Genomic DNA, 288,358 nt, shown 5'->3' with positions numbered 1-288,358 from the left:
ATGTTCATGTGTCCATGGTAAGACAGACTGTCTACAAATGGAGAAGGTTCAGCACTGTTGCTACTTTCCCTAGGCGTGGTCATCCTGTAAAGATGACTGCAAGACCACAGTGCAGAATGCTCAATGAGGTGAAGAAGACTCCTAGAGTGTCAGCTAAAGACTTATAGAAATCTCTGGCACATGCTAACATTTGTGTTGACAAATCTACAATAAGTAAAACATTAAACAAGAATGGAGTTCATGGGAGGACACCACAGAGGAAGCCACTGCTGTCCAAAAAACACATTACTGCACATTTGAAGTTTACAAGAGAGCACCTGGATGTTCCACAGCACTACTGGCAAAATATTCTGTCCATAGATGAAACCAAAATTGAGTTGTTTGGAAGGAACACACAACGCTATGTGTGGAGAAAAAAAGGCACAGCACACCAACATCAAAACCTCATCCCAACTGTGAAATATGGTGGAGGGGCCATCATGGTTTGGGGCTGATTTGCTGCCTCAGGGCCTGGACGGACTGCTGTCATTGACGGAAAAATGAATTCCCAATTTTATCAAGACATTTTACAGGAAAACTTGGGACCAACTGTCCGCCAACTGAAGCTCAACAGAGGATGGGTGATGCAACAGGACAACGACCCAAAGCATAGAAATAAATCAACAACAGAATGGCTTCAACAAAAGAAAATATGCCTTCTGGAGTGGCCCAGTCAGAGTCCTGACCTCAACTCAATTGAGATGCTGTGGCATGACCTCAAGAGAGCGAGGCACACCAGACATCCGAATAATAATGCTGAACTGAAACAATCTTGTAAAGAGGAACGGTCCAAAATTCCTCCTGACCGTTGTGCAGGTCTGATCTACATCTACAGGAAACGTTTGCTTGAGGTTATTGCTGCCAACGGAGGGTCAACCAGTCATTAGCCTAGGGGTTCACATACTTTTTCCACCCTGCAGTGTGAATGTTTACATGTTTTGTTCAATAAAAACACGAAAACATATCATTTTTTGTGCAGTATTAGTTTAAGCAGACTGTGTTTGTCTATTGTTGGGAATCAGATGAAGATCGGAGCACATTTGATGACCAACTTATGCAGAAATCCAAGAAATCTCAAAGGGTTCACATACCTTTTCCAGCGATTGTATTTGGTGTTAAATTTTGAATTTCACAAGATGATAAATGCTTCTTAAAGATTTTGTTCCAGTAATTCCTGGAACTACTGAAGGTGGGGGCAGAAATAGTGTACTGCATGATCTTACAGATGTTATCTTGTATACACAAGATAACATTTATAACAGTGACACACTCTCTCTTCCTCTCTCTCAGTAGGATACATTGATGGATTGATTTCATTTTATCATTGTGTGATGCATAAACAAAAAACTGGTCCCAAAGAGCCTTACAAGACACTATTATTAATACAAAAAGACCAGAAACCAAACCTGAGCCCTTGGCAGAATAATACCAATGACAAAACACCCTCATTTTTCTTCCAGGGTTTTACTTCAAAAGAAGCAAAAACACAAGTGCTTTACATTTTCAAAAATAGCCCTCATACTTAAAAGCATGAATTTTCATGTAACAATATAACCTAAAACTGACTATCAGTACCTTGCCACACCTGCTGAGGCTTTTAACAATCACAGCATGACCTGTTCAGATAGCTCAAAATCAATGTAATTTATAGCTGAGTGTTCATCTAATATGTGTTTGGTTTGTGCTTGTTTCTTTCTGCGCCGTAACAACAATGTTTACATTTTTGATAGGATTTGCATGCTGGTAAATCCAATCAAGATTTTCAATTTATGATTCGCCCAATGTTTTTTACTGGTTAAAGAACCCAGACTCTTCAACTGTGAAGCCATGCTGCTGTGAAGGATGCTGTATGTGGTTTTACATCATCTTGCTGAAATATGCAAGGCTTTCGCTGAAAGAGACGTCTGGATGAGAGCGTATGTTTTTCAGTAGTGATATAGGGCCAGATTCCAGATTCCTAAGTCATAGGCACTATTGCAACCCCACACCATCATAACCTTGATGGTCCCTCTCTTCTTTAGTCTGCAGGAAAGCAGTGGCCATGGTTTCTAACAACAACAAAAAAAAAATCCAGTTTTGACTCTCAACCACAGAACAGTTTTCCTTTTTGCCTCAGTCCATTTTAAATGAGCTTTGGCACAGAGAAGACATTGGCATTTCTGGATTGACATTTGCTTTCTTCTTTGCATGATACAGATATTTTTTTTGACCTTTGGCCTTGTCCCTTGTGCACAGAGATTTCTCCAGATTGTTGGAATCACTTCAGTGTCATGAGTAAGTGTGCAGGCATTAACTTTTCTTTCTTTCTTTCTTTTTTTTTTTTTTTTTTGATGATTTTTAAAAACGCTTGCCCCTGAGTGATTTGTCCCATGGCAGCAACAGCACAGAAGGATCCCTACACTGTTATAGGAAGTGGTTTATTAGAATGATGGTATGAGTTTATAAAAGTGGGGAAGCCTTCCCTCAGCTTTTGCGAGAAAAGTTTGCTGGGGTATCAGACAGTTTAGAGAAGATCCTGCTCATCAGTAAAGTCTGCAAGGAACAACAGCTCAGCTGTTTCTCAAACCAGTCTAATCACAAAGGTTTACCTGGTAGGAATCATCAATCACTAGTTGTTAACTGATTAGTTTCTGTAGGACTGTGTCAAAGGTGTGGATGTGGGGAGAATGCAGTGAATAGCCACAGCTTGTTTCCCAGTTTATCTTGCAGGTAAAGAGAGCGCTGCAGTTGTTTTCCTGAGAACTTCCAGGCTGTCGACAAAGTTTTCTCTTGTTTTAAAAATGTTTACGTCCTGCCTGTGACCCAGAAGCAGACACATGAGGGCAGCAAACTTATGAAAATACCGGGGTAATGTCTTGTGTCAACAAAGTTAGGCTCCTCTGCTGAGTCTTGCCTCTGTCGTCTCCTCGGTTGTATGCCCCTAACCTTCATGAGGAGTGTTTGAAGTCTGAAGGATGTGTGGGCTCATAGAAGGAATTTCTGATCAAGTGTTGCTTTCAAAGTGCATCAGAGTCGTGCAGCCAGCCGGCATCTCCTCGCCTCATGCGCGTGTGTTCTTGTCTCTGCAAAAGCAGTAGGAGCTGCCCTTGAGAAATCCTAAACAAATATTTCTCTCCCTCTCTCACAGCACACCAACGCACAATGCTGAAAGACACTGTTTTTCATGCTACACAAAGTAAAGCTCTAAAATCATACAAAAGAAATATGCTTCTAGCGTCAACTTCAGTTGTTCCACACTTAAGCGATCCTACAGACACTGATCAACAAGTACAGGAGCAAAGAAGAAACTATATTTCCTAGAGACTGAAGAGGAAAATATTAATAAAGAAGTCAATTACTCTAATCTCTTCATCAGTCATGACCCTTTCACATTTCTCACTTCAGAGAATTTGAAACAGCCAAGCACCCATGTGGAACTAAGTACTGACAAGGGATTGAATGCCTTCACAGAACAGTTCCATACCATACCATACCGTACTGTACTGTACTGTACCGTACCATACCGTACTGTACCTTACCTTACCGTACCATACCATTCCATACCATACTGTACCATACTGTACCGTACCATACCGTACTGTACCTTACCTTACCATACCGTACCATACCATACTGTACCATACCATACCATACTGTACTGTATCCTACCATACCTTACTGTACCATATCGTACTGTTCCATAATGTACCGTGCCATACTGTACTGTACAAAACCATTCCATTCCATACCATACTGTACCATACCATACTGTACTGTACCACACCGTACCGTACCATACTACACTACACTACAATCTGATATGATACAATACCAGAAGATACAATACCCTTCACTACAATACTGTAAGTTGTAATACAATACTAGAAAATATCCCAAGATAAAATACCATAAGACACAACACAATACCATAAAGTTTAACAAAATTTGTCATAATATAATGAGACACAAGTCATGTAGGTTGATACAGTTCAACACGAATCAATATGACACAATAATATTTCATGCCAAGCAATATGATATGACACAATACCATGGTGTGCTATGCAATTCCATGCCATGCAACACATTTGGTTGCAATGCAATGGAATGTGCTGCATTGCAATATGATGCAATAGGATACAAACCAATAGGATACTTTGCTGTGCCATGCCGAGCAATACAGTGCTGCAATGTCACTGATCACAATACTATATGATACGATATGATATTGTGTTACACCATACTATGCCATGTAATATGCTGTGTTGCAAAGCGATGCTATGCCATGGGATACGATGTGATCCAGTTGGATATGTTATGATCTGATATGAAAAGATACAATATGTTTGTAAATGATGCAGCATGATATGATACAATAGAGTAGGATGCAATAGATAGAATTACCATATTATGTGATGTGATACAGTGTGATAACATGAAATTGAATAAAATACAATATGAAACAGAATACAATTAGAAACATCATATTAGGGCCTGTGGCTCCTAGGTAAGGTCTACAGCAACGACAGTGTCTGTGGGCTCCCAAAGTAAAATAAGAATAGCGTGTGATGTTTTTTTTACTGCTGGCAAAGCACTGCAAATTTTGTGAGACAACTTCCCCATAAATACAGGGCTAACGATGAATCTAGACCACACATCACAACAACTACAACAAAGATGTGAGAATAAGACAAGTCATGTCTCTCCCTCCACTTTATCAGTACAATGATACCTTTATAAGTTGATGTTTATGGTGAGGGATAGGGAAAATATTTTCATCTGTGAAAGGGAGGCCCTATAGAAAAAAAGTTTGGGAACTACTGCAATACATAGTATATGTCTCACAGTCAAGGTGTTTACACAGTAACTATCACATGAGTCCATGTCGATACTTCGTCCCATCCCCGGGGGGTATAATGATCTAAAACAGTGCTGTAAGTGTGGGCTGTGGTTCCCTGCTGGGCCATGACATTCCTGCAGGTGGGCGTTGATAGGTCCTTATTTTCAAATCAACTACTTGTGCTTCTTTTGTTATGTGTGCAAACAGTATGTCAAGAAAATACATATCTCTCTTGTCTCCTGCAGCTGCACTCTGTTCTCTCCAGAACCAGAGACACTTGTTCATTTGCATTTTGAGTGCATACTGCAGATAAAATATAGACTCAAAATGAAGTCACTTGGGACTAAATGGAGGGAGATGGAGTTCTTCTGCTGGATTAGATTTATATGGAGGAAAAGGGGATGGTAAAAGAAAAGTTTATGGAGTAAGCATCGAGAAAGAGTTCTGTGTAAAACTTGTTGAAATAGCTGGTACGGTTGGTCAGGCTGTGTGGGCTGCTTTGGGCCTGAGGGAGAGAAATAAACCATGTCTGATCAATAGTTACTCATCATTAGCTCGTCACTCCTCCACTCCTGCTGATGTGAACTTCCTCAACTCTGTGTGTAGTGCTATAATTTATAATGGCACATTGTTGACGTTTTCCAAGTTCTGCTCAGAAAATATTCTGCCACTGTCAATTTAATGTTCTCTTGAGGTGTGTCATCCAAAAACCAAAAGTAAAATTCCTAAGACTAGAAAAAAAAAACCTTTCTGCACTCATGATTACCATAAATCTCCAGCCAAGGTGCAGTGGTGATATAGTGAGCCATTAGAGATATGACAAATACATTCATTAGCCTCCTCACAGCACCTTGGCTCCATGCTGTTTCTCTCTGGGGGAAAGTGGGAATAACTTTGGTGTTGCCTCTAGAGACAGAGCTATCGACCTCAGGGGTAATAGAAGGTAAAGATGATTGAGAAAGATGGATCGGCATGCCTCACCTTCAACTGCTATTCCTGGCCTATTGATTATAATTATGAAAAATGTGACAGGCGAGGGTTGTTTTGCCTCGGCTACAGGTCTGCAAAATAAACAACAGCTGTGAAGACTGTTTTAATAGAAATCTGCACCAGCTCAAAAGTTTTGTGTGCAGTATGTAAGATTTTTGTAAAAACTTTTTTAATGGAGGTCTGACAAGGTTTCTGGGTGCATTACACCCATACTGAGTATTGACAGCACACTTGGTACTTTGTTGGACTTGCAAACAACATTGATTGAGTAACTTGTTTGTATTTTAGGTGCAGATGGTTGAGATGAGTAAAGGATTTTGGGAAGGAGCATCATCACATATTGGAAAACAGATGATTCTTAAAAATAGTAGGTGGATGCAGGTTTTTAATCTCACTGGAACCATTCTGTTACAAAATAAAGACTTAATTTTTTTCATGCTGTTACCCTCTAGCTTTGCATGAGCTCAGCCACTAGTTTTATTTATTTTTATTTACAACCATTTAGGTATTATTTGCAGATAAGTTCAGTTGCTCTGTGAGAAGAACATATTGGTTTTGTAAGACCCATGTTGCTTGTGCTGTCACTTCCAGTTGGAACCCTACGCTTGACCCAGGCCAGCTCTGGCTCACAGGGGGTCAAAGACATCCTGTCAGACATGGCAGCATAACTATGATTTACCCTGGATTTTGTCTATTTTTTCTTAGTTTTTCATCTTAATTTTCTACTTCAGAACAACTTAACATAATGCAAACCCAATGCACAAATTACAAGATGTACTGCACAGATCTGTAGTCATGTTTTTTGAATTAAGAAGTCTTTTTAAGAATAGATTTCAGGCGGTTTATCTAATGAACATTATAACACAGTTTTCCTCAAATGTAGGTTTTTGACATCAGCTTAGCGGTCAGTAATGCAGAGGGGAAGGAAAAAGAATTAAATACTTCAATCATGCTTTCTCATACAGCTCAGTGAGCTTCAAGTTATGCTCATTAAGATCTTACCTAAACTGATTCCTTTCATTAAAACATTTTAGAATTGCATTTTAAAAAGTTTCAAGAGTGCCCAAAACAGTCTGGCTGCTGACTGTACATCTCTGAGAGCCCCCTTGCAAATCATTCATGTGGGATGCCGTCTCTGTCAGAACAGAAGTGCTTTAATTTACCAGTAAAATGTATTTCCAGATTTAGATTATTTTTTCAAAATTCAACTTTATTTGTAAACAAAGTCTGGCAGTTTCATTTATGACATAACTACATTGCAAACATTTTAGACAAAGCCTGTTTTAGAAGTAGTTACACTAGTGCAGGCTCGCTTTAGCTTCGTTAGCTTTAGCTAAAGCTAACATAGCTACAGAAGCCATGTAGCCATGTAATTAACGTTAATACATAAGCCAGTGTAGCTAATTTAGCTTTAGCCACGTGAGCAGTAGCAAACATAGCTAAAGCTTATGTAGCTACATAGATAATGTAACTATGCTGCTGCTTTGTAAGCTTAGCTTTACTATGTTAGCTAAGTAGCTATATTATCTACATAGGTTATGCAGCAAAGAAAGCTACATAAGCTACATCTGCCACGTTAGAATGTTTTCATGGAGGACAAGCTTCCTGTAAGCAGACTGCCCTCAGCTTAGATGTTTGGTAATTTGGTTTTTAACTTTTGGTATACTAACCGTTGCCTTTCCTCAACCCTGACCCAAAACAAAAGTTTAATAGGATTTTTTTTTTCTCCAAAAGTTTTACCGTGTATTTCCATTCCAACATAGACAGCGTCTCACAGTAATGGTCGATGAGAAGGGCTATCCGAGATGTACGGTCTACAGCCAGACCTTTCTCAAATGCCAGGTGCAAACCAGTCTCGGGGCAGGATCAATCATAAATCCTTTTTTGATATTCTAATATATTGAGATAGTGGATTTTTAAAATTTCTTTAGCTTTAAGCCGTAATCATCAAAATTAAAAGACGACTGAATATTTCACTTTCTATGAGATGAATCTAGAAGCCTTAGAAGTTTCACTTTCTGATTTAAATCCTAGGAAAAAATAAACTTTTTCACGAAATTTAAATTTTTTTTGGATGCCCTAATATATGGCTATTCAACATAACTGTTGAAATTTGCCAATAAACATGGACACGTCTGTACCAACATTTGCTAATTAGCTGCAGCCCTTTCAGTGCTTCTGTTGCAAAAAAGACATTACTCTAAAACAAATACTGTTTTACAGTTAATGAAATGATTTTCAGGCATATTATGCTGACATTTCAAACTTTTTAAACTCTCTCTGAGCAAAATGTGCTCTTCACAGGTTACTGCAGGGGAACTTTGTGAAGAGGAGAATAAAACAAAACTTTTTAAGTCGGGTCAAGAAAACTTGCTGTACATAAAATTGTGAGTAGGGTTGTTTTGCATTTATTTAACATTCTTTCCACTGTTAAATAATGAGAGGCAACACATGGTTGAGCCTAACCCTTGGTGCTGGATCTCAAATATATCACCTTCCCCACTGCCTTAGCCTGAACCTAACTACTCGGGTTTCAATGCCTAAGCCTAACCTTAGACCTTACGGACTTCTGGTTGAGACTTCCAGTATGGATTGGATGTTTGTCAGCCATCTTGTCTGCAGCAATGTACTCTTGCAAAATTGTCCTCCTGTGGAAATAGCCATTTGGTGGTGAAATTTTGTAAGTCCATCACACAAAAGTGAGATAGGGGACTGGGTAAAACCTACAGGCATGAAAATTGTACATGTGTATCAGGTCTAGATGAAAAAAAAGTCTCTGAGGCCATCCTCTTAAATGTAAAGGAAATGCACTACAAACTACAAAAGTAGTTTTTTTTGTTTGTTTGTTTGTTTTTGTTTTTTTTTTTTTGCATTTTCGCCTATGGAAACTTAGCACCTTTTAATGAACTAGTCTGAGGGATTTTATTTTCTTTCTTTCTGTTGATAGGATAGATAAGATAATCCTCTTTCAGTGGTTCAGTTTTGCCTGTCTTGTTCTTACCTGACATTTTCTGAAGTGTTCTGACATCATAAGCCCCATTAGATGCATCAGGAGATGCAAAACAGAGGATCTGAACCATGAGGCAATTGTAGAAACTCAACTATGAATAGTTTTCTTTAAAAGGTCAGTCATGTCTCATTTACGAAACATAATGGAATCAATTAAAAATGAGAGCAGAAAAAGAAATGGTGAGTTAGGTAAGTGCATGGTAACAGCACTAAGGCTTTTTCCATGTCTACACCTGTCTACTGAATTATAAAGATGAATTTGGATGGAATCACTTTAAAACAATCAGACCAGATCTGGTGAAGATGACATCTTCAAAGACGTGCCCAGGTGCAGATCAGCAGTCCTTCTCAATCGGTCCAGATACAGCGCTGTGTGACAGCATGAGTAATAGAGGTAAAGCCATTTCTATTGTTGGCTCATGTCAGAGACGATGAGTTTGGATGCTCACACACTTACTCTGTGCATTCCAGGTTGCTGTTGACTTCTTTCTTCCTTTGCAACAAAGAATGAATAAACCCAGTTCCTGATGTGCTGAAATATTTTTGTAGTTGTTGCAGAACAAAATTAAAATGGCATGATAAAGAGTTTTTCATGAGTCACACTGTGAAATCTTATTTTGTGAGACTGAATGGCTGGTTGGAATGTGCATTTCAGGAAAAATTACTCTTTAAAAGAGCTCTTACTGGTAGAAAGAGGTGTACATCTGAGTTTGTTAGCTTAACGCTAACACATAGAGGAAAATGCCATAAATGGGCTAAAAGATTTAGCATAGCAAATTTTATCTAAAGGAATGTGCAGTTTCCCTTTAAGTAAACCCCTATCTCAGAGGTAACTCCGCCCACTTCAGATAAAGGATATTCCTAAATGTCTATTTCCTCATTCGGCTAAACTCTCATTTAAATTTGTTTAACTGACTAGTCTAAAGAGTAGAAAATCCCAAGATAATTGTCAAATTCCTCCCAGGGTCTTTGTGTCAGCGGGTGTGATGTTATCCTGATATGTGACCAAAGCTGGTAAAAACTCCTGCAAGTCATCCGAGGTCATTTTTGAGTTTTTACACATTATGAATGTGTAGATTCCAAGCTTTCAAATGGTGTATCATACACTTTAACCTTAGCATATTTTACAAAGATATGCTCATTTGAATGTTAACTTCTGGTTTCTGTTTGTTCTGAGAAAACCAGGCTCAAAGTTTCAGGACTTCTCCTAACTTCAGGCAGGCCAGGTAATGGGTGTGAACGATAGAGCCACATTTATATAAAGTCCACCCAAACCAAGCTTCTGAATCGGACTGGTGACGCTCATCAAAATATTCCCATAGGAAATCCGCCTTCATCAAACTTTCACTGTCGAGTGATCCTGAAGTTGTCCTAAGTCTGTTGATAATTGTTGCCGCTTCTTCATTGTCTCTTCTACTTTTCTTTGCTGCAGGGTGCATCTTGAGGCTTGTTAATAAAAGATGATAACTAGAAACAGCTGTAGTTACGTGCCGGGGAGAGGTGGCGTTTGAGCCATGTGGTGTTTGTTATTGTCCATCTCAATGGGCGAAACTGGGAACAATACCAGGCTGACTGGCTAATTATCACCCCGCAGTTTCGCTTTCCCCTCCCCTCAATCTCAGCGCAGCAACTCTGAAAACAGGGCATTTTAAAACACAAAATTAATGCTTTCAAATGTCACATTTTTGTTACTTTTTCATCGAATGAGTAGTTTAAATGTTGGACTTGAATAAAATGAGAAAATAAGAAAAATGATCATTTTGAAGAAAACGACTTTGTATCCATTTTTCTCAACCATGAAGGCCGACTTGCAGGAACTTTATCTGGCTTTGGTCAAATATACTCTCTAATGTGTGGCTAACATTAGCGGCTAGCTCTGCCAGCCTTCGTTCCACTTTACAGATAATATCGTGTTTTGATATGTGGCCTCTTTTCACATCAGATGAGTCGTTGCACGTGAGTTCAACCCTTCATAGCCTACATACAACTTTATTTCCATTTACTACTTTAAAAAACGGTCGCACTGCGGTGTTCCTACAACACTTCAGCCACCACTGAGCTTCCCCCCTTTTACATCCGGTGAAGGGTCAGACAGGAACGCAGCTGCCATTAACTTAAGCTACAGTGACATCTAGTGGCGGGAGGTTTATGTTGTTTTAAAAGAGCATTGTGGACCGGGATTTCAAGCCACTGTTCATAAAAAATTATAGCTTATTAATTTAACCAACTAGTAACCACACCAGCTAATTCAATAAACAAATGTAACTGTTTTACTGATTAATCACACTAATCACTACTTCAGAAATTTGAAAAATGCGGAAAATATGGGCAATTTGATACTGAGAGGAGGGTGGGGCTACCTCCCTGGTAGCATAACACTGTCCTACCTTTTGCAACCAAAGGAATGCTACCAAGACTTTCTGCCTTATCTGCTGCTGCTTTCTAAGTCACTTCAAACTTGTATAAAGATACACCAGAATATAATTAATCACACATTTCTCAGAGGAAAGAAATATTTTTAAATCAATTCCTGACAAGCACAAGGATTTCATCTCTTCTCCTTTTTATATGATCTGAAAGTACTCTGACCCTGACAAAATGTATTTGATTCTAAAGAAAGGAAATGTGTGTGAGCACATCCCAGCTGAAGTTGGTAAGTGATTTAATAAAAGTGCCATATTTATTTTATCATGCTCTCTGTCCCAGGGAGCTCTTTCCTTGAAAGAATAGATCCAATCTTTTTTTACAATACCCACACTGAGGCCTTGGCAGTCCTTGGCACAGATCAATCTCTGAAGCTTGAGCAGCAGAAAGTTAATCTGGAGGAGCAACCTGTTCGTCTATGCCTCGACATGCTCAGCTGTCAATCAAAGATCTCAGTGCATCTGTCAGACTGAATGCCCCCTCCCCCAACCCATCCGCCATCATGCCTTTTTCATCTCTCAACCTTGTTTACCAAATTTATCACCTTTCCATCTCGCAGGCCAAATTTACTGCAAAAGACTGAAAAATGACTCATCAGGTGGATATTTGGTGTGGATTTCTCATTTATAGTTTAGGCATTACTGCAGCTCAGACTCTGAGTTAATAATGAGAATGCTTTACTAAGTAGCTCCTTACAGCTTTCATATGCAGCATAGAGTGTGCAACAGATTTCGTCTCACTATGACCTCGAATTAAAGCCTGACTTCTGATCTCACAGTCAAAGGCCTTCTTGCAAGTTTGTATTATTTGAAAGATCCATAAATTGTGAAAACAGTAGAATTCACAGAGCAGCAAACACAAGATGGCTTGCTGTTTGGATTGTCAAAATTCTCAGTACTTTGATACTTATTGATACCCATGTTTGCTTCTCAATGGTCCATTCTCCTCATTCTAGAGAACAATACTATTGAAAACAAGGGTGTAACAGTTCACAGTGGACACGGTTTTGTTTGCACCTCACTTCTCGGTCTCGGACTCGGTCATGGTTTAGGTTTGGTTTATCAGGAATAAAGGAACATAAAGTCCAAGATTTATAGGCATGTTTTACATACATAAACCCAGATGGGCTTTACTGGAGCATGTCTTTTAAAGGCAGGGAAGCTTATAGTTTGTTCCATCAAATGTCAGAACTATGTACCTGTGATAGTTGGTACAGCCTGTGGTGTATTAAGCATGGGACAAAAAGGAGAGGAAACCGAAAAAAATGAATAGCCCAAAATCTTATTTGATATTATACAATGAATATGTTCCAAATGCAAAGCTAAATCCATGAATACCCCCAAGAAATGTTTAGCTCCGAAAGCTCTTTTTCCCTGGTTTTTTGTGTATTTTGTTGCACCAGTATGGCATAAAATTGTCTTATTTTTTTGTTGAGGAGAGCACAAGCTATTTATTCAGCTGAAATATTTATTACATCCTGCACAGTCGCTGAGTCTCAAGTCCCAGTGTTGATGTGGAAACATTCAGGAAAACTGTTGAAAAAGTCTCATTATATTTTATGCAGTTGTCCAATCATTAAAAATTAAAAATTGAGCAATATTTTAAAATTTGTCTGTTCATCCAGGCTCAGAGTCTGTTAGGTAGGTAGGACTAATAAAAAAAGAACAGCCTCTTCTAGAGTTTAACATGGTAAACCACATATCATATTGTGTCACTGGATAGGTTCTTTCATAAAAACCCCAATTAGCTGCAATCTACCATCTCTTCCCGACCTCTACACCTCCAGGATGCTGATACGTGCACATCAAATTGCAGCTGATCCCTCTCACCCTGAACATGGACTTTTTGAGACCCTCCCATCTGACGGGAGGCTGAGATACATCAAGGCCCAAAACTGTACGGCACAAGAACAGGTTCTTCCCTTCTGCTGTAAGCCTCATGAACAGTACTCTGGCCCTTTCTCCTCCCCCACAGACCCTGAACCCAAGAACCGACAAAAACAATGCATGTTTAAACAGACTCAAGGCGTTACATTAACGCAAGGCGGACTTAGATCCTTTTAAAAATTGCACAACTAAAGTCCATTTCCTGCTCACACTTCAATATACTTATTGGCTACTTGACTAAGGCTACCAAGGCTACATGTGCAGAAGTTTAATCTCCTCTCTATACGATCACCTTTTGGGTGCATGCTGGTGCAGGTTTTTGCGCTGGTGTGGAATTTGCATTTTCTCCTTGTGCATACGTTGGTCCTCTCCAGGTACTCTGGCTTCCTCCCAAAAACATGCGTGTTTTGTCAATTGGTGACTCTAAATTGCCCACAGATGTAGGTATGCCTGATTGTTTGTAAGCCCCGTGGTTGGCTGGTGGCCAGTCCTGAGTGTATATCTCCTCTGTACTGATGATTGGCTCCATCCCCCTGTGATCCCTGCACCAGTGCTGCAGTGCCGCAACATGTGACTCAAGTGCTACCCTTAAAGCACACTGGTAGCAGCGTGTCACCGACCAAACTCCCCATCAGCCACTTCTGGGCCAGGCGTTTGATACCAGAAGTGAGAACCCACTCAGGAAGACTGAAATGGCGATAAGAGTAGTAATATTTCACTGGTGGCTGAGGCCTTCTGTTTTACACCTTGAATGGAGGATGGGGCTGCATTTCTTCTTCTGTGCTCTCAAACAAAGCTGCTACTTCAAAGCTGAGATGTAAAAGGCAGCTGCTCTCTCAGGAAAACACTCCACCAGCCACAGCCGTCCGAGTAGGGAATAGAGCAGTGGCGTAAACTGCTGTGGTGCATCCACGTATGTCTGGCCAGCTTGTTTATAGAAAATAATAGAGCAGATCCTTTTGACGGGTGTCAGACAGTGCTGGAGTGTTTTAGGCTTAACAGGATAAGAAGAGTAGATAATGGATGGATGGATAGATTGACATATTGATTGATGGAAATTCACCCTTTTGTATGATGAAGTGTTGAATTTAGTTTTGGTCTTTAGATTAAAATCTTGTTTAATTTTAGTCACATTTTAGTCATTTTTAACATTTATAGTTTTAGTGTAGTTTTAGTCAATATGAAGTCCTTACATTTTAGTCTTCACGTTCAAGTCACAATGTTTCTCTTTGAATTATTTTAAGCAACCAAATTGTATAATAATTCTAGATGTAAAACACTAATATTTTTGCTGTATCAATACTTTAATTGATTTAAAACATACTGATAAAAATGCTGACATATCCTCTATGCACAGTTGCAGGCCTGTTCATAAAACTGACTGGGCCCTCCCCAGTTGTGCTCTATTAATGATGCCCGTGCATGTGTTGGACCAGTAGCATTGGTGCTTGCTGACAGTTCCCTTCGTTTGGAGCTGAAAAGTGTGACGAGCTTTTGGGTCAGATGCTGAAATTGTTTAATCATGCCACCGGGGATGAAAAGATGTTAAAAAAACGTCAGTGCACTTTCTGGCAGTTCCATTTCCTGGTTAAAACCCGCCTCAGAAATCAAGAGAAACTTTTGTCATTTGTCAAATTTTTTTTTTTTTTTCCATTTTTGACAGAAAATGGAAAAAATTGAGCCGTTTTCCAATGTTTTTTTCCTGAAAAAAATTGAAGAAAAAAAATGTTCTTACATTATTTCATTTAGTCAGAAAACTGGAAAAACAGGAAACAACTAGAAAAAATTAGACCAATTTGAGTATTTTTTTTCAATTCCATTATTTAGTTTTCTTGTTTTAATGAAATACTTGAGAAAAAGGAAAACATTTGAGCCTATTGGAAAGGTGAAGATTTCAAAATAAAAGCCCTAATGTCAAAATTAAAGCCTACAATTTGCCATCCACTTTGTTTTACAGTATAATACAAGGTTTATTTGCACTATACAATGTATAGAAAATAATGCCAATATATCTGTTGAATTAATGGAGCATATTGATTTATATTTGGATGAATATCATATGAATCAATAAGCCTTTTATTGCTGAGGTAGTTATCCATGTACATTGTGTTTATCATTTTGTGTACAAAATACAAATACATAAATAAATTAATAGATAAAATAATCTAAGAGGAAAACAAACACAATTGGACAGGCAGAGGAGTTATGAACCTTATAGTTTGTATAGTAACGGCTCCATTTTTTTGTTTGTTTGTTTGTTTGTTTTTTCCATTTTCAGTCAAAAATGAAAAAAAGGGTTTCTAAGGGGGGTTTCAACCAGGAAATGGATCTGTCAGAAACTACACTGACCACTGACCTACAACACCTTTTCACGACTTTTTGCACCCATTTTTGCAACTTGTAACCCATTTTAACCATGTTTTTGCCACTTTTGACGCATTTTTGCCATTTATTGTGACCTTTAGCATTTCTGTTGCTTTCTGTCCCTCTAAGTACCCTTTCGCCACTTTTAACCCATGTAGCCCCTTTTTTTTTGCCATTTTTGTCACTTTTGCTACTTTTAATCTTTTTTTTGCCACTTTAGTGTAACTTTTAACCTATTTGCCACTTTTCACCACTTTTGACCCATTTTCATCACTTGTTGCCCATTGCATCATTTGGCGATTATTTGATTTTCACTAAAGTTGTCACAGTTTCTTCTTTTTTATTTTTGGCTTCTGATGTACTGTACTTTCCAAAGATTTACTCAAATAGACCAATCCACACTGTTTTCATTACTGATTAAAAGGTAATTCTCTTTATAAAAACAGTTTAAACCTTGAAAAAGCTATATTTTACTACAACATTGATAAATAAAATTTATGTTTGTTGCTCTGATAAAATGGTTATTTTTCACGTCAAATAAAATCTGGTTATCACAGATTAATCGGGCACACTCACACCTACAGACAAACTCATCAGTTAACCCAGTGAGCATGTCTTTGGACTGAGGGAGGAAGCTGGAGTGCCTGGAGAGAACCAATGTGCACAGGGAGAACATGCAACTCCACGTGAAGAGGCCCTCTAGCGATTTGGACCAGTCCTGCTTTGAGGTGACATGGCTAACCGCTAACCCTTAAAGCCAATGGATGATGGGATACCATGTTTTTCATCAGGCGGATCCATCTTGCAAAGCTTCAAGCTGATATGCCAGTGCATGTTTGGGAAATAGATGGACCAATCGGCACCTCAGCATCAGAGAAAGAGTCGGTTGCTATGAGTATAGTTTCTAGAATGCAAACTTATAAACATGACACCAGGTGAAGGGATTAGCATGGCTGCTGCTATAGGGGCAGTTTTATCAGTCGTGGTGGAAAATGTTATTTTCTCTTCTCCCAGTTGGCTTTGATTTATTAACTGGCTCCACTGACAGTGAACAATGATAATGGTTACATAGCAAGCTTGTGTTATGTAGTTGCCTACATAGATCTTTTTATCATATTGTTAGCCTCATAGCACAATTGCCTAAGTCATATTTTAAGGTTTTGAGTAGAGAGAAAAAGCACATTTTAGGAAACAATTTTTTTTTCATATTGTAACAGTAAGTTCTACCAGATGTTCTTAAAAAAGAAAACCCACAGCAAGGACTACAAAGCGATTATGGACTGTAACAAGCACTCTGATTGGCTGATGATATAGCCAATAAGGCACAATGAATCAGCGTTAGGAGAGTAGAATTAGGCAGATCTCACAATTTGGCAGAATAATGACTTGGGCAATGATGCTATGAGGCTAACGATATGTTTTGTGGCTCTGTCTAGTCTGTCGAGGTTCTACCCTCCTGGGGTGTCGCCCAGATGGATGTATCCATGGATATGGATGCAGCCCTAAACTCATTATTATGTGAGTTTAGATTTCACTACATCCTACTTCAAAATAATTTTAAGCAACAAATGCTTTCAGGATTATTACTGATGAGTACCTCATACATCCCCACTTCAAAACAAGAATAAAATCCCTTCGAACATAAGGAGTCAGAGGATATGAACTACTTGATCTGAAATTACTGAGAGTGATAACTACTGAGAGGAACAAGAAAGAGGCACAGTGTTAAGTGACTTTGTGTTTTAATGGTAATGTCATGTGTGGGCAGAACATCACACTGTAAATCTGAGACGAAACTGAAGCTAATAAAAAGGATGGATCGTTGTAACCTGAGTCAATACAGAGTCAACAAGTCTGGGCTGTGACAGGTTTATTGAGCTCATTCATTCACAGAGACAAACTCTTAGCTGCTGTGCACACAGATAAGGGATGATTGCAGCCAAGTGAAGCCAAATGCAGAAACATAACCCCAGGATAAAAAGAGACATTCAAAATTAAAGTAATGAATGTGGAGACACACCATAAAGGACAAAAATCTTTTTATTTATCTCCATCTATCAACAGATTCCTAGTTCACAACAAAGTCATTGCCTTTACTGAAAACATGATGCAGAAGCTGGCTTCCATTTCCTCTATTTTATCTCCCACCATAAAATATCTAAGACCATCTTGGGCGATAACTGCCTGTGGGTTCAGTAATTTGTTTTGGTGGGCAGACAGAGCAGACTTTACAGTAGCTTTGATCATCTGGAACAGCTGCAGGGGATGTGACATTTGTACTGCTCATGGCTTCATGTCTTTTAGTCAATAATTGCTGTTGGAAGCGTTATGGAGCCATGTTTTGAATAAATGAGAGGAAATGTAAGCAGAGAAAACAACAGTTTTACTGCTGTTAAATCTATTTTTTAGAACATCTGTTTGTTAGTTATAAAGAGTAGTTTTATTCTGGTGTGATATATCTCAAACTTCATATCATGCTAATGGTGTTATGGTGTTAGTCCAACTGTGGTGGCTCGTGCATTTTAAATAATGCTGTATAAATTCTATGGTGGTATAACTGCAATCGTTACGTCTACATCAACTTCGAATTTTGCACGTTTAAACGAATAACTGTTGAAATAAAGTCTGTTTTTCTTTGTGCTTTGCTGACTTACAGCAGCATATTTACAAGGATCCAACATTTGAAAAATATTCAGAGAAGTTTAAGGCAAATAATTCAAAGCTTACCCATTTTGATAAACTGGCATCACTCCTTAGTGATCAGATTAAAGGTACACAGCCTCAACCAAGGCTGCACATAAGGGGGAATAAGGGGGGTGGGGGGCTCTCTGTGGCCCAGCCAAACCAGAGACCCATGGAGGTCAGCGAAACCATGGTCCATTGTAAAGTTAAGCTGTGATGACTATGGTTATTTTCTTCCTTTATACCAACCAGTCTTATCAAAGCAAGAATACAATCTTAGCACAAAAAGTAAGGAAGTTTCTGTTTGGTTGATTATTTCTTTGTGGTAACAATGTTTCTTGGCAATAAATCTTAAATTGTTGGAAAGCCTGTTTATTTCCTTTTTAAATGGTGTCACATTTGTAAGGAACATGCATTTGTGGGATGAGAAGCAGAGCTGAGTATGTGGGTTGCGCCCATGAAAATTTTGCCAAATCTTCTCTGTAAGAAACTAACAAACATAACATAACAAACTATAGAATGCAGTTAAAATTGACAAAAATGGGTGTAAATAGTATCGAAAAGAGATTATCAGTGGCATAAATGTTGGATAAGTAATGTAAAGGGGTTAAAATGTGGCATTAATTGATTTAAAAGGTTAAATTATATTGGCAAAGTGGGTGTAAAAAGTGTTTCGAAGGAGTTAAAAAATGGCATAAATAAAAAGTTTCATCAGCAGAACTCAATAATAGTTTGACTCACTTTTCTGCTCCAAAATAAGTTAGCCATTAGCCAGCACGCTAGCACCAGTGCTACTGATCCTGCACGCATGCATTGATAATGTCAATAAATCACAACTGGGGAGGGCCTGTTCTCTGAGGCCCAGCCAACTCTGTGGAAAGGCCTGGACTTAACTATGGGTACAATACTTGAGGTGAGATTTCTCCAGATTCTCTGAATCCATTGATTATTACCTTCGCCAAGGAGGTTATATGATGGGGTGGGTTTGTTCGTTTGTTCGTTTGTTTGTTTGTTTGTTCATTTGTTTATTAGCAACATAACTGAAAAAGTCATGGACGGATTTTCATGAAATTTTCAGAAAATGTCAGAAATGGCATAAGGGAGAACTGATTAGATTTCTGGACTGATCCAGATCACCGTCTGGATCCAGCAATTTTTTAAAGGTACCTGTACTATTGGGAGATAGGGTTAATGGCCAAGGTCTGCACTGTTACCACTTTACATCAGGAGATGGTGGACATGAGTAACTTATTCAAAGTTTTGGAGTTTACAGAGTTTGAAAGACACACGCCTGGTCGAGGAGACAAGTCGGAGCGTAACAGAGAGAAAGACAGCAATCTGTAGCGAGAATACTCACAATGCTGGGAGGAATAGAGGAATATTCACCCTCTGCCATGACTTCCAGTCATCTGGTGAGACCATGGGTACTTCCGCCATGACAGTCCACACATAGCGAAGCCAGTGCTTTGCCTCACAGTGTCTCCACCCCACCGGGGAGGGAGTAATCGGCAAATTAGATTTTGGGAGTCATCTGGATCACCGACTGAATCCAGGAATGTTTTTAAAGGATTCTTCACTATTGGGAGATAGGGCTGATGGCGGAGGTCTGCGCTCTCTGAGTGCTTTTCTAGTATTGTATACTGTAGATGGTCAGAGATTTTGCAGTTTTAATTTGAGTAACATTTTTCTGAAATTGTTCCACAATTTTTAGACACAGTTTTTCAGTGATGGGTGAACCTATGACAGTCTTATTTCTGAGAGACTCTGCCTCTCCAAAATATTCCTCTTACAGTGATTTTACTGACCTGTTGTAAATTAACCAAACTAGTAGCAAAATGCTCCCCCAGCCTTTTTTCATTGGCACCACTTACTTTTCCACCCTTTTGTTGCCCCGTTGCTACTTTTTGAGATGTTACTGAAATCAAATTCTATGTGAGCTCAAATCTTTCATGAAATGAAAAAATGGTCAACTTCTGACATATTGTTTATGTTTTATTGTGAATGAAATATGGGATTATAAGATTTTTCAAATCTTGCATTGTTTTTATTTATTTCTTATACAGCGTCCCAACTTTTTTTCAGATTTGGCCTTGTAGTATGTTCACATATCACAGCTTTCTAGAAACAATTTACTTTTTTATTGTCTTGAATCATATCATATAATGAGGAGTGGTATTAAAAGCGTTGTTTGATTGAGGCAGGGTCTTATCTTGTTCTAGTCCTACTTTAAATGTGAAGTGAGTTCCCTGCTTCCTGTAGCTGTTAACTTTAATGACTTAATCACCACAGTTGACTTGTTTTCAGAGACATCGGCGTGCTGCTCTATCTTGGACTCAAACTGTTTTTTACTACCCACAAACGTGCTTCGATTTTATGAGAGAACCCTGGACAAGATCGAAACTGAATTGATGTTTTAAAGCGACTTCTTCCCTCAATTAGGTTGCAAATTGGCACAGGAACGGAAAAATACCATTTCATAGAAATATCATCTTCTCAGTTTTCCACTTTTATTCTTTGCTGTCCGTATAAACAATACGACTCTGTGATTTATTCCTCTTTGCTTCTTTTATTTCTTGAATACAGGAGGAATGTTTGATTCCTATTCTAACACACCGTGATAAGGTGATCTCCCTCCTGTATTGGATTAGCTCACAGCTGTCAGGATGATTTGTAGCATCACGCAGGATAATCCAAATAATCTGAAATATTCTTTCAGCAAAAAGGATATTTCACACTCCCTGTAGAGCTTAACATATGATCCCACTCTAATCCTTTTGTTTTAGCAGAACCGACAGCAAAAGTGTTGGTCAGCAGATGTTAATGTTTATATCGTAATAATAATAAATAAGCTTTCCCAGTGGATGCTCATAAAATGGACCACAGTAATTACAGCCCTCATTTGGTTTGATGGTTATGGCTCTCAAAGAGAAAGTTTCACTATGTGTTTAGTGCACCCTCTGATTCATTTCTATAGACATTTTCACATCCAGCCATCTAAATTGGTCTGGGTTTATTTCCTGTTGAGCTCTTTCTTAATATCAGCAGCTGAGAGGAAATAAATTTCAGCCCAAAGTTGTTACCAAGCAACACAATGAGCACGTGCAGGATAATCCTTGGTGTTAACACCCTGGCACTTTTCAGTTTGGTGCTTAAAACCAAGCATACAAAGTCACCAGAGTATCAACCAGTGCAAATATTTTTGGAAAGGAGAAAATATCTGGCAGCACATTAATGTTTATCTGCTGTACCGTCTGTATTTAACTGCACTGATTTATCAGATCTAAAGTAATTACTCAGTCTTTATTATTGTCAGTATTAACGAGAGGATCCTCCACCCCGTCCCCTGCTTGTTTATCTCCGCTCTTTGCCTGCTTCCTGGAGCGTCTTTCTACATAAATCAATTCCTGCTGGGCTTCTATTATCTGTATTGTACCTGCCTTGTTGTTTGTTGTGTTTTGCATGTTTTAAGGTTGTATTTCTCCTGTAGAGATCATCCCCTAGAGTAGAGCTACACTGACATTTCCAGGCAAATTAAATTTTAGTCCCGCATGACTAAATGTAGAGTTCATAGTGATAAATATTGGCCTACAATATTATATTACTTCCTGGACAATTAATTTATGGAAACTGAGACTACTCATGTTGTACCATTGGATGAACCTTGTGTGCATTTTTTTTCCAGTACCTTCTGTCTGCAATGAGACGTCCATCCAGGCCAATCAGCATCATTTGAGCAGAAAGAGGGGGTAGCTATGGGCGGGGTTTAACTCCAGTCTGTAAACACTGGGCCTCTTTTAACAAAAGAAGAAATTAAAAACCCTCTTACACAGTTTTTAAGAAGATTCTATCTGAGAACACTCAGTCTGTTGTCCAAGGATGTAATCCATCTTTTAGGTAAAGGTTTCAGCTGGTTCCTGAGCATGAAGACCATGGAAATGTGTTCCCATCTTTTCTCAAACATGATTTCTGTTTTGTTCTGATTCATGTCTAAGTACCACTATGTAATGATCTAAGTTTAATTTTCTTATTTGATGACAGTAAAGGAGTAAATGCCTTCATTTACTGTTCAATTGCAGCTCTATCAGCCAGTCTCTCCTGGGCTATCACTTTCTCCAAATGATGTCCCCAGTGCAGTATGTTAGCTGTAATTGAGGGTATTTGACTTTATTAACAACAGGGGATGGATCTGTATACACAGACGCAATGCAAAAAATCTACTATCTCCAAATATTAGAATAAAGCAACACCAGTCCAGAAAAGGATTTATGAGACAGAAATGTTGACCCAGAGGAAAATTATGCTCTTTTATGCTCCCAGTATGTGGTTGGAGCTTGTTTTCCATGAATTACTGCATCTATGCAATGTTGCATGGAGCCAATCAGTCCGTGGCACTGCTGGGTTGTGTTGCTCTGATGGAAGCAATCAGCTCATCTGTATTGTTGACTCTGGTGTCTCTCATCTTCCTCTTGACCATTATCGAGAGATTTTCTGGAGTTCAGGTCAGGCCAGCCGTCTGGTCAATCTAGTACAGTACCGTGATCAGTCATGGCAGTTGCCTTCTCTGTGGACAGGTGCCAAGTCCTGCTGGAAAAGGAAATCAGTGTCTCCATAAAAGGTCTCAGCAGATGGCAGCTCTGGCTGACAGTGCTGACTCTGGAGATGATAAAACACAGTGGACCAACACCAGCAGATGACGTGGTACCCCAAACCATCACTGACCGTGGAGACTGAAAACACTGGACTTAAAGCAACTTGTATTCCTTGCCTCTCAGATCTTCCTCCAGACTCTGGAAACTTGATTTCCAAATGAAATGCAAAATTTACTTCAATCTGAAAACAGAACTTTGGACCCCTGGGCAACAATCCAGTTCTTTCTCTCCTTAGCCCAGGTGAGAAGTTTATGGTGTCTGTAGTTCAGGAGTGGCTTGACACGAAGAATTCAACACTTGTAGCCCATTTCCTGGACCTGTCTTTGTGGTAGGTCTTGACTCCACTGACTCCAGCCTCAGTCCACTCCTCATGAAGCTCTCCTAAGTTCTTGAATCCACTTTGTTTCACAGTCCTCTGAAGGCTGAACTCATCCATATTACTTGTGCTCCTTTTCTTACCACACTTTTCCCTTCTAGCCAACTTTCCATAAATATGCTTCGAACTGCAAATTAGACTTTCCCACAATATTCTCCTATTTTGAGAGTGGATTTTTGTGAGCAGTAAGCTGTAAGATTACAACCAAAAAGTCTTGGAATATTGAATACCCTGAAAAAGGGTGTGTTGTACCAATGAAAGTCCACTGATTGAAAAAAGAAAAGCAAAATTGAGCACCATTCTTGAGTGCCCTAATTATAGGACACCAGAACTTCAGCCAGTTAAAAAGTGAGGTTGGCAGATCTGCGCTTCGCTGAGCTCCAGCTAGAAGGATCCTCTCACAGGAAGTACATTTACTGTATAACTGTCATGCTGTGCAAGTTATAGTTATTCAGAAATTGTACAATCCAGATGCCCCTGGAAGTGTACGAGTTAATACATGGTGAGTTCTTTGACATTGGGGAGCTCTGGGGATCGATATCTCAGGAGATCCATACTGAGTTTCCTAAGGCAAGGAGCTGCTGCGGCTGCCTCTCTGACCTTTCAGAAGCTTCCTGTGCGTCTGACCTGCATTGATCAAACCCTGAGGAGAGTTTAACACCGAGCCTGTCAGAGATTGAGACGTGGGAGGGCAGCGTTCTGTTCATATATAAGGGTAGAGTCTGAGTACTGTATGTGCTTGTGTTGTGGGAACACTCGGTCCAGCGCTGACAGGTCCCTTTGGGTATGAGGCTGTGGATGGCTTGAAAAGTACTCAGTCTGGACACAGAGTAGAAAAAGACTTCATAAGGGGTTGACATTTCCCATGAGTCAACAGACCAGACCTGTAAAAGGTGTGATATGTTAAGTCCATAGAGCTGTAAAATTCTGCTGTGAGCACATCAACATTTCAGGTATATTTTCATTCCTTTGAACATAATCTCTTTCAGCATGCTCCCTCCACCATGGATGCTGTGTTTCTGGTTTCAACTAGACTGCAGAAAATGTAAGTGGAGTTTTCAACATCCTGATTCAGCAGGGGTGAGTGCCAGACCCAATCAGGGGATCTCATCCTCTCTCAGAGTTCTATCCTCCATTTTTTTTTCTGTCTTTTGCTTTCTTTGTAGTTCTTTTTCATGCACCAGAAATAGTTCTGTTTGTGGGCACATTTTGGGGTCATACAGTTGGGTAGGAAGTATCAGCATCGTCAATACCTGGAATTTGCATGTGGAGCCTGGTTCTGTTGAAGGTGGTGAGGATGTTTGGGCTGTTTGGACTTTAGACCTGTCATGATAACAGGACTTTTAATTCTGGTACAATACTAGCTAAAATCCAACAATATCAACACCTGTTTCAAAATAATGGCAACAAAAAAAGACCTCCTGGACCCCCAAAACCATTTAATTTATGCTAGCTTTATAGTTTTTCTTTAAATTTCCAGCCCACATAAGAAAGGCTCACTAAAAAATAAATACATTTTAAAATGTAACATACTGTTTATAGAGAGGGGATTCTCTGTATTATCATTAATTAACCAGAAGTGTCTACAGTATACCAGTTTCTATGACAACCATGAAAAAAATCCCCCACTGTTATCACACTGTTCAATTTTGAATTATCATTGAAACAGTTAGAGATAACTGCACTTTTTTACCACTGTAAATAATGTCCAGATATTGTGCTACATCGGATTATTTATGGTAAAAGGGAAAAATAACTTTTCAAAGCAGATGAATTGGTCCAAAGATCCACACTGAAAGCTTCTCACCTGACCAGCCTCGGCATGATTTTTGTCCACCAACAATCTCCACCATTCATTATCTGGGGTGCACTCTTGGCCTGTCAAGCTCAGGTTGCTACCAGGTTGCTGCTCATGTTTACTACATTTTGTCTTGAAAAGTCCTTCCCATCCTACACACTTTGAATGGGAGGCAGTTGAATGTGAAATATCCCATTACCAGTCTATCTGGTGTGTTAGGTTGGGAAAAAAAAGCAAACGGGTCAACGTGGACTGAAAGGAGAACACTCAGGGACAGAAGATCCTGCTGTCTCTCTCCTTTGCTTTCTCGTCTGCAATGCAGCATAGCCTTCCTTCAGCCTGGGGGGAAAAATAACTCAGACTGTGGGAGTAGTCTGTACTCACTGGCTTCAGCTGCTTCTCACCCAGAAAGGCCATGGAAAGCACTCCAAAACTTTGTAGCCCCATTAGTTACTAATATTAATTAAGTCTTGAAATCCACATTTAAATCAGCAGAATGGACGTTACTGACTCACTTAACAAGCTGAAAGGCAATTGTATTCTGATGTGTTCAGGGTCAGCTTAGAAATGAAAAATTAAATGTCAGTGTTTGATCAAGTTTAATAAATGCAACTGTGAGGGCATAAACTTGGATGCCTTTCAGCAATAATTTAAACCAAATAAAACACAACCTTTCTAACTTCTTTACCCAAGCTCTACTCAGATTGTACCACTTGTGTTGAAATTGGATTGCCATAATGTCTTTCCACTATGAGTGTGGAGACAATGGCTGTTAGTGACCCACTGAACTAATGGTTGATATTTCATTAATGTCAGTGTGCCATCCAACAATCAGAAATCAACACCTTGAAGTATTTGATATTATAGTAAACCCAAAGTTTAAGTTAAAAAATTGAAATTTTAAGTTTATTCAACTCAAAACAACAAGTACACTCTACAGTCACATTATAAAAATAGAATACACCAAAATGACTTAAGTAATCCAAAAAAACTTGGTTTTTAAAAGTAATATTTACTTAAATTATTTGATCACAAACAACTTTGGGGTTAACAGTGTACAGAGTCTGGGTCTTTTGGGCCTTGTCGGAGGTTATGTTACTTATCAATAGTCTATGTAGGCACAATAAGAAATAGGAACTATTCACGACTTTCCTTTTATTAGTGCACAAGTATCTTGTGTTTATCTAAACATTGTGAAACTTCATGAACAGTTGCACTATGGTGTATAAAAGGATCAATGAATGTTGTAATAGATGAAGGTCCTGTAGAACGACAAGCTTTAATGGAAGGTCAATATTAATTGATAGTTTTAGTGAAAACAGGAATATTGGCCTTTGCAGAGGTTTGGTCCATGCAAATGTCCTTAGAATCTGAAATATCATGAATGTAGAAAAGTTTCTCACAGGACTCAATAATACATTAACATACTACTAAGTTGCAAGAAGTATTTCAGTGTAGAAGATGATCCTCCTTAATTAACCTCACAAGAAAGCCCAGGTAAAATCAGACTGGTTCATTATAAAGCTCTATTGTTGGGTTTTAATGTACCTAAGAAATGGTACATTGGAAACAAAAGATCTCTCTTCCTGTTTCTTTCTTTCTTCATGTCATGTTTGTTTCAGAGCCAGTAAAAGATTTTTTTTAATCTTTCCACAGCATACAAAGTCTTTTCATTTGACTTTGGTGTTTCTAGAATTCACAGAGAAGCTAACACTGTTTCCTTTAAAAAAACAAAACAGAACAAAACAAAAACTTGGTGGGGGGGGGCTTTATTTGTCAGATGACCTTTTTTTACAGTATGCACAGTGTATTCTGTATTCTGTAGCCTGATGATACAGTAAAAAAAAAAACATTTTTATTTTCATTAATCAGCACTCAATACCCCATCCTGCCAAAGTAAAAACAGAATTTTAGTTTTTTTTTTTTGAAAATTGTTGAAAATAAATCTCAGTAAATTTTATAATGTGCTTGTACTGTTAATGCTTAATAATGCACCTTATAAAGTTCATGAAATTGCCACTCAGTAAAACAGGAAGCTTTTACCGTCCATTTTCACCGAGAACAGAATGCTATATACAGCTCAGAGAAATGTCTCTTTTCCTGTCTGAATATAACGAGGAAGTAGATTATACCTCTTTATATGATGAAAGCTCTATCAGAGTGATGCTTGATAAGTGGTGTTGTATAAGAAATGATCAAAAACTACAGTCTCTTTAGCCTTTAGAAGGGAAAAATACATCAGAGAAATCCCGCTTAAAGGTCTGAGGAATTTGAGTGTTACAGTGCTTATGAAAAGTGTGCACCTACTTAGATTTTTTACCCTTTTATTGGTTTTATCATTCATGGTCAGTAATAAAAATAATAATTTGGCTTTTTGACAATAAAAATTATAAACTCTCTAATTTCAAAGTAAAAACAAGTTTCTACAAAGTCGTATCAGTTGAATAAAATATGTAATGTAAAATAAGTAGCTGCTACACCCCATCCCCTACTTTAAATGCAATCACAGCACTGAGTCTTTGTGGATAGGTCTCAATCAGGCTTGCACATCTGGACACTGCAAATTTACTCAGTTTTCTGTAAAACTGCTCAAGCTCTGTCAGGTTGCACAGGGGTCAGGTACGAACATCCCTTTTAAAGTCCATCCACAATTTTCTATTGGCTAGATGTCTGGGCTTCGACTTGGCCACTCCAGATCATTAACCTTGTTGTCTTTAAACCATTTCTGTATAGCTTTCACTACTGGAAGATATTTTTTACCCCAGCTGTTGTTGAGAGACTGAATGAGATTGTCCTGCAGGATTGTCCTACATTTTGCCTCATTCATTTTAGCCTCTACCTTTACAAACTTACCAGGGCTGGCTCTTTAGAAGCATCCCCACAGCATGACGCTGCCACCACCCTGCTTCACAGTGGGAATGGAGGGTTTGTGGTGATGTGCAGTATTCTGTTACTTATCCGGTGGCCAGAAAGAACCATTTTGGTCTCATCAGACCAAAGAGATTTCTTCCACTTGACAATAAAGTCTCCTCCATGCCTTTTGGTGAACTCTAGTCAAGATTTATTGAGTTTTCTTCAAAAGTGGCTTTCTCTTGCCACTCTACTGTAAAGCTTTGACTGGTGAAGTACCTGGGCAACAGTTGTTGTATGCAGAGTCTCTCCCATCTCAGCTGCTGATCTAGGCAGATTTACACATGTGCCATATTCCTTCTATTTTTTGATGATGGATTTAAATGAACTCTGAGGAATGTTCAGTGCCTTGGAATATTTTTTGTATCAGTTCTTTGGCATATACATTCAACTTTTGTTTTCTCTGACTTGCTCGGAGTGTTCTTTTGTCTGCATGGTGACTAGACCTTCCAAATACAGGTGTCTTTATACTAAGATCACTTGAGACACATTCGTTGCACTTAGGTGATCCGCATTTCATAAATTGTGAGACTAGCACCAATTGTTGAATTAGATCAGTCACTTTAGAGGGGGTAAATATTTATGCAGGCACTTCTTTTACCTTACATTTTTTTCTTTAATTGACACCACTTTCTATAGAAATCTGTTTTCATTTTGACAGCAGAGAGGTTTTTTGCTTTTTTATGTTAAAAAGCCAAATTGTATTGGCTATGATTGACTTATAAAACCAATAACAGGGCAATACATTCAAGGGGTTGAATACTTTTTATAGGCACTGCACTTTTGGTAGCAAAAGTGATGTTTTTTAAATCCCTGGAACACCAAAAGACAGAGCACCAATTTAGTGAAAACCATACTTTTATTCAGGTTAACATCTTATTTACACAAGTGAATGCTTATTAAAGCTATCTACTGCTGTCTGTATAAATGAATCTATATACCATTAAGAGCTACCATAGAGTGGAGGAGAGTGGGATGTGTGCAGATACAAAATACACAGATATACAGTTACAGTAGAAATGCTATTAGGATAGCCAACATTCATGCACGAGAGCGGTTATCCTGGGCTCACAGAACTTACTGCACTGAATAAGGCATACAAACTGTCGCTCAAGTTACAAAAAAGCCAAAACCTCAAAGTACTAAGTTAAAAAAGAGCAGACTTTCTGTTTTTTTAAGGTTAACTTTGCACTTTGAGATGCCACATGACCTGCATGACTAAGAAGATTTATGGACACAAAAAAGCCAAGTACAGTAACTTTACAGGTGCATTATGGTTTACCACATTTCTCATTGTCTTGTACAAGGTCAAGTGCCAAAAAAAAAAAAAAAACTTCTGAAAGGAAAAGTACAAAGAGAAATTGAAAGCTAAATGGAGGCAGTGAAAAGCAGGAATAAATTAGCAGACAATGATGAATAAATGGAGAGGAAAGAATGGAAACAAAATGAACAATTAGTGAACAAGCTCAAAATATGAATAAATTAGGGGAGGACATGAATAAATGCAATTCTGAATGAGAAAACCATTATAAATATGAAGACCTCTCTTTGGGAAAGCTTTTATTTTATAGAGAATAATGAGCTGCAGAAATTACTGGAAGTTCATTGTTCTGCTTTTTATAAAAGTTTCCTTATAGAAGTCTCACTAAGTTTCATAATGGACTCAATTTGTTTTAATTTTGTGCTGTTGTTCGATGTGTCATGTTTACATATGGAAAACATTGTGATTAAATATGTCCTTATATGGAAACAGGCAAGAAAAGCATGATAATGATGATTTAATCTGTCGGAAAGTAATGACAGAGATAAATAAATAATGTAAGAACATTCAAGTGCAACCATCATTTTCACCATGTTTTCTATTTTCTTCACATGTACAGTTTGTTCCTCTGCTTAAGAGTCGTCCTCAGTTTTAATGATGTGAAAAAGCGTGACGTTAAACAGGACCTGGTGGCCGTTGTTCCATCCATACAGGGCGCGGTCCCTGGCGTTGTAGTCCAGCATAGACATGTGGAAGTACTGGTTGTGGAAGGGAATGTCTGTGTACTCGTATGTGGACGTTTTCGTGGAGTAGGCATAGTAAACCTTGGCTCCAGTCAGGTGAGAGTTGGTGATGTAGAGTGTCCCACAGATCATGAAAGACTCTCCGGCGTTCCTCTTTGAGTACTCCGTGTTCCACGTGCTCAGGATCTGAAGTGTGTCCGGGTTCAGCTGGCTGATGACGATGTTCCCGGCGTTTTGGTTAGTGGCGTACACCGCCCACAGGCCCAGCTCGTCCGCCATCAGGTCGATGTCAGAGAAGCCCCCCCAGGTGTACGGGTACACGTTGTGGAAACCAGCTGACTCCAGCGCCCTCTGTGTGACCACGCGGCCCGTCTCAAAGCTGTACCTCACGATGATGTTGCTCTGCATCTTGTTGTAGTACAGAGAGCCGTTGTACACCACGTGGTTGGTTCCCGCCCATTTGAACGGCAGGTTGTAGGTTCTGGACTCGACTCCTGCCTCGAAATCAGCGAGAGATTTGAACTCCTTTACGATCTTGTTGTTGGTGTAGCTGTCCATGTACCAAACCTACGGACAGATAAACAGAATACATTCCTGTGAGGTTAAAAAACAAGAAACTCTGCCAGGTAGATACCTTTCTTTTTTTACATTATACAATCAGAAATACTTAAAATGAAACTGCTTGGCCACCAGTTAAACAAAAATGTGTGCTGCATGATTACAAAATAAGTCCTTTAATGCCATTAAACACAGTAGTTCAATGCAGAGGTGTAAAAAGTGGTGCAAAACAACAACAAAAAAACAATACTAACGAACAATACTAAACTACACTATAATATACTATATTATCTCTAACACTATGGGACATTAACTGTAACACAGACAAACATTACATGCAAAAAATGATTTAAATCATACAAAGTTGTCTTGAAAATGGCGACTGGATAAAAACATGTCTGTGCTGCCCTCTAAGGGTATTTAAAGTCATCATAATGCTTCTGAATTTAGTTAAGCTATGTCTTTGAGGTTTGACTTTTTTGGCCTTCCATGGCTACCATAGCTCAGTCCAGAGAAAAGCTGTGATGCAGCAACTATCGACTAACGCTAGCAGTCTTGAGTACGTTTTTTAACGCAACACTTATTTTCACTAGCCCATATAGGAATTGTCCATTGTGTGTTAGCATCGAGCTAACAACCCGTTTTTGACTTGGTGTAAGATGAATGCAGATGGTATGCTAGCTATACAGAGCATCACGTAAGGACGTGTTTTACAGTTTGGTTTCAGTGAAAATGCTATTTTAACTCTGTATAATAACTCTAACTATTTTCTCTGTTGTTTTTACAGTTTCACAAAGTGCCTTTGTGTGTGAGGCCTCAATAACATGCCAAATGAAGAAGAAACAGTCTCTCATTTCACAAAGAACTGTTTATCTATCTGCCAAACTAAACTGGAACGTTTAAAATATAGTCAATGTGCCTTCTAAAATGAAAGACCTCTCACTAGTAAAAATAAGACTTTTTAAGGTCTTAGATTTCAAATGGTCAAGCCCTCAGCCATTTTGTCCTGCCTTAATTTATTGTCTTAATAAGTCTGTGCAACTTGAACCTGACTCTGTGACAGTCATGGCAGAATGTGTATACTGTGTGAATGAATGGCTTACGAAGCACCACCACTGCACACAATTAATGTGCTCACACTATACCAGGGGTGTGCAAACTTTTTTACACTGAGGGCCACATACAGAAATATATGTGGATGTTCGGGCCACTTTAATATCCACAAGATGAGGTATAGGAAAGTAGGTAAAACCAAAATAATGTAGTCTGTCGTACCACCAGAATATCAAACATGTCAGAAATCCAACCAGTTGGGAGGAGCTGCTCGGGTTGTATTCGTGTTGTGGTCAGCTGCCATAACCCCCTGTACACAGCAAGGCATACAAAGCCCAATTCACCTCTAAGTTGGTGCAATTTCCAGGTTAGTCCTTTCACTGAAAATCTGTGGCTAAATCAGAGGAAATTTGCATAGATGCCCAGCTTTAAGAAGCTTGTAAACTTCAACCCTGTGATACACAGTCAAGCTCTATACATCCTCTTCAGGACCACCTGGGCTTTAAGATTAGCTTTAAGTGTGCAGCAGTAATGTCTCTTGAAATTTATAAGTTTTGGGACTATAAAGACAAAAGAAAAATAAGAGAAATTAAAACGCAACTATGTAGATGAGACAGTAAACAATAATGACTAAGACTTTTTTTTTGTACAAACCTGTTCTCCCATCTCTTAAAGACCAAACAGTGAAAAATAACCATTGTGTAACAAAAACATCTTCAAAATATTAACATATTAAAAAAATCCCCTGTGCTTCTTTGCATTGTCACTTTTTGTGCCATTATTCAAAGCAGTTCCTGTCTGCAGTGACTCAGAGGACCACATCTCAGGCTCTGTGTCTCTTTCTTTTATGAGCTATCCAGGCTGTCTCCTGCATGATCTAACTGTTTAGACATGTGCAGTTTGACATGGCATGACACATCGACGGAACAGCATTCCCTCACAAAGTATTCTGGGAAAACAATATGGTGTTTTTGATTTTAAAACACATTCACTAGCTGATTTACTGGTGTGGATTTAATCTTTTAACACCCTGAAAAGTCACCCAAGTTCCAGGCTTGCTAGAAAAGCTTCCACAAGGAATTCAAAGGCATGGACATTGTCATTGGAATGACACAATGGCTAGCTTCAAGAGGAAAAAAGTAAAAGGCAAGGCAAGTTTAATTGTACAGCACATTTCAGCAACAAGGCAATTCAAAGTGCTTCACACAGAACATTAAAATACAACGACAAATGGAAAAAGAAAGACAACATTTTTTTTAAAGAAAAAAAAGTGATTAAAAACAGCAAATAAAACCCAAAAAAGATAAAAACAAAGATATTAAAGTAAAAATTACAGTGCAGAGTTGTAGTTGAAATAGAAAATTTAAAAAGTGATACAGTGTTTCAGTCAAAGGCAGCAGTGAACAGCTGTGTCTTCAACCTTGATTTAAAAGAGCTCAGACTCTCTGCAGACCTGATGTTTTCTGGGAGTTTGTTCCAGATATATGGAGCGTAGAAACTGAACACTGATTCTCCATGTTTGGTTCTGACTCTAGGGACACAGAGCTGACCTGCACCAGACGACCTGAGTGGTCTGGATGGTTCATACTGGACTAGAAGGTCTCTGATGTATTTTGGGCCTAAACCTTTCAGTGCTTTATAAGCTAACAGGAGTATCTTAAAGTCTCTTTTCTGAGAGACAGGGGGCCAGTGTAAAGACCTCAGAACAGGAGTGATGTGGTCCACTCTGTTGGTTTTAGTGAGGACTGGAGCAGCAGTGTTCTGAATCAGCTGCAGTTGTCCGATTGACTTTTTAGGCAGACCAGTGAAGATACTGTTACAGTAGTCAACTCCACTACAGATAAATGCATGGACAAGTTTTTCAAGGTCCTGCTGTGACATTAGTCCTTTAATCCTAGAAATATTCTTGAGGTGATAATAAGCTGACTTTGTAATTTTTTTTTATGTGTTTTTTGAAATTTAGGTCTGAATCCATGACAACACCCAGATTTCTGGCCTGGTCTGAGGTTTGTAACTGAAGTGACTGGAGCTGCATGCTGATTTTTGGTAAGTAGGCAAGTTTATAAAAACTGCATCACTTCTTGTCGTGTATGACAAAGCTGGTCTCAGTGGGTTAAGACTTTTCAAGGATCTGCTGGAGTCCTGTGTAAATGATCTGAATCAAATCAAAGCATTAGACTGGTGAAGATGCACAACCTTGGTGCTGGGGGTAACGCATTAGTTTTGTAGTTCAAGTAATCTAATTGTACTTTCCTCTAGAAAAGTTTCTCTTTTGTTTCCACAAAAAATACGATCTATGAGGCATCTGCACTGTTTCTCTCCCAACTGTTAGCATGCTGACGTGATGCTATGTTCAGAGGGATGGTAAACATATGTATTGTGCAACCGTAGCTAACAGATCAAGCTAGTGAGATGGCAGAGAGGACTGCATTACGCAGTGGATTTATACACATGTTGATTTTTTTTCTTTTCTTTTTTTTTTTTTTGATGAAATGGACAAGAACATCATAGTTAAATGTAAGTTGAAAAACTGTTTGTTTCAAGGAGGCATGCAGCATTACACAGTGTGTCTGTAATCCATGCAGCCTGTGTGTAATACGGTATGGCTCTGCCGAATTTGTTGTTAGACTGTGAGCATATTAACCCTTTACCTACTGAGTCTAAAAATTTTGACAAATTTTGTTATTATGGCTGTAAAACAGTCAGGAAATGCCCTAAGTCTGAGAGCTATGGTCCCTCTTCCCAGGAGTACTTGAACTTGACTTTTCAACATCTGGTTAATGATTATTGCACATTATATGGAATTGTCAGCAGTTTAACAAAAGAAAAACACAAAAACGGATTTGTTTTTCATGGCTTTTATGAGAAGAAATTTTGTTATTGCTCATGAATTTTTGATTTGACATTTGAAATGTGAACCTATACATGTTTAGAATAATCACCAGTCTTTTTTTGAGTCTAGGACTCTGGGTGTGCAAAACACAGTGCAAAAGTTAACTATATACAGTGCTTAACAAATTTATTAGACCACCTGTCATACTTGTCTCAGAGACCATCCAGCATCATGAAGTGCTTTAATGTGGACTCTTTCATTTTCAGTGAGCTCTCCACGCTTTACCATTTTGAACAGGAATGATTAATCAAGCATAACATTCAGCCACTAACACTAATTTTTCTGTTCCGGAATGCAAGTAAATAACTAGAATTTGACATATTAATCATGAAATAATAATGTGGTTTGCTATTTTTTCAGTTTTTTAGTAAATCAGTAAACTTGAAAATTCATGGATAACAATAATAATTATATTTTAGCATTAAAAATATCATTTGGGTTAAAGAGCTTCTACATATTGGTGTATTAACCATTGAAGAAACATAAAAAATTATTTTGCTAATTACTAATGCTGTTAATTTAGGGCAGCTGTGACATAAACCTTACTTTGGGTGGTGGTCTAATAAATTTGCTAAGCAGTGTACATAGGCGAAAATTAGTGCAAATAAAGGTGGAAAAATTAATTCTCAACATTCTCAAGTAACATATTGTTATTGCACATGACAGACACGCACAAATGCCACTAACGCTATTTTTTGAAAACAAAACACCACTCTCGCTCGCTCTCCTTTTACTCTCTTCCTGCACTCTCCTTTCTCACTCGTCTTCTGCCAAAGCTGCCGTTTTTTTACGCGGTGCTGTTCGACATTACCGTAACACATATACCACACATCATATATTGGCGGAAAGCACAGATTCTCATCTCTCTGTCAGCGTTGGAATTTTTTAGATTGAGCAAACTTTCGAGGAGTTACAGTGTTGAGAATCCGTGTATCTCGCGATACTTCTGGTGTTTTGCTATGGCGTTTCGCTATGAATGCCCATGTCATATGTTTGCGAGTACCGTAATGAACCATATATGGGCGCATGCCCACAATTCTCAGCTTTCCAAAGCTGTTGGAATTTTTCTGATCGGACAAACTTTGAAAGAGTTATGATAATAATACTCCGGACATATAAAACACAGCGCTGGTGCCGGGTCAGTGGGTGAAGAGTTAAAAAGTTGGTTATCATGTCCCTTATTCTGTTATTAGGCTTCACAATGACAGTTGAATCAATACATTCAAAGACAGATGTACAGTCAGCTATGGCTGTTTTTACTACTAACATGCAGAACTAGTCGGCCCAATTAGAGGGTTTTAATTTTTGGTACCACAGAAGTACCTTAACAAAATTTTTTTCCTAGTATGTTACTTTTTGAAGTTTCTCCACACTGGAGATTAGTTCATGTAAAAAAGAAGTGGATAATCATCATACCATCTATAAAACACTGAAATAATCTCATCTCTTTTTGTTTGTCTTTTGTAATATTTTACACAGGGTCCTAACTTTTTCCTCAATAGTCATTATCATACGATAATGGCCAGCAACGTGTCAGCCAAGGCAGAAATACAAAGAAGAGAGCTGGTTGGAGTTGGCTGTATAGCTCTCTTGAATTAAAAAAGGGAGTTCAAAACTCTCACATAAAAAAGGAAACGTTCAAAGCAAGGGGAAAGCTGTGAAACACTTTTATGTTATGTCTGACTAAATAGACTATTCTCCTTTTTGTGACTCAGTTTTAAACTTCAAGAGCATATCTCTTTTCGCTCAGTCTCTGAGCTGAATTTAAAGAAAAACCTATAGAAACCTTGCTTTCAAGGCTTTTTTAGACCAGAAAGTGACATTAATGCATATAAGAATGGTACTGTTATGTTTGATTTGGCCTCAAGGATACACAGGGTCGAATATAGTGAGCAACGAAACAGAAAAAAAATACCCTCCTTATTCAACTTGTTCTGTGACTGTAATTGCTTTATTTTTATACTGTAATTGCCCGTAAGGAAAAGCTGGCTTTTGTTCTTCTGTTCGTAAGATCTTCTAAAAAGTGAAGATAATTTTTTAAGTATGCCAGGAGGTGTTGAATAATTTCATATTTTCTGTTAAGAGAATCCAAACATGAAACATCTGCATGAAAATCAGTTTTATGTTTGATTTTAGCAGTAAAATGTGCAGAAAAGTCTCATCTGGTGTGATCTGTTAGAAATCTGTCCTCCATGAACAACAGGAAAGGATCAGTTGTATGTAAATCATCAAACCTCTCACTGCTGCTTCAAAGGATTTCAACACACAGCGTGGCACCCAACTCACCTTGTTGTTTTTGGGAGACGCCTGTGGGTCGGTCATCCATGCTCCAAATCTGGTCCCTGAAGTTTTGACCGTCAGCGGGCCTGTGATCTTCATTAGCTTCCCACATGCTGTGGAAACATCAGACAGCTTTAGTGACAGAAACACACAGAGCAGAAACTGCTGCAGCTTCACAGGATAGAGCTACAGCCAGAGTTATGATGCTAACACTGGAATACATCTCAAAGCTCTGTGTTATTACAATTTGGTGGTGTCTCAGTTAAATTCAGATCTGCAGGAGCCGGTTTGACAAAGAGAGAACAATCAAACAGATGTTGAAGTGACTGTATAAATATTCATCCCCTTCAAGTCAGCATTTACTGGGTCTGTGTGGATAGGTTTCAATCAGGCTTGCACATCTGGACACAATTGTATTCAATTTTTCTTTGCAAAACTGCTCAAGCTCTGTCAGATTGTTCATCAGGTGTTAGCCCTTTTCAAGTCCAGGTACAAATTCTCTTTTTGCATTGAGGTCTCTACTTTGACTCAGCTACTGCAGGCTATCCCCACAGCATTAAGCTGCTACCTCTGTGGTTTGTGGTGATATGCAGTTTTTGGTATCTGTAAGCACAGTGAGCTATCTTACGGCCAAAAAGCTCTGTTTTGGTCTCATCAGACCAAAAACTTTCTTTCACTTGACCATGGAGTCTCCCACATGCCTTTTGGCAAACTCTAGTCTAGATCTAATGAGTTTTCTTCAAAAGTTGTTTTCTCTTTGCCACTCTCCCATAAAGCTTTGACTGGTGAAGAACCTGGGCAACAGTTGTTGCATGCAGAGTCTCTTTCATCTCAGCTGCTGAAGCTGCAACTCCATCATAGTAGTCTTGGTGGCCTCTCTTACTAGTCACCTTCCTGTACAGTCACTCAGTTTGTGAGGACAGCCGGATCTAGGCAGGCTTACACATGTGCCATATTCCTTCCATTTCTTGATGATGGATTTATCTGAACTCCAGGGGATGTTAAGTGCCTTGGAGATTTTTTTGTATCAATCCTCTGACTTAAACTTTACTTTTGTTTCTCTGAGTTGCTTGGAGTGTTCTTTTGTCTTCATGATGTTATGGTAGCCAGAAATACTAATTAACCTGTGACTGGATCTTCCGAACACAGATGTCTTTATACTACAATCACTTGAGACACATTCGTTGCACTTAGGTGATCCGCATTTCCCTAATAGTGAGACTAGTAGCAACATCCAAGGGGGTAAAAACTGTATCAGCTGGTTCAGCAGTCATTCATTGTGCATAGCTTTTTAGTGTACTGAGACTTCCAACAGGTGCCAGTGCAACCTGATAAAATCAGCACAAGTCATCCTTATTCAGCCAACAACATGCTAACAGAGCAGTGCAAAACCTCCTAAAGAGCAACACAACAAATATCCTTGAAAAAAGACAGTCTGAATATATAATAATTACATGTGTTGATATTTGTGCAGTAATTAACCAGACTGAAAAACATAAGCTTGTTGAATAGGATAGATAGTGCAAATAGTCTCCAAGTTTTCACACACATTTGTGAATGTAGACAGCACATAGTTTGCAAATTGGTCAAGAAGAGCAATGAGGAAAAGGCAACGGCTCATTGATTTTTGTGTATGCTCCATGTGGAAGATAGAGCCCATCCTTCAGGCTACTATGAATATTTACCTCCGCCAAGGAGGTTATGTGATCGGGTGGGTTTGTTAGTTAGTTTGTTAGTTTGTTCATTTGATTTTTAGCAACATAACTCAAAAAGTTATGGACGGATTTTCATGAAATTTTCAGGAAATGTCAGAAATGGCATAAGAAAGAACTGATTTAATTTTGGGACTGATCCAAATCACTGTCTGGATCCAGGAATTTTTTAAAGGATTCTTTACTATTGGGAGATGGGGCTAATGGCGGAGGTCTGCGCTGTTACCACTTTACACCAGGAGATGGCAGACATGAGCAACTTCAATCCCAGCAGCATTTTGGGTGTGTCTCTTATCAAAGTTTTGGAGTTCATGGAGTTTGAAAGACGCACGACCGGTCGAGGAGACGAATCGGAGTGTAACAGAGAGAAAGACAGCGAATTGTAGCAAGAATACTCACAATGCTGGGAGGAATAGAGGAATATTCACCCCCTGCATTACTTCCAGTCGTCCGGTGAGACCATGGGTGAGACTGTCATTGCGTCTGTTGGCACCGGCAGGCAATACTTCCACCATGACAGTCTATCAATAGCGAAGCCAATGCTTTGTCTCACCATGTTTCCACCCCACCGGGGAGGGAGTAATTGGCGAATGCCATGGTAGGGGACACACAGGGACGGATTCAGGAATTTTTTCAAGGATTCTTCACTATTGGGAGATAGGGCTAAGTGGATGTCTGCGGTCTCTGATTGCTTTTCTAGTTTTTATTATTTTTAAGATGTCAAAAATGACCCTCTTCCTAATTCTACATCTACTGTGCAGCTCAGAGGACACAATGGGTTTGTGCTGTGCCAACATGATGTCTTCTGAAAAGAACTGTGCTTACATTTTATTAAAACACTGTAAGAAATTAAATCATTGTGCAGTAACCTCTCATCTAATAAATAATAATAATAATAATCATGATTAATCACCTCCTTTTCATTTTCAGATTTCACTATTTAGATTAAGCTGTTTTTGCATATTTTGAAAGTTTTCTACTGTCTTAAACTAAGGCTTGACTTCCTGATTGGATGCAGACCTGCTTTAATGGGTAGATTGAAATTTGCGTTAAGAAAGTATTCAGACACCCTTAACTTTTGTCAGTTTTGTGATGTAGCAGTCTGATGCTGCAATAGAAATAAATCGTATTTTTCTCCTTAAGCCACATTTAGTAACCAGTAAGTGAAAACAGAATTGTATTAATTTATTTATTTATTTCAGAAAATTATAAAAAATAAAAAAAACTGAAATATCACATTGACTTACCTCTTCAGACCCTTTGGAAAACAATTTAGCTCAGGTTCCTCCTGTTTCTCTTGATTGTTGCTGAGCCTGAGTGGCCTCCATAACTCTAAAATGGAAGAATTTTGGAACAACCAGGACTCTCCTCAGAGCTGGTCTCCCAGTTAAGGTGTAGAAACACCTCAGCAAAGATCCAGAGAAATGGGAGGAAGTGTTTTTGCAAAGGGTCCAAATACTTATGCCAATGTGATCTTTCATTTGAAATTTTTTTTTAAGTAATTTGCAAACATTTCTAAAATTCTGTTTTCACTTTGTCACGAGTGTAGATTTATGACAATAAAAATGAATGTTTTTGACTGTAGCATCCGGCTGCAACATAACAAATTGAAAAAAATCAAAGGGGGTCTGAATACTTTCTGAATCCACTGTAAGTTCTTCTTTATACCTCAATTGTACTGAGTGGTTATTTGAGTTATTGGTATGTGCCAGTCAGCTCCAGTCCATCTGGTCTTTCTCCTGTCACCTCTTCCAGGCATTTTGGCCCAGAGACCTACCATTTGCCGGATATTTTCGCTTCATCTGACCATGCTGTTTGAGCCCTAGAGATGGTTTGTGACAATTCCAATGGATCAGCTGATGTAAAATACTTAAACCTGTCTGCCACCTACAGCCATGGCATGTTCAAGATCACCTTTCTTTAGCATTCTGATGCTTGGTTTGTCCTTCAGAAGATCATCTTGATCATGTCTACATCCATAAATATATTAGTTGCTGCTATCTGATTGGCTGACTGAATATTTGCGTCACTTAGCAGACGAACAGGTGTAACTGATGAAGTAATCGGTGTGTATTAATTAAAATGTCTATATTTGGGATAAGTGAGTCACTGATTATATCAGACTAGTCAGTGCAATGATGGACTGCCATATTAATATTGGGTTCCACCTTGAGGATTAACTCTACAGACCAGTTTAAAATGTCTTTGTGAAACCGGCCCCTGGACTGTTGAGTATTTTTACAACACCACATACAGACAATTAGAGACACAGAGGAAGGAAAAAGTCCCAGTAAAACAAGCAGTGAAGCCTTTTACTATGTGTCAGAGCAGTGTGAAACATTTATCCCACATGGTTTAATATTTGAAGTACTCGAGCTGCACTTAATTCATCTTACCAGACACTTTAATTGTACCAAATGGCAGTAAGCTATCATTTCCACACAAGCTTGCGAGTTCCCCATTAAGTATTTAACTGCTCTTTTACCTAATCAATCAAATCTCATGCACAACGCTCAAGTAATCATCTCCAGCTCACACAGACTTCCAGCCACATCCCATTAGCATTCACATGTCAGCTATTTACATTGACACTTTGACGGGCTGCATCAGTGTTGATAACCTGGCAGTTGGCAAATTGGAGTTTAGTCATGCACACCGTTATCAGAGGCAGAGCTGCTCTGGAGGCATAAATTGATCTTATTAGATGAGTTAAACCTCAGTGGGAGGAGAAAAGGAACCACAGCTTTCTAGTACTGAATAGCAAATTGCAGAGATGGAACTGCAGGGACAAAAATGTAGCAAATAGGCATATAAAATAAACATGAATCTTGATTTTGTAAAAGCATTGCAAAAAGCTTCATGAGACCACCACCTTTTAGCTCCTGCATGAAAACTGTTTCTTTGACTCCACAGATACAGAATTTTCTTATTTCTGCCTCCATTAGCAGTTCCTTTGTGCCCCTCTGCTCTCTATCTACAATTCCAATCTGCTGGCAGCTGCAAGAAATGTGCCTATGATCCCTGTGCCATTGCATAATCTAGGGTCACCGTGCTTGCGTTTGCTTTGTCTGCAGTGACTCACTGAGTTTATTCATACAGTTGCGGAGCCGATTTTCCAGGTTTAACACCCTCTGTTGCAGCTCCTCGTAGTCGTAGGCGCCCATTTCCTCCTGGATACCCATCAACACGCCAGACAAGTTCCTGATCTCCTCTTTGAACTGGGAGATGAGCTTGGCATCTGTCTTGTATTGCTCCAGGACAGGGATCAGTGGCTGCAGAGACTCCATCTTCCCCTTTAGCTCCTAAAAATCAGAGTGAATACACATCTAGTTTGAACAAATGTCTCAATCTGGCAAAGTGGTTGTTTAAAGTTGAGTTTATTTATGAAGGGACCAAGTTGATCATTCATCAGCATTGCCATAGTAAGAAATGCCCATTAGTGAGGACAATATATCTGATAACACAAAGCACATACATTGTTAAACATTGTAAAAAGTCATTAAAATATGCAATAAATATCCTTTGATTAATTTTATAAATCAATCATGGTCAATATAATTTGGCTTTTTTGAAAAAAAAAAAAAAAATCCTTAATGTCAAAGTAAAGACAGATTTCTACAAAGTAATGTCAATCAAGTAAAAAATAGTCAATTAAGTGACAACATAAATATTCACCTTTAAGTGGAAGACCTAATTCAACAGAGGTCCAGTCTATTGGTGCTAGTACTCTGGCTATTAGTGAAATGCCGATCACCTGAGTGCGGCAAATGTGTCTCAAGTGATCACAGTTTAAAGACACCTGTGTCTGGAAGGTCCAGTCACTGGTTACAATCAGTATTCCTGGCTACTATTACAAAAGTCAAAAGAATACTCTCAGCAACTCAGAGATAAGGTAATTAAAAACTATAGCTCAGTTAAATCCATCATCAAGAAATGAAAGGAATATGGCACATGTGTAAATCTGCCGAGGTCAGGCCGTCATCACAAACTGAGTGACTAGGAGACTAGTGAGAGAGGCCACCAAAACACTTATGACTACTCTGAAGGAGTTAAAAGCTTCAGCTGCTGAGATGGGAGAGACTCTGCATACAACAACTGTTTCCCTGGTTCTTCTTCAGTCAAAACTTTATGAGAGTGGCAAGAGAAAGCCACTGTTAAAGAAAACTCAGATTAAATCACCACTAGAGTTCACCAAAAGGCATGTGGGAGACTCCATGGTCAAGTGGGAGAAAGTTCTTTGATCTGATGAGACCAGAATGGTGTTTTTGGCCATCAGACAAGATGCTGTTTGGCTGATACAAACACTGCACATCACTACAAACACATCATCCCCACTGTGAAGCAAGGTGGTGGCAGCATCAAGCTGTGGGGATGCTTCTCAGCAGCCGGCCCTGGAAGGCTTGTAAAGGTAGAGGGTAAAATGAATGTGGCGAAATATAGGAAATCCTTGAGGACAAACTTCAGTCCACAAGAGAGATACAGCTTGGGATTTATTTTCCAGCAAGACAATGACCCAAAGCATACAGCGAAATAAAAGGTTTAAAGACAACAAGGGGAATATTCTGGAGTGGCCGAGTCAAAGCTCAGACCTCAATCCAATAGAGATTTTGTGGCTGGACTTGAAAAGGGCTGCTCATGCCTGATCCCTGTGCAACCTGACAAAGCTTGAGCAGTTTTGCAAATAAGAATGGAGGGAAATTGTATTTATTATGGTTGATTTATAAAATCTATGACAGGGACAAACAATTGTGGGGGGGGGGATACTGTTTATAGGCTGTGCACATTTTTTTAAATTGATCACCTCTAGGTGCCAAAGCCTTTCACAAAAAAATAAAATAAAAATAAAAAAGTGACAGTATAAGGTGTATAAGAGCTTTGGGAGAATTTTCTGAACTATCTGAAAACAAGAAGATTATCAAAGCTCAACATTTTGTGAGATTGCAGTGATGGCACTGTCATAGCTTCTTATCCAAACTGTAAAAGTTTGAATAAGTGATCTCAGTGGGTTTAGAGTCTATTTAGCCTGGGGCTAGGAAGATATTCAATACAAGATGTGGGATAGAATCATAGCATTTAAATAAGACTTTAATGGACAGAGAATTTCTAATCTGACAGAAGTTTGAAATATTTAACTTCGGGACATGGCACACATTTTAGATCTGTTTTTTAAGGTTAAGGATGAGTCAAGGAAGAGAACGAAATATTTAAATCAGGGTTGGAATTTAACTTTTTCCTCTACCCACCACTGTGGATGGTGGATTCAAACATCTATATATCTAGCTACTCTATTTTAACAAGCAGCATTATTCAATAAGGTATACTGAAAAATCAAGGCTGGTACTCTCTACTCTCTTTTGATACTGAGTCAAACCATCCACACACACAGCTGCCTGTGAAAAACTGACAGCAGGAGAAGGAGGCAGGTTTTTCGGTTGGCGATGTAGGTGTGTTCAGCTTTTCTCATAAAGTCAGAAGGAACAAGTAGAAAAAGTTTAATTTGTGCTGTTTGCTCTAACAGAGTTGCTCTTTCAGGTTAGGCTGCTTTTATGTACCTGCCTCTGTGGCCGGTAAGTTGAGTAAATTCACCCGACACTGCACAAAAATACCCACATTCAGCGGATGGCGGTTGCTAATTTACCACCCTGATTTGAACACAATTGCATGTCTCAGGGAAGTACATATGCTTTGGTTTTACATTTGTATTGGCAAGTATTGACCCTTTTGGCAAACACTGGCCACTGGCGAATGTTATGGGTGTTAATCTGTTGTGTCGTATCAATTTAACAATGACATGTTGCAGCATACCTCGCTGATTCAGAGGAGATATTTAGTACTGGCCAGAAGATGTGACCTGTTGTACAAACTCTGATCTGTTTTCATGAGAAGAAATGTGATTGACCAAAAGAAGCAATAAAAATATTTGCGGGCATCAGTATCAGCCATCTGCTAAAATGCTTTTTTCTGTTTCAGCATCATTCCAGATGGTCAGTTCATCAAAATTGATGTTAAATTGCAATATGACCAACAGCAATCCTTTTTAATTCGGAACTTTATGTGAAAATACCAGTTGAATATATGTTTTTTAGAGTATTTCCATCCACGTCATCCTAACATCTAAGCATCATTTTCCTTCTTGAATAGAATTCTTATTAAAATAAAAACAACACAAGTTATCATTTCCCACAATACAACTTACACAGCATTTGCAATATGAGTAAAAAAATTCAATATTTTAGTCAATATTCAATTTTTTTTCAAAACTGTTCAGCTGTAGTTGTGATGATGATTCTTTACAAATCAGTCTACTTGCTAATGTGACTGAAGTAGATAAATAAAACACGTAATTGATTCCTGTGTCACCAAATTTCATCCAAACAAATAGTCCCGGCCTACAGGAAGGAACGGTTTAAGTTCAACCTTTTAAAGCCAATTGTATCATATTGATACAAATTTCATGAGCGCTCTATCTAACCAACATGATCAACAGTTTCCGTACAAACATTTTATTTACAATATAAGAAATGGTAAAAAATGCCCTCTGGTGGACTCAGCTGCCAAAAATGCCTCATGTATCAAATGTGATGCAAAAAAATATATGTGAAATATTATAGCAATATTTATCTTTGGGGGGGATTCTGGGAGAAGGTTAAATAAGCATCTATGTTAAAAAAATGCAAAATTTCTGGCTATTATTTGAGGTGTCAGGATTAAAAGGGTTAAAATATTGTGTTGTTATAATGATGAATGAGTTGCTGCTTGTGTTTGTTGAAAAATTCACAAGATGAGAAATTTGAAAAAAATGATTGCATGTTGCTGGGGGAAAAAAATGCAATTATATTATTTACCCAAATCACTCAGCTCTAGAGCATCTGTAACATTTGTATGTTTTATATTTTACAAGTGTTGCCCATCCTGTTTATTATGGTCCACGTCTTAAGTCAAGATAGTAATGAGGAAACACTGAAGAAAAGACTCAAAGACAGGCAGAGTGATGTAAGATGTTATTATAACTAAAGCCTGGCACTCAGTAAAAGATTTAAAAATTTTAGCCAATTTAGAAAAAATGAGGGACTCCAGACTTGAAGACAAAAGATGCAATGGTTTGGTTTTTATATCCTGTGGTGTGTGATGAGATGACCAACACAGCACTAACAGATTCATCCACCAACAACGCTCAAAGCTTAAAATCTCCAGCGTAAAAAGCTCAATGTGGCTATAATCTGTTTACTTATTTTCTTATTGGCAGACACATAGCTTTTTTGTTACTTTGACATGCTTCAAAAGTGTATTTCCTGCAGTCTCCTCCAGGAGAATCACACGATGTTGCTGTAAAGACTGCAGGAAGTTAGCAGTTGAAACCTTTTTGGATTAAATGTGGTTAGTTGTTTAGTACCTCTTGCATTCACTGCAATAGCAATTTCAGACCAACTCCTCTCCTTGTCAGTTTGATTGTGGTAATTTTTACAGTGCAAGTTGTATAAACACTTGTGCAGTGCCACAAATCAACAAGTTGGTCTTCTGTTTCTGGTGTCTTTACACTCCAAGTTTATTTTTGCTGGCTTAGATGTGTTTGTCATGCTTCCTTCTTCAGTCAGCTTGCTTCTTGACTGGAAATCATTTGGTTCTTCAATCCATAGTCTGTGGTGTTCCCCCCTACACAACAGGATTTCTGATCGTAAGGGGAGGGGAAGTTCACTCTAAACCTGCCTCACACTTCAGGGAAATCTGGCAGGATAATCTTGAGAACCACAGATGATTCAGCCTTTGCTGACTTTGGTCAGAAGTGGAAATCAGGCTCAAAATTGGCACAGTTATCTCCAAATGTGAACCTTCCTTAAGCCTGAATTTTCTTAGCAGCCTAATTATTGTTAAATGCATACAGATGTTACCATCTAATTCTAATTCTACTTTAGTGTCTCAAAAACATAGTGGATTTTGTAAATGTGTATGATGATTTTGTTCTGCACATTATCATAAAAATGAAAAGCACTTTTTGTGATATTTGCATCATAACAAACATCCAGAGAAAGGCAGAGGGATGCTTTAGAAAGACCCAAACAAATTTCACTGATGGATGATAATGGAGATGATTATCATTGTGATTGCTCCTATAATTGCTGTTATTTACAACACTAAATGCAGATCCCCTCTATTCTTTGAAAATACTTCATTTATCCCTATAATTATTATCTATATTGGTCATGTCTGTGATTGTTCAACTCTCACCAGATGCAGAAGTTGATGTACTACTCATCTCTGCTGTAACTTTTTTATATTCAGTGGTATCCATAATGTAGAGTCAAGATCTGAAACAGTCTCTGCTGATTGTATCATCTGCAGCAGGTAGAGGATGCATGATGCACAACAAATAATTACACATTAACCCTTTAATGGGCACTGAAGCATATATGGTCACTTAATTAACTTTGATTTGCAGCACGATAATGAAAAAATATTTTAAGTGACAAAGGTAAGTGTTGTGACATGCCCCAATACTGTCTTAGGGTTATATTTTGAATTTCAAAGTATTTCAATGAGTGACAAATAAAGGAATAAAATGATCCAATGTTCTAAGTTTTATGCACAGTTTCTAGGTCAGCTGGTATTGATTATTCCCAGCTTATACTGACATTTCATGAACCCAATAACTGATATTGCAACCGATATGTGTCGTGGCATGCTTCAGTGTTGATTGACTCTTTGGTGACATCTAGTCAATCATGTAAAGCTGTGGGTGGGGAATTAGTCATTGATGTGGAGACACACCTCAAAACAGAGCTAAAGTGGTGCATTTATACTTCATTGGTTGTATCCATGGTGTTTAGGAAGGGCAGGAATTTTCAAAAATTTGGAGGAATGTTCTGTCTTTCCCATTCATGCTGGTCCAATCAGAGACGAAAGACAAAATTGACATGCAAAAATGTTATCTTTGCCAAGACAAGCTTTCAGTGTGGCGTTTAAAAAAGAAATGTGGTCCAGTTCCAATCACACTGCCGCTTTCCTACAGCTACATCAGCTACTGCGGCAGCAAAACCCACACGTAACGATCACAAACCCATGTAAAACAGACCGGGAGAAGAGCGAAAGCATTTTTTTTTTTTTGTCATGGGAAGCTTTCTGTGTGGATCCCTTCCCTTGTTTTAATAAATAAATGTTGACCAGTTCTGACAAAAGTGCCGCTTTAGCTACATCTGAGCTAATCATTTCACTAGCAGGCACTTTAAACAACCACTCGCACAACAATCAACCCTTTCCCCTGTAATACAAACAATCACATGCAGAAGCAGGTCAGGAGAGGAGCAAAGACATCTTTCCCACCATGAAAAGCTTATAGAGTTGTTTTTATCCTGTATTTCAAACCGAAACGTTGTCAAGTTCTGGTGACATAGATGCTATACTAGAGCTATATCCATACTAATCACCACCCTGGGAGCTATTGGCTTTCAGTACAACTAAACCCCGCCCATAGCTGACACCTCGTTCTCCTCAAATGACACTGATTAGCCCGAGCAGTCTTCAGTTTGACAACAATGTTGTGGATTGGAGCTAAGATGGATTTGCCTGATGACAGAGATGGAGCCTGGCAAATCAATCTGCCAGCACGAGCCCAGCCAACAATGGCAAATTACATGATTGTGTTCATGCTGTAGAAGCTATTGAGCTTATTATGGTTCTTACAGCGAAATCCTCTGCTGCTCTACCAGCGCCATGAGCTACAAATGGTCATGGAGAACAGCATACACCACATGTTCTTAGATCCAACACGGAGCACAATCAGAAGGGCAGCCAGGAAAAAGTTTTCGGTTAAAGAAAAGTTTTGGGTGGGCTTGCTCTACAATCTTCTCTTTTTCTGGTGTATTTCTGTGGCAGTGTTACAGCGCCACTTACATGCCTGGCATTTAAACACCGTTTTCAGTTATCTTTGAATGGTTTCGTGCTTACGCAGACATTTCATGATTCAATGCCATGTTGTTCATGGAAAACTTTATCAAAAACGCTATGGAAATATCTTGTTTTGTTTCAGTGTGGACAAGGCCTTGGTGGTCTTTACCAAAACAAATAAACCAAAAAGTGTACATATTGGTTTTCGTGTCAGCAACCATGAGTCTAGAAACATCAGCATATTGGATACAAGCAAAATTCAGTATCATGCATTCCTACATGTAACTCCATCCCACTATACTCCCAAAAACACTGCAGTAGACATTTCCAAGTCAAGTAGTACTGCTCAGACTCTGTAGCTTGCTTCTTGTTTTGAATTCCACACTGTTCAACAATAACTGCCTGCCACAAAAGCTATTAACTAAATTGTAAATTTAATTTCATTGATTAATTTCACATAATGTGGTACAAAAGCTGTTAAAAGTGGCCTTCCTGGTTAGCACTGTGAGCTACAGAAAGCATTCTGGGACCACTCGTAGTGTTGTCTTTTGTTACTGTTTTGATTGAGAGCCCCCTGGTGGCAGAATTAACAGCGTGCATTAACAACAGTCATCATTCAATGTAAAACTAAACAAGTAGAAAATACTCAAGTTTTGTTGAAACTGATGGTGTCAAAGTTTTTAAGTAGTTGAAATATATTTTTGAGTATTCCTTGATTATTTAAAAGAACCCAAAACTATTGAGGCAACTGATTAAAAAACAATATTTGTTTAGTAGTTGGTACTTAGCCAATTTAAGATAGATCAACTCAATTTTACTTGTAAGTTTATGTTGAGGTAATTTAACTTTTTTAGTTAAATTTTAAACTACACTGTGGAAACTTTCCTACACTTTAAATTCTGTTTGACATTAACAACATTCAAGTTCTTTCTTTAAGGCTACATGTCGTTCACTGCGATTTTCTCCTATTTCTATAGCACACTTAAATTATTAAATATTTTTGTCACTCAAGGTGGCCAACTTAAGTACAATTGATAATAACTTCTTGCTGCACACTAACTCAAGAAGTCTTCTTCCATCATGCTCAGTCCATTGTGTATTCTGGTTGCTTCCCACAGGTGGGACCTATCTGAGTCAGTAACTTCATTCATGGTGCAAAAGGCCTTTAGACACTTTTCTAGCTCATTCTGGTAAAACTTCGCAGATTAACAGATGATTGTTGAATAATTTGAGTGTAATTAAAAAAATACTCAAAATGATTGAGTACTGTTTAAACAAAAAAAAAAAAAATAGTTATATTAAATCAATAAAATAGAGCTGAAATAGCTATTTTGGATTTTTAAGTCAAGCAAATAATTTTTCAACAACCTTTAACTGTTCTGTCTTACAGTGTTGTGATTTTTTTATCAATGATATTGAGTAATATCCATTTTTTGTCTTGAGCACAAAACAGACATGACTTAACTTGCCATATGATAGCGACAGTGGCAGCATTACATGTCATGGTCTGGCCCATCACAATGACCAACCTGCTGATTTATCCCATTACCCAGAGCAACAACTATCCCTACCTTGAGATAATGAGCTGAATCAATCCATTATGATTGAAAACGGCTTTGTTAAAACACCTTCGTGATCTTGAGAAAACAACACAAAATTGCTCATTATCACAGGATGATAGAGTAAACAAAGAGATGCCTGACTCCTTCAGGCTTCCATTAAAATCTACCAAACATAAGAAGTCATGCTCATAGCGAGTGTTTTATTAAAGACAGAGCTCTTCGATTTCCTTTCTCACTCTGATGTAAAAGCTGGTGTTTCCCTCAAAGATATGTGACCAAGCAAAAAAGCATTACATAAGTCATGATGTACAGTGAGTGGGCTGTTAGTATATGGAAACTCGAGAGGAGATGTGAAAAGAAGTCTTAGCCACACTGAAGGGGTACATGGGCTCTTTCTTAAAGAAAATCGATCTATATTTGCAACTTTTTAAATTGGAAGTGTTATTGTTTTAAATGGATCAATTTCTTATACCAAAAAGTCTCGGAAAACAAGGTTGAAACTACTTTTATTGCGATGGTAAATTATAGAGCCTCCCTCTTCTTACTGTTAGTCACATTAAACTGAACATTTTCACTGAGGATGAAGCAACACAATGATTGACTTTTACTGCTGAGAGCCTGCTGACTTTTCTTCTCCATTCAGCAACATCCTTCAACACTGTTAAGTCCTAAACAATGTTCTGTCAGTGTAATTCATCCTTCAGTTTTCAACTTCTCTGTTTCAGCCCACAGCTTTTTGTGTCTTATAAAGTCTTGCTCCTCTACTACTGTTATTTCTGTCAGTCTTTCACCACGGTTTTGTATTAAGTTTTTTTTTTCCCTTTTCAAAGTAAACAACCTCGCTTCTTTCTGGGGATTGATATGATTAGAGCTGGACCTCTACAGAGAAATAGCAGATCGCAGATTGCTGTTATTGACCAATCAGTATTGAGTAGAACCGACAGTTGCTCAAAAATTATTTGGCAGTTAATTGAGATAAGTTTAAATTAACAATTTCAATCATGTTTAAAATTCAGTTAGTTTAATTTCAAAGCAAAGTTTTGGTCTATCTTGACGATGGAAGCAATTCTTACCAGTGTCCTGAATTAAGAATGAAATTGATGCAAAGAGAAGTATTCTATGATGTTGACTTTAAATCTGGTATTAAAACGAGTCCTGCATTGCTGCACATGATTTTGACCTGAGATACATCTTCAAGGTGCTTATTTTGCCTAATACAGCAGTTTACAGTAATGGATAGAGTACACAGTCACAGTCCTCAAGTACAAGAACTGTTACTTAAAAATAAAAATTACTCAAGTAGAAGTAAAAGTACTCATAAAAATAAGTACTTGAGTTAGAGTAAATAATTACCTTATTAAAAAAACTACTCAAGTAGTGAGTAACTTCATTTTGTACAATTTATTAAAATGTATTGCATTATGACATATTATTCAGGGCTAGTAATGTAAACTGTACATTGTCATAAATAAAGCACCATAACTAGCCAAAGGTAAAAGAAATTAAAAACTAACACATAAAGCAGCAGACAAGTTATGTTTGTTAATCACAATTATGGGTTGAAAATTTTAATATAATGAGAAAAAAACAGACTCTTTCATAATTGTTATCTTATTTCTACATGATGGTTTTAATCTCACATACATGAATTTGTACCTTGCAGTTCTTACTTTTTAATCACATTATATTCATTCTATCATGTGTTAATGATTTTTGGCTTATATGAAATTAATTTTATGAACTGGCCTCAATTCTGACTTTTTGCCCATTTTTATTTAACCCCTTAAAGCCCTTTTGTATCATATTTGATACATACTTTTATGAAACCTCTATCTAATCAGTATGATTATAAATGACAAAAAGAAAACTTCTGAATACAATCTGCTAAATAATAAAAAAATGCCCTCAAGTGGATTATCAGTTACCAAAAACACCTAATGTATCAAATGAGATTAAAATATATATATATATACATAGTAAATTTTATAGAAATTTTGATTTAGATACCATAGAAATATTACAGTTTGTATTTTTGGTTTAGTTTTTCCTTTTGTCTTTATAGTTCCATTGTTTTGTATTTTAAATTCAAGTAACATTACTGCGGCACATATACTCTTAAAGCACAGGTTGTCTTGATATAAAGGATGTTTAGAGCTTGACTGTGCACCACAGGGTTGATGTTTTACAGCCTTTTAAGCCAATATGTCAAGGCGAGAAAAAATCGTTAAATAAAAGCCTAGGGTTCAGAGGGTAAAAAAGTTTGTAGGGGTGCATGTACAAAATGACTCACTTTTTACGAGTATAATTCAGTTGCTTTCTCTGTGTCAGTTACACCGTTAAGGTTTATAATTAAACTTAGAAACAGTTTTAGAAAAACTGTTATTTGTTCTGCTTTTACACTGGAATTTGTTCAGTCTTAAGCTTAGCATACTTTCCTGTCAGTTTGAATTAAATATCTGCTTTTATTTTGAAAGAAAGCAAGGACCTTCTGGTAGGTAACGGCATAAGCTTATCTATGGAAAAAGAAGATGCAACAGATTGAAAAGTAAATGGAAACCGCTCAAGGGAAGGGAAAAAAAGTTAAGTTTGGAATCAAAAGTTGCAAATAACTTTTTACTTACTGACCAAGCCATAAAAAGTGTCAAAGAAACATCAGTGTCATTATTTTCCATTACTAAGAAGGTAGGATGACACTGAAGTAAATGGCATCCAGCTGCTGTCCCGCTTTTTTATTTTGATGATTGTATTCGACAAAATAGATGCAATTAAAGGGAACTGAAAAAATTGATTTAGTCATTTTACACCTTAATCTCATTAACACTGATGGCCCTGGTATAAACTATTTAACACAACCTATTCATTCAAAAATGTTTAAGAAAATTCCTAGGTTTGGACATACTTGAAACAGAGGTCAAGTCCTTTTGATACAGAGAGTAATTCAGAGTTTTTACCTTTGATTGAAATCAACACTTTTAATACATGCATCTGCTGTTTCTGATCATTCTCACTAAAGAGAGTTGTAAAGGTTCATGCTGGATGCTGCTTTCACAGTCTGTTCGACTGTTCAGACAGGCTTTGTCCTTTGCTGGCAGTAGTAGACCTGTATTGATCGTGTTAAGGTATCCATTTAGATTCTTCTCAGGTTTCTTCTGAGAAGACCCCTTCACAGCCCTCTTCTGTGATGTTTCACACAAAGTTAAACATCAAACAAAAAATATACCTGAAAGTTTTTGTTGACCATCGTCTTCCTGTCCGATTCAATCTGTCGGAACTTGGAGCGCAGCCCTTTGATCTGGCTCTCCATCCTCATGATGTACTGAAAGTCCCTCTGCGTCCGCAGGTTCAGCACCTCGATTGACTGCGACATGTTCTGCACCTTTTGAAAAGAATGAAACAGCACGCCATTGATTTTCCCGTCCACAGCCAGATTAAAATGTCCTCCATGTTCAGCCGCTCGGTAGCCTGCCATGCTCTAACTTCTCTAGGAACAAATCAACATTTTGACCTCCATGAGATTGTCTTTTAACCATCCAGGTGTGAGCTGAATGGAGCCTGGGATGGATTTCACTCAGTTATGGGAAAGTTTCTTGTTCTTTTTCTCTCATTTTTAAACATATATGTCACTTTATCAAAACAGGGTGAAAAAACATGTATAAACCTTGTAACCTGCTCTCTTTAAGAACATACTTTAAACTGTTCATTACACAGCAAAGCACAGAGATTTATTGAGACACAGGGATGGAAGTAAAGGCAATATCTCTGACATTTTGGGAATATTTTACTTGTTTCAGGGATTTTTGTGTTCAAAGCTCCTATGAGGAGTGTTTTGTTTGTTACACAACAGACTGCAAATAAAACTGATGCCTATATATGACCTACAGAGGCAAAAGAGACAAACAACAAGAATTACTCAGTTGTGAATGTCTTTTTGAGGTCAGGAAGTGGGGGACAGCTATAAGAAATAAATGGGAATGAAGGAAAGTTAGTACTTTACAGCTCTAAATGGACTCTGTGCTGACAAAGTCTGTGTTAAATAATCCATTATTCCAGCAGTGTAATAGGGCCACATAAGGAAAAACAATAATAAAGAGGAACTGTCAGTTTTCAAGAAAACTCAAAATCTTCAAGTTTAAAAGGTTAATTTACATGAAAAAAAAATTGAACTTTGAAAGATGTAAATGTATGTAAACCAAAACTTTGAGTTTTTGAGATTATGAAGTCAGAAAGCTGAAAATCCAAACATTGTTTCCAGTATGTTTGTTTTTTTACTTTACACTGTTGTAAATTTACAATTTAAAAAAGTTGAAACCTTTGAGCTTCTAATGTCAAAACTTGACACATTTTAAACTTTGAAATTCAATTTTTTTCCAGTAAATTTTTGACTTTTCAAACTCTGAAATTCTGAGTTTGAAAAGTCAAAAATTGCAAAGCAGAAGGATACGCCTGTTTCAGTGTTTCTCACTGCGATCTTCAAAGCTCCCCTCTGAACCATTTGGGCCCGTTAGAAAGTGACAGGACCAATCAGCGACAAGGGGCAGTACTTTGGCGCCGTGGAGTTATGATGTAAGCAAGCAGCAACAAGAGGCCGGTGCAATCATGGCAGAAAAGCTTAGCGTGGATGCTGCTGAAGCGTAAGTTTTATCAGAACTTTGCGACATTTCTTCGTTAAAAGAAGAACAAAGAACAGCAATGAGTTTTCTTTTCAAAAATTGACAAAAGCCATGTACTGACATGTCTACAGTCGCCATGGTTCACGTTATGTAGTTCTCTATGGACTTTACTCCTTTGGTAGGGGCGCATCTCGGTTGCGGCTACGTCACGTGTTTTGTTACTCTGATTGGCCTGTAAAGATGTGACAGACAGAACGTTCATCCAATCACCCTCTGAGTTTTTTTCAAAGGCTCTGCCCTTTCCAAACACTGTGTATGAGTGGTTTACCAGATGGATGTGTGAAACAAATCAATCTGGCATGTCAGGTTAACTACATATATAATCTCAAAAATTAGTTTTTTTTTTTTCTTAAAATTTTGTCTTTGAATTTTTGCACATAAATAAATGGATTCTCTTCATTTTTTATCTTTTAAGTAGGCCCTAATGCATTATGTCTCTAAACGTGATTTAAAAAATGATGTATACATATCCAATTTTGACAATGTTGGAGCAGTCATCTGTTATACACAAAAAATCATGAGCCGTATTTTTTTCAATTTTGTGATCATGATTTTAAGTACTACTACTAAAGAATCTGCATAAGCTTTAGCTATAGATAAGTTAAGCTCTTTTTACTGCAAGATTTGCAATAACTAATCTACAGCCAATGGCTCTCATTTTAAAGACCCAGCTCATTTTGCTCATCTTAGTAATAAGAACCAGCTTTTTTCAGCTCCCAAACAACTCTTCATTTGGACCCATTTTGGCTTCATCAGATTTGACATACTATTGATATTTTCTCCAAATTGTGCCTATTTTCTTAAATTAATGAAAATCTTGTGTAATTATTTCTGAAATATCCCATCTCCCCAAAACTCCTTGGGACTGGAGGACACCTGCTCACTTTCTGGGCTAAATGACACACACTGATATAAAACATTAATGTTACACCTTCAGGCACAGGCCCTCAGTGCGTGATGTGCCCGTGGTAGAGCAGGGAGGTGAAAAGATTGCGCTCCCTTGTCAATCTTAACAAAAAAAAAAAAAAAAAAAAAAGGTAAAAGGGGAGAAAGGGGAAAGAACAGGATCTCAAATGGGATTAGGGTTGGGTTTTGTTTGGGTTTTTTTTCTGATATTAGTGCTAAATTGATATTTTCATACATTGCCGGTGCATAAACAGTGCCTAAATCATAACTTTTGAGGGAACAAAACTGTTTTGAAAGTCAGCAGGAAACAAAAGCTGTCTGGGTATCATGAATGATTTTCAGAAAAATCTTTATTTGATGCCAGTTAACACATGACACACACATATCCCATTAAGTTTTTTTTGCCCTTTATTTGACGTGGCGGAGGGTCACATTGAGATGACAGGATATGAAAATGAAGTATCGATATCTGTGGTGTAATCTGGTCCTGTAGGTATCAGATGTGTAATTACTACAACAATACAATAACTTATGTTCAGTCAGGACCACTTTGTCAATAAACACATGATGTATGGTAATAAATAGTTTTTTTTCTGTAATAGCAGTTGTGACACTGAGAAAGTCAGATAGTAAAGGAGGAGCTGGGGTGGAGGAGGGCTGTAAAAAGAGGCTTGCAGAGGGAACAGCAAACACAAGAGCAGTTCAAATATGGCAGCATAAGTATGATTTGCCAATAGCTTGCTTAGAGTGAATTAGCTGGCTGTCAGCTGATGAGGGCTTGTGTAAGATAAGCTGATCTCAGTTATATGGCAGCCCTTTACTCTGTGGCCTGCCTGAACTAATGCTATACAGTTGATTTATGTAAGAAACTATTTTTTATAGATCTGGTTTTGGTGTGCCCTGAAATTCTGGCCTGGTCTTAGGTGTGCCTTAGGCATAAAAAGATGAAAAGCCCTGAGCTAGATAAAATGATTTTTTCTCTCACAAGCACTTGACAAGTGGTGTTTTCTTGTTTTTGCAGGCTGTTGACCTGACCTTCTGATTTGCTGCAGGTCTGAGGAAGTCAATGCTTAAAAGCAGATGGATCAGGACCACGAAGCTGTCTGACCAACATTGACATATAAAGAATTCTCTAGCAAAGTCATCGTTTCTTTAACAGTAATGGTTCAGAGATATACTTCCCCCAAAACATCCTTTTTTAGAGACTTAAAGTTAACTTTTTTGTCCCCAAAGTTGTTACCTGTATGAAGCCTGGTAAAACCAGAAAAAAGTCCAAACCCTGGCCTTAAAAACTGAGATACAGGAAACATAAATACAAGAATACATGAAGGAACAACTGAGGGTAACTTTCCTTCCTAAACTGAAGAATCAATCTGAAAACAAAAACAAAGCCTGTCTGGTAACTTGTGCTATTTCTTTCAAACATCCTCGGGTTTTCGACATAAGACGTTTATACTTATTTGACGTGACATGTCCTTGTTCTGTGGCCAGGCAATTTTACTCTGGAAAGCTACCATTTTCCCCATCTTATTGCTTTTAAATTACAGGTATTTTTCTTCAGAGCTGACCTTTTGCTACATTACTTTAGTTCAAGCTCATGTTTGAAAGAATTCATAGAAAAATGCAGCAGTTTGACCAAGACTGACACCGCAGGTTTGATCTCATCATTTAGCTGCCCTGGTAATAACATGTATTTCCCAAGACTTCCTTTAAAAGGGAACAATCGGTATAAATCCTCCTTTTCTGTCAGAAAAAGGCAGCCTGAATGTCCTAGTTTTAAGACATTTTTTTGGTTCTTTGGCAGATATTTTTACTTGTTCTGAGTAAAGTAAGTCTAAGTGGATTTTTCTTCTTTCATTCCTACAAAACTTTGCAAAATATTATTAAAATATTTGACATATTTAGTTGTATTTTTCCCTGTTTTCTGTGCTGACTTTGCAGTGTGCAGCCTTTCTCAGGTTTAACAAAAGCCTACTAGGTTTATGGGGCATGTATACAAGCTGAACTGTGGTCCTTTCTCTCTCTGGCTCCAATCCTAGTTTACCAACACTACAGGAGCACATAGCTGGCAAAGTGGCACAACACTCTCACATTGTGCTCTGCATACTTCTCTGGCTCTGGTTGAGGGATCCTGAAATGGCCTCACTGAAGCCCTGAGGCAGCTTAGTACATTAGTGTCAGAGACCACAGTGAATGACAGAGAACAGCCTCAAGCACGCAGCATTAAAATGTAGGCTAGAGCAATGTTTCCTTATATGGACTACTAATTGAGGAAAGTGACTCTGGCACTGTGCTGTTTGTTTATTTGTAGATAATGCTTTAAATCACTGCTGCTGTGGGAATTAAAAGTCTTGTTTCTACTAAAAGTCACACTGTTGGCTGCTGTGTTGAGTACATCAAATCAGTGCCTGCATTTTAAAGAAATCCACTGATGGTGAATGATTAAAAATATTCCAACTCATCTTTCTTTTGAGGATAAACAACATCCCCGAGCCTGATGATTCTCCAAATCTTAAAGTGCCTGTTAATTAAAATCCAAAATTTGGGCCTGAATACACCAGATATGTTGGAATAAAGTTGTTGTCAACATGTGAAAACAATGAGATCTATGAGTGACTGAATATTGTATTAGAAAGTTTCAAAACAAAAACACTGAGCAGATTATCTAAATACAGCCTGTTGTTAGCCATTGTCTACGCCTTTGTTGAAAATTGGAGGACAGCCAAAAGCTGTTTTATTGTGGGGAAAATGTTGGCCTAAAAATAACATAACTGAATGATTTGTGACAGAAAACAGTAAATCTAATCCCAGACTTCTGCCTCTGCCACTCTAACACAGAGCCAGACAGCTGTGCTGTGCCCATAGTGAACTGTAAAAGTTGTAAGAATAGGTGCTGGAATATTTGTCTATTTTTTACTTGAATTATGTGGTGCAGGAAAAACATCTTTCTGTGCTGAAAGTGTGTTTTAATCCATATTTCACTTGTCTTTAGTTTTGAATGATTAAAAGAAGCTGGCTGTGGCTTTGTCTCTCTCAAAGCAGCTTCCATTACTCCCTGCCCTCCTTCGCAATGCTAAAGTTAAGTGAAGTATCCAACAATGGAGATATTCTACTCCTGCCAAGCTTGTCACAATAAAGTCTTCGCTTCTTATCATCTTAGAGGACTTTTATTTTGAAAAGCAATATTCGCAAATAGAGTGTATTCAGCAGCAACTTAACAACTTAGATATTTCAGAAACAAGAGAGAGAGAGTGAAATATTAGGAATGCCTGAAAGACACATATGTAGAGCTTTTGCACTGAAATCTCTATATTATTTGGTGAATATTTCCATGTTAAATGTTATAATTTTAATAATTTTACTAGGATGTGTCTTGCCATGGAGGCTGCTGTAAGTTGTGAGTTTAACTGCTAAAACTCGCCTCTGTTATATTGGCCCCTCACACTTTACAGTTGCAGCGAGTTGAGACCAGCGCTGTTCAGCGCTGCCCTCCTCCACAGCCTCCTTTACAATACTACTTTATGTTTTAAATTGGGGACTCTGTTCAATGAAAACTACACCTCATAAGGCATTATGAGGTGCCTTTTTATTGAACAGCAATCAATTGAAGACAAGAATCCACTGGTGGTGGAATTTTACATACCATGCATTTAACAACCCAGATATCTCATTAACCAGGAGAAACAACTTCATGCCACTCAGAAAATGAAATATTTGGAATACCTGAAGTGCTGAAACGCAAGATGAGAAAATGAATGGACTTTAAAGCACTGAACCATTTGCCTGCCATGAAAGAATTCTTTTTTTAATTCCAGTGGATTGTCTTTGTTGTAAGTGGATGTGGCTTCAGCCATTCAACAGGCAAGCCCACAGCATACTAGAGTAGATAATACTGACTCATTTTTCATGACTTTTAAACTTTGTTTTACATAGTGGGGATGCATGATATTATCAGTTTACCTGTATCTGCAAACATTACATCAAAAAAGTTTAAAACTGGTATCAGAAGATATACAAATTTCTTCCCACATTTACAGCTGACACATCAACTATACATATTGCCAGTATAAACAATAAATCTGCAAAATTTACAGCTGTACCATCAGGTACAAGCTGGCCTGCCCACAGAATTGGCTGGACCCTTCCTAGTTGTGTTTCATTGATGATGTCAATGCATGTGTGCTGGATCGGTAGCATTGGTGCTGTGTCCCAGCTAACAGGGTTTTGATGTTGGAATAATTTTCTTATTCTACTTTTTAACTCGTGTCACCATTGTTGCCACCTCTTTTGCCACTTGGGATCCATTTTTTGCCGCGTTTCTCCTATTTTCCCACTTTTTTTGGTACATTTAACACATTTCTGCTCATTTTTAAAGCCCATTGTCTCAACTTTTGCCCCTTCTTCTTGCCTTTTTTAACAGATTTTTGCTTCTGTTTTCCCACTTGAATCACTATTCAACCATTTGTGCCACATCTTTTCCCCTTTAAACCCATTTATAGCAGTTTTTGCCACTTCTTTTTGTTTCCTTTGCCACTCTCAATTGTAATGCCACCTTTTTGCCCATTTTTGCCATTCTTGGCCACTTTTTGACTATTTTTTACCACTTATTCTTGCCACTTAAAATCCATTTTTGCTGTTTTCTCCACCCTATTTTGCCAATTTTAACTAATCTTTGTTTTCTGCCCTATTTAGCCAGTTTTAACCCTAAATGCCCCTTGTTTTTCTATTCCTGGCCATTTTTTCCCCATTTCTAAACTTCTTTGAGCCACTCAACCCATTTTTGCTGCTTATTGCCCTATTTTGCCACTTAACCCTTTCTGGCGCTTTTCTTTTCTTTTTTTTTAACCCATTTTGACACCTCTTTTTGACACTTTTATCCCTAAAGCCACTTTTGCCACTTCTTCTTGCCAGTTTTAATCATTTTTATCTGTTTTCTTCACCCTATAATGCCGGTTTTAAGCTTTGTGGCTTTTTGTCACAAATTTGCCACTTTTTTCCATTCTTGGCCATTTTTGCCAATTTTTACACTTTTTTGCCCCTCTTAACAAATTTTTGCTGCGTTTTGCCCTGTTTTTCCACTTTAACCCTTTCTGCTACCTTTTCAAAATACCCATTTTGCCACTTTTGACCCATTTTGACACCTCCTTTTGCCACTTTAACCCTAATAACTTTTTTTCTCCATTCTTTACCTTTTTTTGTCCATTTTGCCACTTTTTACATTTACTCAGTTCTTGTCCATTAAAGTTGTCTCAGTTCCTACTACTTTATTTTCTGGTATTCTGACACATTTTGGCCTTGCTATTAGGTCTGATTTTACTTTCTGATCATTTAGTTCAGTGTGCCCATCCACATTGTTATTATTGTCCATAAAAAGGTAATAGATAAAATTAATAAATAAATAAAATTTATTTCTTCTCACTTTGATAAGAGTGGTTATTACTCAGGTTAAAAATGATTTTTTTAAATTAAATTTTAACTTTACAATGGACCATGATTTTGCTGACCTCCATTGGCCTTTAGTTTGGCTGGGCCCCAGAAAGCTCTGCCCTTTATCCCCCCTTAGGTACAAGTGGCGCCACACATTCAAGGAGGCCCACAGTGCCCCCGGTACATTTTGAATGAAGCACCAAATGTAAACAACTACCAGACTGTCCGCTTCCTCACTGCTCCCCCAGCTCAACTTGACTCAGCCTCTCTTTGCACTGGAGACATTTGGTGTTTTTTTTATTATAAAATGGGCAGTGTGCATATATCATATCAGTACTGGTATCAGTATTGGCTAAAACAAATTGAAAATATCATCATATCAGATATCTGCAAAAATCCAGTACCTTCCATTCTGAATACTTAGAGATGCTTTTTATGATTGAAATTTGGCCTGGTGGTTAATAACATGGCCTCCTGTTATACAATGAACCTAAAAAAAAACATATTGTTGGCTTCGGGCAATAACTTTCCATTTCTGTTTTTCATGATTTTAATTTTTTTTAACATAAGTGCTATTACTCACCCTTTACATCTGTCAGTGGGATCTACAAATTTTAAACCAATAGAAAGTGTCAAAGATGCTGACTCTGACCATTCAGTATTAAACTGTTTGAAAATTACAGCGTTTTTCCCTTCCTTGAAAAGTGGTGATTTTAGAGATACGAGGTTATGGCCCGATGCCAGCAATATTTTTTTTATCACTTTACAGAGACTTTAACAATAGCTTGCAATTGCATGTTGTGGGAAAACAGGAGCACAGCAGGTGTGTTGTGGAGCATTTTCATCTCTCTAAGCATCCATTGAGCTGATGTCATCCATGTAATGTATGCAGGAGTGGAAAACAGGTTTAGGGACCTGGCTGGTGCAATCCTTCAGAAGATTATGGCAACAAAGAAGCATGGATAACGATAGAAATCAATTTATATGAATTTAAGAGGGGCTGGAGGCTTACGGTAAATTCGTGTGGTGAGTCACATAAACAGCTTTGTGTTTGTGTGTGTGGGGGCTGTGTGTATATACCTTCTCCAGGAGCTGGCGGAGCTGTCTGCCTTTGGCGTCTCTGGAGCACAGATTCTGTTCGGGTGCCACCACTGTGCAGATACAACGCCCATCTGCATCCTGAGCCGAGCTGTACACCTGCCACCCCTCCTTTGGCCGGATGGTCTGTATACAGAAACACAGAGCACACAAACACCCTGAATAAACCAGATGATATCATGAAATAGCAGCACACAGCTGTTATTTTCCCTTATTTTTCCTCCATTCTTCTGCCACCAATGCTTTGACACCAACCAATTCCACTGCTTTACAAAAAGTCATTGAAAGTACTTTCACTGTAAGATATTCCTCCACAGTCTCCAGTGAATTTCCACTTTTACAGTAAATAGAGTTCCAGGCCTTGATGAATAACCCGCGAACTGAGATTCCTCTGTTTCTCCACGCTAGTTCTTCCTGTGCTCATGCTGAAAGTCCTGCTGGGAGACGCAGATAAACCTGATTTGTGGGAGCTTTTTCCCTCTTTTTTATTACACTCAATCTGCTCCACAGCTCTGGAGTATAAAGCTTAAAGAACATAAAGTTATGCATCATAAGCCAATGCGGCATATTTTAATGCGGCACCATCAACTAATGTCAGAGTGTACACAGCAAAAAGTAGTTTGGCTCCAAATATTGATCAAAGAGTGCTGAAGTGTTGGAAAAGTTGATAGCTTTCAGACTCAGAAGCAGCATCAGTGTTTGAACAATGCTGCTGTTTGCTGTCAGCGCAGGAAATTAACACGAGCTTCCAGCCAAATACTGGAAACCTTTTAACCGTGGATGGCAAAATTTCCTCTATGCTACCAGCATCTCTGGCAGACGCCCAGCTTTTATTTGGATTTGTTTTACATTCTTTAAGTCTATCTGGCTGGAGAATAACTTGTGAAACGTGGACTCTGACCCCCCGCAGCCTTTGAAGCTCATGGATGGAAAAGAGGAGGGCCATGTTTTCAAAGTGCAGGCATTCTCTCGTCTTCCTCCTCCGCCTCCTCTCATTCATCCTCGGCTGCCAGCCTGAAGAGTTTAAAGAGCGTTTGGAATCAGCCATGAAAGATCGCATCCCCTCTGAGCAGGCGGACACGTCACACCAACAAGGAGAAGCTGTAGTACCTTTCAGAGGGATATAACGAAGAGCCTCATAACAAATTACCATAAGAAACAACATAAAAGGGGAACAAAAACACAGACAAAATCTTACTCAGACATTCAAATGACATGTAGTAAAAAGCCAATTAAAAAATGTCTTAATCTACCTTTTAAAACATTAGTAGAACTTGCAGAGAGTATGTACATAGGAAGAGAGTACCACTGAGTCTGCACTATGAATTCAAAGACACAGTCACCTTTAATTTGAACATGCAGACCCTGGTAAGAGGGCCAGAGGGATCTGACGATGTTGGGATGGAGCAGGGCAGAGATAAACACCCAGATCATGCATGGGCTTTGTAAGCAAAAACAAGGAATCACTGAAAAGCATTTGCGAAGAAAGTAAGATGAGTGTAACGTGACTTGAACTTTTGGACTGAGTTTGCAATCTTGCAGCAGTATTATGGATAATTTGCAGAGAGTAAAGAGAGGACTTATTGAGGCAGGTGAGAAAGGAATGGTGGTAGTCCAGCCAAGAAGATACAAAATCATGAATAAGCATCTCGTACTAAGCTTGTGAGACAACAGATCTCAGTTAAGTAAAGCATCTTCAGTGGAAGACACTTGGAACTTGATAGAACTTCCACTTATAGAGATTGCTTTCTGTACTTAAATATTTGACATAATCGTTTTTTTTCTTCAACTGTAATAAAGTTCTGCATTAAAAATGGCTTATTAACCCTGTGAATTAGAATGACAGGTTGTGTTATACTGCTGCTTTCCAGGTGCTAAAACTCCCTGCTCCTATTCCTTGAGTGCATTAGCATTCTTACCTATAAGACAAAACACACTTCCTATCAAGACTGGGAATCACAGGTTAACATATACAGGGATATGACAGAATACATAGTGCACACTATATTGTCTATTATTTCCATTTATATCTCCAACCCTATGCCTGTTCTTCTTTTTTCCTTTAGCTTTGAATCAAAAAGTAAAATACTCTACTTATCAGGGGTGAGAATCACACGCTAACTGACATAGCGATACGAATCAGTTCAATTCAATTTTTTTGATATGATGCACGATATAAACCACATCATAATGTTTTCATTTAAGTTGTCTTTTCTACTTTCACATGCTCAGCTTTTAGTAAAAAAAATATATAAATAGATACATTTTTTGTTATTCAGGTTGAAAATTGCAAGGCTAGTCACAATACAATACAGTACTATAACATGATAGGATACATAGCACATGCTATATTATTTATAATTCACATTTAAATCTCAAATTTTCTGCCTTTTCTTCTTTTTTTCTTTTAGCTCTTCGTCAAAAAGTAAAACACCTATCAGGGATGAGAATCACAGGGTAATATCCAATATGATAAGGGATGTGATGCAAGGACGAAAGCTATCACATGATGTGATACAATACAAGACAATAGGATACAATATGAAACAATACATGACATAAACCATGTGGCCCACATTTTATTATGTTTATTCAGTTTGTAAAACTACCCAGTCCCCAGCCTTGTCTACTTTTACATTTGTTGCCTTAAGTTGAAAAAAGGTATTCTTCCTTTCGGCAGCGATATTTAGGGTGTGACACAGTGATATGATATGATATGATATGATAGGATGATGTGATACGATGATACAGTAAAATAAGCAATATAAGCCCTTAATCATGATACTTTCAAGACACAGCTATTCTGCAATTTATGATTTATCGCAAGATGAAAATTAAGAAAAGAATAATAAACTATGCCCCTAGAGAGTAAGTACAGGATTAATGTAAGGGCAGCAGGAATATATTTACTGTAATTGAATGTCAGTTTAACCTCCAATCACCATACTCAGTCAATCAAATATAAAAGTCCAAGGCACTCAGTATTATTGGGTGAGATACCAAAAACTCCTGCATGGTTTCTAAATTGCACACCTTTTGGCAACACATTGTATTGTTGCCAACAAATATGCTTTATTTAGACAATGTCTTTAGGAGTTTCAAAAAAAGAAGATACAGGCCTGTTTAAAAAAACTCTTATCTCATTTATCACCTATAATCCTCTCATGACAGCTTTGGGGTTAAATGAGACTGAAAATGAGCTTTTAAGTTTTGATACTTTAAATACTACTGATAATTGAAATAAAAGAGATTGTATTGTTCATAAAAATTGTATTGTAAAGTATCAAAGAACTGAAACTTTGATAACTGTAAGTGTTGTATCAGTATTTTTCCCATCCCTACTATTCTATCAATCTGTTCAGTTTATAATCTTCAGCCTTATGCATCTCTCTTCTGTTCTTGTTGTCAGATTAAAAAAATGAAAAAGGGCAGGGCTGAAAAAGCTGGAAATACTTGAGAAAACTTGAAATCTCAGCACATTTTCTGCCTGTGATATTTAGTATATTGTAATGAAAACACAAAAAATATGGCATGTAATAGATGATGATATAAGGGGTGATAACCTGAAACTAAAAATTTGTTTTAGCTACATCTTTCTGCAACCTTTTTTTTTTTGGTCCAAATAAATCAAACTTTTGTTTTAACCAATAAATTTGCAGCAAATACCCTGAAGGTGCTAAGGATGCATGATATTGGATTTTTTCCAATATCCGTTACATAATATTTAAATGTCGTTCAGACCTGAAAGTTTAGTCCTCAAAACGCAACATTTAAAGTTTGATGTTGGACAAATGAAAAATTTTCAGTTGTTAACACACTTTAAAGTGTGAGGAATGATGAGACCTCAGCTCTCATAGGTCTGTTGGCCCAGCCTAAAACTCTACTGATGTATTTGTCAGTACAGCTAATATTTACAGCTGATAGAGGCCGATTTCTTTAGCTAAAAGTCAATATTGTTCATATCTGCCAATACTGATAATAAACTAATATCTACTACTAATATCTGCCAGTTCCAATATCATGCCGATAATATTGTGCATCCCTAGAAGATGCCTAAAAGCCAGCTAGAGTTTTACCTGAAGCATTGCATGTTTGCATAACACATTTTTTCCTTATCAAAATGATTTTTTTTACTGTAAATGCACATTTTATTGTGCACCCCTAGTTTCACTGCAGCCCAGCCTTAGTTAAGTTTGTTAAAGAGGATTTTAAAAGCTTAATAAATAGATGCCTTATTGCTGAGTTGGTGTATTACATACTGTAAATGCCTTGAAAGGATAAACCTTAAATGCAATCTCCACATTTCACAGTAGGAGCCACCTCTGAATCGAGTTTAACTACACTGAAAAGCAGCGGGAGAGAAAGTGATTTGCATTGAGGCTTTCAGGTAATGTGTGGCACTGTAGTAGAAATGATCAGAGATGCTGATGCACCCCGAATTAAGCTGGAACCTGCTCCTCTCTCACAGCTGAATGGGGGTAAAAGAGTTGGAGGAGGAGGAAGAAAAACACCCTCAGCATTTCCTCTCCTTGCTGTGTCGTGGAGGGCGCCTCAAAAGAAGTTTTACTAATTTGTTAAAAAGGTCTTTCTCCTCTGTCTCTTGAGTGACGCACATCCTTTTCCCCCTCTTCACACTCTCACATTTCCTCGTATTAAAATGAATCTGTAGCTCAGCCAAGCCAGATGCACTCTCCAATGAGGCTTTTTTATGTGCAAGGAACTCTTGCACAAAGACTTTTTCTCCCATTAAATAATCCAGACAGCTGCTTCCGTCTTTGTTTTTGTCCTTCGTTTCGACTTTCTGACTGGTATTTTTACACTTTGGAGCGTCGACTCAGAGTGTAAACATTTGCAGGATGCATTAATTCTGCACAACACATTCAGGCAAGGCAAGGTGGTATGGAAATATGTGAGGACACTGCTTTGCAATCAAGACACTGGCACGGGGATTGTGCTCTGCATGGGTGGGATGAACCTAATCGACCATTGTTCTTGTCCAAATGGCTTGGTGATCTGCAAGCTGCTCCTTCTTATTTGTGACAGTGCTCCCGAATGCATTCCAATTTAGACTGGCAGGATGGAGGATATCACATTTGACAAACATAGAAAAAAGACTGTAACAGCAACAAACAGCAATACAACAGAGGATGCAATTATCTTGCCACAAAGAACACATAAAAAATGAATGACTCATTGGAGTTCAAGTCAGTTTTTCCACAGAGTGGGAGAGAAATACTGACTGCATTGAGAACTCTGCTGTTTTTTTCCATCTGGGAGGGGATTTGGATATAATTCACCAATGTTTTTCTTACACTGATTGAACTCCCCCTTAAAAGTGAGTTATATGCTTGGAAAAACTCCAGGATCAATATGAGTGCTATGTGGTTGATGTAGGCAATAAACATGAGTGCTGTGGGGGTGCCACCACTTTCAAATCTGTTTTTTTTTCCAAACATTTTTGCATGTCAGTGCTAAATACTCGCCAGTGTAAGCGTAGGCTGCAGAAACTATGGCAAAGAAGAAGCCAAGCATGCAATAATGGCCAGAAACTGAAACGAGTAATTTCTCTGCTAATTTAGCGAGCATAGTGCAGTGCTCCACCCTTCTTAATGACACCCCAGAATTAAAGGAAGTTTACAGCACGTCGTTGTTAGCTTTCGGTTAACTTTATTCTGTTTTTAAAGGTAAATAAATGGCTCTAAACTCACCACTGAAGGGCAGTACCCGAACAGCAGCAGAAACAGCAGCGGGTTCAGGACCGCGGACAGCGACCACATCCTGCAGGCTGCTTCACCGTTTCCCTCCTCCTCCTCCTCTACGACACGGGGAACAAAATATCACGCAAGTTTCTCCCCGTGGGCTCCCGCCACCTCGGCCACTAAACGCTGGTGGGGACGGTATTTTCCTTGGAGAGAAGGGGGCACATCCATCCACTCGCCCCCGCCGTTACGCACGCCATGTGGGCAGGCAGCGGGGAGAAAACCTCGTCACTGCAAGGAGGAGAAAAAAGTTTGTGGGGATACATGCAGCGAAATCCCGTGCTGCGTTTACGTTACGCGAGGGACCCTTCTTCACGGATATGACATCACCCAGCTGCCCACTTCACTTTTTCATGAATCCAGCTTTTTTTTTTTATTTGAGCGTGAGTGTGAGGAGGACCCACCAGCAGCTGTGCGGAGACAAAAGTTGCAGCTGGTTGTGTTTACCGGAAACTGGGCGATAGGAGCATAAGATCTGAGCTGCTGCTGCTGCGTTTTTGTGCCCGAGTGCACGCGCAGAGAGAGAGAGAGGGGGGAGAGAGAAAGAGCGCGAGATGACAATACAGAGGCACGCAAAACACAGCCTGTTCTCCCTAAGAGACGAAGAGTACCATGTTTCAGTAAAATGTAAATAAAAAATAAGTGACCCGTAGCTTAATAAACCATTAAAAGCCCCTATCTGAAAGTAAAAGAGCTACGGTAACCCATTAATGACAAAATTTTTTAAAAATCCTATAAATCGTGGTAAGGAAAAATAAGTAGGCTACACAAATATAGTAGACTGTACACTACAGCATAACAAACATGACTTTCTTAGCTGAAAAACAAGTAAAATTCTCTAAATTGAATTCAAACCACATATTTAGTGCTGTAACCTGAGGGTTACACTGACCAATTTACTGTTTTTTCCTTAGGGTTTTTAGATTATTGCTGGAATTAACCCCTTTAAAAGTGCATGACATCTTCACAATAAACACTATATTTCTACATTTGAAGCTTAACCCCTCAGAAATCCAAGGGCTGACTGATGTTTTGTAACTATTCAGTTATTTAAAAAATATAACATGGTACACCACTATAAAGCTCTGATTCTGTGACCATGTTAACCATTCCAGGATAAAATCACCACAGCAGCCACAATTAAAGCATCTGTCATACAAAAAAAAAAAAAAATAATAATAATGACAGTGACACCATTAGAAGCAATAGTGTATATATCCAATCAAAAACAGTCCCGCTGCATCAAAAAGAGTCCCCACAATCTAAATCCAGTCACGTCTTCATAATCACATCCAAAATGATCCATTAACTGTTTTTATCATTTTAAATGTGCCGTTTGTGTTCTCATAGTCCACTGTATTCGCTGTATTAATGTCATTTTTCCACGCAGTTATTCGCAATGCTATATAGAAAGATGTCTGCCAACCTCAAGATTGAGACACGTGGACTTTTCCTCATAAAAACAGGTGTAAAATAGTCATTTTCTGTAATGTTATCATCTTTGAACCTGAACTAGCCGAGGCTTCATGCTTTGGTCCACTTTTCCAACTAATACCTTCCAGCTACAGTCATCTACAGGCCTCTGTTTCACAATACAAGTTCAAACAGAAAAAAAATACGTTTTCGATATTACATAGTACCAGTAGCAGCTTCAGTGAGTCTGACAGTTTGGGAAGAAACTTCATTACCTTTCTAAAGACACCATTTTGTGCCAAAAGGTTCAAACACAGCATTCAGTTTAATTTGGGGTTATTTGTTGGTTGTAGTTGGTGGTGATGTGTAAATATGTTTAAATTAGTGCTGTTACTTTAATCACATCACTAGGCTGTGATTAATCATGATTAATCACAGCATTTTTTATATAGTTTAACTCTATTTTTATGTTGTTATATTTTTAAAGGTCGTTAATTGTCAAGTGTGTGGCCAAAAATGAATCCGGGTGGAAGGTCGTGGGCCAAAACTAAAAATTAATGTTGCAGTGCATGAAATTAAATATACCTATAGCATAATTGTGCAAAATAATAACTCATACAAAGTAATTTTGAAAATGAATAACATTATTCTTTATTGTGTTTCACAGCATGAAATTACTGAACATCCATATGGCACAAATGCTAATTAGGCATACCGTCTTGAAATCAATTTCAGTAAAAAGTACTCATGTTCCCAACTATTTTTAAACTTTCTTTTATCAGTGTGCCACTGCCTCACACACTCCATCTCTGCCATGACCCCAGCTTGACCCCAGCAACTTCTCATTGACTCACTCCCTGGTCATGGGCTTCCAGATCTGAGCTGACGGGAGCTCAACAGTGCCACCCTACCCCCAATGTAGCACAATGTTAATTTGTGGTCAGGAGAGGAAGTGCAACAATAAATAAATAGATATTGAAAGAAATATTTAGACTGCTGGCAGTGGGAAAATAATAATTTAGAAAATAAAAAATAAATTCAAACATGGGCAGTGGGCCAAAAATAATCGCTTGTGGGCCAAAGTTGGCCCACGGGCCCCAAAGTGGACAGCCCTGGTCTATAGTTTGGTGGAAAGACAAAATAAGGGCAGACAAAAACAAAACCAAAATATAAACACATATTCACACTGTATTTATTGAAGGTTCATATAAAAAACGAAAATTTCCCATTTTTATGTGACATTTGAACACATCATAACATATAGAATACAGTCATATAATTTACTAAGGTTACCTGAACACAACATATTTTCCATCTTCAGCTCCTTAAGTTCGCTGTTTAACTTCAATTGCACTGATTCCACCGTGGATTTCTACACTAGATTAATACTGTTAACAAACAGGACTTACTCAAAGTTTAGCACTGTTCAGCATCTATCTGAGCAGCTGAAGAAGTAAACTGTCCTGAAGCAGCTGAAGAGAGTAGCATGACAATGGCTTGATCCCGTGCTGTTGTTAGCATCTTTGCGTTGTGCTTCGGTGTAAAGACAGTTCATCACTGCAGCATGTACCCACAATTTTGGTTTTATCTTAACTAACATGTACTAGCTTTTAAAAAAAATTTTTGCCATTAAGCAGACCTGGATCTGTCTCCTCACTCATCACTGCTGGCTGTGTGTGACCTGCCTCAAACCTCTTCACCCCCAGGTATGTAAATATCTGCGCTGGAGGACTACGGGAGCAAGTTGTGGTCAAACTTAGTCATATGAATAAATTGCGTTATCATTTTAACACGTTAAGGTTTCAAGATTAATCACAAGTTTTGATGAGTTAATGTTAACAGTCCTAGATTAAATATGTGTCTCTGTGCAGACAAATACTTTGATGCTTTGCAAAAGCTCCTCAATAAAGGGCGTGCTCTAAAACTTTGTAAAGAAGTCCAAAGGCACAGCTGCTCCCCATATGGTGCTGTAGGCCAATCACCACAAATATGCATCGGTGTGTGGAGATGCTGGGCCATTGTGCAGTTATTCAGGGAACAAACACCCCTTTCCATGCAAAATGGCCTTATTGCATTAAGCATCTAATAATGAGAGTGGTAACAGCACGGCATAAATAGAGTAAACTGTCTAAATTGTGTCTACTGTCTGTAAGAGCTGACGGAAATGTGCTGCAGCTTTCATGGTGAGCGAACTTTCCAGAGATCAGGAAACAATTCCACTTCTGTATGGCTTTGAAATAAATGTTGATAAATGATGCGTAAATGAGGTGGGTAAATATTACTTTGACATGGCTATCATAGCCATAACCAGGAGTTAAACAAGTCTGAGGCATTCATCTGTGGGGTTTTTTAATCCATGTGTGGCACAGTTACATGTGATGAGGATGTGACTGGTGCAGTTTGCTTCGTTCAGGGAGAAAACTTTGTCAAGGTGGTGCTTAAGTGAACACATTAATATTACCATCCCTTTAATTAAACACAATGCCTTTTTTCTGAATATTTAACATGGATTGTCAGAATCTGCGCGGGATGCAGTCGGGATTGGACATACCTGTTGCAGGTGGGATTTGACTGCACATGCTGCAGGAGTGGATGGTAATGGTCAAAAATCCCGTGGGAGTGGGATTAGGCAGGGTTTGGATGCCCCCAGCTGACACAGCACATGCAGAAGTTTATTGTCTTTGAGGTCAGATTTTAGAAGAGAAAAGAAAATTCATCTGAGCAAAAGCAATGAGAAACAAAGAAATTCATAGAAATGCCGAGGGTATGACATTTTAGGAGAGTAAAAGAATTAAGTTTAACCAAACAACCATACTCAAGCATGGAGCAGATACTCCAAAAATGCCCTTAAGTACAGTACTGAGGCACACTCACTTTGTTAATGAGCATCACTGCAAACAATCTGATAAAAATGTAAAAAAAAAAAAAAAACATCCATACAATTTAAAGTGAAATAACCCTTTACACCTGAGAAAACTCTCCTTACTAGAACTTAATTCACACTGGACCCTGAAATCTGTCATATTACTGAAACAAATGACACATAGCTTTCCTGGTGTAACGCTGTTTTGATGTTCCTCACCAGCTGAAGCCATTAGTCAAGTAGTCTGATATGACACAATATTTTCAGGGCTTATAATAATTTAGCCAAGGTATTAAACAATGCGTGCAGCGCTCATTATGCATACAAATAGAGTTCACAGTTTCTGCAGCAGTGTGAGACACATGACTGTTTATTCACTGTTCATGCTCAAGCTGTTTTACTTCACTGGAGATTTATAAGAGACCACTGGCAAATTTTCGTCTGAACATAAAACTTCACACACTCGCTGTTTTGAAGTAACATTTGAAATATGTTTTGCAAAAAGTGCTCCGGGCTTTTCTTCTGTTTGACATTTATCTCATTTCTCCTCACCGGTTTTACCACAGTTTTACAAGAAAGTTTTCTGCTGCATTTGAACAACTTTGACAATCCTACGTTTAGGAAAATGGTATCAGTTAAGCATCAGGGTTCTGAGGTTTTATTTTACGATTATGAGATAACCCTGTTAGTAAACCATTTCAGTTCTTCTACAAAGAGTCTGGAAATATTCAACATAAATGTGCTTATATTAATTATGAATAAGAAGAGCTTGCTGTTTTCTGATCTTCAATATAGAATCTATAGAAGAGATTTGAGTGTTGAAAGCACTTTCCTTAGTAGTTTGATGACAGCCTGCATGCAGGAAAAACAAAAGAGACGTATACGTATGCAATGCAGGTCCAAGACAAAGAGGTGGTACTGGAATAAGCCTAAAGAGGCGACGTCTCAAAGTAGCAACTTTGACTCTCTTCAAGCTGTTCTCAGCATATGAAGTATAGAATAGAACTAGGACTATTCTGTGGTGGTTATATGCCTCTGCAAGGTATACAGTTGCAGGACAATGAGAGAACAGTGTTGATTTGAGCAAAATTGTAGTACAAGTCCAAATGTAGGTTTGTGCCAAATCTAACAAAAATCCCATAATGCATTCTTGAAATATTGTACTTGTAAGATTTTAGGTAACAGGGACTTTGAGCATAAATTTCCTAAGTTCTTAAGTCAGTGTGGATATTTGTGCAAAGTTCACAAGCAAGGGATATAAATAAAGCCCAGAGACCTTTAACTTGGACCTATGACATCCAAGATCTATTCAGATAATCATGTTTTAGAGTGGACTTTTTTGCAAAGTTTGAAGACACTCTCTGAAAGCTGTCATGAGATGCTGCATTAACAAGCAACACGAGGCCCAACCTCTCGCAGTCATATGCCTCCACCAACTATAGAATTTCTGCACAGTGAAAGTAGAAGAAGGGCCAAGGTGGTTTCTGACTATGTCCTTTGTCCTCTTAAATCCTATCAGGTTATCCCGGAGTCAGAGTGAAAATTGGTGCAAAGTTTGAAGAAACTTTCTGAAAGCATTCTTGAGATATCACATTTGCAAGAATGGCCTGTACAAACAGATGAGCAACCTGAAAATAGAATGCCTCTGGCCCTGGCTGTTGCCAGCACCGATGCATAAAAATACTTTGTCTACTTTTGCATGCAAAGGCAGAGATGTCTCTTTGACTTGCATGTGGAAACTGATGCCAGGAAAACACAGGATAACACTTTAAGAAAAGTTTTCTGAAAACAGAATAAATCAGAAGCAGACTGAAATGCTTGTGGACAATACTAACCTGGAAATTCACCATACTCCATGTCAGCTGAATTTCTTGTGCACTTTGGATCTCTATGGACAGTTGGCACATTCCCTCGCCAACTGGATCTTTTTCTAAAGCCTAGTGCAGTGCAGCTCTACTGTGAGCCCAATGCGAGAGATCATAAGAATCATGGGAAAAATACAAGGTTATAACAAGGCCTGCAAGATCGTGTGATAACAACTGAGTCCAGCATGAGAGTAGCACATGACAACAGATTGCTTTGTCTCTCCAAGGTTGATGTCTTGTTTATTTGGGTATTTTTTTCATGATTTTCTTCTTCTACTATGGGAAAATACATAAAAAATTGTATTTTATTATTTTATCTAATTTGCCAGGTTGGTCTCATTGAGATCAGTGATCTCCTTTTCAAGGAACACCTGACCAAGAACGCCAGCAATAGTTTCCACAACCAACATGCTCTAACTCATACAGTACCTAATAAAGCTTAATAACAATAATAAATCATCCATCAAAACAATGACTTTCAAAAATGTGGTTTTCACTGAAGTTTAAAAAATATTCTGAGTCACTAGGTTTTGCGGTTTAAAACCATTCTGCAGATTGTTTCAAGAAAAAGGAGCAGAAAACCTAAAAGCCATCTTTCCCAACTTGGTTTGGACTTTTGGAACAATAAACTGCACAAAGTCAAACCAACACAGGTTTTATAATCCAACCTTTAAGATTCAGAGACAGGAAAGGTAGTCCAGAATTTTGCCCAGAATGGCAGTAAGTGATAAATCTTAGAGCTCCATGATGGACACTGTCCAACATAGGAAGACTCTGAGCACAGGTATTCTTGTACTAAACATCCGCATAATCAAGGACTGGAAAAAAAAAGTACACTCAACTAGTGTATTTTTGACATAGAAGGAGAGATGGGACTTGGTTCTGTGGTGAAATCCCAGCAAAAGCTTCAGTTTTTTAGCAACATACTGAATTTGCTCCTTGATGTGTTTCACACATCCATCTGGAAAACCTTCCATACTAAATGTTTGGGAAAGGGGCAGAGCCTTTGAAAAAACTCGGAGTGTGATTGGATGAACATTCTGTCTGTCACATCTTTATGGGCCAATCAGTGCAACAAAACTTGTGATGTAGCCGCAACCAAGGTGCGTGTGCGCAGCTACAGAGGAATAGTGCAAACCATGGCGACTATAGACATGTCAGTACACGATTTTTCTCAATTTTGAAAGGAAAACAACTCACTGCTGTTCTTTGTTCTTCTTTTAACAAAGAAATGTCATCAAGTTCTGATGAAACTGGCACTTTAGCAGCATCCACGCTGATGTTTTCTGCCATAATTGCACCGGCATCTTGTTGCTGCTTGCTTACGTCACGACTCGCCTCTGCGCCTGAAAGTACTGTCCCTCGTCGCTGATCGGTCCTGTCACTTCTTAACCGCACCTTAACGGTTCAGATGGGAGCTTTGCAAGGTGGATTTGCCAGTGACAAACAAGGAAACGGCCATATCCATCTGCTTTGCAAGGATTTTTAGTAACAATTTTCTCAAACAATGTTCCGTGCACTGTTTGTGGGGATGTAATGACCATGACTTTATTTTTTTCTGCATTAAAAACAAGTTGCAGCTGACAAAGCTGATCTTGAACTAAATCCAAAGCATGCTGAAGATTTGAAAAGACTGTGCAGGCATAGATCCACAGCAGTAAATAACTGTATCATCTGCATAAAAACGAAAAGAAGTATTAGAAATAGTCTGTCCAAGACAGTTGTGTTCAACATGCAAAAATACAAATATTTTTAATTCTTTAGCTACTTTTGTGCCTTGAAAGTGGTAAAATCTAAGTTTTTAAAAGTCACATAGAAACACCAACAGGCAGGAATTAAAAAAGCCTCTGTCTACAGCCTGAACCAGTGGTGTCACATGATGCTAGCGTATGGTACCATTTCCACAAAGCAGCCTGGTTTGGTTCATTACAGTTTTGCCATGGTTTAGCACAAACAACTCTGACTTTACCAATGGTTCTTCAGCTGATGTCCATCTCACCAACCTCCAGCCCCTCTTGTTACGATGGGAAATCCGTCTCTTTTTAGAGATCCAGATCATTTGGCTCAGTAGAGCTGGTTGTTTGGCTCCCTAACAGCTCTTCACTGGGTACCGGTTTAGCTTTTTAAAATGTGGATAAATAACAAAAAAGGATGAAACAAAGAAAACTGGCACTCAAATGGGAGCTAGCGTCCATGGCTAACATTAAAGAACCATTTCACAGCACAGGCTCATCGTGAACGGCACATCACCCCCCCCCCCCCCGGTAAATTCTGTTGATAGTTCATCACCGTTTCAGTTGAAAGCAACTCATTTGTGACACAATAAGGATGTTTTAATATGTTTAAGGGGATCAGCAAGCCTCTTAGCTAGTCTCCCTTCACCTGGCTAGATGATGCTGGATGCTTAAGGTCTGCAGGACAGAGTAATTTGTGACATTGATTGCCTCCATGTCAGGTAAGCCCTTTCAACTGTGGTAAAAATCACTTTTTTGTAAAGTGTAGGAATCATAATCAATGAATACCAGTGTTGGACTAACGAAATCATTGACTGAAAGCCACCATCAATTATCCTAATTACTGGTTGCCACAAAGCACTGGCTATCTCTTTGCATTAATATTAGTGAAAGCAGATGAGCTCTGAGGTTGGCTCTTTTCAAATGGATATCTTTTTCTTCTAAGATACTTGATTGGTCATGCTACATTTGAACACTTAACTCAGGACTAGAGCTCTTAACTTGAGCCTGAACCATATGTCTTCTGTACTTGTGATTGCAATTCAGACCTTCCTCCCAGAGGATGAAGCAAGAGCACGTCCTTGACTGCATGAGTCAACTTTAAACCAGCAGGAAGCCTTTTCACTTTGCTATGCCAATCAATGTTTCACCTGTACTATGGATAGAAAAAGGGATGGATTGTTCTCTCTGTCTTTGTGCAGGGAGAGGAAACACAGGAAAGGAGACACAAAGATGCAAAGCACTGTCAGGCAGAAGCTGCAAAAGAACACAGTCTCTTAACTCAAACAGTAGCACAGATACTTATGTAAAACTCCAGCAGAAGAAGAAAAACGGATTCCGTTTCTTTACTGAAGTAACAGGGAAAAGCAACAGGCTCTGAAATGAAATCACAGTATTCAAGTGAAAAAAGACCTCGAAAGGACATTTCTACCTGCTGTTTCTGAGCAAAGCTAACTCGATAGCAAGTCAGTTTTGGGGCACTTTGTTCAGAGATTTGTTTTTGGGGCTTCTTGTGCCAGGAGTTTTTGAGGACAGAACAGTGAAAAGAGAAGAAAACCAGGAGGAGGTACCTGGGAATGATGTAGTTACAGGTTGGCCTTATTTTAAAAAATAATTAACCATTAATTGGTATCCATTTATGAATATGTTAACTTCGATAGAAAGAAATCTGTTCATCTATAGTAGCATGAATTTTGATTTGAGGGTACAACAAGCTCTATGCCTCAAAGGAGGAGGCTGGGGTGGAGGAGGTCAACTTTTGCTAGTAACCACAGCAGTGTGGTGCATCATAATTAAAGCAAGCAGGGGTTAGTAAGAAGAGAATCATAATCAAATTGACAGCTGTGTTGAGAGAAAAAGCTGTGATTGGCTGTGGGAGCTAACTAGGATAAGCTAGCTGTCAGCTGATCACGGCTGGGTTTCTGGCTTCCGTGTCCTGCATGAACTAATACCAAGCTTTGTTTTAAAGAACTATTTTAGACTGACATCTGTCTAGATGTTTGGAGGCAGAGCGCACAAATCATTGGCTCTTCCTTAAACTTTTCTTGGTGTCTTCTTGACGGGGCAACTGAAAATCTTAGGGTGGCGCTCCAAAACCTACATCCTAAATGGTATGGGCTGAAAACTATTTCAGCTACTAGTTCTCCTTTTCCTGAAGACAAGTATGCAATTTTGATCTGAAGAAGTACGCTGATTATAAAGAACAAAAAAATATGTACAGCATACTACAAACAAGCTACAAACAAGCAAAATTATAGAAAAAACTGGGATAAATCCATGTTATTGCAATTATATGTAAAGCACATTTAAGAAATCCAAAGAGTGGAAAGTACTTGTAAATATCTGTGCAAAAATGTACAGTGCTTAACAAATTTATTAAACCACCACCCAAGGGAAGGTTTATGCCCCAGCTGCCCTAAATTAACAGCATTGGTAAAAACTGGTAAAACCAAAATTGTTCTTTATGTTTCTGCGATGGTTAACACACCAACATGTAGAAGCTCTTCAACCAAAATGATATTTTTAATGCTAAAATAGAATTATTATTGTTATCCATGAATTTTCAAATTTATTGACTTACAAAAAAACCTGAAAAAAATAGTAAAGCACATTAATATTTCTTGATTAATATGTCAAATTATAGTTATTCACTTGCATTCCTGAACAGGAAAATTAGTTTTAGAGGTTGAATGTTATGCTTGATTAATTTCTGACTTCTCAGAGAAGCCCAGTGAGTCGGCTCAAATTTGGGCATAAAATGGAAATTCCTCATTCCTGTTCAAAATGGTAAAACGTGGAGAGCTCACTGAAAATGAAAGAGTCTGCATTAAAGCACTTCATGATGCTGGATGGTCTCTGAGACAGGTGGTCTAATAAATTTGTTAAGCACTGTAGAAGGTAGAATTATAACTTATCTGAAAGAGAATCAGAGGAAGATACTTGAGATGTTGACTTTAGAACAGTAGCAGAGAGTACCTGAAACTTTCCGTCTCTGCTGTCAGGTGAGATGACTTGGGGCAAACATTTGGTTCCAGACACCGGGTGTGGGAGTTGGTCAGCTGTGCAGCCGTCTTTTGACACTCGAGGCAATGCTAATGTAAGAACAGTTGGTACAATGAGGAGACACGACGAGAAGCGGTGTCTCCGGGCCCTCTGCAGATCAGCAGTCAGCAGCAGGTCTGGATGAGTTGATGGGTTGGGCGGCGAGGCACAGTGCTGCTGGAGTGTTTCCCAGTGAAACTGTTTGAACAGGGAATACTTTAACTCAAGGAGCATCTCTGACAGGAGAGGGAGGCAGAAGTTTCTTGGCTTACTTGAACAAAGGCTTTTCAGAAGCCCTGACCTGCATACCTGATAAGCCTCTCTCCAGTAATAACAGTGCGGCTCCTCGTTTTGTGGCTCTACCTCCTTCAAATTGGCTATGACGTATGACAAGCCCAGGGTATCTAATGCAGTTCAAATACACTCAGAAAAATTGCTTCAAACAAGGTGTTTACAGAAGCAGGGAAAATAATCAATATTGTGGAAATATAAACATGGCAGGTGTATTGTGTGAGCAGGAATTTTGTCTTTCAAAAAAACATCAACAGAGAGAGAACAAGCAATTATGTTGCTACAAAAGAGATTGTCAATACAGGCTGTTTCCAGTGTTCCTCTTCAAATAGCCAAAATTACACCATGTTGTCTATTTTAAACAAGGCCTCTTTTTTCCCTTTATCCAGGAAAGTGTACATGTTGTTTACCTCATTCTAAGAATGTAGCTTTTCTTTTCACTACAGCACAACAACAGATGTTTGCTATGTTTGGTGACTGTGTTGTTGAGGTACTTACTTTAGACACCAACAACTTGATGCCAGTTATTTCTAAGATTTACCCAGCTGTACCACAGCACCAACAAAACTGTGGACATACAGCAAAGGTCAATGCATAAAAAGTAGATTTGTTTACAGCGATAGTTGGCAGATCACACACAATTTGAAGCGTTAGCCTATTTATATTATCCACTATTTATGTCCTAACAAAGATGGAAACTATGTTCACCTTCCCACAGCTAAGGATTAAGGGTTAATGATGGCTAATATCAACTCCATAACACCCTTGCTTTTTCCTTTTTTCACACCAGTTTATCAGTCAAAGCTAAATTAGCTTCAGTATTTCACTCTTTTCCTTGTTAACCTAATGCTTATTGACTTAAATTGGCCAAGAAAATACACACAACCCCTTAAATGATATTTTAAAGCAAACTTTCTCAGAGCACAACTATGCTAACTAGCAGCAACTACCGCCCATTGGCCTTGCATTGAACCTCATGCCTAAGTCTGGAAGTAAGCAGTAGTTATTTACATCAGTTTTTCAGTGACCACATCAGACAACCAGTTAGAAGTACCCCTTTCAAAATATATAGTTTCATGGCATTACCAAACCACACATTCAGCTAGCACTAGCTAACGTGTCAATTTGGCTAACAGGTTCCAAGCTAACAATAAACTCCCTAGTATTGCAATTTGATATGCGAGTTAGGAGTTACCCAGAGCTTTAAGTTTTTTACCTACCTTGCAAAGCAGATGAATCTGTCTTCTAAGGCTTCAAGCTGAAACGCTCACCGGTCAGAAAATGACCGACATCATTTAAGGAGAACTAGGCGATAGCGATGCGCAGGGTTAAGCTGTACTGCAAGCATATGGTGAAGAGATTAGCGTGGGTGCAGCTATAGTGACTAAACAACACTTTGGCTATTTATTAAAAGAAGAGAGGTTCATTCAAGACTATGCCCTTTCCTAAACGCCAAGAATGATGTGTTGCTCAGGCGGATGTGAAACATTTCCCATGCCATGGAATGTGAAACAGTCTTGTGTGTTAAGTTAGTGTTTTTTACGAACCCCACATGTTTTAAAAGAGTTGTTGATTTAGCTTTTTGTAAAGAGAAACTGCTGTGTAGAGCATTTTAGTGTACTTTCATACAGTTAACTAACAGAAGCTTGTGATTTGGAACACACTTACCTAGCATTAGCTGGTTATAGCTTCTAGCTAATGTTACAGGATTGCCTGTGCATCGACCCTCTTTATGCTTGTAAATCATTTTCTCGCTTTTCCCACAAATCTGATGCATTTTGTCTTTGATTTCTAGAGGTCTAGATATAAAAAACCTTTTAGTACAAAGTTTTGTCTGATAGCAAAAATTCTACTCATGCTGATTAGCTTCAGCTATGTCATCTATTAAATTAAATAGGAGTGTCTGGGCATGCTACGTTGAAAGATGAAAGTTATCTAGACAATGGTTGCTTCATAGTGTCCAACAGACTGAAAAAATACTTGCATATTTTCACGAAACCTATCATGACTGTATGACTTTTAGCCAACACCAGCTAGCGTGTGCCTTGAGCTAACATTATTTCAAACTTTTTAAGCTAGCTGTTGACATCCTAGCATAAACTGTAACAGTTTGATATATTATTTCACAGATAGCCAGAGTTGATGGATAAAGCTCGCCAGTGTTCCAGTAAATCTCTACTTGAAATACCTTTTTTCAATTTTTTAATTTTTTCTTAACCAATGATAAAGAGAAACTGCTTAGGTGTCGTAATTAGCTAATTCGTGATGCACTGGCGGGGAGCTTTATAACAATGTTATCTTTGAAATCTAGAAACAGAAACAGTTAAGATCAAGGAGTAAATGTGGTTAGGAGGCTCAGATTGTTTTCGTTTTGTCAGATAGATTTGTGTTTAAATGTAATTTTTAAAGCCCAAAGTAGAGAATTTGCGACTGGAATTCACTTATTGACTTGGATGGGTCCCCCCTTGGTAGCCCTCATGACCACTGATTAAATAGCTCCAAACTATGTTTGGAAATGGAGCGAGACATCAACAGTTCCAAGAAGAAAGCCCTCCCCTCTCTCTCTCCTTTCTATGGAGGCTGCCTCTCATCAGAAGTGACTGCAGCCCACGGCAGGCCTGGAGTGTTGACAGAATCTTTTAGGCATGTTTACCAAAGAGAGCGTCCCAGCAGATCGGCTGTGACTAGCAAGTTTTAGGCATGAGTTTGAAGTTGGTTGGAGAAAGAAAGCTGCCCCTAACCCCCTCACCACAGCAACATCTCCTTGTAGGACTGCAGTCTTTTCTTTTCTCTGTGTCGATTCCGCAGCAATTTTCAATGTTATATCAAGCCCACCTGTTTTCTTCTATCTTTGAAGGCAGAATGATTTAGAAAAAGAGAAACCAAAAAAAAAAAAAATGACTGGCCATCAGCCAAAGCAAAAATTGTCAGCAAAACAAACTTCACAATTAGTCATCACCATATGTGCTTTTACTGACCACACAAGATGACGGCGTTGAAGTTCAAGGAGTACACGCAGAACTCTACGAACAGATGACATGATTCACACATCAGAAGAAAAACATTAAGAATCCTTTCACTTTGTGGTTTGTCTAATATGGCATTTTCTTCAGAAACAGTGTAGGTTTAAAACATTGCTCAGACATGGGGGCTGATGAGGCTGTGGGACGGCGGGTTTGCCAATACAGATTTACATGTTTTCATTACAATGATTACAAGAGCTTTTGTAATGCTATATCCCACTCTGTGTCCCCTCAGCCTGACATTGCCAGACCAATTTGAAAATGTGAATTAGTCTGGAACCTCACAGTTCTTTTTTCTCTTTTCATGTGTCCATTTCAACAGAGGAAGACAGAAATGGACACAATCTGAGCAGTATATTAGTGATGTAGCTAAAGGTGGGTACAGTTAAACAAAAATTTAACCTTGCTAACCATTCCTCAGGCAACAAAGATGTTATATCTAAAAGTTAATTTTATCGATTAACTGGATGAATATTATTTTGTATTATTGTTCTTTTTTTGCAGTTTTTAATTTGCACTTATTGGCATTTTTTATATTCGGTGGTGTGGCTGGTCTTGCACCCCCCCTGCCCTTCCATGTTCCTGCACATGTTACTGCCTTTCCTGTGACTTCAAGGAAGCCTGAGGCAGAGGGGGTAAGCAGCAAAAAACCTACAACAAAGCAGGTATCAATGACAACAAAATGACATTGATTGAGTCAGAAGCAGAATGAAGGAGGAGCTGGGGTGGAGGAGGGTTGCAAAAAGCAGCTTGCAGAGGGAGCAGCACAGCTCTAGTCAGGCTAGCGCAGTCTAAATATGGCAGCATAAGTGCGACTAGCCAATAGCGTGCATGTCAATTATATGGCAGCACTTGACTTCATAGTCTGCCTGAATCAACACTATAATAGGGTGACCAGACATCCCCAATTTCCAGGGATAGTCTGTTTTAGAAGACCTGTCCCTGGCTTGTGCCGTTCCTGAAAATGTCCTTGGTTTCAACTGTAACTTAAAAAAAACAACAACACAAAGTCAAACAGATACTGCATCTCTGATTGTGATTGTACGGAAGCCCTAAAAGGCCATATATTCACGTATAATATTTACTCCATTTTTCTGTGATGAGAAATAATTTCTGTACGTTTTCTTGTGATCTCTACTTATTTTTTGTTATTATCTTGAGATAACCCTGGTTTTCTTGTGATAACAACTTAATTTTCATGTTGTCAAGAGATAACATTTGGTTTCCCGTGATAGTGAGTTGATTTATTTCATTATCACGTCAAAATGGAGTAAATAATGTGAATACATGGCCCTTTAGGGCTTCCATATGATTGTGCACACAGGCTTACAGTTTCTTCTTTTCACCCGCAGACTGAATATAACTTCTCTTTTGCATTTGTCAAACTGATCCACTATCATAAATCTTGAAAATGTTTGCAGGTTTGCTCTGGAAATAGCTGCATTTTGAAAAGCCGTCAAATGCTAATGCTAAAACTCAGGCATATCCTGTAAAAAGTCGAATGTATCCTTCAAAATAAAAGACAACTCGTGTTTCACTAGTTAAAAGCTTTCAGTTGGGAACTGCCACTGCACAGATTGTTTCCTTTACATGAGCAATAAACTGACACAGCGCCAAAATATAACCACTGTCTTCACTCTAGTTGTACCCTTAAAATACACACCTTTATATAAGTCAAGAAGCATTTCACAATAAAAGAGCCTCGGCTAGAAAATTGCATTTTAGCTATTTGTTCAAGCAAAATGCTGTTCCTTTTAAACTAGGAGTACCAAAAAAGGATAAAGATGCATAGGATCACAAGGCCAAACACAAAATTATCAAAGCTAATTCTTTTCCTCACTCATTCACTTTTCCAGCTGAGTGAGATTCAGTGGTGGTTGCTCACTGGGGTTTTATTACTTATTTAATTAGTTAACTTTAATGCTTTCATAAAGTCTCGGCCAGCCCAATATTGGATAAACAGTTTTAAATTGGCTAAACCAGAATGAAATTAGATGTCAGTTTGTTTGAATGTAAGGGTAATGAGATAAATCTGGCAGAGAAAATAAATGAGCGCTTACATTTTTCTACTTCTTAGGCTTGTGCTTGCTAAAAGGATTCCTGCAATTTCACCAAACCTAGATGGAGGCATAAGGTGGTTTCTGACCTGTACCTTGTACTTCCAAGTACATTCAGTTTATCCTTAATCAGGGGGGACATTTGAGCAAAAGTTTGAGGAAAGTACCCTAAAGTATTTTTTAGATATTCTCACAAGCGAAGGAAGCCAATTGAACTTGACCTTTGACCTATGGCCTTTTAAATCTACTCAGTTCATCGCAGTCGACATTTGTGCTAAGTTTTAAGAAAATCTCCCCATGTGTTTGGAAGCTAGGGGTGAATATGAGGCCCATTAATGTTGACTTATACCTCCAAAATCTTATTAGATAAATTTTTAGTCAGAGTGGACATTTGTGCAGAATCTAAAAATTATGGGTTCAAATAAATATTTCTAAAGGAACGTGCTCAAAAGCAAAGGATGAAATTGAGGCCAATTGATCTTGTCCTTTGACCTCCAAAGTCTAGTCCACTTATTCTGGAGTCTGAGTGGACTTTTGTGAAAATTGTGCAGGACATTAACCCTGTTGTCTTTTAACAGTTTCTGTATAGCTTCCACTGTATGCTTAGGTTCATTGTCTTACTGTAAAATAAATCTTCTCCCAAACCATAGTTTGCTTGCACACCGAGTGAGATTGTCCCCCAGGATTTTCCTATATTTTGCTGCATTCATACCTTTACAAGCCTTCCAGGGCTGGCTGCTGAGAAGCATCCCAACAGCATGATGCTTCCACCACTGTGCTTCACAGTGGGGATGGTGTGGCTGTGGTGATGTGCAGTGTTTGGTAATTGCCAAACAAAGCGTCTTGTCTGAATACTTTTTTAAGGCACTGCATGTATGTCTGTACTAAATAAGAACATAAGGTTAGAGGCCCCTGGCTATTTCCAGCAAGTACACATAAGAATGGGCCTTTCTGTACATAAAATATTATTTCGAATAGCTGGTGTCACCATTCATTTTGCCTAGATATTCTGCTTCCAAAGAAATAAATTAATATCTATGAGTAAATGCAAAGGATTGCAATGTGCGATAGGCAAAGCACCAAGCATTTATTTCAGTTGTACATAGGTTGTAAACAAACTTAAAGTACACAGGTTTGAAAGCGGCTCTGAGGTCTATACTATCATAGCCTTAAGCTAAGGAGGTGGAGATGCAAACAGATCTTCATCAAAGTCAAATCTGAGTCACAGAGAGAGGAGATCACAGCGCCCGGGCTCAGCAGAATCAATCACCCAAACCCAAACACTTGGAGCCACTGATCCTCCTAATCTTAAATTTTCATTGAAGTCGAAGGTAATAGGGGTAAAGCGGCGCAGAATCACAAAATAAGCATAAACCATTTCTGCAGCAATACAGACATTCAACCCCACACTTTTCAGAATCCAGTTTTAATATTTTTGAATGAACAAATCAAGGCACATGAAAACATTTTGTTCATTGTTACAAAGAAGAAAATCAACAGGGCTTCATTTGTTTTGTTACAAAGAACAACTACTGGTGAATTCTTCCTCAAAAAAATGATTTTCTCTAAACACTATCCACCACAAATAATGCTGCAACCTGATTGTGTTTTTAAGATTTAAACATTGTTAAAGCCCTCTAATGTCATTACTTTTAAGAGAAACAGAGGTATAACATCTGGGAGGATAGAATTATAACTAGTGAAAGCCCTTTCTTACAATATTTATATTACTATCTTGTTTAATTATGGCTTCATATCCTGTTTGGTGTCATGGCACATGAAAATAATTCAAAATGCTTTTTGAGGTTGTAATGCTCCGGTCTGGCTTGCTCTCATAAAAATCAGATATGAAAGTTATATTATTTACAAAAGGGTAATTTTATACTTACAAATTGGAATGTTCTCAAAAGACATAACTCTTAGCAAAATCACTTCTAAACACACATCAAATATACTCAGTGGATTTATTTCTATATAGTTAACCAAATATTTATTTAAACTCTAAGAGCTGGGCACATGCAAGTTTTTAAGAGTGGATTCGGAACAGTATTGTACAAAATAATAATAATAATTACAGTTTTATCAAAAAAGCACTTTTTGTAGCACCTTGAGTGTTTTGTGATTCTGCACAAAAGCACCTCTGTGGTTGTATTCAGAGCAGCACCTGCAGCACCCAGAGAGGGAGGCGTGGTGGGAGGGAGGGAAGGACGAGGGAGGACGGGGCTCGGGGTGAGTGGATCCTCTCTCTGCTGCTGAATGCGCGCCACTGTCCACCGCGGCATCAAATGTCCTTTTCCTGATGTCACTCCCATCACTTCGTGTAAGTTAAAGTCATGTGATTCTGGCCCTACAAGGGCGAGGAGTAGTTTCCCCTGGTCAGCGCTTCATGACAGGGTCGGGAGGCGCTCTTCTCTTCTTCAGTCGATCTTCTCGGCAATTAAAAAAAAAACACAGGTTGTTTTACTTGGCAGGGAGAGAAGGTAAAGGTTGTCGGATCTCAGCGTGTGGGTGTTAATATGTACCCTCTGACCCTGTCCTTCAGCGGGGAGTAGGGGCGCGTCTAGCCGAGGAAACAGACGGGGCCGACCTCGAATCCAAACCTCTGGTTGGATTCCCCAAAGTCATTCAGCATGATGTCAATGATGGGCAACTGGTCGATGCGGGGAGTGTTGATCTCCATCACCGTCTTTGAATAGCCCTGCTTCAGCTGCGGACACAAAGGGCAGACAAAGAAGCCATGTTTAGTGAGATGGTGCAACAGAGAGTCACAAAATCAATCACTGAAGAGGCTTAATAAAAAGAAAAACCTGTTAGGTGTTATGGCTCATAGAACAACAGGTAAAGAAATGAATGGGTGGGCAGATATGTCCATAAGTTGTCTTATGCTTAGCTAGAAGGAGCACAATTCTCATTGGGTCTTATTCAACAAGATCCTTTTAAGATATTTCTTAATTTGTTCCTTAAGAAAGAGAAACAGTTGGATTCATGATGTGTTCTTAAACTGTTCTGTTGATGCATGCTACATGCCCATGAGCTGGAAACTCATGCATATTTTTCCTAATAGGTGTGGTAAAAAAAAAAAAAGCCCCTTTTATGCCCATAAAAGGGCATGAGACTCCGGGGCTATGTGCAAAACCAGAAGGCACAGGAGGAGGCATCAGTAATATCCAAGTTAAAATACACTATAAAACTATCACACACTGAACTCCAAGTACAAGAAATACTGTGAAATCTGGACCATATGTCTTATAAGCTGCAGTCTATCTTTGAAATCTTCCAAGGGGAAAAACATTTAGACACCCTCCTCTGCGGTGATTTCCATTTTGTTTGGCAAATTCCATCCCATGCAATTTCTGTGCAACTGTGTCGCTCCTTTGTACCAGCCTTTTTTGCCATATAGAGTTTGCCCGTCTACACTATAATATAATAGATGAGCTCTCAGCCTCTGGTGAGACATACTCAGCCTGTGAATCACTCTTCCCTCCTCTGCATGTAACTTGTCCTCGCTGAGTAGTGTTCTCTGCTAAACCAGTGCTCTACATGGTTTATTTACTCATCAGCATACTCCCTATTTTCTTTATATGCAAGTTTATGACCTAACAAGGGAGAAAAGCAGTGAAAAAGTGGCGCCGATCCCCACCGGTGTGCTCTGTTGTTATAAGATCTTGTGTAGAGTGTGATGGTGGCAGCTGCATGCACTAGCAAAAATAACGACATGTGTCCTCGCACTTTATTCTGGTATAAAAGATACCCTGGTATATAAGCTATATAAGGTATCAAAAACATAGGTTTATGCTTAATTTTGTCAAAAAAAAGTAGTTTGTTGACTATCTTTTTTACAATAGAAAGGCTAGACTAATACAAGCCAAATCTATCCAAGCACGACTTGTCTGTATCTCTTTTGCCTCTGTAGAAAGCAGGGATCCCAGGTTTTGCAGAGTGCATTGAACATTCTAACACGATTTGGAACCAAATCAAGGAATGGGAATAAATGTTTGAAATTAAAGTAAAAACTAAAATGTAATGACCTTTAATTGGCTAAAATGGGACTAAACTGTTTCAGAGTTTTGGTCGACTAAAACTACACTAATACTACAGAGAATAGAAATTACCAAAATGTGAATAAAACTAAAAGACATTTAATTAAAAGACTAAAACCAAGACTAAAATTAAGAACAGCTGTCAAAATTAAGACTGGCTTAAACACCAGATTTCATGGTACTTAGGCCTTAGCTAACTTCATGGATGGATGTAGCGCTGCTTGATATGCTTGAAACAGAAAAAGACTGATTGAATTAAATTAAGCCCCCGCTATTAGATATTTCATATATGCTACAAACACATAAATTGGATGATGTCCCATGGTGAGAAAAATCTGTGTTAGAAATGACATGTATCATGCTTTACTCAGAAAACACCAGCCAACATGCTGACAAATTAAACTGAAACACTGGAACTGCTACGTCCATGTACAGTGTAAAATGTTGTGGAAACAAAGTGCAGAAGATGTGTTCTAAACACCACTCATCAGTCTGAGCTGATCTGATGTCAGCATTGATTATCGATGTTAACAAAATAAGAGTCCTAACCTCATAAATAGCATAGAAATAACCTCCTGAAGTGTTTCCATGTTTTTAGTTTACATCCCACACATCAGGTAGTCGTATACAGCCTGAGCTCTCTACTGTGCTGTATCTGCTAGTAAAATGTGTCATGTATAGGCAAGTATATTCACAAGAATGCTCATGATGCATCCATATGCGTACAAAAGGGCAGAAGAAACACCAGGTATCACCTGTGCAATTGGTATGTGCATGTCTACTTTTATATCATTTAATCTTCTTTTGCAATAATAAAAAATAAATAAGTAAATGATAGTGAATTTGCCATTGGTACAGTACATTTGTAGACTACTTTTAACTAACTGACTGATCAACTGATCCAAAACCCTACAATTATATCATTAGCTAGCTTGTTTTGTTTGAAAAAGACAAAAAACTAAAATTTCATTCTGTATAACAAAAAAATATAAAAATATATCTGGCAAAAAATTAAATTTCAGATACTGAAACTCGAGAATATTTGAATGATTCCCTAATTAAACTTACTAATATAACTTCTTTATCATAAAACAAGTTGCAGGTCAATTTTTCTGGCATTTCTACATTTATAACACTATCAAACACTGTAAATCTGCTGCAGAGAGACTTCATCAGCTCAGTTTTAGCCGAAGTCCTCTTCTACATCCTGTTATTTGTTCTTTGGTCTGCACTTGTATAAACATTCCTGTCAGACATTTTCTACAACAGCCCATACATTTGTGAGGATTACTGGGATTTAAATGGCTTTAGGAACAGACATTGAATTGCAAAACTGAAAGTCAGAGCATGAGTTTTCTATTTCTTTTTACCGAGCAGCCGTCCATCAGCGGCTTGATGAAGGGATTATTGTCGTAAGACATCTCCTCATCGTTGGAGCCCAGGAAGCGCAGCGCCTTGTCATAGCTGTCAGCCCTGGAGTCGTACCAGGCCACAGACTGATGGCAAATGTAGGTGAAGTTCTGCCGTGCTGAGGAGCTAAGCAGCTTCAGGAAGGTCATCTGCACCGTGTTGATAGTGCCCTCTGCTACATCAACGTAGTTCAACTGGGGACAGGGAGGCAGAGAAAGACAGAGAATTAGAGGGAAGATGGAGTAAGGAGTATTGAGAGAAAGACAACACTTGTAGTACATATTAACTGTAAATCACTGAATCCCTACGCTGACATAACAATGAGTGATGTCTATTGGTTTGCTCAATATTTCAGCTTATGCATACTACAGTCTCTGGAAAAGGATGCTAGTTTGCAAGTTAGAGCAAATGTATTAAGATTTTGAGAAAATGACTGAAATGATCTCATTACAATGAGAATGCAGTGTTGTCATCCTAAGATAATGACTTACTCCTTACCACAGAAAAATGGAGTAAAAAAAACATGTACAGATTCATGTCCTCTGAGGGCTTCCTTGAGTAAATGAGTCCTGATGAAGCAGCAAAACGGATCTAAAGCAGACGTGATTGCTTGCTTGGGTGTTATAGAAAAGGAAAATAAGGTATCATGTGGGTTGACTCACAATCTTTCCACGTTTAAATTCACTGAACCATGAACCTGGAGCCTCCTTTGGCCAGTTGGATATTCTAACCTGGAACAAAAACAAAACAAATATCAAGTTAATACAAGGGTTCAGACCAAGTACACTTACATTTAGATACTGATATTAAATATGTATACTTAATGATACATTAACGGGCCAAATCATTTTAAAGTTTACAAAGCTTGAAAGCTTTATATAAGCTTATATATGGCCATTATAATAAAGGCTTTAAGCATTTCCATCCTCATTTTTTTGACTCAGTATCGGTACATTTCACATTATATAAACAATATATATAATTTCTATATATTTCCAGTTGAAATCATTGTCTCTTTGCACTTTGCCCATTCTTTGCTTTCAATTAATTACTCAAACTATTGTTCATATATTCTAATGCCATTACTGTCAAGATCTGATGCCTGTTTTTGAAATTGTCTGTATATAGTGTATAATGTTTAAACCTTCTCTCTTCTTTATATGTTGTTTATATTTGCAGTTGTTTTTGTCAGATTTCTGCTCTTTGCTCTTTGTAATGCTGCTAGAGGTTATTATCTGCAGATAAAAATGGCTGCTTGATGCCAGGACCAGATTCCTTTACTTTGTTTTCATGTTTTCTTGGTGATATTACCTCAAATAAAGAAAAATATGAAGCAGGCAGGGCTTTTTAAAAACAACCTTAAGTAAAATACCAAGGAAAGCAGAAGTCAACTTTGGTTACTAGCAACACTGATAAAAAACGCCTTGATAATGAGGTTGTGGGCAATGCTGGCATAAAAAGATCTGTCAAAGGAATAGGGTACATGGATATGTATGAGTATTCAGTGTGGCTGTCAGTATATGAGTGATGTTTATTACTGGACACTTTGAAAAACGATGTTTTAGGCTATGTTATATACTAATTTAGCTTCACATTTGTAACTGAACTTTCTAGGTTCATCTAGCTCAGCCCTCCCCAAATCTGCAGAGTTGAAAAGTACCATTAACAAACTCCTAGTGCTTATGATTTGAGCAGGCTTTTGCAAAGTATTATCTTTTTTAATATGAATCTCTTTAACTCTTTAAAAGCTTTCCTAGAAACCTCAATGTCTCCAAAGGCACTGGTAATTTCTTATAATTGCAATGTGCCATAGTAGAATATTTAACAGGGTGTCATCAGTTAATCCAACACTAGTTGAACCATGACACCAGGTCTGTACATCATACAAAATATATGCTGACATTTTGAATCAGCCAGTCCAGATTCAAAAACACTTGGTTTGAATAAGGACGGAGTATTTGTCCATCACTCACTCCTGTTGATTTCTTATCGGGGTAGATGCACGTCTCTCCGCCTGCTGTGAAGTTGCAGAACACTTTGATGGCGTCTCCTGTGCAGCCCTGGTTTGGATCAATCCAATATTCACCTGAGAGAGAGAAACACACAGACACAAGACGAGATATCAGCTTCTGCTTTTACCTCCTGTGGAGAGAAAACTGCTGCTGTTATTTAGGGGTCACTTCTTCATGGACGTGATTGCTCAACTTTTATAAAAAATGCACTCATGTATTATGTATGTCACGCATTTACTCTTGGGAGAAAGCTCCAAAGGGAGGTTAAAAAAACTGATGTCTGCTTTTATACAGACAGAGGCTTTCATGTAGAACGGGACTACTCTGTTGATAAATCAATTAGTGTATCCAAAGTCTACTGGCTTATTAGTTTACTGATGGTGATGCTGTTTTAACCATTAATTTATTCTGCTGTTTCCTTTAAATGTGTTTTCCTTTACTGCTGTCTGACTATTTCAAAAGTGCTGTATAAATAACATCTATTATTATCAGGCCTTGACATGAACTTTTATTCTCGCCAGCCATTGTAACTAGTTGCTTTGCACGATCACTCGCCACTCAGCTTTTACACAGCCACATTATTGTTCAGAAATTATATTTCACATGATTAAAGTTGACTGTTGTATCCTAAATGTACTTAAACAATATTAACAACACTTTGAAATATAAATAACCAATGCACTTCTAACTTTCAGGCTTTTAATCTAATCCACACTGGAGAAAATACAGGCTGACTAAGTTTGCAGGACAAAAAAAATGATGGTAAGTGTGCTCAGTGATCACTAAGCATGCTTAGGCAAACCACTGGTGCTCATGGGAGCTGTAGTCTTGTAGAGTCATATTGAAATTAGTTAATTATTTTGGGTGTCTTCTGAGATGACTGCAATTTTCTGGCAATCATATGAATAAACATATGACCCATTAGGCATGTGTCGTCCTGAGGAGCAAATTTCAGGCAGCCATTATCACTGATCACTATCATTGGAGCCATTAGGTAAATTGAATAGGACATTCAAACCATAACATTTTGTAATCACTATTTATCTCAGAATTTCTACTTGCGATTAATTCTGTCACTTTTTTACTGCATTTTAAAATTCCACAATTTTTTAATTCCAAACTGTTGCTGTGTCATTTTGGATTTTCCCACCATCTTAAACTAAGGTTAATTGACATCCTGATTGGATACAGACCTTCTTTTATTAGTATATCCCAGAAAAAGGAACTTGTTTTGGATCTCAAAGAAAATAAGGAACAGTAAAAAGGCAAATGTTTCATATCACAAGGCTCAGATGACTTTTGACTTGTCCACTGAGAGTCTGTGAGTTTTTAAAGTGAAATGAAACATTGAGGAGCAGTGGTGTACTTATTTACTTTACTCTAGGAAGATGTGACAGTGGTTTAACCAAAATTTGCTGCCAGGGATAAAAAAAAAAAAAAAAACATGCTAAGCACAACTAGTGCACTGATTGTGGACTCTAATTAAGCATAATTGATCCGTTTAATCTTGACAGCACTAAAATTTAACAATTGCCGGCCAGGGATGAGTTCTCAATTGGTTTGGCAAAGGTTAGAAATAAGATTTTAGGTTGTAAAACATAAAATATGCTTCCTTTTTTTTGTCTGCAGTTAAAACAGGTTGATTGTCTTTCGGTTTTTCAATATTTGCAGTTATCAGCTTGAGCTGTTGGATATGGCATAGGATATTAGATAAAATATTTTATTATAATTTTTATTATTACAATCATTTATCTAGAAAAATGAATTTCTAGATAAATTAAACAATACATGGACTTTCAAAGTTTTAGCTCTACTGCTATTCTTTTTAAATCGCCCAGTGAGGTCTGGTTTGTGTCCCACACACAAAAAGACTTAATCTATACCCTGAGTTAAACTCTTAAGTTATCAAAGTAATGTTTTTAATTTCAATGTTTTTTTTTCGTAAGGTTTTAATATTTTATATTTCGAGGAGCACACTATAATAGAACACTTTGTCACAATAAAAACAGTTACAATAGTAAGTGATAACTGTATGGCATGTCTTTAGCTTTTTTTCTTAAATTATGTTTTTATCCTTTATAGAGACAGAAATATCTCTATCAGGCAAAAGTGTAACTAAGAAAATTAAGATCTAATATTGATGGTACATTTAAGTTATGTGTTTTTAAATAAAACTAAAGAAGGGAGGCGTTCTTTGACACTAAGCAGTGCGTTCACTCTTCTGTGTCTGCTGCCTAAATAACCTCATCATCTATGACAGGGCAGCTGCTGCTTGTAAAGCTTAATTGCTGTGCGCTCACGATGACAATTAAAGGCAACTCATTTGAGCATGTCAACATTTTAACAGCTTCTCTTTCTCTCCGCAGGATATTGTGACTGAGCTGTGGGATGAATGTGTTCACGATGGATTTTCTTCTTTAAAACTTCTCCATGTTATAAAAGCAGAGAGAGAAGTTTTATTGTCTGAAATTAAAATCTTGGAGCAAAGAGTAGAAAAAACTATGTATTTGTCACTGTGGGTGTTTAATCTGTCAGCAGAAGAACTCTAGACTAAGTTATAAATTCAATTTTTTTTTCACAATGATATAAGCTCTGGCTCCATCCTACCATCTGGGTAGTCGGGCTGGCTGAGGTGCAGGTCGTTGCAGGTCCTGGCTGGGTTGTCTTGGGTGCCCATGGGGAACTTCATGCGCTCGATGTCCTGTTTGAGGTTGTTGAGGGATCCAAAGACGTCCTCCATCCCCTCCATACCCACGCCATCAACGCCGTAATCTGCCATGGCCTCGTCTCCCTGCATCTCAGCCTGCCGCCTGGTCTTTCTGCCAGACTGCTGGATGGGCAGCGGCTGGATGATATCACCAGGAGGACCCTGCAAAACGGAGGTGACGGTCAGGCCATGTCAGGCATATTAAACCTATCAACCGATATAGCAAGGAGCTTACTCCAAAGAGTGAGTCAAATATGTAGTCTGAACTGGCTCAGGTCATTATTTTAATTAGGTTAAAACCTAATGAGCTATTAACACCCAAAAATCATTGGTCAGTATTTCATCTAAAATATATCTGATATCTCCAGGGAATAAAGAAAAACAAAATGTTTGAATTTAATTTACATAAAGCAGCAAAGTTCCTTTAAAAAAGCTAAAACATCAGATCTGTTTTCTATGAGAAATTGTTCTTCTTTTGATGATTAATTATTGCTCCAGTTTAAAGATTAAAATCTTATTCAATTACCATTCTAAAGCTACAGTAACAGAGCACTTAGGTCCAGCTATAATATCAGGGTGTATTTTTATGGATTATATGACTATAAAAAGGCAACCTACAGGTGGTCCAGGTGGTCCGATCAGTCCAGGGTCTCCCTTCTGTCCTTGTGAACCCTGAAAGAAAACAAAGAATCAAAAGCAGACTAAAGAGGAGGCCCATTCTCATCAAACACATGATGGACAGTGAACTGGAAAAAAAAACAACTTACAGTTGATCCCTTGGAGCCTTTTTGTCCTTGAGCACCCTGTTGGAGGAAAGCAGAATGAAGAAATGAACAACAGCAACAAAGTGGAAAACAGAGTGGTAAAGTAAGTGCTTTTGCAACTAAAAAAAGGGACTTACAGAAATACCAGGGGGACCAGGAGGGCCGAGAGGACCTTGAGCACCACCAAGACCCTTACAGAAGGCAATGAGGTCATTCATTAGAGTGCAATCACTTCATATATATGAGAGATGGTGCTGATGTATGCACTGATTTTAAAGGCATTGCAGGTAGGCTCTACAAAATTTTTAAAACTTTTTTTGATATTCACATTTTTCAACAATGATTGCATGTAAAATTACAACTAAACTAAGTTTCTTGTAGATGTAAATGTAGATTCTGGTAGATGTGTGCCACCTTGGGGAGTTAACTAAATAATGCAAGGTTGGCGGGCACCTGTTCTTGTTGTTCACTATCAGTGGAGCCAAATGGTAAATTTAACTCTTGTCTGGTCAGGAGAAGAGCAAAAACATCCTAGACAAGCTTTCAGGTTGGTTCTTTGCTCTTCTATTGATAAAGCAAAGTTGTTCAGTTTTGATAAAACTGCTGCTATCACTATCCATGCATACCTTTTCACCGGCCACCACTGTTTACAGGCTACCACTTCTTTTTGCTCAAATGATGCTGATTGGTTCATTCACCAACTGGAAACAGGTGTTTCAGATAGAAGCTTTGCAAGATGAATAAGACGTGGAGTCTAGCCAGTCTACTGGATTTGTAAGAATCCCTTCTTAAAAGAAGCCTTGCAGGTTAAGACATGTCAACTTTATATAATTAAAATTAGTGTCATCTACATTTATGTCCTATAAAAAAAGGTTTGTAGGCTGCCTTTTTGGGCAGTGATGTCATCTGGCTGCATTTTTCTTCTTTTCACATCTTTTGGAATAAACTCAACATCATCTACATTACAATAATTTCCTCCTTATAGCCCACTTAACTCAAATACTTGGGTTTTTAAATTAGGGGTAATGATATTCTTCTCTGTGAAAGAAAGAGGATAACCTGACACACCAGATAATTGTTCCATATATCCATTGCGTAGATATATTTCACATCCATCTGGGAAATCTCCCATACAAAGTGTTTAGGAAGGACAGGACTTGTCAGAGAAGTTCTTGGAAGGTGATTGGACGAGCGTTCTGTCTGTCACATTCATGACAGGACAGTCAAAACAACAAGAAAAATTAAGTAGTAGGCATGGGCAGTTTTGGTTGTAATCTGATACTGACAGGCAGTGGAGCTTGTTGGTGGATCAAACTCATTCTGAGGAGGGTCGGAGAAGTGAAAAAACATCTCTGCCATTGGAAGTTCTCAGTGCTGTTCTTTGCTCTTTATTTAATAAATAAAATGTCAACTCTTGATAAAACTGTTGCTATACTGTAGCTACATCTGAGCTAAATGCCAGAGTGGCAGCAGACATTGCTATCGACTTCCAGTAAACTAAACCTCGCCCGTAGCAGCCTTGTTCTTCTCAAAGGATGCTAACTGGTTTGGTCTGTTTTCAGACCTGGTACAATCATTTTAGACTCTGGTTTTGCAAGATTGATTTTCCTGATGATAGACATGAAATCTAGCCAATGCATCTGCTTTGCAAGATTAGGACGAAGAACAAAACATCACTTCCCAGAATGCTTCATACAAAATGAAAGCACACATGGGAAATATACATGTTTTTAAAACTTGAAAATGTAGGATGGGATTTGTTTCTTAATACAATATACAGAATACACTGATGTGAATTTAGCTGAGTAGATATGACTTAAAATGCAGTATTCCTTTTGTAAGGATTTTTGTTTGTGTTGAATTTTGGAGCTAAATGGTACCATCCATTTTCTACACCACTTATCCCATTCTGGATCACAAGAGGCTGAAGCCAATCCCGACTGTAACTGGGCAACCAGGTATGCTTACACTCACAAGCAATTTAGAACCACAAATTAACCTAATGAGCATGTTTTTGGTTCGTGGAGGACATCATAATTACCAGAGAGGACCTGTGCATGGATAGAGAGAACATGCAAACCCTGACCAAGATTTGATCCCGGAGCCTTCTTGCTGATCACCCCTGGCCTACACCACCATGCCAGAACGGTCTCTTGCAACTATTTGCTTGTGTAAGTTGTTTTGTTTAAACCCAGAAGACCCATGCTTGATTTGAAGTCAAATATAGCTCTTATTGAGATTAGTATCCTTAAAAAATAAAAGGCTGTCTCTACAGCATGCTGCTCATCACTTTGTCTGTCACCTACCTAGCAGCCGCATCAAGATAATCTAAAAATATTTCATCTTAATCCAAATGCAGCCATTTGCTTTTGTAGACTTCAATATTAATTTCCCACTACTTCATAAGCAGCTAAAACACCTCACAGGAACTTAAAGGACAAGTTAATAATACACCTGTGATAAAATGATCCTTTCCTATCATTTCATGCCGTTCTTGCCCAGGTTTAGCCTTTAAGTGTAGGAAAGTTACACTTAACACATACATTTCTGAAACATTATAGCTGTCTCACACTCCTATAGAGGAAATGGACTATACTTTGAATTAAAATACCCTGTCTGACACAGAGACTGACTTACAGCATCACCCTTGCCACCTGCAGTACCCTGAGGTCCAGGCAAGCCTCTGTCTCCCTTCTCTCCAGGCTCACCAGGAGGTCCAATGAGACCAATTAGACCGGGATGACCCTGAAGCACAAAGAGGAGGAAATAAAGATCACAATTTAGAGACAAAAAAAACAATATTAGTTCTTATGATCTGCTTTTCTAGTTCATTACCTGCAGGTAATGAAAGATTGTCAGACTAAACAAAAAAAGCAAATCACCTGCATATTTATGCACAGACGACCTCAGCGGCGTCTTATTTCTTCATATGAATAATTAGCGTGTTTATGGTAGTCGTCATATTTAACTACAGTGGTCTGTCTCAACACCTGCTGCTGGCCAGAGTTATAGCCATCTGCTGCTGCATGCTGGCATTTAACCAATGACCATTACAAAGCTGATATTATTGGTCCTAAACATATTCATTCAGAGCATTAAATCACTGAGTGAGAGCTCCTGACAGAGCAAAACCTCCGTCTCACTGGGAGAGAGAGAGGGAGAACTGAGCTTTAAAGGCAATAGGCCTATGTTAGCTTACTGTGCAGGACTTAGATAAGGAGTATGAGGAGATAAAAGAAATCCACCATAAAGCCATTTGAGATTAACATCGTAATAATGTCTTACCTTTTCTCCCTTGTGTCCAGAGTCACCTTTCATACCAGGCAGACCAGGGGGTCCCTGCGGAGGGAGAGGATCAGATTGTCAAGTATAATGGAAAACCAATTCAAATTATTTTACACTGACAGGCACTGCAGACCCCTGCATGCATGCTGACTGTTTTTGCATTTATCTGCAGAGGCACAGTAGCAGCTCCTAAAAACAAAACTTAGAGGATGAATTTAACAATCCTTTGATTTAGTGTATTTATTTTGAGTAATCGACAGTCCAAAACAATCATGTTACTGGATGATGTATCATAATTACAAAGAAAAGCAGACCTCTAAATTAAACAAGCTAAAAAAACAATTTCCCCAATTTTTCCCTAAACAAGGGCTACAGCTACAAGCCAATCACCAAAGGAGCTGTGTTGATCTATTTGTATGCTCTTGAAATGTTTTATATAAAAAGTTACTTAGAAAAGCATTTTGGTTATTATTATTATCAAACATTAAGCCTTTAAAATTGCTGAAGTTTCCCTTACTTACAAAGACATCAAGATATAAAAAAGCAATTAAAAAGAAAGGATGATTAGCTGTACAAGAGCAGAGCTGAGCACGAATCTGCTAACCCATTCATCCTTTATCAGGGTCAAGTGGCTTATTAATTATTTATATGTATGTTAACTTGAAAAGCAGAATTCAAAATCTTTAACATTGTAAAATGTAATTTTTTATTGATAAAAAGCACTGGGTGCTTTTATTGTGATATTCTGCTTTACCTATGTGGAGTTAGGCACTTCCCAAACTTTACTTTTTGTGGATGTGAGGCGGTCCATGGATTTTTTTATGGATGTAATGTGTTTGGATTAAATCTTTTGGGAGATTTTGATCATGGAGACCCTTTCTGATGGAGCAGAACTGCCTTTGGTGAATTATGCACAATGTTGGACTTAAGCTGAAACAATATATACATTTCTTGTATTATCAAACTGTGCCACCCTGATCTCTCTCCTATGGAGCTTATACTTTCATATTAAAATCCCTTTGTCTAAATAAACAACAGGTTTGCAGGGAGGCTCCCTGATACAGTCCTGACACGGTGTTTGAAATAACACAAACACTTTTCTTTCCAAGAGCAAAAAAATTTAACTAGCTGAAATTCAGAGATAAAAAAATTAATTCCTGAGGACACACTTTAAAGTTCAAGGAAGGAGTATAGCAAAAAAAATCCTCAGTGAGGTAGGTCTATTTTGTTGCATAAACATAAAAAAAAAACTTTGAACCTTACCTTAGAAGGATAAACATCCGTATAAAATCATATTGTGCCGAAAAATACATCAGTAATAAATATCAGCTAAAATTCTCTTATCAGCCAACACAGATACCATGCTGATAATATTGTGTATTCCTTGTTATCTATTATGCTATTTTGTAAAATAAACTTTATAATGTAAAATTTTAACAGTTTTCTGTCATTTCAAGGCCAAAAGGCTTAAGGTTGTTTTAGTAAACAGTAGAGGTTAAAGTCTTTTTGACTTTTACAAGGTCTATAACTGTGCCCTTTTTCATTTTTGTTCCTGTGAAGATGAAAAAGTGTCTTACAATAGGTCCAGGAGGGCCATCTTGACCAGAAGCACCAGGGAGTCCTTGTTCACCCTGAAAATAAAAAGAACAGTATTTTTGTGGTCATATGTGGATGAGAAAAACACCAAACAAATGAAGAAATAAATGACTATTTATTTTAAGGTGCGCGACATGCTCCCTACATCAGCTGATGTAATTTTAGCTTGCACTAGTTTTTTATGTATTTCATTTTCTTTTCATAAAAAATATGATCAGAATGTAAGTAGAAGATGAAATATACATCCGTACAAAGAAAGCCCCCTAAAAAAGAAGTAAGAGAAGATTTATAAAATAGTGGCTGCTTTACAGTCATTAACTGTGTTGTGTAGCCCTGAAATGTGACACCTAGGAAAATGCTCCCATTGTTTTTAACCTTTGAGAAAATTTTACTCACAACAGGGCCAGGGATTCCACGCAGACCCTCAGGACCAGACTTTCCAGCAGGCCCCTGAGGTCCCACAGGTCCAGTTTTCCCGACAGGCCCCTCTGCTCCAGCCTCTCCCTGAAACACATCCACGTTGAGTAACCATGACACCCTTTTCATGGTCTGCAGAGCTCATACATGCAGCCAGATCAATACTTTTCTACACTGTGTTTCCATTCAGAATATAATAGGGTAGTGTGTGTATCCTTGAATCTGAGAAAACATGCTATATGTTTTTCTTTCTGCATTAAGTCCAAAAGCCAACCTCTTTGTTACCGTGTAATGTTGCATATCTTTGTATGGCGAGAACAATGCCTTGGTGCCAGCAGCACCAACAAGACCTTTATCAGACTTTATAATTAAAGCAAAGCTATTTTCAAAGCTACATTGTTTGATATTTTGCCGAATTCCTTAGATAGGAAATATTTAAGGATTAGTAACTTCCAAGCAGATCAAATGTTACCAGATCTCATCTATCATGTGCAAGCAGAAACATCACGTTTCTGTGTGTAGAAGTTGCAGACATGTCATATCGACGAGGCTCATAGGAGGAGGGGATTAAATCGTTCTGACAACCAATTAGGCCTGGATTTGACACTCAGGGATCCCAACACAGGCTTTGTCTTGTCTCCATCAAATCAGCTCTAATCCTTTACCTCAGTGTGGAGAGACTGTGCACTTTGTATATGTGTGTTTCTGCGAGACAGTCTGAGAGATGGAGAATGGCAAAAAGAACAAAAGAAAGAGCCAGGCTTTGTCTGAGATTTGTCAGGTTTTCTGTCTGTGTTTTGCTTTGAACCGGCAGATTTAGAGACAAACAATTTCTTTGAGGCTTATAAAGATTTTTTTTCTATTTGATGCTTTTCAGTTATGCAAACATGAGCATGTTATGGATTTTTACAAAGCAATCAAATCCTCTGATAGCCTCAGGAAACCCTGCTGCTCCCTCTGTGAGACTAATTTACTGATTTTCTTTTATACTCAGTCTGAGGTGAAAACATAAATGTACACCAGTGCAGGATATTAAAAGATAAGGTCCAAGAGTCTGTTATTTAAGACATTCATCAAACAGATATTTGTTTTTAATGAAAATATGTTTTATTAAACTGTTCTATTGGGTGTCAATCAGCAGAAGGACATGATCATATACACAATACTACCAACTATGGCTGTAACAGTACCTGAATGTTAAAATGATGCAGACTGAGTAAAAATAAACCAATACCAACACCTTTTTTAATATCATAAAGCAAAGCAGCAAAAATAAAAATCCTAGATACCCAATATTGAGTTAATTCTTGTTGTTAAGAACAAAAAACATGCAGGCTAACACTCCACACTCCACTGCAGCGTTTAGATAGCACCATAGTGAAACACATCCTACATATCAGTGCACTCTAGACAATGCTCTTTCTTTCTAGGGTAGGACTGTCAAAAGACTAACATTTTTTATCTCAATTAATCTCAGGATGTCTGTAGTTAATCGTGATTAATCACACCCCATGTATAGCATTTAATAACATCTCTTTAATCACTAACACATTTTTATAGACTTGCTTTTATGCGATGTCGTCTTCTTATTTGGTTTTTATCTTCTCACGGATGTTTATTTTAGTTTTTTTTTTTAGCATATTTCATTTCCTCTTAATATTTACTTGTTTTTTTCTTCCTAATATATCATATCATTTCCTTGTCCCATTTGGCTGTTTTAATCATTATAGCCTTCATCAAATGAATGCTTTTATCTCTTTTATTGCTTATCTTTTGTATACTTGTGCTATTATATAGGATTTATGTATTCATTTTTGCCCCCTTTATTTACATTTTACTGCCTTTTACAGTTTTTATCTTCTCTTTTTGCTTCTATTACTCGTTGTGTCTCTTAATCTCTCACATCTTAAATTTGGTCCTCTTGGTCTCAGCCTGTGTAGCTAGGTTTCTGCATTGCCTGGGCTCCTCTTGTTTTTATGGTAGTTATAATGTCAATTTGATACCTGCATTCTAATGATGTCTATGATATCTTAGTTGTGTGGTATGGTATGATGTCTGCACTCTGATTTTTGTCTTGTAATGGCTTAATTTGCATGGCATCAAATGATGTCTGCGTTTTTAATTGTCTCACGATGTTGAATTATTATCATGATCATATTTTTGTTTCGTTTTTTTAAGTGTTTTGTATTCTGCTGATATTGTCGGCACCATTTGTTCTGTCTTCTTTTTTTGGGTTTTGTTGCTAGTTCTTCTGTTTGTTTCTTGGCACGTCGAATCCCTTTATAAACCCAGGTTTATAATACAAATTAAGTTATTATTATTATTATTGTTATTTTTGTTGTATAAAATTCTTTCTTTTTTGTATTTAAACTGCTTGTTGTATTATAGAATTTTCCTACTGTCCTAAAGACCCTGTAAAGAGAAGATAAATCTGTATTTAGGTTTGTTGTATGACAGCCCTCTGTGTTATGAACCCCCAGGTCAAATTCAGTCAAATAAAACATCTCTTAGTTTATAAAATTAAGCTTCAAAATCATGAAAAATGAGGCAGTAGAATCTGCTCCAGGGCGGTGTGGATGTGTCTGTTGAATGAGCTGAAGCCACGCCCACTCAGGAGAAATATGGGTCTCTCAATTTAAAAAAATGCCACGATCTGAATGGTGAAGAGCACTCATGACATTGGCCTGCCACTTGACCTTATGTTGACCTTATGATCAGAGCACAGCTACCTGGTTCTGTGCCAGAGAAGAGACAAAGTCCGTTTTCTGGCTCAAATCCCTTTAATGATACTTTAAATGATCCACAGACCACTGTGGCTGATAGATTAGGCAAATTTACCTCACAGTGAACCAAAAACAGCATTTAACTGACTGTTAACTTTAAATAAAGGCAGTGACATCAACTAACAACACACTGTACTGAGATGAACGGCTCTGTGACTTTATGTTGTAGAGTTAGAGGGGTGAGGTCATGCCCCTCTGTGGGCTGGTGATGTCACCAACCCACATATTTGCCCTGCCCACATTAAACCCAGCCAGGAAAGAGGTAAAAAACTTTCTTATGGTCTAAATCCAAAATTCATGCAAATCTCAGTGTTTTCACATGCTTACAGCAGCCATATTCCAACATATCTAGTGTGTTAAGACGAAAATTTCAGATTTCACTTTACAGGGTCTTTAAACTAAGGGTGAGGACTTCTTGTTTGGATACAGGCCTGCTTTTATGAATAGACTGAGGCATTTAACATGAACTTTACCACGAAAAAGGAACTTGTTATGGACTTAAAAGAAAATGAGAACAGTTAAATAGTAAATGCTTAATAACAGAAGGTTCAGATGGCCTCTGACTTGTCCACTGAGCTGTCTGTGAGTTTCTAAAGTGAAATGAGACATTAAGGAGGAGTGGTGGACTTGTTTCACATCAGAGAGATGCTGACCTGGCTTAAGTGAAGTTTTTGGAAAGTGAAAGTAAAGCCAGCAATATAAAAAAATGACTGTACTATCTAGATAGCCCTACTTTAAAGTATTTGACTTGTATACCAAACATTTTGAAACCTTTACTTCACACAATGCGGGACTTTTCTTTAAATCCAATCCTCAGCTTTTTGGTGATATAAAAAGATCTGCTTTCATGCTACAAAGGCAGTAAAGTCAAACCACAAGCTAATGAACTGTGATGGTAGCAATGCTTCTTTTTGAAAAAATACTTTGCATATATTTTCCAATGACATGCACTTAGGAATGGAATGCTATCAATCCAGAGGTTTAAGTTCAATTACCAAACCATTGCAGGTAAGATAGACAGAGTTTGAGGATTTAAATGGCATATACATGTCTGTTTCACTTCAAGGACACAAGTTTTGTTATAAAGCACTCAATGTTTAGAAAGTTATTGATAAGAAAAGCTATTTAATTGAATACCTCACTTACTGAAATTAAAAACGTACATGTTTTTTAAATGTTTTTTGCCATTCTCCTAAAGAGTTGCCTACAAAAGCTGCCCTTGGAGAGAAAGCATGATGAAATCCAAGTCAGTATTTTCCAATTATTGAAAAGTTTATTCTATGTATTGTGGATATGTTCATTTGTTTCCTAGATGTATTTGACATTCTGACCTGCTGTGCACCACCTCCCACACTATGCCAGAAAACATTTTGTTTGACTTTCAAATTAAGCTTTTCTTTGTATCTGTAATTATGAAATAGTGACTCCTGCAGCAATTTGATCTACAACTCAAATATTAGAAATGAATCTGTAAAAGTCAGGCTAAAAGCAGACAGTTGATTACTTACCTTAGCGCCTTTTTCTCCTTGTCTGCCCTCTTGACCTGCTTGTCCAACAGGACCCTAAGGAAAAAAGCAAAGAAAGTACAATGAAGTATTTTCTCATAAATGCTTGAAATGTACATTTTTAAATCACAATATCAAAAATCATCACTCCCTGATATTGAAACCTTTGACATAAATCGATTAAAGAGAGGCTATGTAACTCTCAGGAGTAAATACTCCACCATTTGCTGACATACAGAAGTTTATTGATGCACTAATTGTTCAGATGATATACGCTCTGACCTTGAATCGTTTTAAAGAGTGAGAGATATGCAGGGAAAACATCAGCGTGAGTAAATTGCCCTACATTTCAAACATACTGAGCTAAAAGCACATCAGCGTTTTCAGCAAACAGCCTCTGGTCAAAACCTCGTGAGTGGGCTGTCATTCACCATTAGAAACCATAATCAAATAGACCAAACAAAAGCCACCGGTCTTCAATGTAGGTTATGAGCCCTGCCAACTGGGTGTGCATTAGGAAAAGTGTATTCAGGATGTGTGTGTCCACCCGTGCGTGCATGTGCGCTAATGTAGTCAAGCAGCCTCACGCATGAATGAGCACCAAACCTGAGTCAATTTGGAGGAGATATTGGGAGAGAGACTAACTTCAGAATTACCTCAGTGAAGGATGAAAACTCATATCTCAAAGTCCATTAATATGGACATGGAACTGGGGTCTAATTTGTTCTGTAGCCTCTGTCACCTGGATCTGATCCCTTGGAATACAAATTATGGCTGAAAAAGTGCTTACTATGCCACCGTTTTTAAAATGTATAACCAATCGCCTGAGCCTGCATTTTAATTCAAGCCACAGAACTGGAGGAAAAAAAGTGCAAGCTGGTCTATCTGATGCTTAGCCCAGGGAATTTCTGGCAGTGAAACACCACCACAAGTAAATATTTCTCAAAGACATCTTCATCATCAGACAACATCTCAAATAATTCTGCTTTATAGCATCCACCTAGACTGGCTTGTTCAAAAGGATTAAAGAAATGAAATAGTAAAAAATCCTCAAATAGGCTGGTGCATATATTCAAAAAAGAAAAAAAAAGGAGTATGCAAGGTCTGACTATCTTTGGGCCACTGGATTTATAGTGGACTCATCTGTTTTAGACCTCTACAGTGGGGCAACCTCAACCATGGGTCAGGAAATGATGTACATTACCCAAGCAGAATGACGTATAGATTTTCCACTCACTTTCAGAAGTTATAATGGGTGTCCATTTTAAACAACAGCAGAATTTTACATTGAAAAGTTATGGAGGGGGATAAATTTAAATTCAACACACCACAAACTAAGGAAAACTCAAAGAGGGTTAGGGTTGGGCACCCATACCCTAAAGGTTACGGTTAGGTTAAAGGGGTTAAAATTAAAAATAACACACTACAAACTAAGGAAAAACCAAACAAGGGCAAGTACGACTTCCAGTCCAATGGTTGAGGTCACTTCAGTGTAGAGGTCTACAACAGGCGAGCCTTAAATGCTCCACGATAGAGGTCTGCAGCCAGATGCCTCTCAAAATTTCTGTTTGATAGATTATTTCTTTGTTGTAACAATGCTTCTTGGCAATGAATCATATACTGCTGAAAGTCTATTTATTTCTATTCTAAATGGCGCCATATTCGTAAGGATCGAGCATTTGTGGAATGAGCAGCAGAGCTGAGTATGTGGGTTGTGCCCATGAAAAAATTGCCAGATCTTCTTTGCTAATGCCAAACAGCTTATTCTGCTGTTGCTACTAACTCTTATTTTGAGCTTCTGGTTCCACCTGAAGATTTTGCAAATTTTTCATGGGTGCAACCCACACAGTCAGCTCTGCTGCTCATCCCACAAATGCATGCTTCTTGCAAATGTGGCACCATTTAAAATGGAAATAAACAGGCTGTCAGTGGTAAAAGGTTTATTTCCAAGAAGCATTGTTACAACAAAGATCTACCAAATTGCAGCACTTTTTGTGTTATGTTTGTGATGATCTTAGGCAATTCATTTTAAATGCAAAATATAACTGTGTTCAGACGACTACTCTAAAGTTAAAATGAAACATCAAAATCACACACTATTTTAACATGGGATCACAGCAGCAGTGGTAAATGGTGTGTAATGGGTTTGCAGAATGTAGCTTATGTTAGTAGTGCTAGCATCGCTAGCCTCTGATCCTCTTTGCAGGTCAACATCAAGATTCCTGTTAATGTCGTTGTTTCAGTTATATGTGATTACAAAGGCTAGGTACAATATTATGACAATTTACTAGATCAATATATTGCTAAACTGTGTTATTTCTACGAGATTGCTACCACCATTGTTTATATATGGGTTAAAGAGCATTATGGTGGCTCTTGATGACCTGGCCATTACCACCATCTGGTCTAAGAATTTGAAATGATCGACGTTTTCTGTTGCCATCTTCTCGTTACTCTCTTTTGCCTTTCTTGAAATGGAAAATAAGATCAAATGATTTTATATATCTGGAGGCAATTTTGAATCCAAAATCTTAGCAGAAGTAAGATCTACTGCATCATTTTAAAGTTCACTCACCCTTTTGCCAGGAGGTCCTGGTACTCCAGCTTCACCAGAGGGACCTGGAGGGCCCTGAATAAGAGCAGATTAAACACTTTATTCAGTTTAAAGTCAGCAGAGATTTTATGCATAATCAGAAATCTTTAACTATAACCTCTTAAACCATTTTCTCTGACTCCATATAGCACGGTCGCCTTCAATAGAACGACTTATAGAACTGTAACGACTATGTTCTGTATATTCCATATGATTGAATAGAGGGTATGCTCATGATGTGGCCTTGTGCAGACCTCTCTTCAATCCCACTAAGAGCTATAAAGTCAACATTCAGCCTGAATGCTGCATAACAAACATGCAAACATCTATCATCCATTCTCTACACCGCTTATCCTTTTTGGGCTATCAGACATAAAAGGACAAGGGCAGAGTTAATTTCCTTTGGATAAAGGGATGAAACATGTAATAAGACTCATTTGAAATCAAATAGTTTAACTGTTAAAGCAACAAGGAGGAAATACTGTACACACCATGCAACAGGAGAATAATACAAGCCCATAGCTGGTTGGTTCAGAGAGTCTGAATGAACCCTGAAACAATTTTCAAAGTCCTGGGACAATAAATATCAAAGAAAATACAAAAGAGGAAATAAAACTCAAAGTTTTTACATGTGACACACAGTTAACAATCATGACTTGGACTTCTTTTGCATAAACTTGTTCTTCCGTCTCTTGGAGAACATAAAGTGAAAAAAAAAAATGATTTGGTGAGAAAAAACTTTCAAAATATTCACATATTTGCAAAAATGTCCTTGCACCCATTTGTATTGGCTATATTCATGCCATTATAAAAAGCAGGTCCTGTCTGCAGTGACACAGAGGGACACATCACGGGTTCTCTGTCTCTCTTTCTCTCCATTATGAGCTATTCAGTCCATCTCCTGCATGATCAAAGTGTCAAGACAAGTGCAGTTTGATACAGCATGACGCAATGATGGAGAAGCCTGCCATTGGCTGTCACGGCCCGTCACAAAACATTGCAGGATAGAGAATAATGGATGGTATTAGCTGCTAGCAGCAGAAACGAAACATGTTTTGGATAAAAAGACAGTCAATGTCACAGTTACTGGTGTGGATTTAATCTTTAAATACCCTGAAAAGTCACCAAATGTCCAGGCTCACTAGAAAAGCCTCTGTAAGAGCTATAAATGCATGGATAGCAGTAATAGAATGGCAAAATGGCAACCTCCAAGAGGGGATAAAGTAAGTGGTCTGATAAAACTGCTGCTATAGCTGCATCAATGCTAATCTCTTCACTGGCAGCTATTGTTTACAGGCTTGCAGTACAACTAACCACACTCTTAGCTACTGCCTCATTCTCCTCGAATGATGCTGATTGATCAGACTATTTTCTGCCCACAAGCATTTTACCTTCAAGCTTTGCAGGATGGCTCCAGATGATGACAGACATCAAATCTGGACAATCCATCAGCTTTGCAAAGTTGAATCAGTCCAGCCCAGCATATCCCAAGATTTAATGTGCAACAGCTCAAACAAACTGGTAGACTTTCAAACATCCAAGTTAATATCAAAAGTGTAAATCAGTGTGTTAATCACAGTTAAATAACTATTGATACTAATGCCAAAAAAAAAATCACTAAAGGAGCCATGACTCTTTGAATTAAAAGAAGCTGGTTATGTCTGCATGTTCCAGTGCTGTTTCTGAGGTTGTTTTAAAGGAGCTTAGAAAGGCGGGCCATCAATGCATACCCTTTATACACTAAGTGCCTGGTCAATATGTGTGTATTTTTGTACACCTTAAAGAATTTTATATCACTTAAAACTTACAGGTTGTCCGGCCTCTCCATCATCCCCTTTGTCACCTGGTAGACCATCAAGACCCTGAAAAAAACACACAAATTCATATGAAATGCATTTACTGATAGGTATACAGTTGTTGGAAAGAGTGTATGATAGACTGGGGGATAATTGAAGTACTTACAGCAGCACCAGGCTCACCAGGGGGACCAGGATCTCCTGGGAAGCCCACAGGACCCTGCAGACAGACGGAGACAGTGAGAAATCTGAGCTCAACTCAAACGATTTGACATCACGTCAACAAGCAGTCTGGCGGCAGACAGCTCAACTCAAGAAACATGACACAGTGATTCTGCCGCTGACAGCTTTAATAGTGCATCAGTCAGAAGCCGTGTGGGTAGCGGAGGAGCTGACGTACAGGGTTACCCTTGGGACCATCATCTCCAGAGGGTCCTCGGCCACCGGGGGGTCCGGCAGCTCCTGGAGGGCCAGTCTCTCCCTTCTCTCCAGTCTCTCCTTTAAGGCCCTGAAGGGAAAAAAATACATCACACACTTGTCAAGATGAAGACAACATACGGGCTTTGACAGTATCATGCTAAATAAGGCACGAAACATATGTGTCATCAAATCTGTCACTCTGACTGTTATCAAAACAAAACAAAACTGCCTCCAACAATTCAGGAGAGGATCCAGAGAGCTGAAAAGAAACAGCGACAAAGCTTTTCAAATCATCTGCTCTGGAAATTTGACTGACATCTTTTTCAGCCCTCCAAATAACCACATAAATAGTCTTATCATTACATTATCGTTATTTTTTTCCCCTCGTAAAAGCAGCAACAGTGTCTTAAAGAGTTGGCTGTGACTCAGAGCAGCAGTTGGAGCGTAATTACAAGCCCAGAATCGTTAGTCAGCCCATTAGAGCAGAGCCGTTCTCTTGTCGATGCCAGCGTGCCACCTTGGAAATTGACCTCGATGTGATGTGCAACACTGGCTCTATCTGTCACTGTAAACAGACACGTGGTAGCAGATGGATACATCAATACAACCTGCTGGACTCAGACTCAAAGGAGTGTGACCGTCCCCTCACACATAAGTCAGGCCAGGTCCACACAGCTGGTGATTACTGCCTAACCTGGATGAATGGCACTGTTCTGACCAGAGAGTTTTAAGATCAGGGACTTAATATTTAACCTAGCAGGTGAACACCACTGTGAACTGACTTTATGTATATAATGTGGAATAACGACATTATCATAGACCAGCCATTCCCAAATTTAAGTGTGCCGTAGCCCAGTTTGAAGCCTGAAAATCTTCCTAGGCTAAGGAAAACCCATAACATGAAACTCAAGTATTTACCTGCATTTTAAATTTCATAAAAAATCATTTAAATGTAAACACTTTGTTGGATTTAGCTGTACACGTACGTACATTACACACCATTGAACAGGATGTAGTCTTTGAAGGGCATAAACACTTGTGCCATTATTATTGGTAAATTACAGAAGCCCTTGAGGGCCATATATCCACACGTATTATTTACTCTGTTTTACCGTGATAACAGATGACCATTTTCTGGTGATCTTGACTTATCTTTGACGTTATCTCAAGATAACAGTGTATCTTTCTCATGATAATGACTTAATTTTTGTTTTCACAATGTTTGTTTCCCATGATAATGAGTTGATTTGTCCTATTATCACAGGAAAACAGAGTAAATAATATATGTGAATACATGGCCTTAGGGCTTCTGTAGTAGAAAGGTTAAGAAATTAAAGGAATCATTTGGGTGTATTAAATGTATTAATTCTTATTTTATCAATTTAAGATAAATGTCAAGTGTTCAATTATCCAAATTATCTAAATTCAGTTATCAAGTAACAAATGCACTATTTTCCCATTTTTTCTTCACTAAGCTGCATTTTCTCTGAATTTTATGATTTTCTAACTCTATCTTTAATATCAGCCATGATAAAATAATCTTTTTAAAATAAATTAGTTGTTTTTCTATAGACATGAGCAAATGTGTTTTAATTGAAATAATAATAATAATAATAATAATAATAATAATAATAATAATAATATGGAGAATAAAATGAACAGAGGATAATGCATTTTCTTGTAAAATTAACAAAACATGTGATGGAGTTGACAATGGGGATACAAAGTGACTGCTTGAAGTAGTTTTTTGACCAGAATAATTGCCTCAATTAAGCCTCAGGATTATGGCCCAAATCTATAAAATCATTCAATTTAAACCATTTGTTATTTCTAAATTAAAAAATGGTGCGATTTGGACTTTAAATGGAAAAAAATGATTAAACAGAACTAAGATACGTTGATATTTCCTTCAGAAAATATGCGCATCATAGATTTTTTTCGGCACGTTTTTTCCATACACACATTTCTGACCCATTGAAAATGGTTCTGCTACCCATTCTTGAGTCCTGATCCCCCAAAGAGAACCAAGGAACTAAAAAAATACATAAATACATATACTATATGGGTATTTTTTTTTTTTTTAATGCAGAGTAGTAGTAACAATTGAAAATAGGACTGAGCCAGTTACATAACTAGGATAGTGTTTGTGGAGTCAAAAGTATAACAAGACACCACTGTTTGTACTGTTTCAATCAGGCATCTGCAAAGCAGCCCAAACTTTCCTTTTAAAATTCATCTCTTGAAATGTACTCTGTGACTCTGCAAACTCTGGTAATGCCTCTGAAGATATTAATCAGGAATAAGCGGGATGCAGTTGGCTTAGTATAATGTCTAACATAATGCCACAAGTCAATTTAACTCCAGATAAACCACGACAGGGCTGATATTGGCCACTTCCAATGATAAGCCAGTGCATCTGTGCATCCTCTCTTAAAATTCAAATATATAAATTTGTTTTTCACCTGAAGAAACAGAGAAAGTAAACATATAAAAGACTATCAATCTAAGGGATCTGCCATTTTATGGGGGACTCAGTTGCGTGTTTTGGTAAATGGAAAGGAGCTATATATCAGTGCATAATGCAGGGGCATCTTGCTTATCTCTAAATGCAGTCATTGGTCATTGCTGCTAATGTTTTGACATTTAACAACTTAATTTCATCATGATTTTTTTCCTTGCCTTACACAAACAGACTGACTTTTGCCTTCACCAGCCTCTCACAAGAGGAGGAGGTTAAACGACAGCACGTACAAACAGTGGAGGTGTGGAAATATGCCTGAGCTAATTATCTGTTGTAAAGCCCTCAGGTTGCTAGCACAGCTGAACATCAGCCTACAGTAACATGGAGGTGAAATACTCAGGAGCTAGAGCAGCCCCCACAGCTGAAGTGTCACATAAAAACACAACTTATTCTGCTGAACTCTTAAGTATTCACAGGCAGACTGGTGAAACAGAGAAGACCGAATTGTATTAAAAATGCTGTTTAAAGATGAATACATCTTCTTTTGTACATATAAAAAACACAATCCTGAAGGAGTACTTACACCAATACCAGGCTCTCCAGGTGATCCTGGGTTGCCAGCCTCACCAGTTTCTCCCTGTTTAATCACAAAGAACAAAATTGGATGAAAATGTGCCAAATCAAATAGTTCTTCCTGAGTAAAAAGAATTAAACAACCTTTAAAATAAAGTTAAAGCTTAGTCAAGAAATACTGCTGAAATACTGGGAATGTATTCTTACCTTCTCACCAACACCTCCCATTGCACCAATACCACCGGGAGGACCTTGTGCACCCTGTGGATGAATCACAATGAGGACAGACAGAAGTTACCCTTAGGAAGGTCGGGTTGGTGAAAAACTTTTTTTTTCTAGACTTGAACAGTCACATAGTCAGACAAAGTCCGAACTTACATCAGCTCCGCTGGGACCCTGAGGACCTCTGGGGCCGGGAGGACCAGGTGGACCCTGTCAGCAAAAGTAGAAGTTGTGATAAGTACAGAGGAATTCCAAAATCACTTATTTATTCATTACAGAGGTCATCTTAGATATGTTATGCACCCTAATTTCACTATAAAAATGTTGGCTCTTAAGTTATCAGGCTCATTTGGCTTAGATAATCAGGAAAAAAAAGGCTATTTTTGGCTTTCAAAATAAAGAACAGCAGTGATATACAGCTATGGCTGAAGAAAATAGCCATAAAACAATCACAGATATACTTAAATATAATAATATGATACACAAAAGCATAGAAATAAACAGTCTCTCTTCTGGTTTAGAAAGTACCATTATGACTGATACACAACTGACAAGTACAGCCAAGAACGTCCAACATAATTATGTAAATGTATGTAAACCATGTGAATGAGTGGAACTACGTTCACAAGGAAAAGTGCAGAGATTTTTCCATATAATTACTGATATATCATCCTTTGGAAATAAGCAAAACATAGCAGTCATTCCAGTTAGAGCCAAATCAGTGATATAGTAAGTGAATGAAGTGAAGAGTTAATATCAAACAAAACTTTTCAGCCATTCCGGGAGTGTTCTGTTTGACGACTCCTGCTGTGTAGCTAAATCAGGGTTTGTTTCTGATCACTGCAGCTGTGTACTGCTGTGTGCAATGCATGGCTTGATGGCAACAGTCTTAAAGCCTATTATATGTAGCACCCAGTCTCAAATGATACGAGGAAAATAAGCAATGCTCAAATAACCAGACATGCCACATAGACTGTTTCACATGCACGGCATGAGAATGTGCAGGATAAACACTGTCAAATTCATTAAAGGCTGATCAGAGTGACAAAACTTTAACTGATGTAGGTGTGCACTGGCACTGCCTAGAGCTGCACTATCTTATCACAATTGCAATGTCCGGCTGTGCAATTACATAATCTTATAAAAGGATGCAATTATTTCTGTATTAAGTTGCAATTAAAAGGCTTGCAGAAAGGTGTTTAAGTTATCAGTAGTGCCTCTACTGCATTTTCTAGACGGACCTTGTAGTATAATACATTTGCACATTATTACCATATTGTGCAGCACAAGCACTGAGGACGAAACCACTTAATGGAGCTCCACAGGTAGCTGTTGTCATGTCTGTCCATGACTCTACCCCATCAATGGAACAAGTTTGCAGATTAAAATCTTGCCAAAGTCGATTGGGAAATTAGCAAAAACATCTTTTCCAGCAAGAAAATCTTTGTGGTTCTTTGCTCATTTCTTAATAAAGAAATGTTGTCCAGTTCTGATAAAACTGCAGCTATAGCAGCATCCACGCTAATCTCTTTACAGGCTTGCAGTTGCTTCAACTAAACCCCGCCCACAGAAGTTTTGCTCTCCTTAAATGACACCAATTCATCAGGTCATTCTCTGACCAGTAACAAGCATTTTATCTTGAAACTTTTCAAGATGGATTGACCTAAAGAAAAACATGGAATCTGACCAATTCTTCAGAGCTGAGCTGGGCCTAAAAAATACAGCCTGTGCATGCTCTCTCTGTATTTATGAGCCAAAGCCTGTAGATGTAAACCCAAACTGATTTTAATAACTTGGTTTTAATATTCAAGTTTTAAACTGCATTTCTGAATTGCTTAATGACAAAATTCTGTTTAGATGAGATCATAATAAACGCAAAACAGAAGCATGCCAGTTACAGACATGCAGACATCACTGTGTGCTGAACTGCAGGGCTTTTGGGAGAGCACAAGCTCGATAACTAATGGCTTCACTGATAAGATGAGCTGCATCACACCAGATGATGAATTGAGGTATTTGCTTATTGTTCCTTCACCTGAAATTATGCTGCTGTTTCTTTCTTTCCAACCTTCCCCTGTGTGTTTGCAGGGCAGAGCTGGCTGCCAGTACCACTTTTTAACAGCTTTTCTCCCTCATTTACCACTATAAGAAAACTTTTTAAAATACTGCTTAATTCAACAAACATGCTTTCTTATGGTTTTTCCCACATCTCATAAGTTTTGCACCGGGTCTCCACCAGGGGAAGTTGTTCTGAAGCTGAGAGATTGGAAAAAAGTGGAAAAACTAAGAAAAATATGGAAAAATAAAATTTATGTGTGTCTCTGAACATTTTGACTCCCCTTCAGCCCTACCTGGCCTGGGCCCAAGGGTAGAGGTGGGGATCCTGGCATGACCTGGTTCTGAGCTTTGGGCAGCATTGGGCCGGGCCCTGGCTTACTCTGCTTTGCAAAGCTAATGTTCAATATCTCTTAAAGGGAATGGTTTTGCTATGTAGCTCACAGTTTTTATGTCATTCTGCTGTTCTTCAGTTTTCTGAACATTTTTGCAACATGATTTTCCTGAATGTAAACTAAATCAAGACTGCATACTTGATGGTATCTAATGATTAACTTCAGCTTAATCTGACTGGATGAGAATTGCATGAAAGCCTGCACTGTCATTGTTAAGCCTTAATCTTCTGGGTGAAATGTATCCATGCTAAGTTAGAAAGTACATAAAACCATTTTTGAAATAAATTCAGGCTTTTGTGATGTATTTACTACAAAACTATTGCAACAGTTAAGCAATTCATATTAACTATGCAGCCTTTTAAAAAGTCTGGTATTCCTGCATGAACCAAGGCCAGAAATCTGAAAGTGACAGCATATAAAAGCTTGAGTGTCTATTTAACCCAGGCATTAGTGTCATTCTATTGATGCCACCTTTACAAAATCATAATGCATGCTTTTTTTCAAACTATTCTGAGTCAATTTTTTGTTTTCTGTAGCTTAAGTGACGAACTTGTTAAAAAAAAAAAAAAAAACCCACATACTGAACGGGAGCGGAGTATGCAAAGTTTTCCACCAGCACAAATGTTGTCTTTGTTTTCTGTCAATCCATCTTCCACAGACTTCTGAAGCGTCTGTCAAGAGCCTGCTGGAGTTGCCAAACTCAGCCACCAGCCAAAACTTCAGAACAATCAGCACAATTTCCCACCTCGCTGGGTTGTACGTGAAAACAATGCGAATGGCTGCAACAGAGAGAAATCCACACTCACCATTGCTCCGACGTCTCCATTCTCTCCTTTCTCACCGGGGGGGCCGGGCAGACCCTGTGAAGAAGAAGAAAAATATTGCTCTGAACAAAGCAAAAAAAACGGTCATGTGCGGCAACACCTGAGACAAAACGGCACATTAAATAATCCACAGACGGGAGCATTAATACATTTGTGCAGCTCATTAACAGGTTCTTTTATGTGATGTGTATTGAGCAGCGGGGTTGAGGATGTAGCGCAATGGAGGACGCATTAATACAAGCTGAACCCCTGAGTGTAAACACACAATTAGTCAAAAGGGACACCTATTGTAATTAAAGGGTATGGGAGGCTTGGGTATAATCAGACTGTGTAAATTACAGGCTGGGAGCCTCATCCATCCACGTCCACAGGAAAGTGGAAACAAAGGGGGCAGAGCAGGCCATGCTTATTATCCACTTTTGAGATTCAGTCATGTTTGACTCTAACAGTTTGAATATAACTTTGGTGTAGCGCAGCAGCATGAAGCAGCTCTCACTTTCTATTGTAGCGTCTTGTTTATTTCCATAATTACAGATATTTGTTGTGCTAGTTATACTCATTTGATGGAGCATGCATAATAAAAGAAGGTGGGTGGAAAGCAGCGGTAATGATAAGTTGCTGCAAAATCACAGTGACATGGATATCGATCATTGAAATCACATATGTGTACTTTCAGCCCATTTTGTTGATTTACTGTACCTATGAAACGGCAGAAAAAGCTCATTAATAACACCTTCTGATGGGGGATTCAGTCACTGTAATAAAACACAGCCGTGTTAAAATTAGAAAATAAATAAAGCATCAACTTATCTCATGTTTAATGTTTGGATGTGACAGCTTTTGATGAATGCTTGGCTCCTTTTTAAAAATGTGTTCTAATGGATTACAATGCTAGATTAACACCCACCTAATACAGTAAATACCCACGTATCAGTGCTGATCAATGGGATTGGCACTCCCCTTTATTTCCACACTAGCCTTGAAGTATAAGTACACTCTGGTGTAATCACATCTTACATTTACTCTCCACTACGTCCACATCTTAACCTCTTAATTGGAAGTATTCGTCAGCTCAGTGAGGACACCAATATTCCAAGGCAAACACAGCTCCAAATGATGGAAGCCTTTCAAAGCAGAGCCATTCATTCCCCATAGTCAAAAACCATTAATGCTGCAGATAATTGCACTGAAGAGCTGAGTTCGCAGCGGCTGCTGCCATCTATTGAAGGGCAGCCTAGCCAAACATAATTAAAAGAGTGGAGATGGAGTGCATTATGCCCAATTAAAAGCCAATTGCACTTAATAACAATGTTATCTAACCCTATTGACCAGCAGGGCTTCGCTCTAATTTCATCCTCAGAGTCCTTGGTTAATTGACTCTGAAATTTTCCTGAAATATGCTGTTTTTTATTCATTGCCACCAAAGCAAATCTTTTAGAATTAAGCTGATTGGTGAAATGATCAAATGCTTTGCCCTTCTGCTCACACGCAGTTTTGAGGGGAAAAAAAGAGCAAAGTAAGCTGAGCAGTGGTCATGTAAAGATGAGATACACATGCTGTTATATACAGCAAAGGTTCAGTAAAGGGAAACTTCAATCTGCATCATTTTTGATTGTTTCTTAAAGGGAGACATGATTTAATTTTGGGGGACGGGGGGTCCCTTTATTGGATAGGACAGCTAAAGAGAAATATGGGAGGAAGACCTGCTACAAACAGGTTTGGGATTTAAACCTGCAGCCAGTGCGTTGCTCATGGACGCCTGCTCCAGGGCATGTACTGCACATATATGTACTGTGTAATCAATATTATGGGTTCAGGAATAATAGGACTCCTTCAACTACACTTCTTAATAATAGTAATAGTAATAGCAACAATAAAGCTTTAGACATATGGAACAAGGTGAGTGGCAGTCATGTGGTAAATCAGTTAACTACTATGAATAAAAGGAACTGACATGAACAAATCATATGGATAAAATCCCACCAGTTGAAGATTAGAGAGGCGTCTGGCTGCAGATTATTCATCTGTGACACAGTATGTGCTGATAATGTGCCGATACAACGCATTTCAGTTCTAGATTTTTTCTTCAAAGTTTAACTTTATTCATCAACAAAGTCTAGAATGAAAAAAACACATTGCAAACTTAAGAGACTAGGCAACAGCAAAAAAAAAAAAAAGGAATATTTAGAACAGCTTAAGCTTTGTTAGCTTTAGCTAAAGCTAATGTACCTATGTTACCTATGTAATTAACATTACTACACAAGCCAGTGTAACTGAGTTAACTTTAGCTATGTGAGCTGAAGCAAACATAGCTAAAGTTAACATAGCTACAAAGATAACATATTTACGCAGCTTACCTTGCTGCTTTGTGAGCTTAGCTTTAGCTATGTTAGCTATGTAGCTATGTTATCTATAGCTCAATTAGCTTTAGCAATGTAGCTAAAGTTCCCTTAGCTACATAGCTGCTTTGTGAGCTTAGCATTAGACACATTTTCTATGTAGCTTTGTTTGCTATGTAGCAACATTTGCTATGTAGCTATGTTATCTATGTAGCTTACGTAGCTAGCGGAGCTGTAGGTAAGCAAAGCTTGCTGTCTTAGAATGTTTTAATCGAAGACAGGTATTTTCATGTAAGTGGACTGTTACCCAACTTTATTAAACTATTTTTAATCAGATTTTTCTGGTTAGGCTTTTAACGATGCACTTTGGCATCCTACCCCTTACCTTAAACTGGAGTTTAATCTGATTTTATTTCAAAAGTTTTGGCTTGTATTTCTGTTCTGATAGAGACAGCCACTCGGCACAACAGTCTGTGAGAGTGGCTGTCAGGGATGAAGGGTCTCCAGCCCAGACTAGTGTTTGAAGATTAAGAATGGGGTTCCCCAAGGTTCAGTGTTGTGCTCACTGTTTTTGTTTCATACATCAATACAATGTGTGAAATGTCCAGTACACTAAAGCAGTTTTAATTGTAGATAATACAAATGTTTTTTTTTTCTGTGGGAATAACCTGAAAACCTTTGGATGCAAGAAAATTAATCTAAAATGCTCAATAATTCACTAATCCTTGAATATTGCCCTACAACACCATGAGACAATCACATTTCTTGCGAATGCACTTGGACATACGGCTCAAAGACTTCTCTAGAAATACACTGGAAATTCTGAGTTTCACAGGGTTCTACTGGAATTTATGCAGTTATAGGTCCAGAAAATGACTTACGACAAATGGTTTGTATGTGTTGAAAGCAACACTGATACCTAATAAGGCCAGAGACTGGAGTGTGTTTTATACAGTTTTGTAAACCTAACATAAACAATGAAAAGTGTTTTGATTCAGCTATGTGGCCGACCACACAGCCTGCTCAATGTAAAAAAACATCATCAGTGATGTCTACATTTGTTCCAAGGTAAGGTGACATGGTGTTAGCAAAGTTTGCTGCAAAGTAACAGGTATCACCTCATGGATCAAGTAAGTAACATCACATATAGCATCCCCTTACAGCAAACTTTGCTATGTTACACCACCTCAGGCTTGCTTATTGTTGCTAATGTTTTGGCAAACTGCATCTTCATAATGTTAGCTTATCTTATCTTCTTTTCTACTTCGTGTCTTTTTGATATCAGTGTTAAATCAAGAAAATAGCTGTAGCCAACTAAATACCATCAATGTTACTCTGAGCAGTTCAATTGGTTTCATTCAATCCTTTTACATTTACTTATAAAGAACAGAATTTACAACTAAATGATGCTTTTGTTTTGCTGTTTTCAAGAGGTTTGAAACAGTGAAAAATATTGAAAATGAACAGTTACAGGATGATTGTCGATGCAAAACTAAATGTATAGTTATGTGCAATATTTAGCTAAAGTCAGCCATCAAAAGCTATCTTTTATACCTCATAAAGTAAAGTTATATCCAGTGCCAGGTTTAATTGCTTTTTGTTGTGATGGGGGAAACATGTTATATCTTTTCCTGAAAGCCACTGGGTCATTTCAAAACAGAAAAATGCTTCTTATCTTTGCTGGATTCCAAGAAAGCACTTCAACTTAATGATCCACCACCATTAAAAATAAGACAAATGTTCACAGATCAGTGTGTGTCGAAGTGGAAAATAAAAGCGTGGGTTATTTATTGATAAAAGCTACAGTCCATGTGTAGGCAGAGGGACAAACAGCAATACAAACAGACCTTTTATAGTTGGATTCACAGTAAAATGTGTTGTATCAAAAGCTTCAGCCACTCTCATTCCTCTATGAAATATGTGTTGTTCTATGTGTGTTGAATTTACACATTAGAAAAATACAAAAATATCAGATTGAGTACAGGTTACCTCCACAGCTGGTCCCTTATTTGGGCCTGTGAGCACTGCAGGGAAGGAGTTTACTGCATGATAATGATTCGGTCTGAGTATAAAAAAAAACAAAACAACGGCAGCCTCCCCTCCACCATTAACACCGCGGCATGATGCCAAATGCAAAATGTTTGCGATGGTGATGGATTTTTAGCACTGCCAATGCTGGGGAAAGTCCTTGAGGGTGGAAAAAGCATTATTTGCCCAGGAGCTATACAAAGTGTTATTAGGAGCTGAGGCTGCATTAATAAATTACGCTCTGTTTGGATGCAATGTAAATGATGTAAGGAGAAGTGAAATGTTGTCGTTTTAAAGAGCATGAGGACTCATTCTGCTCTGGCTGGGTTTGACGGAGGGGGAGAGCGATGAGTCTACCTACTAGGCTGCATTCAACGTGATCCAGAAGTCATGTGTTCATAAAAGGAGTATAAACATGGAAGGATGCAGATTAAATCTAGACTCACTTGCAGTCCGATGGGTCCTGGCAGACCGGGGAATCCTCGGGGTCCTTCGTCTCCTTTCTGGCCAAACATACCCTGCTGTCCTCTGGGTCCAGATTCACCATCGCTGCCCTGTGGGAGGTCAGAGCTCATTAAAACTCGACATCTTTATTCTGATCCAAGTTGGCTGAAGTTTTAGCAAACACAAGTCCAAAAACATTGATATCTGTGTAGATTGTTCCTTTTTTTTTAACTTCTCTGCCCCGTTAATCCTTTTCAAGGTTATGGAAGAGTGTATTGAAGCTCACATAGCAGAGGAGGAGTCCATGCCTCTACTCAAACATAGATTAGGGCAGATTAATGCCTCTCTGAAGGTCATTTTATGGCTATTTCATCCATCCATCAAACCTCCACACCCACATATTTTTGCTCAGGGCCATTAAAGAGGCTGGAGCGCTTCCCAGCATGCATCCTGGACAGGTCAACAGCAGAGACTATTCCAAAGTGAAAATGGACTTAGCCTCTTGGTCTTAAAAGTGGAGGTAATGTGGAAGGGCTTTGAACCTGCATGTCACTGATGGGTGTTCAGCAGGGGGTGAATAAAACTGCTATCAATAAAAAGTACATAGAAAATATAGAAAAATGACCAGAATTCTATGTTTATTCAACTAAACAGCAAACATTTTATTGTAAAGTTAATGGTCTATTAAGTCTTCTTAATAAAGTCTTACAAAGTTATGTTTATTTATCAAAAAATGGTATACATTATACAGTTGAATGACAATACAAATGGTTATACTTTAACACAGGCTACCAGTGATATGGGGCAGAGTAAAAATTTTTTTTTGGGGGGGGGGTAGGGTGGCTTAACTAGGACAAGGCTGTGTGCCTGTGCACATATTAGTAAAAATATTTATCTACGCTTTTTATTTCTAGTATTTAAATCAGTTTGAATTATGACCATTAAAGCTCCCATGAGGAGTTTTCAGAGGGTAATGAAAGAGACCAAAATAAATACCTCTGCCACTACATGACCTATAAAAGAAACCAGATCATGTTTGGCAAGATTTTAATCTCCACACAGTCATTTCTGAGACCTTTCATCACTGCCACAGGGTAGGTGTCAGATAAATTACAGTTAAAGCACCCTGCACAAGCAATCTTTGCTCACAATTCCATGACAAACCCTCAGAGTGGGAGTTGTTTTTGAGTGTTAAATTTGACATAAACACAGTAAACTTAAGATAACTTATACAGGAAATTACAAGTCACATACATGTTCAGAAAAAAATCAGCAAAGAGGTTTGGTTTTGTCCACATGGGGGCGCTAAAATCAATGCAAATGGAATGTAACACTCAGGAACCTTTAAGTTAAATACTTATAATTTTAAATAGTTCCATATACATTTCATGGCTTGTTTATTAGAGGGTGTATACTAAAAGGAGACAACTAAAATTATCAATAGAAGAAAATGTTTCTGAAAAGGATAGAAAAATAAACCCCTAGCACTCTGAAACGAGGCCAAAAAAAGGTTAACCCTTCATAAGGCACTCATTGAAATACTTGGAGATTCTAAAATTTAAGCCCAAGAATATTGTTGCTGGACATCCCAAGAATTTTGTTCTTTTGTCACTTACCAGTATTTTTTCATTTTGGGGAAACCTGGGGTTAACAAAGTAACAAAGTAACCATACACAAATCTTTGCCCTTTAATGGGCAATATATAGTCTACTACGATGTTAATAATAGACAATAAACACATATAGAGTCTAATAAGTATTCATTTTCACACTGAAAAGTGATTTAAATTAGATTCTGGTTAGACATGACTGGCCACAGAATACTGTATCAGTAATGGCGGTAGCACCAGTTTTATCTTATAATTCCAACAGGACACCTACAATAATCACAAATGTTGAATAACTAAGTGAGTTTAAAAAGTGATGACGCTTACAGTAAATATGAAAACTGATTTATGCCATGTACACAGAATAAAGCTGTTAAACTGCTGTGACTAAAATCACACACATCTCACTATTTATACCACTTATTTTTACTTAACTATTCTACCAGCAAACATAAAAACATCACAAATACTAAATGTCTAGAATAATATAAACAGAAATAAGTAAAAACAAAACTGATATAAATCACATAAAAAAACTATTAAAAGGTTATATAACTGACAAAAATTCACACCTATTTTAATAATTATACCTTATTTACATCTAACTATACTACAGAGCTCTATTTACCTATATATAATGAGTTACTAAAAATCTCTTAGTATGGTTGCTAGATGAATTTGCCCTACAATTCAACATAGACAACATTTTACATCCATAAATCACTTAAATTGCAGTGATTGCTAGAAATCCTATGCAAACAAAACCTGCCATGACATTTAGCACAACTATTTACTTTGATAATGTGAAAGTTTCATCAACTTATCATGGTTAGTTAGGATTTTTCAGCCATTTGTTTGTGCCAAAAAGATTTTTGAGTTCAGACGGAAACAGGAAACAACTGATTGGCTGGGAAAAATCACTCATGATCAACTGTATTACAGACAGCTCGTCACGTTTCCTTGCCCCATAAAAGGTTAACATGAAGCCCACCTCTGTAGAGGCTAACAGTTTATCATTGTGAAGGATTTCGGACTCTACTCACTGGATGCCATTGTTGAGAGTGTTTTTTATACCGTTCTTTGAATGGACCCTTTCATCCAAATATGGCCACTAATAGTTCTTAAAACAATATTGCGACTGCAAAAGCTGCCCACATTAAGGGAATTCACCGAGAGACATCAGTTATCTTCTTTTATATTTGTTTTATTTCCCTTCTAGTCTCTACTTGGTAGTCTCTCTCAGTGACTTTGCATTACTAGAAATTTGCTCTCACATGCTGTTTAGGGGTTTTGAGTGAGCCTGCAGATCCTTCAAGCAGGGAGGTCTATTAATCTATTTGGAGGAAAATGCAAACAAAGGTGGACACTGGTGAGGCAACAGTTTGAGCCACTGACCCACTGTGCTTCTACCTGGGGACACATCAGCCAGATCACTTCAGCTCCTAATCAAGGGATCAGGATACAGTGAGGCATAGCTACAGGGTCATGGTACAGAGAGTTTGCGAAAGATGCTGACTAAATGTGTGAAGCCAGCGATGCACAGGGCTACAGAGGATAGAGGAGGGAGACTACAGGGAAGGAGTGAAGTGCTGACAAACTGGGAGTTTTCAGTTCAAACACATGTCAGCACTTGAAAGTGCTTGTGGAGCTCTCGCTGAGCCCAGGGACATGGAGGCAGCCTCAGGCTCTGGTTCTGAATGCAGAGCAGTTTAGGGAGGGAATGTTGGGTGATTACAGGTAGCACGAGTTCAGCTTTGAAGTGAAGAGCCAGAGACAAGGTGGACTAAAGTTGAAAGAGGTTTTAACCAAAACACGTCACAAAGCTGACAGCCACAATGGCCCCTGGGGGTGATTGGAAACAGTAATTTGAGTGCCTGTGGCATGCTTGAACTAAATTCTGCATAATCTGTCACTCCTAAAACACATTGTGGATAACCTGTGTTGCTATCATTTCATTATTTTCTGACACAGACCTGGCAGTGAAGGTCTTTGCTTGATGAAATTGGATGAACTGTTGAAACAGTGGGAAAAGCCTGGCTCTCATCACTGAAATAGGAAACCTTTTTTTATTATACCTTTCCTCCCAGTATTTGTAAAAAGATCTAAAATGACCACATTAATGATTTGTGTCATCTCGAGCCCACCTGATAGTCAAGTCAAGTCAAGTCAAATGATAGTGTGTGGGTGGTGATTTTGGGGCTTCTAACAGCTCTAATTTTATCATAGCTATTTTCAAAAATGTACCATTAACATTTCTGGAACATTTCAGACACCTTGCTCCTGAAAGTTCCTCGTTCAATAATGATTCTCACAGTGTGGAGTTTTCTCTCTCTGAGAGGTTGGGTGGGCTCATCAGCAGGTACACCACGATAGTGGACGCTATAATCCTTCTTTTCCCTTTTCATAAATCTCTGATGAATGAGTAGCAGTGAGTATGAACAAAAAGCAATCTACAGTGCAAACACCCACAGTTCCACAAGTGTCCACCTGAGACTGGCACCAAAGACCCTGCAAGTCGCAGTTATACTCATGTTAAAATGGCCATTTTTACAGCAGAAATATACATGTTTACAGCTTGGTTTAAAATCTAATTTGGTTTGAATAGCTCATGTTCTTATAGGCACCCTTCCTAAAGGAAAAGGGGTCTGCTAGCTTTAGCTATGTGAGCTTTACCAAACGCAGCCAATGTAGCTACATAAATAGTGTGCCTATGAAGCTTACATAGCTGCTTTGTAAGCTTAGCTTCAGCTATGTTAACTATGTAGCTACGTTATCCAAAGCCAAGTAAGCTTTAGCAAGTGTAGCTAAAGCTAACTTAGCTTCTTAGATAACAGATATGTAGCTTACATAGCTGCTTTGAGAGTTTAGTTTCAGTTATGTTAGCCGTGTAGCTATGTTACACACATAGCTACGTTAACTACAGCCACATTATCCAAAGTCAAGATAGCTTTAGCAAATGTAGCTAAAGCTAACTTAGGTTCTTAGATAACAGATATGTAGCTTACATAGCTGCTTTGAGAGTTTAGCTTCAGTTATGTTAGCCGCGTAGCTATGTTACACATATAGCTATGTTAACTACAGCCACATTATCCAAAGTCAAGATAGCTTTAGCAAATGTAGCTAAAGCTAACTTAGCTTCTTAGATAATATAGATATAAGGCTTACATAACTGCTTTGTGAGCTTAGCTTAAGCTACATAAGCTATGTAGCTCTGTTAAACCTGTAGCTACATTAACTATGTAGCTACATTTTCCAAAGCCAAGTAAGCTTTAGCAAATGCAGCTAAAGCTGCCTTAGCTTCTTAGATAACATAGATATGTAGCTTACATAGCTGCTTTGTGAGCTTAGCTTCAGCTATGTTAGCTAAGTAGCTATCTACGTTAACTATGTAGCTACATTATCCAAGGTCAAGTTAGCTTTAGCAAATGTAGCTAAAGCTAACCTAGCTCCTTAGATAACATAGAAATGTAAGCCTAGCTTTAGCTTCATTAGCTGTGTAGCTCTGTTAGCTATGTTTTTACAGCTTTCACAGCTAAGAGAGCTACATAAACTATGTTTGCTTTGTAAAAATGTTTTCATGGAGGATACGCTTTTTTCCTGTAAGCCGTCAGTCTACTTAGCTTTGTAAAACATTTTGTTTCAGGTTTTGCAGGTCAGGTTTCTAACATTTAAGTTTTAATATCCCTACTGTTTCCTTAACCCTTACAATACTCTAAATGGAAGTATAATCCACTTTTATTTGAAAGTTTGAGTATCTGAGTGTTTTCTGTTCTGAGATATAAGGTGTCTCAGATAAAACATCTGTGAGAGTGGCTGGCATAGATGAACGGTCTGCAGCCAGACTGCTTTGACAGAGGTTTTTTTTTTGTTTTGTTTTGTTTTTTTACATTCAAATCTGGTGTATTAGCTGCACTATTAAAACCTATTTTTAATGATGAAAAATCATTTTAAAATGTTAAAAAAGTCTACTGATGCAACCCATTCACATTGTATTGCAAGCAGCCTTAGACTGCTCAGATTATGCTGGAATACATAACCACACAGAGCAGAGCAGCAGGATTTAGCACCACTTGTTCACTGCTTCCCTCCGTCGTTAGGTCATAACCGTGCATTTAAAGAAGCAGGGAGTGTACTGTTAAAGAAATAAACCTTATGGAGCACTAGATTGACCAAAAACACTGAATAAGGACAACATGATGCTTTTTTCCCCTTTTATATCAAAGCTCAGTGTAATTGGACATGATGACATCCTTTTACCAAAGAATGGAAGGAAGCATACTGGTGAGCAGAAAATAATCTAAAACTGCTTCCTTGCATGTGCAAAGATTAGACTGGTTGCCAGCTGTTCAAATGATGTTAACGTTATTACCCCTCTGACTTGCTCACTGTATATTTTCTTGCTGCATCACTCACTAGCTCGCTACTAGGGAGGAAAAAATCCAGGCAAAGTTGGGTTGAAAACTGTGTTTGCACATGAAGATCATTCCAAAGACTTAGGGAAATTTTCACGTGTGCTGCTTAGACTCCGGACTCTACAATGGTTTTGGAAACATCAGACTCCCTTGGGTGCAATGTCCATCTGGTCAAAATGCTTCAAGGGAATAATATTCTATCACTGTCTTCTAGAATAGATGTTTTTTTATTCTTGGACTTCTTAAGTGTTTTCAATAAGAACTCAAAATATGTACACGCTTCCCCTATTAGTTTATCCTCAAGGCAAAAGTGGGCCAGGATTGTTATACTGAGGCCTGAAACATCCATTAATACTCTTGTTATTTTACATATCTTACTTTAAATATAAAGTCACAGCAATTTAAATTTGTGTAAGATAAGGACAAGAGTTAGCCAGATAACTTGCACAGGCAGGCATGATTTGGCCAACAGGAGCCAGTGGGGATCGCTGTCATAGTAACTTGTATCCTGTCTGTATGCAGAGTTCCATCTTCAACATGGTTTATCTCCAGCTGATGGCCCTCACCAACTGAGTCTGTTTCTGAGGTGAAGTGCAGCACAACCAGCTGGATCAGCAGCTTGATCATGACATCAGAAGTTGAAGTAGGAATAAAGAGAACAATATACTGTATATGTAACATTTACTTTGCCTCTACTGGGCTGATTTACTTTTCTGTTGCTTCATGTTTTGACCCATTGTCCATAAAGTGCTGGGAGATGAGATCAGTAGTCTCTACGTGGTGTTAAGCTTTAAAATTGACCAGAGGGTCAAGTTTGCAGTATTTCCGAGGCATAAACAGTACTCACTTGGGGCCACCCAAGTATATTTGCTGCCTTTTTCCCTGTTTTTTATTCAAATATAGCCATCATCTGCATGCAAGAGATGGACACCTGTCCTGTAAATGTCCCAATTGAGGTGAAATGTCTCAGGTTAAAAATCAAGCTCCATATGCTGTCTTTCAATAATTTGTGCAGCTTCTTGCTTCCTGACCTGCCATGATTACTGAATATCTAATGGTTGATGATAGTGATGGCATTTGAGTGTCTTTACCTTACATCGAGGGTTTAGAGTTAGTTCAGGCAGGACATAGAGTCAAAGGCTGCCATATAATTGAGATCAGCTGATGTCACACAATCAGCTGATGGAAAGCTAATCTGCTTTTAAGCTATTGGTTAATCTCACTCAGGCTGCATTAATTAAACTGCTCTTGCCCGACTCTCTTTATTGCAAGCCACTTTTTGCAACCCTCCTCCACCCCAGCTCATCCTTTATTCTGCTTCTGACTTATTCAGCGTCATCCTGTTGCCTTTGATGCCTGTTCTGCTCTGGGTATTACCTAATGCTTTCCTTGTAGACACAGAAAGAGCAGGAATGTGAGCTGTTCCTGCTTGATGTTTTCCATGTGGGCAAGTTGAAGGGCAGGGGGATCCCAAAACAGCCACACCCCCAAATATAAACAACAACAGTAAGTGCTGATAGCAGGATGGCTATCGCTACCACCTGGTACATCATCATTCTTTAAGAAACTTTTCTCTGACTTCCTATTTGAGTAGATCTGTTAAGATTGACACATGCTGTCAGTGGGCTCTGCAGAAAAATTTTCACAGTGCAGTTAAGACTGTGGAAATGTTGGGTAACCTGAAAGAAAATTTACAAGATTGCAAGATATGGAGATTTAACACATGCTGATGATCTTACAAGGGAAAAAAGATCACAGAATAAAGTCTTGTCATGAAACTTGCTGCTTTGGATTTCTTTTTTAAAGCAAAGAAGTAACTTTTATGAGTTTGTCTGAAATTTGAAGCATTTTCCCATGTGCAATCAAATCCAAAAGGGCTATTTAAGGATTCTGTTTTCCTAACATCGAGTTAGATTAAAACTGTTTCTTTCTGCCAAGTGATGCTTAAAAGTTGTTCTTCTACAACATCTATGTCTTATTAATTGATGCTAATAGATACAGAAAACTTCCACTAATATGTAAAAAGATATTTCGCACGTCCTGATGGAGATTAGGAGTGTTATATTCAAACTCATCGCCCTTGGTTGCATCTTTAAAACAAAGTGGTGACTCATTTTGTTGTAAACCTTGTTAAGCCTCAGATGAAGGGGAATTAGATCCTTCATTTTCCTACACAAACAGCAAAATCTTTCATGTTTTGCGTGGTTGGGTCTAAATTGATAAAAGAATTAGGATTTGCAATGATAAAAAAGAAAGCAGATAAAGTTGAATCCACGCAGCACGAGTCGCGCCTCACTTTTAAATCTATGAATACACATGAGCAGACTGACTCACCAGGACAAACAACTGTTAAATAATTTGTTATTCAGCTTGGGTGCACTACCTGCTTACGGCAATCCGTCTCACCAGGTCTATTGTAGCTCCCACAGAGCCCTGCAGATGCTAAGTTTTTGCTCGAATGGTTGTTAAGGCCTGATAATTTACAGCAATGAGCTGTTGGTTGCCCTCAGGCCATTAGCTATTGTAGAGGCAGGACTGTTCCTGTTGTGTTAATGAGATGGATGAGTGGAGGATGCTCTGCAGAAAACAAGGCGGTGTTTGCAGCTAAGCCTGGTGAGGCCACGTGAGGTATTATATGGAAATGACTGGCGTACCATAGCGTTGTGTGAGTTGGTTTTGCTACTGGGAGGTCACAAGTTTAATCATATGTAAAAACCACAAAGCAATATAAACCTATATCTGCAAAATAATTGAAGTCTAGGTGCTGAAAAGTTCCCACTAAAGGACAAGCTGTTAACAACTGTGATAAAATAAAACTGTGTCCGTTACCCTCATATTAATACTTCCCCTGAAGTAAAAGTCGTGATTAAAATGAAATTGGTGTTACATTAAAATGATAAAGGATGGGGATTTTTAAACGAATGGGGACTGCAGCCAAAAGTTTTTGGACCGCAGAGGTGGCAGTTAAAAGTAATACTGCTTGCATAATGTGTCCCTGACCCGGCTGGAGCAGTACTTAACTTCTGCCTACACTGGGAATAAAACATTGTTTTCAAATCAGATGACCTGGTAGTAACTGCACCCTCCACAGAGACCTATTTATGTCAAGTTTCTTAATGTATCCATACACTGAAACAGCTCATTAAGTGGTTTTTTGCTCTTTACAGTAACGGTATTCTATCGCAGTGTCACAAAATTAAAAGGGATGATGCTTTTAAATGCATATTTAGGTGCTACTAATGATGCCAGACTCATTTCATGTCTCTGCTTCTCTGTGTCACTGCACCTGCGGTTTAAAGCCACACTTCCTGTTTTGACTGACTTAATAAAAGCACTCAAGAATATAACTATGGACCTTAATTGTGAAGAACTTGTCAGAAATAAGATGTTTATCTTTGATTTAACTTGTCTTTGGCAGAGATACCCACAGGCAGTGTTACCACAAGGCAAAGGTAGGCAATTGCCCGAGGCCTCGTGCTCCAAGTGTCATTAAAATACCAGTCATTAAAAATGTGCATTAAACATGAGGTAATTGTCTTAAACTTCTTTCAATGATAACATGTATTTTGAATATAAAAAGGGGCCAAGAGTGAATAAAATAGCATCAAAAATGATTTTGATTCAGCAAAAGTCCCTGGGAAGGACTCCTAGCCCCAACAGCAAGGTCAGAGAACCTCAAAAAGACTCAAAATGTTTTCATATCAAGCAAATTATGGTTTAGGTTAGACCCACGGACACAGGTTATTCAGTTGGAGGCCCGTGGGCCATTTTCTAGGAGGCAAGCCATGACCCAACCAAAGACTGGCTTGCCTCCTAGAATCATTTAGCCGGTTAGCTGTGCAGAAATACATGCTTTGACCACTCTAATACTGTCTCTACACCATCATATAGTTTTTAAGAAAGCCAGTATGACAAGCATGTTTGACAAAAGCAGTACAACTACATTTTTTGCATGTTATTATACATCAAGTCTTCCTTCTGTGTCATCCTCTGCAGGTTGGTTGAGTTGATGGCTGGTACTAGCTTGGCTAACATTCATGCCAGACTCACTCTGGTCTTAACCTGGTGCTTTCAATTTTAAAATCCTGGAAAGGGACACTTCACCTCCATCACATAGGCTTTCTTCACATGCTTGGACCCTTGGGTTTTCAGTAGCTGGTCTGGAGCAATGTGTTTCCTTTATTATTAGTCCACCATCCATGGCTGTGACTGCAGCTTTCCTGCCATCCAGTGGCTGGTAGAGCCTTGTGTGTTTTATTATGATGGAGAGGGTGAGTTTGATAGGGTGGAGCTCCCCATGTGGCTTCAGTGTTAATTTTAAAGGAAGAACTTCTGAAAACTCATTTAGCCATCCAAAAAAAGGCTCTCTCCACCCACCTGTGGATCCGTACCTAGATTTTAGAGATGAGTGGTCTAAAGCAGTTCTTTTCTGCATCCTTAACATTGGACAATCATTCCGGTGAAAAGATCCAGTGGTACGTTCTTGTTTTGATCTAATCTATATACATTTTCAAGGTATAACTAGTAAATAGGTGTGACTTTTGGTCAGCTGTATAACCTTTAAACAGTTTAATCATATATATTTCTATTATATACCCTATATTGCCAAAAGTATTCACTCACCCATCCAAATAATAGAAATCAGGTGTTCCAATCACTTCATTGCCCACAGGTGTATCAAGTCAAGCACCTAGGCATGTAGACTGTTTCTACAAACATTTGTGAAAGAATGGGCTCCCAGGAGCTCAGTGAATTCCAGCGTGGTACTGTGATAGGATGCCACCTGTGCAACAAGTCTAGTCATGAAATTTCCTTGCTCCTGGATTCCACAGTCAACTGTCAGTGGTATTATAACAAAGTGGAAGTGACTGGAAATGACAGCGGCTCAGCCAAAAAGTGGTAGGCCACGTAAAATGACAGAGCGGGGTCAGTGGATGCTGAGGTGCATAGTACGCAGAGGTCGCCAACTTTCTGCAGAGTCAGTTGCTACAGACCTCCAAACTTCATGTGGCCTTCAGATTAGCTCAAGAACAGTGCATAGAGAGCTTCATGGAATGGGTTTCCATGGCCGAGCAGCTGCATCCAAGCCATACATCACCAAGTGCAATGCAAAGCGTCGGATGCAGTGGTGTAAAGCACGCCACCACTGGACTCTAGAGCAGTGGAGACGCATTCTCTAGAGTGACGAATCACACTTCTTGCAATTTGGTGGAGGGGGGATTATGGTGTGGGGTTGGTTTTCAGGAGCTGGGCCTGGTCCCTTAGTTCCAGTGAAAGGAACTCTGAATGCTTCAGCATACCAAGAGATTTTGGACAATTCCATGCGCCCAACTTTGTGGGAACAGTTTGGGGATCGCCCCTTCCTATATAGTGTATATTGTTTCTATTTTGACTTTTACAGCCCTAGTTCTGCTTAAATCAATGTAGACAATTAGGATTTGTTATCTTTTTGTACAAATATTTTCTGCTGAAATTAAGAAAAAAAAGTGGTAGAAATAGTGAAATATATGTGGTTTTAGTTTGTTTTACAACATTGTAAAGGTTTTGTTATACTTAAATAGCATACATTAGGTCTTTTTTGTACTGTGAGTCTCATCATTATTAAAGTTCTTTTAATTAGTCAATATTTATCTTTTTTCCCCCCAATAATTTCTATGTAAATTAAACAATCAGCTTTGCGTCAACTTATATACTACCTCTGGACTCTCTCTTTGAAGTCAATGGGACGTATGTAACTTGACACAAGGAAATAAAACATGATTGGCTGGATAGAGAAAGGAAGACAGCAGCCACACTAGTGTTAGCTTGCCATCAACTCGGATAATAAAAGTGTCCAAAGTTTTTAAATGAAAGCAAAAGTAATTCCAGTAATTTTGTAAGTATCCCTGCCCAAGGTGATTTAGACCGAAGATCCTTATGTAGTTGGTTGTCGAGGGGGAGGGCTCACTTTAAATTTGTTGACCAATAAAGAAAATACCAGGTTTTTTTAAGCAACTTAGCAAAATAAATTATCAACTTATTTCTAAGAAATTACCTGATAAAATACCACCTTTATATATTATCATATTTCCAAATTATAGCTTGATAAAATGCAGACTCATTACCGGGTAGTTACCACCTTATTCTTGAGTAAGTACTGAATAATTACACTTATTACTTTAAATTTGCCAAGTAATTAGGGCCCACTAAAATAATAATGTTACAGGATCTTTTTTTTTTTACCATAAAAAGACAAGGAACAATATATGGTGAATTTGTTTACCTTGATTTTCACCATAATAATAATAAAACATAAGTGAAAAAAGTAAAAAAAAAAGAAAAAGTATTGCGGTTTTCAGCAAAAAATTCTAGGTCTTAAATCTAGATTTTTAAGTGTTTCAATGAGTGCCCTATAAAGGGATTAAAAACAACTTGCATGCACAGCACAAAAAATATTATCACCCAGGTTGGTGGAAAACAAGGAAGCCAGATGCGCTGCACAACAAAACACTTTGTACCAGGCATACGATAGAGTTCATAGTGAGTAAAATGAGATTATAGTTGCATGAAATTTTTCTTTTAAAGCATAGATTAATTTTAGTTTTGATATTTGCAATTATAGCTTGTCCTTGGTTTAGTCTTTTTCATACCCAGTCCATTCTCACAGGAGTTTAAATGGTCAGAGAAAGTGATACTCACAGCTGGACCAGGAGCTCCAACCACACCCTGAAGACCGCCTGGGCCTGGTGGACCCTAAACAAACAAAAACAAAAACACTTATTAGTAATGAAAGATCATTTGTGTTCATTCTCACCTCAGGAACTTTTACTGTGAAGTTGTAACAAACAAAGCCTGAAATATTTAGAACACTAAAACCATTAGAAACATTGCTGGTCTAATTGCAGCTCATTTTTCACACAAAATGGAGTTTTTGTTTTCATCAACTCTAAAAATCAATGGAAGTTAATGAAAACATCTGCAAGTTGGAGCTGCTTCCCTTCATACAGATTACCTCTTAGAAGAAATGCCATTTCTTAAAGCAAAGCAAATTTACCTTAATTCAGTATCTGATGACTCAAACCAATGAGAATTTAAATAATACAGATGTTTAAGGTGAAGATGGAGCACACATGAATTTCTATGGTAAGTAGGTAACAATTCAGGAAGCAGAACAGCACTTCAGTTAATATTTTATATTCTGCAGACTGTTTGGGGCAATCTCACCTTAGATGAGTCACTGCAAAGTTACCTGTGTTGTTTGATTTATTCTGCTCATATGAGAATTCAGCAGCTCAGATTTTCAATCAAAACTCATGGCTTTGGATACAAAGAAAAATAGAGGGAGTAAAAAGTTAAAAAAAAAGAACAACTCACAAGTTCCCCCTTGTCTCCTTTGCTCCCCTTCTGTCCAGGTCCTCCAACTTCTCCCTGTGGTGCAATACAAACAGCAGAGCTCACATCTCTCCTCTCCATCTTAAAGTCCAATATCTTAAAGTGTCACCTCTACCACGCTCAGGCAGTAAATATTTCTCAAGAGATTCTAATTTGATTGGCCCACAAAGACCTTGGGCGAGTGTTTGCAATTAATTGATTGGCTCCCTGTCTAACCCCATTGGCACGATGATTGACAAAACGGTGTGATAGAAGACGTGACTTGGATGAGAGCGGTATGATGGTTACAAATGTACAGATGCAGATCTGAGCTTTGAGTTTCTCATCTGTGCATGTGGAAGTAGACCTGAGGGTAAACAGTATTCAAGATCATGGCTATTATATGATGTTTATGTCTCAGGACATGTTTGGAAACACTTAAATGCTTCCTGTGTGCGCTACCTTGTTGAGTAAATGCAGCATTATGGTCATAATCTCTCTTGGTATGACCTGGGGCTAACAGAGGAAAAGCATCTGCTTTCAGCAGCATATGTGTTAGACACTGTATTTTCTATAGCGTGGTATGTAAAGAACTGTCGTTTGACATTGAAAGACATTCTTATTTTGCTAACGGTGCAGCAGCCTTGTTGAGTATCCTTGATGTGTCATAAGCTATAAATACAACTGACAATGAAAGAAACAAAGAGAAGCTATGCGACAAGAACAAATAATACCCTTCAGTTTCTCCACACATCCTGACTGTACAGACATGATTTGATGTTATTATTGCATTTCTTGTGCTGAGGAAGAATAGGAAATGGATTTCATTGTTGTGGGCTCATTATAAAGACAGTGTTAGATACAGATGTTGAAGTCATTGACTATTATTATAGCAAACTGCCTTACATTTACATTTATCCCTTTGTATGGATATTTTTAAAGCACATATTTTCATTTATTCCATCATTACAGAAACCTATTGTTATTTTATTGCTGCGTCCCTGTACAGCTATGTCCAAAACTGCAGTTTCCTTTGTGCCGGCAACGCCTACAACCTCAGTTTTCACCAGCATTTAAAGTTTTCACAGCTGACTTCTGCTTTCCTCAGTAGTATGTGTAATTCAAGGATATTATAGTAAACTAAAACTAACAAAATAACTAAAACTAAAATGTAAAAATTATTTTAGTTGACTGAAACAAATAAAAACTAAGCTTTACAAATAAAATGATAACTAGCTGAAACTGTATTGTGTGCTTACAAAACTAATGAAAATGAAAAAGAATTAGGGAGAAAATCTCCTTTGTTTTAGTCTTTGACACTCGCATACTGACTGACATGAACACCTAAGCCTGGAGAGAGTAAAACTGTCTGAATTGATTCAAGACAACTTCACAAAGTGGTAATTTTAGGTCTTGAGTTGTTTGCAAACATTAAAATGGAATAATTTAAGTGAAAAGTGAAGATACTTTTTGGGTGTTGCCCTTGACAGGTATCCTACATTACAGACAAAACTAAAACTAACATTCAAACTAATAAAAACTAAACTAAAACACAGATTTTTTTGCAAATTAAATACTTAACCAAACTAAAAAAGCAGTAAAACAAAAGTTGAAAACAAAATAAAAATCAAAACTAATGAAAAATCCCAAACTATTATAACATTGGTGTAATATTGCTTTCAAATAGCTCCATGTTCTTGATATTTTGTCATATTTAATGAATAATCATCAAGAAAATAATAGAAGTATTCCTTTCCTTGCATTTGCAGCTGTATATCTGAAAACTTTACCATAAAAAAGTCAGCCTAGTTTCTCTTCTGCCACTGCTGTTTTTAAAGCCAGTATTACAAGTCCTAACCCTTCTTGATATTGATTGGCCAGGAAGCGAGGAAGGATATTGATGAATGGCGAACTGTTCTGAAAGTTGAAACTTTTTCAACTGAGAGTGCAACAAAAACCAGCTGACACTGAAGGCGTTTTTGAACTTTAATGCTGAAACTCTGGACTAGATTGCAATATAAGAATCCAACTTGGCTGATGTTGAGTGAACAAATTCTGAAGTATTGGCTGCCCTTTTGATAACCTAGCTGGTGAATACAACACATTTCATTGAATTTCTTAAACTATGTAAGGTATGCAGAGTAAACATATAGATTTAAGTTGAGCCAACAACCTAAATAGCTAGTGCAACTATTTTAGTTGAGCTGAATGAGATAAAGATGTCTATTGGAAAAATTTTCTTCTAACTCAACCTTTTTAGCAATGAGCATGTTATGTCAACTGAATGGCAACATGGTGAATAAAGCTTGACCCCCTTAAACTCAAAAAAAGCTGGGCAACTTGTTACTTAACTATTTAATGCTGGGCCTTCATATTTGTGTTTAAAAACCTAAATGTAGGTTTTTGGAAGGGCAGGAGGATCCCAGAACAGCCCCAACACCAAATATAAGTAAGGCAATAAGTGCTAATTATTACCTGCTAATTAAGAGAAAAATATTTGTAACCATAAATCATGCATCTTTCTTGACAAGGTGGTCCTGACTGAAATGTGTTCTCTTTCAGCTGGTTCCTCCTATAATTATTTATTGAACTAATCAACCAACTTATTCAACTGTCACCACATTTTACCCTCAGATTAAGAGAGCTTCTCTTGTTTGTACATCTATAATCAGAGTGATGCTACACATCTTGAATCTTTACTTTTCTTACAAACTTTCTCAGGTTCATATTTAAGCTATCTTGTACTGCAGTGTATCACATTTTTACTCTACCTTGTCACCATCCTCTCCAGGGGGACCCTGAGGACCAGCTGGACCAGGAAGACCAACAGGACCTTGAATTCCATCACGGCCGGCAGGACCCATGGGACCTTTCTCTCCCTTGACAGAGAGAGAGTGGAAAGTTTCACATTGTCAACAGTCAGATCACTATTTTTCCTCAAGAATGTGAGTGTATCCAGGTTTAAAATTCTTTTTGTCTCATCTAGATGCAGCAAATACAAGCACAGTGAAGTTAACTTGTCTTTATTAACCAGATGAGCTTATGCAAAAAGAAGAAAGACTACAGAAGCCCTAAGAAGACATGCATCCATCATTCTACTCTTTTTCCTGTGAGATAATTTCAGTAATTTTCTCAAGATTTAGAGAAATTCCATTCTTAGTGACAAGGAAATCTTCATTTTTATCCTGAGATGACAATAAAAGTTAGTCAAGGTCTCAAGAGAACAACCCAAATTTAGTAATTATCATGGGAAACCAGAAAAAAATTAAAGATACAGCTGTATTTTGGCTTTAACTAAATTCATATAAATGATAACACATTTACATTACAACTGAGATTATAACTGAGAGCGTGTTAAAGTATAATGTGAACTTGTGAATGTTAGCAACATCTGAAACTTCATTTGTTCTCTATAATTGAAACACACACAGACACAGATGAAGCTTTATTTGTTTTCGTCTGAATCTCTACATGTTCTCTGGAAGATTATGAATTCCAACTAAATATTGCAACCATCACCAGCAATGTTCTTATAAATGTCCTTTTAAATATCATGTCCCATTTTTTCCAACTTCATTCTGCTAAATGCTACTGAATATTACACACTGTGCCTTTAAATATTGTATATATGCAGTGCATCTTTATGGAGGGATGAAGCGGTGTTTCAGTGACTGAAATACTCACAGGGCCGCCCTTTTCTCCAGCAGGACCGGGTGGACCTTGGGGGCCGTTGCGTCCTGTAAGACCGATGGGACCTCCGGGGCCGGCGGGACCTCTCTCTCCAGGAGAACCCTGTCATCAGACAACAAAGACCCATCATTCACTGCTGTACAGCGTGGACGCTAAGTAAGTCAAGTCTCTCTGGAGCAGTGTTAATTTTGTGGGCCGAAATTATGACAAATAATGTTAATCTATCCATTTTTTTTCATTAGATGCAACTAAGACAAGCTAAAAAGAGATCCTTGGTGAAAAAAAGTCTGAGATTAAAACGAGACTAAAATGAAACTACTGGACTGTTAGATGTTCAAAATTCACATTTCTCCACTGAGCAGAGATGAGGTGGAAGATCATCTCATTTATTTCTGTATTTTCATCCATCTGAATACAATTATTAGTGTTTAACATTTACATTAGTTTAGAAAGACATCTGATAAAATCAGTTGAAAGAAAATAATGTACAGTGCTTAACAAATTTATTAGACCCCCACCCAAAGTAAGGTTTATGCCACAGCTGCATCATGAAGTGCTTTAATGCGGACTCTTTCATTTTCAGTCAGCTCTCCATGTTTTACCATTTTGAAGAGGAATGAGGAGTTTCAAACTGAATTCACCTTTTTATACCCAAATTTGAGCTGGCTCACTGGGCTTCTCTGAGAAGTCAGAAATTAATCAAGCATAACATTCAACCACTAAAACAAATTGTTCTGTTCAGGAATGCAAGTAAGAAACTTTCATTTGACATATTAATCATAAAATGATTGAATGATATGAATGTGCTTTACTATTTTTTCGTTTTTTTTTGTAAATCAGTACATTTGAAAATTCATGGATAACAATAATAATTATATTTTAGCATTAAAAATATCATTTTGGGTAAAGAGCTTCTACATATCGATGTATTAACCATTGCAGAAACATAAAAACATGATTTTGGTAATTACCAATGCTGTTAGTTTAGGGCAGCTGTGGCATGAACCTTACTTTGGGTGGTGGTCTAATAAATTTGTTAAGCACTGTATGTATGATGTTTAACTGCCTAAAACTGGACTAAAATGTCTATGACTTTTTTGTCCAATAAAACTAGATTAAAACTTTCAAGAGTGAAAATGTAAGTGCCATGAAAATGTGGTCAATTATGGAAAAATCATGACCTTCATTATTTTTGATTGGCATTGAGATTATTAACCATGATCACATATTGAATTTACCACATCTGCATCACATCCATTCATTGAACTTAAACACTCAACACTTTTAAAAACAAGTGCAAAAAATAAATAAAAGCAAATGAGTAAAAAAATAAAATTTATGTAAAAAAATCATCAGTAAAAACAATGTAAAACTAAAAACAATTGCAACCCCCACTCCAAAGAAAATTTGGGTGTAAAAAAAAAAAAAAAAAAAGGTCACAGCATATGGTACAGTTATAATTTTATCACTACTACCCTGTTTTCATTGTCATATGAAGCCAAAACTGTGATTGAAATTGACTTAAAGGCATTTTTATCTTTGGCTAAAATAAAGTTGAAAATAGCTGGCAAAATTAACACTGCTCTGCAGAAGGGTGCAGAACTTCTGCAGAAAGTGTGATGTGAATTTCTTAAAGCATGAAAAGTTTGGCTGCTCTTCTTGAAGACATTTTCAAGGGCTTCCCTTTTGAACACATCAATGCCACTTAGATGTGAAATATCTAGCAAATATTTGAATAATTCTGATTGAATGATAGGCCTTTTGCATCAAGGAGGTGTAAGAATCTTTGGAATTTAACCTTTCATTTCTTATTCCTGCAACAAGTTTAAAAAACAGCAAGAATTCAGCATTTAATCAATTCAAGGGGGGTGCTTTTGGCTTTGCTTATTTCCAGATCACATAAACTGTGAGTAAATCTCTGATCAGCAGGTCATTGCTGCATCCATCCACTAAGGGAAGGTCTCCGGCTGCTTTCAACTACAACAGGCACATGTATACAAGCCAAAGATTCCCCTTGACTCACACACAAACCCATTCAGCTGCTGAAGGGAGCTGCCACCTGGCACTCGTATGCCTTGGCCCGTTTCATGACAGGCTTTGCTGGTGACACAAACGCACAGCTCCAAACTGTCAACCCGAGCGATGCCAACCTTCCCGCCAGGACTCACACAAGTCCCTCTGACTCACAGCTTCACCTTTTTCTTTCTGCCTTCCTTTCTCTCTAACACCCCTGATTTCTGTCCTACACATGTGATTCTCTGGCTAGAAATCAAAACTGCTTCACAAAAAACGTATCAAAAGTTTAAGGTTCCATTCATGCTTGTTGTTCTTTTCTTCCCTGCTGCACAATTTCCTGGTTTCTTGGTCTGTCTCTTTCAAACACACATGAAATTGCACAGACTTTCCCACAGCAACTCAATCTGTGGCAGGAAATCGATGGAGGAAAATATCAGATCTCTAGTGTGCCTGGGCATCGCATCCCCTCCGCTTTTTTCAAGGACTTTTTCAAACACTAACCAAAACAGTCTATCACATGTTTTCATCCAATCGCTCACTTTCAAGCCAATTTAAGAAAACTATCTCATTTCAGCACTGGAAATGGTTTTTTCGTTCATTCGGAGAACGCCCCTCTCTTCCCTTTCATCATCTTTTCATCCGTGCTCGGCATATCCGCTGTCATCTAATCTGGTGTTGCTCCGTCACTGGTGAGCAGGGGCAATTATCGGGAGCCCGCGTTTAACGCTTGAACAAAATGTCAGACGGTTCAAAGCTGCCTGTCAGTCAGCTTTCTGTACAGATTCACCACCGGAGCTCCCCAGGCTTTTTCACGGCACATATCACTAACCGAGGGGGCTCAGAGACAAAGGCAGGGAAAAAGTGCTCCACTTACTTACAGATTACCCTGCCACCTCTGCTCCTTTCTCAGGTCCTAAAGCATTTAAAAGCAGAGTGTTTATGAATGCAGCTAAAGTGTCTAAAATGATGTCTTTAATTGAGATAAAGAATGCTTCATTAATGCAGAAGATGCAGCAAAAGATCCCCTAAAAGCAAACGGGAACAAAAGTCTCTCTAAACCAGGGGTTAGACAGAGTTTTCTGATTGGTTGAGAGATATTCTGTGAGTTTCACATGGACTTCTCCAAACATCCGTCACTCCCACTGAGGCTAAACGTCCACTCCGTGATTCCAAGCCCATTCTTTAACAGCTGTAGTTGAATCCCAGCTCATACTGTGTCTGAATTGTACATGAAGTTCGACCAGTGGTCATGATTTATGTGCTCACACCGAGTGGTCCACTAGTGGTGTTAAAAGTGCAGCGGACAATCCATTATTGATCAAACATTCAGTCTGAGCTACAAATCTGTTCGACACTGTTGTGTTAAAGCCTTGTATTATTTAGGCTAAATCCCAACTGACCCCTTGCCCCTACTACTTAGACCTGCCTCTATGTTCACCTCTTCACATTACAACGTTGTTCCAACTCTTGTTGGAAAGGAGGATGAAGTCCTAAGACAACATGGCCCTTCAAATGGAGTTTCTCCAGAGGTGTACTTCAAACCAAATTTAATTGAAAAACTTCCAGAGTGCCTTGCAAATAATTAGCTAAATTCTCCAGTCTCTGAGAAATCTCACAACACTCAGTTTGAGTGTGCCTCTGGAAACTCTACATTTGAAGGCTTGTGTATCCCATGCACCTCACCCTGCCCCGCCATTGCAACAAAACTTGACATCACACCCCTAGACGCAAATGTGCAAAACATATGGGTAGGACTAAGTTTGTGGGATGTATTGGGATAGAGTCATGGCAATCTTAACAACAAAAGATAATTCGGTATTGGCTAAAATGAGTTTGAAAATATCAGCATTTTGGTTATGCGATATTGAGCATCCCTAATTCCAAGTAAATCACCAGAAATTCAGTTTCTTCTTTCAGACTCAATACCACTGAAGTGAGTCAGAGTGACACTGCTGTGTAACTTTTGGATAACTATTGAACTAACACTCAGCAGAAGAATTGGTGCTACTGTGAGATATCATTGACCAAGAAATTACAGTTTTTATGTTATTAGAGATATTGACGGAGATTTTTGTGCAGGTTTCAAGATCAAATGAGTCATCAGAACCTAGGTAAACAAAGTACAGTGCCATGAAAACTTTTCGACCCATTCCTGTTTTCTTTTTTTTTTTTTTTGCATTTCTGTGACACTTAAATCTTTCAGTTGATCAAACCAATTTTAATATTAGACAAAGATGCAGTTTTTAAACTATGATTTCATTAATTAAGGGAAAAAACATCCAAACCTTCCTGGCCCTCTATGGAAAAGTAATACATAATAACTGGTTGTGCCACCCTTGGTGGCAACAACTGCAAGTCTTTCACATCAATGTAGAGCTGTGGTTCTCAACTGGTCTAGTGTCAGGACCCCTTGCCATGGCCTTAATGACAAATTGCGACCCAAAGAACTTAAATTTGAAACTGTAATCAAGTGCTTTTAATGAAAAAAAAAACTGAGAGTTTGGACTCGAGATGGAACAAATATTAATGAAACAAAAAGATGGAGACATTTCCTTCAAAAATAAAGCACAACATAGACTTTTGCCACATATTTTTTTCTGGCACAAATCTGCAACCCACTGAAAATGGCTCTGTGACCCACTTTTGAGTCCTGACCGACCAGTTGAGAACCACTGCTGTCGAGGAATTTGGTCCACTCTTTTTAACAAGATTGTTTCAACTCATGGAGTTTTTTTAGGGAATGAACAGCATGTTTAAGGTTCTGGGTTCTTTTGTGATCTACTGGTTGAGTTGCTGAGGAACTCTTAATTTTGGTGGGTCGGACGCTCCTGGGGAGACTCTCCACTCTTCCAAGTTTTCTCCATTTGTGGATAATGGCTCTCATTGTGGTGTGCTAGAGCCTCAGAAATTGCTTTGTAACCCTTCTGAGACTGATAAGCCCATAACACCGACGCCATCCGACATGCGTCAAAACGATCACGATATTATTATTAGGCCATTATGTTCTATGAGCAAACCCACTAGCAGCAGCCAGACGTCCATGAATGCGCCATGCCATTTTAGGACACTGCTCTATTCCAGATGCCGCCGGCCATGGCGGAGTGTTTCCCCAAGAGAACAGCTGTTTTGTCCATCTCTTCTGTCATAGTGATAGCTCTGTTTGAGGGCACTGCTAAAGATATTCAGCGCCATTCTTTCTTCGAGGTGTAAAATAAACAAGGGACCTCAGCTGCTTGGGACCATACCATTGCTCTTATTATTTTTTTCACTTTCCCGGTGAGGGAGGGAGGCAATCCCTGAGTGGGCTTTCAGCTCTGGTATCAAGCAGTTTATGATTTAACAAGGGGGGCAGTTACTTTTCGAATAGGGCCAGGTAGGTTTGGATGGCCTTTTCCTTTACTAAATAAAAACATTGTTCAGAAAACAGCATTTTGTATTCACTGATGGGAAACAACATCTTTGACATATCAGTCTGGGGAGGGTGACAAAGCCACTTCTATGGCTTTAGATTCCAGCAGACCACAGTGAGAGCCATTATCCACAAATGGAGAAAACTTGAAACAGTGGTGAACCTTCCCAGGAGTGTCTGACCTATCAAAATTACTTCAAAATTGCATTGCTGACTCTTCCATGTCACAAAAGAACCCAGAACCATGTGAGCACATGACCTTAAAAAGGCCATTCATACCAAAAACTCCTCCAATGTGACTAAACTAAACCAATTCTGCAAAGAAAAGTGGGACAAAAGTCCTCCCCAAGTTCCAAGTCTTTCAATAATGTGAAAGATTTTTTGCCAGTTAACCCAAATGCTTGCTTACAGTTGTTGCCACTAAAGGTGGCACAATCAGTTTTTAGGTTTAGAGTGCAATTGCTTCTTCACAAAGGGCCAGGGGGGTTTAGATGGCCTTTTCCCCTTAATAGAGGAAATCCCTTTACAAACAATGCATTTTATTAGTTTATGCTTCTTTTGAAAGGATTGCTTTCTTCCAGTTAGTGTCACTGAAAAAGTACCGTAATAACCTGAATAAGAGGTGGTTCACAGTTGGAAAACTATGAAATTGCATAATAATATATTTTGTCCATCTTGCTTATTGTGTATCTAACAGGACTTCTTACACACAACAAGCAGTGCAACATTGGTAAAGGTTTCATAAGAATTTCTTTTCACCAATTTATCTTAACTAATCAATAAGAAATCAAAGATATGATAGGGAAAATATACTTGTAATTCTTAATGTTTCTATGTGTTAGAATCACATCGGTTAATTTTTAACTTAGGGTATTGATTTCTATCATACACTCTCTCACTGCAGCTGGAGGACAGAGCTGCACAGCAACTCCATTCTCCAGAAGCGAAAAGTCACTTCTCCCTGCAATCTGTGGCAGGCAGCAGACACAAGGTAACCATAGTAACAGGCTACTTACGATTGGGCCGGGGGGACCCTGAGGCCCTTCTCCTCCCTTCAAGCCAGCTGGACCCTGAAAGCAAAGAACAGGAGAGAGTTAGATCACTGATCCACGTGGGCCGCCGCTCGCTGCCATTCAAAGAGCAGCAACCACAGCTGTCAAATGGAGCTTCAAATGTTAATGTCTGCTGTGAAAGTGTGGGTGTTATTTGTATACTTGTTTGAATGTTAATGGATGGGTGGAGGGCATGAATAAAGAAGGCAGTGCTGAAACTGACAACTTTTTAAAAAATGTTTTAAGTTATTACACAGCTATTATCACCATAAGATATCATGAAATCTGATCAAAGCTGAGTTCACTTTCTTGTTTTGACTCCCAGGTAGAAGTTTCTAAACCGTCATTACTGCGCACCTTACAGATTTATGTAGATAAAAGGATAGGGAAAAGATGCCAAGTGCCTTCTTTGAGTTGCTCTAAATTTACTGAGACAGCAGGTCGTTTACGGGTTAGTTCATCTGCAAGAAAATAAAAAAGCACCTCTCACATCTTATGAGTCATCATAGCCAATACAGTGCCTATAAAAAGTCTTCACTTCCTTAGATGTTTTACCCTTTTATTGATTTTATAAATCAATCATGGTCAATATCCTTTGGCTTTTTGAGGAAAAAAATACAAAAACACCAAAATAATGTAAAAATGAAAAAGGATTTCTACAAAGCAATGCCAATCAAATAAAAATATGTAATATAAAAGAAGTAACGTACAATTAGTGAAATGGGAACCGCCTGTCACAGTCACTGGTTAATCAGTTTTCCTGGCTACCATTACACCATGAAGACAAAAGAACACTCCAAACAACTCAGAGAACAGGTTATTGAAAAGGAAAAGTCAGGGGATGAAAACAAAAAAACCCACAACACTGAACATCCCCCAGAGTTCACTTAAATGAAGAAGAAATGAAAGGAATATGGCACATGTGTAAATCTGCCTAGATCAGGCCAACCTCACAAACTAAGTGACTGTGCAAGAACGAGACTAGTGAGAGAGGCCACCATGACACCTTTGACTACTCTGAAGGAGTTAAAGGCATCGCAGCTGAAAATAAGGGATACAACAACTGTTGCCTGGGTTCTTCACCAGTCAAAGTTTTATGGTAGAGTGGCAAAGAGAAAGCCACTGGTGAAGATCAAATCTCCACTAGAGTTCACCAAAAGGCATGTGGGAGGCTCCATGGTCAAGCAGAAGAAGGTTCTTTGGTCCAATGAGACCAAAGTGGTGCTTTTTGGCGAACATGAGACACTGCACATCACCACAAACACACCATGCCCACTGTGAAGCATGGTTGAGACAGCATCATGCTGTGGGAATGCCTCTCGGCTCAAATGTAGCAAAATATAGGAAAATCCTGGAACGCAATCTTATTCAGTCTGCAGAAGAACTAAGGCTTGGGAGAAGATTTGTTTTCCTACAAGACAATGATCTGAAGCATACAGTGAAAGCTACACAGAAATGGTTTAAAGACAACAAGGTTAATGTTCTGAAGAGGTCGAGTCAAAGCCCAAACCTCAATCAAATAGAGAATTTGTGGCTGGACTTGAAAAGGGCTGTTTACACCTGATCCCCTTGCAACCTGACAGAGCTTGAGCAGTTTTGCAAAGAAGAATGGCGTAACATTGCAGTGTCCAGATGTGCAGGCCTGATTGAGACCTATCCACACAGACTCAGAGCTGTGATTGCAGCCAAAGGTTCATCTACTAAATACTGACTTGAAAGGAAAGAATGTTTTGTAGTCACTTATTTTACCTTACATATTGATTTTTAATTGACTTTACTTTGTAGAAAAATGGTTTTCACTTTGACATTTAAGAGGTTTTGTAGTAGTTTTTTTGGTCAAAAAAGCCTAATTATATTGACCATGGTTGACTTGCTAAATCAATAAAGGGTAAAACATCCAAGGGGTTGAATACTTTTTTAGGCACAATTAAATCATCCAATCAATAGGGATCCATAGATATATTACTGTGAAGAAATAGCTTGTATGATAAAGGAGGATTATTGAACTTAAAGTGTGCACTGTTTCTGAGGAGGAGAGGTTTCTGGAGAGTTTCTGAAATATCAAATACTGTGTGCACTACAAACTGAATACCCTTCACATCCAGTGTATCAATGAGGCAGAAATCTCAAACACAGACATCTAAAAAAACTGACCATAGAAAGACTAAATCTCTTCCTCTGGATGTATACAACCAGTGGTGAAGTAGAAACCAGGTTTCTGGAGTATTTCCTCTTATTTCTCAGTCTCCACAGGGTATATTGCCTCAAATCCTCACATCCGTTAGCTGTATGTTGCATTTTTTGCCCTGGCTGGTGAAGGCATGACCCATCTCTGTCTCTCACTGGCAAAGGCTTGTAACTTGTGTCGGTTGGTTGGTTAGACTACAGAGTAAGCCAATCAGAGGCTAGAAGGGCAAGGCATACTCAGGGGAGGCTGAGTCGCTGTAAAAATAAAAAAAGGTCTGTTTTAAGGTGAACTAAATGTGCAGGAGCAGTCTGTAACACGAGCATGTAATGAGTTTACCCTTTGCCGGATGGGTCACCAAAAAGACTGTGGGACATAAATTAAGAGTATAGCCACTTTTTGACTGAGAACATACTTTAGGAGGGTTTAATGTTTGATTAATTAGACTGTCGAAGCTGTGCTCTGTTGATGAGGCTGTAACTGTTTTCTTCAAACTCAGAAGATAAATGGTCTTGTAAAAGAAAAAGAAGACATGCCTTATTAATCCCTGACAAGACATTCAGCTTTTGTCACTCTTTTATTGATCATTCTGAACACACTGGCCAAAAATAGACACATGTGCACAAACAGGAACCTGTGAACATGCAAAAAATGGAAAAAGTAAGGGTGGGGATCTGCACAGCAGTTGGGTGTTTGTCACCTACAACCCCAGCCACCACAAACTGAACAACTGCTGCCCTTACAAGAGAAAATGTTTATTTAGCTAAAAGTGTACTCCAAGTTTTATTGATATGCAAGATTATGAATGAACCTTGGAGAAAAGGGGTTTAAGTGGTACCAAGGACATTGTATTTTATGGTCAATAGATGTTATTTTGAAATGAAAATTTCCAACATCAAGAAACAAGCTGGTTTTGAGTTAACATTTAAACATAGCAAAGCAAAACACAGAAACAATGTGCCCTTGGCTTTTCTAAGGCAGTTCAATATTGAATTGAGGATAAAAACATGAATGAAAAGTAAACTTTTTTGTTTTTCCATTGTTTTTCTTTTGTTCAAAAAAGAGATGAATAACTAAAAATGATTTGTTTAGGATCAAATCTTAATGTCCGGATTAAAAAAAAAAAATCATAAAACTAGGGCTATCCATTTATGTTTTTAACAACACCTACACTAGGTCCCATAACTGGGACAAAAACATGGCTAAACCTCCTGCTGTTTATCTTTTTTAAATAGCACAACAAAACAAATAAAGAAACACAACTTTAAATTCATTCATGTATTTTGAAAAAAAAAAGAACTTTGAAAATGAACTTTGAGAGTGTGAAACATGAAATTTATGAGATATTGATTGAAAAAGGCAAGACAAGCAAGTAAAAAAGTGAAAAAATGAAAAATAAGTGAGGGGAAATTAAAAATGAAAGATGAAAGATGAAAAATAGTGGACAGAAAATTAAAGTGGAGAACATAAAAAAAATAAGAGCTGAAAAATGAAAAACAATGGCCAGAAAATGATGAATTGAGAGTCCCAAACATGAAAAATAAGAGAGATTTAGAATATAAAAGGACTAAGCATGAAAAACAAGGGAAGGAGGATGAAAAAAAAGAGAGAATATAAAAATTAAGAGACAGATCATCAAAGTAAAGAGAGAAAGTTAAAAGCAAGAATTAGAAAATGAAAATTGTGAGTTATAACATGAAAAAGAAGAGACAGAAACATGAAAATCAATAGATGAAATAGAAAAACAAGATACAATGATAAGGGACGAAAGATAAAAAACAAGACAGAAATATAAAATCAAGAGGTGGAACATAAAAAACAAAATTTGTAGAATGACAATAGACATAAAATGAAAAGAACAGATGGATCTTGAAAAAATTGAGATGGAAATAAAAACTGACAGGTGGAACTTTAAAGAAAGAAGGATAGAAAATGAGAAATAACAAAATTATCACAAGAGATGTAACATTAAAGAATGAGAGACTAAAAGAAGAAAAACAACATTTAAAAATGAAAAAGGGTACCAGAACACAAAAAAAGACAGAAGAATAAGGATGATATAGGGGAAGGAAGTTAAAATTGTGAGGAAAACAAAGACAGAAAGTGATAAACACGGGACATAAAAAGAAAATTGAGAGATGGAACACAAAAAAAACGAGATGGAAAATGAATGTGGGAATGAAAATTATAAATGAGAAAAAGAAAATAAAACAAAAGAGGAAAGATTAAAAATGAGAGAAAGAAAATTAAAAAAACAAAAGAAGAACAATGAAAAACGAAATAATGGAAATTAAAAACAAGAGACGGAACATGCAAAATGAGAGAAGGAACACAAAAAAGAGAATAAACATGAAAAACGAGAGCCAGAATATGAAAAACAAGAGACACAACATGAAAAACGAGAGTCAGAACATGGAAAAAAGAGAGATGGTACATGAAAAATGAGAGACAGAATCTGAAAAATGAGAGACAGAACATGAACAAAGAGAAACATAACATTTTTGATTATTAATTTAAGATTTAATAACCTGTAGTAGCTGATGGCATGTTTTCTGTGCTATACTCTCCTGTTTTAATGCTAATTTGCAAACAACTTGTTTTGTCCTGCCCTTCCCCACCAGTCTGGTCAGTGTTATTATGTTTTCAGCGTTGTGAGCAGTGAAGCTGCCGTATGCCAAACATAGTGAATCGGGTGAATTTATAATTGCGTAACGTCTGAGGCAGTGCCTGATAGTGGCAGATGCATGGACAGATCTCAGCACTCTATACTGGTATATTGGTTGTATTGGTGTAGGACAGAGCCAACTTTTAGATTAAAAAAGCAGGGATTGAAAGTGTGACTCATACACCAGATTTACAATACTTGACTTGAAAGGTCTCATTAGCAGGGCTGCAAATGAAATGGATAAAAAAGAAACAGGTGACAGATTGTGAAGCCAACAGGTGAAGTAAAAGTTCACATTTAGTGCCTCTACCTCTGGATCCTCATGACTACAGCCAATAACAGGCACACCCGTGATGCTGAATCACAGCACAGAGAGGCTGAGAGCGCATATGGAAAACAGGCTTCACCAGAGGCTGTAAAGACTTTCATTATAATAACTAATTTACAGGCGCCGACAGAGCCAGGGGGGCACAGACGCTGCCAAGCACTCTCTCCAGCTCCCTCGACTTCCACATTTCACCAGCGAGCATTAGAAGGCTGGAAGGATCTCTCTCTGCCGGACACACAAAAAGTTATTTATTGGCTCATATATTGCTACTTGGCCCTTTCCTCAAGACTGAGAGGATGGCTGAGAAGTGTGTGTGGGTGTGTTTCTCCAAAAAAAGGAAGGAAATACTCTATGTGTGTGAGTTTGTACCAGCTCTAACTCAGCAAACAGAACGAGATTAACTTTTATGTTATTGCTCATACAAAAGGTGCTGGCGTGTGTTTGTGTCTTCGTGCGTCACTTTAAGGGGAGGATATGAAGTTTTATTTGCTCCTGTTTGGTGTGCGTGCTGCTGTTATGAAGAGAAAGCCATCCGTCTGCACACATGGGACAAACAGAGAGCTGGTAATAAGTCTGGGCTGTGCTGTCGTGTGCTCTCTCTTAATGGTCAGCCTTGAAATGAGCTCAAGCCTCCGTCTCTCAAGCTTATCCTCAGTCAGCCTCTAACAGCGTTTTACAGCTTTCACCTTGAACTTCCCCTCACCCACGCCCACTTCTTCTGAGAATTAATTCGGGTTACTCAGCAGGGAGGTGGGGGGGGCATTGTGATGCACTCACAAAGCCGAGGGTTTGGATCAGAATCAGGAGGCTTGGACTCATTCTCCAATTGAAAACCAAACAGGATTCCTCATAGAAAAGAAGCTGCAACTAACAAGGCCTGTAAAAAATGCTCAGTGCGCATGATTTCAGGGACATTTTACTGCAATGAAAACAAACCACAACCAATGTTAACCTTCAGAGTTATGATGATAAATATGCCAGTATCATACCTGGCTCTTATTTCTCATTTACCTCAATGTAATCCAGCTCTCCACCTTTCAGTCAGGATTGCTGCCAGGCCTGACATTTGGTCAAACAGCAGGTTATCAGCTCAGTAATTGGCGTTTTGGGCTAAATTCTACCGGCTGTGTTCTCAGGATGACACATTTGTTCCTTATGTTCACATGTGTAAGGTTTTGAATGAGTAAGTAGAGTATTAGTGTGGGTTACCATGGCTCCTGGAAGACCTCGTGCCCCCTGGAAACCCCTCAGGCCAGCAGGTCCTGGCTTGCCACTGATACCCATAGGACCTGGATCACCCTGCAGAGGGAGAAAGCAATAGCAACCACTAATGACTTCTGATGTATCAACAAGTAATATCTGAAATCAAAATTGCTTTAAGAGTCAACCATAACCAGGGCTTATTCTGTGAGAGGAAAAACAAATGTGACCCCTGACCTTACAGTTGGTCCACAGCCAGCCCAAATCAAATCGAAAGCATGATTTATCTAACAGATGGTAAAATGGTAAACAGATTTGAGCATCTATCAACCATATTTCTATTCTTTGCGTTATTACTGGGTGTGACTTCCTGTGGTTTAAGTTAATTCTGTTTATTAGGGTGATTGAGAGATTAAAATGTCTGAAAATCATCTGTACACCTCAAGCAAAATGATGTCATTATTCCTCTGCTTTCTATTATTAGGGAATGAGAGGAAATATGAATAAATTACCTCGGATAAAGCACACAAGAGTATTAAGCTTACTTTAAGAGCTCTGTGTTGGTATTTCAGTAGTCATAAGGATGAAAATGTTCTGTTGAGACACAACCTTGTATACTATAAAACAGACGTAAAGGCCAGCAAGAGACCTAACATCTAACGTCACTGCAATTTAACAGCAAAAACTTGTGTGTTAAAATATCAGTGTTAAACATTTCTGAGTTCTCTTAAAGAGTAAATCTAAAAATTAAAAATTCAAAGTGTAATTTTAACTCCATTCTGAGTTAAATGGTCTTCAGTGTTAGTCCAACAGTATTAGAATTAATGCTGAGCAATTTATTAGAATTTAGATTAAACTGCAGAATTTCCTTCTGCAATTTCTAAATTCCAGAATGTGCAAATGTGTGTCAAAATACAATGTTTTGCAGTATAGTTGTTAATTTGGTATGTTTTTTTTTGTTTGTTTTGTTTTATACAAATGAGAATGACATAAAAATTATCAATCTGTTCAATACAACAACTCACATGCAATCAGTCAAAATATCGTTTATCATTATCAGATATTTTTTCAAAATCATTCAACCCTAATTTAATCAATTTAAACAATTTCAAAATCAATCTAATTGCAATTTTGTCTCACACAATTTAAGTCTGATATCAATTGTGATTTTGAGGGGGTGATAATGTCTTTGCTATTCTTGTTTTGAATAAGAAAAATGTAAACATGAAGAAGAAAAGTAGGATGTTTTGTTAAAAAAAACAAAAAAAGAAAAAGAAACTTCAATCTTTGCATAATGTATGGAGCATAAAATCTCTGCTGCAAATTTTTTTCAAATCAAACTGGCATTTTTGACAGATTTCAGGTTAAGAAATATTGCAGCAGGCCATATTGGAATTTAATCTAATCTGCAATGAATTACCTAGCCCTAGACACTTTTGCACCATGGGTGAAGTTATCCACTGAATTAGTGATTCCCCGCCTGTAGAAACAGATGGGCTTAATTAAAGCTGTGGTGCTGTGCTACACCAAAGGGTGCATTTGTGTGTCCGCTTCATCATTACCAGTGAGCACAGCACCTTTCAACAGGTGTTCAGTTTGAGGTGGGGAACTTGACAAAGTATGAAAAGTGAATTGCAATGTGTTAATAATTTTAACTGTTAATACCTTAGATATAGGTATAAGAGATAAATGTGCACTTTATTGTGTTTAAATCACCAACACAGTGAGTTAAAAATTTACCCAGTAAGAGTTTAAATGTAAACACCTTTCAAAGTGGACCCTGTGAGAATTATAGAAACTAGAATAGTGTTAAATTAAACACTACAGGAGTTGAATTAACACTGAGGAACATCACAGCAGTCACAATATGACAAAGCCTATGGACAAAAGGAGCATAACAAGACATGTGGCCCAATATTTAATCAGGATTGTCTTGTTTTCATGGTTTGTTAGAAGCCAAAATTGCAATTGAAATTTGAACTTGATTGATTTCCCAGCACTACTACATTTATTAATATTTATATAGTCCAAAAGCGTAAAAGTTAATGTAAAATAAAGTGGTATAAAATAAAGCTAGATCTTTAAATGTCAAATAACCTCAGAGGTCCTACAAAGATAGGCTTAACTTATCCTTAAGTTTCCTATTTAATGTTTATGTCTAATGTAATATCTTGTTTGAAACTCAGAGTATCAAAAAGTTTGGGCAAAAAACATTTTATATTTTACATCTGGCAATGTTTTAGTCTTACTCTTTGCTCTGGTAACATAAAATACACCATTGTTTACCTTTCCACCCTCTTTTCCAGCAGATCCAGGCAGACCTTGCTCACCAGGTGGACCAGGGGAGCCTGGGTGTCCTCGCTCTCCACTGGGTCCCACCTCTCCAGTCGGGCCCTGTCAGACAAACAGACAAGGTCAGTGTGCTATAAAACCTGTCCTCAAGCAGACATGCTAGTGATACAGCTGTAATGATTACGTTTCTAAGGACATCTCACATCTGATACCAGTCAGAAAATCTCACTTCTCCATCAGCATTCTCTTCTTATCTTTTGTAGATGTAAATAAAGATTTGATGAGATGGAATAATTTATTTCCAATTCACGCTTCACTACTTTTGGGTGAGACAAAAATCTCACTGAATGCATCCAAATTTCTTTCAAAGGCATCTTGATTACATTCCCTGACTGCTGTTTTTGTTTAGCAGTTGTAAAAAGCTAATGCTAAAGCTGCAATTTTTTATACTTCTCTAGTATTAGAGCTAAAAAAGTGAGGAATCTATATGTAGAATATCTACCTGAGGTCCGACCACGCCTCCAGGTCCAGGAGGTCCGGTCTTTCCTTGGAAACCCTGAAGGAGAAAAGAGAAGTTAACTTGAGCGTACATGAGAAGGGTTATAAAGTATGAACTCTACTATGTGGGATACATTATGTAAAAACCTGAGCCAAACTGGGTATCAGTATAAATAATGTATCAGCGAGAGCTGTTTATGTGTCTTCATGCTGATGGCAAGAAAAGTGCACAACTTTTTTTATAGTCACTGATGAAGTGATTCAGGCTCTACAGGGCTTGTTCAACAAAGTGGAAGTCTGAGTTTCGTACACTGATAACAATGGATCGTATTTTTCATTTCTATTAAATCTTCCGCAAATTCCGATTAACAGGATTGCAGAGACTTAAGTTATCTAAAAGTGAGTCGAGAGCAAAATATTTGCCTTGGCGACGTAGTGAAGAGAAAGGAAAAGAGGTATCCAACAGAAATAGAAAGGTCTGTAAGTGTAATAATAGTAATTTTAATAAACTACTTGTCCGCTTTTCATCTGTGTTTTAACATGAATAAAGTACCATGAAACTGATTTCCTCTTTCTGCTACAAAATTGTACATTGTTCAGACTTCGCTGATGTTTCATTTGGAAGGTAATTTGTTTGAGCTGTTAGAACAAATATGTTTGTGGAGTTTAAGGCTGGCCCGACAGGCCTATGCCAGCTGAGGTCTTTTTCTTAATTAATCATCATTCCTTACAGTTTAAAGTGCATTTCAAGGACTAATATTCGTTAGTTAGTTCATCTTCAAACTTTGAATTGTGTATTTTAAGGACTAAACTATTAGGTATGAACTACATTTAAATATCAGTTTTGATTTTGGCATCAGCAAAATGAATTTGTAAATATCTGCACAAAACCAATATCATGCATCCCTATTTTTTGTTGGTATTTTTTTGTTTTTTTTTTATGGTGGAGAAATCCTGAACTCTTGTAGTTCTAACAAGATGTGTCTGCAGCAACAGACACATTTAAATAGGCTGCAGAAATACTGTATGCTGTGTCAAGGCAGTGGTAATTTTGTCGACTAAAACCATGACTAAAAATGTTCGTTAACAGCACGTTTTCTCTAAAACTAGACGAAGACTAACCAAAAATAGACATTTGATGACTAAAAGTAAGTTTAGTTTTCGTCAAGATGACTAAAAGTAGACTAAAAATGTAATAGAGTTTTTGTTGGACGTTCAAAATCCATGATATTTCTCCACTGTGGGTAAATCTCTCATCCCCCCCAGGAGCTTGGCAGAGTGCATAGAACACACTACCATGACTTGGTACCAGATTTAAGCAAGAGAATAAAGGCTTGGACAAAAACTAGACTAAAATTTGAGGACTTTTTTATAGACTTAAACTAGACTAAAATATTTTTGAGTTTTCGTTGACTAAAACTAGACTAAAACTATGAAGGGGAAACGACTACAATGTGACTAAAACTAAAAGACATGTCAGCTGCATGTTTTGTCTCCCAGGCTCCTTCATTTGACTTGACTGTGGTTCATTTGAAACTCTTTTTCACCACGGGCGAAGGGGTGGGGTAGCAGCAAATCCCTCTTATGATTACCCACTACCCTTGACATCATCATATCTTGTTATTTTGAATGACAGCTCCCTCTAATGATTTACTGCACACACTGCCTTCTTGGATCCACTTCTGTCTGTCTGTCTGTCAGTCTGTCTTCTCTCAGTATCCTGTTGTTTATTCACTGAATCAGTTGATTTGCTGTCTGGTCTCTAAAGTGTCAGAAAAGTATTTAAAACATCCATCAGTGTTTTATGGAGACCAAACTGACATCCAACAAAGAGTTTACTGACAAAGAGAAAAAACAGTCATATTTAAGTAGCTGGAATAGAGGATTTAGATCTTTTAATCCAAAATAACTGAAACTGATTCACTGTTGATAACTAAAAGTTTCCCTGAATAGCTGACAAACATCCGTTGACTGCTGCCATTGTCGTGTGATGATGTACTCAATCATCTCTGCTGTGTAACAGAACCAGTGCATCTTTTTCTCTAACTACAGCTTTCCTTCCACTGTTAGAAAACTATTTGTATGCCATCTCAGTAATCCTCTTCCTTGCTTTGGGTTTTGTGCAACCTTTGTGGGGGTGAGAAAGTGAGAGGTAGAGAAAGATGGAGCAGGGAGTGTGTGGGTGCTGATGCATGATGCTCAGGGTCACACAACATGACGTGGTGCATTCATGGACAAAACTACCCACTCACCGTCTCTCCTCTCTGTCCGGGATGGCCAGGCAGTCCGTCTTTTCCTGGTGGACCCTGGTGGGGGGGGGGGGCAGACAGGTAATAAAACTCAAGACATGAGGTCGTGAGTGTGTATTAATATTTAAAACACTCAGGAAGAAAGTGTCAACATGGAGCGGCTGTGGACGATGCAAACCAACAAGACAGCTTGACAGCAGATACTCACATTGGGTCCTTTAGGTCCGGGGAAGCCGACAGGCCCCTGTGGTCCTTGAGGTCCCTTGAATTAAAAGAAAATAACACATCAGAATAAAGAGAAGAGGTAAATTAATCACACTGGTAATTAGCTGCTGTACTGCGTTTTCATCGTTTCATTCAAGTCAGATTTGATAAATGCATCAAGTTTTGTCTAGTTAATATTCATGCACATTGTGCCTGGCGGTCTTTGGCTGCCACTAACTCAGGGCACAAACCTTCAAACTTTCAGGAGGGATGGATCAAAGAAAAATCTGATACTAACCCTCTCTCCAGGCGGGCCAGGAGGTCCATCATTGCCTGAGGTGCCCTGAGGGGGAAGAGAGAAAGGTTATCAAAGCTGTCAGAGTATGAGGGTGAAAAAACCTATTCAAAGCACAGACCAGGAGGCTATAAAGAGAGTTTGTTTGCACATGAGCAACTTTATTTACACAAGTACACCCAAAAGAATTATGTTAAGTATGCCTTACATTTACAGACTGCTTAAGAGGAAAGCATCCATGCATTTTATTTACCCCATCTTCCCATGATAACTGGTAATTACCAACTGTTTTCTGGATATCTCAACTTATTTATCTTGTATCCCTTGAGCTGCAAAATCACCAAATAAATAAATAAATAAATAAAAGAAAGAAACAGGCTTAATTTACCTTGCTAGTGTGGGCAGAAGCAGCATGGCCTATCATGGGGACTGGCCTATTGCTGTGCTCTAAAAATGCAACCTCTCTTATGTCAAGATATGAGATAAACTAATCTATAAAAATTAGAAGCGTTTCCCCCTGGGATGACAAAAATCAATCAGTTATGATACAATTTAGTAATCAGGGTGGAAGGGTCTAATTACATTTACTCAGATTACTGTAATTGAGTAGTTTTTTGTGCACATTTTGACATCAGTACTTTTACTTCTTTCTAAATAAGTGTTAACCAGAGTAATTGTACTTTTACTTGAGTACAATACTCTTCTTCTTTATCCATCTCTGTAGTGACAGAATGATTCCACATCCCAACCATAAACAGCTGTAGCACACAGCAAAATAAAGTGTTGCTATCTCAGGGTTTAGAGTTGATTTTAACTCCATCCTGAGTGAAATGGTCTTCAGCTGACAGTGCTGATCCACCAGTGTTAGTTCAACTCTGTAAAGAGCCAACTGATCTGAGCTCAGCCCTCTGCCATCTCAAATCTGAGGGGATGTGTTGGTGTAGTTTCCCATCATGCCCTTGGGCAGAATGTAAAGATGTGTTTTATACATGTTTAGTTGCCTGTTGTATAGTGATCCCTGCTGGGGTTATTTTGGTCTTGTTTCTGGTGGACTGTCATTATTGTTGTGGACACATTTGCCCCATGAGTGAAGTTATCCACTGAGTTAGAACCCGCACCTCTGACTTTGGGTGCTTCTAAAGGACTCAGTTTGTATTCTTCATCAGTATTCATTGCCCTGCTCTGAGGATGACTCTCTGCTTTGTTCTTGCCAAAGGAGACCCCCTTACCACAGATTTTCACGAGTTACTGCAGATCTGTCACACAGTAAAATGTTTACCACTTTAAAAGTGTAGTTTAACAATGTAATGTGGACCAATATAGACATTTTAAAGTTTTTATTCTAACTATATGAGTTTAACTAACACTGTCAATTTTGCTGTGTAGTTTACTTTATGATAGAGGTGTGACTTTACCTGAACAACCTGATTGGAGATTAAGTCTCTTGTTGTTCTTGCCAATAAAGAAAGATCATATTTCACTGAACAACTCTGCATTAGCTACTCAGTGCTCGGAGTAACTTTTCTGACTTTAAGGTATAAGGAAACAACTGCAGTTAACAAGTAATGTATCTCTAAATACTGACGGATTAATACACACAAATTAATACGTATATGCATGAATACATTTCTATGGAAATACTGGCTTTTTATCCTGAGATAACAAAAATGAGATCTCAAAGAAACCTTTGTAAGTACTTGTTATTATGAAAACAGTAATGTAAAAATAACATCAAAAACAAGATGAGATTTCAAGGAAAGCAACAGGAAATAACGTGTGATCAAGGAAAAATTTGACTGAGCTGTAATTGTGTGAAATATGTTTAACAACGTGAAAACAATGGGAGTAGATTTTACCATCAAAGCCACCACCTATATTTCAGAAAATCTTTCTATCAGAGATACAGTAACCTAGTTTTTAGTGGTTGTGCCCCTTATACAGAGGCTGTAACCCTCCAAACGGACGGCCAGGGTTGAAGTGTGATATGGTAGCAAAAGAATAACATCCAATAATCTGATGAGATCCTCTTTAACCCAAATAAAAGCTTTTCCACACAATTTTAGTGCACTACTTTCTGAGTGCAAACGGACCTTCTTTTATGCTTTATCATCATTAAAGAATTCATAAAACTAATTACAATGTAACATCTATTAGAGTGCATGGCTGTCATGAACAGCTGTTATACCGTATCCCAGAGCAACAAAACACACGTTGGCGGATTAAAGGTCACATACTGTATTTTACCCTTTTAAGTTTATATTGGTCTCAGAGGTTCCCAAAACATGCCTGGGAAGTTTGTTGCTGAAAAACACTCCAGTATTTGAATTTTGCATGTCTAAAAACCCCCCTCTATTTCAGCCCTGCTCAGAACAAACTGTTTCTGTGTCTGTAGCTTTAAATGTTAATGAGCTGCCAAACTCTGCCCCTGACTATTCCCTCTAAGGAAATGGGATGGATGTGGTTTAATGGATGTGGTTCTCCTGATCCTCCTCTCAGCTGCCGGCTGAGAGGAGGATCGGGGCAGAACTTTCTCCCAAGCAGGGAGGGCCAACAAAACCTGGGTGTGGGGCTTACTCCCCACATGACATCATGAGGGGAAAATCTGAGAGCTGCTTGTTTTAGCACATATTTTCTGAAAACTGGAGAAAAACAGTGGGGAGGGAATAGATTTTTCTGATTCTTGGAGGGATTGTGGACAGGCCAGGGGCTCATATTTCTGGTAAAAAAGCCAAAAAAAAAAAAATCTACTCTTGCCAAAGCCAATAAGGAGAAGAGAAATTACACCTTTTTTTTCTTTTTAACAAGAAATGCTTTCATTGTGATTTTTTTTTACCTCTTCTTTGGATTAAAAAAATTAAATCAATTCCTGATAAAACTACCATATAGCTGCATACATGCTAATCTCTTCACCAGTCCCCATTGTTTAAAGCAGTGGTTCCCAACCATTTTTTCCGTCCAACATCAATTTAATTGTTTCACTGATAAACCCTCTAAAAAGACCGATGTATGTTTTTTTTTTTTTATGAAAGACTGTTGTACAAGCTACTTTACACTGCTTCATCATGGTTTTAGTCAATATGTGCAACCCTAATTTTGCAGCCTCAAAGCAGACAAAACCTCAAGTCCCCCTAAGATCTTAAGCATCCCCCCCAGGGGTCCTGGACCCCAGGTTGGTAACCAATGGTTTACAGGCTTGCAACTAAACTGTATCTACCATCCCTTTCTTCTTAAATGGCACTGATGATCCAGTCATTCTGACTGGGAACAAGATTGAAGCTTGGAGCTTTGCAAGATAGATCTACCTGATGACAGACAGAAACTGACCTTTGCTGTTGGAAGTTTTGGGGGCAGGGAACATTTCCATGTTAATTGCAGGCTCAACCAGACAGAGATGTCACTGTGACACTCTAAGATTGTGGGTAGAGATCTAAGATCATGAATAAACCATGTTTTTTTCTTAAAAGGTGTGATCATTTTAACTTGTGTCTTCCATTGTTTCACACTCAGGAAACTGCTGGTAAGTCTACCTTGACCGGAAGAAGTGAATGGGATTGAATTTTTATTTTAAACCACCAAAAATGAAATGTATAAATAATGTTCTCTCTTTCATCTTAAGTGTGTTGTCATATTAATCATTATAGGCCTTCCCGCTATGTACAAAGAACCTCTACCCTGGTTCTCACCTTTGCGCCTGGTTTCCCTGTTGGTCCTCTAGCTCCACGGCCACCACGTGGACCCTTTATACAAAAACATAGCATATAAAAGAATTACAGTGCAAGAAATAGGCAACAACTTAATGTATGAGCTGTATGAATAACTTAAGCACAAACAAACAAGGTAATGGGGTACAGTGCAGGTGAATTATGCCTACTGCCCTCCCTCTCTATCTCTATGACTCCCCACCTGGTGAATAGCTGCTTCAAAAGACAGGAAAATAAAGCCCAAATACATGGAAGAGACTTTCATTTGAACACAGTAAATAATTTATGTGGAGGGCTGAAGGCTGTAGACGGCTGAATTGCCTACCGTTGGGCCACGTTGCCCTCGAGGGCCTGCTTTGCCGGCGATTCCCTGAGAAAGCAAAACAAGAGCTTTGATTTAGCACAGAGTCATTCCTCGTAGCATCAGGCAATGTTCGCTCTTCTGTGTCTCCTTTAAGAAGTTAAAGCAAGTCTACAATAATAACAAACACACTCAGGCATCAGACAGACACAAACGCTGAGGGGGTTTGAGCGCAGGCTGAGCATCTTTTTGACAAAAATAAATAATCAAATTGTGGCGGTAAGTGGTTACCCACAGGCGCTTGACAGCTTGAACTACCTGTCAGTTGTAGCACGCCGAGGCCGGGCGTGTGTGCCTCTCCACGTCTGTCTGAGAGCAGAGACGAGCCTGTCTAGTCACAAATAACCATCTCCCCTCACCACCAACCTCAATCTCCTCATCTGTAACCCTTGTCAGCTGGACCGCTCTACCGTTACACAGCTGAATACAGTTGTCAGTCCTCTCTTGAGTGCTAAAATCCTGATTGCATGACCGAAATATATATATATATATATATATCTGATAATCTGTGTTTTCTCTCTCTCTTCTTTTCTTTTTCATGGTTTGTGCTCTTTAGTCCAAGAGAAAATAACGGTACATACTTCAGGTGGTTATGCTATATTTTGACATTTAACATTTAGAGAAAGTTCCTTTTTCTACTCAGTCACAAGGTGAAATCCTTACAGCAGGACTGACAGCTTTGATCACACAATATCAGCAGCCAACCTTATAACAGTCCTGAATAAGAAAAATCCTTGCAGCAAGGCTCCTTGTGGAAAGCCTTGTGAAGATTGAAGGCCATTTAATTTGCATGAAAATGCAGATGGTTCAACAGGACATGTGCAGGTGTCAAAGTAGGGCCTCATTCAACAACCTTTCCAAAGACATTTCCTCTTAAAACTTACTTTGGTTATTTTGAATAAGATTCACCAATAATTGCAAAAGTTTTTCTATCTGGGAATTTTTTCTTAGCCAAGATGCAGTTCAACAAACTGTTGGGGGGGGGGGGAGGGGGCAACTCAAGTGGGAGGCCCATGGAGGTCAGCAAAATCTGTAAAGTTGTGCCATGATAACTATATTTCATTTTCTACCTGGATAAAAAACACTTTTATTAAAGCAACAAATCATTTTATTTATTTGTTCAAGCCATAGTATACAGCCTTCTTCAAAAAGTAAACCCTGTTCCTTAACACAGGATAAAGTTTGTTTTAAGTGGCCAAAAAAAGGTTAAAAGTGGCAAAAAAGGCAGAGAAAAGTGGTGAAAAATGGCATGAAACATGTTGTAAATGGGTTAACACTTGCAAAAATATGTTAACAGAGGCAAAAATAAACCAAAATTGGCAAAAAAAAAAAGGGTCAAAAACAGGCAAAAACAGGCAGAAAAGTTGGTCAAAACTGCTTAAAATTGCAAAAACTGGGCAAAATAGGTGGTGAAATAGGATTAAATAGTGTCAAAATGGATTAAAGAAGGCAAAGATGGGCTAAAAGTAGCAAAAAGAGCCAGATAAAGTGGTGAGAAGGGGTTACAAGAGGCCAAAAATAGGTAAAACATTAGTGAAATGCAGTCAAAATTGGCCAAAAAAGGACATAAGAAGTGGCAGAAAGGGTTAACAGAGGCAACAATTGGTGGAATGTGGCTAAAAAGGGGTCAAAAGTGGTAAAAGCAGGCAGAAAAGGTGATGAATAGTGTTTAAAAGTGGCAAAATTGCATAAAATGTCAAAATTGGGCAGAAAAAGGTGTTGAAATAGTATTTAAAAGCGGCAAAATAGGTTACAGGAGACAAAGAAGGGCTGTCCTGAGAAAAAGAGCCAAAAAAAGTGGTGAACAGAGGATACAAGAGGCAAAAATGGGCAAAACAAATAGTGAAATGTAATCAAAATTGGCCAAAATGGGCAATGAAAGTGGTGAAACCGGGCTACTAGTGGCAAAAATGGGCCAACAGAGGCAAAAATAGGTGGAATGTGGCTAAATGGGTCAAAAGTGATAAAAAGAGTTTAAAAGGGGCAAGATTGCTTAAAAATGGCAAAACTGGGCAGAAAAGGTGGTGAAATTAGGTTCAAAAATGTCAAAATGGGATAAAAGTGGCAAAAAGAAACAGAAAGTGGTGAAAAGGGGTAACATGAGGCAAAACAAATAGTGAAATGCAGTCAAAATTGTTCTTTTGCTGTGGTATTTGCTTCATTATTCGCCTTTCTTCTTCATTCTGAGACTGGTTTCATTAGTCTCTGTTCTGCCATTGGCTGAGTAGGTTTTTCTGCTCATGAGAAGTGAAATAGGTATACCTAATAAAGTGATCAGTGAGTGTACACTCTAGTGCAGTCATAAACAGAAGGGATTATTACTAAACTCAGTAAATGTTTTACATTTTCTCCTCATTAATGTGTTTTTAAGGGGAGGCTTTTGTTATCCAAATTAAAGGTCTGATGACAGATGGTGTTTCATGCCTCATACATCATACAGCCTTTGTGATCCGTTCTAATAGTTTATGGAAATAAATTACTATTACAGTGCTGTTCATAATATGGAGCAAACAAATTTGTGTTAAACTTAAGACAAAAGGCACAAATTATATTTTATTCACAGTCATCCCTCACTAAACAGAGAGTGTCATTTTAACATTTGCTTACTAGCCATGCTGTGTTTCAATATTCAACACTATCTACACCTAATCCAGCGGCTCACAGGAAAGCTCACAGCGGCCAAGTGTACACGAATTTAATAGGATAGAGAATAATGAAGTTCGTAGCTCACCCTTGCCCCCTTCTCGCCATTCGCCCCGGAGAATCCAGGGAAACCGTTGGAGCCCTGCAAGACAAGTAGAGAGAAAACACATTACAGAGCTGAAGAGTACACTATATGAAATAAGAGATGTCTACCACTTCCAGGAACAATGTGACAGTAGCTCAAGTGCAAATACCATTACTTCTTTTGTGCTGAACTGACCAGGGCTAATTAACAGGGAGGCCTAACATGAGTCTGGATTCCCTCAGAAGCCTTACTTTTAAGTCTGAAATGCAACCCAAAGGGAACATCTCCTTAGCATTTAGAGATCCTGAGACCCACAGGCAGGCAGAGGTGCTGTTATGTTGTTAGCACAGATTGGAAGCAAAATAGGATGATAAAAGTGCCATTTGAGAGCAAATAAAGACAAGGAGAAGGAAAGAGAAAATGCCCCTGATACCCATCAGCAATTCAGATATTAGACCCTTGAAATCTGTGCTGATTCAAACTAAAACTAGACATCTCACACTGCAGGAAAAAGAAGAGTATTATGTTGCATAATTCTATACAAATACAATGAGTGTTAAATATTTCTTTGTCTAGGCTGCAGTGCAAGGTCACGTCTGGGTGTTTTGAGTTGACTCATAAAATTCCATCTATGGTGCTCATTACTACTCACATGCATATGCATATGAGGCCCAGTACTGTGCGGCATAAGCAAGGGCACCATGATAAGTCGGCGTGGGTAGAATTGCAAGAAGTAAACAGGCTGACACTGTGCAGACAGAAGGGGATAGGAGATCTGTGCTGCCTAATTTGTGTTTCACAGAGGTGCCGTGATGGTAAACTGAAAAGAGAGCTGCTACTGGACAAGCCTGACTTGCGCCACAGAGATAAGACAATCCAGTGAAGCTTTTTGCAAACGGCATCCAGAATTAACGGTGTGGGAAAGCTGTTAACGGAGAGCGACGGGGTGAAGCAGCCAAAAACACAGCCAGCGGAGGGATTCATGCTTAGGATGATTGTTGGGGATAAAGGCTGCAAAATGTGCCAGGGCTTTGACCCTGAAACCAGCAATGAGGATGCACAAATCATATTTTATAACATGGATAAAAAAGTGTAGTGTGAAGAATAAGAATAATTCTGATATTTACTCATGACGGTTCTTCAGAGTTACAAAGTGCTTCACAAATGCATCACAAAACCTTTAACTGCATAAAGAGACCAGATATAATACATCAGAAAGAAAAACGAAGTGAAAATTCACTTGAAAATAAAAGCTTTTTCATATAAAAGAAATGTTTAAAGATGAGATTCAAATGCAGAGCAGTTAGCAAAAAGAATTTCATCTGGAAGGTCATTCCAGAGTTTGGGAGGCTAGACTGCAAATGCCTGACAAACCTTGAGGTCTTTGCGCACTTTGTTTTTAACCGCTTACATAAATATGACTCTTGGGAAAATTTGCCAGAAAGGAGTAATCAAAAGCAAAGATCATTTTGTTGTTCTTTCACCAAAAAAGAAATAAGAAATGCTGGTTCAAAAGCGATTCATGCATAGTACCATGAATCTGAATGAGGGTGCAACAAGCTTTCTGCTATAAAGGAGGAGGCTGGGGTGGAGGAGGTTAAGCTTTGCCAGCAGCAACAGTGTGGTGCATCAGCATTAATGCAAGCAGGGATTAGAGAGAAGCACTGTGAGCTGTGATTGGCTGTGGGAGACGGTCAGTTGATCACGGCTTGGCATATGACTACCATGTCCGATACGAGCTAATGCTAAGCTTCATTAAGTAAAGAACTGGCTGGGCCTTTAAGGCCAACGAGAGGGCCAAAGAACAAAAAGTTGGGATGTTGTATTAGTGTGAATACAACCACAATACAGTGATATGCAAATACTTCTCAGTCTATATTCAGTTGAAAACAGCACAATGTTGAAACTGTTAACTATATTATGGTTTTTTTTAATGCTTTTTATTATTTTCAGATGGAGAAAGACAAGTTGTGTAACTGGCAATGTACGATTCATAAGCATAACTGAAGTTAAATAAATGAAGCAGATAGTAAAATTTACAGAAATAGAATCTCATATGGTGAAACCTCCCCTAGCTCCCATTCATTCAGAGTTCTCAAGCGAGATCAGAGGGGTATTTTAAGTACTACGCAGTGTTTGTTTTCCAATCAAAAGTATATTGGCCTTTCAGCAGTGTGCTTTTGAGATGTGAAGGTAGTATTATGTTTTTTGGAGATCGGCACACACTCTGAATTTGATGCCTACGAATTATTCCAGAAAATTCAGGATAGGGGCAATAAAAGACTACTGTGTGGAAGTGTGGAGTACTGAAAAATACCCGGAACATTCCACAGGAAGTCAATTAATTGGTTGGTAAACTGGTTAGCAAGCTTTCTGACATGATGGAAGCCACAAATTACATTACTATAACAAAGGAGGGCAAAGCAGCAAATTTGAATAAAGGTTGTTATCTGGATTAACTTTTAATGGAAAAACTGGAGTTAATCTGCAAATTGAGGTTACCATGCAATATTAATTTTGGGGGCAGAAGACGGAAGCTTGCACACAGAAGGTCAACGTGTAAGAGTCATTGTTCGCCACTGCTAAAGCTTATGTTCTTGTTGTTTTTTGGTTGGACCAGTTGGCTGTTTTCTATCAGAATTAAGTGATTCACCGTGATCTAATTTGACCTCTATGTCAGGGGTCATCAACTACATTTGTACAAGGGTGTACAAGGGGTATTTTGGCCCAGTAAACATATAATTGTTTAATTATTTTTTTCCCCTTCAAAAATGTAAATTTTCTGTCTTTGGCAGTGAGATCAGTGCCAATCCCCTAAACTGCAGCTGCCACTAGGGGGCGATTGTGATATTTTGGATATATATTTCTGGGGCTGGCATGTTGTCATCACTGGGTTTGGTGCTAAAATGTTGCGTTGTTATTGGTGGGGAAACGGTCAGGAAACCAGTCTATTGGTGATTCTCTGGAAGGAAAAATTGAACTCTCAGATTGCCTGAAAGTGAAAAATTGACATGGAAAACAGCTGCTTTAATGAAGAACGAATTCATGAGTATGTCTTTGTCATACATCATATTCACTATTAATGACTGATGGGTGGATTTCTGTAAAATCGATCAAACATTAAGCCAACTCTTAAAGCCTATTGGGATTTTTGAAATAACATACCCTAAGTACCACTACATATTTTTCCTCTCCACATTTTCTTATCTTAAAAATCTTTTGGGGGCCAGATAGGAAACTGTGGCGGGCCTGATGTGGACCCTGGGCCACCAGTTGATGATCACTGCTCTGTGTTAACAGATTAAAAGCTTAGGAAGTAGAAGCTTAATGCCCACTTCAGCAATCCCCCTGTGGATCTTTCTGTAGATTTGTAAGCAGTTGTTGAGAAAAAAATCTAATCTATCTAAATTTTGGAGGTAGAAATCGTAATAAATGGTTGTTTTGGAAGTCTTCTCTTAAGCTCCTCCTCTGACAACTACCCTAAAAAACTAATCCATCTTCCTCTTGATGTTCTGGTTTCCTTTTGTAGCTCATATGGAAACACCAGTGCTAATTTCAGTCTTTTTCATAACTTCTCACACAAGATTCAACTTGGATTAGCTGTCATGATTTCAATATACAGCATATTTATCTCTCTTTCTTTAAAAGAAAACTCCTTAAAGCAGGCTCAGAAAACACTAGCACTGTTTATTGAAAGCCAGAGTCAGGATGCCTTTATCATCTCTCCAGGAACTCCTGAAGCATAGAGTCTAAAAAGTTGATCTGATCTCATGCACCTCTGGGAACCTCTTCAGGCAGCATTTGTTTAAAATTATTTATGAGCTCAAACGGAGGGATGTGTTTTTGTTTACTTTAAATAAATATTTATTGCACTTTATTCACTAGAAAAGTTTTATTCCAGCGCAAAAACATCCAGTAATTAAAAGAAGTGGTACAACTACTTGTAAATACCATAAAGGTTAGGGTGTATTGGATTTCTGTCCGTGTATCTCATTTCCCTGCGTCTCTCCCACTTTGTGTAATTTGTCCGGAGCTCTTATTAATCTGCGTGCCATGCTGAGCTCAGACCCTGCTGACAGTAACAGACAGAGCGGGATGCTGCGAGGGTAGGTGTATCTGGGCCGTCATATCAGTGCCAAGCTGTCAGTGCTGACAGCAGCAGTGGGGAAGCAGCTGCAGCAGCACATCTCGATAGTGGAGATGAGGCACAGTGGTCAGCGCTACGGAGCAAGGAAAGCCAGGCTGTTAGATAATGCCTGGAAGAGTTTAAGAAGGGCAGACAGATGATGAGTGCAGCAGGTGACTGTGCTGCTTAGACTCTCCGTACGGGCCAGGGCAGGAGTACAGGAGGTGTCTGCTTGAGTTTGTGTTGGTGAGAGGAGGGGTTATTCAGCAGGTCAGCAGAATGGAGAGAGAGAGCATGGAGAGATATGAGCGGATGTTTATCAAAAAGACATGGACAGAATCAATAATAGGGACGGGGCTAAACTTGGATGGATTGCCCTAAATCATGGGGTACAATCATCAAATGACAAATATTATCTTTATTAACAGATAAAGAGCGCTCTAAACAGATTTCCCTGTCAATTTGACTCAGTGTCAACACTTCATGGCTCTCACTGATGGCATGAAAGACTGTAACATGAAAAAGAAGTTAATCATCTAAAGAAAAAGTTGACAGCAGAATTAAAGAAGAAGAGGACAGCAGGATAAAGTCAGACAGCAGCAGTAGTTCGGAGATGAAGCGTGATAAAAGGTAAGAACTGACACCATGATTGCTAAGAATAAATACATCAGTCCTGCACTGTAGCAGCTAAGTGGTGTTTAAGAGTCCTCAACTACCCAGATATCAGAATACATTCCATCAGTGGTTCTCAACTGGTGGGTCAGGACCCAAAAGTGAGTCGCAAAGCTCTTTTTAGTGGGTCGTCAATGTACGCCAAGGAAAAAAACTGTGTCTATGGAAGCCCTAGGTGGACATACAGTAATTTCTTACATCTATTTTCTTTTAGGTTTTCCTATGATTACGAGGAAAATTCAGCATTTTTCTCAAGATTCTAACTATTTATCTCCCTTTTGGTGGTTATCTGGTTTACCCAAGATAACAAAGAAATTATCTGAGAAATTACCAAACTTCAGTGCTATCTCAGGAGAATGGAGTAAAATTAGATGTATGCAAATCAGCATGTAAATCCCTCTGTAATGCTAACATGTTTATTTTGTCCTGTCTCTTTGTTAAATAAGTTTTTTTTTATTTAGAGTCCTAACATCAACATTTTTCAAAATAAGTGTTCTTATGTCTTCATGGTGTAATGGTAGCCAAGAATACTGATTAACCACTGACTACTGATATGATAGTTTTTTGTTTTGAATATGGGTCATGATTTCTCTTAAGGAGGAGGTGGACTGTCCTGATGCCTGACCAGTTGAGAACCACTATGTTACATGGTCATCTTGAAACAGAACAATCTTCACAGAAAACTCATGTTGTGGCCATATATTGTATTGTATTGTATGTAAGGTTGTGAAAAGGTAAAAAAAAATTCAATCACGATTGACCAGAATTTCTGCCATTAATTGTGATTAATTACACTTTTGTTAATGGCATTTTAAAATTCCACTATTTCTCACTTTAAAAATATTTTTGGGCCATTTGGATTTTGTCTCTAACTTAAGTTAACTGACTTCCTGTTTGGAAACAGACCTGCTTTTAAAGGGAGATTGAAGATAATGATATGAAATTAACCATGAAAAAAGGAGCTTGTCAGGGACTGAAAAGGGAATAACAAAAAATAAAAAAAGTAAATGTTTGATTATACAAGGAACAGATGACTCCTGACTTGCCCACTCAGCTGTCTGTGGGTTTTAAAGTGAAATGAGACATTAAAGATCAGTGGGGACTTTTTTTAGATCACTGTGGCTGCAGGGAGACGCTGGCATGGTTTAACCAAAGTGTGTTGAAATGAAGAATAAACCACAAGATTAATCAGGACTTTTGCACTAACTGTGGATCTTAATAAATTGCAATTACTAGATCAGCCTTGACAGCCCTACTTGTATCGTATCATATAGTAAGGTTATGTATTTATTCCTTATTGATGTCTGATCATATTGTGCTGTATCATGATGGTTCATATTGTAATGGTGTGATATTGTATTTTATTGTATTGCTTGTCATTTATTATTGTATCATACTGCACTGAAATAAATCATGATGTATAGCTTTATAGTATAGAATGAATTATTGCTTCTGTTATTTGAACAACACATGAGATGAGGAACCTAAAAATAACAGCATATTAAATGCAATATTGGGGGAAAATTTGCAATTAGCTTATTTTTGCAAATCCTTCAGCCCTAATCATAATATATTTATTTCTGTAATATTGTAATGTATTGCCATGTACAGCCTTGTAATTCCATTGTATTGTATCATAATGCATTGTGCTGAACTGTATTATATTATATGGTATTGTATCTTATAGTGCTGTAACGTGTCTTGAGTTATCCTTCCACTTCTGCCTTTAATCAGTATACTGTTAATATGTACATATGTAATTGCATTAGACAGTATATCAAACATTAGATAGACACTGACACTTTGTTTATTTGTATTTAAACTGTCTTGTTGGAATTTTTAGCTTTTGCTATCCTTACTCTTTGGAAGAAGTGACCTTATTTAGACAACAGGGCAGATATGCATTGTTACAACTCTATCCTTATTTACGGGCAGCTGTAGTAACGACCTGTCAGTCGAAGGCTACAAACCTTATTAATCCTCCCATTGGCTCTATATGGAACCAGATTTTATCAAATATGAACAACTGAGACATTAAAATAGCTAGCAAAAGAATAGACAATGTAAAAAGTTGAGAGACAAAGTAAGGTCATTTTTCCATCTGGTAACATACAGTTTGGCTTTCCCACTACAGTCAGTGAGAAAATTAGTAGATTTATGACACTAATTCTCTTTGTCTTTATTTTTCTGTACAGTCATTGAAATATTTAGAGGACCCTAAACACTACCATGCAGCATAATTACAGAACAATATAAATGTGGACAACTTGGGCTGATTTGACACACAAATATATGCCCTTCTCTTTAAGCAGCAGAGGGCGCTATCTGCTTTTGGCTTCTTGTGTTCAATATCAGCTTTTTTTTTATTTTTTTATAAGCAACTATTCAACCTCAAAATTAAAAAGTTAAACTTCTTTTTAAGAATAAGACATTAGAAATTGATATTTGGGTTTGAAATAAAATAACTAATTTTATTCATAAACTGACATTAATCACATGCCTTCATTAAAGAGTAGAATAAGGAATAACATAAATCATACAGTTAACACAGTCTTGTGACGTGTATCATGTTGTAAAGTGATGAAGTAAATAAACACAGAGATTATTTTTCATTTTTTCACATTAGGCATTGACAAATATTTCCTCTGTGGCACTGCCCTTGACAAAGACACTACACATCTAAAGCTGACCCTGACCTCTGACCTCCCTGTGGAAGTAAAGCTTAGCAAAGTGCCGCTTTCTCCGCATTGATCAGCGTATTTATTACGACTCTCGTCACATACCTTGGGGCCTTGTCTGCCAGGGTACCCAGGCAATCCAGGGACTCCAAGTTTTCCCTGCAAAGAAAAACGAGCAAAGACAAACAAAACAGAGATGATGAATTCTCTTTGTATTGCCTGAGACATCGTTGCTGAAAGCAGTAAAGTTCACTGAAGCGTTGCAAAAAGCAATAAACATATAACCAGAAAGTTTTACTTCCAGAGAGGGACATTTTTTCATGCAATGTTTATGAACATGACATCATTTGAGCCGAGGCTTTTCTGCTCAAATGGGAGTTCACTTTGGTCCATTTTGGTGCTTTTAGATGGTCATTAAAAAGTACAAGATTCCTGATGTAACAACCCTGTGTAATTTGAATCCAAAGTCAAGTCATAAATTTGTATTTTTTCATCATGCCTCCAACACCTTGGACTCCAGTGCTTGTGAAATGAACTCTTTCTGAGCTGTTGCATTAATTTCCAACAAATGAGGATTAGGATGTCAGTAAAATGTCAGTTTTATCACTAAAAGTGAATTAAATTGTTTGTGCCAGCTAAAGTTAACTTTGCAGCTTGGCAAACAGTAACAGCAAAAGAGTACAAATACTAAAAACAATGCTGAACAAGTTCAGCTTTTGTTTGATTTTCAGTATTTTCCCATCAATTGCTGCTAACATCAAAATCCCCCCATGTTTAAGATGATAGATATGCCCCTTCTATGGAGAAATTCAATCCAGAAAGTGGAATGATGTAAGCAGATAAACAGTACAAACACTGTTCATTTTGTACGACTCTGGTGAAGCATTCCAATATTTTAAATCTCTTCAGAGTCATCACTCATATTCCAGTGCTTTAATCTGAAGTGTTGATATCTTCATGTAACCTTTAATACTAATTTGTTAAGAGTACAACCACTGCAGCAACATGGAGAAAGATATTCAGCAGAGAGATCAAAGCTCTGGAGAGAAATCTTGACAACATGAGCCAATTAAATGAGACCGTTGTAGAGCTGAGAGAAGGAGAAAATCTGAAGTTCACGATGGCTACAGAACAGCAGCAGACATGTTTCCTCAAAGTGAAATATCATTAAAGGTACAATATGTTGATTTTTCACACTGAAATACTTTAAAATGAGTGCACATAGAAATTCTCAGCTTTTATAGTAAAAAAGAAGTCATAAAATGTTTATTGTTGCAACTGAAAAGCTTAATGTTTTGTGAAAGACCGCTACCCAAGAGCCCGTGTCCACAGTCATGATTTTTGTACTTTAAGCACATATTTTGGTAACTTTATTTTAGTGGGCCATAATACCACGTAATTTTCTAGTAATGTGTGTAATTATCAAGTAATTTTTCTAAGAAAAAGGTGGTAATTACATTGTATTAGGTTAGCATTTTACCAAGTTATTACTTGATAATATTAAGGAAGTATTTACCTAGTAATAATGTATTTATTATCAAGTAATTCCTCGTAATGTTGTGGCAGATCCCTGGTAATTCAGCATATTACCCTAACCCTAACCCTCTCAATAAAGGGGGGGTGTCACTTTGGACAGCCAGTTGGTCAATCTGCCCAAGGATGTAGTTACAAAAGAGTAGAGAAGCACCGACTGTGAAAGTCAGGGCTCATGCAAATATCAATGTTATTTTTAACATCATTTTTTACATTTTATGTCATGTTTGACCATGAAAACAGATCAGAACTTGTCAAGAAGATGACTTCTCCTGCCTTGAAAAAAATCAAGCCTATAGCATTAGTTCAGGCAGGCTACAGAGTCGAGCACTGCCATATGACCGAGATCAGCTGATCTCACGCAAGTCCTCATCAGCTGACAACCACAAATCATGCGTGTTTCTTAACAAAGTGGTCCTGACTAAACTCAGCAGTTAGGGGACGTAGATGCCAGCATTAAATTGACTAACACAACAAATGAGCATCTGCAACTGGCACCTGTTTATCCAGCATTATTTGCCAATGGCAGATGTTTGTCTACAGGGCCAATTCTTGGTGATTGTTTAACAGATACATAGGTGCAGCTGTGACAAAAAGTAAACCACTGTTTTCATTCCATGGATGAATTTCAAATTACTTGGGAGAAAAGCTGTTAAAAAATTCCTTCTTGGTTCATGCTGCAGCTACTTGCATAGCAGTCTGGAACCCCTTCTTCTTCTTGCCTCTACTGTAATCTTCTGTTTCTGTTTTGATTAACAGCTCACTAGTGGCAGATCTGGCACTGTGCTGACCTTGAATATGGAACTAAAAGATAACTTGATCTCTTGTTTTTAAACCAGAATCAGCCCAGGCAGCAGAGCAGGCAGTATCTCATCATAAGTGAGCATTCAATTAGCTGTAATTCAACCTTATAACCCTATAAAACATTCTAATTACATTTGTGTCTAATTATCCTGCATAATTAACTTCAGCCTGAACTCCAGGATGTCAATAGAACATATTAATCAAATAGTAAATCCTCCTGCTCTTGTGACAATTTACCTTCTCTCCAGCTAATCCGATGGGACCAGCCTCTCCACCAGGTCCTGCCTTGCCCTTGGGGCCCTCAGGACCGTCCTCTCCTCTGGGTCCTTGCACGCCAGCCTCACCCTTGATGCAAAAGAAAACAAGGAGAAAAAAAGGAGTGTTATTGTCTTTACTGCTCTGTGGCATCAGTCCCTGCTCGCATCAGTATTCTCAAGCAGAGACAGTGACTCACCTTGTCACCCTTGAGACCCATGTCACCTTTGAAGCCGGGGAATCCATCCTCTCCCTGAAGATGAAAGAGATGAAAGGCGTCATTGTTTAGAGCTGAGCGTTTTATCAAGTATCAAAGAGGCAAAATGGATCAATTCGGTGAAAAGTTTGCATCTAAAAATATTTTAAAGGACATAAAAGTGGAGTACTGATAGACAGCTTAGGTGACAAAAACATGCCAAAGTTTGTCTTTGCTGTTCTGGATGTCAGAAGTAGAAAGGCTATCCAGGAAAGTTTAATACTGACACCTAGTGGCCATCTGAATGAAGCATTTGCAGTCACAAAGCTATACCTCACTGTCTCTCCTTTCCTTAGTGTTGATTTACTGACATCTGGTGGTTAAAAACCAGAATACACTTTCCTCCTTTCCAAAGCACCAATAATTCTTGTCTTCTGATGCTAATTTTCTGACACTTGAAACAACAAATAAAATCAAATACAATATAACAAACATGATGTGCATATTGTGTAAGTTTGGACTGAAGAAAAATCAGTCCCATGTGATTCAAATTAAGACAGAAGTAAGATGATGAGCTTAAATTTCCTGAGAGCTCAGAGGAAAATCAATTCTGTGGCAGTGAGGGTTGCAAAAGTCTCAGCTCAACCACAGCAGTCCAAGAAAACAATAGAAACAGATCAGCGTCCCCTGACACCGCCTCATTCTGGGTTAATGTTCCACAGCCCATTACAGCTCAGTGGCATGAGGACTTAACTGCCAGCCTGATTGGCCTTTTAGGAGTTTTTCCACTCGCTGGCTTCCAAAAAAAGAGCCTCATTTTAGACAACTTATTACTCTGAAGGCCCAGTCTGTGGAGGAATGACATCTGTCAATCACGCAGAGAAACAACAGAGACTGAGGACGTGTTTACCTTTTCTCCTTTGCCTCCTTTAAGGCCTCTAATTCCCTCAGCACCCTGAAGAGAGAGAGAGAGAGGGGGAAAAAGTCAGGATGAAAAACAGGGGAAAATGGAAATGAAGCATAGTGGTACCGAATGACTAAGTAAGCACTTACTTTCACACCACGAGGCCCAGGGTAGCCGATGGATCCCATAGGACCGGGATGCCCCTAAAAGATTGCAAACAGTTTCATGGGATTATTGAGGTAAAAAATAAGCACGCATTAAGATGTCAGCTTAAGAGTCTTGGCTGTATTATATAGGTTGAGTGGAGATTTCTCTAGTTAAGAGTCATTTCCAAAGGTTTAAAAAACATTTTCCAGACAGTACATGTTACTGTTTTAGTTGTAAAACTAAAACTGGTTTAAAGAATATGGTCTTTTTGCCATCTTTTTCAATGAATCAAACCACAAGGTAATCAGGAAATCAAAGAAATCACATAAGCCACACTTGGAGGTGAGAGTTCCTACTTTGGCTCTTTTTTAAGACAGCTTAAAAGAATTATGTAAATGATTTGGCTGATTTTAACCTCAAAGTGCAGGAACGTTACGTATGTTTATAAAATTCTCTTCAATGCGACTGGTACTTTTTGCTTCAGGAGCACTCTCTGCTGTCTCAGTTGGGGCCCCTGCAGACTTGCATGTTGCAGTGTTAATTTAACTAAAAACATGACTAAAAATGTTTGTCATCCACCTGTATCTATGAGAAAAACAGGGCCATAATGAACTAAAAATAGATCTTTGATGATAAAATCTATCATAACAGAACACCCAAACTTTATATCTAGTTTTGTTAGTTAAAAATATGAATCTAGTGTTGAAATCTGCGAGGAAAACAGCAGGATAAAACATAGTTAAAAATATAGGGGGCTCAAGATCGTTTCAGGATAATGATTATGAGTTAAAGATAAATAAAACATCATCATGATGTGTTTAAATGCAACTTCAAGAAAATAAATTGAGGTTTTCATGAAAAATGTGAATAAATTTAGTATTTTTTTTAAAGGGATGTGCCTCATTTCCCAGTTGAAACAAGATTTTTACATTTATATTAAATTTACAGTTTGGAAAAAATGTAATGACTTTTTATTGACTTAAACTGGAAAAAATGTTTTGGAAGTTTTGCTGACTGTATCTAGACTAAAAGTTAATAAAGGAAAATGTGACTAAAAATACTGAACATTTAAATTTAAAGACCAAGACTAAATCTATAATAGGTAACGAAATAAACATTTGTGTCCTGTGTCTTGTTGCCAGTCTAGAACGTCCTGTCCCTGTGCTATGCCGATTTGTAATAACTTAAGCTAAAATAGCTAAACATGAGTTTTTCTTTTAAGACAAATGTAATATTTATCCATATGATAAGGTTGTGAGAATCTCAGAAATCTGTATCAAACATTTCTGTGACAATACCTTTGAGTTATTAGGGGGTTTTAGGCACTTATGCTTTGCCAGCTAATGTCATAGCTCCACTATTGATCTCTGTGGTGTAGCTTTGTTTCTGTGTACTAACATTAAGGTCATTACAACAAGAGTGGCTGTAGGAGACCTAGCATGCTTCTGTTGTTGTCTAGTACATATTTAATGTCCATGTTTTATATTTTGGCAAGTCAGTGCAATGCTGTTTCTGTTCATTTTTGGAGCTCATTACTACAAGAGTGGATTAAAGGACCTAATATACTTCTGTTGTCAGCAGAATAAATGGTGTGCTCGTTTCAGAACTAAAACTTTATGCATCACCAAACACAAGAGAGAGTATCCAACCACTAAACTAGTGCTGCTCAGTTCTGACTGGCTTGAGAAAAGTAGCATATTTATTTTATTAAAGGACATAGCACAGATGCAGTGATTAATAACATCTTACAAGACTGTTAATAGTTTATTTTCATTTTTGGCCCATGAAACGATGACTAATAAACATAATTCTGTTTTAAAAGAGGCATAATAAAATAATTTTCCTGAGGTACCATGATGAATAATTATCACAAAGTGTTGGTTTGTTTTTTTGATTATAATGCGGCAGCTTAAATATAAATAATATGATGTTTTTCTGAATGTTAAAGCACATCCTGTATATTTTCTAAATGTGTAATTTATTGTATCTTGTGAAACCACATTATTGTGAAACCACATTTGGCGTGTCAGGTTAGTCATTTTACATGTTTGAAAAAAAAAAAATGAATAACTCAAAAAGCCCTCCCCTTCCCTCTACGTCACCACCACACATCTAGCGCCCCCTGGCTACCAGGGATTAAAGACCCGAGCTTTAAAGTCTTAGCTGATAAAATGCACAACTCTAATCTTTGTAAAGTCTGCTTGAAGTAGCTTTTCCTCCCTGCAGTAAAACATTTAATCAGTTGTTTCAACTATAAAACCTTTCTCATCTACAAATGAAACTACATTATACTTACAACTGTTCCTTTCTCTCCTGGAGGACCTTCTTTTCCTGGGTGTCCCTATGAAGAAAGGCAACCATGTTTAGCTTAGTAACATCCTTTGAGTTGAAGATCTGTTTAAAACAAGATTTAAAATGTGTTACATACAGGAGGGCCATCAGCACCATTGAGGCCAGCCAAACCCTGTTTCCCTTGAGGTCCCTACAAAGAGAAAGAAATGGATGAACAGAGAGACAATAGACAAATAAATGCATAAATAAAACAGTCCATCTGCTTCAAATATTATAAAATATCCACAAAATCACAATCAGAATATTTCCAGTCAGATAAAATAAGTGCATAAGCAGGTTTAGAGTCATATGTATGCATGTGTCTGTGTGTTAGCGTGCATTTCTGTGTGTCGAAGCCTTCAGAGAAGCCAGTAAAAGCCGACTATAACCTCAGACAGCAGTGTTTCTGCAGAATCACTTATGAGTCTTGACTGAAGCGCTCACTTATCGATGCAGCAGAGTTGTGGTGAGAGGCCTAAAGTGTGATTGACTTACTTTTTCACCAGGAGGACCGATCGGACCCTGAGGACCAATGAGACCCTGAAAGAAAATGAAAAAAAGGTGCATTGTTAGAGAAGTCGGCCAAATCCTGCCTTTTTCCATCAAATAATTTAACTCAATAATGATGTAAAAAGTGAACATTTTGGGGAATAATGACATCATTTTGACTGTCATAACCTATATATTTAATTTCTACAGCATATGGTGTTTGAAATTTGCATATTCTGTCATGTTTTCCTCTCTTCCCTCTGCCAGCCATTTGTTTTTTGTCGCTAAGCTGCTTATTCAGGTGTTCATTCAGCTGTGCAAAGGAAAGGCTCAATCTTTTCCAGTCATTTCAAAGCTGCACATCCTGCAGACTTTATTTAAATTCATCCAATGAGGAATAAAAAACGTTATTAACAGCTCTAATACAAGGAACTAGGCTATTTTTCTGGCCAGGTACAGCTAAAGTGAAGTTATTTACTCAACCTGCACATCATCAGGACAGGTTCATGCTCATACTTTCCAGAGGAATGACGCCATCGGGTCCTTTTGAGAGTCAGCAGGACTGAAAATCTCACCTGGCAGTGGTCTGCCACACAATATTGGGTGTGCTGTTTTGTATTAAATTCGAAATGGAATATACTTCACTTTGCCACCAACTGGAGGATTTAATCATGCTATCAAATTGGTACAACATGTCCCCATCTCAGCAGGACAGACAGGATGCTTTTTTTTTGCTCTGTGGCGGTGGAGAAACATAAAATTTTAGTGAAGTTCTTGCGCTATTTCTGGGTGTATTTCTGTAGGATTTCCAAATGAGTGGCTGCTACTTATGTAATAGGAGAAGAAGTCTGCAAACATTTAAGAAAGAGGGTTCAAAGTTCTACCTTTTTTACACTAGAAAAGGTGAGAGAGGAAGTAAAAAAGCAGATCAGATAGGCTTAAAAAGGCCAAAGGATAGAGAAGGTAACAGGAACTTACATGTGGACCAGGCAAACCCTGCTGTCCAGGAGGCCCAGGCTCTCCTTGCGGACCCTGTTCATAACAAAGGAAGAGGGAGAATCTGTTCAATATTTACATTTACTGCAGGTTATTCCCTTTAATTTCTGTTTGTTATATTAAAAAGGAAAGAATACTGTCAAGAATGTACATCAATGTAGACAAAAGAAAGATTTAATCTTCAGATAGAAGCATAAAGGAGATTTTTCTCCTCACTTATTTGAGAGAAAATGTCCTTTCTCTACATCAAAACTGCTCCTGAGGAGGGGAAATTCTCTGCATGACCTTGCTTGTATAGACTGTTGAATTGGCTTTATCAAATCTATGTCAAGAATGTGAAACAAAAAGGTGCAAACATGGAGGAGAAATGTGATACCCTGGTTTATGAAAGCAGACAGAGCTGTCTGTATCCAGAGTAAAGTCCTATCAAATCCAGCTCTGAAATCTGACGGCTGGTCAGAAGTTTGGCCGTGAAACGCAGCTTTCTCTGCTAGGCTACAGAGCCATCTGGGCATGGATTACTGCTTAATAAGACTAACTTGAATGGTGGGCTGTTTGGTGTTCGTGCTGAGATTTAGTGTGTCACAAACCAAACATATACAAAAAAACAGACAAGAGCCTTGTGACGCACTCAGCTCCAGCTGTTACAACAAACACTAAACACAAAAGCTGGATTCAGAGAGGTTTAGGTTGCCTCACTGATGACGGTGTTTTCCTTTAGTGCTGAATGCATTCATCTGAGACACAAATGTGGGTAGTAAAGACATTTGGGTTCATCTCTGGTGAAGGATAGCTTAAAAACATCCTTATGTTGCAGGCTGATGGGATGTCACAAAGGTTTAAATCCCCCTAGGGAAGCTCTGATTGGAGAGTTGTGCTTTATTTTGAGAATATCTAAACTAGGGATGTGTGGGAATAAAATATTAAACTTACAAGTCAACACCAGATCTTTTAACTGTTGATATTTTTACTATTAAAAGTGTAATGCTGGCTAAATGCTGTGTCTAAGCTGCTATGGAGCCACACGCCACCAGAAGGAGCTGTTGCTCCATTTAAAGGGCCTCAGCCCCCTGCTCTTCGGGACAGTAATCCAGTAGACTTCCTGCTATGTGATGCATTAAATAAACTTTGCTTAACTTTGTGTGTTATCTGCATGTTTCCTTTATCAAAGTAAATTTTCCATTTAATAGTAATTCAAGAGTTGGAAAATCCCTTTTTCTGACATCAATGCTTCAGAGGAATTCATAAGACTGTTTAGAGTCTCTGCCTTCAGACAGCTGCTTATTTCTTTAACTCAGTGATTCAGTGACCACAAACAACATGTGGGCCTGTCCAGCTGTCCCGACCAATGATCTGTTATCCCCATTCAGACATCCCACTGGGACCCTCAGGGAAGCAGCATGCATGATGGGACCACTACTCACACACAGACTCTCACTGTTTCATCTCTAACTGGAGCTTAAGACATTTTCATCACAGCCTGTGTCAGCTTCAGCTCTGACAGCTATGTTAAGTCACTCCCTGTCTCTCTCTAACATCTCTAATCAGCTAATGACCTTTGACTTCCATTCTTGTCATGTTACTTTGGGTTAAAAGGTCACCGACCTGAGATCAGCCTCAGGCAGGCTGGATTACTGACTGATTATTCAGGTCTCCTAAACATAGGTGTGCAGGAAAGACTCACGGTCTGATCTTCAACAAAAGTGAATGAAATAGAAAATGTGTAAGCAGCTTCTCACCATATTTCCTTTAGGACCAGCTTGTCCGTCAAGTCCAGGAAGACCCTGAAAAGATCAGAAAATGTACAATTAAAGCTCCATTTGTTGATTTTAGAGCCTCTGTGGACAAAGAGGAATCTGTAATCTTTTTGCTGATCCTGTCCTCTACACATGTACAGATGATGTCTGACATTTTTAAACAGTTAAGTGTAACACTACTATAAATATTTTCAGCAGAAAATAAACAAAAAGTCACCTTCAATGGTGCCTTAATCTTCTTATCTGACATCTACTGTGTGGTAGTGGGCATGAGTGTTTAGAATGACAGTAGAGAAATTTTCAGTTTTGATGCTAATGGTCTCCTTTTCCTATGTTGGTCATAAAAAGTTATAGGGATGATATCTATATCATGGTTATCAGCATGATTGATTATTGATTTTACAACACTTGTATCACATGCATATAACACCCTTAAGAATTTAACTTGACAAACACTTGAACAGTGGTAACTCTTTATAATTACTACAAATTTTGAGGATTAATAAAGCACAAATAATTACATATTTAATACTGTGTTACTGTCAAAACTATGTTGTCAAGAATCCTTTAATATAAACTCAAAATATTTTTACCATAACTGTCTTCCTGTTCAGTTCTGGTATTATCTACAAAGGCAGCATATGGCTAATTAAGGTGGTGAATATCTGTGAGGAAGTTTAGAGTTACTGAAAACTATCAAGAGAAACTGGTATCATGGGAAGACTAAAGAAACTACAATGGTTGGATTTTACAGTTTTAGTGGAGGTTACAGTTGAGATCATCAGTTTACAAGGACTAATATGGGACAACTGATGGTTTGACTTTTTTTTGTTTCATTTGAAATGCAGCTAGTTAAGTGCTGAGGATGATATTTGGTTGTTGTAAGCTGATGAGCTATGTTAGCAGCTAATGTGCTGACTGGCTAACTAACAGAGCTAACACAAAGCTAAGTGCTGTAATTATGTGTTTGATGTAATGTCTATTGACTGCATGTATGCTTGACTCAACAACTTAAGAAAAAATAAAGGAATGTCTTTTTGCAGTCATTATCAGGGTCCAGTCATGCGTAATATAAGCCAAGCAGGCTGTAATGGCAGGGTAACAAAAACTCTGGCTTGTTTATTTTTCTGTGTTAGACTTGGATCAAGTTCAGACAGAAACATGTTTCTTTAGTGTTTTAGCACAGTTATAAAGCCATATCAGACTGTTTCTGATTTAAAGGTTTTATTGCTGTTTAAATCAAAATATCGGTCGCATGAGGCTATCTAGAGCAAAAACCTGGCAGTCGATCTAAATGGCCAGAATTCTTAAGGGCTGCTGGTGATTTGGCCAGAGACAAAAAAAGTCTGGCAGAGTCAAGTATCATTACACCTTAAGTCATCATCATTAAATGCTAAGAAATTAATTTATATTAACGATTATTGATGCTTTTCTAAAGCATGTGTACCTTGACTCTTACTGTAACCCTTACTAATACCTTACTTCTGCATCAGTACAGCATTTAATGTGTTTATAAATGACAGATAGATCTTTTGAAACTGTTGTATATATGATGAGTTAAGTAATATTTCACTAATGCTTTATTAATGTTTGATAGTGTGCAGTTATCATAAAGTGTTTAAGGTAAGGGTTGTTAATTGTGTTTTGAAGGTAGGGGTGATGTACTCTTATAGCAAAAAAATGTAAGAGCATGGCACAGTCAATCTTGCCAAAGTTGTGACTGAAATAAAAACTCAACACACTGCCAACCATTAGCTTTTACACACTAATACAAGTCCAACTCACTGTTAAGGAATAAGAACAAAACAGGGGAAGCGGCTTTTAGTTTCAATGCTCCTCAGGTGTGGAACAAACAGCTGAAAAACCAGAGGTGTTCTAAATCTATTTCATGTTTAAATACCTTACTACTGCTTTCCCAACACTTCTTATCAAGGCTTTCCTAATTCTTTTAGTTTAACTGCTATTCATAGACTTTTAAAATGGACTTTTAAATATATAATCTGTTTTAATGTCTTTATTGCTGAGCCTCTGGAGGACTATGGACTGGAAAAAAATGTAAAGATAAAATTATTCATGCACACCAAAAACGTATCAGCACTCAGTGGAAAATTTCTGCTGCACGCCAATAGGAAAGCACAGTGCGCATAAGAAAGTTTGGGGTTACTTTCAAGCTATGCTCCTCAATTGATGCTGTACTTTTCCTAAACTATTTAACATTTAAACATATTTTAAACATATTTTTCCATTCTTTTTTATATTTTACAGTCTTGTTTTTTTAATGGCATACTTCTTTTAACACTGTGTTGTCTCTGACTTTTTAAATCACTTTGAACTGCTTTGTGTGAATGGTGCTTTATGAATAACTCACCTTGCCTAAATGACAACTGAGTTATACACTGTAGGTTGGAAGTGTACTTACACGCTGTCCTCCAGGACCTGGAGACCCTCTAGGGCCAAGCAGACCACGAGGACCCTGTATTTTGAGACAAAAGCATAAGAGAGAAAACTATGTAAAAACAAATAACCTCACACAGGTGGTATTTAAAGTCCATTTGTCTGAAATGTGCTGCTGTATTTAGACATAGGCAGGCAATAAAAAGCTGGCTGAACATTTTGTGCATCAATGTTGTTCAACTTAAGTGTAGGAAACACCGTCCCCTTGTGGCGATTTCTGATAAGAGCAGGTGCATAAAAAGCTGCTCCTTATCTCCACATCTAAAGTGAAGCATTTAATGCTATGACTGCACTCAATCATTGTATAGACCCAGCATGATGAAATCCTGTGAAACTATGTCTTTAAAAGGACACTGTTGTTTAAAGTATGACAGGGAGAAACCACGTCTCATGCAACTCTACGGTCCATTTGGACTGAACTAAGCAAACTTAGGCAGTTTCTCCAGGGTAATGACAGTAAAATGCACATTTCCAACTTCTATTTTCTGATCTATTATTCAGAGCCGTTCTGTCTTGGCAAGGTTAAGATTACAAAGGCAATGGTCCTTGCAGAGAGGAATGTCGTTAGAGGGGAGAAGGGCGTGGATGTGTGTTTAAATAATTGCTAAAATGAATGTAGAGGAATGAAGGGACGGGGTCTGTGGTAGCAGAGGAATGAGCAACATGATTGCTCATAGATTCGTCATATTTTTATCTTTTTTCTGGTAAAACATGACAAAGTTTAAGATTAAATTCACTCACGCTCTCTCCAGCCACACCTCTTTGTCCAACTGGGCCGTCCTCACCCTTAAAAAAGAGAAAAGAGAGCCTTTTTAAAGCATCTTTTAAACTTTTAGGAGCAAGAGTTAGTGATAAGAGGATGGATATGTTACTCACTCTGGGGCCATCCTCTCCAGGAGGTCCTGGAGGACCGGTAGAGCCTTGTTCTCCCTGTAGAGGAGTGATTCAAGAGAAGAGACATCATCAAAGAAGGGGAGCGGCAAGTCACAAGAAAGTCAACAAGCCTTGTCCATGCATTAAAGAGAGATAAAAGGCTCATAATCTATACTTTATGAAAAAAAAATTGGGTCAAAAATTCACAAAATAAGGACAAGTAGCAGTTGAAAAGAGAGCAATGAAAATGGCAGGCAAAATGCCTCTAATCTACAGTAGACATGGTCACCACAATTGGCACGGACCTACATGGGTCCCACTATTTTTAGTGCTCCATAAGGATTGGCCTACCTCTAGTGGCCCTCTAATTACTCAGTATAGGATAACGCAGGACAGCCTGTCTAGAAATACCCCTCTGTGATCTCTGTCCTCTCTTTGGGCTCTTATGCGCAGGCTTAAATTCCACAAACACCAAACTCGGCTGCTTAAATGCAGCCCGAGTGGTTTTGGAGTCAGTCCAGCCTTTTTTACAAGTGGGTCAAACGTCCTAATGAGTTCCACTGCGTCAGAAATCATATCCGTCAACGCCAAATTGTACAAAAGATGGATGGGAAGCGGCCTTTTGAACTACCAATCAGCCCTGATGATGATGTTAGGACGGGGTGCGGGGCAGCGACCGTGACGGTGATCAATGAGGATTCTGGGGTAGAAATGAGAGACTCTGGGATCTTTTTTTGTGGAGGCAGATGATCCCTCATCATACGTACTCTATGCCCTTTTTCTCCAGGAAGACCAGGCAGGCCGTCAAAACCTCTGTCCCCCTGAATAAGCACAGAAGACAACAATTAGCTCAATCAATCACTGAGGCAGCGTTTTTTTTTTTTTTAAATGCATCCCACAGATTCATGCTGGTTTATTGGACGTCCTGGTGAGTGCTTTACCTTTGGCCCTGCCTCCCCTGGCATTCCTCGAGCACCGTCAGCTCCGTTACGACCCTGGAAGACACAAATATTATCCATTCACAACAGAAATGTACTCAGCTATCTTAAGTGACTATACTTTATTTTTGTAATGAATATGAAGTTAAACAAACATGATTTCACAAATATATACAACACGCAAAGACTCTTATTGAAAGCAGCTGGCTTAGTTGATACAAAGCCATCGCTGAAACTGAAACTCTTCTCTTTGGGCAACTGTAGCCTTGATCTTGGTGCTTCCTTATTGGCGTGATATATTAGAAATTTGGGAATTTAAACATAATCTTCTGTTGCAACAGTGTTGCTCTAAGGAGATGATTCAATAAAAAATAAAGAATGAAAATCCCTGGTTGAGCCTCAGCGGAAAGAAATCTTACCCTCTTTCCTGCTTTTCCTGGTGGACCAGTAGGGCCCTGAAGACCTCTGGGTCCCTACGGAGACAAATATTGAAGATCTTAATAGTGCTGAAGAGTAACAAATGACATGCTACAGGCTAAATTATGACTGAAGTAAGATTTGCAACATTTTTTAGAGTATAAAAGTGAAAAATGGGCCTTTTTAGTGAAATGAAGGAGTTAAAAAATGAAAAGCTCCTCATCCTCTCACCTGTGGTCCAGAATCTCCACTGTCACCTTTAAGTCCAGGAGCTCCAGGACCTCCCTATAAAATGAAAAGATGCAAAAATAATGAATAAAGATGTTTGGCCTAGAGTTACAATAGTTTTGAGTTGTCATTATTTTTATTTTTAACTGATATTTGACTTTTTTTCCGATTTCAGATCAGTCATCGTTAGTTTTTAATGTTGGGTTCTTTCTGAAAAGGCCAGCAAAGGGATGACTTTAAACTGATTTAAGATTGTAAGGAAGGAGTAGGGCTGAATGATTTGCAAAAGTAATCAAATTGTGTTTTTTCCCCCAATATTGCGATTGTAATTTAATATGCGATTATTTGTAGGTTCCTCATCTTATATTTTTCAATAAATGAAAGCAAAAAATCATTCTAAATTATAAAGTACAAAATATTATACATAATACACCAGGGCAAAATGATTTAAAAAAATATCTAATTGTGATTATTTTGGCACTATTGCAAATTTGATATTGATTGCTATATTCAAAGGGGATTTTTATTTTGTCAATCACATTCTAAATAGGAAAAACATATTCATTTAGTAAAGCAGGAATTTTATTAAAAAAATTCATTATGTACATAAAATCTCTGCTGCAAAAAGTATTAAAGAAATATTGCAACATTTACGATTTGTAAATTGCAGCAGGCCATATTGCGATTTAATCTAAGGCGGAGCTAAACAGTGCCTCTCTACTCATCATCTTTTGTTGTTTTGGTCAATTTTGCTGGTGGTAAAATCATCATACTGTGCATTTTATGTCCTCCTAAAAAGCTCTCTCCATATCCATTGAGTTAGTTGGCAAAGATAAAAATTAAAGGCATGTTCAATACAATTGGAAACAACCAGTATAGTTCCAGCATTTAACCTTACTTTTAAATTACTTTATGATCTTTTTGTTGGGCATAGCTTTTGCTACCTAGTTTGTTTCCACTATTGTAATAACTTTAAGTTTAGCCAAGGATCCTAAGCTAATCAAACTTAAAAAGAAATCAAAAACAAATGTAAATCAAAATACAAGGAAGAAATTCACATTTCAAATGAGATCGCTGAAGCACCAAACGATCTCTTGAATATCTTTAGAAGTGCCTAAAATCTCCCACGTATTGGTGTAACATCTTCATGTTGTTTAGAAAGGGCGTGGAGGCACTGGTTGCATGAAAAACTCGCCCTAAACAAGAGGAAAGCCCCTGCCACAGATAATGTGGAATATGTAAATAAAGTCATTTTGTTTTTGTTGCTTTTTAATCAAATGCGCGCACAAAGAGACAGGAAGAGTTTGTTGAGTGCATGCGTGTGTAAGGGTGCAGGATGGGAAATGATAATAATGCTTGGAGAAGCCTTTACAGGAAGGGGGACTAATTGCTGAATGTGTTTTTCTTCAACTGTGAAATGAATGGATGTTACATGAAGTAGGTCAGTCGTGCGTGTGTAAATGTTTGTGTGAAGAAAGTTTAGAGAAATACTCACCACAGGACCAGATCTTCCTGCCATGCCAGCTGGCCCTGGAGGACCTCTCATAGCCAGCTGTGGACCAGAGGAACACAATATGAAACACTGGTTAGCTATCAGTATTAAGGGAATAATATTTATAATGAAAAGAGAAATGCTGGAATTTATAATTTTTTTAACTGTATTATCCCTAAATCAAAAGCCCATGCAGATTCTGCTTATTTTATTGATTATGACAGTATTTTTGTATTGATCTTGTTTTTATTGTGCAAATAAAGTGCCAACACAACAAAGACAAGCAAAGAAGAACTCAGCTCCTGAACACATTTCTGAAATGTCTACAACCCAACCCAGACCCTCAGGTCGTCAGGTGAGCGTCTTTAAGCCGTACCCAGATAAAGATCAAAATCTAAAGAGGGGGCTTTACTGTGGTCCTCCTCTCAGGGAAAAATTACCTGTTGACTAGACGGCCATCACAGCTGTCTCTACATGTAAAACTAAACTTAAAACCCACTTGTTTTCCAAAGCACCTGAAGAAGTGATGTGTGTGTGAATGTGATCATTTGGGTGGCAGCTAGGTTTTTCAAAGTTTTTAACTCTCTTTTAATGGTTATGTCACATATCTGATGAATAACAACGTGTAAACATCACAATATGTGACGTTTAAATTCACTGTATGGATATTGAAATAATTAATTCTTGGCTTTTATGCTGTCAATGTAAATGCAAAAGCACATTGAGCTTAGCTTACATAAAATGTGCCCTCTAAATAGAATTGCTGTTGCTACTACTAGAAAATACACAAAATCAAACAGAAAAAAGGGGAAAAAAAACACTAAAAAGAAGAAAAAACAGTACATGACAGTTTGCAAAGCTTAAGTGAATGAGTGCTCAGCAGTAGCAACCTCTGTAAAGAGTAAACCACATTTTTATTTTGCTGGAAACCTGTGAAAATTGGTGTTTCTCATTGCTGTAGATCAGTAAGCTTTACCTTACACACCAGATGGAGTTTTACATTCTGATTTCATGGGAAGTGTCTTACTTCTATCAGGGGCAACAGCGCATTCAAAGTGTTTAGGAGAGGCAGAATATGTGAAAAAAATCTCTGAGGGTAGCTGTTTTTTTTCTGTTTCTTTCATCACAGGCCAAACAATGCGACAAAGCTTATGACAGTGAGCATGCACAGCTATGGAGTGAACTTGCCAAATAGGTGCTACAGTTGCTAACTATTACTGGAGCCAGGTACCATGTTGGGATCTCCTTGCGCAGGTTTAAATCCTGCCAACAACAAACTCTTTTTAAAAATAATCTCTTCACTGTGAATTGATCTAGTCCCTGTAAATATGGCAAAAATGGGATAAAAGTGGCAACAACAGATAAAGAAATTTACAATAGTTCAAAATGGTAAAGAAAATGGTGAAAAACAGTTAAAAAAGTGTTAAAAATGGGTTCAATGGGGTCAAAAAAGGTAAAGAGATGGTTGAAAGTTGCAGCAATTGGTAATGAAAAGTTGCAAAATAATGGCAAACACAGGAGATTAAAGTTTTTAAAAAGGGATTAAAGAGTAGCAAAAATAGGTTGACATTTCAAAAACTGGCTAAAAATGCAAGAATTGGTCAAATGTGTAAAAGGCATCAAAAATGGGTTGAGACAGTGGTGAAAGAGGCTTAAAAAGTGCCATTTAAAATTTGAACATTAGAATCAAATAGCTCCAAAATGAGGTAACTGTTAGCCAGGATGCTAGCACTAATGCTACTGGTCCAACACACATGCACTGATAAAAATCCACAACTGGGGAGGTCCCATTCATTGGGTTTTTGAGGGCAGGTCTGTTCATGAGCCACTAAAAACACTTTTGGGACCCAACTCACAAAAATAAACCACAATCTAGACAGTATGAAGGGGTTTGCCTGCAATTTTAGATGGATTCATTTGTCTCTGACACACGTTTCTTATGAAAATAGATGATTCTCTTAAATTCTGGTACTTCTCCATGCTATTGGTCATTACAATAGAAGGAACTGTCCTGTTTCATAACATGTGGTCTCAATAACTTTGACAGCCATGGTATTATACAGTTAAAAATTTGAGGGATGACTTGTTTTTGCTCTTGTAATAAAAAAAGGATTTGTGATGTTTTCAGTGGTACAGCCTTAAATCAACAAGCTGAGTTTAGCATCAAAGAAAATATAGCATAAACCAAAGAACATACAGTTAATAAAGCTCCAGATTTAGTGTTTTTATGGTGAGGAAGCTCATAATGTGCAAACTTGACTTTGTTCTTGTTTGGGGTTTTAACACCACTCTGGTCCTTTTTCTTCCACTGCCAACACAGTTGTCTGGAATTTATGTGCAGCCTGATTGGTGAATGAGCAAATCTGCTAATTTAAATGGAAAGCAATTCATGCCCTAAGCTACACTTAGGGCTTCATCCATCAAACATGTATGTATTAGTGTTGTGGCTGTTAATTGCAGGTGCACTATGAGGTAACATTTCCAGACTGAAAACAGATCAAAGAGTTTAACAAGTTTAGCAATTTGTCCCTTCAGTGCCTTTTAAATTTTGACAAACGTACAACCTCTGCCATGTTTTTTTTTCCTCTTTCCTCCCTTGGGCCAAACCTCTGGCACGGAGGACAAATATAGAAAGGTGACAAATGCTTTCAAGACATTACTAAACAGCAGTTCACCCGCTCTGGCAGCCCTCCAGCTCCATAGAGTGTTGTGAATGTGTGAATATTGAGTGTTTGTGCAGCTCTTAATGATTTCCATGTGCTCTGCTTTAGATCACACCTTGCTTACAGGCACATAATTCAACCTGTTTTTCAGCGCTGCCATGGTTATCAGAACCCCTGAGTGAGTGTGAACATCTGGTGTGGCTTTATATACTACCTAACTCGACACATGTCCATATTTTTGAATTTAGACGATTTATAGAAGAAGCGGGGCTTGTAAATACAGATCCCCCTTACTGAATTTAGAGCAAAACTTGGAGCTAAATTATGGCATATTATAATGAATCAAGCTGTAAAAATATGGTGAAGTTTCATCTAAACTAAGTAGGTCATTTTCAGCGCTCATACTCACCCTAGCCTGAGAAAGGATGGCCTGAGCCTGAGCTTCCTGTGCCGTAACCACAGGCCCCTTATGTGCCTCACCACCAGCACGGAACTGTGAAGCACAAAAAAAGAAAACAAAAAACACAATTAAACACAAATAGATTCATCTTTTTTTACAGAGTGAGACATCTAATGGTCTCTCCTGGTGAGTGTGTTCAAATCTTTGTCTTAGTTAAGCCTGTAAAGCTGTCACCAAGCCTCGCACAAACACATTAGCACAACCATACGCTGGCACACAATCGCAGGCAGCTCACACAAATCTGTGTCGCCGTGCCTTTCAAAGCCTCAGTCACTGGTTCCACTCGGTTGCACTGGCTGACATTTACAAGGTAAGTGATTTGTAACCCAAAGAAAATAAGGTTGTGATCCTTTGGCCTGCTGGTGACGCTGTGAGGTAAACTGACTAAACGGCGCGAGTTCACGGCTAAGTGCTCAGGATGAAGGGTGTACAGTATAAGACAGGCAGTCCAGAGGGATTATGGGAAAGCGGCAGGACTTACTGGAAGCATCAGAATGGTACCTGGGGGCCCAGGGACACCATCTGAACCAGGAAGACCAGGACGCCCTGGAGGACCCTGGAGAAACAAAAGAGGAAAGGAGTCATTGTTACTCCAAAACCACAGATATCATGCTTCGTTTTGTTTGTGTAATAAAGCAAAAAAAAAAAAAAAAACTTAATCACAAATATATATAACTACATAAAAGTTCCATCTGCTGCAATATGACATAGAAAATCCCTCATACAGGATGTTTGTTAAATACTTATCCTGTAAGAACTAGATTTTAAACATCAGCTATATAATCAATATTAATGAACAGCTAAGTCTTGCGTTTTTCTTAAAGAAAAAGAATAATTTCAGCTGATAGCCCCAGGTGCTGCAATGCAAATTGCAAAGTAGGAAAGAAGGGATATCATAGCAAATGTGTTCAGAGGAAACCAAGTCTTTATCTGTAATAATCTGAAGGGGATTTTCAGTGCCACATTTTCGTTTATTTCACTTCACTAACTGACTAGTTCAAGAACTCCCAAAATAAATACTGTGATTTTTGTGGTCTGGTTTTGGTATGTTGCCTTTGGAGAATGAAAATTCAAAGCCATGTCAGACATAACCGTGTAAGGTTTTTAAAAAATGAGTTAAAAACTCCAAAAAACAAAAGATCACAAATGCTATTTTAACTCTTTCTGAGTTCTGATAGAACGCATTTTAAGTTTTAAGTAAATACTACTCAACCATTCTAAGTATGGTCATTTTGTCATTGTACTTAAATTAACTGACAATCATCCCTCAATCTGCAGAGTTTCCCAGAATGCCTTTGGGCATTGGACACTTTTGCACCATGTGTGAAGTTATCTACTCAGTTAGGCGAGCCCCACCTGTTGGGATCAAAACATCAAGAAAAATTTATTGAACTCTGTGGAAGTGTGTTTTCTGGATTAAAGAGCATCTTTCACACCTTAAAGTGTTTCACTGTAAGACTGAAGGTAAAGGCTAATAGTTTTGCGCCATGAGTCAAGTTACTAACTCAGATGGAGAGGTGGGAAAAACATTTATTTAAACAGATTTAAACAGAATTTTAAAGAGTAGAACAGCTTCCACAGTGTAGTTTAGCTAAAAACCCAACATCAATGAATGAGTAAAATGGCATCTAATGTTTTGAGTTCTATGGATTTCTCAGAGATTGCAGTGTTTGTTATTCTAAGTTGATTTACATTTAAAAATGTATATCCACTACTTAAAAACCATGATGTAATCACTTTTGTCAAAAATGTTGAGGACTTTCAATTTTTTTGGTTTTACAGTGTTTGACCCTGTGAGATAATGCTCTTTAGAAAAAAAAAAGTTTCATAAATGAAAAATGCTGTTTTGCATTTATTTAATTTTAATGTTTTTTTTTTATTTTTTTTTAATTTATTTTTTGCTTTAAGTTGAGCATTCAAGAAGAGACCTCTGGTGTTGCCATTTTTTACAGCAAAAATGAACGTGTTTATAAGTCCACTGAGTCACATGGATGCAGCCACTGAGACGGCATCCATGTCTTCCACAGTCTATGGGGTTGACTAAAGGTTGGCCTTTGGGTTGAACCAGAGATTATACTGATGCAGGTACCAAAAAAGGAATAGTTGTTTTAAAGGACGCTATTGCAGGGCTTCACAGACTTTACATTCTTTGATGCAAGCTCTGCTTTTTTATGTTTAGGACCAGAAGATACAGGTTTTTAATCCCAGAGAATAAATTTAACTCTGTTTCCAACACAAAGGTAAGGGACCATACGTGCACAAACAGGATCCTGTGGTTACAAAGAAGTGCCAGATCACTTGGAAGTTCAGTGCCTCGTGGTCCTCAACCTAAGTTGAGCCAACCTAAGTGCTAACAGACTAAGCAACTGAAGCTCCACCAGCATCTTTTAGCTGTGTTTCTGCTTTAGAATTTGTGGTCATATTGTTTTGCAAACAAACTGTCTTAAGCACAGCATGTTTTAATTCTCACCTTTGGGTAGTTTCATGATCACAACTTTAATAATAGCAACAGAGGGACTTTGAACCATGTGTTAGCATAAAGGTAAGGGTGAAGATGATGCTTAGGCTTTGTTTGGCCTACTAAATATCATCTTGGGAGTCAGTCTAATGGATCTGCATTGAAGGTGCCAAGCTGAAAGTTTTTATTTAGATTTCCAATGGCATCCTTGGAGCTATACTGCTTGATTAGCTAAAAAAACTTTAATTTTGGCATAAATAATGACACGAGTAACAATATAAATACCAATAGACAGCTAATTAATAGAGGCTAGATTTTGATCAAATAAAAAACACTTAAAGGAAGGTGAGGAGTGAGTTGTACCCAGTGCTTCCAGAATCTATTCAACAGTCTTGTCATGTGCTGAAATCTCAGACTGCTGGCTAAAATTGATGCCATGTGTTCCCATCTGCTTTTTCCACGAGGTGGTAAATACCCTTCCACTATTGCTGTTTTCATAAGCAGAGCGACATCTAGTGTTAATGGCGGCTGAGAAAGTGATGTCTGAGTGGAAAAGAGGGAGACGGTGATTATGAGAGAAATGAGCCAATCAAACGTTTCAGGCGGATACTGTGCAACGGAAAACCACAATGCTTCAGGAACGAGGCACTTTTAATCCCCCCTGTCAATCCTCAGCGAGACCGTTTCTCGTGGGAGGAAATGAAAGGGGGGGAGGCATTTGGAGCGACTTTGTTTTTTTTCCTTTTTGATCACTTTTACATGGTGGAACAATAAGCCTTTTGTATGAGTGACGTCTGCTGGACATACTGGAGGAGGCCTAATGATGTTTTTTGGGGGGTTGGCATTTAAAGGGTTAAAATAAAAGGGAAAGTAGATGTGCTAAGTGGGCGATGAAAGAAGGGTGTGGGGGATCCCTACGTTTGGGAAAAACAAGCTGGGATCCAACCTTTAGGAGGGGACAGGCACTTATTTAGTGTCGTCCAATCAATCAAATGAGGGAGGGAAATCCCACGGTGCTGGGGAAAAAAAAAGTTTTGAGAAAGTCAAGGCTTCTACATATTTTATAACAAACTCCTTGAACTTCTCACAGCGTTAACAACCCAGCTGGGTCCCAGAACTTATTTTTGTTGGTATATTGACAGTTTATGGGCATCTAATTTCCCTGCAACACTCCTTGCTGAACCCCCCTACTGCTGCAGAAGCAAGCTGTCTCTGATTGTGTTATTCATTCCATGGCCTTTAGACTGTTTTTCACGGCTATTCAATAATGAAATACAGACAAAAAGGGGTTTGAATAATCAAAATTATAAATGGACTCCCATAAATCCACAGTATAGTATGCAGTATGTGTTTGATCACTCATACTAATGAAAAATTCATATCTAGGTCGACAAATCTAAGATCTTAATTGACTGGTGCTCTTATGTCATATTCATCTTTAATCAAAGTAAAGAAGTTTGTTGATTTAAATGTTAATAGTGCATGGAGAATCTGTGGTACATCTGTTCTCAGCTGTGAAACGAAGCCAACTTTTACTTACCCTCTCACCGGGATCTCCATGGGGACCAGGGGGACCCTGCAATCCTGGGGTACCAGGAAGACCCTGAGAGATCACACACAGACATACACTTTTACTATTATTATACCCCAAACTGCTGCTAACCAGCATCCCCACCACAGACAGCCCAGCACTTCCCATGCACAGGCCAACAAAGACAGACACAAACACACGGGTTCAAGAAGAAATAAGCCTCAAAATCAAATAGACCCCAAGCCCCCCTCTCTTTCTCCCTCCTGCACCCTCTCACACACAGACACATTCGTGCACAAATACACATTTTCACTGTCTCTCCCAACTCAAGCTTCACTGGCGATCAGGGCTGATGCTCTTTCCATAAAGACATTTTTTCCCTCTTTAGCTGTTCTCCATCTGTGGAAGGCAGACAGGAGTGTGGGAGAACGTGATACTCACTGCTTGGCCAGGGGCTCCTTGGGGTCCTTCTATAAGCATCCCCTGAAAAAGGAAAAAGTAGATACAGTAGCATTATAGCACAGCCTGTAAATCCACAGGCAATGGAGAATGTGAGAGCTAATGGTTGCTTTGTATTTGAGGTTGAAGGGTTTACTTATAGCTACAAGCACGAGATGTTAACAATGCTCCAACTATCTGATGTTCTATTCTATAATGAGTGCGTGTGGTCAAAGATTTGGACGGGTGCCTTTGGTGGTGCATGGGAGGAGAGACGTTAACTGCAGCTGCTATTTCAGTCAGTGTTTAGCCTGTAGTGGTAAATTGTATAGCATGGCTTTCTGAAGAACTTGTGTACTGTGGCTTATGTGTAGACAGCGGTTGTTTTGTCTTTGCCAGTAAGATCAAAGACGTGTGTTAAGTCTCATCAGGAGGGAAGAAAGCTTTGGTTTTCTGCATTAGTGAGATAAACATCCTGTATATTAAGAAGCCATAAAAGAGATTCTATTTATTTTACTTCTAAAGAGAGAGATCCAAAGAGGAGATTTGGGAAAATAAACATATTTCCCTTAATTTAGGCTGAGTATCTGATTTTAGACATTAAACGTCATTTAAATCAACAATCAAATTGTTTGTTTGCAGAATTAACACAACAATACCACCCAATGTTGAAATTAAGTAGTAAAATTGCATTCACAAGCACAATCTTCATGTTCTAATATGGGTCACATCTTGTTTTATTTGGCATTTTCTTCAGTCCACTTAAAACTGGACCAAGGGCCACAGTTAGTCCCTGGGCCATAGTCTGGTCACCCCTGGTTTACAACAATACTAGAGTAAGCTGTTAGGTAAGCTGAAGTATGCTGAGAGCAAACAGGGACAATCCGTTGAGATGGTCTGCTGCAGCTTTTTCCTTTTTTAACTAGCTAGAAGGCTAACACAATAGCTAGACTCAATTTTTATCTTATAGCTCATTTGATGAGTAGCAAACTTTTTAGCTAGTAAGCTATTTAGGTAGCTAGGTATTAAAGTTTGATGGAAAGAGTAAACAAATTGGGGTGGCTTGCTAGATGTTTAGTAGCTAGCTAGCAAGTGTGTTAGCAGAAAGCTTAACAAGCTTGTTGGCTACAAATAGCTTATTGCTGCCAAATAAGCCATCTAGCTAGCTAGCAGGATGTTTAAATTTGTGGATGAATTTGGTGTAAAATTAGGACAAAATTTATAAATTGAGGTGGCTTGCTTGTTTCTTTGTAGCATACTTGTAAGCTTGTTAGCAAATACCTGAACAAACTTGTTAGCTCAAGTAAGCTCATTTGCTTGCTATTGAGATAGCTAACAATATGTTGAAATTTCTCACTAGGTTATCGTAGATTCAGGAAACAATTAAGATGAGTGAAAAGTAACTAGCGAAAAACCTTGTTATATAGATAACGAAACAAGCATGATTTGTTGGATAGCAAGTTATCTAGCCAGCAAGCAAGATATTGACACGTATCAATGGTTTAGGTGCACAAATAGGAAATAATTTATTTAATGACAAAAGTATATGAATAAAGATAGCTCAACACTTTAGAAGTTTGCTTGTGACGTTGTTAGCTAAAAGCTAAACAAGCTTTTTGGCCAGATATAGTTTTTTTCTGGCTAGCGAGTTATCTAATTAGCAAGCTAAAGGTGATAATTTGCTATATTTATTAAAATTGCTGACTAGGTGCCTAGGTTGAAAACTTGTTAGCAATAACACTAGCCAAGCTAGTTTGCTAGAGGAGGCCCGTTTGGTTGCAGAAATGCTATAAAGCTAAGGGCCATTCCTGAAAATTGCAAATGGTTTAGGTGTAAAAAGAGGAAAGAATAAATTTGATAAGATATGATAATACTGATGTGGCATGCTAACTGTTTTGTAGCTAGCTGGTAGGCTTGTAGCAGAATATCTAGACAAGCAATAGCACATTTGCTGGGTAGCAATCTAGCTATTTTGTTATTATTTGTTGAGTGGCAGGTGTAGCATTAGGAAATAATTAAATGGAAAACAGTAAGTCAATAAATTCAGGTAGCTTGCAAGCTGTTTTGAAGCTAGCAAGTTAGCTTGGTAGTTGAAAAGCTAGACAGGCCTGTTGGCTAGATAGTTTATTCATTAGTTAGCATGCTTGCTAGCTAGCAAGAAGTTGAAGTTGTTGGTGGCTCAGTTGTGGAATTTGGAAAACAAAAACAAGAACAAAAAACAACGAAAAATAACAATTAATTAAGCTAATAATTTGGTTTTTTTACTAATTGTTTTGTATCTAGATAGTAAGCGTGTAAATAAAATAGCTGAACAAGCTTGTTGGCTCCATGGGCCTATAACTAATTTTAAGGCAACCAAGCTATAAAGCTAATTAGATGTTAAAATGTGTCAGTGGTTTAAGTGTACAGTTAGAAAAGAGACAGTTTGATGAAATAAGATTGTAATATTGAGGTGGCTTGTTAACTGTTTGCAGCTTGCAGCCTGTTAGCAAATTTAACAAATTAACTTGCAAGCTAGATAGCTCATTGCTGGCCAGCACGCTGTCCAGTTTGCAAGCTAGATATTGAAATGTGTTATTCTTATAGGTGTTTAAAGCATCACTTACTGGCTCAATGACGGCAGGTTCACCTTTTTCTCCCTTTTCTCCCAGGTAACTGTGGCCTCCACCCACCTATGGACAGCAAACAGACAAGGTGAGCTTTTTATACAGTATGAGGACAGACATTTATATGTCAGAGCACCAAAAGCCTGAAAGCCTACATGGAAAATTTGAGGTTAGTGAGTAGCAGATGTCCCATCCTGTTGGGTGTCTTCCCTTTTATAGAGGTTACTTAATACACCAACAAAACTGCTAAGAAAAGCTCAGCAAAATGCTGACTAGTGCTCCGCATGCTTTTATGGATTTATGTCGTTGACAAGTCGAAAGACAGATTTTTCTGCCTACTGGAAAAATAAACCTCAAGAATAATTTTGCAAGAAGCTATAATTTAGACTTTGGTTGGACTTCTATTTATTAAGCTTTCTTAAAGCCAGAGACTGCAAAAAAGACCCCAACTGTGCAGAAGCACAGAGGTCGTTACCTGACACTATCCATACAATGACTTCACACGAGAGGAATTCACAAACCACCTACAGCAGTGTGTCCAAAACCCACTAGATTGTTACAGTTTAGCCCTTAGATGTAACTCTTTTTTAAAATGTCATAGATAGGGCTGTGTTGCATTGAAGTTTCTTAAGTGGAGAGTTCTTATAGAGCGGTTCAAGTTAACCAAAGGCAGACAGATGGCAAGCCAACATCCAGACAGGGACTGTGTCTCTTCCTGTCTCTGTGAATCTGGATCCTGAGGCAAGGAAGAGGGGCTGGAAACAAGCCATGATAGACACTAGCTCAGCAGATATTGCTGTCTGGTTTGAAATATTGATCTTGATGGATTTGATGAAAAAACATTTGCAAAGATTTAGTTTGTCATCATGTAATTTCAACAGATCACTGGTGGGATAACACAGGGAGGAGTATGTCTCTGATAAACAGCAGAGGTCACTGAGGCCAAGGGGTTATGGAGGGCGTGACTGCACTGACAGATGGGTTGACATCTGTTTATCTCTAGGAGATTTAGATAGACAAGGTGTGCGTTTGTGTTTACTGGTGTATTTGTGTTTGCTGCATGTGCATGCAGAACGCTCCAAGCTTAAATCCGATACCATGAGAAACAACAAACAAAATGTGCACAGCAAACAGCCCTTCAAACAAATGCCACCAGCATCTTCCCCATCTTTCCACATTCCTGACCACCATAGCCCTACTCCACCCCCAACCTAAGCACTCTAGCACTTACTGCGCTGCTCTCTCTGATGTCTGTCTCCGCTGGTACGCCAGGACCAAACTCTTCCTCGTATGTTGCGGACGTGGGTTTGGTGTCAGTGGTGTCATAGTCGCCATAATCACCATATTCATATGGCTTCTCAACAAACTCTTTGTCGTCATATTCCTTCAGGTCGTACTCCTTAAACTCGTACACATCAGTAGCAGGGTCAACCGTCTCTTTGGTGTCCACCGGGGCAGCGGTTTCCACAGCAGGGGTAGGGTCTGCCCCTACCTGTTCCACACCGGTGATGTAATCATCCACAATTTCCCCTTCATAGGTCTGGAATCAATCCAGGCATCGTGAAGACGGGGGGCAGGTTGTTTTGATGGAGGGAGGAACATGGAGGTTTGGTTAGTGAATGAAACCATGTGAACAACTTCAAAGATTCACATGTTTTTCAAAGATATAGGTCAAAGTCATGACATTAGTATTCACCACCCAGATACACCAAAATTAGTGGACCCAACTAAGAGAAATTCCTGAGCAGAATTTCAACTTAGTTGCGCAGGCACAGTTAAATCTAACAGGAAATCTCAGCATATGTGATCACCACATATGCTTTGTCAACAGGCATTGTTATTCACAGTTATTTCATTATAACTGACAAAGGTTGTTTCTTTGCAAACCTGTAGGAACGTGAGACCATGGGTCCAAAACTTTAAAGATAGAGATGTTTAAAAGTTACTTATCCTACTAAATGGAGAAACTTTGCTTGTTGAATATAATTACGCTATAAAAAACAGTATGATTGACTTAGAGCTTGGTTTTGCAAGGCTTGATTCAAAAGGCATCTGAACTTCAAGGTGTTTCACATCTCCTTTAAAAGGCGTCTTTAGTTTCAAACTGACTGCTGGATTGAGCTAGCAAAATTAATACTACATGTTTATACATCGTTTGGGGTGACTTGTTACAGAATAATCTGTTAGACCTGTTAGCTCTGCAATTCAACTCATTCATTACATAGTTGTTTTTCTAAAAAGTTTTCTCTTACTGGAAAAAAATGCTCTATTTGCAGTTTAAAAAAAGAAAATCCCTGATGCATATGCACAGTTTCTGTTTCTCTCTAATCTTTGGGCAGGTAGCTGCATATCAGTAAAAGGTAAACAAGCAACTAACTCTTTATAAAGCTCTGTCCTCACCAGGAAGTGACCCTTTGTCATGTCCTACCTTCCTTTATTACCTTGACTAGGCCAAACAAAATCCCTTGTCTCTAGGCTCCGTCCCATTTAAAATAACTACAAAGTTACCTGCTATTTGATCTATTTTTATTTATATTAAGCTGATTAAAATTATTTTTTACAGTTGGCATCATGAGTAAGGCGATAGCTGCAATAAGGTGTATGAGGACAACTGTATAAATCTCTGAAAACTTTTTAAAATTGATCAAAAATATTACCAGCGTCTGATGCTAGCTGTGTGTGTGCTGTCTTCCAATGCACTAAAAATAAGTTGTGAACTTATTTTTACTCTAATTTGCTAACTTTAGAGAATAGCAATTTCAACATTATGAAATGGTAATGTCACCAGCAGACCTTTTAACCAAGTGAAAATGATAATTTATGGTCATATATTTCCCCTTGACACATGTGGAGAAAAGTTTGTCTGACAAGGAGTGACCAAGCAACAGATGCTTTAAGATGGGGCTTTCTGATTGGTGGATCAAAATAAGGTTAACTGTTTCTATGCAAATGTACAGATAGTAAAGACAGATAGAAAATTTACAAAGAGATCAGCATATTGTAAAAACTAACATCAATTCAACTCAGAAATATTGAGTTGAACTAACTCCGATTTTTGTAACCCATTATAAAAACTTATTATAAACAAGTTACTTGTAATCCTTGGCCATAAAAGCTCAATATCTTGATTTACTCAAGTTTTAAACAAATTAAGTATTTAGGACCTGTAACTTTTTTTGATCGCACTGCAGAACTGAACAGTAAAAAAATTTAGTTGCTTTAACTTAAAAATTAAAAATAGCTATTTCAGCTTTGTTTTTCTGAGTTAATAGAACACATTTTAAGTTTTAAGCAAGTGGTTCTCAATCCCATTTAAGCATTTTTGTCATTGTACTAAAATATTTGACAATCTTCCCTTAATCTACATAGTTTTCCCAGAATGCCTTTAGGCATCAGATACTTTTGCACCATGAGTGACGTAATGACTGAGTTAGATAAGTCCCAACCACGGTACCTCACTAAACGTGATGGAAGAGGACTTCCTGTTTTAGTGTGCACCTTTCAGTTATCATCACTTGTAAAGACTTAAGTTGGCCTGACTGGAATGGCATAAATGTTAACGATTATGTGATAGAAGGTTCCACTAAAACTAGCATCTTAGTCCTACTTTTGAACCCTAAAGCAATTCATTTAAACTACTATTGCACACTGAAAGTAATAAAGGTAGCATCAGTTTTTAATACTCAGAAATACTAAGTTAGTATTATTGCAGCACATTTAATATAAAAAATAATTGGAACTCACAAAAGTCAAATTTAGTTTACTTAATATTTTTGAGGCAATGAGTTGCCACCTTTTTAAGTAAGCTCAACTAATTTTACTTTACAGTGCAATTACTTTGTGGAGATAAACACAATATGTTGAATTTTTGGAAGAAAGTGAGAAGAACAACATTATGACAAAATGTAAGATTAACAGCCAAACAGTAACACTTGTTCCATATTCAACAAATGGTTGCTTAGACCATCCTTAAGTTTGTCAGAAGATGTCAGTGTTAAACGCAGTTGCACCATGATGAATATTGACAGTACTTGTAGGTAAATGTAAAGAAAATAATCAGTCCTTTCATGCAAATGCCCTCATGTAGGCACCATTTTGCAAAGAGTCGTATACAAAATGACTGTATAATAGTAAAGCATTTCTTTGGTAAAATGATTTGGTTAGATACAGCAGATAAGTTCAGCATTGTATAAGAGTACTTCCATGTTCCAGTAGATGCATAGCTGCCAAGTTCAAACCTGCCCCATCATGGGCACCAATAAACTAGCAGTTTGGTTGCATTTCATATACTGAGGCTAAGTCATTGCATCTTGTTTCCCACTGTCTCTCTGACTTCCTACTCTATCCAATGTCCTTTCAAAATAATAGTGTGTCATAAGTGGCTGCATTACAACCTATGGCACACTATAATGCTTACTGTATATTATCAAAAAGGTTCACCTAGCAAACAACATTGAAAGGCTAAAGCTAGGTGAGACTGACTTCATTAGGTGCCTTTCATGTGTAGCACAAATACCACAAAGCACCTTAATCAAAGCATTCAGCTGTGTTTTCTATATTATGTCTGGTAAATAGACAACACAGACTTATAGTATTGACAAAAAACATGTCAAGACAGTGAAAATCCTCAGTAATCAGACAAGTGTTCCAACATGGGACAGCATATGTTTAGTTTCCGTGGTTAGCCCTCTGGTCTGTCACTTTAAATGAATGTAAAGTCTCAAGCTGACTGAAGCTCCATTATTCTCCTCAAGGTACATCACAGAAACAATACAGCAGACATTTAGCTGGCAGGGCACACAGCCGTATTGTTTTGGTTTAACCACCGAGTGTTCCTCATTAGGCTGTGTTTTATGTGATGGTTTAGCACAAATTAAGACAGGATCTGCCAAAACTCAGGATAAAGCAGCAACAAAGGGGATGCGTCTGTCTACTGATTTTCCATGGGTCACGGTTCATTAAATGACAAAGTTTTCCTGCCTCAGCTTTTTATCCAGAATCTGTTTGATGGCAGCATTTTCCAGGGAAATCAAGGGGGAGAGACATGTTGTGCTTACTGAGGCTTTGTGGGGGATCTACCTTGGAAGCTGATGAAAAAAGTCAGTTTTGTTGTTTTGAAGCCGAAGGAGTTTTATTAAAATTCCATTATGAAGAGGTTATCGAACAGTTGGAATCTAGATCGTAATTCTTTGGATGCTATGAGTCATTTTACAACACTTAAACTCAACCAAAAAAATCTGGTTGGACAAAAAGCATTTAGTGCGTGATAAAACAAGGAGATCAACAACACTGAAACTTTTAGTATCACTCTGCCTCAGCCAGAAGTCCTGATTACTTTAACTTTACTTCAACAGCTGACTTTGTTTTTCTTCAATACATCACATGCGTCAATACAACAACAAAAAATCACTAGTCTTGTGATAAATGCAACTAATTTAGCAGTAGTTTCATTATATTCAATGGACCATGTTTACACAGTGCCATGCTCCTGTGACATCAAGTTCAAGATGTAAAACTCTTAGCCAAGATGCTGGTCAGATACATAATCTTGACTGTCCTCTGAAGTCTGGATTCCAACTCAGAAACTTCAGTACTCTGATTTAACAATTTGTAGTAACTGGAACACCATCAGCTCGGGGTGGATGTCATTCCCAGCTCCAACATCCGACTTCAGAGGCAGCAAAAATATTACTATCATGTCCGACAGCACTGTTATATTTCAGTTTGTCATATAAACACAGAGATTCCAACAGCAGTTTTATTTTACTGTTTCCCAATCAAAAGGTGACCATACAAAGACAATAGATGCCGAAAATCTTTAGAGAGACTGAACCACATTTTGCGTTAAAAAACAAACTTCATGACCCTTTAGCTACCATCAGTTTCAAGCTTATGCTAGAAGCCACTTCCTTGTTATACTGACTTTTCATTTAATCATCATAGATACAATAGAAAAAGCATGCCACAATCAAATATATTAAAGGGAACTAAATTTGTACATATCAAATAGAGAGTACATCATACCATTAGTTTTATAGCTCTAACATGAAACTCCACCCTTATTTTCACATTACTGTATCACCTCTTTAGATTTTCATAATGCATATCCTATATACGGTAGTTTCTATTCAATCAGGAAACAGCAAAATATAAAGAGTGAACATTTCCTCCATGTTTTTATCAAAGGCACCCTGAAATACAACAGTAGACCTATGAAAGTTAAAAATGATAGGGTGCCCCACCCTGAGTGTGACATCACAGGAACATGACCGCCATAGGAAAATGGTCTACTATGGCAGTGTCAGTCCATTGAGCCCCCCCATATCTAAGAAGAGCTGTGCCCCCCCCCCCCCAACAGCACACAAGCTGTCAAAGATACACATTCATTTGAACTGTTTTCACCATTTAAAGCTAAACTAAATATCCAAAAATACAAGTGCTATTACAACAGAAGACCTTTGTATGATCCATCCATGTGTTTTATCATGATTTTAGATAGTCTAAAAGACTGTAATTTTAACAACCTTAGAGAAGACGGACCATTGCACCCCCCACTATGGAATAATTCAAGTTAGAAGAGTTAAATTAGCATGTTGCTGATATGACTGTAGTTTTCTTTTGTTTGCTGTGTTATAAAATTAATATCACAGTTCAGATTGAGATGTTAGACTGGATATTATCACTGCTGTAATTATCTTCTGCATTAGACCTGACATTTAATACAATATCACTCCCTCTGGTATGATATTCCTCGATAAGCAAAGTTCAGAGAATTTTTTATATTATTTATGTTTTTACTGCTATTCCAAGTTGAACCAGTTTTTGTTGTTAAATCATTTTTTTTATTAAAAATACTGGAAGATTTTTTTAATTGACTCTGTATTATAAAACCAAATGACTATTGAAAAGATACTTAAACACTTTTATGTTTTACTACAATTTGGGTCCATATTTTTTGGGGGGTTTTCAACATAAAATTTTACAGTCCATTAATACCAGACATTACAATGTTAAAAGACCATCAGTGTTTAAACTTGTTTCTTATGACAACTTACATCTCCTACAAAAATTCTTGAATGATACATTCTTAACATTTCAGGAACAAAAAAAAAATAAAAATAAAAAATTAAAGTTACCTTTACGTCTCCTGCGTTATCAGTTGGAGTTTCTGGCTGACTTCCATCCACTGTGGTGTAGTCATACTCACCAGGGTAGTAATCCCCGCCCACATTTGTCTGCAAATAAACGATAATAGCACAGAGATAGACAAAAAAACTTAGATTTGTAGAAAAATTTATCCTAATACCTTCAAGAGCTTCAGTTAAAGTGATAATATGAACTATGAGGGGGGATTTCTATTGCATTTTTGGAGTTGTGACCTTTAAACAGTTTAGTTTTATTTTGCATCATTAAAGAATACACAAATAACAAAGATAGATAATAAACAGTGCTTTAAACAGCGCAAAAAACTGTTAAAATAATCACAAAATTAAAGACACATTGAAATAAGCATCCAGAAAATAATGTGATCACATAGATATATTACATTGATAATAAAAAAAATATACATACAGTTATAACACATAATTATTATATCTGTGTTATGTTTAAAAATGCACTACTGTATAAATCCAACATCAAAAAGGACAGGTTAAAAGTAAAACATAGGAAATGTCATGCGAGGGATGATGAAACACAATGATGAAGAAAGTGGGATTAAAAGAGACACCAGAAGATTTAAAATGAAGGAAAAGGGATACATTAATTTGCTTTACTCTTCCAGTGAATGTTACCTCAGTCTTGGCTCCTTCAGTTGGTGGAGCGTCAGTGGTAATCTCTCCTTCAGAGTAGTCATAGAACTCACCATAGTCATAGTTAGTGTACTGTAGGGAGAAACGGACGGAAACCAATTGATCAATGGGAGAAATCATGTAAATAAGGTAATTATTTACATGGCTTTTAAGAGCTTATTCTCCAAACTGTTTACAACTAATTGTAAACTTTAAAAATAAATGTCTCATCATGCTATTTGGTAATAACATGGTAAAATTCAATCACATCCATATCAGATAATTGAAAAGCTGAGTATATGGATGGAAGAAGAAAGTAGGAAGGTCCCAGAAATATCAGTTCCCAGTCAGTAAAATGGAAATTTGAATTCAGAAAAAACAACTAGCCTCAAGAAATCAGTCTGTAATAAACCAAATTCTTAAAGTCGGACTAAAGCACCTAGATAATGTGGTTTGACTGCAGTTTAGTCTGGCATGTATACACCTCAATTGCACCTGAATTGGACTAGATCTTCTGTTCAAGCTCCTCAGTTTCCATGCCAGACTTTGACCTCAGAGTCGAGCCTCAATATGCAGCATAGCAGAAGTTACATTGCAGAGGTGGACATGCACCTGTCAATGAACTGATTCTCCCCTGTGCATATAAACTAGGACCAGGACAGCAGCCCATTAAAATATCCTAAATGAGTGTTTACTGTACACATAGTACACATACTGACCATCTCTCTACAAATGTGTCTTCACTTTCTTGGCCAAAATACTTCAGATCTGCAGTTCCTACTAGGCACTACACTGCCTCTGTTGTTTTGTTTACATCTAGTCAGTAGAGCTAGAGGAGACAGACCATTAGAAGGAGCTACGGCCAGTCTATAGTTCAAATTTATAGCAAAATTTTAATAAATTTGGTAAAAGCAAATGCAAATTGATGTCTGTTTTCACCCACTACTGTTATGCAAATATTTGGAGTCAAAAGGTTGAACAGAAGGGGATGCTACTCATGAAAAAATGAGAAAACACAGCAGAAGAAGAGAGCTCAATGTTCAATCAATGCTAAAGCTTGTATCTTGGAATCTACCAGTGAAGAGATACAACAAAACAGGATTTCATCTGCAGAAAGGACGAGTTTTCACCAACTTGTTCTGAACCTACATGCACCTGGTAGAGTTTTAGTTAGACCCTCAGGCGCTTACTCAAGAATGTTAAACCAGAGACGTCATCATTTATTCAATAGATGTGTTTCTACTGCAAAAAGTTGCACTTTCCTTTTATCGGTACACCAACATTTCCACATCCACTAGTGTAAAAAACTTGTTATGTAATATTTCATGTTTTTTTTTAAGTCACAGCATTCTCAGTTGGGTTTTTAATGTGTAAATTGAAAATGAACATAAAAATTGGTGGATGGAAACCCTGCTTCTGACTAAAGCAAGGCTACAGCAATAAAACAAGTGGCAGGTGGTTTTATTATAACTACAGGATTTGAGCAGTATATTTAAGCCAATATATAAAAGTATTTACTCATTCAACCAAGTAGTAATTCTAGTGTTGAGGGTGACATATACAGTACAACCCTATAATGTAACACTACATGACCTTTTGATAGGTTCATGTGTGTAACAAAGAAAACAGTCATTAAGACTCCTGTTGGCTCCTAACAGGATGTCTGAGGGTTAATGTGGTGCTGGTGAAAAATTATCAGCTTGTACCACTTAATTTTGTAAGCCAAGGATGGCCCCTGGGTTTCATTAACGGGCCCTTTAACATTACATTAGGCCGTCCTGACTAATTCCATGTTGGTAAATTAAGGGGAACATTCAGGCTACAGTAGCAGGGGGTCGAACCACGGTTAGAAAATGACGGGGCCGAGGCTTTAAAACATGACTCTGAAAACAACGTGTGTTACCTTACTCGTTTTTTTCTGTTCGGCTCTCTAAAGGATTCTTCAACTTAGTATGCGGCCTGTTTTCTGCATTATGCTGTGGTTTATTTATGTTGTGGAATTAGTATTACCTGATCCACAGGAGAGGAACTATACTAATAAACACCATGCATTCACTTGTCACGAAAGTTGTTTGGCGCTGTAAAGACGTCTGAAAATTTGGGGGATAAGCTTTTCATATAATGATAGTTAGAGGTGTCACAATACCAGGGATTTCACATGCATGTATGAAAGAAACATTGGCAACTTTTTGAACAATGCACATGTTAATGCAGTGTTTGGGCAGTTTTCATGAGTGTACCTGCAACTTTTGGTGGCGTCATTCCTCTCCAACTCAACTTTTCAATGAACGAGAAGTAGTTTTTACACTTTTAGGTATTAAGATCATTAAGACTGCATTGTTCCAAAGCATTGCATTTTGACAGCCTTAGTAATAGTTAGATGGGAGGAACAAATCCACTCATATTTTGCCTGTCAATAAAACTGAAGCCAGGAAGACAGATGGCTTAGCTTAACTTGGCATGGATGCAAAAGTAGAGGGAAAACAACATTTTACTAGTACCAAACTCTCATACTAGTTCAAGTCTGGCACACATTAAAGGATTTTCAAAATCTTAACAGATGTAGAAAATATTAGAGGCCCCACTTATAAAAACAAATAATTACAGCTTTGTTCCTATAAAGTGTGGAGAACAATAGTGTGATCAAAACATAACACCACTCTTAAAACTCAAATTCATCAACAACCAGAGTCCTGACTCTGGACAAAAGGGATGGACATATTTCATAATTCTTAAGCCGTTTGTCTCAAGCCCCAAGTCAAGTTGCAGGTAGAGACATGAAGGCCCAAGTCAAGTCCAAAGTCCTAACCTTTGGATTGAAAGTCCTAAACAAGCCATCAGCATTCTTCACCAAATAAGTCAGCATTACTTCCATTTCCCTTGGTTTTCCTAACTCTAGCTGTTCTAGCTTGGTTGTTTTAAGCCTCACTGATATAACTGGCAAGAATATAAGATGACTTCAGATAGCTGCTAAGCTAACCCATTACCTTACAACATATACAAGTATTCACTAACTGTTCTTGGTGGAACTTTAAATGATGAATAAAAAGACATATTTGAACAAATTAATTGATCTCACTTTTACAATGGCTTACACACTTTTGAATTTCAAGTATTTTCAAGTCATAAGGCTTAAAGTCCACGTGAAGTCTTGACCGCTCTTCATTGGTGTTAAAGTCTAACCTGACGTGATAGATAGACCGTTTCAAATATCCACTGCATGGATATATTTCACATTCATCCGGTAAAACTCCCACAAAGAACGTTTGGGAAGGACAGGACTTTTAAAAAAAAAACCCAGAAGGTGATTGGACATATGTTCTGTCACGTTCCTGATGGGCCAATCAGAGCGGCAAGACAAAATGACGTTGTACGCATGCGCAGCTCAGGAAGGATAAATCACGTCTTCTCTGCTAAGTAAAGCTTATGATGTAGCTCTTTGCTTTTGTTTCAAACAAGAAATGTGGCACAATTCTGATCAAACTGCTGCTTTTCTACAGCTAATCCCTTCAGCGGTAGCAGCTATTGTATACACAGGATTACAGTAAAACTCATGCAAACCCATGTTAAGGTAGGTCAGGAGAAGCATGAAAAACATCTTTCCCATCGTGTGGCTCTGTTTGCTTTTATGGAGAAATGTGTTCATATTCTGATAAAACTGCCGCTGTGGCTACATCTGAGCTAACTGCTACACACTAGCAGAGGCCATTGCTATCAGCCTTTGGTACCACCTCCTTCTCCTCAAATGACACTGATTGGTCCAAGCCATGTTAGGTGCAGCACAATTAGTGTGGATTGGAGCTTTTCAAGATGAATTTGCCTGATGACAGACTGGCAAATCCATCTGCTCTGCAAGGTTAATTAAAGCCCAAGTTAAATTGGACATCCTTTATGATAATCTTTAAGTCGAGTCTAAAGTCAGAGACATCATCAGCAATCCTCTGTCCAACTTTTTGTTGCAGCATGGTTAGCTTCTTCATCCCACTATTTTCAGACATCTGTTTTATCTGATCAGTTCATTTACAAGTCTCTTCTCATTAATTCTCTCTTGTTCATGCTAAACTAGGCTAATTGCTCCTAACATCTTACTCCAAGCAAGAAATCCAAGAAATTTTTGTTCCTTTTTAATACATAAATGTTGTCAAATTCTGATAAAACTGACACTATAGCTTAATCCACGCTAATCTCGTCAATAGCCACCTCTGTTTGCAGGGTTTTTTTTGTTTGTTTTGTTTTTTTAAGATTTATTTTTGGCCTTTTTGCCTTTATTGGATAGGACAGTGGACAGAGTCAGAAACAGGGAATAGAGCGGGGTGAGACATGCAGGAAATAGTGCCACGGGCCGGATTCGAACCCCGGTCGTATATGGCACGCGCCTTAACCACTCGACTACCGGCGCACCCCGTCTGTTTGCAGGTGTGCAGTCAGATCACCTTAACAATGCCCATCTCTTTTCCTCAAATGATGCCGATTGGTCCTGCCATTTTTGCGGGGAATCAAATAGAAGCTTTGCAAGAAGGACTTGTCTGATGACAGACATGGAATCTGGCCAATGCATCTGCCTGGCAAAGGTTAGCTCTTTCTAGAAACCTAAATTTAATAAGGCTTATTCTAATACTGCCACTATCACTGTCAAAAAGAGCAGGTAGATTAAGTTAACAGACCAGCCCCTGATATGCATTGCTCTATCAGCTCAGGGATAAATATTAGTCCCTGGACAACTGCTCAGCTCATAAAAATAATACAAGACCCTCCGGCCTGCTGCAGAGCTGGCCAGGCCTTCGTTCAGTGGTCCAGAGAGAGAAAGAGAGAGGTCACACAAGAGCGAAGTCCTGGCTAGACCGACTCTAGACTCACAGAGAGGCGAGCAGGAGAGGGTCAGAGAGGACTATAGAGAGAAAGATAGAGGATTTATGAAGATTTATGGTGTTGAAGTGCTTGGCTAAGCTGAAGGCCTTCACTGCAGACTCGGATGAAAGGCGTAAATACTGAAGAGTGCTCATAAAAAAAAAGAGTCCAGCCTTCTTCCTCCTGCATCACCCCCTCTTCCTCTTTTAAACCCAGCTGCAGACATGTGGCAGCGGGCTTTAGGTTGAGGAAGATCTTCAGAGAGGAAGGTCAAAGGCACGCTTCATGCTTTTGTAGAAAAGTGGATGAGTGGTGAGGGTTAGGACCTCAGTGTACACAAACAGTTTATGGTAATAAACAATGGTGAGCTGTTTTCCTGAGCTCTGCATGAGGCATTTGTCTGCATGCAGGAGGAAATCTATTCTTTAAAATACTGAATGGAATGTAAGAAAAAATTTCCTCTTGTACCTTTGCAGAAAGCAGCAATGAATTATCCAGATTTAAAGTGTTTCTGTATCCAAACTGCTCCCTACTGTCTATTAAGAACCGACAAGCTCCTTGTCTTGGCATTGAAGAGTAACTTGATGATGAAGCAATACTTTCCAGGACATGGTACCCTCTGTACAGCCAATACTTTCAACTAGAGAACCAGCTCCTGATTTTTTTTGTAGATCCAAAGTCTACTTTTCCAGGTACTGGGAGTCTAGCTGGGGAAGGAAAAGCTTATATTTCCCTGGGAGTCTGGGCAGCGTCTGCAGAACTCGTTAGTGATATAAATCACGGGGCCACTCCAAAGTGGGCTCAGACTTCGTGGCAGGGAAAAAGGGAAAAGTTTCCAGTGTGAGCTCATCAGTTATTCGTCGAAGTACTGAAGTTAAATGTCAGCCGACAAAGAGGCTTGAACTACCACAATAACAAAAGAAAAAGATGAAAAAAAAGGCACTGTATTTCGATTAGGAGAGCTGACTAAGGGTGCTGCAATGTTTTGGAGGGAGAGGAAATAAAGGAGGAATTTGAGGGGATGAATTCAAATGCCACAAGGTATTTCAGTACGTCAGCTAAATGACTAAATAAGGAAGGAGAGGATTAGCTGAGATAGAAGCTGGTACAGGTTTGTCTTCAAAAATACTTTGGCTTGCAAGAATGCACATTTCAGCTGACGATATTTCTTGCTTTTTATGTATTTCTAAACTGCATTGATAAAACCAGGGCAAAGGTTCTCAGCTATCATTATAATTAATATATGTCACTGACAGTTGTTTATGTTAAATGTTTGGCTATAAATGTCAAAGTTAAACTTGACATGTATTTCAAAGTAGCTGCACAGTGTGACCCAAAATCCTTCCCTCAGTGCCTAAAAGCAGCAGTTGTTTTCATTTGTCACCTCTCTAACCTCCTAAAACCTTGTCTAAAGTCAAGTTGAAATTTATTATTGCGTTTTTTTTAGAGGTTTAATTGCTTTTCAAAGACGGTGGCCCCTCTAGTACAGCTCTCCAGGGGCTGTAATTTTTTGTTTTAAGTGTAAGTACCATGAATTTAAACAGCTGAATGACTGTTTATGTCCTCATGTTTTATCTACACTACATTTTTCTAATTAGATCCTGGTGTGATGTCGAGTACTGAGGTTGAAGGGCTGACCAAAAATTAGAATCTAATCTGATAATGATGGTGCTGACTAATGTAAGTTAAAAGTAATGTCAACTGTCAGCATTAATCTGGTTTGGCCGTAATGTACAACCAAGAAAAAGTTTGGCCGTAAAAATGTAGATAACATATATTTAAAAAACACACAATGCATGCAAAAACTTGTTTTGAATTTAAAGAATAATTTGTTGAACATTAGTGGGTCTCAGTTTGCTTTAGCCAGCCCTTACCTCTTTTATGAGTTGCCTTTTTAAGGTGCCAAAAATATTTGCAGTGATCAATATTGCCTACACAGAGGACTTACTGCTAATGCTAACAACAGTCCCTTGTTTGGATACTGTTAGGTAAACACAATGCTACATGTTTCCAAGATAAATGTGAAATATATCCATGCAATGGATTTGTGAAACAGTATCTGGCATGTCAGGTTACTCGAAACCTATATCCTTCTAAAAATCAAAATGGACAAATTAATAAAAGATAAAAAGACCATGTACAGTAAGCTCATAAAGACATGAACTATTCTGACTAAAACCAGTGTTTAAAACAGGCTGTAAATATGTTTAATTCTACAGTAAAAATTGGTATTTTAACATGGGGTGTATATGTGACCTCTTGCACTTTTGCAGCCAGCCTCAAGTGGACAGTTGATGAACTGCAGTTTTTAGCCCTTTTAGATTGGCTTCATTTCCAACACCAAATGTTGCTGCTTGGCAAAAACAGAGGAACTCTGTTTAAGGCAAGAATTAAAGTGCCCATATTTCAGCCCTATGAATTAATCTAGAATTAAATAAAGTGCTGTGCAGAACTTTAAGGCATGTTGGGCCAAAAGTTGAGGCTGAAGTAAGGCTGAGATGTGGCAAGTAAGCTGTCTGAGGGCACTGTGAGGTAGGAAGGATTGAAACAATCCTGGTTATGCTCTGTATGTCCTTGCATGAGGCATGGGAAAATTATCTGTTTAAAAAAACAGCAAAGTCCACATCTTTAGGGCAGAATTAGGCTGGATATGGGGAGTAAGCACGGCCTAGGGTACGGTCCAGGAAAGTAGTAGAGTTGCAACAAGCCCCTGGTTGAGCTGCGGATGTCCCAAGGGCCTGAGAAATGCTGGTGGTCTCCCGGTGTATCACCACAGGTGAAAGAGCCCAGACAAAAGCAATGCTGGTGGGCTTGACCTGCCTGTCATGGTTATGGCATATACGGCCCCATGATGAATCCTTCATGCCTAAAACTTATGCACATGACTGTGCATAAATAAAATGCACATTTTCAAACTCATTCTCTAAGAGGCTTGAGCTGTTTCTTCCTCAGCTCCAACTTTTTGCCTGTTTCTTAATTAATCGCCAGTCATGTGAGTCAGCAGCCACCATTGTTTGACTCTCCGGCAATCAACAGATGACGTAGCTGAGACTAGGTCCGTGTTTAGGTCTACGGTGATGAGATCCCTGAGTCAGCGGCCTACCAGGAAATTTGAGGTTTTATGCATTTATTGCCCAAAAAGTGAAGTATTATCATTAGAAATGCCAAACTTTGAGATTTCAAGTTCAGACTTTACTTTTACAGATTTTGCCAAAGTTATTCCCTTGTTTAATGGAACACTATACACAATTATTTCTGTACCTTTATCGATTTTATTTCTTTAGACAAGAAGTCTAAGAAATAAAAAACAACATTTCAGCTTGATGTTAAATAACTTTGTCTTTCAAACTAATTTACTTCTTTTTCAGTCATCCAACCCCCTTTTTATCCTCTGACTTCATCTTTTGCAACTTTTATTAACACCCAAGTCTTAAAAACTCTATCCAAATTCCTTTTATCATCCTTACTTAAACTCAAACTCCAGCTCATATTTTCTCCCTTTCTCTCCCCTTTCCTCTCATCTATCCTGCTAAACCCTTCCCCTGCCTCCCCCCACTCTGTTCTCATTCTTCTCTTCCCTTCAGACAACAAACTCCTCTGGCCCAGCATGCCTCCTGCCCCCTCCAGATACTGACCTCTTCCTCAGGTTCCTGGGCTTGGGGAGTGTCGTGGTGGTTGGGGGTTTCACAGTCGGGGCTGTAGTGTTCACAGTAGTCGTGGGCTGCCCTGGGGTCTGCCACTATCAGCAGCTGCTGGATGTCACCCTGGAAGAAGAGAAAAAGCAGCATGTCAGAAGAAGCCGTGTCAACATATTTCACAGGCTTTTGAGACGTGGATTGGGGGGTATTTTTCCCCCCACTGTAAATTCCCATGTCAAAGTTTTTCTTTTTAATGTTCTCCAACATGAAAACAGGCTGTCTGTGGGATAATTTACAGCACTATAGGTTTACGTTATAGCCATCAATTTTATTCATTTCAACTTTGCTTCTGAGAAATCAAGATTTTCCAGTTTGGATTGGCAAATGGCTCAGAGTGCTACAAACAGAGGAGCTTTAGCCACTGTTTCTGTTGAGAAGGAGCCAGTCAGAGGCACCAGTAAGAGCTGCAGCTACACAGAGAACTGTGCCAGTAAAATCTGGAACAAAACATGGTACCAGAGAGGCCGAATTTATCTGACATTGATGCAGAGTCTGAAAGTCAGTGGTTTAAGTTGTCTGAATTCAGTTCAAAGTGCTTTAACTGAGGGTAATCTTACACTTTTATTAGCAAATAGACACACCAAGATTAAAATCTTATCTAATATAATATGGGTGGGACTCTGTATCTCAGGATTCAATTTGAGTAGGATTAATGGGGTTAGGATTCAAGATTGAGCTGCAATACATTACACTTTTTTCAAGAGGAAGGCTTATTTCAGCAGCAGCTCCTGTGTGCTGAGCACTGCAGAGCTTTAAACAATTATTTGACAATGAAAAAGCTTAAAAATAGGGCGCTAAATGTACACAGACAGGCCAGGTTGAAATCTGGCAAGTGGTTCCTGACCTTTTTTCATAAAGCTTCCCCTGCCTAGTCATATCTAAGTAAAGCTACCATTGGCTGATTATTGGCATATGCATTTTATTTCAACAATAATCAATAAAGCTGATTGATCAAAAGGTGCACTACTTTGGTTACACTGCAAAGTGTGTCTTCCCCTCTGGCTTTGTTTCCACAAATGCCCTTTATACAACAAAATATGATTGGCTAGATGCCACATGAGTACTAGCCAATCAACACTTAAGCCTGGGTGCCACTGACACAGTGAGTGTGTGACATCACTTCCTGTTTTCCTGCTTCTACTGTGTTGCTTAATGCCATTATACTGACAGAGCTACGGCTTAATTATTTATTTTAATTTCAATTTTGCCACATTAAGCACATTTTGCATGTCCTAATAAATGCATATCCATTACAAATATTGGTCATGGTCTCAAGAACTACTAATAAATGATATCACTATTGGCCCTGTAAAATCAATACAGGTCGACCCCTACCATAGACACCAAGAGCTAGTGCTACTAATGTTAGCGGAGCAGCTAACAAGGCACACAGCCCCTGCAGCAACTGTGCACCAGGGAATGTGGAGATAGCACACAGAGGAAAATGCAGCTGTTGGGATCTGCTGTGCTGTAACTGGCTGCTATAGAGAATTTGTCTAGGATGGAACATGCGGATTAAAAAACATTGATTTTGGAGATTTTCAGTTGAATCAGAATCTCAGAATGCAGGCACTGATTTATTCCAGCACCTCTATTTGACAGGATTGGAAATGCCCCTTCAGGAAATCTACTCTACATACTTCCTATTTGACCCATGTTTGACTTTTGACCTCTTCAGTGAAACAGGTATTGTATGAAGCAGCTGGGAATCTTTTGTATTCAGTATTAAAACAGTCATTCAAGCCAATTCAAGAACAGGCAGAGCGCCAACTGCCAATCAGCAAAGATCATGAGTGCAGAAAATAAGCATGGCCTTCATTTCCTGACTCCTGACACTCAAAACTTCCAGATATCTCTCACACTGTCCATTTCTCCTGTTTCTATCATCACAAATAGATACCAAATGTTCACTTCAACGATGCGCTCCTCTAAATCTCTGTGTTTTATCATCCAGCTTAGCACCTTGTGGTGATAACAGAGTGTGACAAAAAATGAACAAGGCAGATGCTGGCCAACCTCTCCTGAAAGTTTAACACATATAGCTTTATATGGAAGAGATCTCAGCTTTAGGGGAGTCTCAAAGCTTTTAAAAGTGAACTATAGCACTGTCTCCTCATTCAGCCATTAGGGACAGCAAGCCCCCTTACACAGCAGATAAATAACCACGCTCTGTACTTATCTGAGGCTGTCTGTTTTTCATGAGCTTTTGGGAGAGGAAATTAGATCCACGCTCCAAACCTTTCCATCAGCCAAAGGATCTTTTTTCCACAGTCATGTCCAAAGGAATTTCTCCCCCTATGTCGCTAATGTAGAGAATGTTATCTATACCCATCTAACATATGGGCACCTCAGCTGACCTTTTTAAAGACCAGCCCAGAGTAAGTCCCAAAGAGGAGAAAATAGGCCAACAGTGCTGTGGAAAGGTGAAAGAAGGCTGCAATCATGGTGGCCCCCCCAGGAGGAAGCACATACATGCTGATTGCATTAAATTACAGAAGGCAACATCTGTACAAGCTTAGAGCTCTGGAACACATTAGATATTCACCGCCCTATGTCGATCATACATGACCATTTAATCTCAGCAGGGTATAGAGTAACCCAAATAATAACCAGAAGACAAACACATGTTTGAATTCTACAGATGGACTTATAAATGTGTGCAGAGGAAGCATACAGTCACCCTACTGCTGTCCCATGCTGTGCTGCTAATGCTATAATGTTTGGTTATCTTTCACAGGCAGGTCTAGCTTCCTCTGAGTAAACATAATGTAAATTACTTTAAATTCACCAGCAGTCATCAAGGGCAGGGGTAGATTACTTCAACTAGGGCAACAATTTATTTAGGGGTGATTGCCTCTGGGGTGCCTGAGCTCACTGTTCAGCCCTGCTGAGGTGTTGTGGGACTAACTGACTGAACTGTTCCCACTTGAAAAACCCTGGTCAAGTGCTAGCTTGTTGCGGGTAACTTGTGGGGGCCAATAGTAAGGGCCTTAACTTGTCACATATGATGGACATCACATATCCATGTCATGGGAAATCAATCTTTCACATCAATCTTAGCAAGAGCCCATAGACCACATTCTGGAGGGGCAGAACCTTTCAAAAAATACTTGGAAGGGTGATTGGACAAACCCTCTGTCTTACACATTCAATATGGGCCAATCAGAGCACTAAAATGTATGATGTGGAAGGCATGCACTGCCCAGTGAGCTGTAATTGTTGTTCACTATCAATGGAGCCAGTTGGTAAATCAAATTCCTGACAAAGTCTGTTGGATGAAACCCAAAGACACATTTTCACCAAGAACAGCTTTCAGTGTGGTTGATCCAGTCATTCTCTGACAGCGAAGTTTTCCAAGATGGATCCACCTGAAGACGGACATGGAATATGGATATTGTATTTTAAATGTATTCATTGCAATGTACAGAAAACTTCAAGTTGCCTGCATCACAGTCCAAAAAAAAGAAGATTTTAACATAAGTACTGCTTCCCTCTGACAATGCAAAAAGCTGGTAATGGTCAGTGACTTTGGGCTGGCCGATTAGAAGAGGTGGAAAAAGTACCAGACTAATGTGCTCAAGTAAAAGTACAGTTACTCTGGTTAAAAAAGTAAAAGTACTGGTCTTTAAATCTACTCAAGTAAAATAAAATGTAAGTCTTTTAAAATATACTCAAAGTACTGAGCGCTGAGTAGCTACTTTTGATACCCAAGGGGCTTTCACAGTGAAATATGACCTGTCCTTAATGTACAATAACAACAATAAAATATGAACCTCCAACCAGATAATTTATTTTAAGGCTTGACTTAACCTAAATTAATATGCAACAGCTGTTTTGGGAAGAAATATGAAATAATTCTCTCGTTATGTGCATGTACTAACTGTCATGTGCTGTAAAAGCCAAATGACTGGTTGGCAGAAAGCTTGGATATACTTGTTGTGACTTTTAGTGTTTATTTCTTTACTGCTTTTTAAAATGTATTTAAGTACAACACTTGACTCAAAATATACTTAAGTAAAAGTAAACATAGGGATTTTAACACACACAAAAATCTACTCCATTACAGTAATGAGAGTAAATGTAATTAGTTACTTTACACCCCTGCCAATTAGATTCCATGGCCACCTCCAGGATCAGTCATCGGCTTTTCTATAACTGTCAGGCTTTTCACAACAATCCAACAGTGGTAATAGAGGAGGGCAGAGTGTATACAATTTTTTAGGATCTCGGATTGAAACGTAGGTCAGGCTTGATTTCGGAGGACAGGATCCCACCAACAAGGCAGATGAATAAATGTGCAACACTGTAAAGCTCATCCATTGATGGATCTGCAGTTTCTGGGTTAGAGGATTTACAAAAGAACTGCAAAAGAAGAAACAAAACCCAATAATAAAAGCCAGTTTTATATATGAACTCCTTGGAGAACTTTCCTGAGTTGCCTTTTTGTCATGTGTCCCTCACATCATGACATTTTCCCCTGTTAGATGGGGTGAAGTGGGACTGAGGTCCCTGTAGGAGGACGTGACATAAAATTGATGCAGAGGAAGCCATAGTATTAGTCTATGACTGTGACTTATCCATGTGATGACGATGGATGGTGAAATAGTGACTCTGTATTTATACTTTTAACAATATCAAAGTAATGCTTCACACTAGGCAGAAAATGGTATGAGGAAGTTTCATTAAATGCACACAAACAACCAGTTTTGCATCAGTTGCATGATAGAAACATCATCCACAGCTCTTTTACTTGTACTGGATTATCCTGATCAGGCCTGCTGCATTCACACATTACTTCACCCCGACTTCTTGCAGGAATTTTACAAAGAGGCTTGTGGGAAAAGATCCAAATAAGGGTGTGAAAGCATAGCTGTTTGCTTTCACAGATGCAGCCCATCCCAAAAATGTTGGGATATTTTTGGAGTTGAAATAACAGTTGACATCAGTGGCCTTCAGCAAGTGTGTTATCAAGGAGTCTGCGAGTTCACTCCTCAGAGTGGGAAAAAAAATCAGTGAGGGGAGAGTGGGAGAATCTCCTCTTTGAGCGGTTGATTTAATACCCAAGTTTGGCCAGCAGATTACACTGTGATTATAACTGTGTTTATGTGTTTAAGTATGTAGAGCAAAGCATATCTACAAAAGAGAATTAAACCTTCAAAACATCCTATTACAACACAACCTGCAACACCAAACAGAAGTTTTAAATTAAGACAGCCAAAGCCACTTTCTACCATATGTCCATCTGATAATTCAGCACAAATGGACGCACAGTCAATGCCAGTTAAAATTACAGACGGTTGCAAATGGCACGAAATCTGTCTGCTTCCTCCTGTTTATGTCTTCCTGTGCACATGGGCAGGAACTATCATATTCATTTGGTTTCACTCATTCTTTTCAACGTTTGGCTTTCTGTATGTGTACTCTATCTGAGAAAATAATGCGTGTATTTACTACAAGAGGAAAACAATCATGTACTAAAGACCTGCAGGAGAGTCCAAAAACGTCAAGAGAGGGACCACCCACAATAAGACCCATTTATAAAGCCCATACTCCAGCTTGGCATCCCTCTCACTGCCTCCCCCCTGTCCTCTTTTACCGTTTGTGTCTCCCTCGTCTGAATCTCCGTGCATTTGTTGATGTTTCTGTCTGGACTGAATTGCGCATCTTTCTGGCATCTGCCGAGGTTCATCCTCAGAATTCCAAGAATGATCTACAGCGTTGCTCTGGCTCAACTAAGAACTGGCACGGACACAGCGAGATAAATCATGCGTGCAGGCTGCACTTCAATGGATTTATTAATGGGTTTGTGTACAAAGTCAATGTGTGTAAATACAATGCGGCTGACATGCTAACCTTCATCTTTAACTGTAACAATGGGACAGACCTGAAGGATAAAACCGACTGATTTAGGAGCAGAGAAATCATCATTAAATCCATCTGTCCGTCTTAAATCTACCCACAAGCAAACCATTTTACGACTATGACTGTTTTTATTTTGATTTTAAATCAACACACCAGTGGTTTTTCCCCAAGCACTCCAGCCCATCTGATTTGAAGCTGAGAAATGCAAACACAGCACACAGACCAATGAATTGTCCTTGGGCGAGGTGACCTAGACGTTTTTATGAAGGGCATCCCTCCCAAAACAAAGCCCACACCCACTGGAAACAGGAGTCACTTAAGGAGAATAACTGGCAGCTGGATGATTAACTCTTACAAGGCCTCAGCAGACCACGAAATCTGTCCTTGACTTTGCTTTGTTAATAAAATGTCAAATATGCTGCCTTAAATGCCATTCAGTGGGACAGATATCCGTAGTAGGGTTGGGTGCAGTGATCAAATGAGTCAGATCAGGAGCATACAATACCTTTTCATCAAAACAGTGCACGTTATAGACCTCAGAGATAAAGGCGGGACTTTGATGAGAGGCAGAAAGCTTCTGCTGGCAACAGATCAGAGTGAACATGCAGAGTAAGGGGGTTTACTTCCTGCATTTGTTGGACTAATGAGAACTGTAAACAAAGGAGTAGATTTTGTATTGACACCATATAATGAAGGCCATACTGTATCAACACTAAAGTGTTCATTTCTGGACGGATACCAGCCAAAACTGTGCCCTTTCTTACCAGAACATCAGTTGTAAGTCTAACTTTACTGTACTCTACTGAATATAAAACTATCTTTATCACTTCATCAACACTTTTACCACAAATGCAAAGGTTGCAAGGGTTGGGAATCACAGGGTAACTATATATAACTCGACACAAGACTACACCACACAATCCAATAAGATCCAATCTGATCTGATATCAGCAGGATACAATAGGATAACATTAATATGTCAGTAGAGTATCTGTGATACTGTTTAATCTGTTCTAAAGTATGCACTTTAACCCTTATTTTTTAGTATAACTTAGGCAGTGTCCCACTTACTTGGTGTAAATTTCAAATATATTTGAAATTACCCTCAATCAGCTGCTATACATAGCAAAATTGCCAGAGTTAGATTAACACTGAGAGTTAAATCTTACACTAGTATGGTGTGTGTCCACTCTTTCAATTGTTAATCTAACACAGGTGTTGATTTTTTAATAAAGTCAATATTTGTTCAAAGTTTATATTATTCTAAATGAATAAAATGAGGTGTTAATAATTCAAACATTACACTGTATAAAGAACTTCTCATACTTAAAAAAGATTGCCACCTCACATCAATCAACTGAGGCAAAGTAAGGTGTCTTATGGAGCAAAGAGACAGATGCATAGCTGGAATACACCCTGAGTTGTCTGCACTCTGTCCTCTTTTGTAGGTCATTGTCTACCACACATGATCAACTTAGTGGTTAACTTCACTCATGGTGCAGAAGGGCTTAACATTAAAAACAACAACAGCAGAAATCAAGCGTATAGCATTAGTTCAGGCAGGCCACAGAGTCAAGTGCTGGAATAATTGAGATCAGCTGATTTGCTCTAAGCCTGCTATTGACTAATCGCTGCTCTTGCCAGGCTATGCTCTACTGCTCTCTCTGCAAGCTGCTCTTGCAACCGTCTTCCACCCCAGCTCCTCCTTCATCCTGCTTCTGATTAATCAATGCTATTCTGGTGTCATTGATGCCTGTTCTGCTCTGTTTGTTGCTGTATCTTTCCCTGCCTTATGCTTTCCTTATTGGCATAGGAAGACCAGGAACGTGTGCTGTTCCTACACAGTGCTTTCCATGTAGGCTGAGATCCTTGAACAGCCACACCGCTAAATATGAATAACAGGAATAAATACTAATCAGTAACTGCTACTAAAGAAATATTCATGGCCACAAAGTGGTCCTGACTGAAACATAAGTAAAGGAATCCCAGCAGTGATCACTGTAACATCGAAACACAACTATGCCCAAGGGCATGATAGGAAAACACAGTCCCACCAGATTTAGAATGGTAGTGGGCGAAGCTTAGATCAACTGAAACTCTGCAGAGTTGGTTTTGCACTGGATCAACTGTCCATTACTTCCAACACAGAAGGTCTTTGACTCAGAGTTAAAATTATTATTTTGAAAGAGAGAATTCAACACTCAGATTTTGCTGTGTAGGGTTGGGAATTGCAGGGTAACTCAATACGATAGGGTTGGACAGGACAGGATAAGACAGGAGATGAGATGAGACAATGCAGTAGGCAAGAGGCAATAAATATTGCCCATAGTAACTGTAATATATAATAAAATATAAGGCACAAACATGCTATAGCACAGAACTAGTCCAGCACTAAGCTGGTGCCAAATACCTCAATAATTTTTTGGCATCTTTTTTTATTCCTTCCTTTTTCAGACTCTAACTACTCACATGGAGTGAGTTTATCTTTTTTGGTTCTCTAATGTAATTTTTAAAGGTCATTTGAAATCCTGTTCTTGTGTCATGGTCCAACAAATTAAGTATTTCTAACTATGTTGGAACTTTTTACAGACAAAACTTTGTATTGTGGAAAATATGTCAGATTTATGGTTAACAAAAACAAATGAAAGCTAGTTCTCATTTACTGAAGTATTAAAGTTAGAAAGGTAATTGTCTTTGGCCAGCTGTAGCAGGTCACTTTGCCTGCAGGAACAGCTGCAGGATATAGATGCACCTGGAAGACACATTTGGAAATATGCCAGAAGCATCTGCAGTCTGGCCCAGTACAGACACATGCATACATGCAGAGGCAGGAGAAAAAGAGTGCCATGATGACAAATGATAAGCTTGTGTGATCAATTTTATGTTTTGTTCTTACTGCTACTAATGAGAAAGCATTTTTATATGACAAACATTAATGCTGCAACTTTTCACATTGAAAGTGACAAAACATGTGCATATAAACACCCTGCTTTCTACAAAAACCGTCCAAATTCAATGATTCCCAGACCTTTCGGTCAAAATCTTCCATGAGAAAAAGTTTAATTAAGCATGTCCTGTTATCATGGTGACCTGCCTGTCTCTGTACGTCCAGGTGCATCATTAGCCAGATGTGGCCGGTTCATAAGCTATGCAGACCACATCTGCTCAAATCCGACAGTCTCATGCAGATGTTTCTGCTTTAAAAAATGCAAAGCTGCAGAGTCTTCTGTAGCCATAACTTACTTCTGTATTTTCATTATTTTATCTCATGCGTCAAAATCCGCACAACCCCGGCACATTTGACGTTGAATAAAAAGTCAGCTTTTCCAAACTCTGGGAGGGGATCACATCTTGAAAGAACAAATAGAGAGATGGAATTTCAAAACTGTACAAGGACAACAATTAACCAAGACGAAGAGAGGAGGAAAAATGTGTAACGCTCTCCAGATTTCTCCCAGTGTTTTATCAAACGCAGCCTCTGTGGTCACCCTGGGGATAAAGTTTCTTTTCATGCACTGGGGGCATACAAATGTCTTTCAACCTTTCTGATATTAAACCATTTCTCCTGCCAGTAGCTCGCAAAACTGTTGAACTGTTTGAACCATCTGCTTGCTTTTCTATCCTGCACCTTCTCAACTCGTTTTTCCTCTTTCTGTCACTGTCTTTTCCCTCCTTTCTGCTCTTTTCACCTCAAAAGTTTTTAAGAATCACCGTGGGTCCATTATTTCCTGGCTGTGCTGGAGCAGCTGCAAAAGGTCACAGCACAAAGGACAAAAAAGATCACAAACAGACATTTTATGACAGAAAGGACATTTTAATATCATGTACTGGGGATAGAGAAATCTAATGAAAAAGATGCTTTGCAGTTGTCTGTTTGTGGGTGTAAATAAATGATGAAATGTGACTGACACTCTCAATGCCTTTACGCTGGTGAGTTAACTACCATGCTTCTATTACACAACCCTAACCAAAACTTTCTGTGACGGGTCCTGGAGAGTGAAAAGTGACTGAAGCAGATGAGAAACAGTCCCACTGATTCTCTTCCAGCCAGCACGACCATAAACAATGAATCACTTTAAGGCTTAGAGCACATCAGAGCCTTGTTAGAGTCCTCTGCCAGAGTCTGTCCTGCTTGAGGGATGGCATTTTGGAACAATCTGTTATGCAGTAATGACAGACAGACAAACAAACCATCTTCTCCTGTCTCTCTGCCTATCCTCCTCCCAGACAGACGCACGTATTTATGCATCCATTCGACATCACACCCTCAGATAACTGCAAAAACAAAGAATCCAGTCCCATCTTTAAATCTGAAGCAAGGATTTGCATAAAGATGAGAGATGATTCAAATATTCTGTGGGCTTTTATTAAAAAGAAGAGAAAAAAAAAAGGATTTGGGAGAACTGGTCAGTGAGCATATCTTTTAAACAGCTGTGCAATCTGAGCCAAGACTAAGAACACACTGATCATATTTTCCTTTAGCCTTCAGTCATCCCTCTGCTTCCAGCTTTGACACCTGCTTATGCAATCTGCTGCAGAAAGGTAGCCATATGCCCGCTGCTCAAAGCTGTTTTTGAAAGAAAGTTCGCAGCCAACTTCAGTAATTAAACTTCAGTTTGGCTCCAGAATTGTAAAGCTAGGGTTAGGCATGTTAAACAGCCAAAATGTTCGCTCATCTGTTAGCTTTTAATCTATAATTGTATGGATAACTCAATGGAAAACTAAGCTATAGCTTATGCTCTGCTTAAAGCAACATAATGAAACATGATGAGAATCTTACAAATAACAGATCTGAAGGTATAACGTGGAACAACTTAAAATATTGATAAAGTATGAAGTAGATCTGACTAAATGTATGGTAATGTATTTCTAATACATGAGGTAAGCCAAACTTCCTCTGGGTTTATTGTTCTTAGCTCTTTGTTCACAACAATGGCACATTGGCTGCCAGTGTGTCAGTGAGGTTAAAACATACTTGATACATATTTTTCCATGTGAACCTCTCCCTGTCCAACTGTTAGTCCTGCCACCATGCAGGGAAGAAGAAATAGCTTATCAGGGATCATGCAAAAGCAGAGTTTTGTTGCAAGAGTAAGATTCAAGCAGAACCAACTGACTTCATAAATCATTCGTAATTCGTGTAATTTGGTCCAGTAGGTATCAGATGTGTTGGAACCTGTGCCATGTCAGTTCCAGATTTCGATACTCATCCTGAATTGACTAATGACAATAAAAAAAATTCAGTGAAGTTAAATTTCCATTTGGTTTGTTGTTCTCAGCTCTGTGCTCACACTGATAGAATGGTGCTTCCTTTACACTGTAAAAACAAATATGAGGGCCCAATATAAAATAGTTCAGTAAAAAGTTTCACAGGTTTTTGAGTTAAGGGGCCAAACTTAGCACTTCATTTTGCCACTTAGAGCATAACAAGCTTATCACTAAAAATGCTGAGTTGACACAAATATTTTCCATTAGAAACATACATATCAGACTCAACTCACATAGCTGTGTCAACTGTTTAAGTTGAGCTCCAAGAAAGTGTTGGCAACCTACATCTATATGTTCACTTGGCATACTGAATATCAAAAGTACACTCAATAGGTCATCAAGTTTGATTTTCCTTCTTGTTTTTGCTCAGAAGCTCGGACATGTTTGAGATCGTTTTCTTTTTCATGTGAACCCCATCCCTGCACAGCCATTTGAATTGCCACTGCCTGAGGGAAGAGTTGGCTCTGCCCGCTCAGTGATACTCTCTGTTAGGGCAAAATTGCAGAATTTTGTTGCAAGGTTCAAGAAGAACCAGTGGAATTTCCAAATATGCAATATTCTAAACATTAGTGTTGCAGATATCAGTATGTCATTAATAAATATACAGATGAGTGATGACTGCAAAAAGAGTAAAGTCAAACTTTTTGTGGGTTTGTTGTTCTTGGCTCTGTGTTGACACTGAGAGGACAGCAGTACCTCCAGCTTGTATTTTATGAACCTCTCCCTCATCCATCATGCTGAGAGAGGGAATGTTCTGCCCACTGTATGTAGTGGCAGGGGTTTCATTGCAAGATGACAATTCAAGGAGAACTAATGGACTTTCCAAACCGAAGAAAACTTCATGTGGTTGATATTCCCTGATATTCCCAACAAACCATGTCACTTGGTCGAAGAAGACATGGGAGGGGAGCTGAGCACTAAGGGACGGCTTTGCTTTGGTCAGACAGACCGGTGCAAAATTTGTGACATCTACTCCACATGTTGTGTGTTGTAGCCTACCTTTACCATTTACGTGAAACCATTCCTTTTTAGGTCTTGAATATGTAAAGATGTGCTTGCATCCAAACCGTATAGATTCATATGCAAGAGCTCAAAGGGACTGGACTCAATAAACAGTGTTTCAGATTTTTACATTGTGTTTATCTACAGTAGATGATGCAGCCCAGAGTATTCCCAAAGTTTCCATAGCCTCCAACATATACTGATTGTAGTATAACTACAACAGCTGTGGGATCACGTTTGCCAAAGTTTAATCCCATAAGCAACAAATTCAAACCAAACACATGACATACATCTACAAACAAACTCTTTTCTTTTTAGCTAAAAGGTTGTTCAGTAATTAGCCAAGACGCCTGCGGCCAGTAGGAATTTCTGCCATTAGCTGCGTCGTGTGTCTGCAAGTAGCCAGTTTGCAATCATCAAATCTGGGGTTATTAAGCCCGAATTGGAAATAATTACATTTTAAGATATGGCAGCTATTTTTTTTTTTGCAAAGCTGCCACAGCAAAGCTATTGTGCGATGCACTGATTAAAACCACCTTGCAACGTGCAAAAAGGCTCCAGCCCTTGGAGGAAAAGCAATCCCTTTATCCTCTCCAGGTTTTTAGGGAGAGAACAAAACAAATTACTCTGCAATTCAACACCATTTAGTATAATATAGGCTCAAACAAAGAGCAGTCACCAAAGCCAAATGGCTGGTCTTAAATCAAAAATAGAGGAGGTTTGGAGAAAGTGAAGTGGTACTTTTATCCCCAATCAACACCTCATTACTTTAATTACAATCCACACTCTAATGACTTGCTTTCTCTCTTGTGTTTTCATTTGGAAGCTAATTTATTGAGCTGGAAGTAAAAGAAAAGGAAAAATTAACAAAATACATAATTAGGTCTGCTCAGAGGGACTTAGAATTGCAGATCACTTCACCTCCATATCTAAAAAATGTGATTTTTCTTGCCAAAAAACAATCACTGGGGAAGATTAGGACCCTATTATCAAGTGTCTCCTCTGTAAAAAGTCATCTCTGACCTGCAGGCAAACGCTTTGCAGGCTGTTCTACTTAGCAAGCATTCCACACGCACACATCAAAGAGAGCCTATTGTCTTTTCAGAGCTAGCATTCAGCTCACATTTTCCACCGAGTTACCTGTGCTAAACCTGTTAGCGTGGACCTCCACTCTCACAACCACCACCTCAGTATCCTCACACAGCTGTACATGATAATACAGAGCCCTGATAGTCACAGGTATTAACTAGATTATGTAATATGTGTCAGAATTTGTGCTTTTCAGAAAACACATTGTCCAAAGTGAACAACTGCAGCCTATTAGGCCTCAGTCTTTCTTCTATTAAGTCAACTATTCAAACAAATTCAGCCAGTGTGGAGGCAGAAACACATTTTGAACAGCTCACTGTGCAAGTAGTCTTTCCACAGACATTGCTCCTGGGTCATGCCAAGTACACAAAGCCAATATTGTTGTTCTGGCCAATAAATTTCAGCGTTTACCGTATGAAGAAGTTAATGAAATACAAATAAAAGGTTTGGCCTTAAAGCGTTTGGACTTAAAGTATTAGACACTAAAATTGTCCCTTTTCACAATGGTAAATGAGATTCATTGAGAGTAAGATTCACAATGTGCTTTCAATTACATTTGTACTTAGCCGGAGTGGAGAAATTGCTGGCATCAAGGTAAGCTTTCCAAACCCCTTCAATTACTTCAATGTAGTGGTGAATGTCTGCTCTGTGTTTGTTAAAGATATTCCTGCATAAATGAAGGGTACATCTTGAGGCCATTTCTTACCACAGATTTACTCTAACGGATAAATTTGATTGTATCTGTATGCAAAAACCAAAAGATAGTAATGCTAATGTAGCTATTAGCATTTCTGGAGCAATGCCTTCCGCACTGAACAAAGTTAGGGTTTGGGATTTGTACCATATTTTCTTTTTCTTGAAGTTGTTAACATGTGGAGATTGTTAGCAACCTCAAATCTTTGCATTAGCTGGAGCTAGTTTTAACCCTAAAACGCTACCAAATCTATCAAAAAGATCCACAAAAAGATCCACAATATGTCCACAAATACACTAAAAGCTTTCTTTTCACAATTTTTTCTGTTATGTATTTAGAGTTCACACAAACAGAGAGATAAAATAAAAAATGCAAATGGCTAAGGCAGTTATCAGTGAGGCCATACCAGCTGTTTGCCTTGCTACTGGTCTTTAAGTTAACCAGCTCTAGCTTAATACACCCACTAGTTAACAAAAAGCCCACACTGTACCATGCTGCTCTTTATGCAGTTAAGTTTACACAAACTTAATGGTAAAATAACAAATACAGGTGGATAAGGCAGTTAGCAGAGAGGCCACAACCCAGGCTACTGGCTAACCAGCTCTATTATAATACTTAGCACACAGAATAACTGTGGAATCTAATCAAAAGCAAAAGGAAAACATTTTCCCTCAAATCTGCAAACCATTTCAATCCATTTGTCTCTGTTACCATCACAACACAGCTAGCTTAACCCAAGAGAAAAGTAGTTCAATATGGCTGCCTTACCTCAAAGACTTCCTCATCCAGGATTCTGGTACCAAAGACAGTAATGCCCTCTGTGTCAATGACGGCCTTGTCGCTTCTGCCAAGTGGCCTGGTTAGCTTCTTCTTACAGTCCACAATCATGGTGACGGTCTTCTTCTCCACACTGATTGCTACACGGTGCCATCTTTGCAAGACAGGAAGCAAAGTAAGTTAGAATTACAACCAGCTAAATACATGTTCTTGCTATGTTCTACAGCTGATTTATTACTTGTTGTTGTTGTTGTTATTTGTTGGACTTTTTGTCCTAAAAAGCTTATAAAATATCAACCGTGTGATGCACTGTCAAGCTTTAAACATCTTTTTTTCAGGACAACCTGGGCTTTAGGAAAATGTGAGTTGCAGTAAAGTTACTTGAATTTTAAAAAAGGTTACACCATCCTAAATGGAAATTAAAACTCAAAGATTTTGGTGTATTTCACACAGTAAACAATCATGACTAAGGGCTTTTTTGCACAAACGTGTTCTCCCATCTCTTGGGAACAACAAAGTTAAGAAATAATCATTCTGTGATTAAAAGAAATCTTCAAAATATTCACAATCTCACAAAAAAAGTCCTTGTGCTTTTTTGGAATTTGAGTCATTCAAAGCAGTTCCTGTCTGCAATGACACCGAGGGACACATCACAGCCTCTCTGTGTCTCTTTCTCTCCTTTATGAGCCATTCAGGCTCTCTTCTCCAGTTTCTAAGTGTGTACACATGTGCTGTTTGGTAAAGCATGATGTGACGACAGAACAGCCTGCCATTGGTTGTCATAGCCCAGTCACAATGCATTCTGGGATATACACAGTTATGGCAACATTATTAGTCGCTAGAGGCAGGGATGATCGAAAAGTTGGTTATAAAATGGGTAAAAAATGTTACATATCAGAGCTATTGATGTGGATTCAATCTTTAAAGACCCTGGCAACTCACCCAAGTTTTAGGCTTGCTAGAAAATGTTCTACAAAGACATGGATGCATTCATTAGAATGGCACAACGGAGGGCTTTCAGAAGAAAGGAAGTGGCTAGAGGATTTATAGCTCAAAAGTAATATAGCTGTGAATGACACATCTGTGCTTGTTGCAAATGGCAACGTCTGTCTCAAAAGGTTAATTTGCTAAACCATGACAAAACTGGACTGAACCAAACTGGATTGCTTTGTGGAAACAGACCAAGAGACATGGCTTTAGACTGAGATTTTTAAATTCCTGCCTGCTGCTGTTTCTTTTCCTTTTTTTTACTTTTTAATAGCAGCTAATAACAGCTCAAAACATGGCCTGTTTTGGTGACGTTTCTCTATGTAGAAATCACTTCTTATCCCTCAAGGGAAGTTCTCTGCTGCTCATCTGCAAATAACCTATAATGGTCTTGAATGCATAATGCAACAGTTTAATTAGAATCTTTCCTTTAACTATATACAGCACACTAACTAATGAAAGCTCCTTTAGCTATGTATGTTGCATTTTTAGTGAGTAACTGAAAGCAATATATTGTATATCAATACTGCAACACTTTTTCCCCTGATATACTAAACCACAAACAAACAAACGTGCATGGAGTCAAGGCAATTCTGCTTATAATAAATGGCAACAAATAACAATGATTAGTGTCAGCATCACCAGACAGCTATGCGATTCATGTAGATCCTGCCCATTACTGTATATCAGTTCAACACTGCTGTAAATAATCAGTAAAACAAAAGACTGTCATCAAATCTGACTGCAATTTATTTCCCATTACTGTCTGCCTTGTCCCATATGGTATTAATGACTGAGAAAACAAGAGTACAATAAATTCTCCGAGCTGTGTGTCAGTTAACCATGCAAGAAGAGTTAAATAAGTATGCTCTAAATGCTTGAGAAACTATGTCAGGCACATTGGTTTTGTTTAGGATAAAAGATAAAATATAAATCTGAATAAAGTGTTGAAGATGAGCTTTATATGCGCTGCCAATCACAGAAACCTCACAGAAATCAAGGTTTTATTGAAGTATGCCCTGAAAACGAGACACAGTAAGGAAATATTCCAGGGGGTCCTAAAATCTACCACCCACGTCTGACCTCCACCGCATGAGCCCTCCTGAGGAGCAGTCAGTCACTTACTTGCCGTCAGCGAGGTTGATGGAGCGGAACAGGGGGTACTCCTCAGGGGCGGGCTTGCCATGCTGGTCCTCATACAGGAAGACGGGGGCACGGCCCACCTCCACGCCGAGCTGCTGGATGCCTTGCTGGTTGTACACAGACAGCAGGAAGGACTGCAGGCCAGCCTTGGGCTTGATGGTAAACAGGATGGAGAAATCTTCTGGGAAAACTCCCCCTGAAGGTGAAACAAGAAGCAGACACGTTAGCGGAGACCAATGGATACAAAAATGTGGGTAAATGCACATTTTTGTCAGAGCTCTGCTTCAGATTCACACAATTAGACGCATGGGGTCGGCCTCATCTAACCACAGTCATGTTAATTAAAAATCTCTTGTGGGGATTTTATGTCACAAATGTTTTCTCCATTTCCCAGGATGTTACAGGAAATGTTTATTACTCTGCTTCCTTTTTTTACCGAAAGGAATAATTTGCTATTATGGGAAAACTGCTCATTTTAGTTGCCATTTAGATAACTAGATTCAAACCACTCTGTCTTTCATTTACAAAATATGGCAGAACTGGCTAGCGCTTAACTAGCACACAGCCCCCAGCAAAACAAAGACATGTCACTTTAATCCTCTAACGGATATAAATAAGATTTAACGTGATAAGCTGTTAGCTTGAGATGTGTTTATAGACAGATTTCATCAACTCAAGATGGAACCAAGCCGTGTGTTTCTCCTTTAATGGTTCATGAGTTATGGGCTAAATGGTTAGCAACATATTTAGCTTTGAAATGAGACTGGGTGATCTTTTTATGTCACCCTCACACGTTCTTGAAATATTTCTTTGATGGATCCATTCCTTTCTTTAAAGTTATGTCTTAATTCAAGGGTAGCAGCCTTTGCAATGGGGCTTCTGGTCATGCCAACAAAACTGCTGAAAAAGAACTAGCTAATTGTGCTAACATAATGTAACTTCACTGGATAACAACATAACAGAACTAGCTGCTACAAAACTAGCTAATGATGCTAAATTAATGTAACTATACAGGATAACAACATAACTGCACAACAAAGCTCATTTTTTCACATTAAAATTCATGAAAGTACTTGGAAATGATGAAAATTAGAGAAAGAGAGAAAAAAAATTTCAATATTAGAATAAATATATTTTCAAAAACAAAAATCTGGAAATCAGAACAAAGATCACAAATTTACAAGAAAAAGAAGGCTATTTCTATCTCAATTTACATAAAAAAATACAAGAAAGAAAGCAATATTTTTACTTTACAATGAATGAATTTAAAGATTAAAAAAACCTAAATTTTCAAGATTAAAGTTAATAAATTTACAAGAAAGAAATCATAATTTTGAGGATTAAAATTCAGGAATTTACAGAAAAAAGCCAAGATAAAATTCACAAATATAAGGGATATGGTTTTTTAGATTTTTTTTATGCTGATCAATAAAGCCACATGCATTTGAGAAAATCATACAAGATGAGGCTGTTTGCCTTGCATAAGCACAACTGAGGACCAAATCAAAATATATCTTCTAATTATTGCCTTAGTAATAAATAAATAAATAAATAAATAACTGATTTTAGCACAGAATTGTCACATTATCTTTGGCATCCAGACATTAACTAGGGCTACTCAGAAGAAAACAACACACTGACAGCATCTTGGAGAAGACTCTGAACTAATCTTTGAGTTTGGTTTCTGTTAAGATTATGACTGAATAAAATAAAAACAACATATATTTTATTGATTTAAATTAAAGTATCCTTTTGAGTTACAATTTTAATTTTATTTTTAGAGTGAGCAGAAACTATTTTCAGACTTTAAAAGTGTATATCTGAGCCACTAGAGAGTGTGATATTTAGTTTGGATTGTTGTGCATTATGTATTTTAGGACAAGGAAATTATAGTAGGGATGATCTGGGGAGAGAAGGACACATTTGTTGGCCATTATTGAAGGAGATTGTAAGACGAGTCATCTTTCTACGCACTGCTGTGACATAATCAGTCTTCTCATACACCTTTCACATGAATGGATGCAGCCCTCCAGCTGGAACATAATATCTATAACTCACTTCAATAATGGAGCTCTGCAGCCATTAAATATACATTAAAGATAGATTCCATTTCATCACATGCCCGACGTTTCAGATTCATCTACTACTGATGTCATTAAAGTTCAATTTCATTGTAAAGTCTAAACTGAATAATGTTGATTTTATAGGCGCTTTAAGTTTCCTCTCTTCACATTAAACCCCGGCGTCTAGACAACAGGACCTGTAGCCGTTTTTATGAAGGAAGCTGAAGGAGACCTTGGCGTCCCGTGAAAGGACTCTGTGGTGTTGATCTCGCCACTTTAATTTTACGAGGCTGTAAATACTCAAACAAATGTCATATTTTTAAAACCTTAACTGCTCGGTTCAATGGCAGAATAACTAATCCTAATGAAATAAAAGTCCAATTATTCTGTCTGTGAGGACATTCTGTCACCTCCAACGCCTCACCTCTCAGCTTTAATTATACTCTTCAAATTTCCGTTACTGAAATGGTAAGGTGTGCTGGCAGACAGTGCCAAAACTCACATTAATATTGGTCTTTTACCTCAGTCTGTATTCAATTTTTGAGTTGTTAAAGTTCCAGCCAGGATTAAAAACACCTTCTGCACAAACTGGAACAATTGTTTAACACAGACATTTTCTTGCCAGTTGGACTCCAGTCACAAAGGAACTGATGAATATTTTTGTCTGGTATAATTTGAGTCTCAAATTGATGTAAACTATGTAAAAACTTTTAAACAGGAACAAACCCAGAGTTTCAGCTGATGAGCATCTACCCTGGAGTTTAAACAAATGCCTTTAGAATGTCAGGAGGGGTGGGGGGTAAGACACGCCCACTCACTCACTCGTGACCAATCAAACATATTCTAACAGGCAACAAAGAACAGAATTTGTATCTTTTTATGCATACCGGTAAGGTTAGGTATTTAGTACTAAGATAAAAAGGTTGTCATCGGTCAAATTCAGGATGGGCCATGTCTTTGCTCACATCTATGGACCAGTCCATGATGCTGGACCTCAGAAAGACACCCCCCCACCAAACATAAGAATTCTATAGCAGTAACCGCGTTTAGACATGTATAGGGAATTCCCTTGATATATGTCTTACACAATATGTAGAATTTAGATAATTTATTCTCAGATATTGAGGTTTGGGGCTTAATTGATCAACACCACCGCTATATGCCCATATTCAGTGGTATAGTGCAGGGTATACGCAGGTATATGGAGCATTCCCACTAATTTTATTTATCATTTTAAGAGTATACCCACTTCTAAAGAGTATATAATTTAAGAGTATACATGCTTCTGCACACACCACTACACCACTGGCCATTTTCTATAGGTTTTCAATTGAAAAAGGGGTCTGGGGGTTTAGTTATTAGAAATGCATTGAAACTGGGGTTGATTGCAATTAAAAATGTTTACTGACCTCAGTTAACCTCAGAACTTTGGTTGTTAGTCAGGATTAAACTCCCTTTTCTCTTGCATTTTAAAATTCAACTATTTTGCATTCAAAACTGCGTAAGTTGCAGTGTGTAATATTTAGCATTGTAGCATTTAGCAGAACAAACTTGGTAAAGGTGAAACATAATATATATATATATATATATATATATATATATATATATATATATATATATATATATATATATAGTATAAGCCTTTTATTCAAAAATAGGGAGGGTCCCCTCCATGGACTCTACCATCTTGGATCTTTGCATCTTGCATGTTTCTACAGCACCACAGTTACATTTTTTTGGTCTGTCTTAAAGTAAGGGTATTTGACTTCTTGTTTGGAAACAGACCTGCTTTTATTTTTCTTTTGAAAGACAATAAGGAACTTTGGGTAGACTGAGGATTATGGCATGAGATTAACTGTAGAAAGAGGAATTTGGTATGGACTGGGAGGGAGATTAAAGTGAAATGTTTCATATCACAATATTCAGATGATTTCTGATGTGTCCAGTGAGCTGTCTTTGAGTTTTTGAAACAGAAATGAGTCACTGGGGAGCAGTGGTGGGCTTATTTAACATCACTGTGGCTTCAGGGACACGTTACCATTAATCACTGTTAAAAAAAATCAATTCACTAATGATGGACTTTAATCAACTGCAGGCAGTGTGTTATTGCTGACAGCCCTAATTAAAACTGTACTAAAACACAACGACTGTCATACTCCAACTGCAAAACTATAGCTGACAAGGCTGGAAAGCTGTTGTGATAGTGAGTGGCCTCTTTCCTAATAAAATAAATCTGACTGTATTCCTCACAAACAGCTGAGCAGCAGACGATGACTCAGTGAATTCACCTTCTCTCTGAAACTGATAACTTTCACTCTACCAGCCAAACACAGGAAACTCCAGCCTGCCAGCAATCAAACTTTAGAACAGATACTTTCAAATCAGCTCAGAAAACATCAAAAAGAAAAATTCCTCCCATTGATTTTCAACACTGATATCTGAGTATCCCCAAAATGTCAAATAACAAATATCTGCTGATGTCCTTTAAACCTGAGTCACATGTTTATGACATATTTCATACACCATGCGCTGACTGACTCTAATCCCCTTTGGGCTTTTTGGGCTTTTTCTCAAACATCCCCGCGTTCATGCACATGTTGTGGAAAATCATTTCTGGAGAATCTGCTCTGAATTGAGGACGGCAGGTGTTTGCAGTGAAGGATTTCATTGCAGTTAATGGTTTCATAATGTTTTTTAGCTATTTGGCTAGTGGAAATATCTTGAGGATGTTTCAGGGATGCCTTTAAACAGTTCAAGACAGTAAACTAAAGGTTTCAGCTCCATCTGGACAATTATTTGATCATTTGAATAGGGATGTCAAATTCATATCATATCATTCATATAATTAATTATATATATATATATATATATATATATATATATATATATATATATATATATATACAGATCTTTGGGGGGGTTATCAGTGAAACAGTTGAAAGCCTTGTTCTCTTAATAGCCCTGATTTATCAATCTGGTGCAGAAACCAGCACAGATCTGGCTGCACTCAGTCCCAAAATACCAAGATCTATAGAAATGACTTTACACCTAGTTTTCTGTTGCATATGTTTGATCAGTGAGGGATAATGTGTGTAAAAAGTACTCCAGGACTAGAGTTCTGTCCTGGAGCAGGGTATCTGCAGATACATGGAGTATTGAGATCAGGAGTGTCCAAACCCTTTCCACTGAGAGCCACAGAAATATATTAGGATGGTGGGGCCACTTTCATATCCCCCAACGTAAGGATTTTAAAGTTAGTGAGACTAATCCAATGTAGGTTAATTCATTCTTAGGGACTGAGTATTCCTAAATAGCTGGTTAATGGCTGTTAATAGACAGTCATTTTCAGGATTTTGGGGATCCAATCAGATTTCAGGGAGCCCCATTTAGCCCTGGCTACCACTGGCTCTGCCCCTGAAAATTTATTAGTGCTGCTATTTGCTGTGACAATCCATTTGGACGTTATTAATCAAGATATCTTCTTGTCAAAATGTTTGTTTACAGATTTAACATGGTAGCACTGCTTTGTGCTGAAAACAAGAAGAACAATACAGTTAAAGAACAAGCTTCAGGTTTTAATGTGGTCACATTTCATTTTATCTCAAGAATTTGCTGCGGGTCAATCAAAAGTGGGCCGCAGGCCGCATTTGGCCCCCGGGCCATAGTTTGGACACCCCTGCCTTAGCTAAACCCACTTCCAAATCCCCTCGGTAGGAAGGCAAGCAACAAAAAAGTAATCTGATTACACTAGTCTACCCCCAGTCAGCAGCATTAGTCATTTAAAATGCATTTGTCTCAGCCTACCAGTGGTCCTGGTAATGAAATCTGCTCTTCTGGCTGTAAATTTCACTAATGATCCTCACTCCCTGCAAAAGAGGTTCAGTGAAAATGTGCAAATACTAAAAGCCCATTTTCACATGATCTAAATATGCAAGATAATCCTACATGTCTTTGTTGTATCACATTATCTGTTGCTCAGTGAACACTTTTTTTTAAATAAGGGGGGTAGGTAAGAGTATAGCCAATTCTCCAGGCTCCACTACAACTCTGATTATACCTTAATTATAGAAAGTTAGCAGACAGTAATTGACAACTAGGGCTGTCACTATATTAGCATTTTAAATATCAATACAATTCCAGTTTATCAAATTATATGGGCATATGTTTTGATGCTATAGCAATTAAATTCTAAGTCTTAGGCTCCTAATCCTGTCTGATTTCTTGTTTATTTATCAAATATTGCAAGTGAGCTCCTAAACACTGTCTGAACTGCACAAAAACATTGGTAATGTCATGTTTAATGTAAGTTTTGTTGGACTGGTTTTGTGTAGTCGTGTTGTATAGGAAAGAAAATTGTTTTTTTTTTCTCACAGCTTTTGAATTTATGATACTTTACATCATTATGATAACAGAGATTGTACCTTTTAAAAAGCATGGTTTTGAAAAGCATCAACGTATTGGACATTTTGACAACCTTATTCAGAATGCAACATGGATGGAGGTTCTTCAAATGACATATATGCACTGGAAAATAATATTTGTTAAAGTATTGCCTTGGTTGGTGACCTAAAGGTGGGTTACAAGTGTGGGTCAAATGTGGTAAAAAGTCTATGATGTAAAAAAGCCACGGTGTACACACATGATATCCTTACATTTGTTTTAGGTTTTAGGTGTCAATTTTTCATGCTGTCTAGGGAAAAACTGAATAAAATAAAACGTATGTACTCATGTCTTTCTGTAATAACTAGCTTTTTTGGGGGTCCAAACTGTAGCATTTTCCATGAAATAAAATTTCAGTTGTTTAACGTTTCAAAGAAATTGGGTCATGATTTCTCATAAGGAAGTGGTGATTTCTCAGAGGAATGTTTTCTCCCAGTCCAGAATGCAACAGAGGAAATAAAATGAAATCCTTAATATCTCCTAAGCCCACCAGATTTAAAGATTTAGCCTTGTGTCATTCTAAAAGAATGCAGTCCCAAACAAACCAGAATAAGAAGGTCGATGATATTTGCATTTTACTGACAAGTAATTTAGTTCTTAAGTACTTCCATATTGTGGAACCAATCTTCTTTTGCCCAGATACACTATGGCTCTAGAAGTAGGCATCATTACTGCCCTTAAGGCTCTGGTATTTAAAGGGGAGGGGCTAAAGGAGTGACATTACCTGGGAAGAGCTGTTTGGTTGGTGCGCTGATCTGAGCCGTTTTTCCTACTCGGTAAGCGATGTCGGGCTTGGATCCTCTCCGGACTGTGCAGAAGCCTGGTGTTTTCTTTACTCCTTCAGGAGAGCTCTTGAAGTCTAGCGCCTTCAATACATCCACTGGTTGAACTGAGGAGGCAGAACAAAGAAAGGATTACATTACCAGATGATACTTGTGCAGCGATATCTTCATATTTACATCAAAATGATCTCTGCCGGGAATGTTTTTTGGCTCATTGTTGAGTCAGTGTTCCTTGTATGTAGAATCATTTTGACTGGGGATAGGTTTATAGGGCTATTTGAACATTGTGTTTTTTGGAATGGGACACCTGGCTTGGACTTGAAGAGACATATGAAAGCACACTTCTTCAGTACTTTTGCACAAATATTTTGGGTATTGGGAGTATAAAGCAGGCTGATTCCATTTTGGCTTTACTAAATCAACCAAATTTAGTGATGTTTTGATACGTGTGCATCTGTTTGACTAAAACAACTCATCAGAATTAAACCAAACAAAGTAATTCTGAAAATATCACTATTTTACATTGTGACTGGCATTAAACATTAATGTTACACTAGAGTGGTACACCCTTTGAAAAAAGGTGCTAATTGGTTCTTTTAAAGGTACAAAAATATACAGTATACTAGCTGCACCCTTATTTTTCACAGCATAGGTGTGCCTGAGGCCTGGCGGTGTCTACCTTTATTTTGCCATCTATAATAAGAAATGAAGCACAGCATTAGTTGATGCAGGACAGTCATAGTCATATGCCCAGCCATGATCAGCTGGCAGCCAGCCGATCCCAATTATCGTCCTAGCTTCCACAGCCAATCGCAGCTCTTTCTCTCAACACAGTGAGTTTAAATACTGAGTGTATTTTAATATGGTGTACTTCTCCGCAATCCATGCAAATGCACAAGGCAGCTGCTGCTGGCAAAGCTTAACCGCCTCCACCCCAGCCTCCTCCTTTATAGCATAAAGCTTGGTGCACCCTTATATTCAGTTCACTCGCTAGCAAACTGGAGCCAGCTCCCATTGGTCATATAAAAAGAGCCAGCTATTTGAATTGTTTGCGAAAGTAAGACCACTAGCTTGTGCTCAGTCCGGCGCCCCCTGTGGATAAAGTGACGTGTCCTAATTCATTGTAGATGATGAAAAAGCGTATCCTGTTTTCTTTTAACAGTCAGACATAACACTAATCATATGGAAATAAAAACTGGTGTGCTATTCCAGTCATTGATACCTACCCCACTACAGAGGTTTAAACCCTAAAAAAAAACTAAGATGTCCTTAAGCTGATGGTCTCATTTGCCTTTATGAGTCATAAATAGTCATTAGTATTAATTCCAGTCTGTTTCATAAACTCTTTAAAACCCTTCATGGGAGCTTTAAACTGTAATTGGGGAATAAATCCAGTTATTTTGATGGCATTTCCATAAAATTGGTGATTACATGCAGGATTTAAAGATGAATAAATGTAACAACTAGGACCTTATTTTGGGATAATACAGAAAAGTCCATGTTATACGTGTGCTCCTATTATATTTGCCACTAAAGCCCCATGTTATTTTTCATTATAATGTTAGCATATTTCAGCAGCTAACAGAACATGTAATAGGATCTAGCATTTTGATGATAAGTCAACATTTACACCCATTACCCCCTCTCTCCTGTGCTGGGACTGGTGGCCAAATCTGTCATTTGGAGCAGTTGTTCGTTTATGAGCTAGCTTGGCAGAGGAGCAGTAAAAATGTTAGCAACCATTCAGCAGACATAATTGGCCCCGTCCCCCCCCTCCCCGTCTCCACTGTAACCCCCACAGCCAAAAGCCACAGCATGCATGGGATGATAAAACTCCTTGTTGCTGATCACTGGCTCTGAGGAATAAGGAGAGCACAGAGGGGGGGCAGCTTTACAAGACTCTTAACACCACTGGGCTTTTTTCTATCAATGGAACCTGGAACTCAAAGCTGAGCGGTCATAAACACTGTTGATTTTTTTCTCTCTATCCTGCAATTGTCCAACTTTAACTCGATTTCTAGGACTTTAAATCCTTACTATTCGGTAACCACTTTTCTCCGTAGCCCTTTCCCTGAGGCACACCACCAGTTACAGTGTGATTATGGGGATTGAGGAAGCCTAATATGGTCTGTTTTAATGCGAGTGGTAAACAGGAGTGTTGACGTACAGCACAGGGTCATTAATGATTTAATGTACATCTGCTTAAGGCTGCAATTCCTCAACATTATACAGTAAGGAGGAGGCTGTAAATTCAAGGTCTTAATGGGCACTGTGATGGATAAAAAAGCAGATGTAGACAGAGAATTGGTCTGTGGGTTTTAACAGATTGTTTCAACGTGGAACAATTATTGTCATCCATTCAATGTAAAATATACTGTACATACACAAACATTTCATTTTGCAACCAGTGATGATGTTTTGTTGGCGGAGCCTGGAAAAAAGTTGGCTGGCTGTAGCTTGTGATCATTTCACATCAGAGAGTTATGGACTATGTGGACTTTGTCTCCAATTATTTGACTTTTTGACCACAGTGAAAAGCTAATCCTTAGCAATGGGGTGATGGTTCCTGATCTGCACTTCCTGTAGGCTCTGTGACAACACGGATAGTTTCAAAGGACAGATATCTTTGCATACCTTGTGGAGAAACCCAGCAAAGATAAACTCAAGGCATACAGTTGAGTACTGATTGAATACTATGGTATGAATACCACATGCTGAACTGACCTACTACTGTTGGAAAGCCTGTTTATTTACTTTTAAATGGAGCCACATTTGTAAGAAAGATGCATTTGTAGGACGAGTAGCAAAGCTGAGTATATCTTCTCTGTCAAAGCCAAGCAGCTTATTCAGCCTGTGACTCGTGTTTGGTGTAGTTTGGATGATTGGATGAAGTCTGAAGAAACGAGACATATTGGCAATTTAACAATTTATTCATTTAACAAACAGTAACCTCCGCAGCATGTGGAAGAACCATACACAGCCACAACGGCCTGGCACCTCCTCCCCATGCTGTCACCAGCCTGGTCACACACTACTGTTGGATGGCATCCCATTCTTCAACCAGCATTTGTCACAAGCAAGCCAGTGTGGTTGCGTTGGTCACTCTGGCACCAACAGCACACCCAAGCTGATCCCACAAGTGCTCAGTGGGGTTGAGGTCAGGATCGCTGGCAGGCCATTTCAGCTTTAATGCTGATGTGATTCTACTGTCTACTCATAAATCTAGAAACAAATTCTTAGTTTGCAAAAGATGCAGGCTGAATGCATTTAGTATTAATATAATCAGTACTATTTCTTGCTTTAAGATTTTGTGAAGAACTTTGTTAGTGATAGGAATTCCATCTCTTTTAATCAATCAGTGTCATCTGGTTCAGATCAATGACACAAAACAGCTCTTTTGGCTCCCTAATAGCTGTAAATTTAGCAGCACTTTAGCTCTAATAAATCAACCAAATTTAGAGATGATTTGATAAATGTGGATCTATTTTACTAAAATAACTCATTGTAATGAAAATGAACCATATAATTCCCAAAACAACATTATTTTACCTGATGAATACTATAAACATTACTGTTAAACTGAAGGGGTTCAGTCCCAGACTGTGTAAATATGGGATTGTCACTGGTTGCAGCATCTTATCTCCATAACTCTCTATATTGAGATTGCCTCCAGTGATGACAAGCCTTGTTTTTCCAGTCAGGGAGATGGCGATCCACACCGTCACGCTGCCTCCACCAAAATTCTATTGGTGCAGCAATCAGCATAGCTTTCTCTGCATCTTCTCTACCTTTTGACCCTACAATCCAGCCGCTGTACGCAGAATCTGGACTCATCACTGAAGACCGACATAACAGCAAAATAAGATGCCTGGCGTTGGCAGAGAAGATTTGGCAAATTCTTCATGGACAAAATGCACATACTCAGCTCTGCTTCTCACCCCACAAATGCATGTTCCTTACAAATGTAGCACCATTTAAAAGGAAAATAACAGGCTTTCCATTGGCATAAGACGTATTGGCAAGAAGTATTGTTAAAACAGAGAAATTGTCTACCTAACATAAATTTACTTTCTTTATGTGCTAATTTTATACATGAGGCCAACTGTACATCTTTGATAAATCTCACCTTTAGTGTATTTAAGTTGGTAAAACCAATCCAATGTAGTTTAAGTCATGCTTTTTAATAAACTACGCTCAAATGGCTTGACAAGGCAAGTAGCCAATCACTGTTAAGGAGTTTGGGGTGGTATTCAGTTTTCAGGTGGATGCTGGTCCAGCCCTGGATGCCACTGGGTCCAGCCCTGGTCTGGATGAGAGTAGTGCTCTGTTCAGCCTAAAGGGGAGAGGCTGACAGCTCATCTCCGCATTCAACTGCAAAACAAGAGCTAATTGTGCAAAACTACCAACGTTGGTGCTTGAAGATGATTGCCATGATGAGCTTTGTACATCAGACTTTGAGACTAGTGGGGCAAACAGGCCTGATTCATGCTATTTACATGTATTTTATAACACAATCTTTAATGGTAATGCCATGCACTTGTGCTGATTTCATGGAACTTTCTGACAGAGTGCCACTGAAATCTGCCTGAGCTGTCTGTTCAGATATGCACCTCACAGCAGGAGACTACATCTGTTGGATGGGAGCGGTGTGTAGGGGAATCAAGAGGCATGACATGATATAAAAAGGATGATGCCAAAGTTGCAAACAGAGCAACAGACTACTATACAATGTTATAATGAGATTATCTCCCTTCATATCAGTGATTTTAATATAACTACGGGGTCAAGTGAAGAGCAGAGACTTCCATTACAGTGAGCAGAAAAGATAATGAAGTAGTTTTTTTACGAGCGTGGAGACTGAACCTTTTGAACTGGTTGCAAACTTTATAACCCTCTCCTACTCCTTCACAGAGAATTTTTCTAGATATTTCCTGCTGTATTTTCACATCAGTAGAAGTTCTCACATTTACCAAGAGGCTGAAAGGAAAAAAGTCTGAATAAAAATTCAGCTGTGTGTATTCACACATGCAGTTCACCCTGAAAACTTTGGAAGTTTTAAGTAGTCTTGTGCATATGTAAGCAGGGTTTCGTCCTGTATCTCCCGTGATCCCTTTACTACCCCAACACAGCGTCAGCAGTGTCTGAGTCTGGCTCTGCTTGAGGTCTCTGCCTGGTAGAACAGTTTCTCCTTTCTATTCAAACTAAGTTTAGTGTAGCTTAGTGCTGAGCTCACAGTAGATTAAGGTTGGGTCTCTATAAATGATACAACAGACCTCACTGTCCCTCTTTGTAAAGTGTCTTGAGATAAATGTGGTTATGAACTGACCCATCTAAATAAAGGCTGATTGATTGATTTTAGTGAACATACAGGTGAGGATCCAAGGGGGCTAAGGGGGTCTTGGCCCCCTCTAAAAATCTGACTGGCCACCAAAGAGCCACCCAAACTCTACCTGTGGTTACTGATATTGCTGATATATTACTAATTATAGACATAATTTCTCCCAGGTGAGTTTATGTTTGTCTTTTCAGTGGTGGGACATGTGAAAAATTGATTACTTGGTCTTTGTTTCAGGCTGCAAATAACTTCCCTTGCATTTTACTTGAGCAGTTTTCCTTTTTAAGCTCTATAAATTCTGACTCAATAACAAATCTTCCTGTGGAGTCCTTAGAGAGATAAGTTTTGCTACTAGTGGCATGCAGCTTTATGACCTTTTAGACAGAATGTTTGAATGGGATTACTGTCTTGTACTGATGTTTCCGGTCCCTACAAAGGGATCTAAATTGAACTGTTTAGCTAGCTAACTGTATGCATCGCTGTACAGTAAAACCAAACAAGCTGAAATTACCCCAAATATGTGTTGCAACTAACTATGGAAAAGAAGTGGATATTTTTTTAATGGGAGTCAAGTTAAAATGTATAATTTGCATATTTCTTATCCACTGCAAAGCTCCCTAGTGTCTTTCACATACTCTAATTTTGAACAATCATGCCACCCAAAGTAAGCTCATTTGACTGACTACAAATCACAAAGACTGAAAGGTGCACTTTGCCCCAGAAAGTACTCTTCCACAGAGTTTGGTACATCATTCTTCCTATGTTTAAGTCGGCCCCCACAGGTGGGACCCATCTAACCGAGTAGGTAACTTCACTCATGCTGCAAATGTATCCAATTCCCAAATGTATTCTGGGAAAAATATGCAGATTAACTTATGATTGTTAAATAATCTAATTTGAGTAGATTTAGAAAAAAATATTTGACTAATGAAAATTGTGTTCTATCAACTCGGAAAAATAGTGCTGAAATAGCTGGGGTTTTTTTATTTTTTAGTCAACACAACTCATTTCTAACAACCTGTTACTGTTCAGTCTTGCAGTGTAGATCGTCGGATAATGAAGGGAAAATAAATGCACAAAAACATCTTGCAACTTCATGCATAAATTGGCAACCCAGTGAAGAGTAGACTAGACCCGGCCTTGTCAGTAGCACAGCAGAATCTATTGAAAATGCAAACATAGGCTACTAAAACTCAAAATAAGTTCAGCTCAGGCTGGCACATCTCCCCTGACCTGGTTAAATATCAGAGGATGAAGCCAACTCTGCATTTGCAAGAGTATCAGTGGAATATTTCCCCATTCAAAGTCTGTTCCACTTTAATGAGCAGCCATTATTACAGCTATGATGAATGCCTTCTTCTCCACGAGGGTGAGGGGTGTCTTAATTAAAGACCGGGTTTTAATTGCTACATTAAGCTCCAAAAAATGAAGATCAAACAAACTGCCTTGTAATTTAATGCCATTAACCACATGTAACAACATCTCTTGTACTGTAAATACACTGAAGTACAAACAAAGAAACTTGGCCCGCATATCAACACTGCAGTATGTATTGGCGTCATGACAAATCAGAGCTGCAGAAACATTTTAAGAAAAAGCTACAAGAATTCTCAAACAGAAGGTGAAGTTATTAGCTGTTAACTTTCCACCAAAGCCCAGAGTAACTCTATATCTAAATGCTGCCGTTACAAAAACCACAGCAGGAGAGAAAAAGCAGCACCAGCGTCTGCAGACATCACACTGCTCATTTGTCTTTGCACTGAGACAGGATGTGTCCTCTTCAAAGAGCCGGGCTATGATAAACACAGTCTGAACGGTCAGCTGTGAAGATTCTGCTCTCTATGGAATCGGAGATAACGGGCTTAATTTGAACTCTCCCGTCCTTGATCCATATGTTTGATAGCAGCCAGAAAACAGTGTGGGAAAATGATGAGAGAGGAATCAGACAGACGGCACCGTCTTTAAAGTTCACACCGCAGGAAATCCTCAGCTGCTGGATAAAACTCCATAAAATTGAGTGAAAGTTTGGTGAAGAAACATAGATTGGGTGAAATAACAGACATTATTATTTAAAGGGAGGGTTTTATGACCCTTTTTCACACTGATGGAGAAACCATATTGTTGCTCGTTTCTTGTACAATCCACACTCTGAAGTTTCTCTGCTTGCTTTAAAAAACAATCCAAAGAAAAATCCAACTGCAGTCAATTTTAATGACTTTCTTGTTTTTATCTCCTGATTTTAAAGTCACGTGAAGTCAAAAAGTGCTGATTGTGCACTTCCGCTTCTCTTTCAGCAACCAGGAGGGGGTCCGATGGGTGGGGCTACGAGTCCACATGCTGAACCCATTATAGCCCTGGCACCACTCCCTTAACCCCCCCAACTAAAACAGACCAAACTGAGAAGGCCCCATCTCATCCATCCCTGTAGCTGCTTCTCCTGTGACCAGAAAAATAACAGCTTTGGCGGCGAATCAAACCGGCTTGATTCAAGCACATGCTCATGCAGGGATGGAGTTTTAGCTTATTTGAAACTCTGCAGATCTGCCTTTTTTAAAGTGATGGAAAGGACTGGAGTCACGCTGAAATATGCTCCACATTATTGGATGAGGTTAAAAATTTTAAGGGGATAAGCATCAAGCAGAAATCAAGAAAGGGCGCCTCAAGGTTGTTTTTTTTAATCAAATAAGAAAGAGAAATGAGACAATTTAGCAGACTTGAGCTTTGTTTTTTCTTGACAAGTCCCACACTGACTCCAGGCTCCAAACGCCAACTTTTAAACCTCTCACCAAATGCCTCGTAAAAAAAACAAAATAGTCTGTGGCTCTTCTGAATATTGTCCCAAAGTTGAGAGCTACTGGTTCTTAAAAAGAAAGGAGAAAAAGAAAGAAAGCTTGGACTAAAGGTCTCTTTGTGAGTTTCAGAATGCCTTTCTGCATTACTGCATACCTCAAGGCCTCATATATTCCAGATGTGCTGAATTGGCCAGGAACCCCCACCTCCTTCCCCACCTTCTCCCACCCCCACATCCCCGACTCCACAGCCCCTCTCTCCCTGCTTCCTCCTCACGGTTTTCACAGAAGCCCTGAAAAACAGGCAATATCCCAAACCCATTAAAGCCCCCAAATGAATAGGCATGGCTTTTTAAAAGCTTTGCAGCCTCGCAGGAGTTTGAGCCAGCATGCCTGGAAAGAAAAAAGACTCTGATCCTTCCACCTTTAAAGAAATAAACCTTATTCTTAATGATAAGGATGAAAAAACCACAAGAGAGAGGCGCAGCTTCAGTCTAGTCTGAGGGGTAATTTGTCAGTGTCTGATTTTTAATGACACATCTTCACTAGTGTTGACTTGTGATCTGCAATCTGCCATGTGAACAAGCTCTTAACATGACAAAGGAGAGTGATTTCCCCCGAGGCTGTGAAGCGTGTAGTGACAGGAGAAGACCTCTGCTAAAACCATTAAAACACTTTCACCAGCAGCAGACCCTCGCTCACTTAAAACGGCACGATTTCCAACTCTTCTCATCTCATAACTCATCCCAGACATATATTTTGATGTCAAACTTCAGACTCTGTGATTTACGTTTAAGCCCGTGACATTCTGACTTCATGTCTCTGCGGCTCCGCGGTCGCTGCAGTGAGCAGCATCTTTTCTGTGTCACTGCCATCTACTGAGAGCTGGCAGCACAGGCAGCAATTATGCTACACTGGAAAGCCTGTAAATGTTTGCTAGCACATCATGCAATTATGGTTAGCTTAAGTATCAGTCAGAGTGAGGAAAGATGGGGAACGGGCAAGACATGCCACTGTGGTATTTGCTTTCATGGTCCCTCATTTCTGGAGGAGTTTTCTACAATTTGGCGTCCGCTGTGAGTGATTTTCTTGATGCATCAGAGGATTTGTACAGTAAAAACAAAAGCTGGTGATCATTTAAGAGGGGGCAGGACTTGAGGGTGCAATACCTTATACTAATTACAAACTTCCCCACCTTTATAAGCTTCTGATTCACATTTCAAACAGCCACATTAACTTTTAAATTAGCCTTGTTTTTTTCATTCAAGAAGGCGCTTCAAAGGTTACTCCTCAGATGTCAAAGCCACATTATTAAAAGCAGCTCACATCCAAGAAGAACCACAACTTTCTGAGGTATAAGATTTTATCCTGGCTGGATCCACAGTGTAGTGTGGATGCCTCTGTGACTCACAGACAAAGAAAATAAAAGAAGTTAATGTGACCCACATCTGTCGTTTAGAGGAAAGAAAATACTCCGGATTTTTTCCCCTTTTTCCATCAACGCCCCTTCTTGGACTTAGAGGGAGCCCAGATAATGTGGAAAGATGGTGATCCTTCAGCCAGAGTGGGAATTTCACTCCCAGAATTCCATAGTGTTGTGCTTGACTTCCAAAGTATTTATATCAAAGCCTAAAAATGTCCCTGCTACAGTAAACTCTGCTGACAGATGTCAGGTTGTGATTACAGCAGCACTGGAAGGCTGATTTAAATTAAAAGATAAACAAAATCATGGTTCGACTAAAGCCTTTTGTTATTTTGTTTGACTCTTTCTCTTATTTCCACTGACATTTAAAGAGGAAAAAAACGTTACCTACTTAGTGTGGGCTACTTCTGCAACCAAATGCCGTGCGTAAAAGTTGTGCGTAAAGTCTGAAGCGTTTCCAACAGTTCTGCCAAGTCGTGGAGTTGAACCGAAACACAAAAGATTGATTTTTTTTCTTCTAAAATGAAGCACTAAAGACTTAAATACAGACGTAAATGCACAGCTGATCATTACGCACACTTTTACGCACGCCAGGGGAGTGTTTGTTTCAGAAGGAATCAACAGTCAGCCTCTTCTTACTGACCACACCTGGGTGGCAGACTTTAGACCTGAGATGCTCGAGGAATTTGAGAGATTGGCATCTTTGGTCTTCTCGTCCAGGAGTTACCCGTAAATCACATCAATACAGCTGGAAATTAGCCATATTAAACCAATTTGGGCAGCTTTTGGAGTTCAGTGCGTCTAAGGGCAACATTTTAGAATTTTGGATTAAATCTGAAACATTTTTGTGGCTCAATCGATTTAAATTTGCAAGAAATTTTGAAGCACGTGAGTAATAATAACACGTTTTAAATGACAAACTTTATAAAAGGACGTGCCTTGAGTATTGCCCTCTAAAGTTTTCTGGTTCTGTGACAAGGTGAATGGGTTCACTGAATCGCAAAAAAATGGTTTAAACTTCGATTTAGTGAGTGTTTAATTAAAGTTGATAGCTAGTGGCTAGCCCTCCTCTGAGCCAACCACCTCCAATGGGCTGGCAGCCAGCCTCCACAGCGCTCTCGTGCTGTCCGGGAGAAAGTTGGCACAGTTACCGGGAAGTCTAACAAACTGCAGCCTCTTACCTGCGCTGACACTGGCAGCTTGTAGAATCAAAATTAACGTGACCACAGCGGTTAACGTTGAATCCCATAGCCACCTTTTCGTTTTCCACCTGGTGGTCCACCTTTGCATCTCCATGGTAAGCGCCCGCGGCTGAACAAAAAAAACGGGCGACTTTGGGCAAAAAAAAAAAAAAAAAAAAAAAAAAAAAAAAAAAGAAAAACACTCGGTCCCTTCCACAATCCACAAAAAGGACTTCTTTTACAGCGCCATGTGTGACAGAATAAAGATGCCTCTCACAGCCAGCCTGGGCCCTTCAGATCCGCTCCCCCTCAAGCCCAGCTCACAGACTGATGGTAAAGGGCTTTCATTAAAAAAAACGCGCACAGCACTCGGTTCCCTGAGAGTTGCGCACCGTCAGGAGGCTGGACCAACGCCGGAACGCTGAACCTGAACCGACTGTAGGATACTGACACTGGAAAATCCTCTGTTCATCAAATCACCAGACGGGAAAGTTGTCCCGGGACCCGCCCCCTGCGCTTTGGAGAAGGTCTGAGCAGCATCAAGCGGAGCATCACAAGTGGGACCAGATTACAGGACTCAGCAGCAGCATCAAAGCAGACATAAATCCAGAAATCATCTCTGAAAAGCAGAGAAAATAAACTTTTAAATATAGAAAGTTGCTCCAACTTTATCATAAATTAACAAGTGTGAGGGATGGGTATGGAGTATGGAGAGATCCAGCAGGAGAGGCTCTACAATGAATTCAGTCCTCTAAATGTAAATTAAACAGAGGGTGGAGCTGTTATTGTAGACGTTTCCTGAAAGCCTAAGAATGTGAAGGAGTCTGAACAGCATCGATCTGCCAACGGCTAATATAAAAGCCTCAAAAGCCAAGATCAAATGTTTTCCAGACTCGAGGAGTTTCCTCAAGGAGCCCTTAGACTTTTTCTTTATTTCTAATTTGGACAGCAGGACTCCGGAGATCTGAAAATAATTAATGGTTAAATATGACTGGAACGATGAATGGAAGCACAGGTGGTAGCTATAGAGGTCTTGGTTTGTTCTGATGAAAGAAGGATTTATCAGAGTGATGGCAGCCATTCTCACATAAACACAAACCACATTTTAGTTCAAAAATGTGTTTATGTGTTTCAACAGAAGGGAGAAATTAGAACCATAGGCTCTGTAGATAATTGGTATGAGTTAAAGATGTAAAGCACTGTACAGATGTAGCTAATGAAGAGTTGATGCTTTTGATGTCGTTGGAAAAATGACACAGCAGCGGCCACGTGCTTGGATGTGCTGTCATAATAAGGTCAGATGTGGCCGTGCGTGGAAGTGTGGCTTTGATTAGTCGAGTTAGACTCCAGGGAGCACAGGACCAGTGGTCTGATTTATTAAAGCCACGCAATTTTTAAACATTTACAAACCAGGAGAAATTTGCTCTGCATTTTTTACATCTCGGCTAATTCACATCTGGTTCCTACTTTGTGAAACCACAGTCTTCTACTGTTGGTCACTTAACGGCTCAGCTAAACAAGAGGAGATGTCTGGGCCCTGAGCATTGTCAAGAAAAATGTTGAAACGGTCATAAAATCTCTATGTCCTTTGAAAAAAAACAAGCCAAATGCAAGATGAAGAAGGAAAGTTTGTTCTAGTTGTGGGAAGAACTAGGGCAACTGAATTATCTTTGATGAATATTTACTATCATCCAAATTTTAAGCTTGAATTTGACTAAATTGACTGGAATTGCCATTGACTAAAAATGACAAATGAGAAAGGTACTGGTCCTTGACTCCCACTTTACAAATGCACAAGCGGAGAAAAGCTATGATTATGAAGAGAAGATGTCTGAATGTGCCTAGTCATTCTAGAGCATTTATGAGGTCAGGCACTGATTTTGGACAAGAAGGCCTGGTTGCAATTTCCATGTCAGTTCATCCCAAAAGTGCTCGACTGAGTCGAGGTCAAGGCGCTATGCGAGCCAGTCAAGTTCTTCCACACTAAACTCATCAAACCGTGTCATTGTAGTTCTTGCTTTGTGCAGGGTTAGGGTTAGGGTTAGGAACACAGTCAAGTTGGAATAGTAAAGGGCCTTCCCCAAACCGTCGTCTCAAAGTTGGAAGCAAAGCATTGTCCAAAATGTCTTGGTATGCTGAAGCATAAAGACTGCCCAAAACCTGAAAACCAGCCCCATACCATTATCCCTCCGACACTAAACTTCACAGTTGGCACATTGCAGTCATGCAGATAATGTTCTCCCAGCATCCGCCAAACACAGACCCGCCTATCCGACTGCCAAATAGAGAAGTGTGATTCGTCACTCGAGACCGTTGTCTCTCACTTTGATGCTGCTCTGTCTGTCCTATAGAGTAAAGCAGCGGGCCGCCCTCTGCTGTGCTCTTGTAGCTGTCTGTCTTCGTCCCCAGGTGAGCTACCATCATTTATATGTTTGTTTTTTTCGAAAAGCTCACTTGTTATTTGTTTATATTTCCTCAGAAAACTCATTTAAGTTCTTTCAAATGTTTCTTCTTCGATGTGTTTCGCTACTCTCGGTTGAACTGTTGGCTGAACTGCTCAACACTGCCCCACGATTGGCGGCAGTATTGCAACATTTTTTTGTTTGTATTCATGAGCTTTGAGAGAACAGACAAAAAATGGGCGAAATGAACACAAACGACAGACTGAAAGGTCTGTCCATACCTGTATAAGGTCCTAGCGTTGAGCATGAATAAGCTTTTAGCCGTTGTTGACCCCGCTTTCTGGTTTTCCATGGTCTTCTGCCTCTTGGCATTCTAATATTATCACTTACAGCTGGCTATGGACTATTCACTAAAGATGAAGTTGTAATTGTTTTACTGCAAAGGTGGCATCCATCACAATACTCTGCTTGAAGTCACTGGGCTCTTCAGAATGACCCATTTGAATTAAGAATTTAAAATGGACCTCTGGCCACATTTGCCCACGAGTTGCAGTAGGCACAACCCCAGCATAAGAGTAAAATTCAACCTGCCATTGGAGCTTTTAAGAGGAACTCAAGGGCTCACCAAAGTCAGTTTGATTCATCGTCTTTGGGCCGTAAATGTCTGCACAAAATTTGTTGGAATTTTATGTCATGATTGTAAAAATATTTCAATATGAACTTTTACAGTGGCACTGCAGTAGCATTCCACTATGAAACGCAGCTTCAACAAATGTACAATAAGAGTGGGATGGAAAATTGTCTCCTAGTTTTAAAGCATCAGAGGAATTTACTCTAAACTGCTTATAAAAAAACAAAAACAAAAAACAAAAAAACAAAAAAACCCCAAACTGGTTAAACTGACTTGATTTTGAAGTCGTTAATCTACATAAGTGCTGATGTGATGACCTTTTGCTTTTTCAGCAGTGAAAACATTCCTTAAAACAGCCTGTCCTTGAGTTTGGTTACTCTGGCAGTTGGATGAGTTTTTTTGTCATGTTGTTTTAACTTGTTTGGCAGAAAATGTCAGAACCTTGTTCCTGGGACTGTGGCCCAAAATGTTTGGTTGAACTGGACCTTGCGCTGGCAGACATCAAGTCTCAAACACTAAGCTTTAGTTTTCTTTCAGACTGAACTCTGACAGCTGACAAAATGTACTGTCGGCCGCTCCTGATGGACTCTTGTATCCTGGGGACAGTCTTCAATTTTCATATGTACTTGTCTTCAGAGCTGCCCTCTTTGTAGTTGGAAGCGTATGATTACAACTGATGCATTTACTGCCAATGTGTACCAAGATGACATTGTATAATTATTCTATAATCGTCTTTACTCTGCATGGCTCAGCCCAGAGCAGCTATAAAAACAAAAATGTCTTGAAAATGTTGCCCAGTGGCTGTTTTTCTACTGGAGGCAGCTTGTAATCTGCATGCTTTTAAGTTTCAGAATAAAATTCGTGCTGCTTTCCAGAAATGTTCGACTGACACACCTCACTGCAATTTTACAGTCGTTTCACTTCAAGAGTTTAAGAATAAAAGTTTTCCATGCATTACAGATCTTTCATTCCTCTACATGATGTGCACCTTGTGAGTCTTACAAAACTCTAAAAATGTTCTGCTGCTGGATTTTCTCATGACAGTCATTACTGATGAATCTTCAGTCGCTCCCTCTTCATAGCACAGACCCTGGAGCTCATTTAGAAATCAGTGGCTGCACAAGTTTCTTCACCTGTATGGAAGGAAACTCTTGAACCCATCTGAGTGAAAAGCTTCAGTAAGAACAAAGTTTGAAACCACTCTCCTGAACCAAGACATGCTCTACCAGATCAAACCTCACAGCTACTCATTACTGTGAATTATCCTGCTACAAGGCTGTATGCGGCTGCTCGGGGGTGTAGAGGGATCCATACTAGACTCTGCAGACCACATAACCACTCAGAGGAATGTATGTTTGTCTGGGCACGCTGATTAAAGGTGCATGTGGTACCCAGACTGCCTCACCTATAGTGGGAGTCTGAGGATGTGGGAAGGTGTGCTCTCACTTTTAAACTTTGTATCATGACCTGGTTTCGTGTTGCAGGAAAATCACTGGTTAGCTCAGTCAGAGGACAAATAAACACTCATTAACACCAGAGGAGACAACACTGGAACCTGATTTCACAGAATGATCAGTGATTAAACAATCAGACAAAAACTGGCATCAGACTCAGATCCACAAATAAGAAATTTAGACATGCTCAGGATCCATTGGCACACGCTTATGCTTTGTCCAGAATTATTTTACTACAGTCATTTTGATATCTGCATATGTTCTTCTTTGTACTGATAGTACAGCTGGGAAGGAGATTGCGCTGAGGTGCCATGAAAGGCAGTTTTGGTTGCCATAAATTCACCCAAAGCTTTAAAGATAAATCCCCTAAAAACAGATGAGGGGTGCAAGAACAGTAATCAAAACTGTTCTATGTATTCTTTTTACTAAATTGCAGCTGTCTGCATTCAATAATGTCATCACCCTTCAAATTCTGCATGTAAAATAAAACTGTGAGTGGTGAGAGCTAGACACCAAACACGCTCAGTGCAACTGCTGTAATAAATGTGAACAAATGTGAACTGTCTGACTGAAGTGGTGATGTTTGGTACATGTCATAACAATACTAATATGCTAATGTTTAGTTGGTTTAATATTATCTTGTTTGACACAATAACATGGAATAATGTGCATTAAAGTAAAGGCAGGGTTCAGACTTACAAACCAAATTCATTCAGACGTTTTGCCTTGAGAAACTAGACGAAAAGCTACTAGACAAGTAACAACAAATCAACGTCAGGGGTGGGGTGTTTGTTCTTGTACCTTACCTTGTAGCAGGAAAAATAATAGTCATGTGATCTCTCAAGTAAGTGGGGTAGATAATAAAAATACCAGTGACTTATTAAACATTTGCTCTGTTATTCTGGACAGGGCTGATACACTCACAGAAGTATCCCGGGCGAGCCCCCATTTGTCATGAACTGGCTCAGAGTAGGTGACAAAGAAGGTGAATCATACAGTACATGACACAAGTCTGTAAAGAAGTTCACCTTCAAATTAAAGTTAAAATAATCATAATTATGCAAGTCTGAACAATCAGTTGTGAATACAAAACCAAACCAGCTGGTGGAGACCTGGGAGGGAGAGAAAAGAGAGGGATAATAATGTAATAACAATGTTTATTTATATAGCACAATGTTACAAAGGGCTTCACAAAAATATAAAAGTTCATCACTGAAAAACACAATAGAAAGACAAATAATCAATGATTTATAAGTAAAAGAATACAAGAAGAAGTAGTAACAGATTTGACAGACTAAATAGAAGGATAAAAAAGGAAGGAAAAATTTGATAAAATATGGAAAACCTAAATAAAACAATCATATTGACAAGGGATTATGGATAAAATACAATTCACAAGATGGCTTTCTGATAAAGATGTTATCAAAAAGGATTAAAAAGAAGACACTGATGTAGCTTGTCTGAGATCCTCAGGCTGAGGTGCCCTGCTAGCAAATGCTCGGTCGCCTTTTATTCAAAGTTTGAGGTGGGAACAATAAGGAGGTTCCTGCCTGAGGATCTCAGGCTGTGCATTGGAAGGTAAGAGGAAAACAACTCAGATATATATCCAGGGGCCTGACCATGAAGAGCTTGAAAAGTAAGAAGTAAAATCAATCCTAAAAGAAATGGGCAGCAAGTGTAGGGTCATTAAAACAGGAGTAAGTAAAGATGTTAGAGTGGAAGATACTTAAAAAATCTGAAGTCTGATTAACACAGGTATGCATAGTTAACTGCTAAATCCATTGATGGCCATCCTGAACCAAGAAACCAGGCCAACCCAACTCATATAGGTAGAGTGCAGGCTGTCACATGGTTATTGTTAAAACATTAAATGAAAATACACTGTATATAACATTGACATGACCTCAGTGATATCACACATTGGTTTCTAGAGTGGCTTAATGAAGCTGAACGAAAGTGGTCACCATCTATAACCTGGCAAGCCAGATAGACTGTTCCATATATTCATTGCATGGATATATTTCACATTCATCTGGGAAATCTTCCATGCAAAACATTTGGGAAGGGCAGGACTTTTCAAAAAATATTCTTAGAAAGTGATGGGCCAAACATCCGGTTTGTTGCATACATTATGGGCCAATCAGAGAGACAAGACCAAATGAGGAAGCAGGTATGCACAGCTCCAGTAGCAACCTGACCTTCACAGGCTACTGAAAACATATCTACTGAGAGCTTACAGTGTGGCTCTCTGCTCTTGTTTTGATAAAGAAATGTGGCTCAGTTTGGATAGAACTGTTGCTACACTGTAGCTACAGCTGAGCTAAACGCTACACTACTACTACTAGCTACTGCCTGATTGGTCAGGCCCGTTTCAGATTGGAGCTTTGCAATTGGTTTGCCTGATAAGAGACACGGAATCTGTCGTTTGCAAGGTTACACCATTTGGGAATTTATCTTGAAGGGGCACTGCCCCCAACCGAACCTGGCGGCGGTGCTAACTCCCCACATGACATCATGAGGGGAAAATCTGAGAACGGCTAGTTTCAGCACACATTTTCTGAAAGGTGGAGAAAGGGAGCATGGAAGGGAATGGATTTTTCTTGTACTTGAGGGGATTGTGAACAGGCCAGGGGCACATATTTTTGTCAGAATTGCCTGAAAAAGTGATTTTTGCATAATATGTCCGCTTTAACCAAACTTTGGCTCTATATGGTTAGAGACACAGGGACTGAGTAAAGGCTGTCCTTAAGCATTCTGGCAAATAGCTACTACATTCTTCCCTGTCAGTGAAATTCACCTACCCATACTTATGCAGGTTAAGCATAACTCTTAATAATTCTCTCTTAATAAGATTAAAATAGATGAGTAACAAAAATCCATCTCCATTAAGCGTGTACTGTAGAGGCAATGAGCGACTTAGACAAAAATGGTCACATTTACTAAGGTGTAAACATATTTATTTGTGCTGTAAAATTTGCTTGTTAACATGGTTGTTGATACGGCTTCTTCACTTTTGCATGCAGCCTCAAACGGACACAGAAGGAACTGCTGTGATTTTTTTAAATTTCCACATTGACTTCATTTTTCAGCACCAGAGATTTCCAGTTAGTTTCACCCCATGAGAAAACAAGCTGTGTAAACATGAGCTGAAACGGTAAACTGAGTTTAATCACTTTAATTGAGATTGACAAGAACTAAGCTGCACTGTAACAGATGCAACTTCTTGATAACAACACAGAGGTCAATCTGCTCAGTAACAGAAGAGAGAGCGGGTATCACTGTGTAAACCTCTAGAGGTGGGTCGTTGGAGTGACATAGATTAAGAGGAACCATCTTATCTTTTCATGTTTTATGTCATCTGTATGTGATGAATGTCTTTTCTCTCAGCAGTGGACTGAGTGTTATGAGGAGTTAAGTGGAGAGGTCTGTGATAATCTAAACATGCCCCAAGCATCTCGTATTTCATGAGCCTGACTCTCTCCAAGTCCTGTCTCCAGTCATCAGCAGTAAAAACCAAAGGCACAGAGGGACTGACTGACACTGATAGCCACAGACAAAACCTAAAGCCAAGTTATGTCCTGTTATCATACTTTGAGGGCAAAATTCAACATGTCAAAGACGTACTGACTGACAAGGGGTGTTCCAGTTGAGTTTAGAGGCATAATTAACTAAAATAAATCTAGAAAAAGATAGACGAGATAGAGCAAAAGTAGAGAGAAGAGATAAGTAGACACAGCAGAGATGTTGGCAGACAGGGACCCATGAATTGTGCACTGAAGATGCTTGAACTCTTGTGAACTGCTTTTGGATTTGGAGCACACTGGGAGTTGCTGTTTTATAGCCCATGAATGTTCCTCATTACTCGTGTTTGTTGTGGTCAAGCGTAAATCTCTGTGTCATCTTTGATGCTTCGCATAAAAACTTTTATTTAGAGAATTCTGTTACACTCTTGACATTTCTACAATAGCGATTGTTTTGAAAGGAGCTATTCTTACAAACACTCGTGAGTGGAGCAGATGATAATCAGGCTGGGGATCTGGGAATTATGAAATCTAAGGTTTTAGACTATAAATCACAAACTCTTAAATCACATCATGCAGCTGAGTGACTTGGTCTGCATTTACTGTATTTTTTTGTGTGCATATCTACACCTTGGCACTGTCTTCAAAGTAATACAGGAAGTCGATCTTTCAGTTATCCTTTGAAATCACCATCCAGTTGGGGAGCAGAAAGCAGACACTTTCTCTACTTTTAAGAGTAGGCCTAAAATGTTCCTTATATTTAAGATATGCATGAATCATGCAAGTTAGGGTGTCTACCAATACCAATTTTTGAAATTACAATCAAACTGACTGGTGCAGCTGATATCAATTTTTTTTGGTCTCTTCTTTTGATTCAGCAGTCAGGTGTACTAACATTAAATTCACTGGACAAACAGTCATTGGCTACTGATATACAGCTGATGTCTATCAACAGGGTCAATATTGCCCAATAAGTGCCAAACTGGAGCTGAAGTTATAGATTATTTGCTGATGACATCACATGGAAAAGGAAAACTCCTGATGGGGGGTAAATAGTGATACATGTATAGGGAAACACTACCAAAAAGTGCAAAGTGCAAAAATAAAAACATTCTTAATTCTTAAAGTTCACATACACAAAAAACACTTTTTCAGGCTTTTCTAACAAATATATGTGCCCGTGGCCTGTCCACAATCTCCTCAAGATTCATGACATGCAAAAATTCAATACTGTTTTTTTTTTTTCGGCAACAAACTCCACAGGCATGTTTTGAGGAGCTCTGAGACTAATATAAACTTGTCCTAACAGGGTAAAATATGTGACCTTTAGGACACTTTTGTGTTCCAAAAGTAATGAAATATTTGGGCCAAAAAATAAAGCTAAAAAATCTTACGAAGAAACAGCTGCAGGGATAAATAAAAAAGGGTCCATCTAAAGCCTGAATGAGCGGCGTTACACACCTCGTGTTTATGGTCCTTTTCCCTCAAAGCAGTCTGGTTTGGTTCAGCACAGTTTTGCTATGGTTTAGCACATTAAACTCTGATCTTGCCTGTGTTTCTTCAGCTGAGGTCCGTCTCAATAACATTAGCCTGGCTCGTTGTGGTGGGTAATCGGTCTCTCTATGAGATCCAGATCATTTGGCTCGGCTCAGAAGAGCTGGTCAATTTACTCCCAAACGACTCTTCATTTGGTACGAGTTTTGCTTTTTTTAATGTGGATTAGATAATAACAACAGATAGAGGAAAGAAAACTGGCACATAAACTGGAGCTAGCTACAGTGGCTCACATTAAAGAGACGTTTTGTAGCACAGGCTTGTTTGTGCATGGCGCAGCGTTACTCTGTAGTTCACCCCATGAGGTGCGCTCCGTTGATAGAACGTTACCATCTCATTTAAAAAAGTTTGTGACAAATGAGGATTTTCTTTTCATATTTATATATGAAGGGGCTAAGCAAGCCTTTTAGCTCAGTGAAAGACTCCTCTGGACTTCTGCCACCCTTCATATGGCTGGATGACATTAAAGGCTATAGGTATACAGGACTGAGCAATCTGCAATATTAATCGCCTCCATGGGAGGGAAAACTGATTTAACTGTGGTAAAAAAACACTTTTTTGTAAATAGGGATCATTATCATGTATATCAAATACATGGTGATAACTAATGAATTTTGTTATCTGTTCATCATATTAAAAGCAGTCAAAATATTTATTTAACCTTTATTTAACCCAGCTAGTCCCACTGAGATCAAAGATCTCCTTTTCAAGGGAGACCTGGCTATATTAGGGTCAAAAGATAAGAAAGTTCCTTAATTTGCTGCGTCATATTTTTTCTTTTATCTATGATCTGCTGTAAATAAGAGTCTGGATAAATACAGGTAAGGACGAGAGGAGAGAGGATAGGATTGTGCAATGCATGGAACAAAGTTTTCACCTCTATGGCTGCAAAAATGCATGCTTGCGCAGAGAAATGTTCTGCATAAGTGCTGGGAAAGTCCTCGCAAATATAGATAAATATGTGTGTCTGACTGTTTGATATGCACTCATGCTTCCTCTAAATCCTCTTTTATTTATCTTATTTATGCACACATATTTTTTCCAGAAATATAATATCATAAATCTACTAAAGTCTGAACTTAAATTTACATTTAATCAACTCTGAAATTCGTAGCTGGGAAGCTGTCTATTCCATTCCACACAGCCACAATATGATACGGTTTAAGCTGTAGTTGAAACACAACAATGACTGGAAAGGACACAGAAGATATATTTTTTCTAGAGTTGATGTGAACCAAACCTAAAGAAAGAGCCAAAATGGAAGTTGAATATCAGACTTACATTTGTTATCGGCCAGAAACAGAACTCCAGACAGATGATAGAAGTCCTCTGAACTGGGCTGTTTTGAAAAAGGTTCCTTCACACAAACCCTGCCTATAACCGACCAAAATAAAGTTTGCCAAAAGACTGCTAAGCAAACGATAAATATTTTACTTTATTAACTGGTGGAGACCAAAACAGAGTTAGGGTGGTAAGGGGAATCTGTTGTTTTGTGTTCTGGTTTGGTGATTAAATAAGCCGATACAGTTAGGGAAGCACATGGTTATTAAATTAGTCAGTGCAAGATGTACAAGTTGGTTATACTACTTAGCTTTTTTTCTAAGAATAAAAGCTTGAAATTCCAGTCAAATACTCTTTTAAAACTGTAATGAAGTCTCTTGCCAGCCATAGCCACTGTAGCTTCAGTTAATGGGCTAATCTTCATGCCAGGGCTTTCCTACAGCTCTCCGCCAGACATAAACATGAGAGGCTTAGTGGTTAGCATGTCGTAGCAGCAGTGCAAATGAACTAGCAAATGGAAATAGATTTGTTTGTAGGTTGTTTGTTAAACTTAGGTATAACCACTCAACCATCAGTAACCACAATAAGCACAACATTAATGTGCAAAGAGGTACAAAGGCTTATATAACCAGCTGCTAAGTTTAGCCACACTCTACTCAGCACACCACCCTCACATCATATACCCACTGACACAATGATCTTGTGAAGAATTTCACTTTTCCAAGCATTTTCTCCACTCGAGACTAGTCAGTTAGATACAATGTAAATGTGTGTTTAAGCCTGCCATACCCAGAAAGACATTTAAAATCATAAACATTTTTTTCAATGTGAGAGACCCCACACATGGCAACAAACAATCACAGATTTACTGTTTTGTTTGTATAGTGTGTGGTGTGGAACAAGAGGATCAACTCAGCAAACTGAACCGATTCTGTTCCGACTGCCAGAATCTAAGCCTAGTCTCGCCAACCTAATCTTGCAAAGCTACGACGTTAACATTACTACTTAAGGCAATGTAGCCGCGGTAGCTTTAGCTAAAGCTAACAAACCTCAGGCAAGCCCCCATTTGCAAAACTTTTTTTTTCTAAAACAGGCCTAGATTTAGTAAATATAGCATAATCTAACAAAGCTAACAAAACCTTGATTACTTTACATCATGCTAGGTTAGTTATGTAGCTGTGTTACCTACACAGCTTACGTAGATAGCATAGCTTTAAATGCTTTTTATTTAAATTCCTTACCTATGTAGCTTCATAGCTTCAGATTCAGCTACATCTCCTATGTTGCATGTGTAGCTTACATGCTTCTGAAAGCTTTAGATTTAGCTATGTTACCTAATGTTGGTTCTTTAGCTTTAGGTTTGACTTTGTCTCCTATGCAGCATATTTAGCTTATATAGCTTTAGGTTTGCCTGTCTTACTTACCTTATGTAGCAAATGTAGCTTTGTTAGCTTTGAATTTATGTTAACCATGTAGCTTACATTGCGCCATTAGCCTTTAGCAACATTACCTACCTAGCTTACATAGCTTTGTTAGCTTTCAATTTAGCTTTGTTATCTTATGTAGCATTGCTAACCTTAGCTGCATTGGAAGTGTTGGAGTGTTTACATGGAGGGTTAGCTTTTTTCCTGTTACTGTACCTGTTGATTTAAGTTTAAATAATCAGTATGTGCTTTAAAAACTGTCAAACATTTCAGTAAATGGCAGGAGAAGTTGTGTTTTGTGCAAATTGAGAACTGCAAACTGTTAGCTAGCTGTCTTGTTTTAAATAGCAGCTACCTTCGGGCACAGAGTGAACTGTTGGTCATAGTAAAAAGTTTTTCCCTCTGTTTTACCCAACAGCTGGTCACATCCTAAACTGATACAATTCAAGAGACAGGAAAGAAAACCCAAATTCATCTTTGTGCCCAAAAATCCTTCCTGAACTTTAGCTAAAGATAATCTGATATGAAGCAGTTTTTGTATGAGCCAAATCAATTTTCCAAGGATGAAATCTATTTCAGCCCAGCAAGGAAACACTCCAGTAAGGGAAACTTAATTTAGTCTTAAATACATACCAGGCATGTGTGTTCTTAGGGGATGTTTCTGTTATCCTCCAGTTCATGCCTCTGCCATCTTGTTTGTGGGTACAAGATATACATCAACCAGGAACCCACTAAACACTACACTGCTCTATAGCACCCCTAGTGGCCACAAAACTACCTTAACCTTTCAAGTAAAGTTGTAAAAAGTTGTGAAAAATTAGAAACTGAACTGGAATGTTGTTTAAGGTCAGTGGGAAAGTTTTAACACTCAGAACAAGGGTTATTCTCACTACTTTTTCCTGCAGACTGTCCAGATACTTGGCCAGAAGTGAGAGTTTATGCTTGAGTTCACTACTTAAAGTTTAGTGACTAAGCATAAGTCTGCTGGCTAACTTTTTATTGCTACAGGTATATTCCTTCTGACATCTTAATGAGTGGGTATGCAAGCAGGGTTTCCAGTCATAAAAGCAGGCCCTGGGGAAACTCCTTTTCCAACCAGCCATCGGCCTTTTAAGATAACAGTCCCACACAAATACATAAAGGCATATTTACTGAGGCCAGCTGTGTGCTGGGCTGCAGCATTTGGCTAATTTTGGCGTATTTTTAACAGACCTTGAAGCTGTTTGGACACATACTGGTATGAGCCAGTCAGAGCCTGAGGTCCAGCTGTCTTCTCAAATCAGTTTAAAGACCTGCCTTGGATTTACTCCCTCATGAATGGACTGCCATGACTTTTATTGTATGAAAAAAGAAGAGGAAAATATGATGCACATAAATGGAAGCAAGAGGAAGAGCACACATTTAACTAATTAATATTGGACTATATCAAACAGACACAATATGGACGGTTTATCATGAATTTTGAAGATTTGATTTCCAGTCCAGAAATGAGAAGTGAAAACTGAACTATGATTGCCACAATAACAGGTCATGAAGCTCTGATGTAATAGAGTATTTACTGGTGTACTGGCACAGAAATCTTCTCTATGTCTGGCATTTTAGCCTATTTATTAGTTTGTCCAGTACCTCAGTTCAGACGGAAATAATTACTGGTAATTCATTCTGTATATAAATGCAGTCTTCAGACAGGGGATACAGGCTCCATCCCATTTATAAGTTTCACCCCTCTACTTAGAGTGCCCCCCTCCTCCTTGAAACAGAGTCATAAGAGGTAGGTGTGAAATCTTCCCCAACAAAATGGGATGACCCTGACGTCATCAGTAGATGTCAACAGCCTTTACATAAACAGACCAGAAATTTCTACAATGATAATTAAAAAAAAAAATGATATCTTGAAATCAAAAGGACCATAATGCACTGAAATAACATTGGATTATCTTTGTCATGCAATATACATTTAAAGAGCCATGCAGCCCTTGCACTTCACCCTACCTCTCCATTCTAGTAAGAATCAAGACATCTTACCTCTAGACATGAACAAACAAAATGTAAGGCTTAGTGGTAGGAGTGAGGAGTGTATTGGGATTTAGCCAAAAAAGCTTGGTGATGAGAACTTTCAGACTTCTGTTTGCAGTCTGAGAAAGATCATCCACTTACATTTCTGCAGGCTGAGACTCTCCAGTCAGTGTGGGGAGAGAAACTTTATGCATGTGCAGTGATGCAGTCCTAGAGAGTGAAATAGCTGAACAGATTCTGCAGATGAGTACATATACATGTTGTCTCTTAAAACAAATCCATTCTTAATACTATGTTCTCATGTCTTACTAATCAATCCGATCAATATCATTTATATCGCTTACTTTAATAAAATACTGACACGATGCAAAGTGCTGCACAGTGCATCAAATACAAAAAAGAAAAAAAAAATGAAAACACTATAAAAAAGCATAGAAGCACTGAAAAACTGTCACACATGCGAACCTTGCACATTGATTCTGTTGCTTTTTCATTTGCCTTCACTGCAAAATGTTGTAGAATGTGGCAAATTGTTTCGTACTGTGAGCCCATGGCTCTGTAACTCCTTTAAAATCACTCTGGATACATCCATCCTGCACTTCATACAGCACCCGCTCACGGCACATGTGCCAAGAGAGATGGAGAGCAACTTTGAATTCAGTCAGTTATGTCCTGTGATTAGTCTACAAATGTATGCCTTTATTTGTTATATTTCCATGGCCGACATCCACATACCACTGCAAATCACAGCGTATAAAGTGAAGGTTCACTACAAGAGAGGTGGAGAGGGGAGTGGGGCAATAGCTGATCTGACTCATCAATCATCCATTTAAATGACTTGGACTGATGCAAAATTATGCATATTGAATCCACTCTGAAAAAAATAATGACATGAAAGTTTCAGTGTCAGTATGCAAACATCATTAGAGCAACATGAGCTTGATTTAGTTCTTTAACGTGTGAAAAATTCTAATGAAAAAAACAACACAGTGCAAAGGCCTTAACAGTAGAGGTAGGAGAAGTACATTACTAAGGATGCATGATATCATCAGCATGTTATCAGTATCCACATAACCTGACAAGTCAGATGGACATCCATCTGGAAAACCTTCCATAGCCAGTGTTTGGGAAAGGGCAGAGCCTTTGGAAAAAAAAAACTTGGGAGGGTGATTGGATGTATGTTCTGTCCGTCACTTCTTTACGGGCCAATCAGAGCAAAACATGTGTCTTCGTCGCCGATACCAAGATGCGCCACTACCAAGATGTAAACTCCACAGAGAGTTGCATAACGCGAACCATGGCGACTGTAGACATGTCAGTACACGACTTGTCATTTTTGAAAGGAAAACAACTCACTGCTGGTCTTTGTTTTCCTTCTAATGAAGAAATGTCAAGTTCTGATGAAACTGGCGCTTTAGCAGCATCCACGCTAATGTCCTCCGCCATAATTGCACCGGCTGTTTGCTTACGTTACAACTCTGCTGCACCCAAAAGTACTGCCCCTGGACGCTGATTTGTCCTGTCACCCTCTAACCGCACCCAAACAGTTCAGACTGGGGCTTTGCAAGATGGATTTTCCAGTGAAACACAGAAACAGGCGTATCCATCTGCTTTGCAAGGTTAGTATCCACAGACATTGGCTTAAAAAGTTGAATATCATATTGGCAGACAAACAACGTCCTTAATGGAAAAACAAACAAAAAAAAGAGCTTCCCCACTCCTCTTTCAGCTCTGCTTGATATAGCTTCCTTTTGCGCTGGAAACACTTGTTCTTTACAGTAAAGAAGGATGGTCTATATCAGTATCATTATTGGTACTGGGAAACATTAGTGTGAATATGCAGGAGTCCAATATAATAGTTCATCCCCATGCCTAACAGTAGATTATGAATTACTTGCTTTAAGACATTAAAATTTATATATATATTTAAATCAATCTTGTATAAAAGCCATAGCTGGTAAAAACTGGATTTCACAGCAAAATTTATCTGTTGATCTGATTTGAATAACCATCAAGTTTTACACCAAGATGAGAGTATAAACTACAAACAGAGCAACAGGCTTGGCCAATCTCATTCTGGGTCCAGGGCCAGATTTGCTCCAATGACATGTCTTGCAGGCCAGACTATTTTTAGTGATGTCAATATGACCCATTACAGATAAATCAGCTGCTGGAATATTTATTAATATAAACTGTTCAATATTAGATTCACACAACCGTTTAATGAGTATGTTCAAACACTAAAATCCAAATTAGCTACAGTAGACCGAGGATTTACGAAACACATCAGACAAAAATAGCATGCTTTCCTTGTATCATAAGACTTTTTTTTTCAGGTTTTAACATTTTTAGTTTCCACTGATGCTAAATTTACAAGACTGGAATATTCATTGTAAATATACATTCAGTATGACTGGTCACAGCTGTAAAACATCAACATGTTGCCCACAATATCTGATCCGACAACAAAATTTTTTCACCTGGCCTGGGATCAGAGTAGAGTCCAGAGAGGAGACAAACTGAGAGAGGTAGATCCTACTGAAATTTATTCCTCACTGGTGTGCCAACATGCAGCTCAAAGAGCTCCAAACCTTCTCCTACTGAGAGAAAATGACTTTTAAGCACATGCCTGAGCCCCTACAGTCATTCTTCTGCATGTCCTTTCTATCAGAATCCCTCTGATATCCCTGTACGCACCATGAACTGGGGCGTCTGTGTCCACATGTGGATTAAAGGTTTAGTTTAAAGTAATTTTTACTGTTATGAAAGGATTTTTTTAATTGTTAGATAAGAGTTGGAGTTAAATACGCCGAAGGGTTTATAAACTATGTCCTGTTGGAACGTAAGCAAACAAGATCACAATTTCAACTCTTGCTGACATAAAATTAAATTATAAATAAATAAATTCAGTTGACATTAGTCTGGCATGAGAAATGTATATTAATGAGGGATTAAATCAGTTGGGAGACTGAACTGTGTCACTCACCAAAGCGAGATACGATGTCTGTGTTTGTGGCAGACAGTCAATTAGGCAGGGAGATATTTGTTATTCTGAGAGCAGCTGTTTATTGTCCACTCAGGCAAAAAAGCTTTGTTTTAAAAGGCAAAAACCTCTATCATTCGTTAAGGCCCGACATGCAAGAAACTGGTCAGAGACAGGACTGAACTCCATTAGGATACGAGAGTGGAGTCCAGCTGTGCATGGTGGTTAGGTTCTTCATCTTTGATCAAATCTTTGCACTTTGTTGAGGCAAAATTATAAAAGAAAAATGCTTCTTCAATCTTGAAAAGCCTGCAGTCTATACCAGCCTCTCTTATGGACAGTATGATTGCTTAGCTGAATTGATGAAGCAGCGGCGCTGGTGTTCATCTTTTATACGATGTTCCTCCGTGCTCGAAAGAGAGTTCAGCGTGTCATATTTAACTCAGTTATCACACAGGAAGCTCTTCTTTGGCTATGATTAAGTACAGTTCATAATAAGTGGGTGACATTTTTTATTTTAAAGAGTTAAATGAGTAAATATTGAAAATAAATATTTTTCAAAAATGACGGGCCAGATGACACCTGCAGGCTGGAAGTTTGACACCCCCATTCCTGGCTCTGACTTGCCAAGGCTGGCTATACCCTTGATAATTCTGAAACTAATTTTAGGCCAAATTTTATACACAGTAGTTCCAATCAGGAAACTTGCCAAACATCACTATGATATTATTACCATACCAAGCATGTTAGCATCCTGACACACTCATTAAGCAAACAGCCTTCACTCCAAGGTTTTTCCCTCAGTACACACAGAGCTCTGCTAAAGGCATTTTCCTATTCTGTCCCTTCAACCTGGAAGACACTCCAGCAGGATCTAAAGCTGTCCAACTTGATCTCACTAGGGGAGTTAAACTTATTTTGGGGTCTGGAGAAAGCATCTTGGCACTCTTGCTCAGATACTATATGTCCTGTATTGATAGATCTGCCTGCTCGAAACTAATTGTTGTTGTATGTCCAAAACAGGCCTGTCTTCAGTATGAGCCATTTTAAATAAATAATAATATGCAAAGCACCCATGTATTAGCACAGCCTTATAATGCTGTTAGCATGCCTTTACAATGACTCAATCACTAATATGACACACTATGTAACGGTAAATGTGATATGATTTTACTTTTCTACACTGAGGCGTGTCACAGGATTGCATCTGTGTGATTTTTAGTGGAGTCGACATCTTTGCACATGCAAAGAGTTTAGATTTATCCTCAGAAGACCTCCATATTGAAAAGAAATCAAATAAGAATAAAATAGAGAAAATGTGGGTCACAGTGGAAGCCAAGGTTTGGCGTTGGCATCTAAATATCTCATTTGTGTATCAAGAATTTTCATCATGTCTGCCATCATGTTTTTCTCCTTAGACACATCCCGAAGGGTCGTCACACTGAGGAAATTATGCAGATCAGGGATCAGATAGCTAAAAACGAAATTTTACATTTTCTGACCCTGGATCAATTTTAGTCTTGCTGTTGATCTCAGCTGACTTGTGCTCATTTGATCATTAAATTCTATGAGACATACATGGACATGGATGATAAAGGCGTGCAATTACACTGTTTGAATAGAAAAGTCTACATAGTGACTCGTATTTGTTGCGCTGTACAAGATCTGCCAGCAGACAATTCCTCTCTCCTCAACACCAGAAAAAGTTGTTGAAATAAAAAACACATTGGCTTGATTCCTTGATTACTCCTGTGTGTGCTCCCATGGAAGACCAAAGACCCAACTGTGGCTGCAGATATGGAAAAACACATGAAATGGATTACAGAGGACTGCACTCACATCACCCGCAACACAGAATATGAATGGGCTGTTTTGTTCCACCAGCAATGAAAGCCAGACTATATCTTCTATGGATGCTGTGTAACAATGCCTTATTTTGAGTAAAGCAGCAATAATTTGGTCAATGTGTAATTTTGGTAAAAAAGCCTGTGTCATTTCTGTGGCCAAGACTTTTCCATATATTGGCTCCGTTTCTTGTTGGCAGTGTTTTACAGTTTCAGTGGAAAAGGTAAAAGCAGTAGCAGCAGTTGCTCACACTTTTCCGTGTTCATCACCTCCCAGAGTGTATGGATTGGAGGATCTCCAGTTTCGTGGTTTTCAGTTACAGTAACCACCAGCTGGATGGAGCGTTGTTTCCATATTACTGGCGAGCTGTGGTGCCTATGTGTCCACAAACCTCTGCAACAAGCATACTGTATCACAATCCATTAATCTTTAAGACAGAACTGGAGTGAAATGTGGTGGAAAAAAACATCTAAATGACTTTCACAGTCATTCTATTCTTTTTTATTTGTATGTGTGGTTCTTCTAAGGATGAGGTTCTTTGGGTATTTGCTCCTATTCATTCAAGATATCTGTGATTACACAAAGTCCTCAGTCAACTTAGCTGCAATTACCCTTAGTCAGTAGTTCCCAGAGTGGAGTTTGGGAAACTGAGGATGCATTAAAAGTGGTAATTTTTATCCATTATTGTAAAAAATATTGTTAAAATGAGTACAATTTAATTAAAAATGGCGTTATTAAGTCTGATCCGTCCTTAAATATAAGTAAAATGCACAAAAACTATCCAAAATGGCATTTGCTTATGGTGCTTTGTGCAACATCATACACTTATAACACACCTCCAGCGACGGTGGGGGCTCCCTGGTCTCTGACACTGTTATTTTGAGGGTCACAGGCTGAAAAGTTTGGGAACCCCTGCCCTTAGTGAATAATTTTGGACATGTCAGGGTTGTAAAACAAGCAGTGAAATAATGGCACAAGTATAATCGCATTTCAAGGTTGATAAGCAAAATTTGCTGTCTTAATAAATGTCATAAAAAAAAAAGATGTCCATTAACCTTTAAGCTGTTAATTTAGATTTGGCATTTAACAAGCCACATTTGTTTTGCCATAAGTCAGAATTAAACTTTTACTACTTTTTCATCATTCATGAGCTTTTCAGGATGTTAGCAGGAAGTTTTACTGTTGCCATGGAAGAAAAGTAGTGAAGAAAACTTAAAAAGCAACATAATTCTCTATTTCTGGATGTTTTGGGGGGGCGGGGGTAAATAGTATCAGCATTGGGTAAATGATAACATTTGAGAGCCATACAACTTGTACAGGAGAAAGGTTCTGATTCAAATACCTGTATTCCTCCATGACGGTGAAACGTCATCAGAGCTGTTTAATGCTGCTGACTCTGTAGGGTAAAGGGTGAGACCTAACCTTGCAAAGCTGATGGATATGCCTGTTTCCTTGTTTCTCACTGGCAAAATCATCTTTCAAAGCTCTCATCTGAACCGTTTGGGCCCGGTTAGAAAGTGACAGGACCAATCAGCGTCTAGGGGCAGTACTTTCGGGTGCAGCAGAATTGTGACATAGGCAAGCAGCAACAAGAGGCCGGTGCATTAATGGCAGAGGAGATTAGTGTGGATGCCGCTAAAGCGCCAGTTTTATTAGAACTTGACAACATTTTTTTGTTAAAAGAAGAACAAAGAACAGCATTGAGTTGTTTTTTTTTTTTTTTCAAATGACAAAAGTCATGTACTTACATGTCTATAGTCGCCACGGTTTGCGTTATTCCTCGGTAGCTGCACACGCGCACCTAGGACGCGGCTGCGTCACGTGTTTTGTTGCTCTGATTGACCCATAAAGATGTGACAGAGAGAACGTTCATCAAATCACGCTCGGGAGTGTTTTCAAAGCCTCTGCCCTTTCCCAGACGCTTAGTATTGAAGGTTTTCCAGATGGATGTGTGAAACAAATCCCTCTGACGTGTCAGGTTAGGCAAGACCAAACTTTCCTGTTGCATTTGTAGTATGACATGCACCTGTCTATATGCAGACATTTTTGTATCATGTTGTTCAACACCCATCATCCATACCTTCTCCTCCTGACCAGTCAGTGTCATTTAAGTAGCATAAGGCTGTAGCTACTGGCAAGTGTATGCTGTGCTGAAAGCTGATAGTAATGGCTGCCACCGTTGTAGCAATTAGCTTGAACGTAGCTATAGTGTAGAAGCAGTTTTACCTAAACTACTGCGACACTATTCTGAAGGAAATCCTATCGAATTTGTAGCAATAAGTGTTTGAAAATATCAGAGGAGGGAGACAGAAACGTCCACAACGTGCTTGTGAAAGCTACATTCACTACTATATCATTTGTTTACAAAGTGTAAGCAGATCTGTTAGCATTAGGATAAATACTTCATCATGACTACCATGTAAGCTAACACATGAATAATTAAGGAAGCAAATATTTATGCAGTTAAGACGGAGGACGTCATGCAAAATAATGGTGACATTAAAACTATACAGGAAAATGACATACAGAGGGTGTTGATTTATATGATGGGGATATAATGAAGCTGAAACCTGGCGACGACTATAGACAAGTTAGAAACATGACAAAGCAGCAGCTGTTAGCTGAACTTCTGCTTCACCTGATCCATCGACTGGAGGACAGCACGGAAGTATCCACAGTGGTAGACACACCGTAAACGGGCCTTAATATGTAGGGGGAAAAACACCCAATCTGGCAACACCAGCCACCACAGAGTCGCATCGCCACTTGCGTGGAGGCAAAAACAAATGAAGGCAGCAGCACTATCTCAGACTCTGCCTCCACGATTAATGCGGTATCTTCGTATGATTACAGAATTTTTTGAAAAGGTCAGTGATAATCCAGGTGGGAAAAATCTGACCTTTTTTTGTAAACTTTGCCCACCAGGTTTCAAGAAGCATCTCCGTACATCAACAATGTCAACGGCAAACCTGAAACACTAGTGTTTACTACAAGTTTGTCAGGCCTTCTGTGTATAGTTACGGTTGCTAGCCTAGGATTGGACTATGGCCGTTTTAGGGAGGGGCTTAGCAAAGAGTCAACTGCAGAAAAGCTGCATCAATTTTTTTTTTGTCGAAACAAAAGCAAGGAGCAACACTGAAAGCTTCTCTTGGCAGAGAAGATGATTTTGCACGTCTACATTCAAACACTACAGCAGCATGTGCTTGTACAGCTCAGGTTAGTACATGTCTACTAACTTGTTTTGTCTTGTTGCTCTGGCATCTATTGCATTTTGTTTCTTAAAATTAACCTGATCAAAATGCTTTAAAGTTAAAGCCAACAATGAAGCTAAGCCGCACAATAGGGTTTAGGGTAACCACAGAGTTGGGTGGTACTTCACTGTGAGGACTAAAATCTCCTTAGTCATCTTTAGTTAATATAAAATTGGTTCAAGCTGCTTTTAAGAAATCTCAGTTTCAACCCATCTCAGCTGTTTTAACTGTGTGAACTCTGTTCTTAATAAGCGAGGCTGGCACCACGCAAGAGTTCAACATCTGGCTGTCAAAGAATGCCAAATCCTGCCTATAAGGAAGACTGGGTGGACCTGAAATAACATTAAAGACCATTATGGACATTTTTGAGTGATGTTGATCCATTGCCTTTTCCAGTGGCGATACTTACAGTTCTCTGACTGCAGAGATGGCAGAGCAGATGGGTTAACATTTGTAGTAATGGCTGTTAGTCTCGTGTAATGCCACGACATGATACTCCTAAATAATGCTGCAGGGAAACCTCACGGGCCATGCAGATAAGTGGAGTCCTGACTGAAAATACACCCCAGCACTGAGTGTCTGGTTGTGCTGCCATATGAGTAAGTGGAGGGTGGAGGTGATGAGAGTGTTTATGTATGTGTGTAGTCCACTTTCTGTATTTTTTACAATCCTACACTTGCAGCCTGTGCACCCGCGTAAAGCCGATAGGGAGAGCGGCGTGTCTGGAATCATTTAAAGAGAGTGAGAACACATTCCTGCATGTGGAATCATTCCTCCCAATAGGAGTGTCATTGTTTCCAAAGAAAGCTTTGCCTTCACCACGATTCAGGTAGCATTTTTTCCTATATATTTCATTTTTCCTGTCAGCTATCGGAACTTCGAGAAATACTGGGAGTAAGTCCAGGAATCATTGGAGTTATGACTGTTGTGATCTGGAGATTACGATTGATAGCTCAGTTTTGGTAGACTGAAAAGGAAAAGAAATGTAATTAAATAACTTCTCACATCTTTTCTTAAGAGCATGGTGAATGGGATACATGTGTTCACTGACCACTTTATTAGATACACTGCTCAGTTACTTATCAATGCAAATACCTAATCAGCCAATTATATGGCAACAACCAATGCATTAAGATGTGTAGACATGGTCAATATGTTCTGCTAAAGTTCAAACTGAGTCTGAGAATGGGCAAAACAAGCCATTTAAGTGACTTTGAACCTGGCTTGGTTGTTGGTGGTCTGTCACGCTTTCAAGTTGTTTACACCAAATTCTTGCCCAGCACCTATCTGCTTCAGGGTACAATGTGTTGTATATTCAAAGACACACTTGAGTTACAATTGTGGTTCCATCAGCTTAAACTAGTACTTTCTTTCTCCTCTGAGCTCCCCCATCAAACAGCCCAGAGAGCTCAATCTCTGTGAACCTTAGAGACTGGTGTGCAAAAAAATGCCAGTCGATCAGCAGTTTGTGAAATAACCAGACCAATCCGTCTGGCACCAGCAACCATGGCACGTTCAAAGTAGTGACGTTCCCCCATGTATAATTTGAAATCTGATTAAATGCAAATTACATTTGGATTTAGTTGACTAGTCTAAAGTAAAAGATAACACTCAAGAAAGAGAAAAAATTGAGCACTATTTACTTAAGATAGGATCACAGCATCAGTCAGTAAACGCTGTAAAGTTGGTTTACAGAATGTGGCTAATGCTAACCGTGCTAGCACCATCAACATTCGGTCTTCTCCTTTACTGAATACTGTCACTTAGTGTTTCGGTTATACACTACATGGACAAAAGTATTCAGATACCTGACCATGACACCAACAGGGACTGTAATGACAATGTATTTAAATACATACTTTCATATGAAGTTGGCCCCCCTTGTTGCAGCTTCCAATCGCTGCCGCTGTTCATGTGGTCTCAGTCTTCCACACTGTTTAATTCATAGTTGACATCCATCCTCTCGGTTTGGAGGTCCTGTAAACTCACCGTTTCGGTACACTAGCGTCTGCTACAAGCTTGTCAGGCCTTCTGTGTATAGTTACGGTTGCTTGCCTAGGATTGGACTATGGCCGTTTTAGGGAGGGGCTTAGCAAAGAGTCAACTGCAGAAAAGCTGCATCAATTTTTTTTGTTGAAACAAAAGCAAGGAGCAACACTGAAAGCTTCTCTTGGCAGAGAAGATGTTTTTGCACGTCTACATTCAAACACTACAGCAGTGTGTGCTTGTATAGCTCAGGTTAGTACATGTCTACTAAATTGTTTTGTCTTGTTGGTCTGGCATCTATTGCATTTTGTTTCTAAAATTTTCCTGATCAAAATGCTTAAAAGTTAAAGCCAACAATGAAGCTAAGCCGCACAATAGGGTTTAGGGTAAACGCTGTAAAGTTGGTTTACAGAATGTGGCAAATGCTAACTGTGCTAGCACCATCAACGTTCGGTCTTCTCCTTTACTGAATACTGTCACTCAGTGTTTCAGTTATACACTACATGAACAAAAGTATTCAGATACCTTACCATGACACCAACAGGGACTGTAATGACAATGTATTTAAATACATACTTTCATATGGAGTTGGCCCCCCTGTTGCAGCTTCCAATCTTCTTGGAAAAATTTTGAAGCGTTTTTGTGGGAATTTGTGCCCATTCATTCGGTAGAGCATTTATGAGGTCAGGCACTTATTTTGGATGAGAAGGCCTGGCTCACAATCTCTGTTTCAGGTTATCCCAAAGGTGCTCCATGGGATTGAGGTCAGGGCTTTGTGTGGGCCAGTCAAGTTATTCCACTCTGAAGTCATCAAACCATGTCTTTATAGTCCCTGCTCTGTCCACTAGGACACAGTCATGTTGGAAAAGAAAAGAGCCTTCCCCAAACTGTTGCCACAAAGTTGGAAGCAAAGCATTGCCCAAAATGTCTTGTTATGCTGAAGCATTAAGATTGACCTTCACTGGAGATACACTGTACAAGAGCCAAGTTGATTATTGTTGAGTAAACAAATGATGAACTATTGGGCACACTTTTGATAACATATTTAGATGACACACCCCATTATTCTGAGTTTCTAAAATGATGTAAGATACATACTAAGTGAAAATACAGATTTAATTTGAACCTGTGTTTTCCAGGGGAAATATTGTAGCTAAGCCAACTGAAATATATATTTCTATTGGGAAGATTTTCTGCCATACAACATTTTTAGCTATAGGTATGTTATGTCAACTAAATTGCAACATGAAGTATTAAATTGGGACCCAAAACTCAAAAACAGCAGTGAAACTTCACATTACCATTTTACACTGGGCACTCATTAGTTTTTACAGTGTAAGGGGCCTAGCTGAAACCCTGAAAAACAGCCTCTTACTATTATCCCTCCTCCACCAAACTTCACAGTTAGCTCAGTGCAGTCAGGCAGGTAAAGTTCTCCAGGTATCAAACCCTTACTCACCCATCTGACTGCCAAGCAGATCAGTGTGATCTGCCACACCACAGAATGCATTTTCACTGCTCCACAGTCCAGTTTAGTGCTGCTTTACTCCACTCTATCTGACGCTTGGCATTGGACTTGATGATGTGAGGCTGGCATGCAGCTACTCGGCCTCATTCCATGAAGCTCCCACCACACAGTTTCTGTGTTTATATTAATGCCAGTGGAAGTTCAGAACTCTTCAGCTATGGAATCAGCAAAGCCTTGGCTTAGCCTTGCTGTTGTTCCTAAACGCTTCCACTTTCTAATATCACTTACAGTTGACTGTGGCATATCCAGCAGGGAGGAAATTTCACAAACCATCTTATTGCAAAGGTGGCATCCATCACAGTACCACGCTTTAGGTCGCTGAGCTCTTCAGAGCAACCCACTTTGTATCACAAATGTTTGCAAATGGACACTGCATTGCTAGCTGCTTGATTTTATACAACTGTGGCCATGGGTCTGATTGAATTACTTGGATTCAGTAATTAACAGATCTGACCAAATATTTTTGTCCATATAGTGTATGTGGGTATAACCTGACAGGAAAAATATGACTTATCCCCATTTTCTATAACAAAATAATGCTAAACTGCACTGCTGTTTTGAGATGCTATCAGTGCTATCAGTTCATATTGTTTACATCAGGTTACAGAGCATTATGACAGCAAGGCCGAGCCACTGAGCATAGCTAGAGCAGCTACTGGTCAGGGATGGCCGTTTTTCTGTTCAAACAGGGTATTTGACAGGGAATATGGGCCTGAAATGAATACAAACATTACCTGTCAGGTTATCAGACTAGTAATTGTGCGATCCCCATTCTGATGCTCTGTTTGAACTTCAGTAGATTATCATCTCTTGACCAAGTTTACATGCCTGAAAGCATTGATTGCTGCCATGTGATTGGCTGATTAGATCTTGGCATTTATGAGCAGCTGAGCTAGTAAACCAGTAGATCTAATGAAGTGGTTGGTGAAAGAATGACACTGTATACTATTCTGTCTTTTTCCTGATAACAAAGACACGTTAAAACTGAAAAATCTAATGCTCCTTGTGACACTTGAACCTCAAGCTTCTCCTCCCTGCTGAATCTTTAACAACAGGTCTCAGTGTAGTTTCACCCTTTCACATTAAAGGCTCTGCAATTTCCCCAAACAGCAGGTTAAAAGTTGTGTAAATAGAGCAATTACTGTATTTGGGACTATTTTCAGCTGAGGAATAATACACATTTGGCGCTCCACAGCTTTAACAGCAGCAGACTGAAAATAAACTACACTGCCTGTGTTTATTGTAATGAATGTGTGTGTCCTTGATGTGTTTCTGTAGATTTTGGACAACAAATGAGCTTCAAGAATGAGAAGAAGAAGATGAGTTAGGTTTTGGAGACATGGTAAATGCTTTTAAAATTTATTTATATTTTTTTGGTTTATAAAATGAACATGTTGAAATTAATGAGAGACCTTGAATATTTACAGCCTTATCATTAAGGTATCATAGATGTTGCTGAACTGTTATCAGTGAAAGATGAAAGGTTGGTCAAGAAGAAGGAGGGAGTGGTTTTTTGTGGTAGTGTGATTGGTAGAAACCTTATGACATTAATGTTGTAAGTGTATGTTTTATAAAAATCTCAGGATTACAGTACTTAATCTAACCAGTTCATGCTGGAGTCAGAGTGGAAATTTGTTCACACTTTGAAGAAAACACATCAAAGCATTTTTGGGATATTACATTCACAAGAATGGCCCAGAAACACTAAAAAGGACATCTTAGAAACTTAATGCATTTGGCCCTAGCTTTCATCAACATGGAGGCATTAAAGGGCCCAAAAGATTATTTAGAACATATAGAAATTTTAGAATAGAGCGCATGGTTAGAACATGCATGAGCAGTTATTAAGGCCCGACATTTACAGTATTTCAAAATGCACTGATGATCCAAAAATGTCCCTAGATAACTTAATTATCACATGATCACAACATGCTGTTTACTTGATGTCAAGTTTATTTCCTTATAGAGCATATATAAAAAGTTCATGTATATTTTGGGTACAAGAGCTGACATTTCAGCCATCAGAACATCTAATTTCTTTAATTAAGCATACAAAAATACTATTTTAAAACCTTTCGCTGAAACATTAGATGGTAAGGATGACACAGTTTTTACCTTTAGACAGAAATAAATATTCATGTCTCAACTGGACCTGCAATGATAAAAAAATTAGATTGATTATTTTTATATTGTTATTCTTAATGCTTTAAACATTTTTTTTAGCTTTCTGGCAAATAGCATCAATAGCATATTACTGGTATTTTCCATGTGAAAAATTTAGCGTAAAGAGAGTGATGCATGCGACTTGGGTTATCACAATACCAGCATTTTATTTTTATTTATTTATACAGATTGTATTTTATTTTACTGTGCAAAACGAACTGTGCAAGACAAAGGGGCCCCAATAAAGACAACAGAAACAGCGATGAGACAAAAATAAAATCCAAATACAATAAAATAAGTGAAAAATGAAGTCGTCTGATGAGCATTTTACGATTGATGTTTGGCCAAATGTGCCCCATGGCCCACTTTTGATTGGCCCGCAGCAAATTTTGAACATAAAATGAAATTAGAACATGATGCTTTTGCTTGACCGTATTGTACTTCTTAGTTTCAACACAAGACAGTGCTACTATAATAATTCTGCAAACAAACATTTTGACAAAAAGAATTTATTGATGTTTTTATTAATTTGTGACTACACTAAAACGACACTGTAAATAGTAAACATATTGGCAACCAAAGTAATGTTATCTATGCCTTAACTAATTACCCCACTAAATAGTGACACCAATAGAGTTCCAGGTGCGTAGCCAGGGCCAACCAGCCATGTGAGCACACTCAATCACTAAGAATATCTTAATCTACATTAGGCCGGTTTATAAGTGTTTTTTTTTTTTTTTTTTTTTTTTTAAGATTTATTTTTGGGCATTTTTGTGCCTTTATTAGATAGAGGAGGACAGTGGATAGACTGGGAAACAGGGTCAAGAGTGGGAGAGAGATGCGCGGTGAAGGGCCTCAGGCTGGATTCGAGCCCAGGCCGCTCGTGTACATGGGGAGCGCCTTTAACCACTAGGCCACCTGCTCCCCCTTTTTTTTTTTTTCTTTTTTGTTCACGTTTAACAGTGAAATGCCGGTTTATAACTTTAATATCCTCAAGGTGTGGTATTTGAAAGTGGCCCCACCATTCTTATATATTGCAATATGTGGCCCTTAGTGGAAAAAAGTTTGGACACCCTTGGTGTACAGTTTTTGAAGATACAGTTTAGGGATTGTATCGTCAGGTAGAGGTGGTTGCTTAGGGTTCTTAGAGGCCCACTGTTAACATTTTGAATGAAGCAACAAATGTAAAACAACTGCCAGACTCTATTTCCCAACTCCTCTGTTAGTTCTGCTTGACTTTCCGCTCTCTTTACAATACAAAAAGGAGTGTTAAAATGTGCTAAAATAAATTTGTTAATACTGGGGAAAATCCAACATCATGCATCCCTACAAAAATTGCATGGGAATTTCTTTTCTCACTGCAAAGAAGACAGCGTTACTCCTACGCCTTCTTGTTAAACATACAACAAAACTGAAGACATACGTTTATTTAAGGTTTCGGTACATTTCAACACCATTGATTGCTAAAATGATGTGGACTTTAGTGTTATACACTTGGTATTAAAAAAGGTAAAAGTATAAAAAGTTTTGACTTAAAAAAAAGAAGTTTGAAACAAGAGCTTTGAGATTTGACAGCTAAAGACTTTTTAAGACTACCATGTCATTAATAATTCCCATGAGGAGCATCATATTGACTGTTTCAAGTTTTATTTCAAATCTGAATTTGATTCAAAACCCATTAATCACTGCTCCTGAGATGCAAATCTGCTTTGAAGCCTGACATCTTGATGCACCACTTTGTGGCTCAGAGTCTGAGAGCTTGGGGCTAAATGGGCAGTGACTCATACCAGACTAAAGTAGGGCTCCCCTTGTGGTGGCATGGGCAGCCTGCCACATAGTTGCCTGTGGTGACGGTCAGTGCACAGGCTGCACTGGAATAGAAGTTTATTACTGGCCACCAAGTCAAGCCCTGCTCACTAAATTGATACCTTGGAACAAATATAACATAGAAAATCATATAGACGCGTAAACTGTGAAGAAAATGCACGCCCATGCATGTCTACTCTCATGAATGGACATGCACACACTCGACACACAAAGTTAAAAGCTATACTTTGACAGTTCCTGTTTAGGTGTAAGTGGGTGAGAATGTGGGCACATTATTCAGTCTGAGAAAAGTTACACTCAGCGAGGAGAGAATCAGACCGGGATTGAAGGTTTGAGTTTGGAAAGTGTCCTTTGTGCATAACAAAAAAGACAGAAGTGATATTTGTGTGAAGGAATCCAACACTTTGATATTTAATACATGACACGATTCAGCCCTGAGAAACTATTTTCTATTTTTAAGAGAGAAAATCACAGAAAGGGCTCACAAACCGAGCTCCATTTGTGACAAATGTGACAAGTGGCCCTGTCAGCCCGCGATCATTTCGGTGTAATTGAAGACATGATGTCACATCAATGCTTCAGAGCTGCAGCAGTGCAAGAAACCACCGCTACCCACATTCCCCAATACTGGGTGGTTTTGTCAGACAGGCTCCAGATATGTGCCTCCCTCTCACACACAAATGCTTAATAATGGTCTGGGTTTAGTTTTGGCTCCATACTCTTGGCAAAAGCTCCATCACACTCAATAAAGAAGCAAATACAAGTGACTGACAGACCACTGTTATTGCACCATTCAGTGCTTCAAGTAACACAGAGGTGCTGATAAGTAGACTGTGATAGAGGCTATAAATTACACAACACACCCCTGAAAACTTTGACTCTAAATGTTACGACGGGAGTCATTAAAATGAATTAAACTTGCTAGTAGTGTTGAAAACCTCAAACACCTCATGCTCTGACTATTTCTTGCATGTTTTCTGCAAAGATTTGATCAATCAGACGATATTAATGATAAAATCTGACATATCAAACATTCCTTTAATACCCATTTTATTCATTTGAAGACTGGATATTTTTGGCTCTGTAAAGCACTTTGAAATGTTTTTTGTTAAAATACTGCTTTATAAATAAAGCTGCTGCCTTGCCTTGCATATGTAAAGGCAGTATTGTAGAATAAAATGTTGAAAATGCACTGACAAAATACCAAAAGATGCCACCATCACGCACTGCATGCAACCTGATGCAACTGAGAATTCACCCCCATACCAGGGTGGTGGCTCCACTTTTCAACAGCTTTTCTTCCTCATTGGTAGGGATGCACAATATCAGATATGCCAGTATTTACAAAATCATTTTAGCCAATACCGATAGCATTATTTAAATGTAGTTCAGACATTAAACTTCAGTCCTTTAAACACACAATGTAGAGTTTGACGAGAAACAAATGAACAAATTGCAGTCATTAAAACAGACTTAAAAGAGTAAGAAAAGATGACGATTGAAGAAAGACCTCAGCTGTTGTAGGTCTATTGGTCCAGCCTAAGGGAGCATTCACACCAGATCTGTTTGGTTCGCTTTAAACGAACTGGTCTGTTTTTCCTGATAGTCTGATGCGCTTGGAGTGGTGTGAAAGCTCACACGAACTCTGGTGCGGACCAAACAAGTGGACTCAGGTCCACTTTAAAATAGGGGGTTCACTTCAAAAACCCTGATGTGGTTTGTTTGAGGTGTGAAACCAAGTCCCTCAGACTATGAGGTGTGTAAATGACCTAAAACTCCACTAAAATATTTATCATCCAGTATTTAAAGCTAATATTGGCAGATTTTACAGCCAAAATATCGGTTGTAAATATCAGAAAATATCAGAGACTATTCACTTTTTAAGCTAAAATCTGCCAATACTAATATACTGTTAATATTGCGCATCCTTACTCATTACGTCATGATCATGCATGTACAGAAAACAGTGGTACTCTGTTAAGAAAACAGACTTCACAGAGTGCTGGTTTGACTGAAAGACTTCTCAATTAAAGGCCAGAAATGACCAGCAGAGGTGGGCAGTGCAACTTGTAGGTCGTGGGTGTGTTCCTCACAACTATCAGTGGTACTAGAGATGTAAACATAATGGGAATAGTCAGACAGTCTGAAACTATTTATCCTCTGGGAGACCCCCAAAACAGACTGTCTAAAGTAATGATATGACTTATATTTCAGATTTGGCAGTGGATCTTAAGCAGGTGAGTCAGGAATACAAAATATGTCTCCATTATGATTAGTTCAAAATAAAATTAATCAGGGTATGGTTTTTTATCTAGCTGATTTATATCAGTGGATAATTTTGAGACTGGTAACTTAAAAACAGGACAGGAAAGTTTAAATGTGCAGCAGCCAATTCCAACCCCATGCTTACTTGTCAGTTTAGTTTGGTGGCAGCTTCTTTTGACCAAAGTAGGTTTGATGTGGGAGAGAAAACAAAAGTCAAGTGCTGAAGCACAGAGACAAAGCTGTGTCTCCACTCACATGTAACATCCTTCCAAGGACCTATACTATGCAGGACCAAGTCTTAGTAGAACGCTAAGGCAGAAATTAAATAAGGTGGTCTGGCCTAATCTTTTTTCAAATAAGCCCTCAAGAAGATGCAACACCTGAACTGGGATATGCCAGTAGAGCCCACTGAAGGAGTGGGTAAGATGCAGTTTCATCGTTCGAACAAACACCCCGTTAAGACATCTATCTCTTACTCTGAACCTATTGGAAGAACCCTCTTGAACCCCTGACTTTTTATGTGGTACCATCATCTGGTTTCCATCCATCCATTATCTATACTGCTTTTCCCATTTAGGGATGTGGAGGGTTGAACAGAACCCCATCTGTACGTGGGCCAGAGGCTGAGTATACCCTGGACTGGTCGCAAGCCAATCACAGGGCTGACATATAGAAATAAAGAAGAAATGAACAAGGACGCACATTTGTTTGCTTGATGCTCACACATAATAAAAATCGCCATTAACACGCTAACAGATTTAGCTTTGCTTTCTGGTAGTTTTAACAGGAAAAAAGATTTATTTCTCTTCACAATGCAATCTTAAATTAGATTGTTTAATTAATCTTCATCATAAAAGATTCATTAAAATAGTCTCTTGAGTCTCTTCAGCTTCAGATGTCTGATTTTATACAGCATAAAACAAGGCACCAGTATAAAAAAATTGAGAAAAAAATTAATTTAGATAATAGTTATGAGAAATCTTTTTATTTTTGATAAATTGATGTCTGTTTGAATAATTAAAATACACCGCAATTTCCTACTGTGCATATCAATCAATATAAAAGGCAAAAATATAGAAGTAGTCGAGATTGATATGAAAGTAGAATTAGGAAATACCAAAAAATTGGAATACATCTTTTTTACTTCGTGACTCTTAGATATATGTGTGAGAAAAATAGGTAAAGAGCCAGTCTGACAGATTTCTTAACAGTACAAAAGTAGAGTGATATGTAGTGAAGGTTTTACCTTTTCTGTTTTTGACCCACTTTTTTCTTTACTATATGCTTTGGCGACTTATTGTAGACTTTATGCCAGCAGAGTGGAGTGAAATTGAAGCTGAAATTGAGCGAGACAAAGAGAAACAGAGAAATCTCAGCTGCAATATCTCTACTCTGAAGGCTTAAAGACTCAATAAACTTTGCTCCCTCATCCTGGCTGTTCTGATGGAGTCACTGGGCACAAGATGACTTACTTCTCCTCCTGCTCGAAGAGGTGAGCTTAATTTAGAACTCAGGGGATTTTCTAATTGTTGGTTTATTTGCTGAGCACTCTGGCTTTCATTCATCAAACCCTCAGAGAGACCCCTAGTGTTGGAAACTTTTAAATGCATTCACAGGCCTGAAGCGTGGTGTTTATGGCGTGTGGTGGGCCTCTGTGACTGTGCTGTGTTTTCAGGATGAGCAGATAATAGATAGAAAATAGACACCCGGGGACAGGTTGGACGGGGTGAATCTCATTCAGCTGCAAACTCTCACAACTCGGGAGGCTCTAATTTGATTTGGCTGGAAGTTAAACTTCCCAGAATGCCTCATGGAAGTCCTCCAAAATTAACTTCCTGGATATTCTACGGGGCCTTTGTGTCTACATCCATTCTCATACCAAACGGGTACTCCGGCCAACTTTATGGTGGCGCTGTGTGTTTGTCAGGGTATTATGGGGAACACATAAATACCAGCAGAATAAATGGAGGATGAAGACGGACTCAGTGGTGAAAGGTCTGAGAAAATAGAGACAAGAACAGCAGTGGTTAGTCATAATCATAAAACATAATACATTTTATGCATATTAGGATTTACAAAGTCATATCTGATTGCTCAGATTTTGCTTTGATTGAAAGTCTTCTTCATTCACTGATTCTCATTAGCAATTTTTTTCAAGAACTGGAAAAACATTTTAGTCTCTGAAAGGACTCATGTCATCCATCCTACCTGCTAAGTCTGAATTATAGTGACCTTATCGTATTACAAATGCCCATTCACAATGCAAAAGGCTCATAGCTTAATACCCTTAATACTTAATACTACTTGGTATCATCCGCATGATTTCAGTATCAGCAGATTTTCGCTTAAAAAGTAAAATCAGCAGATTCTAAAATTTCTGCAGATATTTACCACCAATATTTTGGCTTTAAAAATCTGCCTATATCATTGGCCGTATAAACGAATAAGTTAGTGGTGATTTAGTCTGGACCAACCGACCTTCCTCAGCTGAAGTCTTTTTCAGTTATCACCATTCCTTACACTTTAACCTTTGACTGTTAAAAGAATAGGACAAAGCCTGTGTGACGTCAGCTGTTTGCTTACAATAGGCGGATTCAAACAACTTTTGAAGCCAACCCGTGGCAGCCTCCATATTGAAATCACTGTCTCGACTGAACTTTGGATCAACAGCAGTCAGGAGCCCGCCCACTGAGCTCGACTTCCTGTCAGCTAAGCTATCACTACAGCTAGCCTTGTGGTGGTAGCGCCTGCCTGTCAAGCTGTCACTCAAATGAGATGTGCCAATCAGTGTGCAGTAAGGTTTTTCCTGGATATAATCAAACAATTGTGGCACAAAAAAATTCACTCCCTGTGAGACACGTTTCGTTTTTTGAACCAGGCTGTAAACCAGTTTATTTCTTGTGTAAAAAACGGCTTTTTAACGTGTGCTGTATGCAAGTGGACACTCTGTATTCCATTTTTATGCACTTCTGCATTGGCTAAATTTTTCAAGACCAGAGGTTGTCGCTTTACTTTAGCACAGTGTTTCCCAACCATTTTCCTTGGAGCCCCCCCTACATGCACCCAAGGAAAGCTGATGTGGAAGAAGGCCTCCCTCCCCAAGATTTTTTGCACCTCCCCCAGGAGGTCCTGGAACCAGTGCCTTAAAATGTGTTTGAAAAACTGAGGCTTGTGAATTTGTTCATCCTCAGACTTTAATTTGTGTGTTTTAAGAACTGAAGTTTTAAGTATGCACTACATTTACATATTCTACCGACTTAGATTGATTTGTAAGTAGCAGCATACTGGGTATGGGCAAAAAAAGGCAAATCTGTGTATTAAATATAGACACTGGACATCCCCATATATCTGGAATGGAACAATCCTTGCTTCTTCAGCAAAGGTTTGACTGATGAGGCTCATTTGAATGAATGAATAAACATGAATGTTAAAACATTGGTTCCCAGCATTGGGGTTGGACCCCCTACAAGGAACCACAAGATTATCTTCAAGGGTCATTACTTAATCAACAACTAAAAAAGAAGGACTTAAAGATACGCTACATTTTTGGTATCTTTTATTGAATTTTCTTTTCTTTTATATAAATTTTAGTTGACCAAGAAAACCAAATTGAGATTCAGAATAACATTTCCATTGTCCAGGCCAAGCAGTGCATTTGACAATGTCACAGACACAAAGCAACAAGCAGTTACAAAGACAGATCAACCAGTCCTGGCTCACAGAGCAGAAACTTATCAGTCATAACATCGACAGCCTGATTCATCTTCCTCCAACACCTTTCATCTACTTTTAAAAAGCTCAGCTCCCCAAGATCCAAATCTTTCTGCAGCAGATCCCAGACTGCTGGAGCTGCCTACCTGAAACTTATTTTACCCATTTCCAGATGCACTGTGGGAACAGATAGCAAAAGTAAGTTCAGTGACTGAGTCACAGAGTGAAGACTGTAGCTTACAGTGCTTTTCGCATGAATAAGATGATCTAAGTATGATAGAGGCAGATTTATCATAGTTTTATAATCAAGAACATTGCAATGAAGGCAAACCAACTCAGTCATACAGAAAACAAAGATGAGCTTGAAATTTGTTTTGAACCTCAGTGTTCAATGGAAAATGTACCCAAAAATGTAAGGCTTTTTCTTTAAACATGAACAGTTCTACTTTATCATAAATGTTTCTGGGCTGTACGATGATGCAGTGGTTAGCCTCCCAAATAAAAGTTTGAATTACTGTAGGACAGGTCCTTTCTATGTGGAGTCTGTAAGTTCTCCTCATGTATAGGTACACTGGCTTCCTCCCAACGACAGGTGTTAGAGATAAACTGGTGACTCTAAGTTGCCCGTAGATGTGAGTCTAAGCATGGCTGGTTGTCTCTCGATGTCTTGATGTCAGCTCTGTGAATACTGGTGACCACATCTGCAAAACACTGGCTGAGTGGCTGCAGATTAAAATCAAAATAAGCAGAAAAATAAATATTTTAATATTTTCTGGCCTAATTTCTGTCTTAATAATGAAAACTTTTCGAGCGTATTTCTGTCAAAGGTTCACTGACTCAAAGATATGTTAATTTGTCTGAACAGTTTAGATTTAATATTCACCTTGGATGTCGTCCCCTTCAATGATTTCATAAATCAATTGGGATCAATAAAATTTGGATTTTTTAACAAAAAATAAATAAATAAATAAACACAAGGTGCTGTTAGTCTCACAGTTAGTGAAACAGAGATCATCTGAGGGCAGTTAATGTGAAGTGTGTCTGAAAGGTTAAGTCACCAGTTGATCAGTATTCCTGGCTACCATTACACTACGATGACAAGAGAACACTCCAAGTGGCTCACAACACTCCATCCCCATTGTGAAACACGGTGGTGGCAGCATCACGCTGTGGGGATGCTTCTCAGCAGCCGGCCCTGGAAGGCTTGTAAAGGTTGAGGGTAAAATGAATGCTGCAAAATACAGGAACATCCTGGCGGGCAATCTTATTTAGTCTGCAAGAGAACTACGGGTTTGGGAGAAGATTTTGACAATGACCCGAGGCAAGAAGAATGAAGTAAAATTGTAGTGTCCAGATGTGCAAGCCTGACTGAGACCTATCCACACAGACTGATTGAAGCCAAAGATGCATCTACATGATAGCTAATTGACAAGATGTAAATTCCTCAGCACTTGATTCCTACACTGTGCAGACTCCGTCTCTAAATGTCAGCCTCTGTCATGGGAGGAATTTTGGCTTCAACTTTGTACAACATGAGAGGAGACATGTTGTTCGTTGTTATACTCAGACAAGTTATCCAGACAGAGATGCTGACACCATGATCAGCTCTCTTCTTATTGGCTAAAGGCTGCATCAGCATGATTCCAGGTACATGAGAAAGAAGTGTTAGGAAACGTCCCAGCACGCTCTCAGCCAATGGTTTCCTGGATTAAAGTTTCATTTTGCAATACCCCTCTTTCCTCTCCACAGACTTTGAGTTTTTCTCTGCAGAATCCGTTAAAAATGACTTTGTTGAATGAAATGAAAAGGGACAAAGTGTTCTTCTGTGTATTGATCATTCTAGCTATGGCGGATGAGTTGAGAAACACAAGAATTAAAGTACATTTACAATTGAATTAACTTTGTTTTACTTTAACCACCAATTTTGACTAAATCCATACATTTAAGTCAGTCTTAGTTTTCCGCAGAATCTGCACTTTGTCTTCACATCATTCTGCTGAAAGGGAGAAATTTTCTCCGTCTTTACCTTTTAAATCTGGCACCCTGATGCAGTTTGAATATTTTCTCGTGGAAATCTAGGTTAAACGTATTACAATATTGAAAAGGGATGTGCTTCAATTCTCCACCTCCCTCTTCTCTTCCAGCTCTTCTGCTTTCCTCCCCCTCCTCTCCCCTCTGTCTCTCTGCGTCTCGCTGAGAAAGGCGGCATTGTTTCTTAATTAATACACCATGTGTTTGGAACACACAAGATGGAAGGAGATACAATGTATTAGAGATTTACAGTCGATGTCCCCGCATAGGCGATCAATTAAGAGGTACAAGTTGTTTGAAAACTTCCTGTGGTGTTTCGTGAGTTGTAGAGCTGGTTATACTCACATTTGAAGTTTTGGATTTGGATTTTGAAAGTGAAAAATGGCCCGAACCGAGGAAAAATAATCAAAAATGAAGCAACTTTTGGTCCATAAAGTTGAGTCAGAGCACCTAGTTTGAAATGAGAATTACAGCTAAAAATACAAGTACTTTTTGTGTTTTAAAATGCATGATACTCTTTTCATCTATGGATCTCCTTACTCCTCCATGTGTTACATGTGTCCATGCCAGTGCCGTACACAGAGGTGGTTCCTGGCTACTGTTATGGCAGCGAGTCCAGAGGAGCAGCCAGCTGAAGACAGGAACTTGGACGGATCGTGAATATCTTGGACAGCACAGTTTACGACTGAAAACAAATAAAGTCTGCAGAGAACAAACGGCTGGAGCTGGTCGTGTTTATACAGAAAGCTCATTAGTGTGAGATCAGGTCGAGGTTTTACAGCTTACCTCTTCCCTCTCCGTGCCAACTATACAACCTGTGATTATTCTTCTTTAAGTATAAGCCTGAGACCTACAGCGCTGCCTCTTTGCCTTTAAAGGCTCGTTGCTATTTTCTCTGGAGGGAGAGGAGTGTTTTTAAGAGATGATTTCAGGGCTGTAATGCTACCTCCTGTGCCACAGACAGACATCTGTCCTGCACATTGCTGCGGCCCACAGAGGATGTTCTTCATATGGTGGACATTTCAGGGTGCCCAGTTAAATCCCTCACATATACAATGACCAAAAATGTTCATACTCTAATGGCTGTGGTCTCTCATGCTCACTTTGTGTTTAGTGAACTTTGGTTTTTGGTTAAAATTGACAACCTTAGAGAAAACCAGCAGAATAGGGATATGACCAGCTAAAAACTAGGATCCACAAAAGCTTCCTAACAGCATCAGTTAAGGTTTAAGGTGAGAAAAAGTCACACTGCAACTGTTTGGCTGAGTTTGAATTACAGTATGTTCATCCTTTGGGTAAATATTGATGTTTGCAGGTGTTTAGCGAGGATGGTGCTCATCTGTTCTGCTGCTGCTGTGTTCAGACTTTGGTGATCTATTTTTAGAGGATGGTGTTGAATGCTGACAGGGGAAGTTTAGCTAGATAATTACAGGGCATTAGCTACCTCTACAGAGTTTTGATTGATCATGCACTCACAACATGGCTTACGCATAACCCTCTCATTCTGTTGTGCAAAAGTAAAACCAAATGCCCCAGTCACAGGCACTAGCATGATGCTCCAGTGATGTAATCCGGAGCAAAAGGCAGTTGTAATTTTCTCGGCTAAAACTATGACTGAAAATGTCTGTTGGCTTTTTCCGTGAGGAAGACGAGACTTAAGACTAGCTAAAAATAGATCTTTGTTGACATGAATTCTGGTGAAAAGTAAGCTAGTTCTTGTCAAAGAGGCTGAAATGAGAATAAAATCTTATAAAATCTCTGCAGGGCATTCAAAATCCATGATATGAGAGAGCACAAGCTTTTAGGTAGGAAAGGCAGAGATCCCAGGTTTTCAGCATGCATAGAAGACACTAAATAAATTTTTGTTTAAAAGTTTTGACTGAAATGCAAGGAGTTTTCATGGACTAAAACTGGACTAAAAAGGGTAGAAATGACAAAAATGTGACTAAAACCAAAGATGCTTTAATCTCAAGACTAAAAGCCTTTGAACACTAAGTCAGTTTTTTCCCTCCAAATGTTTCTTCACTGCAAAAAATTCATAGAATGTCGCAAATTGTTTTGTACTGCGAGCCTGTGGCTTTGTCACTCCTTTAAAATCCCACTCCCACCATCCATCCTGACGGAGAGCTTCAAACAGCAGCCGCTCATGTGTCATATTGCTGTGCCATGTTGGAGGGATTGGGAACAACTTTGTAATCCAGTCTCTGTTATGACCTGTGAACTTATGCCTTTATCTGTTATATTTCCATGGTTTATATCCACCTAATACACGGGCAAATCACGGTGTTTAAAGTGAGGGTTCAATGTGCAAACATGATTAGAACATGAAATTAATTTTCTATTTTAACGTGCAAAAAATCTGGCTGAAAAACCAGTGTGCAAAGGCCTCAAGACTAACAAATAAACTTAGCACAAAAGTAAGGAAATTTGTGTTTTGCAGATTGTTTCTTTGTTGTAACAATGCTTCTTGGCAATAACTCATACTATTGGAAAGCCCGTTTATTTCACTTTTAAATGGTGCAGCATTTGTAAGGAACATGCATTTGTGGGATGAGCAGCAGAGCTGGTGACCAGCATGAGGAGGAAAAAATATGAGTACATTTTTTCTAAGCACTCCTCCTGTTTGTTTTCATTCATAAGTTTCTCTAACCTTGCAAAGCAGATGGATACGCCCGCTTCCTTGTTTTTCACTGGCGAATCCATCTCGCAAAGCTCCCATCTGAACTGTTTGGGCCCGGTTAGAAAGTGACAGGATGTAAAAAGCAGCGACAAGAGGTCGGTGCAGTTATGGTGGAAGAGTTTAGCGTGGATGCTGCTAAAGCACCAGTTTTATCAGAACTTGACGACATTTCTTTGTTAAAAGAAGAACAAAGAACAGGAGTGAGTTGTTTTCTTTTCCAAAACGACAAAAGTCGTGTACT

At 38.5% G+C, this 288,358-nt stretch overlaps 2 protein-coding genes across 3 annotated transcripts; both read right to left on the bottom strand.

Moving 5' to 3' along the window:
• Positions 1–28,873: 28,873 nt before the first annotated feature.
• On the bottom strand, positions 28,874–68,138 carry LOC121520310 (noelin-3-like). The gene is made up of 6 exons (XM_041803686.1): positions 67,700–68,138; positions 61,974–62,117; positions 53,111–53,266; positions 41,529–41,748; positions 36,741–36,847; positions 28,874–30,517 (listed from the first exon to the last, which is right to left on the bottom strand). Exons 1-6 carry the CDS (start codon positions 67,766–67,768, stop codon positions 29,840–29,842), a joined length of 1,374 nt encoding a protein of 457 aa, XP_041659620.1. The 5' UTR covers positions 67,769–68,138; the 3' UTR covers positions 28,874–29,839.
• Positions 68,139–85,123: 16,985 nt separating this feature from the next.
• On the bottom strand, positions 85,124–247,679 carry LOC121520793 (collagen alpha-1(XI) chain-like). 2 transcript variants are annotated; one of them, XM_041804412.1, is made up of 68 exons: positions 247,565–247,679; positions 236,779–236,943; positions 229,534–229,747; positions 227,413–227,575; positions 212,667–212,795; positions 204,187–204,276; positions 203,530–203,628; positions 197,625–197,933; positions 196,394–196,459; positions 193,791–193,832; positions 193,359–193,421; positions 189,842–189,916; positions 189,310–189,393; positions 186,241–186,297; positions 184,749–184,802; positions 184,520–184,573; positions 184,104–184,157; positions 183,930–183,983; positions 183,166–183,219; positions 183,031–183,075; positions 182,255–182,308; positions 179,818–179,862; positions 178,061–178,114; positions 177,089–177,133; positions 176,691–176,744; positions 176,559–176,603; positions 174,265–174,318; positions 174,122–174,166; positions 173,215–173,268; positions 172,998–173,105; positions 170,529–170,582; positions 162,951–163,004; positions 160,184–160,228; positions 159,841–159,894; positions 156,161–156,205; positions 155,867–155,920; positions 155,662–155,715; positions 153,414–153,467; positions 152,906–153,013; positions 150,629–150,718; positions 144,206–144,259; positions 137,759–137,866; positions 136,846–136,953; positions 134,078–134,131; positions 133,403–133,456; positions 120,709–120,816; positions 115,878–115,931; positions 112,778–112,831; positions 112,607–112,660; positions 112,410–112,463; positions 109,346–109,453; positions 109,112–109,165; positions 108,958–109,011; positions 107,132–107,185; positions 104,560–104,613; positions 100,248–100,355; positions 99,833–99,886; positions 98,256–98,309; positions 97,608–97,715; positions 95,108–95,161; positions 94,974–95,009; positions 94,825–94,878; positions 94,107–94,368; positions 91,461–91,573; positions 90,150–90,218; positions 89,448–89,681; positions 86,560–86,744; positions 85,124–86,463 (listed from the first exon to the last, which is right to left on the bottom strand). In XM_041804412.1, the coding sequence occupies exons 1-67, from the start codon at positions 247,677–247,679 to the stop codon at positions 86,598–86,600; spliced, it is 5,475 nt and encodes a 1,824-aa protein (XP_041660346.1). In that variant the 3' UTR covers positions 85,124–86,463; positions 86,560–86,597. The 2 variants fall into 2 exon arrangements, with proteins under 2 accessions (XP_041660346.1, XP_041660344.1); XM_041804410.1 differs by having other exon boundaries at positions 85,124–86,744.
• Positions 247,680–288,358: the final 40,679 nt, after the last annotated feature.

This window comes from Cheilinus undulatus, linkage group 13 (assembly GCF_018320785.1).
Source record: "Cheilinus undulatus linkage group 13, ASM1832078v1, whole genome shotgun sequence".
Lineage (NCBI taxonomy): Eukaryota > Metazoa > Chordata > Actinopteri > Labriformes > Labridae > Cheilinus > Cheilinus undulatus.
This window is presented reverse-complemented; position numbering and strand designations above follow the sequence as displayed.

Excerpts from the sequence above, each read along its gene's own strand:
- LOC121520310 (XM_041803686.1), bottom strand. The coding sequence starts at position 67,768 with ATGTGGTCGCTGTCCGCGGTCCTGAACCCGCTGCTGTTTCTGCTGCTG. Across the intron at positions 41,749-53,110 it reads TGGTCAACAAAAACTTTCAG|GAGCTAAAGGGGAAGATGGA; the intron begins GTATATTTTTTG and ends TCTGATTTTTAG. Across the intron at positions 36,848-41,528 it reads CAACTGTATGAATAAACTCA|CATGTGGGAAGCTAATGAAG; the intron begins GTGAGTCACTGC and ends ATGTTTCCACAG.
- LOC121520793 (XM_041804410.1), bottom strand. The coding sequence starts at position 247,679 with ATGGAGATGCAAAGGTGGACCACCAGGTGGAAAACGAAAAGGTGGCTA. Across the intron at positions 170,583-172,997 it reads TCGGATTAGCTGGAGAGAAG|GGAAAACTTGGAGTCCCTGG; the intron begins GTAAATTGTCAC and ends TTTTCTTTGCAG. Across the intron at positions 133,457-134,077 it reads AAGGAGACAAGGGGGAACTT|GGTCCACCAGGCCCAGGCGG; the intron begins GTGAGTTGTTCT and ends TTGTTTGTTTAG.